Source organism: Amblyomma mixtum, chromosome 2 (genome assembly GCF_055824585.1).
Source record: "Amblyomma mixtum isolate Tamu chromosome 2, ASM5582458v1, whole genome shotgun sequence".
Lineage (NCBI taxonomy): Eukaryota > Metazoa > Arthropoda > Arachnida > Ixodida > Ixodidae > Amblyomma > Amblyomma mixtum.
The window spans coordinates 35,383,646-35,672,003 of NC_143013.1; the positions used below are offsets into that span (position 1 = coordinate 35,383,646).

Consider the following 288,358-nt stretch of genomic DNA (forward strand, 5'->3'; position numbering starts at 1 on the left):
TCTACTCCACCTTGGGGAATTCCCCTAAACATTTCACCATCAAAGAAAAGCTGTTCGGAATATGTTTAGCTAGTATAAAAAATATTATTCATTTTCTAACGTGTGCCCCATAGCAGACTCCCTCGAATCTCGTCGAATATTCAGTCGGCTGGATTTTTTGCATAACGGGAGCTATCAAGTAAGCTGAAATTAAAGTTGTCGAATTGTGTAAAGAAGAATTATACCGGAAAGACAACATATTTATTTCACTCAAGCACCTTCTCACTCGCTGCCTTCGATTTTTCGAGATAAACACTCCTAAACACAGCTTTTTTTTTTTCGCCAGAACTGCCACAGAGTGCAATTCCTTACCCTTTATGCTTTTGCAGCAACAGATAATTTCGACGGCCTGAAGCGCCGATTCTTGTGTTGTGAAATGTACTTCGCTCATTATGAAATTCCTTGCTTGTGATTTTTTTCTCTATTGAATTGTGTGCAATTTCTTTTCATAATTCCATTTGTCATGTGCAAGTTTGCATTATTTCACAGATGCCCCTCCCACTTGCGCCATGTATATGTACGGTGTGCAGTATCGGTAAATAATGTTATATCGACAGCTGACAAAGCTCCAGAACCGACGTACGCAACACAAAGCGAGTATATTAATTCTACGACTGTCATGTCATACGTATACGAAAATAACTTCGCTGTTGATGAAGGCAGCGAATAAACCAGCGTCATATGACAGCACGTGGGATGCGTGTGAGCTATATGTAAGAGCCATGGCCCAGACATCGAACATCAAGGGAGGATTAGCTAAACCTGACTGAACTATGCCACATCTTCCAACCTTGGAGGCTACGTGTGAATATTATCAACTCCGCCACGCGAATAGAACGCATGCATGCTCACGACAGCATGTTTTTGCGGTGCAAGAGTGGCCCCTATTTTTGAAGCAGTTGTCGAAGTAAACTACGGCGTGCCATTCACGAGCTTTCGTGCCAGTGGTTCAAAAAGTAATTCAACGCTGGCTGACATAATGAGTTCATGTCGAATAATTTTAAATATTCACTATTTGATTCATTGAGTGAAGAGAATAAGAGGGTTTTCAATTCGCTATTTGAAAACTTCGAGTATTGCATTAGAAGTACTTTTGTTTTGGTTAGTTGGTTCGTAGCCATGTTTGAAACAGAAAAGGCGCGAATGCGACGATGACACGAAGAAACGTAAAGCCTGTCTTGTTGCTTTACGTTTCTTCCTGTCATCGTCCCATTCGCGTTTTCTGTTTCAAACATGAGTATTTGCACGCCCCTAGAACCAGGTCATTCTCGCTCTTATGACCAAAGGCGAGCGTCTTATCAGGACCTTATCGATGGCCCATTTCGCATAAGGGCTCCGCAACGAGTTTCCACGCACATGCTTTATGTGCCGTGCTCTCTTGTTTCCTGCTTGACCTGAGTTTTAGTGCGTACCGTTTTTACGCAATACCAAAAGAAATTTAGAGTTTTTGGAGAGGCGTTATTGTTACGCTTCTACACTGGTTGAAGTATAGCTGTGGTTAAGTTTGTGACCGGTCTCTGCATCACCGCAGAAAGGAAGGGACCTTCGTGGCAGAAGGAGTTCGGAGGTGGTAAGGGCACCAAGTTTCCGACGCCTGTCCTAAAGTTGGTATGTGAGCAGCGCACAACTCAGCTAAATGGTTCGGCATTTGTTACTACGACTATGCTTCCTTAAGCATAGTATTATACATGATGCTGAGTCCAGCAATAGTTTACATTTTTTTACGCTTGTGGATGCAGTGAATTTTTTAAAAGTGGTGTACATTTGATCCTGACAGTGCTTAATTTTCTCATTCTTGTCTTGATTCGAGATCTTTGATCCTGAAGGAGCCCACGAAAAAAGTGCAAAAGTGGTTTGAAAGCCAAAGAGCAGTGTTTTGATAGAAATTAACAGCAAATGCAATTTATAGCGAATAGTAAGTAGCAACGTCAAACTTAACCGGATATGCGGCTACACGAAGACGGTGTTTGGTGTATGGGGCTTGACGTTCCAAAGCGACTCAGACTATGAGGGACGCCGTAATGAAGGGCTCCGGATAACTTAAATCACCTCGGGACCTTTAAAGTGCACTAAAATTACACAGTTCGCGAGCCTCTAGCATTTCGCCTCCATCGAAATGCGATCAGCGCGGCCGGGATTGAACCCGCGTCCTTCAGGTCAGGAGCCGAACGCTATAAACACTGACCCACCGTGGCGAGGCTTTACGAACAGTCATCCCGAAAAAATTCACGGGGGTCGGGACAACCAAAAGTAATCGAGTAGTGTATTCGCCTTATTTAGACTTCTTGAGTGAGTTTCGCGTGTTTTATGCTTGCGCCCGTTTCTAATAATATTTTTTTCTAAGCCCTCTGGGGTGAGGTGTCCGAGCTAAAATAGAACAAACCTTAAAAAAAACAGTTGCGGCGAAATGAAGTGAAATGAATTATGTTCAGAGTAATGTAGATGGTTTGGTTTATGGTTTCAGGAGGTTTAACGCCCCAAAGCGACTCGGGCTATGAGAGACGCCGTAGTGAAGGGCTACGGAAATTTCGACCACCTGGGGTTTTTTAACCTGCACTGACATCGCACAGTACACGGGCCTCTAGAATTTCGCCTCCATTGAAATTCAATCGCCGCGGCCGGGATCGAACCCGTGTCCTTCGGGTCAGCAGCCGAGCATCCTTACCACTGAGCCACCGCGGCGGCCTGTGGTAATGTAAATCGCCAGCCAGAACTTTTTTCGTTCTGCCTACTTGAATAACTGATTTACTTTAGAAAAATAACTTTTAAAAAACGCCTTTATACGGTTTAGTTCTGGACAGTTTAGTTGGAGAGTCGTCGAGCGCCATGAAAATGGTAGGGTACGACCCAGTCGCTTCTGACGAGGTAGCCATAGGATAGCTCTTTTAGCGTCTAAAAATAAAAGCCCGCGAAGTTGCAAAGCTACCACGTGACCGTGTGCTGTGCACGCTCGAGGTTGCCGCAACTACAGCGCCCTCATTCGGGACTCGATAAAGCGCTGCCAGCTTCGCGCCTTCTGCGCTGTCCACAACAGAACTCTGTGTTGCTGTTGACTCCGAGATAAGTGCCAGCAGCTGCTGACGGCGCGCCGCAGTTGACGGCTGTTTGGAGCAACCACTGACGTCTGCTTTCCTGTATACGTCTGCAGATAGTTCGTTGACCGAAAATCGCTTCCAGCCCAGCTACACATCGCAGCCAGACTATGTGCTTCGAACAACGAAGCACGAAACAGCCAGGAGCATCGTGCGGCATCCATGTAAACCTCGGCAGTTTTTCGGCATTCGCGCGCATCCCGAAGGCGACACTAGGCGGCTCCCTACCACTCTTCATTACCGCTCTTCACGGCCACTATTCCTTAGGCGTCGACATTTAGTAAGATGTTGGTGGTTCTTCCGACCCAAAACTGACGTTTACTTCGCTACTGGAGGTGAGGCGCATTTTGAGATTATAAAATCTGCATGTAAATTCGCCACCAAGTGCATCTGTGAATCGATTGGTGTCAAATGTCACTGTTACGATGATATTTCAAGGAAACTATATTTTCAACTGAGGATCTGTCAAAATAAGGTTAATATAGGTTGAGAATCTTCTGCTCTTGTAGACTTTTTCCTCAATAGGATTAACAAATAAAGAACTGCTGCTGTATGTGATATTGCACACCAGTATCATCGGTACCGATGATACTAGTGCCGGTTTGCGATGGCACCGGTGCCATCGCAAACACTCTCAAGTAGCGCTTCTTCCGCACTTTATGCAGCCACTGAGTCTTGCTATACTGGAATCAATCAGAGTATATCCAGTCCATTCCTGTTGTTAATCACAAACTGACGGGCTTCTTGTCTTGAAGCACGATCCAGAAACACCGAAATTGTCAGTCTAGCAGCTTCGCACGTCTATGGACTTTGTTGCTGGGAAGTACGACTTCTCGCCGGCCGTGTTTGAAGAAGGGTACTCCGGCTTAGCAGGCGAGTGCCAAAAGCACTCGGTTGCTTTTGGTATCCTCCGCGGCGGGTTTGTCAAGCCTCGCAATAACCTTAAATGCCGCTACAGGAAGAAGCACCACACTGCGCCAAAAACATTGACCCCTTCATGAAGGCGAAATGCAAAACTGTCCGCCTGCTGTGTGATGTTAGGTCACTTTAAAGAACTCCATTTAGTAGGGGTGTGCGAATATTCGAAATTTTCGAATATAATTCGAATATTATATTTTTAGTATTCGTATTCGATTCGAAATCCAGGTATTCGTGTTGTTTCGAATACTCGACACGACGCGAATATTCGTATCTAGCCGAATATTCTATTGCGAGCACCAGCGTTCATTTCGGTCCGCAAGTCCTATCGACAGAGACATAACAACATGGCGGCGCCCAGAGCAATGCGTAACGTTGGGCCATGCAGTAGCTGACTGCGCTGGTGAACTTCTTTGTGGCTATACCTGCGAAGCTGGTATAGTCAGAGCTGTGCACGAAATACCTCGCAATACGTGTCAGTTCAGTGCCAATTGAGAGGGCATTTTCTTTGGCTGGAGAAGTCGTTTCAGCTAGAAGGGAACTACTTCTGCCTGACCATGTGGAGCAGCCGGTTTTTCCTCCACGACAACCTTTTATGTTCATCCCAGCAACGCGCTTTTGTGCTTATGGCAACCTAGCCTTGATCAATGCTGTGTACTAGCCATCTTCTCTGATATTTCCACTATTTCCACTCTTCTAAGAACAATGTTCGAGACTTGGATACTTTTTGTGCAGCCACACACACCTTTTGTGCTCATTTCATCACTGATAGTTGAACTGTGATGTTCTTGGGTGCTGAAATAAATGTTTTGTAGTGGTTAAATGCATCTGTCCTTGATTATTCGATATTCGATTCGATATTCGGAACCAAGTATTCGTATTCGATTCGTATTCGAAAAATTTGATATTCGCACACCCCTACCATTTAGTCAAAATAAACCAGGAACCCTCCACTGTACTGTGACTTTTCCCTCTGCCACCTTTTACACCCTCTTTCATCCCTTCCATGACGGTAGCTGACGGTGTGGCTTAGGTGTCCATATAAAGTGCGACGATTTTTGTGCTTTTCCATTCCTCGTAAAACCCCTGCGTTTGCATTTTGCCCTTCGCTACGCTGAGTAAAGTCTTCTTACACGGAAACAAGCCTATCTGCTTACGCGACGCGCTGACCATTCCGCTTCATGAGGCTATCCACCGCTCGGCGTAATCAGATCCTCTCGTTCGGCAGGCCGCGCTAGTGGACCAGCTGCGAGAAGACAGCGGGTGGGAATATGCAGGCAGTGTTCTGGAAGTGCCTCGTTGCGGGTCTGGTGGCGGGAGTGGGGGCACTCCTGGTGCAGTACCTGTGGAACATGCTCAAGAGGAATCTGCGCAAGGACCTCCCACCTGGCCCCATCGGAGTGCCCCTCCTGGGCTACCTTCCCTTCATGCCCAAGGACCACCACGGCGTCGAGGAACTGAGGAAGAAGTACGGCAGCGTGTTCGGGTGCGTATTTGCTCGTCTCCTTTGGCAGCTTACAACTTTGAAGCAAGTGTTTATTCCCGCGCAAAATGCTGGCTTTAGTCAAATGTGTTTCGAGATCCAGCCAAGATGGAGTTTATAGAGTTCAAATGGAATGATTGCAACTAGCAGTGACTTTTGATTGTGAATGTAAAGCTGGAAATACAACATACAAGTCATAGTTGAAACAAACATTACAGCAAAACTAAGAGCAGTTTGTTCAAAATTACGAAACTTTACCTCTCTCAGAACTGCCGTGCCGGAGGAGGCTAAAAAGGAGGTCATTTGCCTTGATCTTCGCCTCCACTAGCGGCAAGCACATAACCAGTGACTCCACAACTACTACCCGAAATTTCTCAAAAGGCAGGATGTCCCCTGCAGCTCTGTGTCCTCACGTCCTATCACCAAACTCTCCCTCGACATGCCCAGCTTATTTAAGCACCGGCACATATCTCACTCCTCCCAGGGGACGAGGAAGCCATGCCGTAACTTGATTCCTTACCGACGGGACGGATGGGCTTCCTCGAATCCCCTGGGAGCTTCGCTCTGTTAGGGACCGCAAGGTCACTTACCACGAAAACACCTAACACTATCGCCTAACGAGAACTGTTTTCTCTCCTAGACGCAAAGCCCTCACCCACCAACAGGAGGTCGCCTGGAAGCACCTCCAGACTCACTCCCTCCCTAACTCCTCCCATTACGCAGCCATGTACCCGGCTACGCACTTTCCCCTATGCAAATGGTGTGGCGCACCAGCCAACGTGCCAAGTTTTGATGAACTAGCCAGCATATCCCCTTTGAAGTAACTGCAGCTCACTCATCTCGAGAATTGGGAGGCCGCATTGCTTAGCTAAGAAACGGTCGTGCAACGCCAGGTCACCGAGCGAGCCATCGAAGTCTTCAGGGCCCAAGAGGTCCTTGTCACAAATGCCTGCCCCATGCCTCTAACTCTAATCCTCTGCCTACTCTTCTAAAATAAAATTTATTCATCTATCCAGTGGAAGCTCTTGTTCACAGGTTTGTTCACCTATCACTGGTAAGAGAGACAACAAAAAGCCCAGCCACAAAGAACACCAGTATTTCTCTCTGGCAGGCCAGGAGGGGCTATAAAAGAGAAGTCACTGCTGCTAAAGGTGTTGTTGAAAGACCAAGATCATCCCATGAACGCGCCCTGCGTGCGAACACACGTACAAATGATAGACACTGTCCAGTGCCGGTTATGCACATCTCTACAGCGTACACGAGTGTTAACAATAAGCTCATGAACTCTGCCTAGAAATTAATCGTTCATCGGTATGATGCCTGTTCAACCCCTATGTGCTGGGAGTTTTCGTGCGTTGCCATATGGAGCTGGCGAAATATATATTTATTTTCAAGCGGCTTACAGGACACGTCGTTGTAAGAACAGCAGTAAACCCTCAAAGTCTTTAACGTCTAACTTCAGTGTATACACTAGTGCGTAAAACTTTACCTCTCCAGGTAAAGCTTGATCATGTACTCGAACTTATCTTCTACCTTTATCCTGACCTACCACTACTCCCCCTGTACTCTAACATCTAACTCTGCAATTGCGAGCAGATTTAACCTGGGCAGCCGGTACGTGGTGTTCCTGTGCGACTTCGGCTCCGTGAAGGAAGCTTTCACGCAGGACGCCTTGCTAAATAGGCCAGAAGAATTCCCCTTCTACGTCGACGAGAAATCACAAAGTAAGTAAAGGCATGGCGGGCGTCGGAACATGAGGGCCCTCTCCCACATGTTCCCAGCAGAACACCAGCAACAAGCATGTTCATTCGGGTGCAGCTGGATAAACTGTAGATACTTGTGCACTTTCATAGTTTCCCATCAGTGATAGCAAAGGTGTTATGGGTTGGTTTAACGTACTTCCTTACGTAAGCTGTTATCACGTAGCTCCCGATAATATGCATGTGAAGTATACTGCGAAAAATACTTGGTGCTAAAGGCTACTTCCCGAGAGAAAGTGAATAACGATAACTTTCATCAACAGAAAGTTTCAAGATATCAGCTGTAGGAAAAATAGGAAAACACGACTATCTTCACAATAAAGCATAACCTGCGATACTACTACGATGTGATAATGCTTCAAGAAACGGATTCACACAGCGCAACGGAACGAGGACAAGAGGGAACACGAAGCACAGGACGGGCGAAATACGGGACAGAAGTGCCCGTCCTGTGTTTCGTTTTCCTTCTCCTCTTTCCGTTGCGCTGTGTGAATCCGTTTGTTAAAGCATGAACCAACTAGTCCACACCAGAATCCTCTTAGATCTAATAATGATCCGGTATAGCTACCAGATGGTGATCCCGCAAATGTATGAGTGTTTACTAGGAGTCAATTCTTTCCCTCTCTAGGGCACTTTTTTTTTGTCCCGATCGTAGAAATTTATTCGAGGTTGCAATATGCGATCAGCTTCCCCCAACGCATTCATTTACCCACGGGCTGCAGATTTAAAAATGAGAGAAGATGACAACCACCACCTTCTTGCATCGAAGGCTTATAATGGACCTCCACCTTATAAATGTTTGTCGTGAGTTGTTATAGTGTGCTGTTTTTTTTTGTTTTTTGTTGTAGTGACGTAGTAGTAGTTGCTTACTTCTAATGCCTCTCTGTACGGTGTCCTCCTTTGCGCGGATTTTCATGGGTCGACCTCGTAGCCGCTTCTGTCCCATCTCAACTTTTAAGGTGTCATTCTTTAAAATGTACTTTGCATGTCGAAAAATTAACATGGGTAAGCCATCTGCACTTCTCCGAATTCTAACTTCACAGTCACATTTTTCGATGCTTCAACCTAGACACTTGGAAGTCTAACGGACTTACGACAGGTCGAACATCTATTTTAATATATTCATCTCGGCTTCTCAGAGCTTTTCAATGCTATAATGCTGCACCAGAAGCGATGTGGTTCCACAAAAAATTGCTAGTACCTTCTTTCAGCAGATAATACCAAGAACATTCCCTCTGTCTGTTTCTTTTTGTCATCTTCTCAGAATACTGGTATTATCTAGTTGTGTATAATAATATCAATGTTTATTAATGTCAATGAATCAATGGCACTGGCAGTACCAAGAAAAAAAGCAGTTATCTCACTTCACGTACACGGTAACTGGCTCACCACTTTTGAGGGTTGAAAAACAAATATTTAGCAATCATACCGACATCAAACCTTTATGGCGAAGCACACAGAACTAATATTACCACTACTGCGCTACGAAAGCTGCTTTATTTAACAAGACAACTAAACATCGCTCTAATCAATATTCAGCTTCTAGCACTGAAAACATTTGTGAGAACTATTTTAGAATAAGCTAACACATTTGGATTTCTTTATACAGCTTAAGAGACCATAACACTTCATTAAGGGGGGCTCCGTCGTCAAACTTGGCCTTGCATTACAGGAACTGTTCCCAGAATAACCAACCTGATTCTTCTGAAAAATCATGTACCCCCATTTTTAATGAAACTAAGATTCTGTACAAGCACAAAGGTAAACTAACACGGGAAATCAGTGAAGCCTTTCATATTAAAAAAAAAACAGTGACTCGTGCGTGAGCATCCCCTCTGTAATAGTTCATGACTGTGAACTGAAGTATCTTGATCCAGGTGATTGATGTATCATTGTAGCTTTTGGTGTTGCCATGCGTTCTTGGTTGTCGATGGAGTATATATTGCGTGTTGTTTCTAATAAAGCCTTCAGTTGATAGTCAGCGCCGGTCCTGTTGTACTCTTTTTCGTTGTCCTTCGTTTAGCGCTGTTTTTTCCAAGAAACATGTACCAACTAGCTCAACTCTCCGTTTTATTGAAGTTTATACAGCGACTAATATATGGCTAAACTTCAAGGAGTACAAAGAAAAGCAGCAAGGTTCATTCACAGCAGATATCGTCACAATGACACACTCTCGCGTGTCTTAGCTCGCGCAGACCTAAGCACATTATCAACGTGTGCAAAACAAGCTGGACTAACACTCCTCTGTCAAATTCTACATCTTCAGTACGGAATTGATATCCCCCAAAACTTTTCGTATTTGCAACCTAGAGTAACAAGGCACCAATACGAGCATACACTAAACGAGTATTTCTTTTCTAATGACGCATTCAAGGTACTCATTTTTTCCTCGGAAGAGAAAGAAATATCACGTCAATTACGGAGGGCTTTTCATTATGCCAGTTCATTTCACCCCCAAGAACTTATAACAAAATATTATTGATGCTTCTTATGTTAGTTCCTGATTCAATTTTATCGAACACGGACCATACGTAGAATTTGAAATAAAATATACCTTTTATTGTTTCGTAAAATTTCCCATTTTGCCTTTGTCTAAGATGTGCCGCTGGTCTTATTCATTTTAGTCTACGATTATTTTTGTGTGCGTTATCATTTGTATTTCTTAAAGTGGCTTGCTGTTTCATTTTTCTATGTGTGTTACTCGCACGTTCGCATTTACGCGAGATAAAAATAATCCACCCTGCCCACCTGCTACCTCTGCCCACCTGTTAGGCTCTGGGTTGAAAGCGACAGGAAGTCACGCTAGACTTCAGCGAGCGTGCAAGCTGGCGGGATCCGTGTAGATATGTGCACCTGAAAATTTCCCGTCAGACTGCCTCCCACCAATTCAATCTTTGTGCAGACCTGCTCCTGCTGAATGGACCACTGTGGAAGGAGCAGCGGCAGTTCTCGCTCAAGACGTTCAAGAACCTGGGCGTGGCTACGCCTGCAATGGAGAACCATATACGCGTGAGCTTTATATACAAAAGCTAGTAGCAATATTAGTTTATTTGTAATAGTGGAAAAAGTCTCTTATTCAATCCTCGCTGGATCGTTTGAATACGTTTGCAGTCAAATGTTCGTTATATCCGAAGTCGGCACACTAAAGTTCGTTATATATACGAGGTGATTCATTTAAGTATGTAACTTCCAAGGTCAACACGAAAATTCATTATATACATAGGTTCGCTATATCCGTGGTTAACATACGAAGGTCGTTACATCCGAGGTGGCATAATAAGGTTCGTTGCATCCGAGGTAATGTACTGTTTGTTCGCAGCGCCGTGAGCAGGTTACCATCTGCCACTGGCTACTGAAAAACGGCAGGCGCGGTTACCGCTGGCACAATCCCTCTTAATGCTCACGCATTAGTAACGCCTGAAGTAGACGAGAAGAGACTGCTGTGAAAGCCTCACTTCACCCCTTTACCAAGGCTTAAGCCACTGTTTGAAACGCAATCTGCACGTCTGTCTGAGCAAGGACATGAAATATTTGTGCTGTTTCTATCGATGTCCCGCCGTCCAAGTTTACCTTTGTAACTTGCGCATTCGAGCAAAATGGACCAAACGCCAAGTGTTGCCAGTTCGTGGCGTGCCGATTTCTCAAGCTAGAGCGGAAGTAACAAGTTTTGGGACAAACTTTTTCAATGTTGACGTAATAAAAGCATAATTTTGGTTTTCTCCTTACTTTCATTTTTTTCTCGATACAAATTTATGAACAATAGGAATGAACGTTTATTACAAATGAATAGGTACAAATAAACAAACAATTTAACGGAATTAACAAATAAACTTCTGCCACAATATTCGAAGCTTTGGGGCAAAAGCGACTTATTTTTGAGTTTTTTTAATAACTTTTATGGTTTTCTTCGTTGCTGTATTTGATGCAAAATTTTGAAACTTGTAAATCTTAGTCACTGATTTCTGTCATTTACAATTGTTTTCTTGAGAGGTAATGGGAGATTTGTTTCAGCCTAAGCTCTATGTGAAAGCGGAATATGGATAATGAATGCGACAAGTGAAAGTGTTAGGGAATGACCAACGGGCCACGTGGACTATGGTTTCGTGGCCTGCCGGGCATGTGACCGGTGACAAATGGTCATGTGACCTTCCTATGTGATGGTTTCGTTTTATGCCGACTTCAGGCTCTTAAATTATTGAGAGGCGTGTAGCCCACCGTGAGTAATATCCATATCAACTTTAAAAATTTCGAAAACGCGGTTACCCTCGGCGCTGTGGCCCAACAATATTTGGCGTCATCGCGCAAAATACATGCGCTTTCGAGAAGCTTGCAGGCAAAGCAACCTCTCCAGTGCACGTAACTAGTCGAAAAAGCCAAAATTTGTTGGGCCGCAGCGCCGACGGTAACCGCGTTTTCGAAGTTCTAAAAACTGATATGGACGTTACTTTTGGTGGGCTACACGAAATAAGTAAACTAAGAGCAATAGTTAAAAGTTAACTATGAGATACTAGTTAACCAGCTTACTGGTTAGCACGCCCTAGGTGTATACTAATCTACTACGCTGCTGACAATGCTATGCCGCGAAAAGCAGTCTTCCAAATCAAAAACCCTATTTTTAAAAAATTTCAGAACGTCTTAAGTGAAACACCCTGTATAAGCTTTATATGAAAAGCTTGTTAAGCTCTGCCGAGAACCAAAAGGGGTATCGACGTTTTTTTTCTTTAACATATTCAGGAATGTGTGTAGTGATAACCTCAGTAACAGTGTTTGTATTATATGAAATGACCATTTCTGTATCATGCAAGTCGAACACTGAAGACCAGTCAACTCCATTTGATTGATCGAAATCAGCCGGGACTCGGGGAGTACATTCTGCCCCAAAAAATGGGAGTAATCTAGAGGACAACTTACTCCCTTTACCCCCATATGCGCTAACTGGCGTTCAGAGTACAGAAAAAACGAACGGAGAAACGATCACGAAGACGACGATATGTAACACATGATGGGAAAGGCTACCAGTTAGAACGTATAGAGTAGGAGCCTGCAGTTATGTACAAGTGGTCTCAGGCAGCAGGAAGCAAAACTTCTCACTTTGCGCAGCCGCTGGCTCGAATCCCATTTGTGGTTGTAGTACGATGAAGATTTTTAAGATTATGCAAAGATACCATTCGCAGGATAAGTCTCGCAATGTTTCGGATAAGTTCGGCTTTACATTCGTCCTAATCTTCAGCTTCAGGTTCGCCATGATTTCCGGAACATGTTCGCCTCAGTTTGCAGAGAATGGGAGCTGAAAGAATTCCAAGCGCACAATGCCGTACATGCAGGAGGAAGTGTCGCACTTGACGCGCGAGCTGGAGTCCCTCAAGGGCAAGCCCGTAGTGCCCACGGTCCTGCTCACACCCAGTATGTCCAACATCATCTCGGCGCTGGTGTTCGGCCGGCGCTTCGAGTACGATGACCCAGAACGCATCTACCTCGATAAGCTGATCGAGGTCATCCCGTCACTCGCAGCTCAAGTGTCAATCTTTAACTTCTTCCTCTGGCTGCGTAAGCTGCTCGTCTTTTTCCATGTGGGTGCCTGTTACAAGCTCAAGGATGCCCTGGCCCGCAGAGAGAAATTCGCCGAGTGAGTGTCTTCCATCAATATAGTATAGTCTGCTTTTATGATGCATATGCGTTATTATCGTATGAACTGCGTGTTTGCAAAATGATCTCGTCACATGGAATGCCTGTATAACTACAAATCTTGGGACACGAGAACTTCGTAACTTTATGCCCCACATTTATGGGTGTGCGTGCAGCACTTTTTTCAGAAACGAATCGAATACGGACAGTGTGGGTTTGCCACCGAAACCAATACGAAGAGTGTTGCTATAAAGCGAATCGAACACAAATGTAAATAAATAGTGATGGAACTAAATCGAATACGAATCGAATATCTTTACTGATATTAGCGATCTGCGCAAATACTCCCACAGAACAAAAATTTTGCGAAGGAGCAAAGCGCTAGCAGCGGCACTCTAAATTGTAGAGTTATAGGTACATCTTATAACATAGGCAACAATAATCTCCACAAGGAGACATGTAACACGAGGTCAGATAACACCTGTGATCGCCATGTTATACAGTACATCCTGGATACATGGTAGAGAGAGGGTGTGGTAGATGGTCCTTGGCGATCGCAAAATGAACAAGGGAGGGGAAAACCTCAGGTTGCTTGAGCCAACATTTCGACAAGAGGACTTGTCTTCGTCCTGGATATATCGAATTCGAAGGGAATCGCGAAAGAGTTCAGAATATCGATAATATGATACATTGTTACAAGCAGGAGGCTTATTCAGGGCACAACATGCGAATGATGCGAGCTAGGTCCGCTTGCCGAGTTCGAGCAGGAGCTGCCTCTACTTCATCTTCTTTGTCTTCTGAGTGTTCGGCATCGGCTCTGCATGGGTGTGGCAATGTAAAATACGACAACATATAAGATTAGTTTGGATCTGTAAGCAAGAATGTGGTGCACCAAGGCTAGGGATGCACTTTATCTAACGACGTGCCTCCCGCTAGCCACCGCATACTTTGTTTCGGAACCAGCCGCCGTGTAGCATAAGAGGCCTAATCGTGTTACCAGTGCATTATAAACGTAATATGTGCTTCGATAAGACATACGAAGAATATGTACAGTGTTATTAATGAAAGTTGTGAGTGTCAAAAGCATGCGCAGTTCTCTTTAGCAATGGTGATTTGGTGGACAGTCAAAACAGGTAGAATAAGCTCTCCCGTCTGCCTCAGTTTTCGCTCTGCTGCGAAGCACAGTCGTTATTAGTTTACGCATGCAATGGGAAGTTCATGGTCTTCTGTCATCATGGTCGTTAGGCATATCTATGGCACAGGTTACAGATAATTCAAGCGACAAGAGTAGTAATAGAGTTACTGTTTCCACTGAAGCCACTATTGACAACGGCGGTGTAGCCTTCCGCACCAAAATCAGCGGGGCACATACGTGCAAAAATGCCACGAGAGAAGATGAAGGTAAACTGTGGTCACGTACTTAGCGGGCCACAGCGTACGACGTGCAGAAAGAGCAAAGCCATTTAGAGGCCACATGACCCTTTTCTGAATTCTCCCTCTTTCAGTGTCCCGGCGTTTCCACAATCTAGTTCAAGAATGCACATTTAAATTTAGATCGCATAATATGTTTCTTTTAATGTCAAGGTATCCAGTAATGCAACGCTTTTCAACGCGGATGCGGTGCTTAGAAGGAAAGATTCGCTTATAAAAAACCGCCCTGAACGTATGTAGGTTCAATTGTTTGAAAGTTTTAATAAGTGCGCAACACGAAAGGCAAAAATAGAGAATATATCTTTTCACTGAGACATCAGCCCCTTTGAAGTAACTGGCTAGCACGAGCTGGTTGTCGGCGCGTGCACAATTGCAGTCTTCCCTCGTGTCACTGCAGCTGATGAGGAAAACATAGCTCTATAAACTCGGGATTTTGAGAGAAGGATTTCTTCGAGTCTCTAAGTTGTCCGCCTTTCACCCAATTACCTGTTCCAGTTCCAAAATCAGCATGCACGAGGAAACTTACCAGGACGGCATGGTCCGAGACTACATCGACAGCTTCCTCAGCAAGATGAGGCATAAAAACGGATACAGCAACACCTTTACGCGTAAGTGTTCAAACATAATGGCATTTATTGTCTTTTAAAAAGTAAACATACCAAAAAGTAAGCACTTTTTTCACCTTAATTTGCTACCTTGACCTACACCACTGATTCTGCCATTGAAGATTCAGGGTTCAGCAGCACGGATATAAAGAACAACGCTGTCTGACACAGTGAATCTCTAGTCTACTGGAATACCAGCAACTTTTGTGTGGTTTGGTCTTAACGGAGGAGAGAAAAAAAGTCCAAGAGCGTTTGTATGCTTAGCATTTCTAGGGCCAGTTTTTAGTTTATATTAGAGTCCGGCGAAGCCTCTATGGAGTATCATGTTAACTGTATAGTCCTGGAAGAAGTAGAAGCTGAAGAACTATATAAGCACGCGCAGATAGACATAAGTTCTTGTATAGAAGCTATGAATACTTCTTATTTGTAAGTCAATGGCAATCCTACAGCGTGCCTTATAGGCGCAGCTTCTGTGGGCCCAACACGCACCAGTACTTAATGAGATAGTCTTAATTCGAGAAAACATAGAGAAGCCTGTAGCAGTAACACTGGTTTTCTAATCCACCTAAGGGAAAGTAAATAGGAGGAAACAGTGACGGAGTGAAGATGCGAGTATGTGACTGTGAGAAGGAAGGAAATGAAAAAGCAAGGGTATGTGAACCCCTATCAGTACCTCGTACCACTATCCCTGCCTGGTTTCACTATCCCTCTCTCGAGCTACTATCACTGCCCAATGCAGGTAGACGGGAAAGTTGAGAGGATTAAGAGGTGAGAGAAAGAGACAGACCTGCCGCAGCCACCTGTGCCGAAGCGATGACTACGACTGCCACAAAAGCCAGCTGCCCCTCTCTCTCTGTATCAGACGACGGCCGCATAATACTATATACAGCGTGTTTACGACGCATTTCGGACGTGCTAAAGGTAGTTTTTTTCTCTAATTTAGGTCAACACTTTTGTTTCCCCAATTCAGCTAGAGCTCAAGATAATCATAGTAGACTAAAGTTGGCACTATAAATTATTTCTATAGTACATTTCACCTACTCCTATGTCCCGGACATGTGTTGTATATGGGGTGTATAATTTAGTGAATGCAAATTTGGCCTAAAGGGAAGGTTAAGAACAGAAAAAATTAGGAGTCACTTTGACGACTAAAGTGGTGCAAGGCGAAAGCCTTAGTACAGCATTCTGTCACGAATGTGGTTGTGAATGATGATTCAAGTGCTGCCAGCGAATGACGCGTCCATTGGCTGTCTGCGTGTGTTACTGATGTGTGGTTAACATGTTAAGCTTCGCCTGTAAGAGTGGAACGCACAGCGTCTTGCAACGCTGCCAGGGAGTCCACAGAACGCCATCGCCAATTCGGCTGTACGCCTTGCTGGACGGTAAATTTATTTTTTGAGGAAAGGAAATGTATCTCTCTCGCATATCTGGGTGGACACCTGCACCTCGCCGTAAGGGAAAGGGGGAAGATGGGAGTGAACGAAGACGCCGTATTAGCTAGACGCGCCTTTGTTCATTCCAAACCATTCTGCTGGCATTACGGAGTGGCTAGCGTGCTCGTATCGCACTCCGGAGACCCTGGTTCGATTCCCCAACTCGACTAATTTCGTTCTCAGTTTTATTGATTTATGCGGTCTAACTAGAAAGGTTAATTAGGCTATTTTATATTTATATTATTGTATTTCTATCCATCGTGTTCTGTCATTCACCTGTCAATTGTTGGAACTGTCTAGGATGTTCGACACAACGTATATGAAACGAGCAACGTCGAACTGAGTGGGGAAGTGCGTGGTGGTGGAGCGAACGCGGCTTCGTACTTATCTGTTTTTTTCAGCAGCGTCTTCTTCCGCGGACGCTGTTGTCGCTGCGGCGCGCGTCTTTCTTTTCTTTTCCTCTTTCTTCTGACCTCTTCATTCTCCTCTATCTGAATTAGGCTAATTGATTAATTAAGCAATTAACTAAACTCAGTCCAACTTAGTTGGAGCATCACTATACGATCCCTTTGATTGGTTGCATGGTTACTACCCAAAGTACAATTGGCCCCATTTGAAATTCGCGCACTGTGACGTCACGAGCATTTCGACCAATTGAAAAGCGTGACATTTTCTGTCGACAACTCCTGCTTACAACGATGAGGCATTAAAGGCTTCCGCCTTAATAATTATAATACATTAGATAACTGTACTGATATTTGCGGATATACGCATGAATATATATATGAACGAGAGCTGCCGCGGTGGTTCAGTAGTTATGGCGTTCAGCTGCTGACCCGAAAGACGCGGCTTCAATCCCAGCCGCGGCAGTCGCATTTCGATGGAGGGGAAATGCTAGAAGCCCGTGTACTGCGCGGTGTCAGAGCATGGAAAACCCCAGGTGGTCGAAATTATCCAGAGCCCTCCACTCGCTTTGGGATATTAAACCTCCATAATGCATATATCCGATATCCGAGAGAAAAGAGACATGGTGAACGAACACTATATATGTGTCAACCTTCACAGGCGACCTTCTCAAGGGCAACGTGTCGACCTTCTTTGGTGCCGGAAGTGAGACGGTGCGCTCCTCTGTCGAGTGGCTGCTGCTGATGTGCGCTATCCAGCCCCACCTGCAGCGTCGCGTCCAGGCCGAGATCGACGCGGTGATCGAGGACGGCCGGGAATCGCACGTGTCGTGGAGCGACCGAGGCCGCCTGCCGTACACACAGGCTTTCATCTGGGAGTCCATGCGCTACAAGCCCGGCCTCCCACTCAATGTGATGCGACAGTGAGTAGATTCCGCCTCTATGCACTCGTCAGACCCTACGTAGAAATGCACGTGTCTTTGATAACATATTTTAATAAATGCACAAGTTTGCAAGCCTATGTGCCATGGGTAGTCGAGGAATACCGACTGGTACCCCACGTAGTGACGTTCCAAATAGCTATTCAGCGATAGGAACGCTGTGGTCAAGCTTCCAAGTTGGTTGCTTTACATCATGCGGCTTCCTAGTCCCAGCGAGCAAATAACAGCTAAGTGTCGCGCTTCACCGTCATATCACCTTGGCTTTAAATCTGCCCTTGGGTGTCCACCTTGCGACAACAGTGATGGTTTTCTTACCTACCGTTCCGCCTCAGTGAGTGGAAACAATGAAGAAATTGGCAGTTTGCAGTGGTTTAGGGCTGGTTAAACCTGGAGGATTGCGAAAGCGACGAGGAGAGAGAGAGGCGATGGAGAGCGCGAGGCAGCGGCGGCGGCCTCGCAACTGGCGAGCGCAGCGGCGACAGCTCTGAGTCACCCGCGCAGCGACGGCTGCGGCGCGCCAGCTGTGCGCCCTGTGACGTCACTGCTCCTCGCGCATGCGCAGTATGACCTTTCCTCGGCTCCGCGAAATGGCTCGGCTACTAGCGTAGTGTTGCTTTCGCAACAATAGTTGCTGACGAACCAACTTATGCCAGAGCTTTGTTAGAAGTCCAATATTTTGTCTTCGAGAGCTCGGCTACCTTTAAGTCGTTAATGTCAGGGGAAATAACGTCGACTAAGGCTAATCATGAAAACGGTGACCTTTGCAACGCGATTACCAGCGAATGGAGTCAAGCTAATTAACATCAACAAAAAGTTTAAATAAACCAACGACTGAGTTTAGTGGATGTTCGCTCCTCTCGACGTGATATTGGACAAAACGAGCATGCACAAAAGTTACAGGCACAGAATGCAATATAAGATTATTAGTGTCAGCGCTGCACCAAACGATTTCTTTGCGTTTGGTCAAACTTATCAGTACATGCATCATAACACCGCAGATTTTTCGAAGTTTTCTATATCTGCGCGCATAGGCTACGAAGGCTTACGAGATTTGTTATCGAGCATCAACCCTGAACCTTTCTTGGACGCAGTGCCAGTGCGGACGTGAAGGTGGGCAACTACGTCCTCCCTCGCGGCACCATCGTGATCAGCTCGCACTGGTCCATCTTCCACGACGCATCCTTCTGGGGAGACCCGGAAGTCTTCCGGCCCGAGCGCTTCCTCTCAGAGGACGGCACACGACCCCGGAAGCCGGAACGATTTATTCCTTTCTCCTACGGTAATAATGCGAAAACAAATTTAGAAATTAGGCGGACACATAAGCTCTGCCTTCAAGCTACGACGCGAAAGCGTTAATGGTTATTTGCTACTTTCTTATTTAGTAAATTTTTATTAGACGCACGAGTAAGCCTATATCAGTAGGCATACTAGACCACGTGATGCACCACAATACACACAAGTTCTCTCGCTGGCCGAGTAGAACGAACCTGCCTCAAGGGCCTAGGGGTAACGCGTTTCACTCGCAACACAAGGGTCGGTGTTTAATTCCCAACTAATTTCAAAAAACAGAGACGCTGACCAGTGAAATGAAAATTGAAATTAACTCTAGTTGAATGGAAATTCTCAACTAATTGCCTTAATTTTCTCTTCAGCGAAATTAATTTACTTTATAACTTTGTGTGTCACAGCTTAACTCCAGGTTTAATCGTTTTCATTCTGCAGCTCAATGTGTGACGTCCCAGCCCTCTCGACCAATCCTGAATTAGTGTGACAACACGCACGGCTTTACCTTCGAATGTCGGCTCTAACGAGGACGCTTGAGTAGTCTTAAGAGAGTAATGCGAGAGCGTTGCTATGCGGTGTGAGGTGGTCGCATAAAGCCCTTAAACTAACCCACTGAACAAACGCTCCTCAGTGGTCCTCCTCAGGGCAGCACGCCCGGCTCACGACCCGAGGGACAACTATTCGAGTCTCGGCTAGACCATTTTTCTTTTGAACGCAGTTGTTTTTCTTTCTATAGTGGCCCTATCCAGTGTTGTTGGCATGGCGTCACGACCCAGTATTCCGATGAGGAATCGTGTAGTGACGTCATCCCTGTCGTACAGTGTGATCGTTGTGGGGCGTTTGAATTACTCGCACACGAGGTCATTGGTCGCGACATCATGACCGGCCAATGAGAATTTCATGACACCACCGAATTTTTCGTCGGACGGGACCTCTGACTCAATCGCGTTGAAAGTAACCGTAAGAGCGCCAGATATTTGGAACAAAACAGCTGTCGTGCAATTCACTCATGAGAAGTGCTTGCCATCGCATAGGGAGTGTCGTGGCAGGCACATCTGGTGTGCGGTTGAAAGGTACGCAATGGATGAAGAGTACAAGGGGAGTGAAAAGGGTGCTCGTACAAACCACACACTGTTTATCCCTTATAAATTTTTGTAGACAGTCTATAGACTGTCCATGGGCTTCGGTCTATAAAGTCTATAGACTTTCTATCGACAAATCCTAGAGAACAGTCTTTAGGCAATGCAAATGCTATAGACAGTATATAGACATTCTATAGATAATTTCGGTACAGTTTTAGTACTTTTATCTATAGACAGTCTATAGACTATGAATAGACTGAAAGGGATATCTATAGGAAGGCAACAGGGTCTATAAGAAGTCGATAGACTGTCTATAGACAATTTTTATAAGGGATCGCGCACGTGGTACCCACTTGTGCTCGCCGAGAACCGCGCTACTGTGACCAATCCCGCACACCACAGACGCCCTTATGATCTTGGCGCATGCAGAGTAAGCAATAAAGATATACCAAAAAATGAGAAAAGGCAGGGAGATTAACCAGGCCTAATGTCCGGTTGGTTGTCTCGCATATGGGGAAGGGGATAAAGGCAGTGGAATAGGGGAGGTGGCAAAAGCAAAATATGTCCGTCGTGTCCGCAAGGTGTGTACTTGGTCATGAGTTCGGCGTGGCCAATAAAAACAAAACGTATCCACAATAGGTGAAAGTAATATCAGTAGTACCGCCATCAAAAGGTGCCACGCAGGCTACTTTTGAGCGCTATCTGTGTTCTGTCAATTGCTCATGAATTCAAACACGTACAACTTGGCAGGTTCACAAGTGGGTCGCGTCCTTTTCCCATGCCAAGCTCATGATATCTATCTCTAGGCAAGGTGCAGATACATAATCCATGGCCTTTCTGCAGATAGAAACGAAAGCCAGTAAATGCACCACTTAAACCAACATTAGTGATTGAAGGCTCTGACTGCGTTGATGGTCTTTTCACTGTTCTAGCTCTCTCTCTCTCTCTCTCTCAGCCATAGTTTTGGTGGCGTTCGCAGGCAAACGCGCGTGCCCTGGAGTGGTGATCGCCGACATGGAACAGTTCATCTACTTCACAACCATACTGCAGCACTTCGACGTTCAGGCGCCGCAAGATGGTCCGGGCCTGGTGCTGGATGAAGTGCTTGGCATCTCGCTTCGGCCAAAAGCACAGGAACTTGTCTTCCGGCCACGAGAAGTGTGTGCATGAATGAACTTATCTGACTGTTACTCATAGAAAGCTCAAGCCCACATTAGCAAGCCTTGGTCAAGCAACGTGTGGCACTCTGCTTGACGTGCCGCAGTTGATGATAGTTTGCAGCGCGTGTTGTGTGTAGAATCCATGTATACACCCGTTTGGAACAGTCGCTTCTCGTTGTATCACTTGCGAAACATCTCATAAGGCCTCATTTGAAATTGCGGCACGCTGATCGGTTTTGGAGCCCCAGGAACCATCGCCTCGCCTGTGGAAGTCAAATGCAATGCTCAGGCCAGCGCAAGCATTATAGGAAACGATGCGAGAAGTGGGGCTAGTTGGCGTTTGAGGATGATGCCGATGGCGGAAGTCAGATGCTCACGGACAGATCTTCTAGGTACTTAAAGGTGGCTACAGTGGCTACTTCCACTGCTTGGGCTTTGAAACACAGTTAAGCAGCTACTATGATGAAAAATCTAGAAGAAAAAAATATGTATCAAGAAAAAAAAAACGGGGACACACTGATTGCCCTGTATGCATCTCTCATAGCAACCGCTTTCCTATGGTCGCAAGCATTTTACTCTGTCAGGATACTGTGCGTGTGAGACTGCCTTGAATGTGAGCTTCACAACAGCGGTTTTACCTGTTTTATTGAATTTGCATTTAATTTAGCGTGTATTCGCTTACCTTGTATGAAATGTAGAATGTTCTATCTTTGGATCGATTCCTTAGAAAGCGTTGTTTTGTTAAGCTTCTAGCTTTTAATGCGTTTAAGCTTTACGATAAGTTTTTTTACACCAATGCATTTATTTCATGTCAAGATTTGCGATGTCAACATGCTAAAGTGATTACAAACTGTTTTATAACCTATTTCTGCGGAATATATTCTTTTTTCATGTAAGGCCTTGAGGGCAGAAGTGGCTCATACCGTAATCCATTGAAAAAAGACTGAATGGAAATGGGGCCTAGCTAAACGTGCAAGTAAAAATTATCGTACATGAAAGCAGTTTTACATTATAATCAAAATAAATTCGCGCACTAAATTCGATATTCCAAAAATTATTGTGCTACCGATGTTATGATTGATAAATAATAATGCTTGAATGCAATATTATCACTTCCTGATCAGCTGCCTTGAATACCGAATTTATTCGCATCATGAACGCACTCGCGCTACGAGCGCAGCCCCTAATTTCGCTGTCAACAAGTACACTTTTTCTGACTATTTTACCTATTGTACTGAACACAACCCCCTAATTTTCTGATTTTTCAGAGGTAAAAGCGCGTTAATTATGCGAGTAAATACGGTATATTAAACACAGGTATAGAACTTGTATGCAAGACCAGAACGAAGGATGATGGCGGCTGAAGTAATTTTTATCTTCACTAGTCGTGCTGATGGAGCACAACACAGTGTAGAAGAGAAGCTTGCTGCAAAGAATTCCATAACTTTTTTTCTTGCACTTTATGTTATCCACTGGCATGTTGCCTTTGCGCTGGCGCGACTGACATTAATCCACCATGAACGCTTTTTTTCTCGACTTTTACTTCCTCTGGCCAATGAAATCTTGAAGAAGTAGAGAAGTCCAAATTTCTGTTGCAGTTCCTTTACAAATCTAATGTCAACACCAGTATTGCACTGCCGCGCATTTTTTTGAAGGGTCGCGGTTGAGAGAAGGCTTGTTTTACAACCTGGAATGGTTCGTCATCGAGCTCTCGAACTTACCAAAATCAACGAGTGCATACTAGAAAACAACGGTAATGCAAATGTAATCATGCAGTCGTCATGCTTTATTGAGTTGTGCGCTCATTTCTGTGATTGATTGATTGATTGATTGATTGATTGATTGATTGATTGATTGATTGATTGATTGATTGATTGATTGATTGATTGATTGATTGATTGATTGATTGATTGATTGATTGATTGATTGATTGATTGATTGATTGATTGATTGATTGATTGATTGATTGATTGATTGATTGACTGATTGATTGATTGATTGATTGATTGATTGATTCCAGAAGTGCCGAAGAACTGTTTGTTAATATAAATGCTCTCAGGTCGGAAGGCCAAGACAATTAAACAAGTTAACTTGAAGGAGAAGGAATATTCATAGGCAGTACGTTTCAACATACGTTTTCGAAGAGTATCTGCACGGTCATGCCACCCTTAAGAGTGGAGCCCTTTGTGATGCCATATCTTACAACACTATTTGCAAGCGCATTCATGATTGTCCTTTTTGCATCTAAAGGAAGGAACAATTCATTTGCGAACAGTGCTACGTAATCTGCCCCAAATGTATGCCATGTGACTGTGCCACGAAAGACCATTGCCATAGCCAACACCCAGATATTTCATATAATGGACACTTTCAAGTGGAGGGCAATGTCAATCTTTATCATTGTGTGGCAGTGAAAAAAAGAATAAATTCACTCAATACAGCTGTCTTCAACGGGCTTCTATAAGAAAATAATTTAGTTTTTTTGTTGGTTTCCCAAAAGAATGTTCAAAGAAAGTCGTTTCATTACATTACAGATATTTTCTTATAGCAAAGCAATCGCATCTTTGTAGGAAAAGTACTTCGTAAGTAAAAGCGTATCGTAGGTGCACTGAAAGACCAAATAATTCGAAATCGCTGACATGGAGTCATGGAGAAATGAACCCCTCAGGAGCCCCAGTTTTCAAAATTTGACGGCTGCTAATGGCTGTGATGTTATCAATGGCTAAGACTTGTGAGCGATCATGTAAATAACTTTTCAGAAGGACATGAAATGGTCCTCTAAAACCAAGCAGGTACAATTTCTACAATAATATTTCGCAGTTTACCGTATCAAAAGCCTTGGCGATATCTAGGAACAGGCAGGAGCCAAATAGATTGTGATCAAAAGCTGCGCACAAATCTTAAAATTCTTCGAGCAGTGTGAGAGTTTCACGACCTCCAATGAAACCGAACTGCCCGTTAGACAGAACAGATTTTTTTTTTTCAAAAATGATGGCCCGCCCTCTAGCATAAATTTTGCTAAAATTTAGAAAAGTATTGGTACAACCTATATGGGTTTGTAATTCTCAAGGCTCTCTGTCGCCGCTCTTATTCAGAGGTCTCGGAATTACTTTAACATACTCGGAATTGCAGCAGTCCTAAAGAATCTGTTAAGGACAAAAAGGAGGATATTCTCACGAAATCTCTCTAAGGCAGAGACAATGCAATACCATAAAAATCAGGCGGTTTATTACACTTGAAGCAGAAGATTATGCGTACCAGGTCTACTGCCGACAGTTTCGGTAAAAAGGTGGATGCAGATGTCACGTGTTCCAAGAAACATCTACATTAATAATAATAATACATTTCTTACTTGGACGTTTCGTAACTGTAAACGACCCTACAATTAAAGGCTTAAAAGAGCCTGCATGATTTGATTCTGTCCAGACGCCAAATAAAAATCACTCTTCGAGCAGTACCGAGATGAGTTGTCAGTTGTATCAGAGACAACTCCGAATGTTAACAAGGACTTTAAAGAAACGACGGAAATGCCGTATTAGTCCCAGCAGTGACACTGTCACTCAACGTCCGGATCAACACAAAAAGTCATGCGGTTTGCACATGGTGGCCGCCCTTTAAAGCTATAAATAGGTGCGCAGACATCAATGCTAAACAAAGCAAGCTGTGCGTCACTGCTGCAATGCTATCTCGTTGTTGCTATCCCTGGCACTGTTGACGGCTTCCTTTGTGTACCTGTTGGCGACACCCTCACACGACGAGAGGTGTCGTCTCATTCCCCCAGAGATCGACAGACTAGAACTGCACCAACTCTGCCTATGACTACCTTTATTCCAGTCCCTACGACCCTCAACCACGGTGAGCTACTTGGGACAATTCTGTGTGCTCGCATGCGGGAAATTTTGGGGGTCGTTCCTACCTTGGTCCTAGCAAAATAATTTCTGGTATTGCGGCACCAAAAAAAATTAACCCATCGATTTACTTCGTTAAACTAAATGCGACGTAGGTGTGCACAGTCATTTCGCTTAACGTTGTGTATCGTCGTTAATCTTTGTAAATTTAGGGCGATCAATTTTATCGCTCCGGAGGAAATTTGAAACTATGCGCCCTTTCGAATCAGCTTAAGAAGTAATGAGGAGCACTTCAAGACTTTCATTACATCCCGGTTTTTCGTTATATCTCAGTCTTCTGTGGTGCCCACCTCTCCACTACAAGACAAAATGGAAGGTTTCCTTCTTCTATTTTGCCAGCTGTCAACTGTGGCAGGTGGCTCTTCCGTTAATTAACCCGCAGGCTAGACAGCTGTTTCGCTACCTAGGAACATAATCCAAATAAGAATTCGGTGCTCAAGCACTTCGTTGTTCTCTCTGGCTTAGGTTTTGGATCCTATACGCATAAATGGAAGTTGATGAATAGGGTGGCACGCAAAGCACGGCGCGAGAGGCTTCCAGTTTAGCAGGCGGTATATTCGGCAGCGGTAACATTCATGACGTAGCGCGCTCAACTCGCATCGAGTCGATGGTGCAGCGGTCCAGTGCAGTGGCCAACAAAAGCGGATCTGTTCACGTCGTCTCAGGTTCGAAAGCTACTCACGGCTGTAGAGTGTTTGATTTTAGTTTATTTGCGCTCCGAGGTTTCATACCCAGACAAGACTGCTTTTTCGCTAGCGAGACACCTCGCACTAGAAAATGATAGGGTTTTAACGTAATTAAACACAGCAGACCTGCGAAAGCATGTGTTAAGCCTGATTGGCCCGTAGCTTTGACTTGCTGGCTCATCGGCACGTCCGGCGACTATATTAGACTCAGGCTAAGCTCTGACCCAGGTTAAACTGATCTGATCTTTCCGCGCCGCAGAAGGAAGTTGATGAGGACGACGATGTAAAATGCAGAGCGCGGGAGTGTGTTGGAGTTTAATACGAGGCGTGTCGGCTGCGGCCGTGGCATAGCGCTCTCGTGTAGTGGCCAGCGAAGCTGATCTGCTTGCGCCGCTGCGGGTTGGAATCCCAGTCGTGGCCATCCCTATTTATTCAAGATGAAGGTTAGTGCTTCAGCTATGAAAAGCCTTTTGCAGCTTTTGTCGTGAAGAAAAAAACGTACCAATTTAAACAGATTTGTGCACATTTCTGCACCTGAATGCAGTAGGTAACTATACGAGGTCTGTTAGAAAAGTATCCGACTTTATTTTTTTTTGCGAACACCTGATGGATATGAAACAAGCGCGCTTGCATCACGTGACCTTGAACCTTCGTGCGCATGCACGAATTTTTTCCCGCCTGCCGATAGCGTCAGTCGCTGGGATGCAGCATTTGAGTGAGGCGGTGCGCAGTGCTCTCGTCGTTTTTTTTATTGCAAGGAAAATGGCGGAGTGACAGGAGCAGCGCTACTGCATCAAATTTTGCCAGAAACGGGATGACAACCAAGTGGAAACCATTCGGAATATTCAGACGGCTTTCGGTGGCGATGCTATGAGCAGCACACAGATTAAGCAGTGGTACAATTGATTTAAAGATGGCCGCACATCGGTGGAGAGCGAGCCACGCTCCAATCGGCCATAAACATGCCGAAATGAGCAGGTCATTGCCGAACTGAACGCTGTGGTGATGCGGGACCGTCGCGTGACTATCCGAGAAATTGAGGAAGAGGTGGACATGAGAAATATTTCCGCACATTCCATTATCACCGAAGATTTGGCCATGGAGAGAGTTGCGGCGAAATTCGTGCCGAAGCTGCTCACGGTGGAGCAAAAGCAGCTTCGTGTTGAAGTCTCACAGGACATGCTGGATTCCGCAAACAGTGACCCCGACTTCATCAACATCATAATAACTGGTGACGAGTCTTGGGTGTACAGGTACGACCCGGAAACCAGATCCCAGTCGTCACAGTGGAAGCATTCCACGTCACCAAGACTTCAGAAGGCCCGCCAAGTGCGCAGCAATGTGAAAGTGATGCTGACTGCTTTCTTTGACACCCTCTGCGTGGCAGACCACGAGTACGCACTCAACAGGGTCAAACAATGACCAAAGAGTGCTACAGGGATGTCCTTTGTTGCCTACGTGATGCTGTGCGGCGCAAGAACCCGGAGTTGAGGTCAAGAGGAAAGTGGCGCATCCATCACGGCAATGCTCCTGCACATGCCTCGCACTTGATTCAGACTTTTTTGGCGAAAAACCAGACTCCTGTAGTTCAACAGACTCCTTACTCTCCTGATATGGCCCCTGCGATTTCTGGCTGCTTCCCAAAATAAAAAATCCATTGAAAGGAGCGCGATTTCAGACAAGGAAGAACATTATGGCTGCAACGACAGCTGAGCTAAACTCCATTCCGAAAGGGGTCTTTTCGGAATACTTCCCAAAATGGCAGCACCGCTGGGAGAAGTGTGTGGAGTCCCAAGTAGACTACTTTGAAGATGACTAGGTTTGGAACGCTCCAGTTATGCAAGTTTTTTTCTACGGCCAAAGGTCGGATACTTTTCTAACAGACCTCGTATAGTTTACAGTCTTTCCGCTGTGGAAACCAACGTTCCGCCCCGCCTCTACAGCGGAATACCTTCCTGCCCTTAAAGGGACTTGTGACGTAACTTCAAGTGAGGTCACCTCGTAACGTCACGACTGAAAGGTACCTGTGCTCGCTGTTTAGAGCCGAATGTTCAAACTGCACCAAATAAACTGTCTTGACGTCACAACAGTTCGCTTGCGAAAAAGGCCGGTGGCAGCGATAATTGTACTTCATTATTTTATAGGTTCTGCTTGTTTTGGTGAAACAGCCTCTTCTTCATTCGAACGCGGTAATCTATTGATACAGTCCGACCTCAGTTCATCCTTTGTGTTCCTTTATTACTGAAGAAAAAAAAGATCTGAAAAGAGCGTTTGCGAATATTAAAATGTGCCACCGTAGTTTTCAGCAATAGCGAGTGGCATGCCGTTGAGACGTGGACTTGAATCGCACATCAATCGAAAAATGATTTTCGCGGCAGGATTCTAATGCAGACAGGTGTACAGAACCTACCGTGATTGGCCAGGCAGATGCTGCATTAATCTTAAGTAGAAAAAAGGCTCAACAGCAACTAGACTGGCCGAGGTGCAGATGGTGACAGGACTAAAGGAACGCGGTCCGAATATCATAGTGTTCTCATTGAGTGTCTCTTTGAAGGTTATGAGCAGTACCATACATGCTCATGCGAGAGCTGTCTAATGCCACATCTCTTTACCAATATTCCTCAAATATATATCAGAAGGACCAAGGGATACAGATTCCCCTACCGCATTGAGCCTGTGTGCTGTCTATAAAGCAGGTGTCCCAGTTAAAAGTAACCGAACTTTTAAGACATACGCGGTGTACTAGCAGAGTGAAACCAGGTGTGGACTTTTGAAAGTCGTGTGGTCCAGTCTGCAGTAATTTTTTCGGCCTCCAAAGTGAGTTAATTAGTAAAAGCTAATCAGTTAAACTTTTTACTATTGGTGTTAGGAATAAGTAGCGTAGTTCTCACGTGAAAGCTTTTGTATTTTAGGAGCATCTCCTCAAGGTCAGTAAAAAACCTCCCTTACGTAGATGGCACTTCGGTTCAAGCCTTACGGCCGGCTGTTTTTCAAGGCGATTGATAACTTCCGCAGTTTTACTTTATTTCTCACACCGAATTCAACAAGTTAGCTAATTAGTCTGCATATTAATTCAGTAAGTTTACGGGCGAAAAATACTGCTGACTAAGCCACACTGCCCTCGGTAGTACTCAGTCGGTTTCACTTATCCAAGACTCTGCGAATACTTTTAAAAATTCAATACTTTTAGCTAGTGCACCCGGTATATTGCCTACAAACCACATATCAAATTCGCGGCAATAGAATTTGCACAAGGAGTTGAAGGAGAACTTATTTCTGGGACATTTTATGCATATTTCTACGCACTAAGCAAGTCCAACAATATACAAGCACAAGAAAGACACAGTGGACAAGGAGACAATTTATTACTTAGGGAGATGTAAGAGATTTATAGGCGCCTCCAACTGTCGGATACTCCAAACACAAGCAGAGTTAGAGCGCGGAACAGCATTGCGGCAAGAGTGAAACAAGAGACAAACTGCTCCTTGCCCACTCACCTGACAAGGAGCAGCCCAAGTGCCCTTCTATTGTTCCTGGGCGCAAAACAGACAGGAGTGAATAAGTGAAGGTAGTAAGCCTTATTAAAAATGTCGGGTCATTTACGCCCAAAAATGTTTTTTTGATACGGACTTTCAATATGGGACATTTTCCTTTGATTCCCGTGATTTTAGGCATAGATTTACATTTTGCTATACAAGAATGGTATTGAGTTATCGACTAGCAATGACAAGTTTGCACTGCATTTAATGCGTCTTCGCGTACACCTAACGCCTTGTTCACTGCAATCTCACAGGAGAGAATTCACTTCCGCTGTTTTAAATGACGTAAACCCGGTGGTCATTTTTGACGTCCGATTAGCACGTAGAGTTATATCACGACGTTAATTAGAATTGTACGGTACGTACGGCACTGTTAGAGGCTCGTGACCGCTCTTGTCAGCATATTCAGGAACTGATTTATGCATGAAGGAGGAGGAGACGACTCCCCCCCCCCCCCATAAATGCATAAAATCATTCTTGTCCCCATTTTAAGCGGCGAAAGAAGTCCAACAAATACATAGTTCAATTGGGACCACCTCCCCCTCTCCTTCTCTCCTCCCTCCCTCCCCACCCCCGTCCCTTAAACCACTCGCTCAAACAGAACCCATAAATCCGCTCCTGACCATTTTCGTGGATTATCAGGCTACACGTAGGACCGTACATCAAAGCTCTTCTACGCTCTTCTCCTCCTCTGCAGAAAGAGGAAATAGATCGCAATACTGAAAGCATGCTTAGCTTTATCCTCACGCTGCTGTTCGTAAATCACAGCTACTATAGAAGTGCACAGCTTCGGTGTTTCTGCGGGCTGTAGATATCGCATTTAGCTCTAAGAGTAGAGAAACCGAGCAAATACTTCACATCGTCAACGATTGCTCGAGTCTGTCGACTCTAGCCAAGTACCCGAATCTGTCCCCGAGCGCTTAGCGCATTACGTTACACGGCCCATTGGTTCCCCTAAGCACCGGCAACTGCTGCATGCCCTGGACAGACCCGGAAAGCGTGGCTTAGGCTAACAGTGCTTGCAAGTTACTAGTCCCACTGTAAAAGCATGCAGCCCGGGGTAATTATTCCACGCGCTGCTCGTTGCTTTATAATTCATACTTTTGTGTGGTGGCCATTTACTGTGAAAGCAGGTTTTTGGTATGCGGAGTTGGACTCTTACGTTGTCTAACGACAATAGCCGCAGCAATAGCTGGACGAAAATAGCCGTATGGCATGGGGGCTCTGTGTGCACAGGCACGGATCTTTTTTCTTCAGCCAGATAATCGCCGTCTGACCCGCGACGATACAACTGCAGCATCCCGCCCGAATATCGACTCCCGGAGCTGTGTACGAACTCAATCACTTCGACGCACGGTACACCGATATGGAGCCGTGCTCCACTTTAGTACTCCTCCTAAAGGCTGAGCTGAAGCAAATGACATATCATAAAAATGCAAAAAAGAGGGGAAACATCCAGCTCGCTCGAGTCTTAGCACTCGAAAGATAAGCTCCTGCGTACAATCAGTGGGTGCAGTCATTGTTTTTCAGGCGGCGGTATCGCGTGCAGTGTTATTCCAAACCACACGAAAGCTGTACATTGACACTTATCTTTTGTCTTGAGACTTGTACACAAAGATATGCGTGCCGTAAATACAGATTGTGGCACTTGAAGCTAATTCGCAACACTGAAATGACATTAAAGTACACTAAAGATTGTCAGTTTATCTAAGAACTCCGCTTTCAGTAACTTAAAAGGGCAAGATGAGAATGTCCTAGCTACATCATGACAGCCATGAGATTTTTTTTTCCCTGGGAGGGGGGAGTGTAATGACCCAAAGCGACTCAGCTATGAGGGACGCCGTAGTGAAGGGCTTCGGAAATTTCGACCACCTGGGGTTCTTTAATGTGCACTGACATCGCACAGTATACGGGCTTTTAGAATGTCGCCTCCATCGAAATTCGACCGCCGCAGCCGGGATCGAACCGGTGCCTTATGGGTCAGCAGCCGAGGCCATGAGATGAATTAAGCCAACACTCTAATGAAAGTGGAACCGGCAAGGGCCATAAATCAAGGTATACATGTGACGCATAAACATCAATCTCCCCTCTCAAGGCAAGAATAATTACCTGCATCGGTGGCTCAGTAGTGAACGCGCTCGTCTACTGAGCCGTCTACTGAGTGCAGGTTAAAGCTCCTCACGGGGTTGAAATTATTCCGGGGGCCTCCATTAGGGCACCTCTTTCTTCCTCTACACTTTCACTCCCTTCTTTATCCCTGCCGTATGGCGCGGTTTGAGTGTCCACCGAGATAAGTGAGACACTTACTGCGTCGTTTCCTTCCCTCAAAACCAATTATCATAATTTTGGCTCTAATAAAAACGTAATGACCAATGACAGAAGAACGAGCACCGACTCTCCATGAAATACGCATTCAACGCTCGCTGCTGGCACGCGTTCAGGCCATTGTAAATAATTTCTGGACTGGGAACTCGCATTTTCAGGCTTCACGAGGACTCAGGACAGAAAATGCACAAAAAGAGCTTAAGCTTGTAGCGACTTCCGCGACAGTCCGAAAGAGAGTCCAGCTCCCAGAAGCGACTTCCCACTGCTGGCAATCGTAGTTTGTTGGTTTTCTACATTTGCAACAAAGGCAGGTGATGGGCAGACTTACGCGCAGGCGCTCAAATCTCCTAGATTTTCATTTTCACTTCCCGCTTTCATTGACCTATCTCTAATGCTGAAATCATACGCACATGGTCCTGTTTTAGTGTGCCGTTATAATTTAATATATTTCTAGGCACCGCTATCCTTTTATTTTTAATTTTCAAACGAGAAGCAAACCTAAATAAAGACTGTGCATCTTAATATACCTAGTACATTCTCGAAATTCTAGAGGCCCGTGTACTGTGCGATGTCATCATCATCAGCCTGACTACTCCCACTGCAGGGAAAAGACCTCTCCCATGTCTCTCCAATTAACCCTATCCTTCGCCAGTAGCGGCCATCGTATCCACGCAAACTTCTTAATCTCATCCGCCCACCTAACTTTCTGCCGACCCCTGCTGCGTTGGCCTTCTCTTGGAATCCACTCCAGTACCCTTAAGGACAACCGGTTATCTTGCTTTCACATTACATGCCCTGCCCAAGCCCATTTTTCCTCTCGATTTCGACTAGGATGTCATTAACCCGCGTTTGTTCCCTCACCCACTCCGCCCGCTTCCGATCTCTTAACGTTACACCTACCATTTTTCTTTCCATAGTTCGCTGCATTGTCCCTAAATTAAGCTTTGAGATGTCAGTGCACGTTAAAGAACCTCAGGTGATCGAAATTTCCGGAGTCTTCCACTACGGCGTCCCTCATAGCATGAGTCGCTTTGGGACGTTATACCCTGATAAACCAAACTAATTTTCGCGTCCAAGATTCCAGGCAGCGGCAATGGGCTGCGCCGTAGTGCCCTGCTCCCGATTAATATTGGGATCCTGGTCATCCAAACGTACACCAGTATCTAAGTTCATCAGCGTTTCTGCCTTTCGCCTCCTTTGTGTTGTGGCTGTAGTGACTGGAAATCGAATTCGCGCCATCGTGTTCAGTAAACGCCAGAACCATTTAAGCGTTCCAGCCAACCCTGACAAGAGTGCTTGCTTGCAAACTTTCCACTTCTTTAAAACCCTGCACAAGGAATAAACTGCGTTTATCTACAAGGTGTCCGGATTATAAACAGTGCAATTTTGTGACGAAAGGTTCAACTTTGTCGATTACCTCGGAATACCCATAATTGTATAGTAGACAAAGGAAGTGTCCAAAAACTCGAAACTACAATATCAGTACAACCTCAGCGAGCGAGACCTTCCTGCTGTTCCTGCAGCCGGTCAAGGACTCGGCGAAAAACGTACTTCGTAGCAAAAAAAAAAAAAAGGTCCACTCAGCGCGTGCATACTTTACTGCGTGCGATAAAAGCAATGCGTCTTCAGAAGGAGACGCAGCCTTATTCGTTATCACAATGACATGTGTATAGATAACACGAGCTCCTCCGTTTGCCCTACATTATAACTACGTAAAGCGACCATCTACCATATTCCGCTACATGACAGTCGACGACTTCTACAAGGCGTTTGCTGCAACACTGGGAATTTCGCGCAGCTGGACTAACGTATTAAGGCTTCACACCGAAGTAGCGTAAATAAAGGTCATTCTCGTTGTTAGGGCTGAAGTAAATGTCTGATTAGGACCTTGTTTTGCGCCCATACCACACAGTATCTCTGCGACGCGTCTCTGTGCCTCTGTTTTATGCAGAGTGTTTCACCTAAGACTTTACACAGTTTTAAAAAATAGGCTTTTATTGCGAAAGCAGTACTACGCTCATGAACGGCCTTGCGTGTAGCGGCGGCCAGTAGCCACGTTTGACCTTTAGAATCACCTCCGACGTCATACTGGGGTGAGAAATGGGCTACCAAGTCGAGTCGTCGCGCAGCGGCGGCCGGTAGCCACGCGTGACATTTAGAATGACCTCTGACGTCATGCCATGCCTAATGACGTCATAGCGTGACGTCATACCAGGGTGATAGATGGGCTACCAAGTCGAGTCGTCGCGCAGCGGCGGCTGGTAGCCACGCGTGACCTGTAGGCGCGGCGCTCTCCGTTCCTTCTGTTGGAGGCGCTGCGCTTTTGCTTTCGCAACCTACCAGGCTTAACCAAACCTAAGCCCCCGCCAATTTTTTGAGTTAGAAGAGCACTTTTTTCGGCATAACATTGCCAGCGGTGTATTACGTCACAATAAAGTGAAGACGTGCTAACTAGAGGGCTGGTTGACTAATATTGAATGGTCAACATTTTAACTATTGTGTTTAGGCTCATTAATTATTGGTTGGTTGGTTGGTTGGTTTATGGGGTTTAACGTCCCAAAGCAACTAAGGCTATGAGAGACGCTCATTAATTATTGAGAGGCATGTAGCCCACCATAAGCAATATCAATATCAGCTTTTCAAATTTCGGAAATGCGGATACCCTCGGCTCTGACCCAACAAATTCTGGCTCTTTCGACGAGTTGCATGCACTCGAGAGGTTGCTGTGCCTGCAAGCTGCTCGAAAGCGCATGTATTTTGACGCAATGTACCCAAAGTTTGTTGGGTCACAGGGCCGAGAGCAATCGCGTTTTCGGTATTCTAGAAACTGATATGGATAGTACTTAGAGTGTGGGATACATGCCTCATAATAATTAAGAACCCAAATAGTAATAGTTAAAAAGTTAACTATTCAATATTAGTTAACCAGCCTACTAGTTGGCCCGTCTTAGCTGTATTCTGATGTACTACAGCGCTGACAATGCTATGCCGAAAAACTGCGCTCTTCTAACTAAAAACCTATTTATAAATATTACGTAAAGTCTTAGGTGAAGCACCCTGTATATATGGCGCCGCGCTCTCGTACTCCCTCTGTCGCCTAAATTTTAGCACGCAACGCTTTCACGCGCAGCTATGAGAGCTTTGGACCGAATGGCTCGCCATTACTGGAAGTCCTTGGATGGGCTGACGAAGAGCTGCGGTAAGATTTGAGACTCAGCCTCTTCGTCACTTCCGCAACGAAGCGACTTCAGTGGCAAAAGATATCCGGAGGCAGAACAGCCACCGAGTTGCCGAAGCACCTCTTGAAGGCGTAGCTTAAAGGACGTATAACCCAACTACACGGCTCTGCATTGCTTACTAGGACTTGGCTTCTAGACATAACGTATTCCAAGTTAAGTAGGTCAGTTTGAGCCTACCAATGTTGCTCGTTTTTCTCCATCTATGCATGCTTTTGCCTTCTTGAGATGAGTGTGTCCTCGGTCCTGACAGTGCTGCGATTTTCTCATTCCTCTATTCGTTGCGGTTTTCTTTTGCGACCTTCAATGGTTCCAAGAAAAAAGTAAAATAATTAACCAGATAATATAAACCACAACAAATAGTGAACAGCAACGCCAAACTCCATCGTACACGCGGCTCCAAGAAATCCAGAAGACGTTAGAATTGTACGACAATAAAAAGTTGGATGGATGAATATTACACTCCATGTTACACGTTTTTATTCCTTAATTGCGTGCCTATTTCTAACAGAACCTAAATTGTTTCATCATTCTGTAGCTAGCGCTCAATCTTTAGATATTCACACTTTCTTTTTTCATCTAGTGTTTATTGCGCACTGTTTGTTATTTTAACACTACTTAATCGGCTCTCAAGGCGTTTTCAAAAAGTGCGTGTGTCTGCATTTGTTCTAAAACCATGATCACGAACACAGTCACTATACTTAAATCAACGAGCAGTGCAACGACACGACACAACACTGAAAAAAATCATAACACTGTTTAGCCTGTGCGCATATTTGAATATTTCGCGAAGCCACCTGCACTGTAGACTTAAATTACGGCTGCAGTGAATTACCCACCGGTTCTTGTTTGTTGCGTACGTATTTGCACTCTGCGTTAATCTGACGGTGGAAATAAACAAGCTCCGAGGGAAGCATTATATGCTGCTTATTTTCCAGCCAGGAATTGGAGTTTCAGAGAAGGCAAAGAAGTGCTGATGATGATAGAACAGTGCACAGGCAAAATGCAAATAAAACTTAGATGGTATACAACATCCCCTCACACTAGAAAAATAAAACGAAACACACGTGAAAATATAGCGTTCACGAGAACCAACACAGTCAGGTTTGTACTGCAGTTTGTCGGCTGGAATAGCTACCTTGTACTTCGACGGCTTAAAGAGGGCCTGAGCTGCTTGCTTCGAACGCTGGAGTAGAAGAATACATGACATGTCTGCTAAGCCACCATTCCCGCCTTTGAAATCCGTGACATTTCCAAGAAGATCATGGCCTAAGCTTGAGATGGACATTGTACGACCATTCGAGTGGGCACCTTCAAGCTGTAGATACATAACATTGATCGAGGACCACTCTAAGTAACCCGTGTTGCATCGGCATCAAGTCACGTCGCATATTGTTGTCGATTTCCAATGAGGGTCATTCAGCGGCGAAGGATTTGCGGATTATATGCAATGAGCAACAGACCACAGTTCACACCCAATATGTTCGAGGAGATCTTGCATGAGCGGAGCTTACAGATTCTTACGCTTCAGTGTACTATGTCGGCAGTGAAACGGTGCAATCGAAAGTTTCAGCAGGTTACAGAGGTGTTGGATGCAAATGAACAGGTTGGAGAACAGCCCTTTGCAGACTTACTTGGTACCTAGTCACGTGTCGGTCGACGCTGCACGAGAGACTGGAGTCTCCTGCTTGGTCTTTAACTCAGAACACGATTCATTATTGCAGGAATGCCACCTGGGTGGGAGCGGTATTCACTCCACGTCTGTGATGAAACTCCTTTGCGAAAGTGTCTTAAGCAAAGAGTAATATAAAGGACTACACGGATAGGAAATGTTTAACAGAGGATGGCAATGATTTCGCTTTGAGTAATTGCAGCCCGATAACATTCTGCGATGTTTATTTGTTCCTCCGTATATTTGTGGTGCGTGTACACAGGCGTTCAAAGGGCGTAAACAACGCGAAGAATGTCGTGTAATAGTCCTCGCCTAGAAGACAGGCTAGCCCTTGCACTGACAATGAGAGAAAACTGTATTTGTCCTATAGTAATATTTGCACACATTTCTTTCGAAGGGCCGTCCGGATCACTTACTATTAGAATTGTGATAGCGAGAGCCTTCTCAGATTTCTAGCACAGACCGTACCACTGGAAAAACTGACGAAGACAGCGGACGGAGCGATGCAGGCAGCGTTTTGGAAATGCCTCGTTGCTGGTCTGGTGGCGGGAGTGGGGGCAATCCTGGTGCAGTACCTGTGGAACATTCTCAAGACGAATCTGCACAAGGACCTGCCACCTGGCCCCATCGGAGTGCCCCTCCTGGGCTACCTTCCCTTCATGCCCAAGGACCATCACGGCGTCGAGGCCCTGAGGAAGAAGTACGGCAACGTGTTCGGGTGGGTATTTTTGCTCGTACCCCGTGTTCTTTTTTTTTTTCGGCGCATAATTTAGGAGGAATGCTTTACAAACGCATTGTAATGAACAAGCATGCCTATATTTTCCCGCCTACGTACATATCACAGCGACGAGATCACCCCAATAAAATTAAAGAAACAGCCGGCAGCTCAGTTTTTCACATTCATTTTTTGAACACACAGTCAAGGAACGACATCCCCTGGGGCTTAGCTATGGCTGTATCAGATTCAGAATTTACGGCAGCTTTAAAGGCTGCACTTTTTTAAATCTGCTATCGCTGGCCTGTATCTCAAGTGTTGTGCGAATTATCCCTGCTCTTTACATGTTTTAGATTTTATATTTGCAGTGTGTGCCGCGATTTTACCGTTTTTTTTAACGTTCATTTACACCATATTTCTTTGCGCCTGCTGCTTTTATGTCCTCGCCGAAATGTTTGAAATATCATTGCTTTCTTTCTTTTGTATATCTTTTTTCCTCGACGCTAAAGCAATGAAAGCTTTGTATCACACCCCCCACTGTAATGTAGGTACATGTACAAATGTAGAATGTAGGTACATGTACAAATAAAATAAATAAATAAAAATCCTAGCACTGCAGTGTACCGTCGTTACCGTGCAAATTACTGACATCAGTCGCATTTAATACAAATGTTGCACGAAACCTACTGACATAATTTGTCTTTGATTGAGAGCATATTAGTGCGCTATCACTTTTTTTACATCAGTTAATCGTGGGGGGGGGGGGGGGGGGGGAATTTTGCATATATCGGTAATAACCCATTAGCGCTACCCCGTCATATCCTTACAGTGGACCTTACGTGTCCCCTCCAGTTTTGTACCTGCACCTTTACTTTAGCTTCCAACTCTACCTGCCTGCAGGTTTAGCGCGGGCAGCCGGTACGTGGCGTTCCTGTGCGATTTCGACTCCGTGAAGGAAGCTTTCGCGCAGGACGCGATGCTCCACAGGCCAGAAGAGGTGCCCTTCAGTACCTACGAAGAATCAGAAAGTGAGTGCCGCTGTTACGGGCGCGTGAAATCTGAGGCCACTGCCCGACACAATATCAGCGATATGCCTACAACAACATGGTTACAGGATCCATGCTTCTTTCCTACACGCACCCCTGCATGCAGAGGGCAGGTGATGTCGATTAGTTTTGCCTACCCAACAATTCTGGACAAAAGAAATTTTGAGCGGAAACAGTTTGTGAACGCAATTTGTTCTTATAATGTAATATTTAACTGTAACAATCAATATATCCGCACACTACACGATGGCAGTCTTGTATTTTTTTTTTGTTATTACCGTTTTTGCTGCAGTCAAAAGCGTTCCCCATTGGTTTTAATATGGCAGTCCTAACTGCTCCATGCCATCATTGGAAACACTTTAAAAGAAAGATTTTTGTTGCACATCAGATGACTGGACCATTACCTTCAATATTTCTTGAACAGTCTTACAATTTTCCAATATTCAAAGTTTTTGTCCGAGAATGTTGGCCACGTATTTCCAAGATGCAGTGAAAAGAAAAAATAACGAATACAATACTACACCTCTGTCTAACTAGGTAGAGGTTTTCCTGGGGTCTAACTTAGCACTGCTTGATGATTCTCTTTGGTCTTGTTGTGTGTCGTTTCCTGGCACATCGTGATATATACATGGTGTATCGTGCTTCTTGGTACGATGCGGCGAGTGTGGTACGTCGTGATCCGGGATACTTTCGTTCCAGATCAAGAACTGTTTTGGACGTGCACGGAAGGATACTTTACGCTATTAACATTAATTCTTCGTGCAGGCCTCATTGTGCTGAATGGGCCAGTGTGGAGGGAGCAGCGGCGGTTCTCGCTCAAGACATTCAAGAACCTGGGCATAGCCACGCCTGCCATGGAAACGCACATACACGTGAGTCTGACGTTTCCGATGAAAGTCAGTTGGTAGTACGAGTTTTGTTCTTTGTGTTAGTGGGAAAGAATGAGAGGACTAGAAAAGAGAAGACTTCGAGTACTATGACAACGTCACCTTTTACCACTGTGTCAAGTGCTTCAAGATTTTGCTGAAAATGAAATCAGCACATCTTCTCAAGCCCTTGTTCAGCTACCACCGTACAAGCTGCTCATGTTTATTAACTTAAGATGGTAACGTAAAGTGCACCAAATTTTCAGTGTCGCGAATTCTCGACTTTGCTATTCCCAAATTACATTGGATCTAAAAATTAATAAACTTAATTGTTGAGAGTCCAATGACCTGCCTGATGTAAATTGTTTTCGGTTGATTCTATAGTGATTATGTCTTGGAAGCGTGAATAAATCTTCAGAAAATTTCATTAATACATAGAGTGGAAATAATATCAGCTGAAGAGAAAAAAATTGAATAAAGTTAACAGATAAACTCCCGAGTCCTACCACAATTTTAAATTCATCAAGAAAGCTTAAATTCTTGAGAAATCCGCTACTTGAATAATTACACATTTTGGTGCAAGGCAAGCACCATATATTTCAATTCTTTCCAAAGTGTTTCTTCTCACAAATTTTCTAATGTCTTTCATAGGCTCCAATTGTTACGCATTTTTACTAGTTGGGGTGGATTAATTATCCGATTTTTTTTTTCATTGGAAAAACACTCCGCAGGAGGAAGTGTCCTACTTGACGCGCGAGCTGGAGTCCCTCAAGGGCAAGCCCGTAGTGCCCGCGGTCTTGCTCACGCCCAGCATGTCCAACATCATCTCAGCGCTGGTGTTCGGCCGGCGCTTCGAATACGATGACCCCGAGCGCATCTACCTAGACAAGCTGGTAGAGCTCATTCCGGCGCTCGCAGCTCAGGTGGCCACAGTCAACTTCTGCCTCTGGCTCCGCAAGCTGCTCGTCTTCTTCCGCGTGGGCGCCTGCTACAAGCTGAGGGACGCCCTCGCCCGCAGAGAGGAATTCGCAGAGTGAGTGACTGCCATATACAGACATTCTTCTTTTGTAGCGAAAGCTACATTGGCCACGAACTTGCCATTTCGCTGTGGCGGTGCTCCGAGGAGGCACAGAGACCGACCTTGAGCCGTTGCCTAGCAACCGCAGCAGCTGGCGGACGCCGCGCGATTGCCGCGCGCTCGCAGCGCCATCTGGCATGACGTCACACCGCGCGCCTCGCCGCGGAGCCGCCGCCGCCGTTTGGTATGACGTCACACCGCTTGCCTCGTCGTTGCGCTCGCCTCCGCTCGCTTCGCCAGCTGCGTCGTATGCCTGATAACATGTCGGAGGATTGAAAAGGAGAGCTCGCGTGCGCCGCAACCGCAGTTGAGGCGGCAGTATGGACGGCGACAAGTAAAACGCCTTCGCGTTCTGCTCTTGAAGGCGAAGCTTAAGCGTTCTCCAATTTTGGGACACATACGCGCTATCGCTCCTCAGAGATCGACAGAATTGGTTTGTGTCTTTAATAAATGTTGCCGTGAAATGGGATGTCACTGTGTACTGCTAAATTTACATTCCTGCGCCTATTTCTCGCCTCACAATGCATTTGTCAAACTTCCCCTCCGAAAGCTGTGGCTAGGCATGTAAGCGATGGAAAATACGGGCGCCAATAGTGATTATGATTGCTATGATAATCAAACGTGAGATTAAGAATTTTCACGGATAGTATGGCCGCTGCTGACGTAGGCCTTGTCTATTTGGAGATCACAGGTAAAACTCTTTCCATGGCACAGGACGTAACCCGGGTTATGATAATGATGACTATCATGATGATAATGTTCATAATAGTGATGGCGACGGTTTCAGCTGTTAATCGTGGCCTTGAAGGGCCCTGAAACTGAAAGTACAAGGAGAAAATCCATTGGCAGCCACTTGTGACAAAGAAAGTAGGAAAGAGATGAGTGTGCGCTTGATTAACGTGATCCGTGAAGGCCAAAGGCACTTTGTAACGATAGAATGGAAGGAGTGCATTAGATGGAGCATTTCCAACTTCTTAGCTGCATCCTATTACCGCTGTTTACGAGTTTTCGCGTTGCTCTTAGGTAGATACGTGCACCTCTTATGCAGGTTATGGGGATATCATGTCCTTCTTTTAGCCTACCTAACGCCCTTCTAACCCCACCCGTTGCTCATACTAATGACGAACGTCAGAAGTGATCCAAACACAGAGCAAGGCGGGAATTACTTCCTTTGCGACCGTTGCTATCGGCGGTAACGGAAGTTTCTACTCCGTTACGAAAGGGCCTTAACAGAAGAGTTCAGAAGTCGCGGGCATTTCCGGTCAGTAGGACAGCGTGTACGATACGTAGATGCCGTAAGGCCATTTATCACTTACATAACGCTGTTATCAGCCCTCCGTTCACGAATATATCTCAGTACTTAACAACTAGGTGACAGCGAGCAAACAAATTCGATTCGACAACCTAATTTTTTTTTTTAAGTGCATTTATTCAGTAATGGAAAACTACCCGCCTTCCAAACGAAGCTAGGAGGATACACAGTTTGAAAGACTCGCCAAAAATTACAGGCTTCTATTGTTTTCAAGCTCGAATTATCTCTACAGCAAAAAATCAAATAAAATTTCGCTTATCCATTCATTCCGATGTCAGCTCCTTGAAAGTGCGCATAGTCGGCGCTAACACAACTATCGGCTGTCCTGCATGTCCCTACGGCAGATGTCTGCGAGAAAAATCGGCTTATAAAAAAATTGGATACTTAATTTTTGGTAATAAATGCCAGCACGTTTACTTCTGCACATAAAAAGATTCATCCGGATGATCAGTATTTATCGCATTAAATTTTGTTTCTTGTTTCAGTTCTAAAATTATCATGCACGAGGACACCTACCAGGATGGCATTGTCCGGGACTACATTGACAGCTTCCTCAGCGAGATGAAGCAGCAAAACGGAGGGAGCAAGATGTTTACGCGTAAGTGCTCACGCACAATAGCATGTGCGGTCTTTCGAAACAGAAACAAAAAATTTCACACGTTAATTTGCTACCCTCTTTTTCATTAGTGTTTGTCTCATGACAGTTTCAATGTTCAACAACATGTGCACACAGAACGACGCTGTTCAGCGCAGTAAAGCGTTGTTACACTTGACATGTGGCAACTCTCGTTGTTTTTTAGTTCGAAAGCACTTCACTAACCGTACTGAAAAAGGCGATGTCTGTCTAAAGCCTTTCAGATGCCTACAGAAAAAAAAAATATTACCTCGACTGGGTTTCGAATCATCTTCACTAGCCACTGCAAGAGAGCACTACGCTGTCGACGCAGCCGATCACGCCTCGTGTTAAACTGCAGGACTCTCGCGCTGTACATTGAACATCCCCTCTTTAATGCCTTTGGCCTTGAGGGTTCAATAAATGAAAAAAAAATCATCCCCTTCGTCCAACCTCCATCGGCGCGCGAACACAGCAGGCCACTGCACGAGAGCATTACACAATCACCGCATCCGATCACCCATCGAGTTGAACTGCCACAATCTCGCGCTGTGCATTGCACATCGCTGTCTTCACCAAGTTCCATGTGTGCGCAAAAGTCAGGAAATGAAAGGAAACGCACAGAACTGGCTCCCTTTGTCAGCGCACACTTCAATCCTGATCTGAGCTACGCGGCGGTAGTGACAAAGAGATGTATATTGGTAATTAAATATTAGTTTTTGAGAAAACGAAATGCGTAGCGCACACAACGCTCATATAAGCATGCGTACTAACCGCACTAAACAAAAAGTTAAATATTGCAATTATTTAATCACTGATATTACAATGACAATTATCCTCACAGTTAGCGTCCACTTGGCTGCATATACCATGCTCAGAAACAACTTTTGTGTTCTACTCTCTGTATTTCTTTCAAAAATCCTGAAACATCTAACTTTGAACATCCTATATAAAAGCGCCGTACTTATCGTTATGGTCATCCGCCGAGGAGTAAGACGGGGCAATTTTTGTTGGTTGGTTGGCCTCAAATAAATTGGCACATACTCACTACGGGGGTGTGGCCAAGACACAGGCGGTGAACTGCTGGATAGAGGAGCGTTGATAGAGTTTATTTTTGGCTGCGCCCCACCGTTTTCTTCTTTGTTTATTTTGCGTGCGCGTCACGGAGAGTACTGTCAGAGTTCTTCGTATCGTCGAGAAGCGATTAATCGCTTTACGTGACGTGGTGTGTGTACGCAGTTACGCTTTTATTTTTTTTTTCGGGGTGTCTGCCCACAACTAAATGGAGGCTGTTCATTCCTGAAGTGGACGACCTTTGTGTTGATCAATCTTACAGCATGCGCGCACTACACCATTTGGCATAACTGCAAAGAATAGATGTCATCATGTAAATTTCTCGCACGAAGGGGTCAGCTATTAATTTTTCTTTTTTCATGTTTACGTGAAAAACTGCGTGGCAGTCGGAAATTTCCCCCTGTGGCGTGAAATCCGAACTAACGGGGTTTTATCTACATTCAGCATCGCATGTAAAATAGTGAGTCAGTTTCTTCATTTTTTTTCTTTGCACTGGGGTTAACTACCCGCTTCGTTTTTTCATCACGCTACAGCTCAAAATACCCAAAGTTCTCTGGGGCTGACACTATACATCCATGCGCTGCTTTAATGTGTTTCGCTGACCGGCAGCTGCCTGCAAGCGTTCAATGAAAGCTGTTTCAATATATTCTATGCAGATTTGGGTAAAAGGAAGCATAAAAAGTTAATTACGAAACTTTCCCTAGTAATCAGCCAGTATTACTAAGGATACTTGAACAATATATACCTACGTAGCCATATTAGGAACTATCAAAGCCCATGCTCTGCAGTCGTTATAGTGTTTTAGTAAACAATCTGTATTAAGTAAAGTGAAACACTGTGCCAAACAAAGACGACGCTTCCCACGCCGTGTCGCAGGCAGTCGTCTAAGAGGCAACGTGTCAATTTTCTTTGGCGCCGGGAGCGAGACGGTGCGCTCCTCCATCGAGTGGCTGCTGCTCATGTGCGTAGTGAAGCCCCACCTGCAGCGTCGCGTCCAGGCCGAGATAGACGCGGTGCTCCAAGACGGTCGGGAGTCGCACGTGTCGTGGAGCGACCGCAATCGCCTGCCGTACACTCAGGCCTTCATCTGGGAGGTGATGCGCTACAAGCCCGTCCTCCCGCTCAATGTGATGCGGTGGTGAGTCTAGTATTTTTCCTCTCCGCGATGCGTGTATCCGCGATCACCAGCCGGTGGAAATGACATGGGCAGGGAAGACATGGGGCGAAACAAAGATAAACGGAAGGATTGGGGAGGAACAGAATTGCGAACTGCGGAGTCTAACGTCCCGAAGCGGCACATGGGCTAAGAAGACTTGTAGGGGAGGGCTCCGGAATAATTCATACCCCCTGGGGGTTAAGCAGCGGGCCTGTCGACATAATCGAATCTGTACCGCATAGCTCGTGGCACACGTCGTCACCGGCTACTGGGCCCACGCGCAGAGTAGAGTAAAGAACAGCTGGTAACTAGAGCTCGACCTATTCGCTTCGACCGCCGACGCCCTGTAGCTTGCACAGACCGCTAGATCGCGTCTCCCTTCATCATACAGGTCACCACTCTGAAGGGCGACGAGTCCTAGCTGTCCTAAGAAGCTACGGTCTTTATGCGTCGGCGGACGGAGTGAACCGGCCGAGTTCTAAGTGTGAACTATTCTTTATTCTACCTATCCTTTATTCTTTATGCCGGTGTGCGCCACGAGCAAGGCGCTATCCGCGCAAACATAGCGCCTCGCAAACATGACCATGGCTAGACAGAGCCATAGCGTCGATTTTTACCCATAACAAAATTTAGATGCAGTTGCTCTCAGTGTACCTTTGAGCTCAGCAATACACTGAAGGGTTTTTTCTAATGCGGACTTCGCATTTACCAAGTATCCCGTACACGCTGAAGCTTTGTCCAGTTCATTCTTCCATGTGCATATGCGTACGTATATGACGCTGATGATCGAGTATCGACTCCCTCTTTCCAATTTGTTGAACGCAGTGCCGCTGCGGACGTGAAGGTGGGCGACTACGTCCTCCCTCGTGGCACCATCGTGATTAGCTCGCACTGGTCCATCTTCCACGACGCATCCTACTGGGGAGACCCGGAAGTCTTCCGGCCCGAGCGCTTCCTCGCAGAGGACGGCACACGACCCCGGAAGCCGGAGAGGTTTATTCCCTTCTCTTATGGTAAGAGCGCCAAAGAGAAACATGCAACCGAAAGAGTTCCATAGATTTACATCGAAACAACCAGCGCGCAATTTACTCAGGGGGAGTATATTTTCCGCCGTTTAGTGAGTGTCGTGGTTACGCATGGTCAATTGTTAATTAAAAGACTAGCGCATAAAACAAGGATAAAGACAGAGAAGGAGACAGGACGAGCGCTAAAAATCAACTGAAAACGCGAAATTAGCTCCTGAAGTACCACCTTGCGCTGCCAAAAATTCTATCACATCTTTTGAGTTGCGCACTCCCTACAAAAATACCTACAAGAGCACTTTAGCCAACTAGACGTATAAGACCCTTTTCGAGTGCGCAACTCAAAAGATGTGATAGAATTTTTGGCAGCGCAAGGTGCTTCAGGAGCTAATTTCGCGTTTTCAGTTGATGTTTAGCGCTCGTCCTGACTCCTTCTCTGTCTTTGTCCTAGTTTTATGCGCTAGTCTTTTAATTAACTATGACACACCAACTAGCCCAGCTTTCCGCCTTGGTACGCATGGTCGCCACAAATGCGGAAGACCAATAGGCGCTTTGTACCCTCTTTATGAGATCTGTTCCTCTTCTATTAACTGCTCTTGTGATTGCAAAATGTGTCGCACCTTTTTCTCGACTCCATCATGCCAATGTCCTGCAATCAGCCCCTAGTTACATGATCATGGCGAACGTAGTCATAGAAAAAAGTTTGCGGGATGTAGGTTCACATAAAAGTATATATTCCTGCGAGGCCAAGCAGGCTAATGAGCTGAAATTTCTTCAGTGACTAAGTGACATAGATGCTCTCTTTGTCTGAAGAAATATCAGCCTACTGGGTAGCAAGTCAACGCCTATATAAATACTTTTCCGCGAATCTACATCCTGAAAACTTTTGTGCATGCGGACACTAGCAAGCACAACGTAAGTGCATAATGGCCGTTGAAGACGTGAAACTGCATTGTTCTCCACTGTTTTTCACTATTTTCTCTCTCTTTTCTCTCAACCATTGTTTTTCGTGACGTTCGCAGGCAGGCGTTCGTGTCCCGGCGAAGTGATCGCCAACATGGAGATTTTCATCTATTTCACCACCATCCTACAGCACTTCACCGTCGAGACGCCGCCCGACAGTCCAGACTATGTCCTTGACGAAGTTACCGGCATCACAACCAGGCCTCAACCACAGGAAATGATCTTCAGACCGCGTGGAGTGCGTGGCTAATTTGACCACGCGGTGAACAACCGCTGGGATACCGCAAAACGTGAACTGCTCGCTCTTCGTCGTATTCACCATGCTATGCTGAATGCGCCTGCGTGGGACGCACCGCTTCTTCAAAACATTTTAATGGACGGTCAATATATAGGCTCTATGCTGGCTGTCTACGGACTGGCAAATCCTTTTTGTCAAGGTGGAATGGCGAAAGCCCCAATGCTTCTCCTAGTGAGACATGATAAGAGATTTGTTGTTTCTGTGTTTTTTTTTACTAGTACTTTCTGCTGTCTTCTTACAATCAGTGTTGATTTTCTCTAGCTATCTCAAGAGGCGCAGCTAGAGATATAAATGTGGATTCTCTTCTCCGTTTTACTTTTGCTCTTCTTTTTGCACGACGTTTTGCAGTCTTCCTGCAGTTTCTCCGCCAAATACACCTCCCCGCCCCTCATTCACCCTAGTGATTTTGCACTGCTGAATTACTTGGCCTCCCAACTCATTTCCTGCTGTGATGGCGAGAACGGCAATCATTATCGTTGTAGTTTAGTCCACAACGTTTAGTGTTCCTCTCCTCTGACGTGTGGCTGCTACTTTGAAAAGGGGACTAATTGCATATTATTGTAATAAATCAAACAGATACTATGTATAATTCCACGAAGATCGGGAACAGAAACCTATGATATCAATGACTTATTATGCGCAGCCTTGGTCAGAAGACTTCGGGCCACGCGGTCTGCTTTTGAGCCGCATAGTGGAGCAATAGCGTCATCCTTAAAGAATAAGGGCCTGGAATGGCTAGATCAAGGACTCTTGCCTTACAGAATATGGCAGCCTGATGGGTGCCTCAACTACTCTACTACGCGGCTGAAAAGCAGAGCCTGTTTTCTAAAGACTTTCAATGAGGGCGCACCTGTTGCGGTACGCACAGTTTCAATTCTATACACTCACCATCTATGGGCACCATCTATGGGTGCTTCTTGTGACCGGATGTATCTAATGTAATCAAAGCAACTGTTTTTGCTGTGATTCTCTAAAGTGTAAAATGTGCAGTTATGCTAGAAATGTGGCCTAAATAATATGCTATGTTTAAACACAAAGAAGAGGTGTGTTTTAGCTTTCTAGCTACAGCCGCGGAGACGGGAACGGCTGCCGCGGAAAGTTGTCGCGGAGAACTGTGTACAGCGCTTAGTCGATTACGCTGGTGACGGTAGCTTTGTGGCCGAGTTAGTGAGAAGGGGTAGAATGAGCAGCAGGAAGACTTTATTAAACAAAATGGAGTTGCTTGAGCTTATGGGTGCACAAAGAGCGTAAAGAGCTTTTAATCAGTCTCTAATAACTCCTTATTTATTCATGTCAACTAAACCAGGCGCATGCTTTCACACCTGTCTGAAGAATGGAAAGATAAATGCAGCTTCACTCACCAAATGAAGCCGCTCGTCAAAGTCCTTGTTATGCAGAACATCGCACCCAGTGAGCTGCAAGGAGCACCAGGTAATAGCCAAGGGCTGGAATCTGTACCACAGTGCTTAACTTACTACCGCTCAGCGGCGCATTGGTTCTTCCAAACCGCCGGCAACTGCTACAAGCCTTCAAGCCTTGCACACACGGAAGGTGCATGTTTACAGAGCACTGGTATCACAGTGGAAGCAAAAAGCTCCGGGTAAAGAGACTGGAATGACCTGCCGGACATCATAGTGCATTAACTTTACTCATCATTATTGAGCTCACCCATCGAAACAATCAACTGCTTATTGTTTCACTCCCTCATGTGATACCCCTTCAATGGGGCCTTCGAGGAACTAATGAATAAAAACAAACCACCAGCTGCACGCCCATAGTCGTTAGGTCTTACGGCTATGTGTTCACAGCCTTCGAGTTTTCGGCTTCACCCAGCAAATCGCCGCTTGACCCAAGACGATACAACTACATCGCACCGCGCTCGGACATCGACTCCAGGAGCGGTGTGCGATATAAAACACTTAAACGCACTGGCCGCCGATATGCAGCCGTGATGCATTCCAGTGCTCTGGCTAGAGGTTGCTGAGAAGCAAATGACTCACGGGAAAAAAATTTTAAAAGAAAAAAACACCCTTCAGCTCCCCAGGGTCTTGGCTCTCAAATGTTGAGCTACAGCGTTGCAATCACCGGCCGTAGCCATTGTTTCTCAGGGAGTGGTATCGCGTGCACAGCTGTCCCAAACACTACGGAAGCTGTTGATTCTCCCATATCTTTTCTCGTGGCGCTTGTACACTCTGATATGTACCGTAAATGTAGATTGTGGCACATGAAGCTAATCTACCGCATTTGTCGAGGACATCCCCTATTGTTCATTCTCAGCTCTCCCTGCAACTCAGAACACTTAAGTGATTGTGAATCTAAGCTAAACGCCTACTGTAGACTACAGGAGCGGGATGAGAATATCCTAGCTACATCATCACAGCCATGAGATGAACTGCGTCGTCCGTGTGAAATCTTTCTTCTGTGTACGCGTCCTGCTCTGCTGACTTCTTTACCCAGTACCATGCGCCAACTGGCCCAACAAGCTGCGCTTCTGAAATTCCATGAGATGAAGTACGTCTATTTTCTCACGAAAGACGTAACTGCGAAATAGCATAAAACATCGTACATACGTGACGCACAAACATGATGCCACCGTTAGGGCGAGCATAATTTCAGCATTCACAAAAGCGCAAATAAACAAAGACTGTGCAACTGGCGACAAGTCTCCAAGAAATACGCACTCAATACCCGCTTCTCGCACGCGTTCAGGCCATTGTGGAAAATTTCTGGACCCTTAATTCCCCTTTGCAGGGATTACGAGGACTCAGGACAGGACATTCACGAAAACTGTTGCACTCCAGCTCCCTGCATCGACTTCCCATAACTGGCAACGTCGTTTGTTAACTTCTAACATTTGCGGCAAATGCAGGCGATAGGCGCAGCACACCCTGAATTAGTGTTTGTCATAAAGACGGGATCGAAAGGTGAAGGCAGGAACTATTCGAAAGCGCCTTATGCCACCTATGACATCAGTACTGCCAGATCTGAGGTTCTCGTTAAACTATTGAGGATGCAAGAGTAAAGAAACGAAGGACTCATTATGTCATACGTATCAGGTAAAAACTAAAGAAATCAAAACAATTGAAACATTCCCTTAAGTTTTTGTTGTTGTTCTTGTTTCAGTGGCTGTTCGCTTCCTTCCTTCTTACGTACCCCGCTACGTACGAGGGTGGCACTAGTTAACACTCTCAAGGTTAGGTTACACACAACATGAACACCCCCCGAAAGTAGAAGACGGGACAGCCGTCTTCGTAGCTTATGGTAGAGCACACGGCTCGAAATTCGGAAGTCATGAGTTCTGATCCCTTCGGTAGCATTTGGTTGTTTTTGGTTGTTTTTTGTTCTATTTTTAATCAATTACCTCTCAGCCAAAAAATGAGCCCTCGTTACCCTGCCCTTCTCTGTTCAATAACTCAAGGCTGGAAAGTTTAAAATTAATACGATCTTGCGTCCGAAATTCAAAGCATCGGGTATGTGCTACGCAGTAGTGTGATGCTCGCATCAATATCAACAGCTTAGCGATCCAAACGGACACCAATATCTAAGTAATCAAGCGTTACTGCATTTTGCCTCCTTCGTTATGGGGCTGTAGTTTCCGGAAATCTAGGCTGCGGCATCGTGCTTAGTAAATGTCACAACCACTTAGTCTGCGCGTTTCTGCCAAGCCTGACAAGAGAGCTTGCTTGCAGACTTTCCGCTTTCTGCAAGCCGTGTACCGGAATAACCTAAGTTTATCTGCAAAGTTTCCAGGTTACAAAGATTTCGTTTTTGTGACGCAAGGTTCAAGTTAGTCGATTATCTCGGAATATTGATATGCATGTGGTACACATAATAACTGCCAAAGAACTCGGAAATCTAATATCAATACAACCTCTACGAGCCAGCGATACCCTCCTCCTGTTTCTTTCAGGTGGTTCAGGATTCAGTGTAAAACGTACCTTGCACCAAAAAAAAAATGTCCACAAAGCATGCGTATGCGCTAGCGCACGCAATAACAGCAACGCGTCTTCAGTTAATGTCGCAGCCTTCTTTGTAATCGTAATGGCATGTGTGCAAAGAACATGAACTCGTGCTGCGTTTGCTCGACATTAGCACTGCTACTTTAGGATACCGACGACCGTAACCTGATACACAACAGTCGACATCTTCCGTCCGCACGAAGTAGCTCAGCCGTAAACTCCCCCACCTGGACTAAGCTCCTAAGGCGCTCCGCCGTCGCTGTGTAAAGAGAGGTCATTCTCGTTGTTACGGCCAAAAGAGAACGTCTTATCAGAACCTTATCATTGTCCCATATCACATAGCAGCTCTGCGACGCGTCTCCGCGCCTCTGTTTTATGGTGCCGTGCTCTCGTGCTTCTTCTGTCGTCTGGCTTATAGCTGGCAACGTTCGCACAGTTAGGAGAGTTTTGGACTGAACGGGGTGGCGTTATTGCACCGTCTCGCTTTTGGTTCAGGTATACCTGCAGCCAAACTTGCGACCCACTCCCTACGTCACCGCCGCAACGAAGCGACTTCACTGGCAGAAGGTATTCGGTGACAGCGGAAACTCGAGTTCCCGAAGCAGCTCCTGAAGGCGGTGCGTAAGCGAAGCGTAATGCTCTTGACGACTTCAGTGGTTGTTCGGGCTTGGCCTTGACTGCCTGTCTGTGGGTTAGTACAGGGCGCAGAGAAAGCGAAACTGTTACTTAGGCGGGATGCAACAGTATTGGTCTTATTGCTCTTTGTGTCTTAGCTAGCTCTCGAGTGTGTGCCCTTTGACAAGGGCATTCTAAGCGTTTAGGATTTTGTGTTTGTTCCCTACCTGCCTCATGCATCTCTGTTGATCAACTGGACAGTGCAATCCTTAAGTCTTGCAAGAACTGGCTGATGAGCAGAAACTGTCCGCGGATTCATTTGTGATTGATATACCAGGCTATTTAGTTCCTGTAATACATGGTGCACTATATGACACGCCCAATTTCATTCCTTCGAAAACTACTTACCTGGAAATTGATCAAGATTATGCTTACCGAATATAAACTGCGTCATCAACTAATAGCAGCTCGCGATAGATTAGCACGGTGTGTTCGCACACGGTCGAAGTGCCGGAGTTCCACTGCAGTTCGGTGGTGCAGCGACACGTTTACGGGTTCGTTTGGCCAGATGAGAAAGCAGAGATCGCCGCGCCCCAAACGTTCATCACAATTACTTGAAGGATACGTCCTGCGCACACCGACCTACAGCCAAAAAAGAAAAGATACCAGACGACAATTAAAGACGATGCGAGTTTCAGTGCCAGACTCGCAGTAGTTAGAGACGACGAGTAGTTAGACAGTAGTTAGAGACGACGAGAGGTCGCGCTAAGTGCGCCATACGGCCGACTGACGAGCCACGGCATAACAGGGGTGACATGGCAGGTGGTGCCATGGAGCTAGGTTGGGACAGTACTCTAACCACGCCGTCGTGGACAAAGCAGTGGTGTGCTGTACATTGTATGGCTAACGCATTACATACATATATCTTTGCAAAAGAAGTGCGTAGGTTTCACTGCAACGGAGAAACATTTCCACCCTTTAATCTGTGGCAGGCTAATCTAAATCTCGATTTCTACTGCGCTGTCACACCTAAAAAGCCTAATTGTGTGTCATGAGCCTTAATGCAGCCATCAATAATTTTCATCACTATGTTAACCTCTTCGGCCTCTAGCTGCCAGTCTGTTCATTTCCCTTTTTCAAATTTCTCTTATCTGTCTCAATATCGTCAACCCGAATAATACTAATGTAATGACCCCATGAGGCACAACCAGAAGAAATCGCAGAGTCCTCTAAAAACATTCATGAACGTGAAATGCGAAAACGTGTCCACGTGCACGTTAAAGACCACCAGGTCGGCGAAATGAATCTGGAGCACTCCACAGCGGCAACTATTTCACTCCACCTTCGTTCGCTGCCTTCTTCATCCCTTCTCTGGTGGTGCGGCTCACGTGTGCACCGAAAGTGCGACGATTTTTGTGCCTTTCCTTTCCTAACAAAATATTTTACTTTGAATTTTGCATTTTGCAACGCTGCGTGAGATGTTTGTACAATGGAGCGGGAACAGGCGTATTCCGCTTAGTCGACGCGCTCACCACTACGCGCGCTGTGGCTTTCCAGCGCTGGGCGGCATCGGACATCAGGCAGACCGTGCAACTGGAAGAGATGCAAGAGGACAACTGACGGAGCTATGCAGGCAGTGTTCTGGAAGTGCCTCGTTGCGGGTCTGGTGGCGGGAGGGGGGGCACTCCTGGTGCAGTACCTATGGAACATTCTCAAGAGGAACCTGCGCAAGGACCTCCCACCTGGCCCCATAGGGGTGCCTTTCCTGGGCTACCTTCCCTTCATGCCCAAGGACCACCGCGGTGTCGAGGAACTGAGGAAGAAGTACGGCAACGTGTTCGGGTGCGTATTTTTTGCTCGTACCCCGTGGCAACTCCTAGCTCTGCAGTGGACGGCCATTACCATGGGAAGTACCGGAATTAGTCGCAATTAAAACAAATCTTCCGCGAAAACCACTGGTGTAATTTGCCTCAACCAGGAACATTTGACAAATTTGTATTATATTTTTTGTACCAGTTGATCGCCCCTCAGATTTAACTCCAATTATTCCTTCCTTTTAAAGTGGTAGCGGTAGACATGAACAGAAGCAAGCCTTGTAATTTGTATGCCCGCGTGATTCAGCAAGAATGCAATAAAACTGCATTTCACCTGAATATTTTAATTTGGGCCATGAAGAAAAAGCATGCGGCATTCTCCTTCCTCTCTTAGTGCCGGTGTTTCAATGTTTCGCTCTGATTCTACGGCATCCTAAAAATTACATAGTTGTTAAATACTGGCAGCTTTCGCGGCGTTTCTCAACAGTGTCTGCGTATCTGCCTATAGTATATGCAGCACAAGTCTCAAAGCTCTGACACATGTGTTCATACATCACTCGCTTGCAACTGAGAGAAAAAGTTTCAGAGGCAACGGCCGCACATAAGCACTGCTTCTTTAATGGTCAGTGACGGAGGCAAAAAAAAAAAAGCCCCGGTTACCAAGACGACGTCCTAAACTATGGTGACGTCATGCACAAGTTCTGCGTACGAGGATGCTACGCGTCCAGTAGATCGATGCCATCTACTAGCGGTTACGTCCATGACTACTAATCTTATACACTAAAGTACAATACGGTCCATTATTAAAGGGAACATGCGATCGCATGCCCTCCGCGCTTCACGAAGCCCTGCCGCCTAGATGCAGCGAGAATAGGCGGCATCAGGCGCATGCGCGGAACGACCAGCCGTCATGCTTACTGCACATGTGTATTGTGCCGACAATTCCCAAAAGTTCTAGTCGGCAGTGCTCCGCGGAGCGCGCATGCCACGTGATCGTATGTTCCCTTTAACAGTAGACCGTACTGTACATAATGAACACTATCCGGAAATGACCTGTCCATCGATCGGCGTATTGCCGGTTCAACCACATTGCGTGAGCAGCCCTGTGCACCGACCAAGAGATGTCGGTGTGGGAACAGCAGACAACGAGAACTGGTTTTAAATTCGTCTTCGATGATAACATTTGCGTCTGCGCTTGTAAGAAAGAGGGTGCATGAGCATGCAGTGGTAGAGGCTGTACTTAAACATTTATTCTATCGGTATCCAATACCTTTACTATAACCTCACACTCAATCTGCCCGCAGGTTTAGCGTGGGAAGCCGGTACGTGGCGTTCCTGTGCGATTTTGACTCCGTGAAGGAAGCTTTCACGCAGGACGCGTTGCTCCAAAGGCCAGAAGAAGTGCCCTTCAGAATCCACGAGGAATCACAAGGTGAGTGCAGGTGTTAGGATTGTCGAAGTCTGAGAGCCCTATCCGACACTTAGTGCGAAAGCACTCTTAACATGGTCCCATCGAAGAATCCTGTGTGCAGTCTCGGAGCAACTTGGATAGGTTCGGATTAGTTCGGAGGAGCTTCGGGCAAGCTGCAGCCAATGGGAGGAAGCTCCGTTAAGTGCCAGCTGTAGCATATAAGATGGTGACACTGAGGGTGACCTTGGCCAAACCTAGCATAGCAACAACCCATGCAGAACTAAAATAAATACTGCCGCAACTGGGTTTCAAATATATTGTCTTATATCGTCGCCAGACGTGCCGACAACGTGCCAGACGTGCCGACGAAAGCCGGCCAATTTTTTCTTCAGACCCCGTTCCGGAGCACACAAACTAGGACAAGAGAGACGCAGTCAACACAAGCACCAGACACGTCGTCAGTGATACGCCTCCAACAAAAGCAGGCATGTTTGGAGTTCTACTGGATGAACTGAAACGTATATGCTTTCCATTCTGCATTAGTGGCGGGAACGGTAATATGGTTGAATAACACCATCTGCCGGGCTAGTTGGTTGCGATACATATGGTAATATGGTGTAGCTTACCTTACAGCTTATACAGGTGTCATACAGTATGCTTTAATATACTCCATAAAATACAGAGATAAAAAAGTGCAGTCTCCCTCGCAGTAAAAGTAGATGAAAGCTTCAAATGCTTTGGAATACTGGCGACGCACTCACTGCGCTGTATTATATACGGTCTTACTTGCATTCTTGAAATGGGTCTCGTCCAGATCATGCCACACCACACTGTAACACTGAAACGTTTTAAAACGCTGTTTATTCTTTTGATAACACAGGATCTAAAACATTCTAGCTCGTGGTGGCAAGCGCCATGAATCTTTCCGAAGCGCACAGCAAAGTGATTTGTCTCTGGTGTAGGTTAAGCAGGGCTTGAAGGATGTGAAGAAGGCCATTTTATATAGGGCGTCTGTGGAAGCCTGAGCGGGAAGTCCTGGTGTTGCTTTGTATAGTGTGTTGAGGACCCTGATCAGTTTGTCTTTAACGGTGGACACGCTGCCGCATCCCCTATGCACCCATCCATCTGCCAGGCCCATACTACTCCGCCACATCCAACTTTGTCGATCCAGGAAACTTGCATTCTTAGCCGAACCTCATTCAATCTCCTTCATACACCAGCCGAACTTTATTTGTATCGGTACAGTTTCCCATCCCACTGCTCTAACTGTTCACATACATACGAGGTATGGTACACTGCCTTACACAATGCCACACATCATTTCAGTTCCCCGCTTGTTCTAGTTTCCCCCACCACGTGGCCCATCTGGCTCGCCTCCCAGGACGTGACTTTGACGCGCCCTCGTCATCTTGGCTCAGGGCTTGCTAAACGCCTGACATAAGGCTATATATAAAAATGTCACACCACCACTACCCTAACATAGTGCGAGCAGATGATGTCCATGACTTTTCTGTTTCCAAGGTCCAATTGAAACGAAAACTAACGCATACAGCGCGACTCCTCTACCCCACTTAGCACTGCTTGATGAGTATCTTTGATCTCTTTATACTAATACTATGCTGTTTCCTGTCAAATCATGATGTATACGTAGTGCATAGTGCTTCCTGCTACGGAGCGGCGTGTGTGGAGCGTCTCGAGCTCAAACTCTATTGTTCAAGATCAACCACTCCTCTTATCACGCATCCAGCTTTCAACTAAGTAGGATTCCCAAAAAGAGCAGTATTATGCTACTTTATTTTATTTTCCGAGCAGGCCTCATTGTGCTGAACGGACCACTGTGGAAGGAGCAACGGCGGTTCTCGCTCAAGACGTTCAAGAACCTGGGCATGGCCTCGCCTGCTATGGAGAGGCACATATGCGTGAGCCTTTAATGTTTCTGTTCATAATCCGATGTTAGTCTCGGTTTTGTTCTTTGTGTTACTGGAAAGAACGCGCGCAGTAGACAAGAATAAACTACAAGAAACCGTCACATTTCACCACTTTTACAAGGTGCAATCCGCTGCACGATAGTGACCAAATATACTTTGCTTGAAATGCAATCTGCACTTCCTAGACAAAATCAACAGACATTTGTTTAGCTTTCATCGAGAATACCATTGCCCCAGCTGGCCACCTTTACAACTCGCGCAGGTAGGACAGGATGGACTAAATGTCCGGTGTCTCGAATTCTCTGCACGACGGTTTCCCAAATTTTAAAGGGGTTAATGAATAAACCTAAATTTGGGACGTGAGAATTTGCATATTGTAGTTGTTCTGTCCACTATGTCATAATTCTGTTGTTAAATGGAAAATAAATAATCGCAAAATTTCATCAGTTTCCAGATCGCAATTGATTTTCATTATATAAAATAAGTGAATCAAATTAACAAATAAACTTTCTCAACTATACTAAATTCATCAAGGAAGCTCGAATTCTTGGTAAATCCGCTACATCAATAATTAGAAATTTTAGTGTAAGACAAGCAGACTCTTTTTAAAAATTTCATTGTCTTTTTATATATTTTCCATTCATTGGTCGCGTTCAGCCATTTACTAATTATCCGATTTCTTTAATTGAAAAACTCCCCGCAGGAGGAGGTGTCCTACTTGACGCGCGAGCTGGAGTCCCTCAAGGGCAAGCCCGTAGTGCCCACGGCCTTGCTCACGCCCAGCATGTCCAACATCATCTCGGCGCTGGTGTTCGGACGGCGCTTCGAGTACGACGAACCGGAGCGCATCTACCTGGACAAGCTGATCGAGCTCATCCCGGCGCTCGCAGCTCAGGTGTCGATCTTCAACTTCTGTCTCTGGCTCCGCAAGCTGCTCGTCTTTTTCCGCGTGGGCGCCTGCTACAAGCTGAGGGACGCCCTCGCCCGCAGAGAGGAATTCGCAGAGTGAGTGGCAGCCTGCCATAGACAGTATGCTTTTGGAACAGATATGCGCTATCCCGCTGTAAAGAGCGACGAAACCTGTTGCCCGCCTTTAAAAAATAGTGTTGTGAAATGCAGTCTCACTGATACTTCTAAAAATATTTGCTGGTGGTTCATCATTGCTAAGCACGTAGTAGTGTGCGGAAGCACAGTTTTGTGCAGGTGGACACCACCACCACGTACCTGAAAGCGCTACTGAGGTGTACACTGAACCAGGGCGCAAGATATGCGCGTCTTCAAATTTTTATCGCCAATACCAGTTCACCCAATGTACCGCCTTTGTCAAAGTAACCAGGCAGCATGGTTTGCTTCTAGCTCGTACAGTGGATCCCTTACGGCTTCCCTGAAGCTGAAATGGTCGTTAAAGGTAAGGACTGAGGGTCTTCTTACCTTCCAACACATTTTGATCGTTAGGATAGCCACAAGGGCTCCACTATACAAGCTAGAAGCAAACCATGAAGCCTGGTTACTTTTGACAAAGACGGTATGTCGGTGGCCTATACCCCAGTGTCGTGTTTCTGCAGCAATGTTGTCAACGCCAACGCGTATTGCTCTAGTGCCGTGTTTCTAGAACAACGTCGTCCATGCCAACGCATGCATCGTGCATCTACTTGTCAATACCGCCACATAGCTTAAAGCGTTAACACTAGTTGCATCGTAGTATTAGTGAACGAAGAAGACGATGTGCAATGAACAGTGCCAGAGTGAGTTCCAGTTTAACACGAGGCGTGTTCGGCTAAGGCGATAGCCTAGTGCTCTTGCACAGCGGCCTGCGAACAGATCAACGTCGTACGAACACCGACAAACCCGACACCAACACCGTCACCGAATTTGTGCCGTTGCCTAGCAACTCGAGTTACTGCCCGAGCTTACCCGATTTACTCGGGTATTCCTGCCGGTGGCTTTGACAGAAAGAGCCACCTGCCAGTGCAGGTTTCACGAATTGCACGAGTGGCCGTCCTTTATCCAGGATCACAATGCTTTGGGCTGACTCTCCGGCTCTGCTGAGCAGCGCTGCTCAGAAAAACCCGTGTGGCCAGCCCGGTTTCCAGCTTCGTCTGGCTGAGCGCTCTAGTATTGTTTTTTTCTAATTTGAACGCGACAGCGTTAAAGGCCTAGTTGTCCTGGAAGTCCAGCTTAGGCGCTGTTGGAGTTGTGAGCGAAAAATCGCGAACATGGATCTGGAAGGTGGTGCCCAGAGAGCAACCCAGGTGGTAAGTGGTCCACCTAGGTCACGTGACCTTGTGACGTCATCACAACCTGCCCACCGGATTGTGAGCAAACTGCTCACATTGGCAGGCAACATTTAATGATTGGTCGCTCAAGAAGATAAAGCCGGGAGCATCTGCCATCGCAGGGCAGTGGCAGGACGTTTAACCACTGCACCACTGCGCCAGGAGGGGTACAAGGACTCCCAGGGACCTATGAATGTAGAGTAGAGAATGACATTCTGCATATATAAAAATAATATACTGTGCTATCGCGTCATACTCTTAAGGCGGAGCTTAAGTGTCACCTCCAATTTTAGTCTGCCGTTTCATATCATGTGAATGATGTCGGAGGCTTCTCCACGTGCGGCGCATATCTGTTGTCTTCGTATTTTTTGGACAAGGTTTTGTGGTACTTCCCTGTGTTTGAGAAGGCCGCAGCCTGTATATTCCTCCACGTTATTGAATCCTGTCTGCAAAGTTCCTTGTGTGATTCTGCATATCGTTTCCGGAAAGCAAAGGCGTCTCACTTCACCTCAATTTGCGCCGTGATAGAAGAGGTGGTTTGTCATTTGTATGAGCAGAATAAGTTAATCAAGACAAATCACTCACACCCTCCTGAGTCGCAGTTTATAGCGCATTCCAATCCGCATCAATCGCAATAATCGCCTGTGAATTTTTTACAACAATTGTCAGCTTGCTTACTCCTGGACATGAAAGGGCTCATCTGAACACCTCAGTTTTCCGTCTTTCATTATGTTCTTTATTTCAGTTCCAAAATCACCATGCATCAGGACACCTACCAGGATGGCGTGGTCCGGGACTACATCGACAGCTTCCTTAGCGAGATGAAACAGCAAAACGGAGGGAGCAAGACATTTACGCGTGAGTAAGCCCGATGGCATGTGTTGTGTATATTTCGGAAGACAAAAAGACTTCCCGCATAACTTCACGGTCTTGTTTTTTACCAGTGATTTCCTGATCAAAGACTCAGTATTCAGCACGAAACGACGATGTTCGGCAGATTTAACCATTGCGCCACTAGATAAGCGACAGCTCTCGTTGTTATTTCTTCGCGGAAGAGAGTAAAGATGTCTGGAAACTTTTACACGCTTCGTACTCATAGCGCCAATTCTCAACTGTTTTTGAAGCCCGATGTAACCAGGTGAGGAAGAAGAGGATAAAGACGGTGACATATGGTGTATGGAGCTTAACGCCACAAGGTGATGCAGTGGCCTTGAGGGGCGCCGTAGTGGAGGGTTACGTGTATATTCTGGTCGCGTGAGATTCTTTAAATGAACAGTATATAGTCGGAGATGAGAATAAAAATAATGGCATATCCTGGTAGATCTCACCGCATCGTCGCAATAGCGAGGATTGGCCCTGCGGTTAAGGCAGGAATTTTAATTTTAAACTGGCAGAGAAAGTCAGGCCCGACGGATCGTAGCGCCACGCTATGTCCTCTCATTGCGGTTAACAATGGCAGACGTCGGGAGAGAACATAGTGCACTTCATGGTTATGCCCCAGCGTCATACAGGGTTTCATCTAAGACTTTACACAATTTTTAAAAGTAGGCTTTTTTGAGTTGGAAGAGCGTTTTATTCGGCATAGCCTTGTCAGCGGTGTCGTACATCAGAGTACAGGTAATACATGCTAACACTCAGGATCGTAACTATTACTGTTAAGGCGTGCAGCACACCGTAAGTAATATCCATATCAGTTTTTAGAATTTCGAAAACGGGGTTACCCTCGGCGCTGTGACCCAACAAATTTTGGCTACATCGCACCAAAATACATGCGCTTTCGAGCAGCTTGCAGGCAAAGCGACCTCTCCAGTGGACGCAACTCGTCGATATAGCTAAAATTTGTCGACGGTAAAATGACAGAAATAGAGATCAAAAGTGTGAGGCAGTGATGGCATAGTATATTGGGCTCCATATGTAAAACAGGCATTCAGTTCTTTTGTTAGTGCGCTAGCACCTATAGTGGCCATTCCCCGCATTTAGCCGATGTGTGTTTGTTTGTCTGAAGCTGGTTTTGTGGCAGGAAGTTGACCACCCCATCGAGTGGTGGGCAACCTGGCCAGGTATACGTATATACATATCTGGGCAGGTTGTCCACCTAGCTATGTATATACGTATACCTGGCCACATAGCTGGGCAGGTTGGCCACCATCGCCGCTGCTGTGGCTCAGTGGTTATGGTGCTCGGCTGCTGACCCGAAAGACGCGGGATTGATCCCGGCCGCGGCGGCTAGAATTTCTTTGGGAGAGAAATTCTAGAGGCCCGTGTACTGTGTGATGTCAGTGCACGTTGAAGAACACCAGGTGGTCGAAATTTCCGGAGCCCTCCACTACGGCGTCTCTCATAGCCTTAGTCGCTTTGGGACGTTAAACCCCACAAACCAAACCAACCAGGTTGTCCACCAGTCGGTGGGATGGTCAGCGGCCTGCCCACCGTGCCAGGCAGCAGCCCAATACATCCTGAAAGAGCAACCTGGATCGCAACCCAAGCCAAACAAAGGAAGTTCCACCGATGTCAGCACCTGCCATAGAAGAGCAGTGGTCCATCGCTTGATCGCTGCACCACTGCGCCAGAAGTGGTAGGAAAAACTCCCAGGGATCTATGAATGCAGATAATGAGCAATTCCGCATATATGGACATTAGCCCATTAATCGCTATCCCAACAACTGCCATCCATGAACAATGGATCGCAACACCGGAACCAAAGTGAAAACCGAACTGCTATCGCACCTAATTCGCATATGGCCTAACTAGGCAAATCGACCATTTTTTTTTTGCCCGCGGTGAGTTCAACCACTTCATTTTGTCTATGACGCTAACTCTTAAGATGTACCAGGTGCATTGAGGCTGCATTATGAATGAACGCTATGCGTCAGTGTCTTTCGCTGACGTTCAGCTCGCCCACGAGCGTTGAATAGAGGGTTTTCAATTTTACTGAATGCAGACGAAGGCTAAAAGTGAGAAGATAAAATTAATTACGGCATATCAGGCGGTTAATAAATCATTATTTGCAACTATGTTTTGACATTATATATCTGCATAGAAAGATAACAAAACTTCAGTAGACGTGCTTTCCAGCCGTTGTAGCACATTTAGAAATAATCTGTATCGAATAAAATGAAACACTCTGTACAAAGTGGACAAACGACGTTTCACTCGCCGCGCCGCAGGCAACCTACTCAGGGGCAACGTGTCGACCTTCTTCGGCGCCGGGAGCGAGACGGTGCGCTCCTCCATCGAGTGGCTGCTGCTCATGTGCGTCGTGAAGCCCCACCTGCAGCGTCGCGTCCAGGCCGAGATAGACGCGGTGCTCGAAGACGACCGGGAATCGCACGTGTCGTGGAGCGACCGCAATCGCCTGCCGTACACTCAGGCCTTCATCTGGGAGGCGATGCGCTACAGACCAGTCCTCCCGCTCAATGTGATGCGGTGGTGAGTCTATTTTTCCTCTCCGCGGTGTGTGTATCCGCGATCAGCAGCCGGTGGTAATAAATGCACCGGGGCGAAGACAGGGAGGTGAAAGAAAGAAGGGAAGGCAAGAAAAGGTAGAAGAGAAGATATTTAAAGCATATGCAAATTCACAGTCACACACTCATTCACACAAAAGAAAGAAAGAAAGAAAGAAAGAAAGAAAGAAGGAAAGAAAGAAAGAAAGAAGGAAAGAAGGAAAGAAAGAAGGAAAGAAGGAAAGAAAGAAGGAAAGAAGGAAAGAAAGATGAAAGAAAGAAAGAAAGAAGGAAAGAAAGAAGGAAAGAAGGAAAGAAAGAAGGAAAGAAAGAAGGAAAGAAAGAAAGAAAGAAAGAAAGAAAGAAAGAAAGAAAGAAAGAAAGAAAGAAAGAAAGAAAGAAAGGAAGAAAGAAAGAAAGAAAGAAAGAAAGAAAGAAAGAAAGAAAGAAAGAGAATGAATGAATGAATGAATGAATGAATGAATGAATGAATGAATGAAAGAATGAATGAATGAAAGAATGAAAGAATGAAAGAATGAATGAAAGAATGAAAGAATGAAAGAATGAATGAAAGAATGAATGAAAGAATGAATGAAAGAATGAATGAATGAATGAATGAATGAATGAATGAATGAATGAATGAATGAATGAAAGAATGAATGAAAGAATGAATGAAAGAATGAATGAATGAAAGAATGAATGAAAGAATGAATGAATGAAAGAATGAATGAAAGAATGAATGAATGAAAGAATGAATGAATGAAAGAATGAATGAATGAAAGAATGAATGAATGAATGAATGAAAGAATGAATGAATGAATGAATGAATGAATGAATGAATGAAAGAATGAATGAATGAATGAATGAATGAATGAATGAATGAATGAAAGAATGAATGAATGAATGAATGAAAGAATGAATGAATGAAAGAATGAAAGAATGAATGAATGAAAGAATGAATGAATGAATGAATGAATGAAAGAATGAATGAATGAAAGAATGAATGAATGAAAGAATGAATGAATGAAAGAATGAATGAATGAAAGAATGAATGAATGAAAGAATGAATGAAAGAATGAAACAAGGTTCTTTAAAGTGCACTGACATCGCGCACTACACGGGCCTCTAGAATTTTGCCTGCATCGAAATGCGACCGCCGCAGCCGGGATCGAACCCGCGTTGTTCGTGTCAGCAAAACCATTCGTCTGCCAATGTCCTGTCACTGTTCCGCACCGCGCACGAACTGTCGCTGTAAAATACGTTCACGTATAAGCACAGTGTACAAAGGCCTCGCGTGTGTCGTGTCGTGTCACATTTAATCACGCGTATGGTCCACACAGCACACGGATGTCGTTTGCACTGGCTGCTGCGAGCGGAATTCGACTTCGCGACCTTGTTCTCAACGGCCATGGGCCGTAAGCGCCGTATTCGTACTTCAACACATATTTGCATGATGCTGGGCAGCACCCTGCGTAAGAATCACTGCTGCCGAATATCAACTCTCTCTTTTTCATTTCTTGACCCCAGTGCCAGTGCGGACGTGAAGGTGGGCAACTACGTCCTCCCTCGCGGCACCATCGTGATCAGCTCGCACTGGTCCATCTTCCATGACGCATCCTTCTGGGGAGACCCGGAAGTCTTCCGGCCCGAGCGCTTCCTCTCAGAGGACGGCACACGACCCCGGAAGCCGGAGAGGTTTATTCCTTTCTCCTACGGTAAGAGTGCCAAAAAGAAAAGAATAACCGGAAGAGTGCCGTAGACTAAGGGGGATGGGGAGGGAAGGGATTTGCCGCAGCCTATTCAGTGCCGCGGTACATATACTTAAGGAGTCGTCTGGCGTGCGGAAGGCTAGGAGCGACATGTAGCCTCTTTGTATAGAGCTGCTCGCGTTGAATTGCGCTCTTGGACAATTCAACTCCGCAGCTTGACAAGTGTATTCCATCTTTTCCTGCACTCCATGCCAATATTTTGCAGTCGGCCTCTGGTAACTTGATTACCCCGAACCCTGAGTGATCACCCAAGTGATGGACAAACGTTTGTGGGACGCCTGAAAAATATTTATCATTGCACGGTAAAGCGAGTTCGTGAGCTCAGAATTCCAGCAGGGACTCCAGGGAATGCATGGCTACATGTGGAAACTAGAAAGCACCACATAGGTGTACATTAGCCGCTGCGGACGTGCAACTGCATTGTTGTGCATTGTTTTTCACTACTCTGTCTCTGTATTTCAACCATGGCTTTTGGTGACTTTCGCAGGCAAGCGCGCGTGTCCGGGAGAAGTGATCGCAAACATGGAGATTTTCATCTACTTCACCACCATTCTGCAGCATTTCACCATCGAGACGCCGCCCGACAGTCCGGACTTTGTCTTCGACGAAGTCACTGGGCTCTCAATCCGACCCAAGGCGCAGGAGATGATCTTCAGGCCGCGACGAGTGCGCGGCTGATTTGACCACGCGGTGAATAACCACTGGCATTCTGCGAAACGCAAACGATGTCCTCCTCACAGCATTCACCTCGTTATAACTAACAGACCCCCGTTGAGCGCACTCTCTGTTGGAAAATTTTTTATAAAGTCTATAATGTGTCACTTCACTTGGCTATTTATGGACTGTCAGACTTTTTTTCTTCAGGGTGGGACTGCGAAAGCCGAAATGCATGTCCTTCCACATGATAATCTTTAGTTACGTCTATGTTTTTTCGTCCTTGTACTCAGCGCAGCCTGCTTACAAGCAACGCTGAATTTGTGCTATATATATATATATATATATATATATATATATATATATATATATATATATATATATATATATATATATATATATATATAAAAGCAAACAAGGGAAGGGGAATGAGGGGCTCGTTATAAATAAATATGAGAGAAGCCAACAGCCACAGAAACCAAGGGATTTATTTTTAATTAATTTATTTATTTTGTGCTGTTGTTCGATTTAGAATATTACTGAATATGTTATCGCTTAAAGCTAATTGATTAGAAAAGCAGAAGAAAAAACAACCACATGCCGCCGGTGGTATCCGAACCCACGACCTCCGAATTACGCGTCCGGTGCTCTACCGCTGAGCTACGGCGACGGCTGTCAAATCTTCTGCTTTCGGGGGTATTTATGTTTTACAAATAACCTAACCTTGAGAGTGTTCATCAGCCCCACCCACGGTCTTAAGCGGCGGACGTAGCACGTCCTGAGTTACCGCTGATGTGACGTAGAACGTCACCGAACGGCGAGGGTGGAAGCTGTGTGAGAACCCTCTTATGTTTCCTATGGCGTCAAGGCTGCCAGAACCGAGACCCTCGCTAAGTAATTAAGCAAACAAGGGAAGGGGAATAAGGGCTCCTCGTTACAAATATGAGAAGCCAACAGTCACAGAAACCAAGGGACAGAGGGGATTTATTTTTTTTAAATTAATTTATTTATTTTGTGCTGTTGTTCGATTTAGAATATTACTGAATATGTTATCGCTTAAAGCTAATTGATTAGAAAAGCAGAAGAAAAAACAACCACATGCCGCCGGTGGGATCCGAACCCACGTCCTCCGAATTACGCGTCCGGTGCTCTACCGCTGAAGTACGGCGACGGCTGTCAAATCTTCTGCTTTCGGGGGTATTTATGTTTTACAAATAACCTAACCTTGAGAGTGTTCATCAGCGCCACCCACGTTCTTAAGCGGCGGACGTAGCACGTCCTGAGTTACCGCTGATGTGACGTAGAACGTCATCGAACGGCGAGGGTGGAAGCTGTGTGAGAACCCTCTTATGCTTCCTATGGCGTCAAGGCTGCCAGAACCGAAGAACCGAGACCCTCGCTAAGCAATTAAGCAAACAAGGGAAGGGGAATGAGGGGCTCGTTATAAATATGAGAGAAGCCAACAGCCACAGAAACCAAGGGACAGATGGGATTTTTTTTAAATTAATTTATTTATTTTGTGCTGTTGTTCGATTTAGAATATTACTGAATATATATATATATATATATATACAGGGTGTTTCACCTAAGACTTTCTGCAATTTTTAAAAATAAGCTATTCGAATTACATGCGCGCTTTTTCTGGCATAGCATTGTCAGTGGTGTAGTACATCATAATGCAGCTAAGACGTGCTAACTAGCAGGCTTGTTAACCAATATTTAATAGTTAACTTTTAAACTATTACCGTTGAGCTCCTTAATTATTCAGAGGCATGTAGCCCACCGTAAGTGATGTCCATATCCGTTTTTAGAATTTCGAGAACGCGATTATCTTCGGCGCTGTGGCCCAACAAATTTTGGCTATTTCGACGAGTTACGTGCACTGGAGGGGTTGCTTTGCCTGCAAGCTTCTCAAACAGCATGTATTTTGGCGCGATGTAGGCGAAATTTGTTGGGCCATAGCGCCGAGGATAATCGCGTTCTCGAAATTCTAAAAACGGATATGGACATCACTTACGGTGGGCTACATGCCTCTCAATAATTAAGGAGCCCAACGGTAATAGTTTAAAAGTTAACTATTAAATATTGGTTAACAAGCCTGCTAGTTAGCACTTCTTAGCTACATTATGATGTACTACACCACTGACAATGCTATGCCAGAAAAAGCGCGCATCTAATTAAAATAGCTTATTTTTAAAAATTGCAGAAAGTCTTAGGTGAAACACCCTGTATATATATATATATATATATATATATATATATATATATATATATATATATATATATATATATATATATATATATATATATATATATACCACATTGTATTGTCCCGTGATCACAGCTACCTCAGCAGGTGCAGCTGGAGAATTAATACAGCATTCTTCTCTTCGTCTTATTTTGCATTTCCTTATTTTTTTCACGGCGCAATCCTGCAGCCGTGCCACAAAATAACCCCTCCCCCCTGTACCCGACCGCCCAGCATCCATATCGAAGTTCAGCGAGACTAGGCTCAAAGAAGCGGTGGTTGGGAAAAAATGGAGCCGTAATTTTCATTTTAACTCGACAGTATTAAGGACCGCCGTCGTTGGCGTTGTTTCGCAAAAATCCTGATTGGTCGATAGGGTTATGATGTCACAGCTACACGGCCGCGAACCCAGCGTCTTGGTGACCGTCGCTGTCTGCACCGTTTGAAGCCTCCGAAGTCTGTTATTTATTGCCTCCCCACTCAGAGTACTAAATCAGCGGTTTAAACGCCGGCTAAATTCTCTTTCAGTTAGCGAGTTTCTCTCTTTGGCTCTCTCCCTTTCTCTCTCTATGGAAACTTCCGCTTGAGAATGTTCGCGCCATGCGCGTTCCCACCTCCACCCCGCACCCTGTAGCGACCAGCGTAATTGCTTAAAACTATTTCATTACTTTACGATTTACTAGAAAAGTAATTTAATTACTTCGAAGTAAATTTTTCAGGGGTTCTCTTCCGCTCTCGAAGGGTAGATTTCTTTTCTGCATTCAGCTTCATCGGCATATATTTTATATGGCAACCATCAATAAAAATTGGGGGGGACACTTAGGCTCCGTTTTAAGGGTATGACACGCAGCGTTAATGGTTATTTGCTAGTTTGCTTCTTAATTATCACTTTATAATTAAACGCACTCGCATACACCAGTAGGCATTCTAAACCACGTGATACACCCGAAGAGACAGTCTCCATTTTTTTTAAGTCTCAATGGCCTATGGGTAGTGTGACTTGCAACCCATGAGTCATAGTTTCTATTCGCAACTAATGACCCCAACTTTCTTTTCCGCGTAAACAGTTTACTTCACATCCTTTACATGTTATGACATTTCAGTCTTGCTACGACCAGGTAATTGCAACTTAACTCGTTTTAATCATTTCCATTTCACAGCTCAGCATGTGACGTCGCGACCCTCTAGATCAATCGCGATTTTTTCGACAAGCCAAGAGCCTCGGTGATTTCTAAAAGTTCAAAGCTGTCGCGTAAAAATTAGCTCGTCTGTATCCGCAGCCCCGCATTAATTCCGAAGCGCATGATGAGTTTGCGCGGTTAGGCTCATGTACGGTCTTTGTCAAAAGTAACCAGGCTGCATGGTTTGCTTCTAGCTTGTACAGTGGAGCCCTTGTGACTTTCCTAAAGACCAAAAGTTGTTGGAAGGTAAGAAGACCCCCAGTCCTTACCTTTAACGACCATTTCAGCTTCAGGGAAGCTGTAAGGGCTCCACTGTACGAGCTAGAAGCAAACCATGAAGCCTGGTTACTTTTGACAAAGACGATACATGCGGCTTAGAAAATATACTGACGACTAGACAGAACATTCACCGTAACCGTGGTTACTCTCTTGTTCTCCTCAATGTACACCCAAGCGTTCGCCTCTGCCAACACAAAAAAAAAACAGTACATGCCAGGAAAAAAACCCATGCACGTAACTATAATTCACAAGAGAACACACGAAACGAGAAAAATCCTTGCTTCATTCACACGCAAAGCAGGGATGCAGTTTCAATCTTTCTGCAACAAGCAAACTAAGTGACAGACTGCTTTCGATGTTCATGTGTAAAAAACATGTGGTACAACAATATAAGAAAATCAATTAATTGTTCGGCGTTATGTGCACAGGTCCAGCTACACGGGCATTTGTTCTCATCGAAGTCCGATTTCAAATCGCTTAGAATATGCGCGAAATGGGCACGGAGTCACGTAGCATTAATAAGGGTGCAGTAAGTAGTGCTGAAATGCCTTTACCACAGTCAAGGACATGAAGATTAAGCAATTAAGGGGCACAATTACGAGCTTTATTTGCTTCAAGCGCGCACAATCTCCTCAAAAGCTGCGCACCCCATCAGCATAACCTCTTATAAACAACACGTGACAAACAACACGGTTTCCTGAATTATTTGTTGGCGTAGATGTCCCTTTTGTGTGCATGCAGATAAAGAGCTGACACTCGTAGCGCGATTCAGAGCAAGACACAGGAAAGCAGTGTTTCGAAACAAGCGTAAATGAAGTGTCTTTGAATAGTGCAGTTTATAATTATCGATCAACAAGGGAATGTCCTCATCAGGTCCCTTAGTAAGCCTAAAGGCAGCACACACATACAACGCACTTGTGTAGTAACACGCGCGATCTCTAGACATGACTTCATTTACTCCAGTTATATGCGCAATGAATGCATGTGTATTCGTTACTGACGGGTCGGTAGGAAAAACGGACATTTTCGAGGGGGATTCATAGGTGAGTCAACCGGGCAAGCAAAAGCTTCCGCAAATGGTTCGAAATTTTTAACGGCATAGGTGCACTCGTCCTCGTGGCCATCGAAGGTTCCATTCCCAATGGCGCAAATCATGTGGCAGTAGGTGATGAAGAAAATCTGGTCGTGCGTGTAGTCGATGAGGTCTCCGAGCAACACGCTGCCAAGTTCCACAATGTCTCGAGAAGCGGCGCTCCTGTACGCTCCGAAAGCGACCTCTAACGCCGGCACGGACATAATGAGGTGATCGGAGGTATCAGCAGCCTCACTGCGATTAACGTCGCCTGGAAGCACAGAGCTACTGCATTCCAGCCAGCGTTTGTACGAGGCAGACAGAGACGGGCCCCACCACTGGTCACTCCTTGCAGCTTCATCAACTGCGACGCCGCGAGTGTCAAAGGCGCGAATCATATCCCGCGCGATGGTGGCTCCCAGTCCAGCGTAATTTATGGCGAAGGCAGTGCGCGTGTAGTACATGGGAGGTTCCAGAGTGAGCAGCGGTATTTCGAGGTAGTTTGTCGGGTAAACATAGATCGACTGACCGTAGCTGGAGACCATGCGCTTGCCATAAACGTCCGGATAGTTCTTGTCGAAGAGCAGGCGGCGGCGTAAGCGGGATAAGCTGATCAGGTTGGCGACGAAGATTGTGTTCGTCAGCCGTGGGAAGGACCTGTACAGCTTCTCCAGTTCTTGGTCGCTGAAAAACTCGGCAGCTGGTAAGACGTTTATCTTCATGGCAGCTATCTTTCGAATCGCTGCTTCGGCTCCGTCGTCGTCGTTGGCGAGAGCTAGACTGTCCAGCTTGGCGATGATGGTACGCTTGAGGCTCTTCAAGAAGTCTTCCACGTCAGGTGCGCGGTAACGTCGAGTTATGTGTTCTCTCACACTCAGCAGACCAAAGTAGGAGTCAACATACTCGAGGCAACCGTATTTCTTCATCTTCTCAGTGTTCTCGGGAAACATTAGCTTCGGCATTCCCAGCACGGCCCACAAATGGGACTGTATGAATATCCAGGATAGCCCGACATGCAGTTGTTCCGGCCCGTGTGCGGTAAGTAATCTTGCAACAGTCTCTAGTATCCTCACATCTTGCAGCACTAGAAACTGATCCGATGTCCAGTTGATGTCGCCCTTGAAATGTCTGTTCAGAATCTCAAGCCAGAATCCTTCTTTCGCGGAGGGCACGAATGCATCGAGAGAACCGAGGGGGAACCACTCCTGATTATGGTCACTTTGGATCATCTGAATCTTTGCCTCCACAATGCTCCTCTCCAGCCGCTGAAGCTGACTGTGGTCCCAATGTTCAGTGTCTACCCCGAGAGCCTCATTGGTGCGGTTCACGTAGTCGAGGTATTGTTCAGGACTCATAGGGTCCGTCTGATAGCGGTACCTCCAAGAGACTCCGAGTCTGCCGGTGGTCATTAGTAACGCGGGTGGAACGTCGCTAGTGTTAGGAAGCCCTCTTAAGTCGAATAAGAAGTTCATGTTCAAATTGATCGCGAGATTTATCATCACCTCAACGGGATGAACACTGGGCCTGCGCTCTTCGGGCCACAAAAGACCCACGTTTCTCTTCAGCAGCAAGAACTGCTCAAGATTGTGATTCCTCATACGGCTCGCGCCTGTGCAGCTGTGGAAGAACCTCGCCGGTCTTCCCATTCTTAAAATGTCCTCTTCCAATTCGGCGATGGCGATTTCGGCCGACCGCAAGGCCATTCGCTGCTCCAGTGAGTTCCAGAGCAGCGCTCCTTGATATCGACCGCACACGAAATCGCGGAAGCTATGACACGGGTCGACAGAAGGGTCCATGGTGGACGACAACTCAGCAGCGTGTTGAAGACAGTCTTCCGTATTGCAGTAAACGACTTTCTTTCGGTGCTGCTTGAAGAAATACATGACAGGAACGACGGTCACGCCGGCAGACAGGAGCAGGGCTACTGTTGCGACTACTCCAATTCTTCGCTGCCGCTTGGATCGGCGAGCCTTTTCCACGGTCAGTGCGACGTTCGTTCCGCTCTGTAGGGAAGAAAGGACGCCGTCACGAATGGTTTAGTTTGTGCACATTTAACGCAAAGATTTGCAGAAAGGACTAGAGCTAGAGTAACGGTAAGCAGCGTCGGCTGCCAAACACAGCTGTGAGCAAAGTAGAAGTTACCATAAAAAACAACTCCGATCAGGTTGTTTATGCGATGTAGCATAAGAGCCCTGTGTCCCCGCACCCACCGCCGGCGTCACACATTAGCCCCTACAGGGACGCGTGGTATACGGAAGAGCCAGCTGCGACCAGCCACCTGCCACATTTGGCAGGTGGCAGAGTGCGGTGAGGGAAATCCCCCTCTCGAGTTGTAGGAGAGAGGACGGTAGGGCCGGTAGGTGGCTAGCAGGGAAGAACTCAGGGGATGGCTACCATGGAAGGAGGAGGCTCCGACGCGGGCAGAGGTATGCTCTACTTCAGCGTGGGCGGCACGCACACGAGGCTGGTATGCTGTCGCATTGTCACAGCTAGTGGTAATCAGTTGTACTCCAAGCTTTTTCTCATTTTGTGTAGTTTCATGGCGCAAACTGCAGCCAAATTAAAGTAAATGCTTTAAAATATTCCGAGTCCTTCGTGAAGGGCTAACATCGTGAAGCGTTCTGATACAAGAACGGAAATTGGCGTTACTACTTTGTACGGGACATGAAAAATCTGCGATTTCTGACGGAAGATGTAAATAAAGTTGCTGCCTCCGGATACGCGTAATTAACAACAAAGCAACGCCTTCTCCACACAATCAGTAAAACGAAGAAAGGAAAATAATAGCGTCGTCTTGGGTTGTATTACTGCTGTTGTGCTTTGTGTTGTTTTTCTACGCCGCCTCCCCGCGAAATGCGAATTCTGTGTTTACCGAAAGGTACTCCCGGGCGTGTGGCATATAAATATACATATATAGCAGCCTGCCCACCGTGTCAAGTGACAGCTCAATCAACAGCGAGAGGCTGCTCGGGAGGAGCAACCTGGGTCGCAACCAAACCCGAGTCCCACCAATAGTAGCGCCTGCCATATTAGGGCAGTGATGCATTGCTTAACCGCTGCACCACTGCGCCAGGAGTGCTATATGTGAATGTAAAGGAGAGGGTGACCAAAATGAACAAACTCTTTATGGCTATCCGAACAACTTCCATCCTTGAACGCTGGATCTGAACACCGAAAGCAAAGTGAAAACCGAACTGCTAGCGCATTCGCATTTGGCCTAACAACGCAAATCGACCATCCGTTTTTTTTCTTCGGAGCCTTCCGCAAAATGCGAATTCTTTGTTTACCGAGAGGTACTCCCGGGCGAGTGGCTGCTGCGCGCTGGAACTGCTGAGAGAAGCGGGACATCCCTGCGTTCCACTCTGATCCTGCAATGTTTAAAAAAAAAAATACAAGAATAGCAAGATGGGTTCACACTTACCTCGTTCAGGGGGCTGAACAACACTTCGAAATCTTTCAGCAGCAGCTCATATATACCACACAATATCGAAAAATTGACATGAGGGAGAGGAGAGGCGCTTCAAATATTTTAGGTCACTTTAAATTATTCTGAGGACACGTGGGACGGTGCTAGTGAGGTATCAGGGTGTTTATGTACATATGGAGTCAGTCGTCATATACTGCCAGTACTCACAAGAGGTTTGAACGTGATAAGAAAAGTTTAAAATAGATTAAGGACAACGCAGCGAGCCTAAACAAGGTTTTAAACAAATATTTTCTAGCTGGAATGAAGACGAGCAAATGCACTTGGGCAGAAAATGAAGTGCGTAGAACAGATAACCGGATAAATTTTAGGATAGGTACTAATTAAGCGAAGCGAAGCTTTTCTAGGGTCAGCAGAGTGGGACAGTAAGACATTAGACACTGTAGGAATAAATGGACTCAACGGGCGCATGACTCACCGTGTTAGAGAGATGTCAGAGACCTTTGTACCGTGTTGCACTTTTAACTATCGCCCATGATGTCACGAATGATGCAATCCCGAATTTGTATACGGTTTAATTGTGGTGTGATTCACCAAGAAAGATATTTTCAGCTCTTTTTAGCTGATATTCAGCGCAGTCTCCCTAATCAACATAGTGAAGGCGGCTGGGAAAGGAAGCGAGATACTCCGTGCGCGACACGTACATGCGGTATAAAGCACTGCGTTTTGGGAGTTTTATTTTTTCCAGAACTCGGGGTGTCAAAATAGGGCGATATTTTTTTTTTTATCTCTAATTCAGGAACAAATAGAGCTATTCAGGAAAAAAACCTCCACAGCTAAGAGTTTTTCGGGTTATTTCTTACTCTTGTTTTCGCCTCTCGCTTCTAAAACTTACTTTTCGAACGTATCCTCAATTAAGCAGCGTCATGATTAGCAAGCGTTAAAAAGCGAATTAAAACCATCACTTAACTGAAAACATCCCTCTGGAATATGCACAAGATATCCTCTAATTTTCGCACGGTAATTTCCGTCCTATGTTTTCCATTTTTTTGCAGCGGAGAATTCCGTTCTCTTGAAGGCGAATTTTCATGGAGAAATCGGGTCAAACCTGGTTTTTAAGAAATCGTTTCGGGTTGCAACTATCGGGTAAAATCGGGTGTTACTCGAAATTGAAGGGCCCTGGCTAGATATACACCCGTGGGACTTACACTCATCGAAGGGCTACTCTGGCCCCCTGACGTCACCCGTGACCAACCAGCTTGTGCATCAGTGCTCGGTACATCCGGGAAGTTGCCCGAAGCCTCCCCAGTCGTCCTCTCCATGGGCAACGCTTGGCTACAAAAAAAGCACCGTACACGTATACACCATCATGGGATGGCTGTGTCTAGTGATCCGAGCAGGAAAAAAACCCAAGGCCCACGAAAGCGCACGTACAGCTCACGCGTTATGAGGTGAGCTTCCGTACTATCAGAGAAATAGGAAATACTGCTTGTTTGGCCGGTGGAGTAGGCGAGAATGATGTGCATATGTCGCTCCCCTGTTCTCGCTAGTGATCCGAGCAGGAAAAAAACACAAGGCCCACAAAAGCGCACGTACAGCTCACGCGTTAGGAGGTGAGCTTCCGTACTATCAGAGAAATAGGAAATACTGCTTGTTTGGCCGGTGGAGTAGGCGAGAATGATGTGCATATGTCGCTTCCCTGTTCTGAAATATATAGGTCGAAATGCAGTAAATATTACAGAGTGGTGGAAGCCGCTACCCAATGGTCACTGAAACTCCCTTAGACGTCCTGTGAACGTCCATGGGACGTCCAAGCGAGTTTCAGCGTCCATTGGGTAGACACAGTGATGAGGTTGCGGTACATCCTTCGGCATAAACATGCATTGCCACCTAATCAAGATAGCTCGCACAAGTCCCCCAAATCTCAGCACACATTTTAAGCCAATGATCCTCGCAGGTTGAGGCTGCTGCAGCAATTCTTACTTGGCGTTCGTTGGTTTGAGCATTCCGTCTCCCAGGTAAGAACCGCGAGGAAGGCAGCGCAAGTTCTTTTTCTTCTTTGACTCACGGCAGTGAAGTATAGATGAGTACCTCTAGCGGCAACAACAAGGCGTGGCGAAATTACTTTTGAAATGTAACTAAATTACATTATCAGTTGTTTGCCTAGAAATCCTGCAAATGTTATTACATTACATTAGAAATTAATGCTCACATAAAGTAATCATAGTACACTATAAACACTTCCCAAAAGCAATAGCCAAGCAGTCTAACAAAATTGGTTTTGAGGCAAAGAAATGGCTCAATAACTGTCTCACATGTCTCGGTGGACACCCGAACCACGCAGTAAGGGAGAGATGAAGGAGAGATTGAGATAAGAAAGGAAGAAAGAGGTGCCGTAGTGGAGGGCTCCGGAATAATTTCGACCTAGGGATATTTGACGTGCACTTACACATCGCACAGCACACGGGCGCCTTTTGCGTTTCGCCTCCATCGAAAAACGGCCGCCACGGTCGAGTTCGAACCCAGGTGCTCCGGCTCATTAGCCGAGCGCTAACCACTGACAGGAAGCTATGCCACTGAGCTACCGCCATGGCGGGTCAAAGGCTGGTTCACATCGACTGAGTGAATTAAGCGATTCAACGGCACGAGGAGGCGAAAATTTTCCAACTGTTCGCTAGCGAAAATGCAACGATTTCTGCCGCCGTGGTAAAATTGGTAGATTGGTTTTTGAGGTAAGGAGTATCTGTCTCACATATCCGGTAGACACCTGAACCGCGCCGTTAAGGGATGGAGGAAGGTGGGAGTAAAACCCTTTTCGAGCTGTTGCAGCGGCTGCGAAGAAGTTCCAACAAGTTTGAAACTTTGCGCCCCTCGTGCCACTCAGTCACTTGCATGTGAATTAGCCTTAAAGGGGTGGAGACACCAAATTTTGAAGCCATAAAAAGCCTGCTATGGGATTCCTATGTATGCAAGGGCACTCACAGCCAGGTGTTGGACGCAACAAACGTTTAAAAAATATTTTAATTCGGTTCCAAAGATTACCTAAATGCTCACTCTCACGATCTAGACCCATCGCTAGCGCCATCAACGCTGACGTCACAAGGTGGGAAGAAAAATTCAGGGGGCACTTTGGCTGTCTAAAGTGCGTAGATTAAAATGATTGGTGAGATCATGATATGTGATCATGGAGTCCTTCGTGAAATTCAGGGAGAATTTTCCCCCCTCCAGACAAAAGACTTACTAAAGAACAAGAGGTTACGTGGCGTCGTCTACAGACGAGATCGATACGCACCCCATCACTCCTCGCGCACATTTATCCAGATCTTTACAACCCAAACTGCAAACACTGTGGCCAACGTGCTACCTACGATCACATCCTGTGGGACTGCAAAATAGAGCCACCTCCGGGTGATCTAGTTACAGCTCCTTCTCTCGAGCGGTGGGAGACCGTGCTGGCTAGCTCTGACCCCAGAACGCAAGTTTTGGCGGTGGAGTGGGCTGACAAAGTCGTCGAGGGCTATGTACTCTCGACCACTTAACGCGACCTCTTGCCAAGCTCTTCCCGGCGAATAAAATGTTTTACAATCAATCTAAAGTGCGTAGAGGCGAAAGCGTTTTCCGCACCACTTTGACTGCTTGTGTGGCGCTAGTGGGGTCAAATATAATTGAGTACTAATTACTGTGATGACAAATCACTAATTAATGGTTAATTATTGATTAATGCCTGAATACTAATTAAGTGCTAATTAATGACGCTTAAGCTTCGCCTTTAGGTGTGGAACGCGACAGCATGTTGTAGCGCTGGCAGGGAGTCCACGGAACGCCACCACCTGTTCGGCGCGATGCCTTGCCCTTTGAACGCAACGCTTTTTGAGGAAAGGAAATGGCGCAGAAATTGTGTCATCTCGGTGGACACCTGAACAGCACCGTAGAGGAAGGGAGGAAGTGGGAGTGAAAGAAGACAAAGAGGGCCCGTAATGAAGGAAATGAAAATTGTATTTGAGGAAAGAACTGTCTCACATATCTCGGTGGACACCCGTCAAAATTCAAGGGGGCACTTTTTTTACCTTAAGTGTGGTCACTGATGTGTGGTTAAGATGTTAAGCTTCGCCTCTAGGAGTGGAACGCGACAGCGTCTTGCAACGCTGCCAGGGAGTCCATAGAACGCCATCGCGCATTCGGTTCTACGCCTCGCTCGTCGGTAAATTGGTTTTTGAGGAAAGGAAATGTATCTCCCTCATACCTCGGTGGACACCTAAACCTCGCCGGAAGGGAAGGGAGAAGGATGAGAGTGAGCGAAGACACCGTATTCACTAGACGCGCCTTAGATCATGCCAAACCATCGAAATGGCATGGCGGAGTGGATAGCATGCTCGTCTCGCACGCCGAAGACCGGGGTTCAATTCCCGAGCTCGACCAATTTTCTACTCGTTTTTATTTGTTTATCTGGTCTGACTAGAAAGGTTAATTAGGCTAATTGCTTAAGTAAGCAATTAAGTAAGCTCAGTCCCACTTACTTGGAGCATCACTATACGATCCCTTCAATTGGTTGCATGGTTACTAGGCAAAGTACAATTGGCCCCGTTTGAAATTCGCGCACTCTGACGTCACGGCCGTTTCGACCAATTGAAAAGCGTGACATTTTCTGTCGACAACTGCTGCTTACAACGATGAGGCATTAAAGGCTTTCGCCTTAAAAATTAGTTTAGTGACGTCATACCGAAATACAGTGACGTACGATGAGCGGGACACAGCCGCGAGAGCGCAGTCGACGCACCAGCGAGCCGCGTTTGCAGCTAACCGCCCCTCGCTCGGTTTGCGGCGCACCGTTGCGAACAGCGTCGCAACGTCCGATTGCAGCTCGCCGCCTGCGTCCGGCCTGCTCGATGTAAACGGCGGGCCGCTCGCGGCAAACGCAACGACGGGAAGCGGCAGCCAATGCGAGCGCGGAGAGCGGCAGCGTCATGATGACATAGGGCGCACTCCTTGGAGCCGAGCGGCCTGCGCCAGCCTTCGTGCCGACCGCCGGCATCTGAAGAACGCGATAGTATTGTTTGTTCACGTTCATAGCAAACCCTGGGATATATGAATATCAAAAATGCATCGTTTCTGACGATCGTTGGCAAATACCGAGTTCCTGGTAGAAGTGATGACTGCGATGCAAGCAAATTTCATCTATATACCGCCTGTTCCGTATTTATCTGTCCGTGTTAGAAAAAATTCTCCTGCGCAAACTACTGGACTGTACGGGCTGAAACGCCGATTACAAGGTACCTTATGATAGCCTTCGTCTTTCAATATGCAATTTAACATCTAAACTTCCCTACATTTTCAGGAATCGGCGAAAAACTGCATTCGGCTGCGGCACAACTTTTCGTCCAGGCGAGCAAAGAAGCCAATCTGACAGACTGCGCCATCTGGCGAGCGGTGTTAATTTCAAGGAGCAGACGACACGCACATCCCAAGCATGATCCCAAGAAACCGCGCGAGGTGCGCATTCCAGCCCCAAGCCGTGACATCGGTTGCCTCACCGCTCGCCAGATGGCGCAACCTGTCAAAGTGGCTTCTTTGCTCGCTTGGACGAAAAGTTCTGCCGCAGCTGTATGCAGTTTTTCGCCGAATCCCGAAAATGCAGGCAATTTTATATGTTAAATTACTTATCGAAAGACGAAGACCATCATAAGGTACCTTGTAGTCGGTGTTTTGAGCCCATATAGTTCAGTAGATTGCGCAGCGGAATTTTTCGTAACAGGGACAGATAAATACGGAACACGCGGTATAGCCGGTTTTGTGCTGCTGCTACCGGGTGCGGTTCGCCTGCCGTCTGCTAGTTGCGTTGCTGAAGACATCGTGGAAATCGAACATATCTTTTATTATGGGACGAGTTATTATGGGAGTAAAGGGGTGCCGGGCGGAGCACGTTTCTGAGCGCTGGCCAGTCCCGAAGCGCCCTCAGCTGCGGAGTCAATGCGAAACCATCTAGGCCTAGCGACGACTAGGGCAGTCTGGGACCAGCGCGCAGGTCGTCGCCCGGCGTTGCCGCAGGCAGTGTCGTTGCCGAAAGATCCACTTTTAGCACAGTCATGCTGTCGTGTCTCGAATCTAGGAAGCATCCTTTCTGGTATGGATTTTCTTGTGCGGACGTGAAGTACGCCGAGCATGCCGGCCGGTCGGCCAGCCTGGATACCGTCTGCCGACGTCATAAAAGCGAGCTAAAGAGTGTTCTTGACGTAAATAATAAACCATGGGACAAGAAATGTGAAAAAATTGTCATTTGTGAGGATCGCTGACTAATACTGAGCTGCTGGTAGAGGTAACAACTGTGATATGAGCAAATTTCTTGCCACAAACGCCGATCGCAGCTGCCGCTGGCCCGACGTTCGGGTCCGGCTCGTCTGGCGCCCGCTAGCTCCGCTGCCGAAGGCGTCGAGGAGATTGACCGTACTATTATTTTATTGTGAGATGATGCTGCTGAGACTAAAGCTATTTGTGAAAAGTAGGCCTTTTATTATAGCGCAGGCGACTTCCAAAGCGCCGGCCGCTTGCGAAACAGGCTATAGGCCTAGCGACGACCACGGCAGCCAGGCAGCAGCAGAGCTCGTCGCCCGGAGCGCCCGCGAGCGGTGCCGTTGCCGAAAGCTCCGAACATAAGCAGGCATGCTTTGTCGCTGCTCGAGTATAGCTGGCAGTTCTGATAACAAGGTGATCTTGTCTTTTCTTGTGATATTTGTACACCATCCCAAGCAGCGCTCAGGTACTGCTGCACGGCGGCGAAGTGTTTCGCATCCTCACGCGAACCCGCGAAGGCGATATTAGCGTGTGATCAAAAAAAGGTCGATGTCCTCACTCATTGGAATCAGATCCGTCAGAATCCGAGCTGCTAGCCATCCGTTGTTTTTTTATGCGCTGGTCAGCACGTGTGTGAGAAAGCAGACGATGCAGCAGTAGGTGCGTCACAACTTTTGTGGGCCCACGTGACCAGGCGAAGTAGTAGATCTTCCCCCTCTGTGACGTCACTACCAAAGTATTCCAGTACACTGTAACGTCACTGTACAACTCAGCGTTCCGAAACCGAAAATCGTTCACCTAAAAATGCGATAATAAATTATTCACTGTGAATATATGAATATTTGAGTGTGTATCATGCTTCCTGGAGCCATAAGAAGCGTTTGAAACTAAGAACGCGCGAACCACAAATTTGGATATTTTGCAATTTGGAAATTTCGCGCAAACGGAGCGAAGTTGCTCCGTTTGCGCCGCCGTTGGTTCGCAACCCGCTCCGAACAATATTATTGCGTAGTAGTTTCGTCCTGCTGCAGTATAGTCCTCATTCGGCGAAAATGCCGCCGCCTGTGCGTCCGAAGATTCCACCGAGACCATCTGCCCAACTCCACCCTCCACCTATTCAACTTTCTATAGAAAACCCACCAACCTACCCCCACCCACATCCACCGCCCAGAAAACAACGCGGCAGCGAAACGAATAAGTGACGTCGGAGCCAAATTCAAAGACGCAATGGAAAAATGCAAAACCTGTTACGTCCTTTATTGCTGGTGGCAGGGTACAGACTGGCGGGAAAGCCGCCAACACGTGACACATGGTAGCTCAGGGTTGCTTGGCCCTAAAGATTGTCCCGCTATAACACTCCTCCCCCCTACGTCACGAAGTCCTTCAGATACGCAGGGCGGCTGCGTTGGCGCTGTGGTCGCTGGACTTGAAGGGAAGCACTCGCTTCACGGTCCTCACCACAGGAAGCAGATTCGGTACTGGGCGCTGCAGCCTCCTCCAGTCTTTCTCCTTGGTCCCGTCTTCCAGGGTCCTCTAGGCTTGAAGGAATGCCAAGCCCGGAACACCCTGCCGGGGAAGCAACCAGCGGTTCCTCCTCTTCACACATCCCAGAAGCGAAACTGTCCAATGCGTAGCTGGCAGAACGACTTCTGAGTTGGTCAACATGACGTCTCCATCGACGACCGTCCTTGGTGACGACCAAGTACGACACTGGTCCTGTGACAGCATCCACAATGCCCGGCAACCACTTGGGCCCATAGAGATAGTTGCGCACAAACACTCGATCCCCCACATCAAACAGTCGCACTGCCTGGCTACGGCGCTGCATCACCTGCTCTTGTTTCTGCTGCACACTGGATTGCAGGTCAGGATGCAGACGCTCTAACACAGTTGAAAGTTTCCTGCCCATTAGCAATTCGGCCGGGCTCTTGCCTGTTGTAGCATGAGGCAGGATATGCTGGGTCATTAAAAACCTAGCCAGACGTGTGTCGATATCGCCTCCAACCATTCGCTTGAGTACTCCCTTGGTTTCGCGCACCATGCGTTCTGCTTGACCATTCGAAGAAGGGTGATATGGGGCAACGGTCACATGTCGGATTTGATTCCGGCACATGAAGTCTCTGAACTCCTCCGAACAAAAGGCAGTGCCATTATCAGAAACAACAGTTTCTGGAATGCCATGGGTAGCAAAAAGGAAACGAAGCTTCGCACAAACTGTAGCTGTCGACATGGAATTCATCCGGCACACTTCCAACCACTTTGAGTGAGAGTCCACCACAATGAGGAAAACTTTGCCTTGGAAGGGCCCAGCAAAATCGATGTGTAGTCTTGTCCAAGGACGCTTGGTGAATTCCCAAGGGTGAATCTTTGCAGCTGCTGGCGCAGACCTGGATTCCTGACAACGTGCACAGTCTCTCACCTTCTGCTCAACATCTCTGTCGATTCCTGGCCACCACACGGCTCCTCTGGCAAGCCCCTTCATCTTGACAATTCCTGGATGAGCTGTGTGAAGAATGTCCATGACATACGGTCGAGCTGGCTCTGGAATGACCACACGACTGCCCCACAGCAAACAACCTTGGTACACCGACAGTTCATGCTTGCGGCTCACAAACGCTGCAAACTCTTCTGGCAGCTTACCCTCTGGCCACCCATGCTGCACCCAATTGCAGACTCTAGCCAACAGCTTATCCCTTGACGTGAATCTTGCCACCTTCCTAGAGTTCCATGCTACTTCCGGCGCCATTTCCAGCATCCCTACTTCCCAAAGACGCTGCTCCTCTTCCTCTGCCCTACTGGCTCTCAGTGGTAAACGACTGAATGCATCAGCATTGGAAAGCTTCTCCGCTGGTCGATACTCAATTTCATAGTCATAAGCCGATAACATGAGGGTCCAACGCAGCATCCGTGGTGATAGCACCTGGGGAATGGGCTTGGCATGGTGCAACAGTCCTAAGAGGGGTTTGTGGTCTGTCACAATTTTGAAATGTCTCCCATATAGAAACTGATGATACTTCTTTATGCCAAAGCCGATGGCGAGCGCTTCTCGGTCTGTCTGGGCATAATTCCGTTCTGCCGCACTCATAGTTCTCGACGCATATGCAACCGGTCTCTCGCTGCCATCTTCGCACACATGACTCAACACAGCACCCAGTCCGTACGGGGATGCGTCACAGGCCAGCACTAGGGGTTTGTTGACATCATAGTGCACCAGAACATGTGATGACTGTAGCAGATCTTTCGCCTGGCGAAATGCTTCCGCCTCAGCTTCCATCCAACGCCACTCGCGACCCTTGTCCAACAGCCGGTACAGTGGCTCCAAGGCATGAGCTGCTCCTTTAAGAAACTTGTTGTAAAAGTTCAGAGCTCCTAAAAAGGCTTGAAGTTCCTTTTTGCATGTCGGCTCTGGGGCCTTGTGAATAGCACGCACCTTGTCTTCTGTCGGCTGCACACCTGCAGAGTTCACACGGAATCCCAAGTAACACACTTCCTCAACACCAAATTGACATTTGTCAAACTTTAGTCGCAGACCGTCTTCATGAATTCTTTTGAGCACTTCTTGTAAACGAGCATTGTGCTGCACCTCATCCTTTCCACCGATCAAGATGTCATCCAAGAACACAAGAACACCATCAATTCCATGCAACAGTTCTTCCATGTACCTCTGAAAGATAGCCACTGCCACTGCCACGCCAAATTGAAGACGGGTTACGCGGAACAGTCCCCGATGTGTTGTAACCGTCAACAAGTCAGCTGTTTCTTCATCAACAGTCTTCTGTTGATACGCCTGTCCGAGGTCTAGCCTTGAAAACTTCGAGCAACCTGCCAGCCTGGCAAACAGCTGCTCCGGTGTCGGCAGGGGATACGTCTCCCACTGCACTACACGATTGACTGTGCTCTTGTAGTCCCCACAGATCCTTATCGATCCATCTTTTTTGACAACTGGAACGACAGGTGTTGCCCACTTCGAGTGCCGCACAGGCTGGAAAATGCCTTGGCTCACCAACTTGTCCAGTGCTTCGTCCACCTTCGGTCTCAATGCAAACGGTACTTGCCGTGGCTTCAGAAATCGCGGCGGAGCTGCCGGGTTCACCTCTATGCGTACAGGAGGCCCTTTACTTGTCCCAAGTCCAGGCTCAAAGACTGAAGAATACTTCTTGAGCAAGGCTGTTGTTCCCCTACTGCCAGTTCGACTCGGCTCGTACACACTGTGAACACCACTCAGACTTATTCCCAAAGACTTGAACCAGTCCCGACCGAGAAGTCCGATACTAGCACCCTTAACCACCACCAATCGCAGGCGATGTTCCTGCCCCTTGAATTCCACCTTCACGGTCAGTTCACCCAACACTCGTAGTTCCTTGTTATTGTAAGCTCGGAGATGAAGAGTACTTGGGCGCAACGCCCTTTTCGATATTCGCAGCTTCTGCATAGTCCGGTCGTTGATGACTGAACACACTGCACCAGAGTCCACCTCCATCTCTAGGGGACTTCCGTTGACGCGCACTTCCACTCTCACGGCTGGCTCTTCACCAGACAGCACGAACACGTCGTAAACGTCCGACGCAGCATTCTTGTGACGGCCTCCACTGGCCCGTTTTTTGCTCTGAGAGTTGGGTTCAGCCGAAGCGCGAGCTGCCGCCTTCCTCCTGCATGCTCTCACTATGTGCCCTCGTTGCTTGCAGAAGTGGCACTGCATATTCATGAATGGGCAACTGCTTGGCGAATGCGCACCCTTGCAGCGGAAACATACGCTTGTGCTTCCAGGCGAACCAGCCTGCTTATGGGTACCCTCCTTGGCTGTCACTGGCGCAGAGACCTTCGCAACACACGGGTCGAAACGCTGCCCGCTCACGCTGCCAACTTCACACGATGCGGCACTGCCGCGAATTTGCTCGGTCTGTCGCTGCGCAGATTCCATTGCAATGGCTTTCTCCCGAGCTGTAGCAAACGTAAGCTCCGGCTCCGCCAGCAACCGACGCTGAAGGGTCTCGCTTCGCACCCCGCACACTAGCCGGTCGCGCAACATGTCATCGAGCGACGCACCGAAATCGCAGTGTTCCGAGAGACGTCGCAATTCTGCGATGTAGTCGGCAATTGACTCACCGGGCTGCTGTTGACGTGTGCCAAACTTGAAACGCTGTACTGTCACCGACGGTCGCGGCGAGAAGTGGTTTGAGAGACGCCTGACGATCTCATCGTAGGCCACGGCCGACGGCGCATCCGGAGAACAAAGGGAGCGAACGATGGCATACGTTGCTGGGCCGCAAACGCTGCAGAGCGTTGCTCGCTTCTTCTCGTTACCGTCGATGTCGTTTGCTTGAAAGAAAAATTCGAGGCGCTCCAAATACAAGGGCCAAGACGTCGCCTCTGTTGGAACGAATTCCCCAATCGTGCCCAGCGCAGTTGCCATTTTTACCTCGTCGCCAATTATATGTTACGTCCTTTATTGCTGGTGGCAGGGTACAGACTGGCGGGAAAGCCGCCAACACGTGACACATGGTAGCTCAGGGTTGCTTGGCCCTAAAGATTGTCCCGCTATAACAAAACCATAATAAATACTAAAGCATATCTGTCGCATCACATCGTATGAAAGCCCGTTTTTTGGGTTTTTTTTTTCTGTTTGGTACCATTCTCACAGATATGTTCGCAAGTTCTCCAATGGATTTGGCTTCATGTTCGTCATGTTCGCCGCGGTTTCCGGACTACGTGTTTACCGAGAATGAGAAATAAAGCATACGATGTTTTTATAGAACAGCGCTCGCTCGGTGCCCAACGACCGCTCGAGCTATTCTGCAGCGGTGCGCCTTGCTGCAGCATGCAGGTGCGATTATAAAGCCATTCGGCAACAGACCCAGCTGCTGCACAAGCGTTATGACGTCCTCTAGACCGGGACAGAAAAAAGGACAGTTTGTCAAGACTCTGCACTTGGTGCGTCGAGACCCAGCAGAGCGTGTCACCGAGGACGCTGCAAAGACAATGTGGCGCGAGTACCCCGTGGTGCGGCCCGTCCAAACTGAGGCAAGGCGGATTCATCGTCAAGGCCCCAAAGTTGTGCACTCTCTGTACTGCCTTAACACAGGCGTCAGTTTTCTACAGCGGAGCTGTCTTATGGAGCCTTTCCGTGTGGTTCCCGCGTATCCTGCGACGATCGAACCAGAGATGATGATGATGATTAGGAGACCCCTACTCCCCGCCCCTGGCACGAAGGCCTCGGGGACAGGACCTCCGCGACTAAGGACTACCGAAGGTACCTTGGTTCTCGCGGCTACAGGCGCCAGCCCAGCTGATATGACGTCATCGCCAAACGACGAAGAGCAGTAAGCGTGGAGCCAAGGTCGGCCGCAGATAGCGCGACGTGCATTATAACGTTGTCACGGCACGCAACTGTATTTTTGCTAGTATGTATATACGGCTGATTTCTGGCAGAACGAAGACCGTGCTCCGTCGCGCGACGCCGCTCTTCATCGTATTCTTAAGCGTATTAAACAGCTCCAATTGATTAAGCTTTCGAGTTAGTCGGCTTCCGTGCTGATTAATGCGCTAAGCCGCTAACCAATTTTTTTTATCTTCACTGGTTGAAAAAAATTGGTCACTGGCTCAAATGCCCTGTAGAGTATTACATGGTGAGTGGGCCGTTACAAAAAGTCGATGATTTCTTCAGTGAAGGCCTTCAGCTGCACTGGATTAGTTTGGCGAACTGTGTCGGTAGGAAGGCGATTCCAGTCCTCGGCTGTCTAGGCAAAGAATGCCTTAAGATATGCCGTGGTATGTGAAGATGGTGTGTAGACTGCTTTAAATGCGCTGAGTTGGTACAATAACACCCAACAGACAATGCCGCATAACACTCAATAAATTGCCCTGCAGTGCAATTTAAAGCAAAATTCAGATGCCTGTACTCTGAGTGAATGGCAATTAACTGCCTACCACGATGTGACGCCAGCATGATGTCTGAAATAAGCACCAATTTAGCTTGTCTGCTCGTGGATTTTGAATTCTTGTAGAGTCTCCTTACATTACTCTAACAAGCTTTAAAGTTGAAGGAATTTCGAATGCAATGTATGGAATTGAAGATTTTATTTACACGAGCGATGAGCCGGGCTCGAGCAGCAGCTACAGCGATAGTGATGAAGCTTAAAACTATCCATCTGCTATTAAAGCTATCCATCTGCAACTAGGTGCCAGATGTAGCATCAGTGTATGGTATAGCAGTTTCTGTGGAATAAAGCTGGAAAATCGGGACTATAAAATGTCAGTTTTGAGTAAGGGCCACATCCCACCAAAATCGTGAAAGAGAAGCGCAGCTCTTGTCAAGTGTATAGGTATGCTTAGGGGTTGCAGTTTTTGGTTTAAACCGATAAAAGTATGCCGAATTAAATTTTCGAGATTCGGCTTTAACCGAATATGGTCAGAATTGTACACATGCAGATCATAGCTATAGAAGGAGTTAAGCTCAGTCAAAGGAGAAATAACAAGGTATGTGTTGTGCATGGGGCTGCGTAGCCCCCGAGAGGAGATAGAGGGAGCGCCGTGTGGGCATACAGATCATGTGTGATGGCCGCTACGTGCCATAAAGCTGTTCAAACTAGAGTCAGCGTCAGCAAGCTGGCACCAGATAGACGGCAGGGCAGAGAAGCTGGCTGCGGGAAAGCGCACTGCCCTCAAAAGGGACATCTGATCCTCCCGCAGCCATCCCCAACAGGAAATGCCTGTTAGCGATGTAAGGGAAGTCTGTGTAATGGCCGCGGTTTTCAAAGAACTTGACGGGCGCCGACTCCTGTCTGCAGGAGCGGCAGCGAAGAAAGAACTGCTGCGCCTGGAGGACTCAGAGGGGGTGAGAAGGCACAACATGCAGGCTCCCTAATGAGAAGGTTTTGAAGAGACTAGTGGAGGCAGGGAGACAACCAGAGAAAATTAATGGACACGCGTGATGTGTTGACAGGCGATGCCCTGATTGAAAAGCTGTGCTGCAATTGAGCATGTATGTAAAGTTCTGTGTTCGGCAATTTTAGTTGTGGTCCGCCTGAATCGGGCAACGAGAAGAGAAGAATCTGCCATTTAAATGTGTAGAAGCCAGGGACGTGGTGAGATGGTGTTACCGTTGTATTAAACAGCGCAGTTGCGTGTTTTTAGGCACTTCTCCGCTACGGTGCGTGCCTCTGCAGACCGGGATCGAGGCTCCGCTCATTGCGAAACATCGTCCGCGTGCCAGCCTGGTATTGTTCACTGTCATCACTTGCTAAGGGCACTTACTTGGTTAAGTACGTTTCTCCAGACCATGTATAATTTCCATGCATAAGTGTCACGAAAAAACTGACAGACGGTTATGATAGTGGTAATGCAAAATTTGAGTGTGCAGCTCTTCGCATACTTTCACGCCATGGCTGGCAGGTGGCGTGGCAGGTGGTAGCCACCCGCTGGAATCTTCCCATGGAAGCCATCTTCCAGATGTCCATTCGTCTATTGCTGTGGCAGGTGGCGGTTTGCTCCGCTACTACCTGCCACCTGTGACAGGGTGACCTGCAACCTATCAGGCGGCATGTTACGCGGGTGACTACAATGCAGAACGCAAGAATAGGCACCTAGAGCTGCGCTCCAAAGGTGTTGTTTTTCGGCTACCAAAATGGTTTAGTGGCAGTTCCATCGCTGCTGTCAGCATGCAAAGCATGTGATGCTCCACCCTCCACTCAACAAAAGCAACCGCCCAATGATTACATGACAACCAAGTGTTTAAAAATAAACTTCAATTTGCTTTTGCATTTGAGTTTCATCGTTTAGCTTCCGTTATTTTTTTATATGGTGATATCCTTTGCTTTGACAAGCACAGCTGTAATTACATTCACATGTCCGTTAATTGCCGGCAAGTCTACTGCAGGTGCCGACAAAATGGCCAAAATATACTCTCAATGATTTTTGACCGCATAGGAATGCGATTTTATGTTATAAAAAAAAAAGCTAATTCATCAGTACAAAATACTTGGCGAAAAAAAAACGAAAACCACGTTCAGAAATAAATGCGGAGAAAAGTCAGCCAAATTTTCAGAAAACAAGAACCAAAAAGTCAAACCTTTAGGTATGCTCCTAGCACTGATCTCCTGTCTACCCCTATATGCCTTGCAATTTTGTTGGGTGTGGCACTTTTACAGGCATTCTGTTTTGTTGAGTGTGGTCTTTGTTAATTGTCTGTATTGTTCCATCCCATTGTTTGGTGCAACCATGTATTCTGTATCATTTCCAATGTTAAAATAATTTGCTTCGCACTGTGAACTTGCGGGTGTTGTGGTGCAAGTACAGCTAGTGTTGTGAACAGAATGCAGACTAGACAGTGCATGAAGACAAAGTGCAGGATGTGGAATACTGCCACGACAAGAGTGTCCTTGCAAGGTGCTTGTGTACTCAGCTGATGCCTCTCAATTTTCGCCTAGTGTAACCACATTAACAAAACCAGCTGCAGTGATCTCTTTTATGCTCTGGCTGCTTCCACAAGGTATATGCTCTCACTGCTTTGCAGATTGCCTTCATGCGTACAAACAGTGTAGCTGCAACAAATATCTTGCGGCAGGCTGAGTGCACAGAGTGGAACTGTGATAGGCAGCACAACCTGTATGCATAGCTCTTTCGTAAACATAAAATGAAACGGGCATCCCAAATTCCCACAAGCTGGTCCAAATGGATTGCCTTTTCTATGTTATTTAATTGCGCGCTGAAATACGATGCGGCTTCTTTTCTATTATGCACCTAAAGAGCACAGACAAATTCTAGGACATTCAATGTTCCGTTGCAAAATCAACATGAAAATTGCAGTGCTTTTGCTGAACACAGCGAAAAATTGTCACGCCACAAGATAGGTTGCTAAAAAAGTGCAAGTGTTGCAAAAAGAAAAGAAGCCAGGCCTGCAGTTTTGTTCCTTCCAGGTATTCAGCATTCTGACTACAGTACACTGTTTCAATAATGATGATTGGGCATTTCTGATCAATGCACTTGCAGTGTCCACCAAATCACAAATTCTATTCCTGATTTACCAACATGTGCTTGATCCAAACAGAACTGGCAAATTTGTATCAAGCGGAAATAGCGGTAATGTTCCAGCTACCCTATTTCATTTTTTATTTTCAAGCCCTATGGTCAGGAAAGTTAAAGGCCTAGCAGCAGCAATTTTCCTTGCAGAAAAGCACAGTCTCACTGCCCCATTTACCCTTTACGATCCAGGTAGTGCGACGTGAAGTTAGCAAGACATGCTGGCACACAAAATACAAATCTCATGTTTTTATTACGAACAGTAAAATTTCACTAATAGTAGTTATCAATACATGAAACTAAGTTGCTTCAACAGCACCTCATAACTCTCTGTAACACCGGTATATACCAATAGCAGGCAACAAGGATTACCCAACTGGTTTCTGTCATCTTGGCTTACGCACAGGATGTTGCTCTGTTGTGTCATTTGAGTTGCACTTTTCGCTATTAGCAGTAGAGGACAGATGATTTGAAGAGCTTGAATGAGTGGGAGGTGACAAGAAATAGTAAATGAGCTGCTTAGCTTGCTCATAGGCACCAAGAAAGATGAAACCACCCACTGAAAGTGAGACTACTCTTGGAGTGACGCCACTGAATAGACTGGAAAAAAAAGGGAAAAGAAAAGTTTGAATCCAACATAAAATACAAGACACAAAGTTGATACAGCGTTCCTGGCATACCGGCATGCAAGTTAAGCAAATGTATTCAGACAAATCAACACTGGGGTGTGGAATGAGCCCTGTGCTTTTGACATAAATAAATCGCAAACCCTCTGTTCATCTATAGCAATCGTATCTGTCACAAAGAGTAGTAGAGTTCATGATGTAGACTCCCAATTTAGATTTAACTTAGTGAGAAATTGATTTTCACAGCCCTGTGATGGCCCAGGAAAAAAAAAACCCAGATGAAAGTTATGAACTAGAAGTATTTTCAGAAATGCAAGAAACTGGTAGATTTATTACAGAACAACATTGACTCTATAAATAAAGCTAATAAATCTCAATCATTTCTACATGGCTAAATACGATAAAATTTCCCTAACACTCAGGTGCGTGCAATAAATCAACAGCAAAGTACAAAACTGTTCTATTACCTGACAATTTTGCAGTGAGACTACAAAAATTTAACGCTATTTCAGTGTTAGGGTTAGAAGACACTCCACAAGAACCAAGCAGTAAGAAGAAAATCCTAATCACCCTGGTAGCCCGTTTTCGTGCCATACGGTCTTGAGAGCAGCATACATACTTCCAGCAGCTAGATGACTTGTTCTCTGTGAATAGTAAATGCTAATCAATGCCACAAAACTGAACAAGTGGGCACTTGTTGACTGCACGTGTACCAAACTTGACTTCTTCATGCATGTAACAGTGAGTTGCACTACTTCACCATCACACTGCCTATTCTTTGAAGTTATATCACATAGCACCTTATAAGGATGCCTAATGATTCTAAGCAGCATGGGTTCACAGCTGCGGAGCCACTGATTATTTCACAAGCCGGCAGTTGGGATCAATGAGGAGCAAATTAGGATCAAGGAGTACTATCATTACAAAGAGTGTGTCTATATCTTACTCTAAATGCAGTAAGATGCGCTTACTAATGTGTACAAAATCAAACCCGACTTTTTTTTTCCTTTTCACCTGAGTCATGCACACATCACATTGATGGAAGTTAGAAATTCCCCAGAAATTTAAAAGAAAGAACAACATGCCAGAACAGAGATTAGCACTACAAGCATGACAAAAAATGCACTAGTTTCTTGTACAACAGTGCTAAAAAATATATATGTAACAGTGAAATACACTAGACCATAATTTCAGTGCAATATTTCTAATTCAAAACTGTGAGGCTAACATCTATTGTCCTTCCAATGTGTCAGCACACACTTCAGTTAGAGGCACTTGCATTTCCAAACTGTTCAACACTTGTAAAAATTGTAAAAAAGCAATGCTCATACACTTCTTAGCACAATTGTGCAGCAGTAATTCAAGGCAAAGAGAGGCAAGTAGCAAGCTGGACTCCTATGACCTTCTTAACAATAGCCACATATAAAGCTTTCCAGTCCAAAGCAGCACCATACAAACTCTGAGAAACATTGTTCTGAGATAATGCATGCCAATTGAAACTCCCCAGAATTAAACAGTACACAACGAAAACTACACTTATACTGCACCTTCCTACTTAACAGTTTCGAATTCAAGAATTAGGCCCACAATTTACCGCTCAGCAACAAAATGGCCAACTTACAAAATAATGCTTTAGTAACATATGCCTAGGCAACACAAAACAAAACTGTCTTCATAATACCGCTACGACAGGATCCTTTATACCATACCAAAGTAGCCATGTGTTTCTCACTAACACGGTGCTCTTAAGTACTATCGGGGACAAAAGTGGTATACCCCACGCGGCGGGACCCGAAGGAAGGGAAAACTGCGTCATTTTGGTGAGCTAAAGTCACGACACATTGAAATGAGCCAAGCGACATGCCTGCTGATAAAGGCTGAACTCCATGTACGCGAAAACTCACGCGAACGCGACAGCGGCAAGCGACGAGCGACGCCGTCGCGCGAAGCGAAATACCCGTGTCGCTTGTCGTGTCGCTCGGATCTGCACTCACAGAAAATTTCGCTCGTCGCCCGGAAGTTGCCAACGCGATTAGCCAATAGCAGCTAATCTGGCAGTGTACGTCACTACCGAGCATAGAGTTTCTTACTATTACCTAGAGGGAAAGCTGGCGGCGCTGCACTTCAGCCACCATGGACGCCCAAAGCATCATGGGGCGGTGAGCTACTTGTTGCGGCACAGTCATAATTTTTTGGGAACATGGAGTGGCACTACTAAGACGTTTCATTCCGAAAACGCTGTTCGTGTGTGCGCAGACGACTTTCGCGCGAATGCAGACTGTACAAACCATAGTAGTGAAAACGCGACGACACACGACGCCAATAAAAGGTTTCACTTTTCAGAAATGCCATTAAAAAACCTCTTATAGTATCTAAGCAACAACATCTTTTTTGAAAACATATTTACTTTTAAAAGTGCGCCTGTTAAGTACGAAATATTAGTTTTTATAGTGTTCATTGCTAGGCCAATAGGAGAGCGAGTCGTCTCTTATTTTGGGCAAACTTTGCACTTAAATGCTTTTCTGCTCGTTTGTTGCAATCATTAGACAAGATTTTCAATGTTAGGACATTTGTAGTTATTAAACAGCTTTATTTTTTTATTATTTTTTGGCCAAATGTTGCAGTTCCGCAACAAGTAGCTCACCGCCCCATGATATTAAACAGCTTTATTTTTTTATTATTTTTTGGCCAAATGTTGCAGTTCCGCAACAAGTAGCTCACCGCCCCATGATGCTTTGAGCGCCCATGGTGGCTGAAGTGGTCTCGAGGGGTCGCCATGCAAACTCCCATAGACGGGCCGCCAGCTTTCCCTCTAGGTAATAGTAAGAAACTCTATGCTACCGAGCCTCTTGCCGGCTCTGGCTGGGAATCTTGGTTGACCACCGATTCGTCGTTGTCGCTACGCTGTGCCCCACGTTCACGGCAAACTAAATGCGCACGAAGCTTTCGCTTTGTCTGAACTTGCCTCAACCACAAACTTTTAGCGATAAAACACCGCAGATTTTCAGATTGCTTCTGTGTTTGCAGTGCTGCTAGGCTTAGCGAGTATTGGTCGTTTGACGTCAGAAAGCGCGCGAGGTTCAAACAGGTGTGCGCCCCACGTTCAGGCAACACGGCAGCACCCGTGATAATGGCATGCAATGACAAAGCTGTAAACACATTTTATTTGGCATTTTTGTGCCCAAAATTTTAATCCTTGCAAATAATGTGACTCTTGTTATAGGCGCAAACAGCTTTGCGGTGTATTATGCCAGCAACACTGATCGTCGTCTCCATTTCGCGTACGCGTTGTCGCAGCGCATGGAGCTTGGCCGGTGGGCGACAGAGCGACAGACAGCCGTCGTCGCGTCGCTTACTTTTTCGCGTACGTGGAGCTCAGTCTTAATAAAGGTCACACATTGGCTGTTTTGATTCCAGATGCCTCCTGTAGATAGCGCAACAACGCAGTTTTCCGTTGCTCCGGCTCCCGCCGCGTGGAGTATACCACTTCTGTCCCCGATAGTACATACGCAATGCTGCAGATGTGCTGTCTGTTTTGGCAAAGGTCACTTCTGATAGCACTGTTTCACTGCTCACTACCAACAATTCATCACAGCTTTAATTATGAACCATGCTTCCTGTCTTATACATGTTGACGTATACAGGCAAACCATGACAAGTGTTCTCAATATCAGAACTACAACTTGAGAATCCAGTGCCGCAACAAAAAGATATCTGGCGCTATAAATATGACGGCAGAAGCTCTGTAAAGCCAAAATAATTTGATATTATATATGATGGAGAGATATGGCAGTGATTTTCGTGTGATGACAAGAAATCAGACCCACCTCGGCCAATATAATTCTCGTTTTGGCAACATCAAGAGGAGTTGTCAGTCCTCCTGCTATGCCACCTGAAAAAGTAAAGCACTGCCGTCAACTGCGTGCTACCTCCAAGTTTGATCATGCAGGCTTATGGAAGCCGTGGAGAAGAGAGGTTTTTCATACAACTGCTCCTTGAGGCCATGCAAGCAGAATCAAATAAAAAAGTAGACTCTGTCGACATCAAAACAGCCACAAGTGACATGCATTAGCATGTTCAAAAAAAAAAAAGATACAAAGTAAAAGAAAAATCTCGAAATCCCCGAATCCCGAAATTCAAAATCCCGGATAATTCGAAGAATTTCTGCAGTCCCACAAATCCTAATGCAAAATTGACCGGATAATTTGAAGTGGCAGCCTGCACCAGTCCGGTTAATTTGAAGATCTGGGGTGCTATGAGGGAATCCTCAATGCCGATTTCACCACAAACTGGTGAAGCGACGGTCCCTCACAGCTGCGAGGCGGCGCCGCAGAGCAATGCAGATGCTTGATCTGCGAAGGACCAGTCTATGGTATGGCTGCTGAAATGGCTGCTATGGCTGCTGAAATGGCTATGGCTGCTGAAATGAGCGCCTGGGCATGTCCCAGCCTGCATTGTTTCTTTGAGTGCTGTGTCGGGGTTAGAGGCTTACGCTACCAGCATCTCTGATTACTCTAGTAGGAAAAACAACAATGCGATATTGGGGGCTTAGTTTTGGACGAGTGGCGGTAGTATGCGCCCCGTGCTGGCGTCCGTTTACAGCAGGACGCATTGAGCTCCAGGCATCAAAAAAAGTTGTTAATTCTTATGCAAATCGGTTGCGGTAAAGGAACTTTGAATTGCGCGCCATTTACTCGGTTAGCTCGCACTGGCAGTCACTTCCTGTTGGCAGGGCACAGAGGAATGCAGGATTATGTGTCCATGAGGTAAGTACAAGTAAAAGCGTCAGTCACAAATAATTTAGCTGTGCAGAAAACTAAAACCTAAAGTGCGGCTACTAATGTTAGCTGGTTTCTGTCACCAGAGTGAAATTTGAACTATTCACCTGATATGGCACCGCAAACAGCAGCCTGCCACGAAAGCAAGGAATCTGGGTTGGCAAACATGTGCTGAAAAAAAAAGTATTTCAAACATTCATACGTAAACATGTAAAATGGAATAAAAACCATTTAGTACAATGCATTATACAAGTCACTGACATCTGCAAAGCAATATACAACAAAAAATTAAATACCGGTAAAAAAATTCAGAGCTTAACTTCCAATACATCGGTTGCATGGTTCAAAATTCTCAAATCTGTAAACAAATTATTTATAAAACTAAAAGTTCTACTCCAATGGCCCCTGAAATGTGTGAGAAATTCCAGAGGCACCTATCCAGTCGTATCAGCTGTGCCTCCCATTGTACCTATACATTCAGATGTAATTAGATATAGAAACAGACACAGACAATCGAGCTCCCAGAGACCTGTTGTTTGTGATGCAATAGAAAGCTTTTTATCTAGAATGCCTATCTTGAAGTGGTTGTATCACCATGAGCATTTTTAAACAAATTTTCAATCTCTATGTGCCTCCATTTAGCAATGACAAATAAGATGATAGCCCAGATAATAACACAATAAATGACATATTGAAAAAAGTGAGGAGTCAAGAATGAATGTAACCACAACTACAGAAATGTTTTCTCTGTTAATATAACTGATACCTAAGTAAACACCCCTGAACATGACACACTGTACTTGTTTGAAGCAGGACGTGTCATTACTGTCAATGCACTAATGTCTTATCAAGATTGCACCTGCTTCACTGTTCATCCATACAGACAAAGGTGAAAATGCTTTTCCACATGAGCTTTTGCTCCAATGAGGAGCACGTCTAAAACAACAAAAATGCTAATAAAAACACAGCCTAAAGATCTTTAAAGCATTATGAATGCGACACCGGCTAAGACATGTGCAGTAAAGATTACCTGTGTGCGGCGCGAGTGCATCATTAGGATGCTAACAGTCTGAGTACCAAAATTTTGTGCTGACAGTACTTAAGTTTCACCGAAAAGTACAGATGCTTCTTCCAATCTTGTACAACTCGGCACTCCTATGGATCTCCCACTGGCTTTGATCTGCATGAGCCATGCATACCCCATCCCAGCAAATTTCGCCTTACTGTTGGCTGCTACCAGCTACATTCCATGCTCCTTTCTTCAATATCCTCCAAAGATACCTCTGGTCGTTTGCTCTGTCCACTAATAAGCTTCCTTCTTTAGCATTCACTGCGGACATTACGAACTTATGTTTGTTCACAAATACATGCTGCTTTCTTTATGTCTTCGAATATTTGCAGCAACTAGCTGATCACTAGCAGACTACCGTATTTTCCGGTGTATAAAACGCGTCTTTTTTTCGAAAATCTTGCTGGTGCGTCCTATACAAGGGTGCGTCTTATATGCGAATTTTTCATCTTTTTTTGCGAGTTCACATCGATTACTCCGGTTCATGCTCAAGCTTTCTTCACCTAAAAAATATCACTACCAATAAGGCGGTTGTAACACGGTTAATACTTCAATACCGGGACCGCCGTGCGCGACATTCTAGGTGATCTTTATCATGAAACGGCGGGGATGACGACTTCCGGGATCACAAACGCGCGGCTGTTTCGGAGGCCCCAAGCGAAAGTAATGAGAAGCACCAAAAGGTGGTGACAATCGCGCTTCTCGCCATTGTCAAGACAAGCCGGCGTTCTTTTTTAGTCACCCTTTGCAACTTTTTTTGCTCCGTGTACGTAGTGCATGTTTCAGCCGAGTTGCTTCCAGAAATGGGTGAACCTTTTGATAGCGCATCTGAAGATGAAGACTTCGAAGGTTTCAAGTAGAAATAAAATGTTATGGACATATGTTTCTTTTTTGCTAAAACGTGGACGGGTATGGCGTGAGTGTTGCCTTTTTCGATCACTTAGCGTTGCTTAAGAATTGCTCACAGGTACGGTGCATTTCGCGATAGTCGCGCAAGCGTGTTTAATTAAGCCTCACTAGCCTAACTGGGTAAACTGGGGTGCGTCTTATACACGGGTGCGTCTTATATACGAACTTTTTCAGTGACAGCTTGCATATATGGCAGGTGCGTCTTATACACCGGAAAATACGGTATATCAGTTTTATACTTTACTTGTGAGCAATATAGATAAGTTTTTTACAACCTGGGAGAATTCCTGTTAAATGCTCTCAAATCTAAGTTACTTCTTCACGTAACTGGTGATAGTATACAAGGCAATACTTTCCAACTGGACCACATTTTTACCCAGTTTTATTTCATTTTTGGCCTGTTCAACACTTAACTGCTCATTGGGCAATACATAACGGGAGTCTTCTTAAAGTATGTGACACATGGCAAGAGGAAAAACAGGAGCAGTGAGTTAGTCATAATATCATTGCAAAGAAGAAGGTGCAAAATTGTACCCGTGGCTATTACATTATTTACCGTTAACCACTGAAAGAGAGCTCACCTTGAGAAATTCCCACAGAGGGAACTGTATAAATGAAAACGGGATCTCCCTTGCTACAGTTGTAAGGTAGCCGCGGTAGAAACCTCGGATCCCCTGCATCAACAATTAGATTTCTATACAAAGCGACTAAAACTCACATTTAAAAAGTATACATAACTGCCTATTATACAACTTGAAGTAATTCGTCAATGAAGGGCCAGAGTGCCATAGAGTGCAACAAAAAAGAAACTTGGAGGTAAGTGCAGCTGCATACAAAAAGGGCACCAGACTTGCCTTGTGCACAGAAGTGGCATGCAACTAGTGGGAACAAGGCATGATGCCGGTGTTTACTGCAGCCTGCGTGCCTATGCACTTTGTATATTTATGTGGCCTGTATGTCTATATGGCTGCCCTTGAGCACCACCACTCTCTTCAAAGCCTAGTCACCATGAGCAGATTTCACCTCCTACACTCCATAGAGCACCACGTCAGCATTCAAAACAAGCCTAGTGCCCTTCATGTTCCATGCATGATGCAAGATAATTTTCTTTCAAGATGATGACAAGACAGGAAAACTGTATAGCTTCTAGATGGGAAAACATGTCAGCATAAGGCCCTGAATCAGGTGTTTACTTCTAGAAGAGGAGCTGAAACTAGCAGAACAAGTGCGAACCTTACAAGAGACACTGAATGCAAAAGAAATTATAAATTATAAACTTGTTTATTACGTATGTTGCTGCTCTTATGCATCAATATGGAGAGAGTGAATGGCTGCGTGTATGTTTAATTTTGATACCTAGCATAAGGGTGAACTAAAATTAAAGCTTCCATTCACAACTCTCCAATTAAGACTGAAAAACATATCAAGAATGGGTACCAGGTTTTCTGGTTAAGGAGTGAAATTTGAACATTATCAATATGACTGATGACAGTATTTTTTGATAAACACATTTCCTTTCCTCAAAAATGAATTTTTATTTGGTTAGTGCTACTACACATAAATATGCAACATCTCCTCTGATGTTTCCTTCTAGCTTGAGCAAGACGGAGCACCTGAGACAGAATGACTCTTGCATAGCATAGTAGCAGCAGTAGTAGTAGTAGTTGTTAGAGGTTGTTGTTGCAGTGGCAACTGAGGCTATAACGCACCCAACAAGACGATGCCAGCACAGTTCACACTCCAAATAAACAGTGCTTACCTCAGCGTTCATCACATTCTTAAATGTCTTCCAGCTACTCGTTTCATGGTTTGCCTGAGTCCGCTGTTTTACAACTTCCACGGGGACTCTTATGGTGCAGGCAGCCTGGAAAATTCACAAAGGAAGCAAAACAAACGTGCCTGAAGGTGCAGCAGGCAAGAACTATAATGAGAATGACACAACAAAAAAAAAAGTAATTTTCTCCTAATTTATCTTTGCACTATACTACAAATGAGAAGAATATGACTACAGTGCTTTTAATTTATCATGTATGCTTGCAGCACTGGAAATATCTTCAGCATTGCACTGAAGCAAGGGTCAGATGAAAACGATGCAACAATATGACAATCAAACACTGTATGCACCAAAGGAGACAGTGGAGAACAGCTACCAACAGGAACTATTGGTGAACAAGCACATATAAGTATTGAAAAAGTGCACTTATGCACATTTGTATGTTCCCATTATGTTTACTGTACACTTCACTATGACAGTACCTTAATTAAGCCTAACAAAGAAATTCTGGTGAAAATGTCAACTATTAGGCAGGTATAAGAAAAAAAGTTTATTGAGACAAAAACAAGAGAGCAGTGTAAGTGAATCTCCCTGCAATTGCATAAAATATCACTGCCACACCACAATACACGGCAAGCACTTTGCACATCTGAAAAATTGCCCTCGATTTACCCGGCCAAGCTAAATGCAACTTCGGCACACTAGGACATTTGCCCTTGTTTGTCTTTGTTTACCTTATATATATAGGCTTGAAAGTTTGAGTTCCTGTTGTGATAAGCCACCTGAGCTGCTCGCAGAGATTCGAGTCGCCGTTCCCTCTGTTCAGCAGTCTCCGAAGAAACATGTACACACCTCTTGACTGCACGATCCTCCAGCAGCTACATCATTCGCCTTTTCTTCCTCACTCTTCATTTTTTCCGCATCCCATTTAGTGAGATATACTGCCTTCGCTCCTCTGCTCGGCTTGCTGCATTGCTACATCCACTGAATTGGCTGACTCACACTGGCGCTCTCTTTTGCATCACGGTTCAGCTCGCCGTACCCGTTGTTCGGCTTCAAGGACCGGTTTCTTCCATAATTTACTGTTTTCTGAACTGCACGTTCCTCTGGCAGCTTCAATCCTTCGCCTCTTCTTTCTGGCATCTGCACGGGCACAAATCTCCTCGCCCTTTGTCTTCACACCCTCTCTCCACTTGGCTGTTGCTCGTGCGGCACTACTTCAAGCTTACTTGAATTACTCAGAGGCTTCAACACGACGAGTCATGGCTTTTTTGCTAGTGACCCATCTAGTGCTCGCGCTATTGGTCATCTTGCCTTTGCATTACATGCCCTGCCCAAGCCCATTTCTTCCTCTTGATTCCGACTAGGATGTCATTAACCTGTAATTTGTTCCTTGACCCACTCTGCCCTCTTTCAGCATTATACAACCTCCAGTGATGCATAGGGTGACATCGCTTGTAATGAACCATTAGCTTCAAATGCAAACGCACCACTTCTCCGCAGGCAGCTGCAATACTATGCACCAGAGGAGTCATCAGGCCAGGCATGACTGGCCCCATGAACTGCTTCACACCTTCATATGTGCAGAAAAACAATGCAGCTGAAAAAAAAAAGAAAACAAAACAAGACAAACGGAAATCACAATTTTACCAATCAGGTGAGTTGAAAATGTGACGACTAATACGGAATGCACTGTTAAACACTAGGAAATAATTTTCTGCTTACCCTAATCTCATTTATCACGACCTATGTAATTAGATAGTGTGCATCAGCTATTCCTAACATGCACACAATTTTGTCACATGTACACATGTATAGTTAATGAAAATGCAACAATACTTAACAGAAAAAATGTCTGTGAACTATATGCTTTAATTCGTTTCACAGTGGGATATAATATATAACTGGCGAGGGCATTCTTGCAGGCTAGTTGGAGCATTAATGCAATTGGTTTTTTAAGCACAGAAGACAGCACAGGAAAAAATGAACTTGACAGGACACAGCGCTAACTAACAACCAGGTTTTTATCGACAGGCCAGATGATTTTATACAACAGCTCTTATCAACAAAATGAAAAAAAGAAATCATACACAGACATATCAATTCAACTGAGATCCCATCACCAAATGAGGTGGATTGCATAGTTCCAGTGCTACTGCAGCGCAAAATATTGGAGTTCTTTTTTTTTAAAAGCAAAACTGAGGGATTGCTGACACACGTTAGCGGCTTTTTCAATTACATCAGCTTCTATTATCTCACTTCCTAGTTGCGTCTTGCACCTGCGAAACACTGTTGTGTTTCCCAATGCAGAAGTGCAATTGCTGCGTGTTGAAATACGATCAATCATATTGCTACCCGATTTGTTTTTAACGCCTTTTGCATGCTCCCTTAATGTCTCATTAAGGCACCTCCCAGTCAGCCAATCTGACAAGTTCTTTTTTCCTGTGCTGTCTTTCTGCGCTTAAAAAACCAATTCCAGTTGATGTGATTGTATGATATAAGCTCGGACAATAAAAGCAACATGAATTTCCTATGTAGCTGCCAATAAAAGCAACAGCTCGTGTTCCCTCTGACAAGAAAGTAATGGAAGTTAGTGTTTCAGCACTTTTCTTTTCACACATGTCGCATACTTGGGATTTATAAAAAAAATATTCTAACATTCTCTCTAAACGCACAAAATAATTCAGGGAAGCAGCCTTGGGTATATGAACATGCATTATTTCCTCCAGCACACCAGTCCTTGAGCCATTTTTGGCAAGTTATTTCTGGGCATGCACAGAACTTTCTACGGAAGAGTTTTCCTCGTCAGCTACAAGCTAGCGTGGCTCGCTCGCACCTTCCTTATACAATATAGAGACATTCTGAAAGGCACATCAGGCAGGAATGCATTTTATGATTTGTACTATAGTTTGTGAAATAAACTTAATATTCGCTCGCATATCTACAACGGTACAACAATTAGCCGTTATGGCTTTCGCCTAAACAGCATGTAAAATATGTAGTTAAATACAGAGAGACTTTACTGTAATACTTACAGGTAGGTGCCGAGCCAAGTGCAGCGGATGCAATGCCGGAGTAGATTTTCGAGAAACCACCTGCTCTCATAAAACCCTGTTGACTTTGCAAGCGAGTTTTAAGCGTGTCCAGAGGGAAGAGGACGACGTCCACGGTAGTGCCAGCAAAAGCACCAGCCTGAAAAGAAAAAGAATAACGTTAAAGGACAGGCATGCGGAGGTCGCTGCAGTATTCGGTAGTTCCAGCGACTGAGCTCATGCATAAGTACTTCGGAAACCGAAACAATTACACAAACCGTACCACTAGCGAAACGAAAAATGAGGGATTATCCGCGCTTCCCATCTTGCTTGTCAAGCCTCAGTACTTGACAGGCTCACTTGACGTAGAATATTTGTGTCATTATATCACTCTGCCACAACCACGCGCTCCGTTCACTGCGCACATGTGTAAAACCGCCACACCGCGGGCACAGCCACAGCTGTACTCGATCGGAAACCGCGCAGCACATGGCTAACCGGCTAAAACGCGAGAAAGGGCAGGAAGAAATATCAGTCACGTGATACTGCAACCAGGCCAGCGCTCATCAGCAGCAATAAAACTTATCGGATTAAATGTTACTAATGTAAAAAAAGGTGTTAAACAGGTAAATTTACAGTTCTCGGTGTATAAAATATTGGGACATATTGGGACCAATCACGAGTCGGTCGTGCCCGTCAAATCCAGCCCGCTGACCGTACACAGCTGTACGGAAGATGCCGACAGCTGAGTCGCTGAGTTTACTATCGTACTTCTTCGTCACCCTTTGCTAATTTCCGCATTTACTTTTTGAACAAGACACCACAGTACCCCCGGTAAGCGCTTTGTGTTCTTGCGGCACCGGAGTCGAAAACGAATGAAATTTCATTCGCGCTTTGATCCGCTCGTCTGAAAGTCGGTAGAGTTTACATATCCGTCTTGCACTTTTCATTTCCAGGCACATTTAGAGGCGTGATGAAGAGGGGGGAAGCTGTATCTTGTGACGCGGACCAAGACGCGCCACTTCACGACGCCGTGGCCCACTACGTTCTATTTCAGCCGGAAACTGCTTCAGAAGTCGCGACGGAAGAGCCGAGCCAATCTGTTAACCACGACGCAGTGTACGTAGTGTCCGATTCATCTGATGCATGTGGTGCGGTGACCACAGCAGAATGGCTTTCGGCACCGGGCAGCTCTTCGGCAAGCACGCCAGAGCAGAGCGAAAAGAAAGCAAGAACGCGCAAGAGGTACTCTGTGGTTTGGGAGCACTTCGACCGGCATCCGTTGGACAAGTGTACAGGAGTGTGCAGGCACTGCAACATGAGCGTCCGACTTGGCAGAGAAGGCGGCTGCAGCAAATTGGGCACGACGGCTATGCGTCGCCACCTTGAAATACACCACTCAGAGCTCTTACCCGATTTCCCGCCAGGAACGAATGCCGCGCGCACGCAGAAACTGCGCCCTGCAGTCGATGCGGGTGGTGGTGCAGGGGCTGGCGATAGCAAGGAAAGAAGCATGCGCGGAAAATTTAGGCGACAGCCGTCGTCGTCAGTCTGGCAGCATTTCGACTACTGTGGAGGCAGCAAATTCCTGGTGGTCTGTAAGATCTGTAGAATGCAAGTGCGTCTTGGAAATGAAAGTGGTTGCGACAAGGTGGGGACGACCGCAATGCACAACCATGTCACCATTCACCACCGTCTGAGACTCAAGAAAAATGATACCCCTGAAGCCGATAAGAAAGGTTACAGAAAAAAGCTGGTTGTGTCTTCTAAAATGGCTAAGGGGCCACCTGCATCATCAGCGCTTGCTGCTGTACACCATGATAAGTCCGAAACCAGTGGTCACGTCTGGGAACCTCATAACCCTGCCTCAATGGCTCTCAACCACTGCTTGGCCATGTACATGGCCAACGGTATTCAACCATTCTCACTTGCAGAAGATCCTGCTTTTCTCGAGTTTATGCATCATTGTGTACCACAGTGGAAAGTTCCTAGCAAGAGTTACTTTGCTGATGCTGGTGTCCCTGCTATCGCGACAATGATTAGAGAGCGAGTGAGAAGGGACTTGAAGGCTTGTGTGGGAGAAACAATCCATTTAGGTGCCGAAGCATGGCAGGGCCCCCACATGTCCGACCTTGTCTCAGTGACAGCATTCTGGATGAAGCGGCAAGAGCCTGAAGGGAATCTTGTCAGGTGCAAGGCAGTCCTGGATGTAGTCAACTTGGGAGAGTCTTGTACCCTTGAAAACATCAATCAAACTGTGGAAACTGTAATCAAGAGCTGGCTCCTACCTGCAAAGCTCACAGTTGGGAATGTAGTAACTGAGCGGCAGTCTAGCGGGATGCAGCCCTTCTTGGAAATGCAGCTGAACCATATTACTTGCATGGCCCATTGTCTTGATTTCGAGGTGGAAAATTTACTCTTTATATACCACAGTCAGCTTGCAGATGCATTTGAGGTGACTCGCACAATCTGCAACCAGTTAAACAGTAGTGACTTAGAAAGAGCTAAGTTGAAGGTACTTCAGTCACATCACAACCTCAAGCAACGTCAGCTTGTTCCAGACTGTCCCACAGACTGGAAGAGCACTTTGCACATGATAAAACACTTCTGTGAGCAGAAGCTGGCAGTAAATGAATATCTGAAGGAGTCGGGTAGGGTTCCCATTAACCCGGAGCAGTGGTTAATGCTCAGGGACACAGCAAGTGTGCTGCAGCCTATAGAGGAGGTTGTTCGTCTCTTGAGCATGGACACAGCTGTGTTGGGGCAGGTCCTACCACTGCTTTGCTTTGCTGACAAAATGCTGCAGGGTACAATGGAGAGATCTGAAAGGGGCAGTCCGGCACACTGGCTGTCAGCCCATCTTCTTTCAAAGCTTGGCTCAAGTAGCCACATAAGCTCTGTAAAAGCAGACATCACATATTGGGTGGCAAGCTTTTTGGATCCTCGTTTCAGGGACACGTTCTGCAGCTACATTGGTGGGAGTCAAGCAGTGGCAGAGCAGAAGCTCAACAAAGTCAAAAAACATCTTGTGGCAAAAATTTGCGAGTCTTGCAAGTACACTGACAAGCCATTGCACACAGCCACTCCTGACAGGTCGTCCCAGTCAGTAGAGCCTGTCCCAACAATTGATGAAGACTTCTCACTGTGGCTTACCAATGCTGAGCAGATGGGACTTACAAAGTGTAAAGTGGAAACTTCTTCAGACAATGCTGACACCGAAAGGGCGGCTGCAGCAAAGTTTGAGCTGGAAGCCTATATACAAGACAATGTGGCTGACTTCTGTGCTCCCATGAGTGACCCAGTAGTCTACTGGCAGACAAAGCGAGTGGTTTGGCCATCCTTGTATGCCGTAGCTGTAGAATCGCTAGCATGCCCGCCGACAAATACATACTCGGAGAAGATGTTTGGAAAGTATGGCCCAGTCACCTCTGAAGGCAGGCAGGGCATCAGTGCTGACACTCTGAGTCTTCTGTGTTTCATTCGGATGAACCATGAGTGGGTGACAAAGGATGTTACTGCGGCACCAGCTAATGTGTTTGACTCATTATGCAAATCCCTGGACAGAAGCAGCAGTGATTGTGATAGTGTTCGTAGTCGCGTGGATTCAGATGGTGAAGTGTTACTGAAGCGAGTTCTCTTCCAGGATTGACATCATCGTTTAGATTGTTAGCAGCACTTTAGATTCCAGAGAACTGGAGGCTGTGATATTCATACTTATGCTGCAGGTGAAGATGTAATGGCACTTGTTAGCTGTGGCCATTTAAATGGCATTCGCCTTGATGAAGTTGCTGACCATAATAGTTTGGCTTGTGTTAGTGTACCATCGCTACCCATGACTTAGGAACAAGGCACTTATGAGATCTGAAAATTATGTTGAGCCACAGGCTACATTTAAATGCTGAAAAAGAAAAAGAAATACTTCAATGTAATGTATTCCAGCCACAAGCATTTCTCAAGAATTTCAGCTCTTGTCCTGTTCAAACTGTGTTCTGTTCTGTGAAATTACTCTTTAGTCATAATAGCTATTCACATCACCAAAATTGCTATTTTTTATATATCATACACTCAATGTACTTGAAATATACCAAATTTCACGTGCCAATAGGGAGAGGAATATTAAATTAATGCTTCTGATAGGCAGAGCATAATGGTAGGTCTTTAGAGCAATATTTAGGAAACTAAAGCAATGTTCAACAGTCTTTACGAAGGGTAGCTAGGCTTTGGAAATGGTAAGGGAGTACATCTTCTTGGGCAGGTAGTGGTTGCACATCTGAACCATGAGAGTGCTAGAATAAAAATACGAATTGGTTTGAATGCATTTGGCAGGTACACTCAGATCACGAATGGCAGTTTACTAGTATCCCTCAAGAGAATAGTATGTAACAGCTGTATCTTGCCGGTACTCTCTTACGGTGCAGGATTATGGAGGCTAATAAAAAGGGTTTAACCTAAATTGAGAACAACACAGTAAGCTAAGAAAAATGATAGGTGTAGTGACAGATGGGAAGAGAGCAGAGTGGGTCGGGGGACAAATGTGAGTGAATGGCGTCCTAGTTGAAATCAAGGAGAAATGGGCATAGACAGAGCATGTAATATGAAGGCAAGATAACTGATGGTCGTTAAGGGTAGCGGACTGGATTTCAAAAGAAGACAAGCGTAGCAGGGGGTGCAGAAATTTCGGTGGGTTAATGAGATTAGGAAGGTTGGGGGGGTCAGGAGGCCGCAGCTGCTATAGGAGCGGTTTAATTGGGAGAGGCCTTCATCCTCCTGTAGGTGTAGTCAGGCTGCTGATTATAATGAAAATGTGGCTTGCCTGTGTTGCAATAAATTAATCAGTCCTAGCAAGGCATTGACTGTGGCAACATTGAACCAGCAAAAGTACTTCCGAGCCAAAGAAACAGCAACACATGCCATCTGTTTCCAGGAGTGCATAACTAGTGCCGAAAAGGTCTTTGTGGCTTACTTTCCCTTTGATAGATGTTGCTACCATTGGTTCTGCAATGGAATGCGGATTTCGTCTTGGTGTAGGCATAGGTGATGGCATACAAATTGAAGCATCACTGCTCTTAAACGCGGTGTGAAGTGAAGGCAGTATCATACGCCATTGCTATGTATTTGAGTCCGAAGGAGACAGTGTTCTAGCCAAAGGACGCATTTTTAGATGCTGACTGTAGCGCTGCTACATTTATCATCTGACTGAAAGTTTATTTTTACATGTGCAAATAGAATTTCAACTATTTGGTACTGGCAGAAAAGGTAATTGCATTAATGCACTCAGACCTTAACTACTTCAAGCCTATTGTGCCCTTGTGGCTTAGATGTTATGGTATTTATTATGTACCGTCTTTGTCAAAAGCAACCAGGCTGCATGGTTTGCTGCTAGCTTGTATTGTGGAACCCTTGTGGCTTTCCTAAAGATCAAAAGATGTTGGTACTGGCAGAAAAGGTATGTTATGGTATTTATTATGTACCGTCTTTGTCAAAAGCAACCAGGCTGCATGGTTTGCTTCTAGCTTGTATTGTGGAACCCTTGTGGCTTTCCTAAAGATCAAAAGATGTGTACTGTGCGATGTCAGTGCACGTTAAAGAACCCCAGGTGGTCGAAATTTCCGGAGCCCTCCACTACGGCGTCTCTCATAGCCTTAGTCGCTTTGGGACGTTAAACCCCATAAAAACAAACAAACAAAAGATGTTGGAAGGTAAGAAGACCCCCAGTCCTTACCTTTAACGACCATTTCAGCTTCAGGGAAGCTGTAAGGGCATCAATGTACGAGCTAGAAGCAAACTATGCAGCCTGGTTACTTTTGACAAATACTGTACATATTAGCTTCACCTTTGTTCTCGTATTTCTAGTAGTTGTATTATATGGTATGATTCATGAGCACAGCAGTATGGCTCTGTTCGATACAACCATGTTGTGGTGCGAGCCAAAAAAAAAATTTATTGTTGACTGAATTCACTTCAGAGTTTGTTGCTAAAAGTGGCAGGTTAACCTTTCAAATTTTGTTCATTGTATTTGCCCACAACCTTTGGCAAAAGACGTAGAAGGAAAACAAAACTCTAGCTATAAAAATGGAAAAATACCGTTACAAGCAGTGTTTTCAGAGACATTGCTAACGCCACAGCCGTATGCAGCCAAGTGGTTACGACCCGCAGGTAGATGGCGCAGACTAACATCTCCAGGAGTCCTCCCCGTAGCGCTCCGTCCCACGTCCCCCGCAATGTCCGACGTAAGCTCCCATAGACGGGGCGCCAGCTTTCTCTTTAGGTAATACTAAGGAACTCTATGGTCCGCCCCCCTTAATTTCTCCTGGCTCTTGCGCAGTTCTGCACCCACCCGCTACAAAGCACGGTACAAAGAGTACGCAGTGTATGGCCACATATCATCATCATCATTCAACCCCCACTTTCTCCTTTCCTACGTAACCTAGAAACGCGGTTGACGCCGTAATGCGGTTCAAGCTTGGAAGTGGTGAGCACGTGCGGTTTTCTGGTCTGGCGTTGTGAGTATTGAAAAGTCATGGTGATCCTCGATTAGTCGGCGATCGAGTTCACTCTGCGTCATAGGTGCGTCAGAACTTATCGACTGAGAAAGTTGGCAATGGAAGTAAGTCGAGCTTCGGAAAAAGAAGTCAGCTCATGGTTCTCCAATCTTCGTGAAGAAATATCTTTGGATGTAGAATCAACGCAATCTGCCGACGGCTGCATCAAACAAAGCGCGTAAGTTTATCGCAAGGTCGTCCTTCAGGCAAATTATTGTTTTTCGTGGAACTTGCCGATTTTTAAACGGCACAAACAGCTGAACTTATAATATGGAAGGCGTTACATCGTGAAGACTCGCGCCCCGAGAGGGTTTCGTCGTTTCTTTGATTCCGATTTCGAAAGCAGAGGTTGGCCTCTAGTTTACTGTGCGAAAATGGAATTGGATTTCTTTTCTGGAAAGATGCAGTACTCATGAGGCAAGGGAGAGGGGTGATTTTGGGTAGGGAATTCGGCGCGTAATCTGAAGCGCCATTTAGCTGTTGTAAATGGTTGACGGCCCTGAATGTTCTGGATTTCCTGCTGTTGAGCCGGACGGGTAGTGAATGCTACCTTGCGCAATCAACTAAGCTCAGCGCTCATATGAGAAGAGTGGAGAACGACTTTTTTTTTTTTCTTTGCCACACATTCTGCCTAAAGGCGTCGGAGTTATCTCGCGGGTTGGGGCGACCAACGTTTCTCTTACGGATCGCAGCTCACACATTTGCATTCAAAACGTCACTGGCATTCTGTAACTGGAAAAGCAGCGGGTCTCAGACGATGCGAGTCTTTACCGTTGTTTCTGTTTTCCGATTTTTTACCCCTTCCAATCTCTTAAAAAAAAAAAAAGTGATTTTTTGAAGCCAGCTAGACCTGCAGAAATAAAAAAAAAATTGGCAGAGACAAGATTGCCTAAGTGTGGGAATGCGAAAGCATTACTATCCATAGGTTCATTGTTAACGCGTAAAGTTTGTACATACTACCACGTGCGCCACCCTCGAGGCCGGCCGTGGTGTTTAAATGCATTAAAGTTCTTTTCGACGAGTTTATGTGTTTGAGTATTGGTTGCGCATCAGACCACAAATTTTCGGACCCTCTCACTGCACGACGATGAGGTTGGCCGAGTTTGCATGTTGTGGACGCAAGATGGACATTTTGTCGTTTGGGACGCCCACACACGCACGTGCACGTATGACACAACCCCAAAACGCTGTACGACAAACGGTTGCATCACAATTTTGATACAAAAGTCTGATGCATATTTCATCGGCTCGAATCCCTGTCGCAAGCTAGCCTCCAACTTCACTAGCACGTATAAGCTATATGGTATTCACCATGATATTCACCATGGTATATTCACCATGATTGACCGACTAGCCCAACAACGTACGCTCTTAAACGAGAAATCGTTTGACACACCACCCGGAACGCTGAACGACAAATGATTGCGTCACAATTTTGGTACAAACGTCGAGAAAACTAGCATCACATGGAAGTCGGCCAATGGCGAATATATATAGATGAACGACATATATAAGGTTGTCTGAAGTGGCGGTGCTCAGCCTGCTGTGTGCGTCGTGCAGCCGCTTGATGACGTTACCCTATTTTTGTTGTCATCACTGAGATTTTCTGTACCATCTGCGACTACACACACACTCTTGAGCTCGTGCTGTGACCCAGACTTGTACTTCCGGATTTGAGCTACCACTGTGGTCCCCAATCACCAATTTCACCGATCTTGGCCTGAAGCATCACCCTGCAACCCTAGCCTCGAACTAAAAGCGAAATGAAACGTGACGTGCAATTTATTTATTTGTTCAAGCGCATATAGTCCGCATTTGGCCGAGTAAACTAAATCGGCTGTAATTTTTTTCTACTTTAGATGTGTGCAAAAAGCTTCCAAGGCCTTCACATCAGCTTCACGTATTGAAGACGTATTGAGTAGGAAGTTACGGAGGAAAAGGAAGACCGATCAGCAGCTGACTCGACACGGTAAGTGCGGAGAGGGCCGGCCCCACTGCGCGATAGAGTTTGACGCAAAAAATTCACTGCACCTCCACGAGAACACAGACATAGTGACCAAAGTAACAGTCGGAGACCTCTGACCACTTTATGCAAATGCATACTATGCCCACAATGAAAGTTGGGTATTTGCGGATATTTTGAGAGAACCCTGGCATCGGTAGATGTGTGCAGGTAAGAAATCGTACAGAAGTGTAGCAGTTGCTAGTCGGCAACTAGTTTTGGAGATGTAGCACACATGAACATAATTCTTTTGACATAGGTACAGTGCTGTTGCTGCCTATGCAGCAGTTTCGAACTTTTGCTTTACAAGATTGAGTGGCTGTGGTAATGCAATGTTTTTGAGAATGCACCGAAGCCCAGGAGAAGCTTGAAATTTGCATTGAAGCTAACCTGAGTGAGTAGCAGACCCTGTATAGTTTTTCCTCTTGGGGTAATCGGTAAACAGTGGTACTTCAGAAATGCTTCAGATCAGAGAGAGATTTAGATCGAGATCAAAGTGTTTGTCTTGCCCATTTGTTTGCCGAGGACAAAGATTTATAAATGCAGCCATGCTTGACGAGAAAACTTCACTGCTGTTATTGCCAACCCAATTGCTGACAGTAGTGTGTGCGGTGAAAAACGAAAAAAAAAATGCGAGTTTCTCAAAATTTTTATTAAACTAGGGAAAATAAAATATAAACAAGACATTGCTGCAGTAGTTCCCACATTTGCGAAAGCTTACAGTTTTCCTTTTCTTCCAGAGAATGCCAAACTGGTTTCTTGAAAGGTTACAAACTCGTGCAGCTTTTTTCGAACATGAGCAAACTAAAATTATGAAAGTTTAATGGTACTCAAGACTTATGGTTTGCAATGCACATAATTGAAGCAATTGGAACATAAGATGTGTTTAAGCAAACTTGTGTGTGTGTTCACACAGTAGTTTTGAATGAATTTGGCATTCACAATTGAAATCTTTGCTACAGGGTATTATGGATCAATTTAATGGGTATCTACTGCCAGAGATGGTAAAGTAATGTATGCCACTCTCCACCTTTTGGTGATCAAGTAGTTCTTTCAAATCTTTCTAGCAGGAGAAAATTTTATGCCTTTGGTAAATTAAGAATATCAACTGCTCATTTTTTTGTCTTCATGTTAAGGTTCTACAATAGTCAGCAGTGCAGCCGCTCAACTTTGCAAAGCGACTTGTCTTGGATCATGCAAGCTTCACGTTTCACAGCATGCATACTTGTCTTCGTACAGAATGCAAAATGTGCATTGTTATTTAGTTTTTGTATACCTCGCATGATCAATTATGCAGGAAGGTTTGAAGCTGGAGATGACCCAGGCGATGAAAGCAAGATAGAAGCTATCAAGAAAACTGCACCTTCATTTGTCCAAGTTACAGCACCAACTCAAAAACAACCTTTGTCAAAATCTGCTAGGAAAAGGCTGAAAAAGAAACAGAAGAAAAATGCTGGAAATGTCTGAGAATGCAGTAGTATGCTGTCTTTCTCTCTAAGCCGGAGGGGAAAGAGAGCTTGTTTACAGCTTCTCTCCACTGAGAGCAGGGGAAACGAAAGGTAACAAAAATAGAGAGGAATGAATTGGTACACATGCAAAGCACAGTGGCGCTGTTTCAAGCCTACAGTCCAGTCCTTGTTGCCCGACACAAAAACTTCAGACCAGGGTTGGCAACACTGGGCTACAGTCCATAGTGTTTTGTATTTCTCTTCTGGCCTATTGTAACAGTAAAGAAATCAGCTTTTTAATGTTTGACTATATTAAACAAGACAGCTGTCAAAATTCTATAGCCTAAAATTTTTTTGCGATCAGCTTATTTTCCTTGTCATGGAGGAATTCTATGCAGCAGTTCTTGTAGGTGGAGCTTCACTGCAGACTTCAGATGCATCTGACCAAAGAGCAGTATAACACTGTGGTGTACCACTTGAAGCAAGTGCGCAATGCAGCAGTGTCGTTTATCACACACTAGTTATAGCACAAAAAAAAAAGAGACTTTATTGGCTATGTGGGAACTTCATTACAATAGTGCTTAATGGAAGCCAAGGCAGCAGGGCAGAATTAGTTTGTAGTTCCTTTTTTTGCTCAATGGCAATTGCCTTATGAATGGAGACAATGTGCCAGGTAAAAGTGACAACGCAACAGTGTGTAACAGAGGAATGCCTAAAAAAACAATGGTCAACACAGTGTCCATCAAGCAGGCAGTCTTGTCTCGCTGGATGGCTTCTAAACTGAAACCTGTTTCAAGCACATTTCCATACAGATGGCCAAGTCGCACCAGACTTTCCCAGTGACCACCGTGACGGTGGAAGGAATCAAGCAGTAACAAAGGTCGGGACAGTAGCACACTTTTTCCAGTCCATTGGTAAATAAATACAGAGGACCTTTGCCAACTGCTTCCAAGAATACAAAACTGGGGCACGGCCGACTTCCTCTGTTGCCTGTGCCGCAAACACTGGACTCCTTCTTGAGGGCACACTTGTATGAAGAAAAACTTCATGAGGAGCCATGGCTGGTTACAATGAACTACTCATGTAAGAACAGCTGTTATTAAAAACCCACCCAACAAAGTATGCCTGCACTTTGGACCATTAAAAAATACAAACGTGTATTGGGGCACAGGTGAGAAGTTCCTTTGGGACATAACCATATGTACAAAAGAGAAGTGTGCCATTCATTGCAGGCAAGAGCACAACAAAAGGCAGAGAGAAAAAAAAAATAAAAGCGGCTCTTAAATACAATGCGTCAATGCCACACTGGCAGCGGTATGATGAATGTCACTTGGCCTTTGCTGCAAACGTGGTGTGCTCGCCTAGCACAAACTCTTGCTACCACACACGCGCACACACACTCACACACACACAAAAAAAATGTTCACACCCATCTCATAACCCGTCTGGCGTGCCTGCAAGTTCAGAGTCTTTGGTAGCCTGAGAAACCTGCACACTTGTCCTCCTCCTCTCGGGCCACAACATTGGGCCCTCTCGCACCCAAAGCAACGCCATACACCCAGTGTTAAAAACAAAACCCCTCCCCTTCTCCCAATCCCTTCCACACACATTGCTTTGCTGTTGCTCTATATGGCACAGCTAGAAGTGGCCACCTCATCTTTCACACATGCCCTCTCCACACTTGAGTAGAAGTGATGGAAGAAATGCAGAAAGTGAAAAACAGAACAAAAACGGTACCGCACCACTCTTGTAAACACGCAGCTGTAGCGCCAAGGCTCGGCAGACACGGTGCCTAGGCTGATGACGACCGGCAGCTCATCAAGTTCCTTCCTGTTCAGGCTACACACTTGCACTACACTCCACAGTAGGGATCACTCCTTCAGTCTGGTGTGTGGGCAAACGAGCCAGGGGTAGCTTCGCAGGTGGGTACGAGAGAGCTCATCTTGGCAGTATACCCCGTGGCAAGAAAACCAAGCATGTTGCAGCACCACACCATACAACCACTGGCATCACAAAACAAAACGAAGCTGTCAAACAGCAAGCACACAACGTACAGAAAAAAAAAAATGCTTGCAGAGGTTTTTATTCCAAACCTGCAATTTGTTTGTGCCTGCTACAGCCAGCCAATCTCCTCCTGATGCACCAAACCTTAAAGGGCAAATTTTTTACACTCACATTTGTCGCATTGTACTGTGCCACCTCCGTTTCCGCCCGCTGTTTTCTCCTGTTAGCCAGTTACATGCTAAACAGGAGGAGCATATCAACGGCGTGGATGGAACGTTCCCCCAACAGGTGTCTGTTAGAAGAAAACTCAAATAGGCAGAAAGAAATTACACAGGTGCCAAAGTGAAGGAGAAAAGAAGGGGCACGGGGGGGAAAAAAAAAAAAGAAGAAAGGAGCAGTCCTTGAAGCATTGTTAGGAGGCATCATCGTTGCTGAGAACCAGGAGCGAGCCGCCACTGCCTCTTCCTCTGCCTGGCGGGGGTCTGGACGTTGTGTCGTCTGAGGAGGAAGTAGTTGTGGAGCCTGTGCCCATGCAGCCGCCGGCCAGTCTTTCAATGTCGTCCAGGCTCAGGCCAGCCACGCATTGCGAGAAGTCCTGCATTGAAATTGAGCAGCAACCTTGAGACACCGCAGTTTAGCAGGCTGCCTGCTGACACACAACACTACATGCAGGTGCAATTGGTACATGTGCCACCAGCAACAAATGGGACGTCCCACAGTACACGTGCACTTTTGCATTTTTTCTTCGTAAAAATGCAGCCTCTGAACGCCAAGGCCACTTAGCCACCATGGCAGCTCCATTTTAAAGCATTTCAATAGAGAGTTTTAGTATAGCGTTAGCGTGATAGCGGACCTAAGGGAAATTACGTTAGCGTGCCGCAAGCAACATATCCCCACAGAGAGTTTTAGTATAGCGCTTTGAAAACGTTAAACGCCATCTGCTTGACGTGCATGTGAACGGTCCTTCTAAAATGGTTGACACTGCCGCTAACTTGCCAAAGTATAATATTTTCGAGTTTTTTAAACGAATTATTAGTGCAGCGTTCATTTTCGTCTGCAAAATTACCCAGAAATTGAAATAAAATGAAATAAAAACGTAAAACAGTGGCGCCATCTAGTAAAGGCAATGTTAACTACAAGCCGTTGGAGCAAGAATATTTGCCATCACATGACGTCTAATGTTCAAAAAACTTTTGTAAATTGAATATAAACTCTCTTTACATAATTTAAGTCCATAAAAAACCGCGAAAAACCTCCAAATCTATTTTTGTCTTGTTCCAGACGTTTTTGCTAGGTTTCTGCTACGTTTCGGGCCGTTGCAGACGGTAGCAATGCAGCTTGAGGTTCCATTAGGCTTGCGCGCTCCAGAATCGAGAGCGTATCTCAAAAACTGGGCTGAATTGCAGCTTAAACTTTATCGTAGAAGCAAGGTAAGTCATAGCGAAAAGCAAAAACACCAGTAGTTGCCGGTAAACACGCCGACCGGAATCGCAAGAGCTGCTGAATCGGCTGAAGCGGGTGGCTCTCGCTTGAAAGGACGCCGCCATGTTTTCACGCTAAGGGCGTAAAATCCGCAATTGCCGCGACGCTAACTTCTGAAAATTGCGTTTGTACGCTAACGCTATTTCCCCGTTAGCGTTCTGCGCATGCGCACTCGGGACCCGCTATTCCGCTATGCACGCAATTATGCAAAGCCCGCAATACTAAAACTCTCTAATGACGCACTAATCCTCAACATCTTACTAGTAGTAAGCACTTTTTAGTCTCAGTCGTGTTCTTTTGTCGCGAGGCTTCCCCTCACTTTTGTGGTCAAGGATGGCCAGTATGTTTCACTCTGAAGCCAGGGCAGCAAAGCTTTCAATGAAGCGCACATTCAGCACCAAGACTGCGCTTCCAATTACCAAGGAGCTGCCGGAGTGAGTCTGGGGCCCATCCTTTGAGGAAACCACTATGTGCATGTGCGTGTTTTCTACAGCGTTTTTTCTGTACAAGAGCTGGAAAGAAAAGACTGAGGAAGACAGTCAGAGAGGGAAACGAGTGATGGGCAAGAACATGGGCTGTGACTTGTGACGGAGAATGTGCGGACATGTGACTGAGTGCTTGGATCAAACTGCCACTAACATCCCACAATATTGCAACCGAAAATGTACCAAAGGCCACCACTTTGAGCAAGGACACCAGCTACCAACTAATGGATGCCAAATGAGCAGCTGTGTGCTGAAAATCAGCCATTCTAGTTGATAATTGCTCGCACAAAACCACATGTGCACATTCACTGCACACTAGTGGCAACACTGGCAGTACTGGCTGTGAAAATTCTCTGCACACAAAACGATTATTATGGGAATGGTAATAATGAGCCATGCTACCACTTTGACAACAGACCACAACTGGGCCCCAAGGTCTTAATTTTTTTATTTTTTTTTTCTAGAGCGTTGTTTCACATGCAGCAGCAACACACTCCAAATGCAGTAGTACAAAAAGAGGTTCTCAAAACTGGCTTCTGTGGAACTCAAGGTTTCTTTAGCGAGCGTTCTGGATTCCCCAAGCACCTATATCTATGCGTGTCACAACCCCGAGGTTTCTTTTGCCAATTTTATTTTGGGCATAATCATACTGCAACTGCTTCTAGTAGACTGTTTACAGGAAGCAATGATTAACAGAATTTTGGCATTTTTAGAGCTGCATGCTCCTTTCTGCAAGATGGTCAGGGAGGGAGGCATGCAAGGCAAGAGAAACTGGGTTCCTCGGGACTTTTGAAAGCCATTAACACTTCCTAGAGGCTAACAAAGCTTGCAGCTTGCCCTTACAATATGTTACAATAGACGCTCCAAGAGAGCACAAGCCAAGGCGGTCCAGAGCATTCTTTAAAATTAGGTTAGATTAGTGAAACAGCAGCCCCATGCAATATTCTCAGAGGCTAAACAGTTTTGAGATTTGTGTCCAGTCACTGCATCTCTGTTCTGCGTGGCTGTTGCTTATTGAGATAAGCTCTGCGGCAAACTATGGTCACGCAAAACCGTGCGATGTTTCTCGCCGCCAAAACAGCCTCCAAACCTTGTCGGATCCCAGAAGAACACCTCAGCACACCAGTAGCCTACCACGCTGCACCAAAAGAACAACCTCAACAGGTGCAATTAGCTGAGCACCATGCCTGTGACGAGGTAACAGAAAAGCAGCCCAATATGTGTGTGCACAGATTTCCATAGAGAACACTACAGCCATGATCGTGCCTCCAGCCAGAGGCTCGGATTTCCCAACAAGTGTCCCATGCTTCCTTCTAGATGCCAGAAAAGTGCAAGCAAGTGCCAGCACACGACGAAGGTCACATACGTACTACACCATGCTTTGCTGTCTCCTCCCTTGGCACTCGCTGTTCTAGCTTGTCACACCTGAGAAAGCTATCGCAATCAAGTACTCTGGCAGCATAAGACCATGCAAGCATTGGATGTTCTTATAGCTCCAACTGCCGAAAAACTGTACAGCTCCGTGACAGAGTTCATAACAAAGTGTGCTCTTCAGCAGGCTGAAGGATGAACCTCCAGAAGAGTTTGTGCTTTCCTATTTGTTCTAAGGAGCCACCACGCCAACCACCCAGCATAACCCACAACCCTAGCCTTATCATAGTTGACTTAACTATTCCATCACCTCAACCTCGATGGCATCAAAGATTAAGTGTCTTAATATGAGGTTCCTCACTAACCACATTTTTCCAAAATGGATAAATGAATGTGTACAAATGAGCAATGTGACCAGAAATTATATGCTCAGGAATCGAGTCTGGCAATTTAATTGCCATTTTATCATAAGCAGGTGCAAAGCCATGTAATGATTCAGTGCAGCGATTCACCACCACCATCCTTGTTGTCAAAGAAATATAAGAGTCTTATAAGAGTCTAAATGGGCCACCAATGGTTCTTCGAAGGCTATGACGACTGGTGAGGAACAAACAGTGTTGAACCAGCAGTGTTGCCTGTGGTCGAGAGGACAGTCTGACAAGAACGAACATAGTGTAGGGCTCTTAACCCACAAAGCAATAGCATGAAACATATACATCAGAACTCCACTAGAGTAAACTTGGACACTATATTAAAGTGAAACTGCGGTCCCATTTCACCTTCCATAGATAACTGCACATTTCTTGTTTATAGTAAAGACATCTTTAATAAAGAAACTGTTACAGTAAAGTGAGCATTTAGACATGAAAACGTGCTCGGCTGCTGACCCAAAAGAAGCGGGTTTGGTTCCGGCTGCGGCGGTTGAATTTCGATGGAGGCGAAATTCAAGAGGCCCGTGCACTGTGTGACGTCAGTGCATATTAAGGGGGGACATTGGTCTTTGAGACCGAAAAATGACCAAAAATCGATTTTCAAAAAATCACATTTGTGGAATGTACGGTTACTATTTTCCAACTGTATCAATTTCTTCTTTCAAGAAATCAACATATTGACCATAATATTAAATTCAGATCATCGTGTGGGCTGAATTTATGCAGGAGCAGACAGTTTAATGGCATGAAAATTTTGGACATCTGGCTGTCTTAGTATGTCAATATCTCAACATCTAGGACAGCTAGAGATGTTGTATTATTTGCTAAGGGAAGCTTAAGGCACAGTGTGTGCAATAATCAAGGCAAGTTTGTTCAATCGCACTTCAAAAATTTATAATTTCGCAAAGTTTATCGATGCATTGAATTCACACCTTGAACAATGATATTCCAAGTGCTGTAAAATTACTAATAAGGGTAAAACGGAAAAACTGCTTTGATTATTGCACTCTTCGCTCACCATACTACGCAGCCATGGATTAAAAATGATTTTTTATTGAGCAGTTTTTTTTGCACCGAGGTACTAATGAATGACTAATTAAAATTAACTGTCTTGGGAACCGACTAATTTATAAGAAAGATAATTTCATTGTTGAAATCAGTATAAAAAACTGAGCAAGGTGGTAGAGTTTCATTATTGTTGGACTAAAAATAAGGAAAATAGGTCTAATACCAGTGTCCCCCCTTAAAGAACTCCAGGTGGTCGAAATTTTTGGACCCCTTTACTACAGCATTTCTCATAGCCTGAGTCACTATGAGAAACTTCCCGTGAAGGATGGCATCACAGTTCGCGCACAGTGTAGGTCATCTTAGAGCCACATATAGGTTTGGTCCCAGAGCGACTTGGACTATGAGGGATGCTTCAGTGAAGAGCTCCACAAATTTCGACCACCTGGGGTTCCCTAACGTGCACTGAAATCGCACAGTACACAGGCCTGTAGAATTTCACCTCCATCGAAGTTCGACCGCCGCGACCGGGATCGGACCCGCGCCTTTCGGGTCAGCAGCTGAGCGCCATAACCACTGAGCCACCGTGGCAGCCAAAGCCACATATACATAATGCCGTAATTGTAAGGCAAACAGTCGGAAGCAAATGACTATCGAAGGCGATAAAAAACTATGTTCTTTGCGATGGCTTAACAACCAGGCTAGGGAGCTGCAAGAAAACTTTCTGAACACTTTGAGGCCATGATGTGAAGTGCACGGCACACGTGAAAAAAAGGCGGTGCATGCTGCTGAGAAAGTAAAAGTAGTAAGAGCACAGTGAGGAGTAGAAAAGGAAAAAAAGGGGGCGAATGGTTGCAGCACTTGGCAGTGTGAAGCAAGATCTTGTCAGTGGCGACAAGAAGCAAAGGCGCTGCGCGGCACTGCACGGTTGGTTTTGCGGGGCTTGATTATGTCACGTGCACTTCTTCCCCAGAAAATGTTCGTCAAAGATGTAGAAATGGCCATAAACAAAGTAAACACGCAGTTAGTAGCCATTTTAGCGGGAAACTTTATTACTAGAGAAGGGCAGCAGTCAACAAGTGGAACGGCAACTGGAATGCACTATGGCACCAATAGTGTCAAGGAGAACCAGTGGTCGACGTTGCAAACGGGAATGGTCTGCGGATTATCAATACTTTCTTTCGAAAATGTATGACCAGTAGACAGACATGGAAGAGCTCCCAAAAAAAACAGGAATGAGATGCTGTGCACCAACACTACACAATGTGTTGACGTGTTAAGAATGAGTGCAGCAAATACAGCACCGATACTTCTAAAACAGGCCTAGGATTGAAAAGAGAACAGAGGAAATTTTCACGAAAAAGCAGGTAAAACAAGTTAGTGAGAATGCATAGCACTCCCAAGACCATACAGAAAAAATTCCTTGGACATTTACCCCTGCAGTTAATGCAATTTTAAGTACAGCTCCTCTCGCAGAGTGTTTAACAGCTGCAACTGTCTCACTCAACACGGTGGTTGCAAGCATCAGCAGTGGCACTTGCATCACCACCGTGGCTACCTTTTGTTATTGTGCTTGTGGTTACAAACCTGTTTGTTCAAGCCAGGAGAGTAGTTCTCAGCCTTTTCAACTAGTTCGCTAGACAGAATTACAAGACAAAACGCTGCATCAGCCACCTTCTACGCAACTAGTCGGCAGCAAGCAACAGTGCAGCTGCTGCAGGCGACTACGCTGCCCAATTAAATGAAACAGGGAAAGCATGAGGTAGAGGAACTAATAGTTCATGGTGCTCAACTTCTAGGCCAGTACAGCATGCACGATTTCTAGTGCAAGGAGGACAATGCCATGGATGACGTGAAACAGCTTTTTCATATGGCGAACCTAGTGATAGGCTTCCTGTTTTTTCCCAGCCACCGCACACTTATTTTGAACAAGGCAGATGCCATCCCGCTGTTCTTCGGACCTTAGTAGAGTATGGAGGTCTGCAAGAATACTCTCTTTTTACTCTCTTGGCTTTGGGCAATATTTCAAGTGCAATGCTATGCTAGCATTACAATGATATGTTAGCACTGGAGCCAGCATTGCAAGAAATGCAAAGCTAGTTGCGAAACCGGCCCGTCGCTGAACTTGCCCCACTTCACAGCCGGCGCCCAACATTTTTTGCCCCTGTCTGACAGCAATAAATGACGAAACTTATAAAACTTCCCTTGTGCACTGCGGCGTAATCAACCACACTACAATTTGTCAGCATCTCGTCAATTATGTTCAAAAACATGCAAGCATAACACACTGAATGTGGACAGTCCCGCTTTTTGCCTACACAACGAAATCACTGCTAACACCAGCGACACTGCATTTCCGCGACATCACAGGCCGACACTGACAGCACAGGCCAAGTATGTAGCTGGATCCTGACATTGGTGCTACCGAGCCTTCGCTCTAGCAATGCTTTTAGCAGCTGCGTCCGACCCACTCATCATGATAGAAGAAAACTGGCTGGATGTAATGAGGTGCACTTATGCGTTGCGCTTATGTAGCTGCCACCTTACGGCGACCGCCCGGTTACATCATCACTCTACCGCCACCGTGAAAGCCTGTAACATCTAACTGCTTCCCTACCACATCCAGTGAGCACTGTTAGCCCTGCTAACGATGACTTTGTGCACCAGTTCCTGAACCTTCATTGTTGCTTATGGGAATGCTGCATGTCTGGCTTGTAGTCAGAGAAGCGAGTTTCATTTTCGATGTAATTGTCTTTTCCCACAGAGCGGCATTTTTAAATGCGCTGCAAAGACGCGAAGACGTTGTACTGTGCTCATTGCTCACTAATGACAACTTTGCCGCTTGACTTTGTGAAGTCTTCCGTTCCGCATTGCCTACGGGCACACTCTGTCATCTGGCTTGTAGTAAAACCAATAAAGTTACGTTTTCGAAGTAGTATTTTCTTTTCACACCAGGAGGCATTTTTTGAAAGCGCCTCTAAGACGCAGCAGCCTCTGCATGCGTGGCACGCGTTCCAAAACGACGCAAATGTCTGCGATTGATATTATCGACGACCTGAGCAGCAGTGAGCCTAAAGATGCTGCCTTTTTGTCAGGATACAGTTCTGACATCGACGGCGATGGAAACCAGCCGGGAACACACGCGGCCACACTTTGGTGCCCAACTATAGCGTTTTCAGTGACTGCTTTGTAGCAAGAACACTATTTGACTAGATGACTTTTCTCAGATAGTGGCCAATAGAATACCAAATATTTCGCATAGTTTATAAAATTCTTAACATTTAATTTTCGATACAAGCGTGCCTTTAAAAGTTTTGTTCAATTTTTTCCTAAAATCTTGTTATTAGCAAATAAAATTCTAATAATTCTAATAATATGACACACAATTCTTTATTCAAACTTATATGCCTTTAAAGCACATTTATTTAACTTTGGTTTCATGTACTGCATAAAATATTAAATGCAATAGTTTTTACAAGAAAAAAAAAACTGCCAATATCTCAAAAGAAATAATCAGTTTCCTCACGCTATGGAAAGAGTACAAGAGCTACGCACTAAAAAAAAAGAGTGTTCCACCTTAGCCAAGGAAGACAAGTAAGATATATAGACAATGTATGAAGAAAGGTCCAATTGCAAAATGAGCAACAGAGCCAGGAGGAAACTCAGCTATGCAAAACAACGGCAAACCCAAACAGAAAGCAAACTATCTGATTGAAAACTCGAGCACATAAATGTTTCTGCCACCAAAACAAAGGCAAAGCTAGCAGAATTATCAGAACTGATCAATAACTGCAACATCAATGCCACCGGGAAGTATACAACAGGGAGAAGTTTGTAGGCACAAAGGAAGTTTGAAAGTATCAAAGAGGAAGCTCAGCTTTACGACAAGATTGCAAAAGCAGCAGAGCAGTTCTCTTCTAAATAATACAAGAGTGAAAGAAATCAATCAGTTTGCCTGTAAGTTTTCACTTCAACTGCAAATGAAGTAAAGAAAGCCTAATGAATAAAGAAAGCAATGCAACCGATGACTATCACATGTCTGTAGATAATCTGAAAGTGGGAGGAAGTACAATGCTCGAAGCTTGCACCCATGTATACATGGTGATACAGGGGTGGTCAAGAATGGTATGGAGTAACACAATTAAAAAACATTCTGGAATAACACGGCCACGGCAAAGTCAGAATAGGAATAACAGACACTATTTGGAGAGGCCCTAACTCATCAGTGATCGGTTCACACTGCCAGCACCAACGTAAAAGCATTTCTTTTCAAACAAAACTACTGCAAAGGTAAAAGTTGCCTTCTCTATTGTAATCAATACGAGTTAACTCACTTTACTCAGCAGGATGCTACTCCTGCAATACAACAGCCGTGCAAGTCTTTCGACAAGATCTGGTTTGGTATGGTTTATGGGGGTTTAACGTCCCAAAGCGACTCGGGCTAAGAGGGACGCCGCGGAGAAAGGCTTCGGAAATTTCGACCACCTAGAGTTCTTTAACGCGCACTGACATTGCACAGCACACGGGCCTCTAGAATTTCCCCTCCATTGAAATACTAGTGCCACAGCTTGAATCGAACCCGCGTCTTTCGGATCAGCAGCTGAGCGCCATAGCCACTGAGCCACCGCGGTGGCCTTTCAACAAGATCTGCACAGCTGGTTAAGCTTGAAAAACTACCACTGCAACATGTAGTACATCACCTTGTCTAGCTGTTGCTATTGACCTTCCCTATCACAGTCCTCTTACTTCGTAAAGCATCCAACATAATTTCACTTCGCTGTAGGCAAACAGCCTCGCATAGAATACAAAGGGTCTTCAGCAAGGTTTGACTTGTCGGCTAAATTTCCTAAGTGAATTGAAAGCTGCCACATTCAAATGATTTGGTTTGGTTTATTGGGGTTTAACGTCCCGAAGCTACTCAGGCTATGAGGGACGCCGTAGTGGAGGGCTCCGGAAATTTCGACCACCTGGGGTTCTTTAACGTGCACTGACATCGCACAGTACACGGGCCCCTAGAATTTTGCCTCCATTGAAATTCGGCCACCGCGGCCGAGATCGAACCCGCGTCTTTCGGGTCAGCAGCCGAGCGCCGTAACCACTGAGCCACCGGGGCGGGCCGCATCCAAATGAGTGCCCTCCAATGGAAGCATAACTTTTCAATATAGCCTGTGGCATCACTGATGCACATCTGTTGCATTTCAACAAAAGGCGCCGGCCTGTTATGACGTTGTGGAGAACCGCATTGCACTTGCTAGAAGCAACTGCAGGTGCAAGGTGTTTGACCATGACACCTGAATTGCTATCCAAATCAGAATGCATTGCTGCTCCATAAGACAATGCTGCTAGCAATATAAAGGACTCCAATAGGTTCATTATTCGGCAGCGTGTCAAAAATGCTGATTATAGACAAACTTTCCAATACCGAAGTGATGGCACTGCACCCTTGCAGGGCCACTGAAATCTAACTGTGCTCAGCAGGTGAAACGAGAGCTTCATAATAACCAGCAGAACATACCAATCTGATCCAAACCAACCAGTGCACAAGGTGGAAACTTGGGCATGTTGGTGTGTCATTATTTTTACAGTGCAAAAGATTAGGACGAGATGAGTAAGACCAAAGCTGGAACGTTTGGCTGCACACTGCTAAGGTGGCACAAAAAAAGCCTCGCAGATTTTCTCTTTGTACCTGTCCCCTTCACAGCCTACCTGGACAACATTCTCATTAACCAGAACTAATGGAAGCAGAGATCACAATGCAATTATCATTAAACAGAGCTTCCGAAAGACGCTAAGCAAATGATGTTGCCTAAAAGTAGGAACAAAGCCAAAGAATGTCTCAAGGAAAATTTACAACACCGCAAGATGAAAGTTTGTATTCAGTTCCTGCTACAAACATGCCAGTAGCACCGAAGCTGTTTCTTTACCCAGCATCACCTAAGTCACTGTTAGCTACAGATGGCTTGTACGTGACATCAGGAGCGCCACGGCTGTGCATCACGAATAGCTTCCACAAGCTCCTATGGGGTAGGTGGCAAACGGACTCTGCATACCAGCAAGCTTTAGCTATCTATGCTTCTGGTCCACAAACACGGCGGCTGGAGTCATGTTGGTGCAGGCCGTCAATAGGCTCCTGTGCTTTGTGCCTCAATGCTTTTCAGACCACCGAAGTATGAAAATGAAAAAAAAAAAAAGAAGCAGCATATGGATGTAATTTGCCAGATTCACAGTGTACTTGACAAAAGAAGTGCCCAAGGAAATACTTGCCTTTTTATATTCTTCTAGCACTTTCTCGGCATCCTCATGGGAAAACTGGGACAGCAAGAACTTGCGCATTTGGTCCCACACAACTGTGGCATTGTCGGCTGCCTTGAGGACAAACAGATGCAGCCTATTTCCTTCCACGATGTTGTAGTCCCCAAGAGATAGGCTATCTGCACAAGGCCAGCGACAACATGATCTATCAGGTCCATGAACTTCATGTGCAGGAAAGCACAAGAACAATGCTTGCAGGCAGAGCACTATATAATACATCCATCCACAGCTGCACTGCTTAAGTGTATGACTTCGGCACGAAATAAAACCCTAAATATCAAAGGAACACAATGACGGCAATAAGCAAACAAAAAAGTGACCGGCTGTCCTTTCAATTGCAAAGATGTGGCTTGAGGGCGCGTGCTTTACAAAAAAAAAAAACAACAACTAAAGAGCATGAAAACATTACTGGCCTGCGGCAGTGTGATTTCCATAACATAATTCATGCTACTACCAAAAGTAAGCGTTGGCGCCTATGTCAGGGCAGCACAAAATGAAAAGTCAAGAAAATATACATAACGCCCGTACACGTAACCATACGAATCATCCAAACCTGAGAGTGTCTTGCCTCTGAACACAAGACGCTGCTGGTCGACGGGAATTTGTAATTGTTGTGCAACAAGGTGTTTCACTGCGCTGATTGAAGAACTGGCCGATACCTGAATAAAAATGAAGTTCCACGCTTAGTAAAAAGCACCACAAAAGTTCACAAATAACGTTACACATGCACGCGCATGGAGCGCAATAATGCGGTCTCGAGGAACGGCGGGGAACACCAAATCAAGCCAAAAGATTGCTGACGCTACCGGGAGGAATCGTAACCAGAGTAGGTTGCTGCTTACGCCGGGGCATACGTTCACGTCTACCACACCTGTATTTGTCTTAACAAACCCAAATGACAATAGCACTCCTTGCAATACGTGCGGTGAATAAGCGTAGCCAAAATCACAAAACCAGTCGCAAGTTATTGCGTCTCCTACTTACCTCTATTGTGCATTCTTCGCCCTGGAGAATTTTCACTGATATAAACATAGTGCCTCTATTCTTGGTGTTCGTTTAAAATCTTGGTGGAAGTTCCCTACTGCTCTATCATGACCGCATCAATGGTGTAAGTGTCACAGTCAGGAATTTTGGGTCAAATTTGTCTCCAACACCTTCGGTCCAAAAACACAGAGCAGAGGCTGCATAGGCCTAACTTGGGGGAACGCGGAGTAACACACTGTTCCTTTATTATTTATATTTTTGATCAACACAGGAAAAAACTACGGTCTAAACAGTCAAGTTAATTATTTATTTGTTTTCTTAGGCGAGTTTTTTGCCTTAAAAGGTAAAAAAAGTTTTTACATGAAGACTATTTTTTAATGCGGTTACTATTTAGAGAGTGCAAAGGCTTTTCCAGCTGTGCGGCCCTCTCGTGAGGAAACTGAAGTAAAGCTACAGATATTGCGTTTTTATTATAATAACATAGTAAATGTTAAATATTATAAAATAAGTGCTACAAGAATTGGAAACACTTTCTAAAAGTCGGAAATATTTTTTTACTTGTGCAGAAAGAGGAAAAAACAGAAACCGAAACTGCTTTCACAATTTTGTTGTTTGTGAACATTTCTAAGGTTTATCAAGAAAACACTGGTTTTGCAGATGTTTAATAACTGATGTCTGCGAAACATGACATACAGACACACCACGGCACGCATTTCTTCAAGAGTAACAACGAGTTGGAAACAACATGTTGTCTGCTCAGTGACGTCACGATAAAAAAAAAGTTTTGGTTTCATTTTCGTTTCTGATCTGCTGCCACAGCGCTCAGGCCCCTTGCAAGATCCTGCAACAAAATCCCCAAAAGAGCAGATAAAGCTTTTAGATCCCTCTTACAAACAGAGTTTCCTTTCTGACGAATCTAGATATGTAGTACACGCACAAGGCGCTCGCTGGCCAGCTTCTGAACAATAATTGCACACCCTGCAGTATCCTTCAGTACGCTGAAGCATTCTGTCTGTGCTGTCAAACAAGGTGCATCCTAACACGTACTGTCAGACTAGAATTATAAAGGAAGGAAAACTGGACCACCTCACGAGATCAAAACTGAAATAGCATTAATTGTTGGAAGATATATCTCTCAAGCTTCCTTTCAAAGCGCGGGAAATTCCAGGACACAGTGACTGGATATTACGAAATGAAAGGCGTACTAACTGTATCCCTTCTTGAAATAAGGTTAGAGTGAAAGAAGAAGGAGAGAGGGAGAGAAAGAGAGAGAGGTGCCATAGCGGAGGGCTCCGCCAGGGAATCTTAACGGGCGCTGAGGGAAGAGTGCAGGACTGCGGCTTCAGCAGAGGTTCGCCTAACGCGGGACGTTTAAAACGCGTGCGCTTACTGCGAACATATCGGATTTCATGCGCTTCGCTTGTGACGCAGAAAGCACTTCAAAACAAAGCTGTATTTTCTGAAACTGTGTCATTAGTATTTAGATTACTTTCACGTCTAGCAGCTTAATTTCTGTTTTAAACTTTTCACGTATCTCCAGCGTTTAAAGAAAGATGAAATCACTATACGGTGTATACCGTTGCGCCCGTGAGTCTAAATAACGCAGGCTAGAATCACTGCGTTTATGTCCAGGTGCTATACAGATATGCTACAGTGTCTACAAGCCTAAGCTCATGCTGCACTGACATTGTAAAACAGCCACAAAGCGAAATTCAGTCGCGAATAACGGTTCAACTAACGCATTCCAGACACCGACAGAGTATCACACATACAGGTTCGAAACCATTACTTCAGAACTGAATAGGTAAAGCAACAGCTGGAGTCTTTGCGTTGCTGTTTCCTGGACACCGGGTAGCATGACAACATAACCCGGATGTTTTTTAGATTCCTTTCCAGGTTGGGCAGCTCAGATCTGCTAGGTATTACCACTACGATGAAAGTTACTTTAGGGCGTTACGTTCGATGCAGAGCCCTTCATTGACACTGCAATTACATCTGCTCTTTCGGAAAAGGGTGCATTGCGCACGCTGACATTATCCATGCACCTATGCTCCCTTTAAAGGTGCACAGGTGCAAAGGAGTTGCAGCTCCATTGGGTGCAAGGGTGCTCTCAGACTGTGAACAATTTTGCAATTGCTAATAAGGCGTGCATTTAACACGATGTGACCTTTTCGAGATTTCCATTAAAGGATAGCTGCAGGTTTGATGCGTGCAGCTATAACTGCGATTTGCGCCTCCACAATTTACGAATTAACTGAATTATCATAGCTCAACTTTCACACGCCACTGGCTTCGAATAAGGCCGCTTTAATGAGCCGAAAAAATCCCTGCGAAAGGTTGCAGATGTACCGATATTGCACACCACTGTACTGGTGTGGTAGCCATTGTTATCTTGGCTGGTGCAAGTGTACGAGCTACAGACAACAGTACGTACCCTTGAGGGCACAGATTTTTTTTTTTTTTTTTTTCAGTGGAGAGCACGATGGCGCCGGTTCAATACCGGCCGTGGCAGCCGTGCTTTGGTGACCGGGGAACGCAAGGCGCCCGTGTATCATGCGATGTCAGTGCAAGGTAAAGAACACCAGGTGGTCAGAATTAGTCCAAAATTCCCCACTAAAATGTCCCTTGCTTCATAACCATGCGTCTCTTTGTGACGTCAAACCAATCATCCTCAGCCCGACAACGCCCACTGTAGGACAAAGGCGTCTCTCGTACCTCTCCAATTTACGCTGTCCTATACCCGCTGCGGTCCTTATTTTCATCCGCCCATCTAACTATGCCTTCACATTACACCCTGGCCTTTGCATTACATTTGTGAGCTGGAGTGAACATGTAAATCATTTGAAATTAAAAATGTCGAAAGTAGTTGGAGCATTATGGAGGGTGAAAAACCTGATTCCAACTAGGTACAGATTAAATACATATTATGCAATCATCCGGCCAATCCCACTTAACTTACTATCTTTTTATCTAGGGGAAAACAACTAGAGGTAATTTGCAAACGTTAACAATCATGCAAAAGAAAGCCATTAGGGCTCTGGAAAGCTTAAATTATAAGGAGAGCACAAGGCCTTTTTTCAAGAAACATGGGATTTTTTATCTTGAACAGCTCTATTTATACAAACTTGCACTCTACATATACACCCAAAGGAAACAAAATTCTCACAGCTTTGATAATACATATCTCATGAAAAATGACAGCTTTTGCTTCAGGAAAATAAATTACATATTACCACGTTTACGAACAAATTATGGATTACAAAGTATGAAATACCTTATTCCCAACGCTTTAAACGAGAACGCGGTGTTAGCTGAAGCTATCAATTATCCTTCTATTAATACACTGAAAAGATTTTTGCGCGAAATTTTCATTGTGTGGTTGTAGTTGGGTTCACGGTTTTTGTGAATTTCTATAATGTGTACTTTCTTTTCGAGTGACTGCTTTTGGGTGGAATGGACTGTATTTTATTTATGTTTATTATACTTTATTACTTATATTTATTATTACTTATACTTATTTATTATATACTTATGTTTATTATTATTGATTATAAGTGTCTCTCCTGATGGATTCCGTATTTTTCTGATGGTTTCTGCACAGGATTTTGCTAAAACAGTTTTTATTTTGTTTAAATGTTGGCACGAGTGTTGTGCACAATTTCAAATATCATGCTAAATTGTTTTCGCTCAAAGTGCTTTGTTCGTTTTTCTTCGTTAGTTTATGATTTGTTTATTCGGAGTGAAATCGCTACCAACTTTGTTATGGGGTCAGGGGACCCAGCCAGGTACAGGTATTGTACCTTTTGTTCCCGGCCCTTAGTTTTCTGTACTGAGGACTAAAATGTTAATAAACTCAAACTCAAACATGCCCTGCCCAAGCCCATTCTGTTGATTTCGACTAGGATGTCGTTAGCCACCACGTTACTGCTCCGTAGGTGAGTACCGTTAAGATACAGTTATGTCCTTTTCTCTTGAGGGATATTGGTAAGCTGTCATTCCAGATCTGAGATAACTTACCAAATGCACTCCACCCCATTCTTATTCTTCTAGTTATATCACTCTCGTGATCCAGATCCGCGGTCATTACCTGCCAAAAGTAGGCGTATTCCCTAACTACTTCCAGCAGCTCGCTACCAATAGTAAACTGCTGGTTCCTTCCGAGGCTGTTGATCATTACTTCGGTTTTCTGAATATTGATTTTCAGACCCATCGTACTGCTCTTTTTGTCTAGCTCATTGATTACGCTTTTCACTTGATCTCCTGAATGACTTAGCAAGGCAATGTCTTCAGCGAATCGCAGATTACTTAGGTAATCTCCATTATCTCTTATCCCCAACTGTTCGCAATCCAGGCCTCTGAACACCTCCTGTAAACAGGGTATGAATAGCATTGGCGAGATCATGTCTCCCTGCCTAACATTCTTTCTTGCCCCGCCGCGATGGCGCAGTGGTTACGGCGCTCGGCTGCTGACCCTAAAGACGCGGGTTCGATCCCGGTCGCGGCAGCTGGATTTCGATGAAGGCGAAATTCTAGAGGCCCGTGTACTGTGCGATGTCAGTTGCACGTTAAAGAACCCCATGAGGTCGAAATTTCCGGAGCCCTTTACTACGGCGTCCCATGGGCGTCCGGAGGGGGGGGGCAAGGGGGGGCGGCTGCACCCCCCTGGAAAATCACTCACTCGAACCGTGAGTGATGGCCGCACGCCAGGGGCGGTGGTGCGCTCAGCCAAAAGGGTAAAAGCAGCCCCGCTTCGACGCTTGGTCACATCTGCGAAATGCCGCGTCCGGGCGCGCGTCGTTCCGCCGTTTTCAAACCACGCCACCGCCAGCTCTGCTGAAGGACGACCTGTTGCAGACATGCAGCGGCACCGGCGAGCATGTGCTTCGAGCCGTCTTGAGATGGGTGTCTGTTTCTTTGATCTCTAGAGAGATAGCGACACGGAGGCAGACAGTGCACAGGGCACAGGTCGCTCGCTATAATCATGATACGTTCGTACGCCGGCCACCGATGAATTCTTGAGGGGGGAAGGACAAATCAGCCGTGTCCACCCCCGCTTTGTCGGGCTGCTCAGGGGCAAGCGGGCGACGAGTTGGCGCCGCCGCCGCGCGCTGTCTCCTCCGATCCACGGGAGAGCTCGGTGCGGTAGAAGGGCCGCTTTCAGAACCTTCGGCAAAAGGGATTAGCTGCTTTTGTTCACGGCGACGCAGTCTCCAGAGGCGCCCCCACACCAGCGTTCCTTGCGTCTTCTCCGAAAACCAGCGCCTTTGGTCAACGCAGCCCGATGGCGCCTGCCTGGCTCGCCTGTCACCTCTGGCTGAGCCTCAAATCACAACAGCGCCCATGTACTGTGCGTGTCAGTGCATGGTAAAGAGACCCAGGTGGTCGACATTATCCGAAACTCTGTACTACTCGGTCCCTCATAGCCTGAGTCGTTTTGGGGCTCTGAACCCCATAAAAGCACAAAAACAAATTTTCCGGCCGAATTAGTTGCGGGTGTCCCTTCCCCTCGGAAGTCGCGCGGCGTTCCTTACACCCCAAAAGTGCGCATTCGTGGATATTGTGGCAAGTAAGCCCTTGCACGTGTGCGCGCCTCTGTGTTTGTGCTTCGGTGTTTTTAGTGGCGGGTTGTCAACGAAGGTGAGAACAACCAAGACAGCGGACGAGAAAACGACGAGCGGCGAGCAGTGTGTGTGCGGTTGCTCGACTGTGCGGATGCGCGAGCAAGATGGAGCGAGGTGTATGAAGCTGCGAGCGTGCATTTATCTTGTAAATAAGTTTTCGTTGTATATATAGTCATCTTTTGTTTTCAACGTACTCGTTCAACCATTTTTCCAATCAATATATATGATGACTGTGCACTGAGAGCGTGTAATGAAGCACAGAAATGAATTTATCACCCGTGTAACTACGCAATTCGCCCAGAAAAATCCGAGGCGCCTACAGTTGCTGTTCAAGGAAGACTGACTGAGTGACTGTAGTTGCGTGTTTGTGAACATATTGCGCTGTGTGCTGGTCATGAATTCGGGTGAGTCGAGAACCCGTATGCAGTAAGACTGAGCACTTCGAGTATTGATAGTATCTTTTTGCATTTTTATTAATTTTAATTGTTTCTTTGTTGATAAACTCCAATGTATCTCTACAATCCGCGCTTTAATTTGCTGCTTGTAATTTTCTTTCATGTGTGTATTTTACTTATTTTTTATTTATATATAAATAAATAAATTTACTCCGCAAATAGTGCATTTTCGCTACGAATATACCCCCCCCCCCCCCCCTCCGGCGCCAACAACCAATGGGCCCCCCCCTGCAAAAAATTCTGCGGACGCCCTTGCGGCGTCCCTCATAGCCTGAGTTGCTTTGGGACGGTAAACCCCAATAAACCAATAAACCAAACCAATAACATTCTTTCTTAATGGAATTTTATTTCGGACTTTGGCCCTCCTGCGGTTCTTAAAGAGTGCAGGGCCTGTAGGACAGGCTGTGACTTTGCCGAAGCCTCTTCGCCGTCTGCTTTTTCTTATCTCTTCCTTTTCTCCCTCACCTTTATATCCCCTCATTCCTTGCCCCCAGTGCAGGGTAGCAAACTGGTTTCATCTACCGGTTAACCTCCCCGTCTTTCCTCCTCCTATTGCTGACTTTATGGAGGACTATGATAGATGTGCAGCCGTGGTAGATATCTTCCTGTATTTCTACATAAGGCTCTTTTACACCCTGATTCCACAACGCCTGCATGACTGCTGAGGTTTCGAGGTTTGTAATCTATGAAGGCTATATATAGGGGTTGGCTATATTCTGCAGATTTCTCTATCACCTGACGGCTAGTGCGAATATGGTGTATACGTTGTCGAGCACCCTTCACGCAAGCCTGCCTGGTTGTTTGGCTGATTGAAGTCCAAACCCTATATACCGTGTCATATACCACACTTTTTGTTGCCGGTCAAATCTGGCACGTCATTCCTTCAACGCATAAAAAGTTAGTACAGGCACTCTTTGTTTTTTCAGAGTATTCGATTCTTATCCGTACCCAATTCTCATCGTCTAGGTCAATGTACTTACCGAGACCGGTCGATCCCTCGCCGTAAACGTGTTGTCGATTACAACGCACTCTCATACAAAAAAGGAACCGAAGTTAGGAACACAGGCCAAGTTTTAGGAAAGTGGTTTTAGGCTCATGAGGGCTTGAAACGTAGATTTTTGAGATCGTGTCTTCTCGTCATTTTTTGTTTTTGTTTTTGTGTATTCCGGCAGTTTTCCATGCATGTGAATTCGAAGGAGGAAAAAAGAACATGAACTGTAGAACACGCAGATGGCCATTTATATCCACCCTCTGCAGAGGACGATCACAAATGTGACAAAGAACTTCGAAGGCTTGCAGTCACACATTTTATATAACTACGTACGGCCTAAGAAATGCCTGCACAAAGGAGCGGCAGTATTTACATGTATGTTCTGAAAAAAAAAAAAAAAGTTCCGTTCCTCTCCACCACCGTGGTCTCCGCGAAGCACTTCTAGCGCCAGAGTCTGTACACGGCGAGGGTGCTGACTAGCAAGGCGACGGCACTAATCGCCACGTGAGAAGAGCAGCGTCCACCCGGAGAGGCAGCGCTCGTGGATGAGAAGTCTTGCTGGCAGAAGACGAAGAGGAAGTCGATGGCCGACGTGTTGTAGGCCGTGGTGGCTTCCGGCCGGCACGGAGAAGAGCTGAGCGCCCGCACCAGGCACCGCGTGTGGCGTACCAGGTCACTGCAGTCTCGCTGCGTGGCCCGGAAACGGAAGATCCGCTTCCACGCCGTCGCGAGGTCAAAGTTCGCCGTGCGGCAGTCGCCCGCGCCGTCCGACACGGCGCCGATGCAGTGGCCGTCGTAGAAGAGATCTGCGAAGACACGAGCGCGCTTCTTACTCGTGAAGTGAGTCGCGTTTAAGCGCGCGGGATTACTGGCAAATTAAAAAAAAAAGGAGGTAGAAAACGGGCTAGTTAAGCTACAGCGGATCTTTAAATTCGTGTTTATTTTCACTACTCTCTCTTGGATATAGTCAGCGATGTCACCACTGCAAACATTTCCATGGCGAATATTTTTGCTTCACTTTTACCCTCCACCATTCTACGACAGAAGTCGCGACCTAGGGCCTCTAGACTACCTAGCAAACCGTCATCTTTTTTGTCTACAGCTTTTGTTCCCGTTCCGGACTGATATTGTACTACCCTTTTAAATGATGCCTTAGGGACGGTCACCTCCCGTATCAGTTTATTGTGCGGCCCCGTTTCTGGCACGCGCCCTGCGGAGTCGGTGACCACTGCGGTCGACACCACCAGCATCTCCTACTCAAAAACATGCCGGCGTATCGCTTATGTCTTGAATGTCTGTCAGACATGTCAACAAGGTAGAACTAAACTGCAGTTGCATCAGACCAGTGGTTTGAGTTGCACATTGAGATAATAATAATTGCTGAATTTGTCTAATTAGGGCGAGAAGGACTAAAGCAGCCGCATTAATCGAAAGGACAAAGGCACAAGAGGCGACAGACGTCGACGCCTCATGGTAAGGAGCAGAATGAGGAACGGTCGCTGGTGAGAGAAAAACCCAATAAATAAATAAATAAATTAATTAATAAATAAATAAATTCCAGTGCCTCATGTGCACAGGCCCAGGAGTCCCTGACGAGAGCTCGCCAATTTTGACTGGCCCGGAAGCAGCTCACTGTTCTTTTTCGTGATACCGGACGAAAGCTTACCGCACCGAAGCCGGCCGGTCTCTGTACAGAACCGAAGAAAAGCATACCAATCTCCTTTTATCTTCTGTGTGAGTTCATCAGAGCTTAGCATACTTCTCCGGTTCTTTGAGTCTAACCACCATTCTATTTTCTTTGCCTATTTCTTCGCTCCCCAATTGTTCCGTGAACCGGAAGGCAAGAGTCAGCGGGGATTCCTTCCACCATTGTTACCACCTGCATTTAGAATCTCACTTTACCTAATCTGTTGTAACCTGAAAGGTGACCTTGACCGTTACGTAACCTCAACACTAACCTTACCTTAAACTTAAACATCTACCTAAACATAAGCTAACCTAGCTAATAATGTGTAGGTGCCGATTCCGTCGAAGCATGCAAAGCATTTCAAAGCCTCGCTGCAGTGAACTTTTCTCGAGGGTCGCGAAAGAGAGTAGTAAGGTTTTGTCCGGGTCAGCTAGAAATTCGTGAGCTCATGTCCGGCGACCCGGGCCCGAATGCGTGCCCCTATAGGGCAGTGCGCGAACACGGGGAGGTGTGGCCTTACTCTGCAGCATGGTTCTGTCGGTGGCGCAGAGCAGCTGGAAAGAGGACACCATGGCCTTGATGAGCCGCTCGAAGTACTCGCGCCGCACCCCGCCCAGGTCGGCGCAGTTCAGGTAGTGGAAGGCGTAGCACTCCAGCAGCTCGCCAAAGCCGCTGCGCATGTCGCAGACTTCCAATTAGTGCAGTTCACACAAGCAGGGCCGTCAACAATGATCGCCTGAGAGTTTTAGCATGCTCTGTTAACTCTGAAGGTCCATCGACTTGGGAATTAGTTGTATGACTTTCTTCTGCAGATGTAACGTTCACCCGAAGCAGTGGTGGTAAGGGCCTATATACCTTCTATCTGGAATCTAATCGCGTCACCTTACATATTCCGTCGGTGAGCAGATGTGCAGATGTCACGTGTTTGCTGCGACTTTGCCCGCGGCCTTGACATGAAACCTGGCTCACTGCCTTGACTGACATTTACTCTCTGAATCAAACAACAGAACCGCTGTCTGTGTGCGCTGAGGTGATATTTGATGACTGTGAGAAGATGCCCAACAGCTGGCAGCCCGAGAAAAGGTGTTAATATAGCCTAATAATTATACGTTTCTCTTATTTGTCATAATATTAGCAGGCAACAGATGCGCCGTAATTGATTACAGGCCACTATTATGCCGTATTCACTAGTGCCACTACTCGGGTTACTAGTGCATGTACTCCGCGGCTTGCAACATGCCGAGCTGCTGCTTAAAAAAAAAAAAAAAAAAACTCCTTCGACTTGAGGTGCCTGTGGAGCCTAGCTACCATTGATTGAAAAAAAGCGCCTCACAAGACTCGCCCGGCGCCTTAAAGCTGGAAAAAACACAATGAAAATTGGGTCACTGGATGTAGCTCATGGCTGGAGTGCCTAACCAGGCTGAATCTCCGCCCTTCGCTCCGTCCCCTTTCCGCCGAGTCGTGGTCTGCCTGTACCCCCTAGGCAACATAGTTTTCTGCGAACGGCTGCGAGCGCTGCGAACGGCAGCTCATCTTGATCGAGCTCCTGCTTTTTCGAAATAATTTGTGCTTCTGTGGCCTTCAAGGCAACCTCGCCGTCCCAGGCGATGGCGGATGACCCGCCGCCTCTGCTGCCTTCTGTGGTTAGCAGTGTGAACCGCACAGATCAACCTGGATGCAGTATGGATCTCCCCTCAGAGCTCCCGGGGTCGTCTAGTTTCTCCGACTCGGATGACATGGAGTTCGACGGTGGCTACACCGAGATTGTGAGTCGGCGCCTGAAGAGGAAGCTTTCCAAAACCCCGACTGAGTGTGGGCCCAGTGTGCGTACGAAGCGGGCTAACAAGTCCATTGTGACCACGAAGATTCCTAACCAACACAGTGTGAGCAAGAAGACTGCTAACGAGGCCAATGTAAGTGAGCAATCTCTCACTTACACAATTTCATACATGCCTGTTGAGGATTTAGAGAATCTCAACTCCATCAACAGGCAGACTTTGACTCTTCTTCTTGAACGACTGGTTCCGGGCCAAGTCAAAGAAGTGCGTATTAATGCAAGAAGGAATATCCTCTCTGTTGATGTCTCTAGCCAGGCCACCCTGGAGAAGTTGAAGACCGTGTCTGTCCTTGGCAACATACGAGTCCGCTCGTTCTTCGCTCATGGACTTAACACTACTGCTGGTGTGATTTCTGACGTGGACATAGAGATCAAGGATATGGACTTGGTGCAACTGCTATCAAGTTCTGTTCGCATAACTGACATCCACCGTTTCGGCCAATCACGGTGTGTCAAACTAGTGTTTGAGGGTACTACTTTACCATCCCATGTGAAAGTGGGTTTTGTGAGGCACCCAGTGCGTCCTTATGTGCCCCGACCGGTGCAGTGCCGAAAATGCCAGAAGATTGGACATGTAAGTGCTGCGTGTACGAGCACTAAAGCATGTCCGCGTTGTGGTGGCGTGCACGAGGGACCTACATGTGCGATTGAGCCTCCAGTTTGTGCCAACTGCAAAGGTCCTCATGAGGCAACGTCTAGGGAATGTCCGAAGATGAAAACAGAGATGAAGATCTTGAAGAAAATGGTGAGAGACCATTCTACTCACCGAGAAGCAGCAATCGCGGTACGTCGCTCCAGGAGGAGGACACGAAACCGGCAGAAGAAATTGAGCTCAGTAAATGACGTGTCAATACATCAGGAGGACCGAGACCACTCTGCCGCGCAGAAGCCACCGCCTCCAGCTCCGCAAGAGCCAAGACTGTCAACCACCCAGGAGGACTCCGCAGAGTGGCCACCTCTACCATCGCGTACTGTAAGCTCTGTGACACGTCCGCCGGTGCGTCCGCCGGATGTGTCTACAACAGATGATCAAATCAGGGCGATGCTGAAACAGCTGATAGGCACCTTACGGCTGATAATTGCTGGAGTGGACACGCCAATTGCTAAGGCTGCTGTCCAAATTTTAGACGCTATTGAACCGGTGCTTGCCACCCTTTAATAGCAGTCAAAAATTATGGCTCTACCGTCGTCAGCACCCTCACTACAGGAGAGAATCTCTCGATCGGCGGTATTACAATGGAATGCTCGAGGTCTGCGAGGCCGCCTAGCAGATTTCAGGCAGAGGATTTTCAAGTACCGATTTCCAGTGCTTGTAATATGTGAGCCTAATATCACATCTCCTTTTCGACTGTCTGGTTATGAAAGTTTCCTCTCTGAAGCGGCTGGGCATTTGAGCAAGGTACTACTATGCGTCCGTCGTGACCTCACTTACATTCGGCATCAAATTCCTGGGGGCAGTAGCAACGAGTATGTTGCAATCACTGTGACTCTGAATGGGCGCACAATCTCTATTATAGGTGGCTACATACCACCAAGGGGTAGATTTGATGCCCTACGACTACAATCGCTACTCGACAGCGTTTCAGAGCCCCATATAATAGTAGGAGATTTCAATGCGCATCACCACGGCTGGGGAAGCGCCATTACGAACGTTCGAGGACGGGATATCGCCACGTTCATGGACAATGCAGGTCTTGTTTTGCTCAATGATGGCGCGCCGACATTTCTACGAGGGACTACCTACAGCAGCTGCCTGGACCTTGCATTTGTATCCAGGCGCCTCTCATCGTTCGCAACGTGGTGTGCTGATATTGAAACTTATGGAAGTGACCACATACCAACGTATGTGCAGCTACGGTGGTTTCACCGTCTTCCAAATGCCAAAATACGTTGCACCGACTGGAGTGCTTTCCGCATTGCTCTAGAAGAAACCTGTGGTAACCTCGCTGATCCAACAGATGTGGAACAGCGTATTATTTCGGCCATACAAGATACAACGCGCAACATCTCGGCGCCCAATTCCACAGCTCCAGTGGATGTGATCTACGCGCAGCTTCGGGCGATTCGTCGGCGCGCAGAAAGAAAATACCGGAGGACAAAGGATGTCTCGGATCTCCGGGCCTCTCGACGTGCCCAGAAGCAAATACAGCGCTATTTGGAGAACCTAGGCAAACAACGGTGGCGGTCATTTTGCAGCAGATTGGATCCCCGCAAACCACTCTCCAAAATCTGGCACGTCGTTCGAGCACTGCCGACATTTCCCCAGCAGAAACACCCTTTCCGTGCATTGGCACTTTATGAAAGACGTCAAGAACTAGAGGTGGCAGAGGATTTCTGTTCGAGAATTGCCGGAAGCGCTTCTTCACCTCGGCAGCATCGATGTGCTCCCCCCACGATGGACGATCGACTGGACATCCCCTTCACAATTCAAGAACTGAAAGCGGCTCTTTCTGCTTGTACACATCCTTCGTCCCCAGGACCTGACGGAATAACATACAATGCGCTTCGTCATCTAGGCCCACAGGTAATGGAAGCCCTCTTAACATTGTTCAACCACTCTTGGGCCTCTGCCACTGTTCCACAGCAGTGGAAAAGAAGCCGCATTGTGGCCTTGCTCAAACCAGGGAAATCGCCACTCGACTTAGCATCCTACAGACCAGTAGCTCTGGCAAGTTGTATTGGCAAGACGATGGAGCGTATGGTGCTAACCCGTCTAGAATGGTTCCTTGAAAAACGTGAACTGTACCCTTCCACAATGACGGGTTTCCGCAAAGGCCGGTCTGCCATCGACAGTGTAATTGATCTCGTGTCAACGGTAGAACATGAAAAACGCCGTCACAGGTTGACTGCTGCTCTTTTCCTCGACATCAAGGGCGCATTCGATAATGTTCAGCATGATGCAGTACTAAATGCACTCGATGAATGTGGCATAGGCGGACGTCTACACAATTGGATTGCAAGCTATTTGACAAACCGGACAGTCTACATGGAGACTCTTGAAGGTGACACAGCAGATCATCATGTTGCTCGTGGTGTTCCTCAGGGAGGAGTGCTTAGTCCAACGTTGTTCAATCTCGTGCTCATTGGCCTTTTCAAACAACTGCCGAAGACTGTTTCGATATCTGCCTACGCAGACGATATTTGCATATGGACATCAAGTGTCACGCGTCCCCAAGTGCAAGCAAGATTGCAGCGTTCGGTTTCCATTACGTCTGCGTACTTGCGCCGTCAGGGGCTTGAACTTTCGCCAACTAAAAGCGTAGCATTGGCTTTCACACGCAAGTCAATGGCGTGGTATCCGGTCACAATCGACGGGCAAATTGTTCCATACGTAACACATCACAAATTCTTAGGTGTTACGATAGACCGTGACCTGTCCTGGACGAAGCACATTTCTGTGCTCAAGAAAAAGCTCGACAGCTTTGCAAGTATTGTGCGGTGTATGGCAGGAAAATGTTGGGGTCCCTCTGAGCGATCTTTACTACATGTGTACCAGGCGCTGGTAGTCGGTCTTCTCAGATACAGTGCACCCGTTCTCTCGGGAGTCAGACTATCAGGCCTGCATGTGCTTGAAAGCGCGCAGGCTCGTGCTTTAAGAGTATGCTTGGGTTTGCCATGTAAAACTTCTACATGGGGCACATTTTATGAGGCCCGAGCCTGCCCAGCACGAATTTATTTTCAACAGGAGCCACTTCGTGTGCATTTGCGGCATCTGACCAGGCATCGTCATCACCCCCTGACCAACATTAGTGCGGCGCGTCCAGATGCAGCCTTTTCCAGAGCCCTTAGGATGCAGCGCAATGCGGTGCCTTCGAACTATGCGCCACACCAGATTGCGGAGGTGCCACTTTGGGCAGTACCAAAACCATCTATACGGACAACAATCCCAGGGATAACAAAGAAGACGCACATTCCAACAGTCGGACTGAAACAGCTGGCGCTGTCATACATTACATCTATGTATACTAACACCCAGCATGTTTTCGTGGACGGATCCGTGACGACCACTTCTTCAGCTGCAGCGGTGATAGTGCCAGGAAATGCCTCATGTCACCGTTTCAGGCTCATGCACAAAACGTCCTCTACGGCAACCGAATTGGCAGCCATACGAGAAGCCGTCCTTTATATTGGTCACCAGCCAGCGCAGCAATGGACTATATTCTGCGACTCGAGATCGGCACTGCAGGTCGTACAAACTTATCTAAAACCAAGGGCATGCGAGCAGCTGGTTCAACAAATTGTGGTTTTGTTAGCCGAAGCTTTCCACCGCGGCCATATCATAAAGTTTCAATGGATACCGAGCCATTGCGGCATAGCGGGAAACGAGCGTGCTGACGCCGAGGCTCGGATGGCACATAGTGATGGTGCTTTCATTGAGATAGCCTTTTCTAGATCAGACATTGGAGCCTTGTTGGCGCATTTAATGCAAGCGGCAATGCAGTCGCACTGGCATGATTCGAGTCATCAACAGGACCGCGTCTGTAAGCTTGACGCTGGCTCACGATTACATTTGCCATCTATGGTGGTGCGACGTCATGGGACTTTACTCCACCGGCTACGGCTTGGCGTTGCCTACACCAAACACTATCTTCACAAGATCGGCATCGAAAGTAACCCAAATTGCGCACAGTGCCACACTCCAGAGACTATTGGACACCTTCTTTGCGAGTGCCCGAACTATACTGCTGAAAGAACAACATTGGAGGCGACCGTGAAACGACTGGACTCTCGCCCCCTCTCTGAGGAAACTCTTCTGGGCGCCAGGACGAGACGTTCTGATTGGTGCCGTGTGACAAAGGCCCTGCTCAACTTTTTGTGTGAAACAGGCCTGGATACTCGTCTGTGACCGCCTGTGCACAACCTACATGGTTAATGACATGTGTCGGTGTTTGTTTTGCTGACACCAGTTTTATGAGTTTTATGTGCGTCTACTCACCGCGATGCGAGTGCCAGCCAGTGTGGTGTGTGTGGTGTGTGTGTGTGCAGACATCACCCGAGAAACTCATTGTATTATGCCATCATCAGCCTTCATTCGCACTTTCCTTTTCCTCCTCTTCCCTTTCCCCTGTGTGGAGTAGCAGGCCAGGGCCATGTTACCACCGGCCGACCTCTCCACCTTTCCCTCATTAAAAATTCCTTTCTCTCTCTCTCTCTTCGCAAGACCCTTTCCTCCAAGAGACCCCCAGCCCGGCTGCCCTGCTCCCGAAAAGAATTTCTAGCTATTCCACTGACGGCGCAGGGGATGGCAGAAAGAGAGGTCTTCGCACAGAGTCCCGCGTGACTCCGCCACCAGTAAATTAAGCGGCAATGCCGTCATGCATTGCCACTCCACGGTGCCAGCAAGCGGCCCAACTCCGAGCCGGGGAGGCGTGCGGCGAGAAATGGCAACATAGAAAACGCCCGAGCGATAAGCAGAGTGGCGCGAGCTGCTGGTTCTTGTCTGTCTGCGACGGAGACAGCGCGCGACGAGACTTTCGTCATTCCGTTTTCGCCTCTTCTATATTTATTTCTCCCTTCATTTATTTCTTTCTATCTTTTCTTCGAGCTTCGGTGACTGCACCGGCTCTGAAACTTCTGACGCCGCGGGCATCTCGCTTTCCATTTCTCTCTCTCTCTCTCTGCGTGTGTCTCTATGTATGCCGTGTCAGTCACACTGACTGCTAAGCATCTCAGCCACCCGACGCGGTCTTCAAGATCTTCTTTTCTTGGTGCTTTTTAGTTGCTGGGAGCCGAGAGTGCTTCGCGTATCGGACGGGTGACTGTGACGTGAAAAGAGTCGCGTCGACGAGACGCCGTCTTCGCCGCACAAGTGAGAGACGTGCCTTTGCCGGCAAATAAAAACGAAGAAAATTAGCGTGCTGCCTCGACGGCGAAGACGGGGTAATTAGGGGTGCGCGAATATCTGACCTCGCAGCGTGGACCAACTAATTCACATCAGGATTTGATTTATTCGCAGATTTCGAATATTTATCGGTTATTGTATATTCGATATTCGCGTTAGATTCGAAAGCTCTCTCCTAGGAGCATTTCGAATATTCGAATAGACAAGAATATTCCAGATAATTCAAATTTTTTGGAGTGTATTCGCAAGCATTAGTTTTCTCTTTCTGTAGAGGCATGAATTTTCTACATGTTATATTTCTTACGCGGCACAATTAATTAATATTCTTACCTGTAGCGGCGTGTGACATATCTACGGCCTTTTTTTTTTTTTCAGAATTGCTAGGTTGAGAGTTCCTATCATCCGGAGATATTTTGATCCTGTAGAATATCTGGCGCTATATATAGAGTTTAAAAAATATAAACACTGCCTTGATAGAATTTCAGCCAGGGCAATACTATGCGTGGGCACTTGATTAAGTGTACGAATGAACATAATAAACGAAAACTTGACCGCTCAAAAGATAGAAAAATATATGGAACATTCCACTGTTCGAAAAAAAAAAATAAGATCAGATAAGGGAAAGTGTCACTCCTAAACGAAAAATTCTCTAATTTGAATCGGAAGCCCGTTCTTTGTTATCTGTATAATTTTACATACACACAATTACATCGATCAATACCGGTTTCTAAATAATAAATACAATGCTACCACAAACTCTAACGTCAGATATGTCGTTCCATTTATGCAGAGGAGCGATTAGAACACATGAACCCTAAACAGAATAACAAGAACTATACGAAACTGAACGCATTTTTGCTCTTCGTAGTTCTCGTTTACTCTTTTTTTTTTGTGCTCATTTTGCATCTCTAGAGATCACCTCTATTGACTTTGTTTAACTTACGGATCCCTCACACAACTCCTGTGCCGAGTTCTGGTGCCCCTCCTTTAAAAATTATTTAATGTAATTCAGAACTATGGAATAACAACTGAGCATTTCTGATTTCTGAAAAAAATTTCTCGATGAAAGATCTTTCTCGTTGACTTATTAAATCTGGCCCGATAAGTACCCGTTTAGTAATAGACCATAAACAAGCATGAGGCGTAAACATCATACCCTAACTCATCAGCCGAATTTAGCACACTGCAGAGCAGTGGTTCCCCGCCAGTACTCTCCAATTTACTGTGGTCCATTGCAACTTCATTAAGACTGCTTACTTTCCTAACTTCATCACTTCAGCTGTTTTTCCGCCCCGTCAATGCTTACAGAACCTTATGCATGTAAAAAGCTGACACTGATGCTGTTCGTGACCTGCAGCTGTACCCTTTACATCGGGTACAGCCGTGGTCTGTGCTGCGGGGTGAGAAATTTAAATGAAAGGTGTGCGCGTACTCGCACATGGTGGCCAGATCTCCGGGCTCCACCAGCACCCTGCCCCTGGCTCCGAACGCCCTGTTGCGCAGGAATGCCTCCACCAAGGGGAAGTCGCGCTCCAGGAAGATGTTGAAGCACACGTCGTAGTCCTGTAGGCCCGGCCGGCAGCATCGCACGCTGGGAATCAAACCTGCATTGCCGGTGGTTGACATTCTTATAATCTCGTAAGGAGAAAGAAGAAACATATAATCGCGAAAGTGCAGCCAAGAGGACAGGGCGAGAGGAGGTGCCTATTAGAAATTCTGGTTAACCAGCTGAGTCTGCCTGTGTTCACTGCGGGTGCAAAGTTGAACCATTACATGCATTACATTCGAATTTGCACAAAAAGCCATCGTACCGACTTATATCTCCCAGCTAACAGGTCCCCTGCCGTTGCGTTGTCCAATCTGTCAGCCTAAACACTATTACTACTCCCTTTCCTCCTCTATAAAAACTCCTCTTTCCCGCAGTTCACCGCCTGTGTCTTGGCCACTCCCCCGTAGTGGGTATGGGCCATTTTATTTGAGGCCAACCAACAAACTACAGTTTCGGAAACAGCCACCTCCCCCCGAAAATAAAAAAAAAAAAAACTGAAGGAGGAGACACTTAAGCTGCGCATCTCTGTCGCCAAGGTTCTGACTATGAGCCCATATATGCGGAATTGGTCATTCTGTACTTTACATTTATATATATTTGGGAGTCCTCATGCCACTCCGGGCGCAGTGGTGCAGCGGTTGAACGATGCGCCACTGCCCTAACAGGTGGCTGTTTCATGCATATCCACCGGTGGGGCTTGTGAGACCCAGGCTGTTCTTCCTGAGCAGCCTCTCGCCACGGAACATTAATATAATTACTTCCTGCCATGGTTGGCAGGTTGTGATGACGTCACAAGGTCATGTGACTAAGGTGGCAGGTGGACCACTTGCTTTTCTCGACACGCCGCTGATCGGGACTGTTAACGCTATCGAATTAGTATGCGTGTGGAGCAGGAGAATGAAATGCTGCAGAGATTTTGATACATAGCACTGTCTTCGCGTCATATAGCAAGACGGACAAAATTCTGTGTTAGTAACTTCGGATACCCAGGCTTTGTTCGAGGACTGCCGTCATGGCTATATGGTTCTTCGTAACTGAGAAAGCTTTTTTTTTTTGTGCCATGACACGAAACTAATAAAAACAGTCACCAATTAATTAAAGCTGAATTTAAACTGAGTAAATCTTAGTGCAATAAAAATAACCCCGCAATAAAAAAGTAGACTAAAAATCTCTGCCTCTCCCGTAAACGAGAGTAGAGTAAGCATGAAATGTTTACGGGCCTAATGTCATCTCGGTGGACACCCGAACCGCACCGTACAGGAAGGGAGGAACGCCACCACCCGTTCAGCGCGATGCCTTGCCGTTTGAACGCAAGGTTTTTTGAGGAAAGGAAATGGCGCAGTAATTCTCTGCCATCTCGGTGGACACCCGAACCGCACCGTAAAGGAAGGGAGGAACGCCACCACCCGTTCGGCGCGATGCCTTGCCCTTTGAACGCAGCGCTTCTCCCCCGGATCACGTATGACAACGAAGTGTAACGTGGCATTTATGTGCTTTTTGCACGCCTTACTAGAAATCGGAAATTATAATTCCGTGCATTATCAAACCCACAGCTCCACTGATATCCTGATAAACATTGAGAAGGCACTGGCAGCAGTTATTTTTTGTCTCGTTTGGAGACCAACCGGTGCTTGCATGCCGGTCGCGTAGGAGGGCTTAGAGAGTCTCGTTAAATCTCGTTGAGTCTCGTACGGTGCCCGGATGTTCTCGTTTCAGAGCCCGGATGACTGGAATTCAGTGCCCGGATGACTGGAATTCAGTGCCCGGATGAGTGGATTTCAGTGCCCGGATGACGGGAATTCAGTGCCCGGATGAGTGGATTTCAGTGCCCGGATGATGGCTCTAGGTCTCGGCGTGACGTCACCACACTGCCGACAACGGGGGCTAAAAGCATTTGATGCTTAAAACTAACACTGAAATAAGAATTACCTTTGCTACACCGTGTGGAAGACGTATAAATGGTCTTTCCAAACTCCAGGAACCAACAAATGTCTGGCCCAGTTCATGTGCCTCAAAGAAGCGTTGTGACCACATTATCATGAATATATTTTTTTTATTTTTCGATTAAAATTCGCCGTCCAACACGGGCTCCCATAGAGGTATGTTGTTGCCGCCGCTGAGCGGACCATTTCAGCATGGTGGCATATGTGAAAAACTGTCGTGCATGAGCATGCTGATTGTTTAAGTGTTCATTTCACATTATAATCACAGTTGTCTAAAGTGGGTGCGATTGCGAAGCTTCCTGTGCGCGCTAGGTCTCTATCGTGACACAGTGTTGGGTTTACTGGCTCGCACCGTATCTACCGACCTTTCGGAAAGTCAGCTAAGCGTCTACGGAATTCACTAACGTGAACAAATCAAACTTGAACAAGAGAGGACCATAATGGAACATTTGTGCTGTTAAGAATCTTCAGTCAACTATACGCGCGATGACCTCTCTGTGGCGCTTGGAACTATGACTATTCGAACCAATGAAAGCCTTCTTGTTTGAAGCAAGGTGGTTCCTAGTCTTTGCTTCCCTGTTTGAGTCGTGCCGTTGCCACTTAATGTGTCCGTAAGGCGCATTTGCATTCCTTCGTGGACTCGTGTAAGATTGCCTGGTACTGCACGATGAAAGGTGAGACCCGATTGGTCCGTTGCCTTAGTTAAATAATACGCGCAACGCTTTGCAAGTCCAGTGTACTTGTAGATGAGCTTGTATTTGGTTGGCAACGTACATCTTGGGCGGAGAAAAGTTTCTCTCTTTCTTTCTTTCCTTCTTTCTTTCTTTCTTTCTTTCTTTCTTTCTTTCTTTCTTTCTTTCTTTCTTTCTTTCTTTCTTTCTTTCTTTCTTTCTTTTTAGCATCCGACTTCTGCAAGGCGTCTGGCGAGAGAGCAGTGCTCGCGACAGTTGCGCCACCTTAGCTCATGCGCAGTAAGCCACCAACGAGACGACGGCCGTAGGCACACACGACGCGGCTATGAGGCGACTTGGATTGGCTAGTCATAACAAATTAGTCATGGCACGTGACTAACTAGTCATGATTGGTTAATGACGATCTAGTCATGACTAATTAGTTGACAATTGGTTAATGAGCAGTTAGTCATGACTTGTGACTAGTAATGACTAGTTATGACTTTCACTTCAGATGTAACGGACGGACGGACAGTCATGGCCGCGAGTATGAGCTATTAAAGGCTTTCGCCTTAAAAACTGAGCTGCGTCGATAACAGTGTTATCGCCCGCCGCGTGTTGCGTCGCTTCTTCCTTTGCATGCCCTCTTGAGATTAAAACTCTGCATCAGGATGTACGCTGCGGAAGTTGGGCGCTTGTGGCTGCTAATAACGTTCCGAGGGGCGTTCGTTCTGCTTCCTCTTCCGGTTGCAGTGGAAGCGGCGATTGAGTGCCACGCGAACATCCGCTTTGCTTTGGGAGTCGCTATCAGCAACTGGCTCGACGGTAATTGACTCCGTAGCTGCAGCTCACATTTATGACTGCTGAGAGCTCACGCTTGTAAATAGTAAGGGGAACAGTCCACGTGATGCTGGCAGTGATTGTTAGGAGGGTAGGAAATCGCATGAAACTTTTGGGGCAAAACAGCACAGTGAACACAGAAGCAGCGAACAATAGGGCTGTGCTTATTTATTTTCTATTTACGGTGATTAGAATTGCTCGTTGTTTTATATTTTTTCCCATTCACTGTTGTCATTTCCTGCTTGTGCATTAAGTTATGTTGTGTAGGGCCGCCGCGGTGGCTCAATGGTTATGGCGCTCGGCTGCTGACCCGAAAGACACCAGTTCGATCCCGGCCACGGCGGTCGAATTTCGATGGAGGCGTAATTCCAGAGGCCTGTGTACTGCGCGATGTCAGTGCACGTTTGAAAAAACTTCAGGTGGTCGAAATTGCCGAAGCCCTTCACTACGGCGTCCCTCGTAGCCTGAGTCGCTTTGGGACGTTAAACCCCCCCAAACCATAAGTTATGTTGTGTGTTGTAGATGTGCTTTGTAGCGCATTATGTTGTCAGTTCTAGAGTGGGTTCTTCCCCTATGCGAAAAGAATAGCCGGCGCCGTCGTCAAGCACCGACGTCTTCTTTGCATGTCCGTGTAAATAAATAAATAAAAATAACTCAGACTGGCGCTAATGATAGGCGATCCAAGCAACGTGCGCAGGAGCTTTGAGGCGACGTAAAGGATGGAGAAAAGAAACCCGGTAAGCATTGCATGTACGATGACACAGGGGCGCGGGTTGCTGATGAAGAGCATCAGTTTTACTGCTGTCCATGCTCTAGCTTTAGCACCTTCTTTGTTACGAAGCAGAGAAAATTTACCAAAACCAGTTGCGAAGTTAATAGTTTCGTGGGTACGTAAAAGACATGTCATCTTATTAAATGCAGATTAATCAGAAGAAAAAAAAAAACGTCACAAACTCGCTTCTAGAGCGCAAGGTAACTATTCCGTGAATACTCCGAAATGTGTTTGAACGGGTTATCTGCTTTAAAACCCAACTTCAAAAGCGATGTTTTGTAATTGTTATGAAAGTGTTACGGAATAACCGTAAGAAATGAAATTAAATCCTCGGCATATGAAGACATAAAAGGCGCTGGCAGACCACTGATTACTTTTGCTCCCCGATATCAGAGAGGCCGTTGACTCAACTGCGTCGTTTTAACGAATGTCTTCCTTCTTCCACCGGAGACCACCACTGATTCCGAAAATTCGGCACCCTTCGTCAATTCTTTGCCATTTCAACTTCTTCCGCCCGCCAGCGGCTCAGATGCCCCCAGCGGTCGGGTCGCGTTGTAATCTGCGCCGACTGGTTCCTTTCCGCCCGCTACCGCAAACATAGCTACGGCCCGGGAGCGCGCCTTCGGAACCCGTGCCAAGAAGGCAGCGCTCCAGAATAACGAACATCTCGGCGCGGACGAAGCAGCAGCCGCGACGTAGCCGGCAGCTGCCGAGAAACCCTAGCGGGCGCGCATTCTTACCGCGTCGCTTCCACATAGACTGCGCGGGCGGGCACGAGCGGACGGGGAGCGGCGCGATTCGTGGGAGGCCTCGGATCGCTGCTGCATGATCGTGGTCGGCGCGCGTGTACGGTGACGCGTACAAGTGCGTGGCGGTGTGTCGCGGAGCCTTGTCTTAAAAGCGACGGCTCTATACCGACGCCACTGCAGCAGCGGCGAATTAGTGTTGATCGTTTCCAGGGATTCGAGGACTAACGGCGTTTAAAAGGCAGATTTTTTCGGAGCATAAAGGCATATGGGAACATCCTTGCTCGAGCATAGTCAGCTGAACGTTTCGCTTCTCGTCCTAAATGGTTATAGTTGTATCCTTCCGGCTGCAGCAGATTCGTAACGAAGGGTTAATCATAGCTCCCATTCGCCAGAGCGCAGCTGAGCCCCATGAAGGTATAGAAGAGCTACAAGTGTTTGTCTTTGACGACTTTGTTTTTACCCAGAGGCGAGATAGATACCATGGAGCCTTGGATAGTCCCTCTACCATATGAGGACCATATGAGGAGGACCATACTGAGGAGTTCGAGGAAGAAGAGGAAGGCTCGCGCAGACTGATGTGGGCTGTGTGATGTGAATAATAGCAAGGCGGCAGAAAATCCTATGGGTAGATGAGATTAGGAAGTCTGCCTGTACTGGGAGGCCGCATCTGGTAGAGGAGAGTGTTAACTCTAAGACAACGGCGGAGGCCTTTGTCTCGTAGGGGACATAAACGAACTGCTGGTGCTGATGATGACAATGACTCACGCATCAGAAACGAACTAATGAAAGATAATTTTTTTTTCATCTACATCAAATAAGAGCACCCCAACACTCTGTTATGTAAACTTGAAAGGAAAGCATCCTTAAAGGTGAATGGTGAGAAGGCGATGTGAGACACCCTGAAGCCCAAATACAGGCTAGATTGGCGCCACCACTTTGCGCACTATAGCAGCTGCTCTACGCTGAAAAATGGGCTGCAAAAATGTAATGTTCGCTGGTGACTCAGTAAGCAAATATGACACGGAGTGACTCTTTCCAGGGAATAAAGTGTCGTAGCAACCTTTGATATGCTCCGTCGACGACACGTACACTCGTCAGTAAGCGTGGATTATGAGTCCGCGCTGGCCTCGTGTACGAACAGGCCCCCGTCGCATCCCGGTAATCGATAGCCTGGGTCACGTGCCACAGCGCGCGTATGTCACCAACGTTGCCGACGGGTCGACGCCAGTCGGATGACAAGCACGCCCCTCGAGGGATTCCTGGAAGGGAGACGGCTGCGGTGAATCGCCTAAGCAAATCGAAGGCGCGCCTCGGGCTCACTATCCGGCACCTTAGGTGTCGAAGCCCTCAGAGGCAGCGGATGGGAAGGGAACGGACGTGGAGTGGAAGTCCTCAAGGCCGCCGCAAACGACGCACATTATATTCGCTACGCACAAGGACTCTTCGAACATATAAGTGGGCTTTGAGTCCGCAATGAAATGCAGGCGTGGCTGTTTGGGTTCCAGCCGGAGACTCTGGAAAAATGATTTTTAATGTAGAAATGCCGTTATACGCTGTGCATGTCAGATATGATCTTTATACCTCTTTTGAGCCCGTGCTCCCCCAATCGCTTTGCCCGCGCTACATTCCAAGTCCAACCTCATCGGGCTTGAAATAAAGACCGCACTGAGTGAATGGCCACTTAGCCAAGATACAAGCGCATAGGTAGGCCATGATGTTCAGTTGAGCTTAGATTAATATAAAGATTAGGTAGGGTAAAGAGTAGGTGACGAAGAAGTGAAATCTCTGTCTAGGTCTTCGTTGGGTTCCCCACGGTACTCAACTCGCCGGAGCCGAAACACTCCCCGTGTTTAGAGTCGCTGCAAAAATTTGAAGACTACCGCAATCCTCCTCTCCCCAGCACCAGATTTCGAGGCTTCATGGCTGTCGCTGCCAGACGTTCCCAGCACTGCAATCTTATCCGTGGTTTCCTGTGTATCCGCCTTGACAAAGTCGTTAATCTGGGTGACAAACTAAACTTTTGGATAGTTAGTACAGCTGATTTCAGAGCCATCGTGAATGGAGCCTCGATATTTTACTCTTATGTGGGCAATCTGTGGGGAAGCATTTTTTTTGTCTTCCTATAGTACACAAGTAGAGTAGAGACCACGCACAAGGTCATTAGATACTAGAATATTAACTTTATGAGCTAACAAATATTCCACGATGTACAATGTATTGTCTTTTAAATCAAGGGCTCCGTTCCACTCTCTCTCCGCCCAATCCCCCGAACACGCGCAGCAAGCACGCACGAGAGCACACACACACACACACACACACACACACACACACACACACACACACACACACACACACACACACACACACACACACACACACACACACACACACACACACACACACACACACACACACACACACACACACACACACACACACACACACACACACACACACACACTCACTCACTCACACAAGCGCGCACGCACGCACACACGCGCGCGTGCATACACACACACGCGCGTACACGTACACACGCACGCACGCGCACACACACACTCACTCACTCATTCACTCACTCACTCACACACACAAGCGCGCACGCACGCACACAAACACACACACGCAAGCACGCGTGCACACACACACACACACACACACACACACGCGTACACACGCACGCACGCGCACACACGCACACACACACTCACACACTTTTTGTCTCACTGATTTCCCGCAATATGCTTTCGTCGATAAATTTTTATTTTCTCTGTGCAAATATGAAGATATGAGTTTGTTTTCAAAACAACCCCAATAAGAAAGTGAAAAAAAAAAGATCAAACAGCAGCACTACCTCCAGCTCTGTCACGTGTTCTGAGCTCACATAAACAAATCTGTCGCGCAGAGATGTACCAGAGCGTCTTCATCAACCTGCCTCGAATTTCGTTTAATATTTACGCGCGCCTTCTTGTGAAACCTTTGTGCCGTAATGGGATTGGCCAAGGTCGACCGCCAAGTTCGTGGCCCCCGAAAGCATTGTCGCCGCGTACGCGTACCACGCGGCAACGCCCGTGTGTCATCCGCCTATCGATCTGGGTCGTTCCCCGAAGGAAAGTTCGGTGTCCCGTTGGACATCCGAAAAGCGCGTGAACGGCCCCTAACGAGTTGGGCAGAATGCCAAGGTTTGCGGTGGCCCCACATCGATCTGTTTTCACGAAAACGCATGCCAGCTTTACAATGGGCGCGCTTGTACAAGCAAACATGACGAGGAGGCGAATGACTTCTGAAGCTGCACCACAGTTATGAAAACAGTACCAAAAGACTCGAAGTATAGTACCACGTGGTATTGTCGGCACAACTTCGTTGACAATATGTTTTGGGCACAATTTTTAATATTTTAAAGCCCCGATACAGCCTTCGGGCCCTGTGACCTTCTTTTGTATATTCATTGATGCAAAGTTTATATTACCAAATAAAAATCCTCTTCTTAAAAAAAATATAACAGTACTTCAAGTTTCTCTCACTACGAATCAGCAGTTGCCTGACTGTCGTAAAATTCTCCGCTATTCTCCCGCCGTCGCACCAAAAGGAAAAAAAAAATAAAAAAAAAACGGTAGAAAGACTACTGGAAACAAAGTTCACTTCAAACTTAGTTTTGCAGACGGTACATCAGCGTGTGATAAAGCCCGCGCGCTCTTGGAGTTCAGCTTCTTGCAAGAGGCACTCTTTGCAGTTGCTAGCGATCACAACGCAAAACGAAGATTTAGAGAAAGAAGAAATTTTTTTTTATATCCTGATGGCCTTTTTAAATCTAATGCTTGCTCTTAGCATGTCCAACATTCTCGGACAAAATTTTTGAAAAATGAAAAATTGTAAGACACTGTTATGGAAATATTGAAGGTAACGGTTCATTCTTTTGATGTGTAGCAAAATCTTTCTTTTGAAATGTTTCCATCGATCACATAAAACAGTGAAGACTATCATAGAGAACTAATGGGGATCGCTTTTGACGATGACAAAAACAATAATAGAAAAAAAAATTGCGAGACTGCTGCGGGGTGATCTGCGGATATATTTATTATAGTGAAACGTTACATTATATGAAAAAATTGCGTTCATAAACGGTTTCCCGCCTTCAAATTCTTTTGTCCAGAATTGTTGCTGTTTAGCAGCGTGGTAGTCACAAATACTCAGGGTGACTCAGGGGTTAGAAACAAACTCTTTAGCGCATGCTATACTTTTCATATAGTGAAATGGTTTACTCTAACACATTTTAGATACGGCAGTGATCTTAGCAACTCTAATAAATTGCCTCTTTTATGTGCAATAAGAAGATCATGACAATAAAGGGACAAAGTCAATAGCTATGGCCTCCTAACGCTGAGTAATGTTTCATGCATCCCCTCAAATTCCTTTAATTAGACCCGAAATCCCCATCTTTGGCGTTTTTTTTTCGCTGCAGCTTGGAAAAACCAACAATTTCGCAAAAATAAAAAGCCAGAAAATTTCGGTTCTTAAAATTCCTGACAGCGTCTCAGTTTCCTTCGGCCAAATTTTACTTCTTAAATTCCCTGAGAAAAGAAAAATTGTCCTGATGGAATTTCTCTTTTAATGCCTCATGCATGAAAGCAGTCATTAAAGGGACGAAAATCTTCTGAATTCAGAATGTATGGCTACCTGACTACCAGATTAAAGAAAGCACGCGTTTGTTTGTCTTATTCGTCCATAAAAGCGTTTAACACTGGTGATACATCTGGACGTAGCCCAGCTGGCAAAAAAGAGAGACAGAAAGGAAAAGGAAAACGGAAGTACTTTGTCCCTGTTTAAGTTCGCGCAGAAAAAAAAAAAAAAAACGGGCTTTTGGTGTCATCACGCGGGGTGCTCTTTGCTTCTTTGTTAAATCGTTAAAGATAGTGCCAAAAATATGTATAGAAGATGGTTCACTCTGTTTAGAGCAGAGTATTTACCTACAATTATTGCCTAGTGCGAGCGGTGAAAACAACTCATGAACGAAAGGGAGAAGCTAAAAAGTGAATGTTAGACTTAGTATCAAGACTTCGATTTGATGGAAACCGAACGACGCCTCCTATTCCTTTCGCAATTATCGCGTCGTTGAGCGGCTGGAGAAGCTAGAAAGTGAATGTTAGATTAGTATCGAAACCTCGATTTGCCGGAAACCGAGCGACGTCTCCTATTCCTTTCGCAATTCTCGCGTCGTTCAGCGTCTGGCACGTGGTTTCAAAGCCGCCTCATTGGGCGGCGCTCGCTCGCTGAGGGTGACTTACCGCAAAGAACCGACGCTGTCAGGAGAAGCCCAACGCCGGGCGAAGGAGCGCTGGGAGGCAACACTCTCCATTGTGGCCGTCTTGTCATTTCATCGTACGCGAGTACTCCCCGGCAGGTCACAGTGGATCAGCGGACCGTTCACGACGACGACGAGCCGACGCCGAGGGCCACGTCTGGTCGCCGCCCGGCCACCGCGACAACGTGCCTTTGTGTACTACGTCGATCGAAAGTAGCGTATGACGACGAAGCCGGGATTGCCCCATACCGAACGTCTGGTGCGCCCCTTTTCCGCCGCTGGAGGTGGGCGGGCGCGGTGGGTGATGGGAAGGGCCGTGGGGCGAGGAGGAAGGAAAGAAAGAGGGTGAGGAGAAGCACGCGTCAATATGGCGCTGAAGAGAGGGCGGCCGCCACTACGAGTGGAGAGACCGTTGAGGGGAACTCGAAGGCAGTGGTGAAGGTCGAGGTGCCAGAGTGGGGAGAGGTAGGAAAGACTCTTGAAAGAAGGAGTGGGAGCTTCCGGTTTTCGCGTGCCAAAGGCGGTCTGGTGGCGGGAAAGTCGAATGTAGACGTGGTCTCTGTTGACTGTTTGGGCGCGCGAAATTACGGATGTGTTAAGAAAGAGAGCATGACATAGTTAAAAACACACGTAAAGCAAATCAGGAAAGCGATTAGCAGGATTTAACAAGGATTCTGGTCGCCTTCTTACAGTGTTCGTTGCTTTGGCGCAATTTTTCGACTATGTGAGCAACTTTCGATTTCCTCATTTCGGCGCACCTTTGTTCATTACACTTTCCTGTACTCTTTCTCGAAACTGCTTGTTGCCGCGGTTAGTGGACCTGCTAGCCGCCGTTCCACGCAAGGGAAAATTGGTTTTTGAACAGATATTCGTGCAAGAGTGGGTAAACCGCATGGAGAGCAATATAACCAGACTTTTTGAGAAACCCTGCGTTCGTCCATTTACTAACTCAGATGTCTTCTAGATGCAGGCGCTGCGTATATCGGCCTTTTGATACTTTTAGGCGTCCTCGTTGTCTTTTATGTAAAAGCGATCCTCCTTGATGCATCTCTTTTTCCTCTGCTTTCGTTTCTTTTGTGCCGGCTTTTGTGTCTCTTGCTGAGCTCCGGCGAAGGCGCCACTCTGGAGCCCCATTATTCGCAGTTCTCTGGAAGAACAGGGGCGACCACTTGCAGCCAAAACGGTTGTGTGATTGAGACCTTATTATTCTGCGATTGCTGGGTGGAATATTTGTGGCTCATTACTGTTCTCTTTGATCAGTGCTTTCCAATCCGCACTTTTCGCGGGTCAATAAGGAGGAGATTTAATAATAACAATCCTAAGGCATGCTGTGGCATGGCTATCGGCACGACATGCAAAGCTTCAGTCAAGGAATTCACCATTAAAGCATCGGTGCTGACACTGAAGCTTTTATTGCTAACTAATGCCATTATGGTGATAGTTATGGACATCAACACACGTGGATATTCTCGGATTTCACAAACTTCGAACAAGGCGTGTTGCTCTGACTTTCACGCGATGGCGCTGACAGCAAGTCCAATGTTTGGGATTGTGGGAGGGTTTCGTTGTATTTCGCTAGATAAAATATGACGAAATCCAAATGTGCCGTTGGGCGGGCAACGTCCACTCTGAACCTATGGTCATAACGGCGTTAATAATACTCGCATGTTTAACAAACACGCTTTGAACTGTCTGTCGCGGAGTGTTTTTTAAAAACCTCGGGTGCCCTGAGGGCAGAGTGAGCGTTGTTTAGGCGGAGGGCGAGGAACCGTCTTTATCTCGGGCCAGCTTAATGACTTGCGACACTTGCTTATCGGTGCTAAACGCGAGGACAGTTTAACGTTGCTTGTGATGCACAGCCGGCGACTGCTGAGCTCTTATGATATCGTCTTTCTAAAGAAGTGAAGAGCAACAGGAGAGAGGCTGAGACAAACACAAATGAAAAAGGAGGGGCATGGGGGGTGGGGAGGCAGGAAGGGGGGCGGGGGTGCGAAAAGGACGGGCGCTGGTGATGTCCAGTTGTTCCTGTGTCCGGTGTATTTTGATCTCCCATTTTTACTTTTCTTCCTCATGCCACGATAACTGTGGCTCAAACGCGAGATAGCTTGGACGTCTTTTTGTTGATCCGACGAGCAGCATGAGGCGACGTGACCACTGCCAGGAGTAACATGCGTTTTAGCCACTACCAACAGATTCAGCAAATGTGTGTGTTGGTTTTATGCAGCAGTCACGCCGAGTGTCCCCTGAGCATTGCAGGTAGGATGCTGGCGTCATACATAGCATTTGTAGGCTTAGAGGCCGTCACAATAAAACATCACAACACTTTATGGGAGCATACATGAATAAAATTGATTGGTTCGGGGAGTCCATAATGCAATTTAGTGTGCGCACGAATAGTACTTTTTCAGAAAACCTAACCGAATAAGAGTAGTGAAGCTTTGCTATCGAATCGAATACATGAAACCGAATGGAATCTGAATCTAATAGATTTACTAACATTTCCTGCTTATGCGAATATTCCTACAAAACGAATTATCGTACAAAGGGACTATGCGCTACCGGTGGCGCTGCGATACGGCGCTATAACTATCGAGGATATAGATATAACTGTTAAAAAAAATTTGTTATGTTAACAAAATTTCATTTGGTATTCATGATGACAGCGAAGAAACAACAAACCACCACATCTGAGTACATGAGAGGGGCGAGAACTACTTATTTCATTTCATTTCATTTTATTTCGGACAACAATACATGGTGTCCGCGGGGAGAGGCTAAAGGAGACTGTAGTGTCTCCTGACGAGGCCTAACACCCGCTTTACACGTCGGTGCAGATGGTGCAGAGTGACATATCAGTGAAAACAGTGGAGGCCATGACATATGAGTCATGGCCTCCGAAAGCGGGCATCAAGGCGGGGTTTGCTAGAGCGCTTATCTAGCCTGAGCCCTGCCTCATCACCCTATAGCCATATATATGAAAATTATAATCGGCCCCAAGCAGCGCAGCTGACCAGCCAGATATTTAAAACACGCTGGCAAAAGGTCGGCGCTTCAAAGGACCAGAGTGAAACCATCCATTTTCAATATTGGGCCGATTGCCTGTGCTGCATGGGACGCCATGCGAATGGCCCTTGAACCATCCTTTCTACACGAACCGATCGCGACATCAACCTGTGCAGCGTTGGTGTAGGTTCTGTTTTTGAAATAGACGTGAAATAAAATCTACAGCGCGTTTTATTCTAACCTTTCCGCCAATTATTCAACTATTGGGAAGCTTGACAGTGTATTTGATTCGTTTAGAATGATTGTAGACATGCACTGATTTGTTAAGTGAATCGAATAGTAGGAAATTCAATTCGCTATTAGAAAAAAAAGACAATTGTGTAAAAGTCTCAATCAATCAATCAATCAATCAATCAATCAATCAATCAATCAATCAATCAATCAATCAATCAATCAATCAATCAATCAATCAATCAATCAATCAATCAATCAATCAAAACACAAAAATGCTTTGAAAGACGGATGAAGAGGCAATCAAGCATGCACGTGAGCGGACAAAAAACGAGCAGATTGGAACTAATACAAAAGCTGGCTCTAATAACAGTGAACGGGGCAACTCAATCTGTTCGAGTTATTCGTCCACGCGTCCTATAAAGTTTTTCTAGCATGTGTATTTTTTGTTTTAACCGTGCGCAGTGCAATATAACAATAAAGAGGGGAGACGACGTTTAGATTCTGCCATAGTTCTTAGCTGGAACAAAGCCGATTTGGGCTTTTACGGGGCTAAAATGATCTCGAGTGCTTCCATTGGTTAAAAGAAACAATTTTCACGAACAATCACACAACGGAATATTCTCCAGCGTGGTATTTTCTCAGCATTGAATATCGTATCCCGCGTGACATGAGAGTAGAAATGAAGCTGTTTCATTTAGTGTACTTCTCCTACAATTTCTGTGCATCAGTGGGATAAAAACAAAAAGCAAATAAGTGACCTAATTATACGAAGAGAAAAATATTTGCCGATTTAACTTACCAGAAGAACCTTCTAAGTGCAAGCTTGCATTGCCACATGTGACGGGCTTGCAAGTTGCTGCTCGAAATCGCTTGCTTGTGTCGATTTCTAGGTAAAAAAACGAAAAGTCCAACCTTTTCCAAAGTCCACGGCAGCGTCACCCTTCGTTTGCGTGAGTGTACACGGCGAGAAAGGTATGTTTAACGCTGAAATCTTTCATTACACGACATGCGAGATCCATCACTCACTTTTTCTCAGTAGTTTTTCATACGTTCCTAAAAATGAGATCCCGTATTTAAACAGGATGGCGTGATTCATCTGTGTTTATTTTTATTCCGCTGCAGAGAAGCAATTGTCTGAGTAGATTAGAGTTGTTGCATCTCGCTCAAGCTTTACAGCTTGCAAAGCAATCGCATTTACAAGCAGGATTGTCATATTTATACAGCATAAGCAACTACAAGACTACTCTCTTCGAAACGTTGGCTAAGCACTTTGAGGTAATTGTCAAGAAACCCATCTTCTTGCTATCTCTCGACCATGGACACCAGTCTAAGGTATACGGGCATCACGTGATGGTACGAATATGATACCAAACCTTAATTCTAACGGACTCTGTTGGTCTGTGGCCGGTTTACCTCTTTCTCACTTCCTCGCAGCGCTGATGATTAGGAACCAATCACTTTGGTCAAATGTTTAGGGGAATCCCCCAAGGTGGAGTAGATTTGTAATAAGGGAGTAATGACTCATTGACGTCCACCCGAGCGCAGCCCGAGCGGCTACAAAGGAAAGCTATACAGCTTTCTCAGCTTGCCGTCCCGGTTAGCGCAATTGGTAGAGCGACTGCGCCGGTGAAGCGGTGGTCCCGGGTTCGAACCCCGGACCAGGACGAATTTTTCTTTAACTACAAAGTTTCTGAGAAAGCTGTATAGCTTTCCTTTGTAGCCGTATGGCTGCGCTCGGGTGGACGTCAATGAGTAATTACTCCCTTATTACAAATCTACTCCACCTTGGGGGATTCCCCTAAACATTTGACCAACACAGTTCCCACTTCGCGTTATTGATCAATTCGCTCTCGCCCTACCATAAGCTTGTCGTCCCGGTTAGCTCAATTGGTAGAGCGACTGCTCCGGTGAAGCGGTGGTCCCGGGTTCGAACCCCGGACCAGGACGAATTTTTCTTTACCTACGAAGTTTCTGAGAAAGCTGTATAGTTTTCCTTTGTAGCCGTATGGCTGCGCTCGGGTGGACGTCAATGAGTAATTACTCCCTTATAACCAATCACTTTCCTATTACTAATTACTATCTTGATTACACTGGGCCAGCGCCGTTAATATGCATCTCGAAGCTGCCGCCTAGGCTCAGTGGTTATGGTGCTCGGCTGCAGACCCGAATGACGCGGGTTCGATACCGGTCGCGGCGGTCGCATTTCGATGGCGGCGAAATTCTAGAGGCCCGTGTAGTGCGCGATGTCATTGCAGGTTAAAGAACCCCAGGTGGTGGAAATTATCCGGAGCCCTCCACTACAGAATCGCTGATAGGCTTAGTAGCTCTGGAACATTTAACCCTATAAAACCGTAAAACTAAACCGTAATATGCATCCTTTCGCACGTATAACGATTCTCCTTAACAATTTGTAACTGGTCATTTTTTCAATTATACCGACACACTCGCTGCTACAGGCACACGCTTCATGCGCATCCGTCCAAGGTGAGGAACTCACTCTCGACAGGAAGATAGTGGTGCGTTTCTAGGTTGGACGTCACAACTTCTTTTACGATTTTCATGACACACAATGCGGGATCGGCACTATCTGCATATTCTCAGAGCTCCGTTCTTCCGCGTTTCGCCCGCAGACGGCACGAGTAGTACGGCGTTTCCGGTACGCTTCCTGGGAACACCGAGCGGCGTAGAGACGACAGATGCACACTTCATGATCTCACCGGGCAACAGTGATTCAACTTGCGTCTAAGGGATTGGGAGGGCTAACTTGCGTTTCGTTTACGGTAGAAGTGACGTAATGAAGGTCGATTTTTTTTTTTCTGATCTCCATATTCGTCGCTGGGTTTGTCTGATGGAATGTCTTCTGGTACACGTCGCGCTCCTAGCCTTCTATAATTTCTACAGTGCAGAAGTCTAGAGACGGGCACAGGGGTATATGCACTCGTTTAAGCTGTACTGATCTTATAGGTTGTCGACACTCTGTGGGAGCAGAACGGTTTCTTCCTCGAATTAAGTTTAAGAAGACCAAACAACGATGTACGACGTCTAAAATGAAAGAACTTTGTCAATCCGCGACCCTCGCCCGTACCAACCTGACCCCTTTCACCTGCAGTTCTGCTACATATCTACAGTACGTTTCTTTGGTCAGGACGGTTGGAGTGTCGCTCTTGCTGAGCCCATCTTGTACAGACTTTTGATGCAGCGAAAAAAAGAAGATAATATCGGTAATCGGTTCTCGATTGAGACGATCATTTATAGCGTCATTTTTCCGGCCATCGACTCAGATAACTTCGTTCAGTCGCATAAAAAAATCTTAGCACGTCGATGACATTTATTGTTGGGATACACGTGGATAGAAGAAAGGTTGGGAGCACCAAAAGATTGTGGACATGCAGTCTCGCAGTGGCAGACGAGGCTCTTTGCGACGCCTCCTGGTGATTGAGTGTGGCCGTTCGGCTAGATTTGGGCTATAGTTGGTTTCGGAGCAGCGCAAGCCTTCTTTGCAATAAGATCCAAGACTACGCATATGGTGCTCATTTTTTTTTTTTTTTTTTGCGTAGCCATGCGATCCACCTCACGTCAATAACCACTGTTTTTTATTCTTATCCTCTCTGTACCGAACTTACGTGTATTTTCTCCTTACATTTTGTTTGATGTCGTACTCTGCCGCCGTCTACGCTGCACTGTAAGAGGAAGCCAGGACCTCTCAAGCTGTCTATACAGCTTTTTCCCTGGCTGTCGTCGTAACACCTAGTTGGGGAAATAAACCTTCAACCTTCAACGTGCATTTAGTTTTTTTTCCTCTTTGGACAAGGCATACATATATGTCAATCTTTAGCATGCCCAACCGTCGAGACGAGTTATTTCATTTTTATCGGCATTCTCAGGGCCATCGACAATACACCACACCAAGAGATAAAGAAAGCAGATAAAGAAAGCAGAAGAAAGAAATGTATATATTCAAGGCCGCGGGTCCACAGCAACTTCTCGCAGTCGGGCAGGAGCCCGAGTCGCCGTAGAGGCCGTTATTATTTATCAGCAGCGGACATCTCCTTACAAGAAACATGTCAGTTGCTCAATTTCAAAACGACTCAGCGGCCCCCCCCCCCCCCCCCCCCCCCCCGCCCCTTTATATCGTGCGCTCATTTCACCACACTCCTTTGATTCTCGGCGAATGCGCATCGATTCGTGGCGGCCGGTGCAACCGTCGAGTTTAGAAATTCGTCGAAGTGGTGGGCCGCTTTCGCGACACGAACTGGCCGACATGCCGAGGCCGTGTTGTTGCCCGACGACCATCGACCGAAGCGCTCGCGCGTCGCCCGCCAGCGGGAGCGGTGTTGACCCGTCCGATTGTTTGAACTGCGGCAAAAGAATATGGACCGTGCCTACTACGTTGCTGTTGTTGCGGCGCGCGCAGCGCCCCGAATTTCCCGCCGCTGTCATTAGTCACCGATTGGCTCGGGAGATAGTGTTTCTCGGGGAACACGATAACCCACTCCCCGTACAGCCAGCGTCGACGATTTGGGTGACGAGGGGAAGATGTTTGTTATAAAAGGAAATGAGTACGTGTAGTATGCCATGCAGAATATGCCGTTGCTTGGTTTTGATGGACTTCGCCGGGTGTGCGGACAAAAGGGCAAAGCTGTCGTCGCGCAGAAATCTCGAAAAGGGGATGTGTGGACGAGAGCAGGAAGGAAGTGTACACACGTGCATGGTGAACGCCTATTCCGCGGAACGTGAAAAGAAACTAATTCTGGGAAGCGTTGGAAATTAAGCCGCCAGATGTGTGCTAGTCATGCGATGATTCAGTCGAAGCGAGCGCTTCGCGTTGACGTGCTGGCAGCGTTTTGAGGTACTAACCTCCTGCCATCAGAAAATATTACTGGCATTGCGTAGATCGATGTACTGTATCCGTCTATATGCATTAAATATGTGATATCGAAAATCTTTAAGGCTGTCCAGAACATGAGAGAAATTAAAGGAAATTTATCAGACATTCAAGAAATTCTCGATGATGGGCTTTTAGAGAAGATATTTTTTTTTAAATCAGCAGAAATGAGTAAAACCTGTGCAGCGTCGCTTGTCGAACTCTTAACATTCTGCTATGTGATAACAGATGCGCACTTACGTGCAGAAGTTAAGACCCAGGAAAAAAACAACAAAACAATAGAAATCTCAAGCAGCGCACCTGAAGGTTGCACTGGCAATTCCCCCTAGTGCTTAATGAGGGCTCCGGGATTCGGAACTGAGTCACGACGTCAAACCAACTAATGTGGACGACTGGGTCGGTTAAGGGCCCAATTTGGAGATTCACTGCGCGAATGGCTGGGACAGATGTACAAAGGACGGAAAATTTATCGCTCTCGTTCTCCGTCCTTACTCTGCCCGTGTTGTTCGCGAAGTGATCTTCAAGACAAATCAACAAATTTGTATCACAACAGATCAATGAGTGGGGCTTTATAATGCAACATTGTTAGCCATGAAGAACGTATGACCTAAATATAAGGAGAACAATATGTTGGGAAAAAAACAGCACTGAGACGAGAGACAAAGAAAGAAGAGGACAACAGACCGGCGCTGACCTACTCTTCTTTCTTTGTCCCTCGTCTCAGCGCTGTTTTTTTCCCAGCAGTATGTACGAACTAGCTCAACTCTCCGTTTTATTAGAACAATATGTATGTGCTGTAGCGCAGTTATTCCTTTCGAGGAACTTATCTGTTTTTAAATGAAATTGGAAAAGTTTGTTTGGAAATGCGCAGAAGTACGAGTCTGCATTTCACAGCAATTTCGTGGTGAAAGAGGAGAAATATCTCGACACATTTACAACTTAGCATATTCTTTCTTTAACGTTCTGAGTGGCAGTTTTACAGGCCCGACTAACGCGCCGCTCCGGGTTCTGTCTGCTGGAACGAAGACGCTTAACTATACACGGATCTCCTTTTTTTCTAAGCGCATTGACCTACAGTATTACAACCAGCTGATATGGTGAAAAACAAACCCTGTAGTTGTCACCGTGGTTCAACGACTCCGTCGTGCTCGACGCTTTTCCGTATGGGCGCGAGTCATCTGCATGCGTGCGCGTGCAAGAAGCAAGTAAACGTCGCCATGTGTTTTCGCCCGAAGCGGTCGTTACTCATAGGCCGCTTCCTGAGGTGATGACATCGGACCGCAGGATGCCTCCGACGCACGTGTTTGGCATCAACACTCGCACAGTCCAAGCCACTCGCGCCCTCTCTGGGCAAAACTCACGATATGATGCAGTGCAACAAAGTCTGTGCGGGTCTCGATATCGCATCCGGCAAAGTTGAGGATGCACTCCGTCTTTTTCGCGTTTGTTTATCCGCGCGACGATGCGCTGTAAATTACTCCCCTGCTCCCAAACATGTGGGAACCAGCTTGCAAGGGCGACGCACGCGGATGCATAGGTATGACGTCACCGCTTAACTCGTCTCGCTACTCCAGGGGAGGCGAAGAGCAGCGACCGAGAAGGAATAGCGTTGACGGTAAGAGTAGCGTGAGCAACTAGCAGGCTGATTCATTCACTTCACTTCACGCTTCAAGCGCTTCACTTGACGGAACAAAATCGGAGTAAAGACAACAATGGGAGCAGTTTCTTGCATCAGTTAGTCTGATCTGACCCTTTTCTTAATCGCACATGTTTTCTCATTCCTATGGTTGTCCTTGTGAACAAAAAAAGAGAGCAAATTGCATCGCTTCGTCCTTGAAGAGGATTAGCGGCACCTTAATTTACTCGAGGGATCATTTAAATTCTGCTAGCTTCATGTGCAGTCCCCGTCAAAAGTATACAGTCCAAGGGGTCTGCTCGTGAGGCTTGCAACATGCCTCGTTATGCATCCTCAGCGACTATAATCTATCAAAAAAGTAATGGCTTCGCGTCCTTAATCCACCTAAGCTTTGGACTGCTAGATGCGCTATGGAGCCCCGCTAAAAAGCTTAGCAGCAAACCACTTGGGTTATATACTTCTGACGGGGAGTTATATAAACTAGCATCAGTGCTTCGACCACCGCGTATCGCAGTCATTTTCTTTCGTCTTGAGGGCTGTCGATTCAATCCGGGAGTCGAATTTATAGAAACAGTTCCTTTTTCTTTCATAGCATTATACCGGAATGGAACATTTGTCACTCCTGCCACTAATCTAAATTTTTTATTATGATTTTGCCTGCAATGTCAAAGCTACATGCCGTTGTGACGACTCATGCACTATGCATACAGAAGAGAGCAAGACTGCTCGTGTCCAATGGCACTTCTGGGAGGTTTTGTAAGAACCCTGCGGTAAATAAATGCCCTTCCATGGTTTTTCACAGTGAGACGAAAATTTTATATAAATTGTTATTTATGCATGCTCGTACCACATTGACTACGGAGACGTTCGCCTCTGTCAGCGAAGGTTCCCAGAAGCTTTTTTGCTATGTTCAAAGAGCGAATAAGTCCTATCTGCTATATCTGTCTAAATTAAAGTATTCCGCAGTTGTACAGCGCACACAGACCACGACTAAGGAGAAGTTTAAAGACGCTGGCGGGCCTAGTTTGCCAAGGCGTGAAACATTCCTTTCAACTTGTGTCGAAATAGAGACTTACTCAGCATCGTCGACAACAAAGACATGAACTAGCTGAAATGAAAGTTAGTTGAAGAAAGATGTGCGGAGTAACTAAGTACGACGTAAGCTGAAAACAGAAAGCAAGGGAGCCTGACAGCCATTGTTGGTTGCACAGATGGCACGTAAGGTTTACAGAACATGACAGCCAAGAAAAAAAAGAAAATTAAAGACCAATTATCACTGTCAATAATAAAGCAGCGCTCTGCTTTAGAAGGTCATATAGACAAGTGCGGATTGGTTTGGTTTGGTTTATGGGGTTTAACATCCCAAAGCGACTAAGGCTATGAGAGACGCCGTAGTGGAGGGCTCCGGAAATTTCGACCACCTGGGGTTCTTTAACGTGCACTGACATCGCACAGTACACGGGCCTCTAGAATTTCTCCTCCAAAGAAATTCTAGCCGCCGCGGCCGGGATCGAACCCGCGTCTTTCGGGTCAGTAGCCGAGCGCCATAACCACTGAGCCACCGCGGCGGCCAAGTGCGGATTGAACAACTCAATTCTAAACTGCACGAGACTGACGTGGTCCGTAAACTTTTCCAGTGAGCTGTAAATAAAATCTGCTGCGCGTCATCAAGCTAGAACATCGTAAGTAGCGGCGATTCTTAGTCCAATGTGATTTATACACCTACCAGATTGCTTGCTTTTCCAGATTGACCTCCACTTGCACTTTATTTCGTATTTGCTAACCTCAGCTTATTTACCTGTATTTTAACTGTGTTCTACTTAGACTATAGCGTGACTCCACTCCTACACGTGCTGAACGGAATGGTCCATGCTGCCTCTTCCTTCGAAATTTGCACGCCTTGTATTCGCACGGGAGGTCTCTGCACTTGAGGCATTCTAGAAAGTCGGGGATGATAGATGGCGCGCAGGGGCCGGTCGTTTCTGCCCTTAGCAGATTGCCGCGCGTGGACTCTCATCACCGGAAGCTGAACTGAACAAGGAGGAGCACGCCGCGCGCGAGCCGCTTTTGGAAACCCCGAGCTGCTTGCGTCGCATAGCGCGGCTTGCGGTCCGCGTTGCAATGAGTTGCCCGCCCTTGTGCTTAGGCAGTTGTCTTGAACTGCTGTGGCCGCTTCGCTTGCCCGGCCCGCCGGCTGCGTGGACGCGGTGTGCAGAGCGGTGCAAAGAAAGGGGCGAGGGGAAAGTAAGAAGAATTTCGTGCCGGAGGGCAAAAGGAATTTCCGCTGCTCTCGACGGATTGCTTCTAGCCTTCAGCTCTAGATTCCTTGAATGAAACAAGAATAACTAACGATAAAGCGAGTAGATTTGCAGCGGCAGTTCAGTTCTGGTTGGACTTATAAATACACCGCCTCAACTATGCCGGTTTTGACCTTGAAAACAAGAGATAATCGCCATGTACAGGGAGTGCCTGTTAGAGGCTAAGTATAGTTATCGCTGTCCCCTGCTACGTTTGCTTTATCTTGGAATCCACTCCGTTACCCTTAAGGACCAGCGGTTATCTTGCCTTCGCATTACATGCCCTGCCCAAGCCCATTTCTTCCTCTTAGTAGGGGACGGCAGAAAGTTAGGTGGGCGGATGATATTAAGAAGTTTGCGGGGATACAGTGGCGGCAACTGACAAAGGACAGGGTTAATTGGAGATACATGGGAGAGGCCTTTGCCCTGCAGTGGGTGTAGTCAGGCTGATGATGATGATGATAGTTATTGCGGATGAGGCACTGCATCTTAGCGGGCAGGGAGAGAGTTTTTAGTTTTTTGCTGTGCATGAGAGGAATTTTACCGAGTAGCTGAGGGTAATCGTTCTCCTACTGTGTGCACATGTTAAAGATATAAAAATACAGAATTAGTAATCGGCTTTGTTCAAGAACGCTAAAATCTTCCCTGGTAAAATTTAAATAAAAAAAAAACGGCATCATATAGTGAAGGTGCCATTCCCTAGAAGGAGAAACACGGCCACTGATGTAGTAAAGTGTCAGTTGGCGTTTAAGATTATATGAATATTCGATGGTGTCGGATGCAGCGGGGGCAGGTGGGATTATACTTGCACAGGGTTCTGACGGCAATTGTTCCGCCTTTGTGACCTTATAAAACGGAAAATTTCCTCCCACTACAATCTTTTTTTTCTGCCCACACTAATTTATGTCCCACAAGGCCGCTATACCCCAGGAACTTCAAGAGCTGTTTTACCAAGGGACTCAGGTCGTGAACCTTGCTGGGCACACAATGTGAAAGACGCTGCCCAATTGCACACGCACGCACGCACGCACGCACGCGCAAACAAACAAACAAACAAACAAACAAACAAACAAACAAACAAACAAACAAACAAACAAACAAACAAACAAACAAACAAACAAACAAACAAACAAACAAACAAACAAACAAACAAACAAACAAACAAACAAACAAACAAACAAAAGATTGAATGAATGAATGAATGAATGAATGAATGAATGAATGAATGAATAAAAACAAAGAAAGAATCGTGCGATCAAACAGACATATGGATGGACACAAAAATGAAGAACGAACAAACACGAAAGAATAATAAGAAACAAAAACAAATGAAGAAGGCAATAGGTCGGCCAGATACCTTGACGTCTTATGACGTATTATAACCTTAAAATGACGTATTATGAGGCAAAGGGTGTAAGAGAATACCGAGGTTATATTTGAAGAAATCCTGTGAGAGAGAGAGCAGGAGGCAGCGAGAGTGGACAAAGACGAAACAAGGGAGGAAGCAGCAGAGCCCCATGAGTGTGTGTATTGCTATGAGGCAGCTTTCAGTGCTACGTGATGGAGTATTCCTTTTCGATGTCTTCCAGGATGAGCTTTTCCGAGATGTCGTACTCCACGGGACTTCCCACATGGGCCGGCGGAGACTGGTTCCCTCTGAAAAGGCAGCGAAGACAAAAGTGCGTCGTGATGCCTCAAACTGTTCAGTTTATAAGTGAATGCCTTAAAAACATGCACATTATGCCTAAAACCGTATGCGACCGAAAATAATATTGTGAACGCTTTGAGAGCGTGAGATGACACTGCGGAGCTGACTGCCATAGCGCCTTCCTAGATGGAGCATCAAGAGTGTTTGTTTCATGTAGCCTTAATTAATTTGTTCATAATTCTGCCAAACTATATGTGAAGAGAAGGCCTTGTCACGCTCGAAGCCTTTAGCCTTCCGTTCGCTTTTTCCTGTCTGTGTAAGCAGGAAAGAAACATAAAAAAACATAAAAATCGTAGTGAAAATGCCGGGGGGTTTTCGCGAGGCACTTTCATTAGGTATGAAGGCTTACTAAGAAATCAATCAATCAGTCAATAAATAAATAAATCAATCAATCAACCAATCAACCAATCTCAGAGAACCAAGCCAGCAAACCACTGGCGGCGGAAACAAATATATCTAGATCAGATCTGTAAAAAAAGAAAAACTGAACGCCCACCTATCTTGCCTGGCGTCGTTCTTGTCAGAGTACGTTTGCGCATTAGTGTTGGACTCGACTGCCTTCGTAGAACGACCTGAAGAAAAAGTTATCCTTTCACACACAGAAAGAAAAAAATTGCAAAGGAGTCGCTGTAGCCTAATATATCATAATATATCTTAGGACCGCACTGAAAAGATAACTCACCGCCTCCAAATATTGAATGTCCCTTCTTGAGTGCAAGCAAGAGTTTCAAACGTTAGAGCATATAACTCCTCTGCGCAAGCAGGGTAACAAGGGGATGTGCACCATTAAAAAAGCCTACCTGTTCTCGTTGGTTGGCCTGATGGTATCTGCTGAAGTCGTAGCTGGCTTCTGCGCTCTGAAATGTGGTCACAAATAAAGGAAAATAGTTACACACTCAGCTCCTTCAAAACACTGAAGGGAGACGTTTCAGCTATCTTTGAGAAGTTTTGCCGTTGCGCTGCGGCCACTTCTAGGAATATTTGCTTCAAATTAAAGGAGCCCTTAAAAACGTACACGAAGTCCAGACATCTGATGCGTAAATTGTGCGAAAGCAGTTAGATTTACCCTTGATGATAACTTTGGTACCTTTACACCACTGAATGCTTTTACTCTAAGCTCACACACGTGATAAAATTTTTCTGGAGGGTGAAGATCGGCGTGTGAATGGAATGGGATGGTGGGCTGAAGATGGCGGTGGATATGCAGCCTCCTAGCAAGAGGGTGCGGTGGGAAGGTGGTTGGAGGGTAGCGCTTCTGAAGGGTGGTGGCGGAGGGTGGGGGCTCCTCGCTCGAGCTGATGGCTTCACTTCAACAGACATCAGATTCCCGGGAGGGGGGTTCAGTAGCTCTGCTTTCGCAGTAAAAGAAAAGAAGAACTCTTGTGCGCCCTGTTTTCTGTTGATTAACTACCTCGTCCCGTCCCGGGCTGACGTGTATGGGGATTGCTTTTGTTTAATGATTCAAAGAGAAATGTCACCACTTCCTACTTTCATTTGCCAGAAACGCTAAGGATAATCGTTCAGATGCGGATCCATGTAAAAGGCAAAGACTGAAAAGGCAAAGAGTGACCAGTCGTGGTCACTCCAACATCCCAAACGCTACAAGCAGCCAATCTTGTCGGTGTATATTCTAACAAGCGAACAATGCCAGGAGGAGAATGAAAGGCTCCAAGGAGGCCCCCAACAAGATGACCCCCACCAAGAAGACCCGGCACCAAGCTCTACAGTGTATCCAAAGAAAGGTGTTGCAGGGGGCCCTTGTTATCTTTCAGTTTTGGCTGGAAAGCAATTAATTGTTTCGTGAAGTGATTGTTTCGTGAAGTATTACACATCGACTACAAGAGTCCAACAGTTATTAATGGATCATTTCTGTCAATAGTGCTGTAGTATGCCTTCGTATTTAATTGTTTATTTGTTTATTATAATGCGTTTACTACAATGCGCGCAACTGTGTTATACTTGGGTCAGCAATACATATAGGCTCTATGTGCTTTATTTTATGTAACTCGCGATTATCTTCTGTTCTGCCCCCTTATGCGATGCCTCATCAGAGACCCTTAAGAGTAAATACACGATGATAATGATGACGACCCTGATGCGAAATCAAAAAAAGCTCACGCCGCTGTTGTTGTAAAACGACGCCAGCCTAAGTGCCCCTGAAGCCCCAGCACACTACTGACGTAATACAGAGTCCTTGCCCTTGAAGCATGACAAAAGACGGGAACATGTCCTCCTGACTAGGCCCTGGTCTCAGAGGGTCCTGACGGTGCAGCAACCGTGGCGCGTCAGCAGTTGATCTTCGCAACAACAAATACACAAAAACCAGAGCAACATTATTTATAACGTTGTACGATGTACTCATGAAAACGTAATGACATTTTGCAAAAAAACAGCAACATTATAACTAGATGTACTCATGAAAATGTACATTTCGCGAAATGTAAATTTACATTTCGCAGTTGTAATTACAAAAGTATAATGTCACAGCGATGTAGGAAAAGCAAGGCAAAGCAAAGCAAAAAAAAAGTTGGTCAATAGTTGCTTCACAGCATAACAGCTCAGATAAGATATGATTGAAACAGCGCAAGGCCGAAGGCCAAAAAAGAGAGCAGAGGAAAGGAGGAAAAGGACAACACAGCGCTACATCATATCATGTACAACCAACTCGCCCATCAGCTCGTGCTTTCAGCTCAGATAAGAGTTCTTCTCATTTGATCATACATGCATGAGTAATATGTTTAACTCTCCCGCTGCGCAGTTCTGCTTCCCGCAATCCAAAGTGGCCCTCACCTGAGTGGTGGCCCTCACCTGAGTGGTGGCTGGTTTGGCCGCGGCGGCAGCGTTGTGCTTGCGCTTGTGCGGCGGGCAGGGGCTGCGCCTCGTCTCCGCTCCCTGGCCGAGCGGCGTCCTCGACTGGGCGCCGAGGCGGACGGCCATGCCAGCGACGGGCTGCGACTGGGACCTGCCTTCGGAGCCCGTGCTGCGGCTATGTGGCTTGTGGCGGTGGCCGCCGCTCCTGAAGCCTCCGGCCGCTTCCCGGGGAACTGACGCCCTGGGGCACAGGTTACGGGAGGGCCAGCTTTTGCGGATGATTAGCTCGGAACCATGCATGCAAACTTTACGTAAAGCTGTTTTACGCTCGAGATTTTAGTGGTGGATTGACATTGATCCGTGATCAATGAACTCGCTGGCCGTTCCACCTTATGCAGGACAAAAAGCTGCAACTACAAGCCTCATATTTCCTCGGTGGCGCTTTTTCATTCAACATGGACGTTTAAGACCACAAGACGACAGCGACGATGATCAGCAGCTCATAAAAAGTGCCTAAAAAGGACCGCACTGAAATTATATTCCTGAATGAAATGTGCCACGCATGGGCGGCGCGGTCGAAGCGCGGAAAAAAAAGAAGTGAAGCATACAAATTAGATTTTTTCTTAACCGTGGTTTCGTTCAATGAGACAGTGCATCTATGGTTCCGTATTAGGGCGTTCTACCATCGTACCCCGCAATAATATTTTGCGAACGTATTTTTAGCTATTTTTTTCTTCTTCAGTTCCAGGTTGCACACCTACCTGCGGTTTCCGTGGGCCTGCGACCGTGTCGGCGGCAGCTGCGGCCTGCCGAGTCCTACGAACTTGGCAGCGTTCGTGAAGAGGCTGTGCTCAAAGGCGCCCCTCAGGGGCACCATGGTAGACCTCCCGGCGTCTACAAAGTCCTCTGCTTCTTGCCGCCCTCCTTTCGCCAACGCCTCCGCCTTTATTGCCGGGTCGTGGCCTGTGCAGAAGCTTCCCAGATTCTCAGCCTCGATGTCCTCTAGAATACCGTCCGTCATCTGCTCGATCTCCCTGATCTGGCTCTCCAGTTCGCTCTGCTGCTGCTGCTGCTGCTCGCCCCGACTGCGAGCCTTCTGCTCCTCGCTGGAGTCGCTCGGTCTTCTGGGGTCTGCCTGTAGTTTGGGCATGGGGCTGTCGGCCCGCATGGAGTGGCGGTGCTCGCCGGACGAGGAGGCGACTCGGGTGGTCCTCACCAGCGGGACGCGGGACGCCTTGGCCGAAGTCGGTGGCGACGGTATCACGGAGTCGTCGGCAGGTCGCGGAGGAGGCGACGATATGGGGGGACGCACAGGGCTCGGAGACAGAAGGCTTACTCCTGGAAAGCCGTGGTCGTCACTGAGGTGAGGTTCGAGACGTCGCTCACTGAGCAGCGGGGTGGGACTTTGTGCCGGAGAGCCGTCGGAGTGCGCACTCCGGCCGGCGCCCATTATTTGATACCCTAGACCTGAGAGAAGAAAACAAAAAGATGATCTGTCATCCTCTAGGAAGAGGTTTCTTGTACTATGTCCTCCCACTGCATCAAGTTCTGTCCTTTTGTGATTAGTGAAGATTACAAAAACTAAGTCGCAATGCCAGCCTTCTGAGTTAATAGTTTTTAAGATTTTTGTTTAGGTTGTATATTTCTGCCACAGAACGCCGCTTGCAAATTTCTGGGACCTACATAGGTGTGCCGATGTCAGCAGTCTGAACATAGCAATGATATATATCTTGGTTAGTTCGCTTGTCTTTACAGGTCAAAAAGAATTGAATGCAGCCTGGACGCAATGGGTTCATGAGCTATGATTTGACTGGCAAGTAAGAACACCTACGTGGGAACCTTTCTTTGAGTTCCAGGCTTTCGGAGACCATCACTTAGTCATCCTTCAGTTCGAGTTGCTCACAACATATCGCAGAAGTAAACAACGACAAGAAAGAATAGAAGAAAGAAATAAAAGCAATGCCTTACACGTAACACCATCAAGCTCGCTGCCCCTGTGTTTATGCTTTCTCGTTTCATTCACCACAGGTCCACATCCGTCGATGGGCGCAGTGTCATTTGCAGACCCATCAACGGCCTGCAGTCCCCGCCCAAGTGCTCCCTGCGGACACTCAGTGGTGCACACGTACAGAACGGGGTGCGAACGGAATGGGTGTTTGCGCTGGCGAGTAACGCCAATGGGTGCGCGGCGTCGATTGACGCACGTTGTCCGGGCTGTCCCGTATGAACAACACGCGTGGCGCATGTATAGGTGCGGCAAACGCATCTGGGTCGCGTGACACTCCATCGCATGCGCCGAACCGACGGCGGCGCCTAGCACAATTGACTCGGCCCCGTCCTTCCACTCAACGCGCTCCTCGCAACGTCCACACAACATCCACGCACCGTCTCTGTACCGATCGCGGGGTTCAAGGATCAATGCCGGGACGTTAGCGACGACGTCGCTTGATGATGAGTGCGTTCGTTCGTAATAACGACGTTAACGTCGCGAGGCCTATTCCCTTTTCCTCCTTTTTTTTCCCTCCTCATATGCAAATACAGCAGCGACAACCAGTTACCACTGTGGCGAGTTTCTCATTCCGGATCAATCCGGAACCTTCCGGGTCTGGCAAGCCGCGCCTAGGTAGCCAGCCACAAAAGTTTATACAGAGCTCAACGAAGTCAGCAATGATAACATAACCATTTCTAGGTGAACCTTACATGGACGTCCGCTTTTATTTTAGCATTAAAAATATTTTTATGTTGAAAGCCTGTACCGTATTATGCCCTGAGGCAATCAATATCGCATTAAAAAAAAAGAAAGCCTGTATTGTGTTTTCAACGTTACCGGGTAAACCCGAAAAACGGCTTTCAACGTTACAATGTTTCGATGCGTGATCAGTGCAATGATGTGGGATCAATGATGCGTGAGATCAATGCACGTTACCTGAATAAGGGCGAATATCTTCATGTATGCGATGAACGGCGCTCGACAAAGCAGGGCAGTTTGAGAAAACCCAGTAATTATATTTCTTGAGTCATGAAGAATTGAAATGCCTCGCAGCTCTAGATAAGTAAGGGTATGAAGGAGTCAGGCAATGATGACGTTCGGTTTTTCGCAACGCAACGAAGCTAATCTTATAACGGTGAGGAGGTTACGAAGAAGCAAAAAACTAAAACAAAACAGGAAGGCGCTCAAGAAAGCAGCATGAATTGAAACGATCACGTAGGAGCAAAAAAAACAACAGACAACGGCCAGTGCTCATACATCATAAAAAAATGTTCGGCATAAGGCACGTATCAGACTAGTAAGGTTGTGCGCAAGCTGCTGACTGTTCATTGTCAGCTAGTTTCCTCTGGCATACTTCCTCTATTCAAATGCTGTGCATATATAAGTAGAAACACAAACAAAATGATGAAAACGTCAATGAAAACGCTGAGCTGATGAACCGTCGGCTCTTGGGTACACCGTTCTTCACGAATTCCGGATTTTCCTCCCGTTCCTATTTCGTAAACGCCTGATTATGAGTGTTTTCGAAACCTACGGAACTCCCCATTCTGCATTCGTGGGTTGATTGCAACGGTTGCTTATCTGCTGGAAATCTCTCCTGTGCTCTCTGAGCCAGGTACTAACGCAGTTCCTCAATATGTGTCGCATTGTTACCGCATGGCAACTCGGTATGACAAACAGCCACTTCTCACACGGAATGAACAATCGAAATTGATAGATTTTACAAGTGGCACAAGTTCGCATGTTCGTTTCAAGGCTAATTACTTTTTAACAAGGAGAAACGGAGAACCGCAGGCTGTAAAGCTTTCCCCTCAACGCTTGAAACAATCGCGATGGATTCCATGGAAGTCGGTTAAGCAACCCAGCTCGAGTTTTGTGCGATGCGTCTAGAGAGACCCCGATGCAAGCGGTGGTTATATACATAGTTGATGAAGGAGCCAGTACCCAAATAGCAACCAGCGAAGGGAGTGGCAGCGAGGCGGATCGAATATAGCGCAGCTTGGTAGAGGGCTATTTATGTACGCCCTTACACGGCACGGTTGTGAATAAATGCAGCAAACAACACCTACAGTCTTCTTTGAAAGTTAAGGATCCGGAGTGCACGTAACCCAGTCTGGCGTTGGGCCGTTTGTAGGGCACATAACCCTTACAAAAATGTCTTTAGACAGTGCATAGAGTGTTCGTAGACTTCAGTTAATAAAGTTATAGACTGTCTATAGACAAATCCTAGACAATAGTCTATAGGGAATACACGTCCTATAGACAGTCTATGGCCATACATTTTTAATAGACTTTTGTCTATAGACTCTCTATAAACTATGAATAGAAAAAAAGTAATATCTATAGGAAGGCAATACAGTCTCTAAAAAGTCTATAGATTGTCTATAGACCATTTTATAAGGAAAGGTGGCACTGCCGCAGTGTAGAAGCCCTTGAAAGTGGGCAGGACCCTCCACCTCACTCTCTTTACAAAGGTTTAGCGCGACAGAAGTGAAGGCTGACTGCAAACTTTCCGGGGCAAGCTTCTTCAGCTTCAACATGAACATCATGCAGAGCCGCGCTCGCTATGATCTGCAACGCAACGCAACCGCGACCATACCAAGAAATTTTGGACAAGCGCCTTTTTAAAACGAAAAGTTGTCCATGACCGCAATTTTTCGCATATCATAAAATCGCATCATAACAATCAATATATCCCCAGATCCCCCCTCGGGAAGCTCACAGTGTTCTGCTTTTATTTGTCAAAAACGCACCCTATTGGTTTTCAGTAGCGGTCTTAAATACTTGGTGCGAGCGTGGGACAGATTTTAAAAGCAAGATTTTTCTTTCCATCAGGAGGTGTCCCATCGATACGCTCATAATAACATCTTGCAATATTCCAAAGTTGCCTCGCAATTAAAAGTGATGTCCAAGAAAGCTGGACTTGAGTCACTGCAAGCGTAATGCTTATAACAATAGAGTGTGTCCTGACCTTTACCACTGCTTACAGGTGGGACCGTGCTTAGGAACTTTCTGATGTCTATTATTGCTTGGATTTGTCACTTTTAAACAACCTGAGTGTTCGATGCGTAGGAAAGTGGGATTTTACACCAACCAGATTTTACACGTGAGTGAGTGAGTGAGTGAAAACTTTATTAGCTCTAGATTCGGTTATATTCGGCGGGTTTGAGATGGCTTCGTCCATCTTGCTCAAAGGTCGGTTGCCCTTAGTCCAGGGCTCCACTGGATGCTGCTGCCAGTTTTGTTCGCCGAATCAGACCTTCTTGGTCGACCCGGCGATCGCTGGAGAGCACTCCCTCCCATTGCTCCGCACTCGGGTTTGTTATCACTGGTACCACGCTTATCCTCTGGCATGCCCACGTTATGTGGTACAGCGTGGGGGGTTCTTGGCACCAAGGGAATTTGTCATTGTATTGTGTTGGATACATTTTGTTTAGTACGTGTAGGTTCGGGTAGGAGCCCGTCTGCAGCTGCCTCCACGCGACAGAGTCCTCTCTGCTAAGGGAGTTGTCCGGTGGTGGATACCGCTTTCTGCAGCCCTTGTAATAATTTAGTATCGCCGAACAATCTTAGGGTGCAGGTTCGTTCCCCTCGAGGTCGCCTACGTTGGATGCTCGGTAATAAGTGTGCCCTCGAGCTATCCTGTCCGCCTCTTGGTTCCCTGTTAGAAACATAGTGCTGAGGGTGAGTGCACGTCATAGAACATCCTCTTTACAAGCATCTTAACAGGACCAGTGACACCCCACAAAAGTATGATTCCCGACCGAGGAGGACCTTTTGGGCAATGGTGCGGGCTTCGGGACTTCGCTGGCCGCAAAAGAAGCTTAAGACAGCTCACGTTGATTATAATTCATTCGCTGTCGTCTGATTGCGTTCCACTTCGATTTGAGGAGAGTCATTACGTTTAACAGTTCGCAAACTCCGCCTGAATGGAATTACCTACTAAATTGATTCTGTTGGTCGATGCCTCGGATACGTCCAACAAAAGGAATGAGAAAGCCTAAAGTAGCCATCGACAATAAATTATGTGAAACTTTTGGCTCTCCGTTAATGCCAAGCTTCAGTATAATGCAACCATCTTTTGTGGTACTGACCAGGAGGAGCTAACAGAGGCAGACTGTGCTTCACTCGAATCGATCAGTCGAGTAGTCTTCTCCTAACTCATCCGGAAAAAAAAAGAAAAAAATTAGTGACGCTCTCGCAAGGTTTACTTCAGGGCTGACCTCGAATCATAATATCGATCATAGTGCAGCGCGGAAGTTACGACGCTGCCGTGCTTTCGAAAATAATTACTGTTACCGAGGTCGCAGTAATCACTCTAGCTCGAACGGACAAGAAAGTCGGCTGCTGCTTGGTTACAGCGGTGGTAAAGAGGCCTCGTTGTTATAGTCGTCAGGCACGACCTTGTCGCGAGCGAAATTCAGTATAGGTGGCTTTTCAAGAGCGCGGGATGTAGTAGTTGAGTCTCGTCAACAAACAAACAAATAGACCCCAACAAACAACACCGAAAAGCACTCAAAAGCAGCCATATCTCAATAAAACAAAAACAACGTCACGTAGTTTCCGCGTTCATACGGGGCAAGGCAATAAAAGGGATGGGGAGATCGTAAGAAGAGAGACCTAGAGGAGGCGAGAGAAAATAAGAAATGGCGGGAACGGCTAACGAGGGTACACACGCAAGAAAATGCTCTACTCCCTCAGAGCCGGTCATTCCGTACCCAATACAGGCCCGGTATACAGCGCAGTCATTTCTCTCAAGGTCGTTGATTTGTGGGCCTGGCGACCTTTGCGAGCAATAGACGATTGTTCGTGCCTGCCATTGCGAACCCTATAACGCCTCTGCACGTTGAGGCAGGGGGGCATGAAAAGACGTTTGCATGCTACGCAAGACGGAGCATGTAGGAAGTTTTGGGTAGTTTGGGAGTTTCGTCACGAGATGGTGCAGGCGGAAAGGGAGAAATAGGGCCTCGGGAGCGGGGGGGGGGGGGGGGGGAGCGCATCGAGGGACCCTAGGAAGAAACAACACAACCTACTTCTTCCTGTCGGACGGGTAGTCGGCATATCATTTCATCGATTTCTCAGGGCTACATCTTCCTCAATAAGGATTGCTCGATTTGGAAGACGCAGTCGGACCGCGCTGCTGACCTGGGGGTTAGAAAAATTTAAACAAAAACAAACACGAGCTTTTACAATGTCGGGGAAGGAAAAGCTCGAAAAGTTGCTCACTATTGAGGTCAGAAAAAGAGTTGAGAAGAAAACTGCATTCGCCTTGGGTGTTTGTTTACTCAGAAAAGATCGCTGGTGTGTTTAGTCAAGAATACGGACAAAAAATGAAATGAACAGTGTGTCCAAATGAGAAAAAATCTCAAGGTGCTGAACCTGCCCACAAAGTGCGAAGTGTTACAGGTTAGACGGATGGGAACTGTAAATTCGATAGCAGGCTTGGTAAGCACAGAAGTTGTACTCAAGAAAGAAACAGCAGGTTGTGACACCTCAACGCAGTAGGCCGTATGCAATGTGTTTTCCCACATGGCTCCGCTCTTTCGGTTAAAGGGCTGTCATTTGTGAAATAGCTGATAATCCTTGACACTGACTTATAGAAAACGATCAAAAACGTGTTAAGCCAATTGGTCCGAAATTCATCTACAGCACTAGTCGCGGTGGCGCAGTCGCCGTGGCGTTCGACTGCTCCGCACGAGCTCACATTTTAACAAATGATGGTGATGATGGTTAGTGTCTATAGATAACATAACGAGGAAGTATGAAGGTGCACGGACCTGTGATTAGTCGTCATCCGTACCTCTACCACTGACGCGTTCGGAAAGGTAAAAGAAGGTTTGGGGGAAGGTTAGCTTTGGGGAAGGGAGAATAGAAACGCGGATAATTTGTACGGAGGCGAAAATCAACTACGCCCTCGTGCTTTGAGATGTAAGCGCGCGTTGAAGAGTCCCATGTGCTGAAAATTCTGAACTCTCTCCACTACGGTGCCTCTTTCTACCTTCATTACTCCCTCTTCACCATTTCCCTCACGGTGCGGTCCAGGTGTCCCCCCTGTGTTAGACAATTACCGTCACAGTACTTAGAGAGAATAATATGAAAATTGCCGCGCCTGTATTTCCATCATTAGCATTTACAATACTGTTTTTCATCGTATCGCTCGTCTATTTTATTTGAAATCAAGCGCAAAACCTAGGCACACGTCACAAGCCTGGAGCTCATGCTCGCTCCTATGGGCCGGTCACCTGCGCCTGTGCTCGCCTCTGTGAGGCTTCGGACACTGCCGTACGCATCATCTACCGGCTTCCGCCGCTAAAAATATGCTCCTCCGAATAGCCGGTGAGACGATGTGGTCATCACGGGGCACGTGCCGTCTGGCCAATCTGTTATGCACGCGCTACGGGGAGGCGGGAGGAGCGTTGTGTTGTCGCCCGTCGCCCAGGGCGCCTCAGGTCACGACCCGGTTTCGTCGGCGCCGGCGTAAGAGCGATGGCCGCTGGCCGCCACGTCAATACGCGGAAAGCGTTAGGCTGATGACATTCGAACGAAAAGGACAGAGTTCCTGCACGGTGCGAGAAGACAAAATATCTGCCGGTGACCGTGGCTGATCCGGGGAAGTTCGTGGTAGGCGCACGGTGGCCGTGGGAGTTCGTGGTAGGCGTACGGTAGCCGTGAGGAAGACACAAAAGAGACGAACTGGACAATAAGCCACTCAGAATTAAATTTTATATGACCACTTACGCACGCACTAAATTTATGGGGTTTGCAGCCGCCGCGGTGGCTCAGTGGTTATGGCGTTCGGCTGCAGACCCGAAAGACGCGGGTTCGATCCCAGCCGCGGCGGCTAGAATTTCGATGGAAGCGAAATTCTAGAGACCGGTGTACTGTGCGATGTCAGCGCACGTTAAAAAACCCCAGGTGGTCAAAATTTCCGGAGCCCTTCACTACGGCGTCCCTCATATATCCCTGTGTTGTCCTGTGTTGTCCTCTCCTTGTTTTCATCTTTTTGGCTGGTTTCTTTCTTTGATATATAGCCTGAGTCGCTTTGGGACGTTGAACCCCATAAACTGGTTTCCCAAGGTGATTCAGGCATAATGAAGGGCTCGTGCACTGACATCGCACACTACACAATTATACAATAAGTTAATTCGCAGCAGACAACGCTATTCGATAAAAAAAGACATGTAAAAAGTAACACCCGATACGTTATGCTTAAAGAAATACGCGTCTAATACAATGATATAAGAATATCGCTGGGGGATGCCCGATGCGCATGCGCTGATTGTGTATATTGCATGTAAATGTGTGTGCGTGGCGCTTCAATTATAATAAGGTGCGGGTAGCATATTGTGCTGCTCACTTCATGAAAGATAAACTCCGACTAGCCCCGCAACAAGTATATTTATGACTTAAGGAAGATCTGCTCGTTCGCGGTGAGTAGAACTCCATATACTGAGCAAAGCCTGACACTACAGGGATTTGCCGCGGTGCATGAGTTCGATAATTATTGTGTTCCTTAGTTTCAATGCAACTTCATGAAGGGGCGAGAGGTTGGAAATAAATAGCCAGGAAATCGACGATGGATACTTATTTGGTGAAACGCTCGTAGGATAACATCCACTATGTTGAGCTGAGTGCGATGGCAACACATTTGCGTAAAGCATCTGCAACAATGTGTTCAGCACTCTACCGAAGCAATAGACTCGCAGGATAACTTAATAGACGTCAGGGGCAAAAGTTACACTACCAGTGTCACTTTCTAGAACGTATAGCCGTGATTGAGGATGGAGTAAGCAACCATTGGGTGCTGTTAAGATAGGAGAACACGAACCTGGGAGGAACTACTACCAGACAAGAGTCATTGTGAAGGAAAAATGCGGCGAGGACTGCCGACGGCGCAGCAGCGGCGGAAGCAGCAGCGGTAGCAGCAGCGACGGCAGCAGCGGCGGAAGCAGCGACGGAAGCAGCGGCGGAAGCAGCGGCGGAAGCAGCGGCGACGGCGGAGGCGTCAAGTGGCCGAGTCTGCCCTCGGGTCGCCGGATGGAGTGATGCTGCGAAAGGTCAAGCTGTTGCTGTTAATTGAAAGACGTCTGTGTCCTCGACAGAGGTGTCGTGTTTCGGACATCCGGAGGGGGGGGGGGGGGGGGGGGAGTACGAGGACGTTCATTGACCTGCTGGGAGACTGCAGGAAATTCCTTTCTCGTGGAGGCAACGAAAGGAAGACTTGCCGCAGTGTCGAAGTGACACATCAGTGTTTGAAGACTCTGTCTCTACCCTTTTCCTTCACCCGAGCTGCGAGAGAGTATCAGCACCGCCCCCTGCCGTGGGTGGTACCACCAGTGTCCACAACTGGCCACCTGATTGGACATCGATTTTCGAACTTTGTTCTCCAGTGTGCGGGGTGGAGGTTCGGAGTCGCTGCTAGCTGCTGCTGCTGCTTTACGGAACCGCGGCCAAGTCGACACCCGTTCCCACAACCAGGACAGGAGTGCCGTCGAGTCAATGAGTAGGGTGATGGCAGGAAGATTACGAGTGGGTTTATTTATTTACATTTTTACAAGCGTAAGAGAACACGGGAGAGTCCATAGGAGAGTCAATGGGAGAGTCCTCTCGGCCACGCTCACAGCCGAGTTAGGGCTCTCATTCCCTAGAGTCTCTAGACAGAGGACGGCTTTGGCCAGGAGGGAGTGACCTGAACGTTCACTTTCGCGCACAATATCACTCTTTCTTTCGCTTGTAGCCACGCCTTTGTCACATGTTAGAGCTTGAGTGAGGAGAATGCCGGCGAGGTCGCGTAAGCTGCGGTAGGTCAGCACGGGTTGTTCCATGGCCAGCTGTTGGAAGACACGTGTTGCGAAACTTGTGGTTAATAACCTTCGACTCGTGGGGCAGGCACGCAGGAGGGCAACACCGGAAACATGACCTTCGTCTCCAGACCTTGTTGCAATCATTGGGGAAGATAACGTCCGTCTCCCCGCGGCGGTGGCTTTCGGCACTTGGGGCGACACAGGAAATTGGGCACTTTTGTACCCCAAACTCCGGCCCGAAGTTCCTTTCATTCAAAGACGGCTGCACTCCGACGCAGCAAAGATCGTTGATTGAAGCCACATGAGGACCCGACCATCTCCTCGTGGCCCATTACGGCAGGCCTTGAAGCAACCGTCGACAAGTAGAAAGCAGGTACTCGGAGCCACCCAGGAGACCCATGTGTGCTGGCTGCTTCCAAGCGAGACTGGCTGACGCCGCTCATCACCAGTCAGGGATATGGGGAATGCGCAGCGTATTTAACGGAATGCTGTTTTGTGCTGATACGGCAAATGCCATCCTCTTTCCTACCGGACCCAACGCCTCCAAGGCTCTCCAGTCCCTCTTTACCTTTCTGGAGGACACGGGCCTGGACAGCTACTGCTTGTCCACGGCGGCTGATGACAGCGACGGCGCCTCCAGAGACGCTGTACTCTCTCTCTTTGCCCCTTTCATCTCCTCTACCTATTCTCCTCCCTATCGGCACGCCGGCGGTGGTAATGGTGACAACTCACCAGTCACAGGCCCGTGCATCTTTCCTTTCCCTTTTCCTCAACCGCTTACTACTGTGACCGAGACACTCCTGTCTCGACTGTAAATATGTACGAATGAACCCACAGTACAGTTTCCTCCATAACGGAGTTCGACACCGTCCTTCTGAGCCGGTTCATGCGGGACTGAACGAGTCAGCCAGCTCTAGGGCCCATCCGTCTCCAACACTGGTGACAGCGCAGTGTCTAACAGTGCACTTCAGTGCGCAAGTTTGAACGAGAGATTTCGCTCGAAGCGACTTTATTTCTGTCTGTAAAGAAGTCGACCTGTTGGTTGCATGGTGCGCAGCATGTATTGGTGACTGTATCACGGACATGAGACCGCTTGAGGCCCGACACCTAATTTTTTAAAAAGGTAATGCTTCCTTACGCGCACTTGTTCATAGAAGCTGTTACCTACTCCTCTGGAGGGCATATTTTCGTCCAGTACCCTTCCCGTGAACGATTGTACCACGATCAAAAACAGAAGTTCTTAATTATTCACAATAATGTTCAAAATTGGTCAATTGCGACTTGTAAGTCAGCTATCTGCCTTCAGGCGAAAATGAAAGCACAAAAAAGCACTTGCGCACGGTACGGCATGTTCGCATAAGGCAGCGCGCTGGTTTCAGCAGCATGAGCATCCGGTACAGGAAGAGTTTTGTCGAAAAATGATGGCTGGAGTGATGCAATGTCCCCTAACTAACGGTAAAGCTAGTTCTGGTGGCGCTAAAGATAAAGCGGCAAGGAGACAAATGTCGCAAAAAATCACAATTCTTCAAGTGCTCCGACTTTCACAGCGGCTTGAGAACGTCGCTGGCCAATATGGTCAATAGGCTCATCCTTGCGGCACTTGGCAAGCTGGCACGGCTTAGCCCATCTGTCAGTCAGCCAAAGAAATAAGCTTGTACAAAGAAGCACGTGACTCAATTCGTCGAATGCGCTGTTGGCCACACTGGATGTTTCACTAATGAACGGCTCATTGAGCTCAGCGCAACGGTTCCGTCCTCAGCCGACGGCGGCCATTCGACTAACCGATGTTAAAGGTGTGGATGATAATAATGGCGTGATATTTATATGTTGGGCATCTCCAAGTCATATAAAAAGGCAGAGGTGAGTGAGTGTTCCGTCAGTGGTACACTATCAAAAACGAGCTTCTCCTTTCGAGCAGGCGCGTGGCTGAAGAAGGCTTGAACACGACTTGATATCGTACTAAGTGTGACTTGCATGTGCTTTGTGCACTGCTATAATGTATAAATGTCGTGTGTGCGTGAATTTTAAAAATCAATCGAAGTGCAGAGATTCTCCTACCATTTGTTCCGTACACGTCTTTGTGTATGCTAAGGGCTATGAATCTTGAAAGTTTAGGCGTGAGATTAATTACGAAAGCACGAGAAGACAAAATTGAGGTAAAAAAGCTTAAAGAAAACAGAAAGTTGTCGATAACGAAGGTATAAACGAAGGCTAAGTAAGCGCAAACGAAAAGTAAAAGCTCTCTATAGGAATAAGCAGCAAGTTCTATTTCTTCGACGGACGTGGCCAAACACTGTTTGCGAGTTCGGTCCTGAAAGGCACTCTGCGGTGGAACTATTACGCCTGAAGTTCGTGTGGACATCTGTCAACGAAGCAGACCCAGAAAAGCACTGGAGTAGATAAGAGGACGTTCGGAGAAATGTTGTACAACCTTTGCGTGTACCTGCGATGGCCTATTCCAAGCGATGGTCGTGATTCGCTGTTCCGTTTGTTCACTGACTTAGTTCGTGCCCACGTGTGTTAGTGCGTGCGTGTGTACGTGCGAAAGAGAGGAATGGAGAAGAGGGGGAGGGGTGCGGCACAGAGCTAACGACGGGCTCGCGCACAATTCAGGGTGGCTTCGATCGCCTGAACAAAAAAAAAATCGCTCGATGCCGCCAACTGTGGTCGCACTCCGCTTGAACTTGGGTCTCCTGGCGGATAGAGTGTGGGTAAAAAACAAATAAAAAGGAACTCCCAGGCTTCTTCGCCACTGAAGTGAAAGTCACAACTCTTCACCGCTTGTTCTACGGGAAAGGATACTTTTTGGCTATTCGGGGGAGTTAAGGGATCCTCAAGACAAATTAAAGTACGAATTCTGACGACAAAGGTACTAGTTCAACTGAAAACGGACCATTTATACGTACTAAATGGACAAAAAAATTAAAGTATAGGTATCCCCATCATAGACCAATCACCCAAGTGAACTGCGGTGCGTCGACATATAATTTTTTTTTTCCTAGCCTCGGATCCCGGAGACTTGGCTGCACCGCTGTTCACGTTGAAAAGGTGATGAGAGTCCCTTCAGGTGTCGACGTAATGGGTCTGAATCGAGCGATGAGAAAAGTTTTGAGTGAAGTTGACGTTCTCAGTGGTCACTGGGTATTTTACAGCCGGATTAACGTGAACATACACACAAAGCGCTATAGAACCGATTTCTGAGCTCTAGCTTTCGAGGCGAAAGTTCTCGTGGACAGCACACGGACAAGGCAGATCAAAAATCCTAAAAGTTTAACTCGCAAAATAATTATTTGCAAAAGCACAACGAAAAACCAGCTAGTGCTCATCATGCGCACGACGACGAACGTGTAATCATCATATGAAAAAAAAAGGGGGGGGGGGGGGGGGGGGAGTTGTCTTCAGCAGGCCTTTAACGGTTACGACCTAATTTGCTGATGGCGACGGCGATGGCATTTACCCCGGAAAAACTCCCTCATACTCTTAACGATAAAAAAGGCTCTAAAACATTTTTTTTTTCCAGGAGCCATCCATAATCGTTTTTGTTCTGTTTTGTCGCTGGTCATAAGGATATGGCAACGTGTTAACTAGCTGGATAGACTATATTTAATTCACCCCACTTTGTGCGGGAATTTTAGCACACATTAGAGAAGAAAACTTTACTGGGTAATATGCACCTAAGCTAGCAAAAGGTTTGGTTGGTTTGGTTTATGGGGTTTAACGTCCCAAAGCGACTAAGGCTATGAGAGACGCCGTAGTGGAGGGCTCCAGAAATTTCGACCACCTGGGGTTCTTTAACGCGCACTGACATCGCACAGTACACGGGCCTCGAATTTCTCCTCTAAAGAAATTCAACCGCCGCGGCCGGGATCGAACCCGCGTCTTTCGGGACAGCAGCCGAGCACCATAGCCACTGAGCCACCGCGGCGGCTAGCAAAAGCCCTTGAAAACAGGTATGAAGAAAAACCTTAGTAATGGCAGTCGTAACTCGCGCTGCAATTAGATTTTACTGCCAACCACATCGTAGACGTCAGCACGAAACAAGAATTAAGAAAATGACGGCAATAGGACTGACGGTAACATTATTAATCAAAAACCAACAAATTACATGTGCCACATCAAGAAGAAAAGGTAAAAATTAGCCAGTTTTAAGCGGTGTCTTTAAAATTGAGCTAGCGAATAGTTTATCGGGCTCCACTTGCAGCTGACTCCACGACGACTACGAGCCTTTTGCAATAACAGGCCTTTCGTGAAATGGTGCTTTAAACGCCACGTACGTTATGTGGCGTCTATCAAGAAACATAGTGTGCAACTATTCTTACGAATGATTAACGCTTTCCTGGTTGTACTTCATATGCCGTGAGTGCTGAGAGCTGGCGAAAAGTAGCGTTAGCAGTTGCCGCCAAAAACCAGGAACCGCAAGGTGAATCTAGAAATGCCACGAAACAGCTATTTTCGTCGGCACCTGTGGCGCCGGCATTCAGATGAGGCAAGTGAGCATCGCAGTTCCAGGCTAGAGAGTTCCAGGCTAGCTAGGCAGTCCGCGACTTAGTTAAAAGGGCGGAAATGGCACGGATATTCGAAGCCTTGAAGTGCAGACGAGCCCTAAATGAGTTGTTAGTAACCTTTCAACGAAAGGTCAATGGCTGAGGGTGGGATAAATGTCGTTCAGGATTCCAAGCACACCAAAGGCTCACAAAGTATGACGTGCATAGAGGAGTACCTATCCAGGAAGCTCCAAATGATGGATCGAGCAAGCACAATGGACATCAACACTTCCTTTACGTCGATGCTGTTTAAGCATATCGTGTGCCCGTTTGTGCTAGCTTCTTTCTGTTTGACTAGATTTGGGATTTAGTTTGCGTCACTTTGTACTAGCGCAGCGTAACATGCATATATGAGTTTGCCTTGGACGCATTTGTATGACTGATTCTCCCCAAAAAAGCCAGTTGTTGAGGAGTAACTTGGACGCGCTCGTTCGAAACTTTCAAGGATTTCGTGAGAATCGAAAGTGCACTTTCGCCGGCCTAGTGCACGCAAAACCTCTTCTATGATATACCTAGTTTTCTGTTTCGAATAATCAAAGTTTGAAAGCGTAATTAGAAACTTGTACCGAATAATTCTGCCTTTGAAATTTTTAAGTCCAAATACTGCAGATTTTCGAGTCACGAAGATGCCGTAGTGAATACGCGAAAAGGGAATTCTGAAGCAATCACCAGTCGCAAATGCAAAATGTGGCTGCTTTTCTAAGAATACTTTCCGTCGATACAAGGCGCACGTATTCCTGTAGACACAGAGATATACACAGTAGACTTAGAATTAGAATCTTTGTGTTTTCATTTCTTGTTTTTTTTTTGTTTACTTTGTGTCTTGTTGTTCCGCCACATTTAGATTCTTGCTGACTACCAGTTATTGCTCTTTTCTTGCTTCTTTTTTTTTGCCCTGTTACTCATGTTAATGTTCCTTCTATGTATTCAAGTTGAAATTTTTACCACCCCCTATGTAATACCCTCGTGAAATAAATAAAATAAAATAAAAATAAATGATGTTCTAGTTTCCAGAGTAAACATTTCACAGGCAGGATGTACTTATCTTTCGGGTTTGCGTATTGCTCTTGTGTGGGAGTTCTGCCTTCCTGCGGTATATAACCAGTTGTGGGTGTTCTAAATAGATGCTACCATATCTGTTTGTAGATTCTACGCCTGCAGGGAGCCATTAGCCACGTGCTGACAGGGTGCGCAGAGACAGATATATTATTGACCTGTGACAATGTGTTGCTGTACATGGGAGAAAATGCATTGAATAGGTAACCACCACACGCACTGCATTTTGTGTCTCCTGTTTCAGCGTGAATGCCGCACATAAAGTAATCCGAGTTGTTGAAAGAGCTCCCTTCCGTCTCTTCGGCTTGTATAATAGGGTGATTCGAACAGTGAAAAGGCTGACATGACTATGTGAAATAGCCTCTTCGATTAGCCTGTGCATTACTTTTTGAGCGAAATAACCGGTCCGCACAGTATATACTGCCCCATTTAGCTTAACCTATAGGTACAGCACAGACAGACGTCATTATGCTACTTAATTACTATAATTCATACCGACTGGAGCACCACCTCAGAATGAAAGCCGGAAGCAGAATGGCCTTGCGTACAGTTACGCATGTACAGGGTTGGTCATAGGTCCCTAGGCCATGAGGTATGCGTTTTAGGAGTATAGTCAGGTACTTGCAGAGTCTATACAGAGTTAACAAACTATTCATACTGCACAGATTTCCTGCTTCGGGCATGTCGCATATGCCCTATCGCAAGGCTTTTTTAAAAGCATACCCTGAGGCCTGTGCGTTTTTGAACAATCTTGTACATGCGAGCGAAAAGTGTGCTACTGAAGTATTGCATTTCTTTCAGTAGATTAACCTAAATGTTAATTTCGGCGTGTTAAATTATTGATCATTCAGCGTACAAAAGTATGCTCACACGAGGTGATCGCCTAGGCAGGAAAACCTAATATTAAAAGCTGTTCTCTGCTGCTATTACAGACCTTTTAAAAGATACCTGCATTCAGTGAGACGAAATATCCTGTATGCACCTTTTCAACGCACTCAAGCTTGCTGTATGGAGAGTTCGAGAGGAAGTACTTGTTGCGTAGAAGCAGCGGCGGCGACCAGCCTCAGTTCCTGAAGCGTTCGACAAATCGATTGTGCTTCATTTTGCGACCGCGTCATTTGCGAGCCAAGTGCAAAATGGACTAGGTGAAGCGTGTCCGAGCTAGATTAACACACCTGCATCCGCCTCAGGGTGCACGTGAAGTGTGTGTGTGCGAGGCTCAGCGGATTCGTGCTTGCAGTTTAAATGCCAAGACGTACCACCGCCGTCGATCGTCGTCGCTGCTTCTCTTAATCCGCCGGTGTGTTGTGCGCGGTGCCGAGATCAGGAGGAGGCTCGCCAGTTGACCGCGCACTGTCCCGGCGGCGAACGACGCTCGTGCTTTGTCCCAGACCTAGATAATATTGAGCGGATTGACCGCCTAGCACACTGGCCGGTGCCGGGCCGGCGCGCTTTTCCAGCGAAAGTCGTCTGCTCGTGTCGCTGACGTCGCCCTGCACTCTCCGGACAGGGCCCGCCATCTCGTGGCGCTTTTTGACAGCTCGGCAAAAGCTAGCTACACAGAGCCATCGTACAGGAGAGAAATTCGCGCGAGAAACAAGTATTTCAATTACGAGTTTGTCAGCTTTAACACTTTTCCCACTTCTTCCAGTTTAATGGCAGACTTCCTTTAGTCAAGCAGAACTTCATGATCTACATGTGAGGGGCAGAGAGGTGCTCATCATGAAATACATGACGGAAGCGAACAGTCACCGACTGTTGACTTCCATCATGTATGTCATAGCGAGCACCTCTTTTCTCTTCACTTGTCTTTTTTATAATTTGTAAGACGCTGCTCGGTCAGCACTTAGATTTTAATCCCCTAGCCTGACAAGATCACTTCCTTTCGCGCGTGCTTCTACAAAAATATCGAAATTCTAAGTCCTACAAAAATATCGAAGTACCGATGAAATAGCTCAACTATCTAGCTTTGTAACTCGCAAAATTAAGGTCATTTGCACTTTTCTAGCCCGAAAAAGCAGAGACCAAAATACGCTTGAGTTTAGTATTAGTGCGCAGACGCATAAAAGCGAAGAGGCTAATGCAAAATAAAGTACGAACTTGAACTTGTGTTGTCTTTTCTCGTAAATGCCGAATAGTAATAAGCTTCATTCACAGAGGAGTTTGAAGAGTTAATGAGCGTCGGCTTTTGTCCAGCGCTCTCGGTGTCAGGAATTTCGACGCAAATTTTCAACTGCATTTCAACGGAAATGCCAGGTTGCGTTTTTACCTAGGGAAACGGTTTCTGAAACATTAAAAAAACACTGAGTGGTTAACCAGAGTTGTTCATCCGTAAGTACAGTAGTCATTAGCGGACACCTCTCACATCGGCTATTTACTCATCACCATCATCATCATCATCAGCCTGACTAGGCCCACTGAAAGGCAAATGACACTCCTATGTCTCTCTAATAAACCCTGTCCTTGCCAGCTGCAGCCACCGTATTCCCGCAAACTTAATCTTATCCGCCCGCCTAACTTTCTGGCGCCCGTTGCTACGCTTGCCTTCACTTGGAATCCACTCCGTTACCCTTAAGGACCAGCGGTTATCTTACCTTTGCATTACATGCCCTGCCCAAGCTCATTTCCTCCTCTTGATTTCGACTAGGATGTCATTAACCAGCGTTTGTTCCATCACCCGCTCTACCCGCTTGCGATCTCTTATCGTTACACCTAACACTTTTTTTCCATAGCTCGCTGCGTTGTCCTTAACTTGAGCTTAACCCTCTTCGTTAGCCTCCACATTTCTGCCCCGTAGTTGAGTACCGGTAAGATACAGCTGCTGTTTTAGTTATTTACTAGTGCTATTTGCTAGCATCCTCTAAATGTAGATGACGATGCCCTTTCTATGCACTCGGTACGTGTAATCTCTCGCTGGTGTCTTCCAAGGTGCCGTTGCGAGATGGCTTTCATGAAAGGCGCACGCATTTCTCGTGAGCTACAGCAGAAAGAAACTAAGAACATGCGGCTCCACCACCTCGGTGGGTGTGTTTCGCTAGTTGCCTTAACGAGTGTATTCAGGAAAACCTTTTGGAACCACGCCACAAAAAGGCGGCGAGTTGTGTATAAAGGGCAGTTTGATGGCACAGACTGATGATACGAGTAAGTGCATTTTAATGGCAAGTTTCGCAAAAGCCCGGCTATAGTCCGAGGGGAAGTGCATAAAGGGTCGCTTCATCTAGATGAAGATGCAGTGGTTACATCTATATGTTCCTGCGAGCGTTGGGGGACAAGAATCCCTTTGCTGACATTTCTGGCGCTGTGCATTAACAATATGAACAAACCAGTAGACGATACCGCCCTACGCTTGCGTCACCTATGTTAATTCTGCGTGACAAGCTCCCAAGCAACCTGGAAAGCAAGCACAAGCAAGTTCTAGTTTAAAGGCGCAAGGTAGCGGAACAGTTCCTACGTTGACAAAGCCGGCGTAATTGTCTGTTCTTCCTTAAAGTGGATACAGTTGCATTAGTACAGATTATAATAACATGTAGTACATCAAACAGTCAAATCTACAAAGTTAGCCTAAGCATGAGCGAGGCGTGGCAAGAAACAGATCAAACAGGAAAAAACAATGTTCAGACGGGACTAAATGGAACAGAGGAAGGAAGGGCCGCGTCAGAATGCCCACGCACACTTGGCCTCGGGATTCATGAACGAGCCTATCGAGCAGTTAAAAGCGTCCGCAAAACCCTGAAAGTTGCGCAGCGCGCCGTTCACGATGTGCCATGCCGGCGGCCGGTCGCCAACCTCCAGAAGCCTGGAGAGGAAGTCCTCGTCGTTGCTCTCGCAGTAGTTGAGCGCGTAGTAGACGAAGTACAGCCTCTCGGACGAAAGCTCCTCGAGACCGTTCAGGTATATTTCTCCGTCCAGGGTGGCCAGGAATGCCTTGAAGGACGGTGCCACTGACAGCACGTGAGCCAGCAACGGCCAACCCAGGCGTCCGGAGCGGAGCGTCATGTTCGACGCGTCACTGAACTGGTTCCAGACGCAGGAGCGGGCGTCGTCAAGCAGCGCCCAGGACTTCTGGTGGCCCGTGTGGTAGAGAAACTCGAGGGCCTTGACGAACACGTACTCGTAGACGCGGGTGACGATGCGCGGTCCCAGCCGAGCCAACTGAAGGGGAACCAGGGAGGGCTCGTCGGCGTCGGCCCGGAAGAAGTCGAAGGCGCCTGGCGGAACGTCGATCCTGTCCTCTCCGACGGTCGCCGAGGTCCTGAGCAGGCCTCCGGTCCAGGGCGCGTCGAAAAAGATGTTCGTCAGGTAGCGCTGGTACTGGTTGGCGTTCTTCAGCTTGATGAGCAGCGAAAACTGCTGGTGGACCGGCACTCGACCGACCTTGAGCGCCGCGCGTCAAGAGATTAGTGGGCTCTCTAGCTTATCTATTTCTTAAGGAAACAGGGTAGCAAGAAAAAAAATATATTTCTTTGTTTTTTCGTATATGAAATTTTCGCTTTTCCCTGAACGACTCATTTCCTACTTGAGTGGAAAAAAAAAAAAGAATTTTAGACACCTGGGTGGTGAACAATCATGCTTTATTTTACACCTCTGAGCAAAGCAACAAAACAGGACCACTGATTTTATCCAGGCTTAGAGAAATGATTAGCGCTGATCTGGCAAGAACGAAAAGCTTCCTCAGAGTTTGATTTTAATCAAATTTAGCTCTAGACTCTGTGCGACTCGCCTGAAGCACGTTGATTACTCTTGCACACGGCTTCAGTGCAATTTCACGTGTAATATCCATGTTTTTGGATCTGATCCCGCAGTTTGACAGTTATTAGAATAACCAACGTCGAAGAATTTGTTCTGGAAGCACTGATGCTGCGCTGATCAGCCTATGTGTCTTTATGGTGGCTGGCGCTTACCACGAGTAATTAGTCTTCATAACTCTCTTTGTCGGCAGCATACAAAAACCAGCTAAAGATGACTTACTGACCGCGGCTATATACTGGTTGCCGAACAGAAAGAAATGCCTTCATGAGAGAAAGAAAACACAAATGAGTCCTGAACAGTTTTGTTTGAGATCGCACTGGAAAGGATGTGCTCATTGGTATTTAGACGCTGAAATCCTCCAGGATTTATTTTGTTGTTACTTTTAATGACGGCTGAATTGCCCAAGCTGTCATTATGATGTAATTTGATGTTTCGCCAGGGTGAAACAGTGCAATGGCTGTTTGAGGCTGACGGCGATTACTTTACTTAGCGGAAAAGGCTACACAGGTCATCACAACAGAGGCCCGGAAAGTAAGGTAGCAAATAAGTTCACTACCTGGCTAGTTGCTATGAAAAAATATATTAAAGTGTATTCTCTTAGTGTAATGTCGTAATGAAGCACGTTTTTTGACGTTAAAGCAAGTTATCTCAAAACATAACTTTTTGTAACATTTGACCCTTTTTCTCATGAACCACAAGCGATAGAAACATTTTTGTTACAGTATCTAAGAAATGCAGGGGTTAGTCTACTGAACCAGAATTATTTAAATCAATGGACAGAATTTTCTTTTACACGATATTGATTGCTCATTTAGGCTCGAAAATTGGGAGGGTCCAGTAAAGAAACGAACAAAAACATAACAAATGTCTATAAATAATAACTCCTGTTCAACAGAATAGCACGGCAATCTGATTACAGCGGTACCATTGAGACCACTCTAACCTTAATAGATAAGGAGAAAAAGGATCCCAAACATTGGGAAAATACATTTCAGGTATTGCGCCTGCCCTGCTCCCTTACAACAAATGCGTAGGTGTTGTGATACATCTCATTTTCGCAGTAAGTTCAAGGCAGCGTACATTCGTGACGACGCACCTTAAGGTCTACCTTAATCCAGCTTAGGTGACGTATTACTCGTTATGACCTCCACCTGTTCAGTCCTCTTTTAGAATGTCAATACTGTACCTTGTTTGTGTGTTGCCAAACACGCGGTTAAAAATGCATGTTAGTTACAATATAGAAGCTGAAAATGCTAAAAACTACAGTTTGTTTGTTTGCTATTTACAATAAAGGAATTTTGAAGTATTAAAAACAACAGCTTGTTTAAAAACTCCTGTTCCTTTAGGAAATCAGGACATGACAGGTCTACTGAAATGTTTTCTCCTAAAAGTAAGCTGGGATGGAATGGAATGTAATCACTGTGAAATACCGTAAAATACTTTGTACTGAAAGTTTTGGGCATGTAATTTAATGCGGTTTACCGTCATCTCTCCGCATGCTTCACATGTTGGTTTACTTCGTTTTGTATGGTTTACGAGGTTTAATGTCCCAAAGCGACTCAGGCCATCAGAGACGTCGTAGTGGAGGACTGCGGATAATTTCGACCACTTGGGGTTCTTCAACGTGCACTGACATCGCACAGCACACGGGCCTCTAGCATTTCGCCCCCATCTAAATGTGAGCGCCGCTGCCGCGATCGAACCCGCGTCTTTCGGGTTAGCAGCCGAGAACCATAACGACACCGCGCCGGCTGTTTTGTTGTGTAGTAAAAAGTTTTCAGGAGTGTATTAAATGTCAGGGTAGCAAAGGATCATTTCCATGAACCGTTCTTGATGCATGACTTCCATTCTCCAAGGCTATGTTTTAGCAGGTGTAGCTTATTATTTGCTTGATTACAAAATGCAGACTGCCTTTTATCTCTCAATTTATGGCGTAGTTCGTGCAGCCCTCAAAGGGCACGCTTACGCTATTGATTTCCTTGTTGCGAGCTTGTGAAGCCCATAATACTGCATCTTGACATGAAGGCATACTTTTCCAAATAAACAAACGCAACGTTCTTGAAGTGAGTGCCTATAACGTCGGCGTCGACATTTCGCAAGCATGTTAACAGCTCCGTTTACAACCATCCCGCCTAGAGTTTACAACACGACGTTTACACTACGAAGTAAGGCAGAAAGGAATGCAGTAAGCGAAAGTGAGACCTTATAGAGCATCGGTTAACATAAACATTAAAACAAATTTGCACCTATCGTCTTGAGGCGATATGATGTGAAGCGAAAATAAATTTATTCTTTTACGGTTAAGACTTACCTTCATCTCATTCCAATCTTCCCACTCTCTTCACTCTTCATAAAATTTGCAGTTGTAACCTGTCATTCTTGATGAGGTCAGAAAACCCTTTTCACGTGAGGCTTTTCACGTGTCGCCATAAAAAAGGATTTTGCCACTCTCCCCGCCAACTCTTCGAATGTATTAAATATTCCTTGTTCGCCTGCGCATGAGTTCGAACATTCGCCAGCTAACTGCGTCGTTTTTTTTTTACCGCCTGAGTTTAACTAGGATGCTGGAAGCACAACTAGAGGAGCATCAACTCATCCACTATTCGCAGCGGCAGCAACGTTATTCCGAGAGCGTTAAGCCATAAATTAGCCCCGGTTTCGCCCTATTAATGCCGCCTTGACGAAGGTTGCAAGGTAGATGCACATATACCTTTGCGTAAAAGTAGTCGATGTATCTGGAGCGCGCCTGCGAAGCGTGCGCCCAGTCCGGCATGAGAGTTGTCCACTTGGCCGAACGCAGCATGCCGCCCACGTGGTAAAGGAACTGCTTGGGGAACAGCGCGGCCATCTCCTCGAGCACTGCCTTCTTCACCGCCTCCACCAGGGACACGGCCCGGAGGCGGCGCAGACTGCGGCCTATGTCGTCGCGGGCCGCGTACAGTGACAGAACCGGCTCGAACTTCTCGAAGAAACGCACGCAGTAGTGCTCCCTGCTCAACACCGGATGCCACTCTGGAAACCTTGGAGAAAAGAAGGGAAATCAGTCTTCAAAAAGATAGCCCGAGCTCGAGGTATACCGTATATGCACGGACATATAGGTAAACGGAGGCGGCTATGCTGCTCTAACGACAATCACAGCTTTTGGAAACTAAGAACCACGGTGTGTGTTCACATGCGACTGCGTCAGAGGCGCCGTAGCGCGTGAACAGAACAGGTTGCGCTGTAGCCGAATTAACGTAGACGTTTTCTTTGCCTCACAAAGGCTGGCTGTCATTTTTGCTTTGTAATCTAATCAGCACTGAACAAGATTTATCATCTTTGTGGCTTAATTGTGTGTAGCTATGGCGTTGTTGCATAACCGCCGCGTTATCTGGTGACGCTGCCTATAGAGACGCGGAGAATCTGCACCGAGATCGTGCACTGTCGTAAGAATGAAGGCTCATTCTGTCTCCGGCTACGTTAGAGCTTTCGTCGGCTTTTCACAAACTAACAAAAATGCACCATATTTAGTGGTATGTTTGGTGCATAATAAACCTTTTTGTTATTGCGCCATAAAATTCAATGCAACTACCTTAACCAATAGACATGCGACTGCAGCATTAAATAAATTTGTGGCTAGAACTTCCAGCCAGAAAGATGGACACTGAATCCTAGTGGGAAGCGTGCTCACGGGGACGCGGCGAGGGACCCGAGTAAGGACAACGACTCGTTGTCCAGAAGCAGAGGAGCCAGGACGAGCTTGGTGCGGAAGCCCAAGTAGGCCATGATCTCCACGTCCTGCAGCTCCTGCAGCGCCTCCTGTAGGGCGTACAGGTATCGCATGGAGTCAACGGACACGTACATCGACGAGAAATCGGTGTCGTTCTCGCCCATCATGGCCTGAAACAGGGCTCCCCACTTGAGCTTCCCGGCGCTCGGAAGCTCCTGGACCTGAACTAGACGAGGTGGCTCATGGACATCGGTGGCCATGGCGCGGGCCAGTGTCATCTCGACGTTCAGCACGTTGACCTTGACCCCGTGGGTCAGATTACTCTGGCCGAGAATTAAGTCCATCGCCTCGGACACGTAACTGTAGTTGCCGCGCGTAGGGGACAGATCGAAAGATCCCATGACCAGAGTCGGCAGGCCGATGGAAACGAGGGTTTCGTTCGGGAAGTCACTGTCCGTGGTCGGCTTGATGGAGAAAAGAGCCGGCTCGTTGATGGTGCGGTAGAAGACGCCTATGCTCGTCGACAGTTTCGTATCTCCGTCGTTTCCGAATACGGGCCACACCGACTTGCGGAGTCGGCTCGCCATGGTCCGGATGTTGAGGTACCAGCTCACGTTGCCAAAGCCACGAACAAGTTCGTCGAACAGCGGCCGCTCAAAGTCTCCCGACTTGTGGCTTCGACACTCATTGTACAGGTCGGCGACTCGCTCCAGATCTTCGGAGTACCGCCGAAAGGCACCGTCCACGAGGTGGGTCAAGTGGTCTTGTGTCAGGGTGTCCACGGAGACTGTAGCTGAGCCGTTAGGCACGGCGACTCGCTTGGACCAACGACCGCAGACATGCGTGTAAAAGTCGTCGCAAGGTGACACGAATTCATCCAGCTGCTTAGAGACGTTCAGCGACTCCCGTTCGCAGGGGGCGGAGGTGCACGGCTTCGGGTGTTCCATTACCTGCGTGTTGTTGCGAGGTATGATAATAGATACATTAAACATTCAGTGGGGAAGTGTGGACATGCTTAGATTTAGCGAGGTTGCTGTTTAAGGACAAACAATTAAATTTGAAGAACTACCTTATGTAGGGCTGTGAACTGCTTTTGCGCAGCGCTTGTTGTTCTGTGTCGCCCGCAATGTTGCTGTTGGCCGGCTCTGATTAAATGGCTCAGAAAAATAAAGACAGGGCAAGAGAGAAACGAAGAGATGACAACAGGATGCGACAGGGCGCTTCTATTTTAATTATTTTTGCGTTTCTGTAAATTGATTGTAATTCATGTACTCTAACGTCGCAAAGTGACATATGGGCTATGAGGGTAGTCGAAGTGAAGAGCTCAGGATAAATTTCGACCACCTGGGGTTCTTTAACGTGCGCTGGCATCGCACAGCAGCCGCATGCTTGTGTATTTGGCCTCAACCTAAGTACAGCCTTCTTTGTTTTGTTTCATTCAGAGTCGAAGTCGTGAATAATGTTAGTGTTTTCAGTGCACAAATATCTCCGTGCGCGGGCTTCTGATTACGTCACGACGCCAATAATCGGATATTCCTCCCCGATTGATCACCATATTCGACGACCGCTTTTTTTGGCAATGAAGGGAAGAGCACAAGGTCGGAGCATGTGTAAACCTTGTCAGTCCGCTAAATAATCCGGCCGCAAGACTGTGCGCTTGGCCTCCTGGCGCGTTGCTCTCTAAGCGGCAGCTTCAGCCTGTCGCAGGTGTAGCTGGCGCCACGTATGGAAGCTTCTTGTAACAGGACACACCTAGAAAATTCGTTGCAATGAAGAAAACTGCTTTCTCTTGCCTTTCTAACTTTGAAACATGGCAGTTTGTTGTATAAATATGTCTTAAATAATGAATATTGACTATCTAATATGTTCTAAGGGAAAATTAGTAACTGAAAAGGTGTCTGTATTCAACTGCATAGGAAGAAAGCGCATGTTTCGGCTGCGTAGCTTCGGCTCCGTTTCCAGAAAAAGTTGTTCCGGAGTGTAGGAACGGGCTTTTATAAGCAAGGGTCGACTCTTCTCTCTATTTTGCAGCTTGCCCTGAACCGTGGAGGCCGTAATGAATAACAAACTACGGGGTCTGACTATGGAAACTTGTACACCAGACTTGTAGCATTAGTGCCCAATTACTGTTGTCGGCGAGCGCTCTGACCTGAGGCAGCAGTTCGTCCAGCGGTGCGAGGGCAGCATGGTGGCGACGCGTGCGCATTGAGCGCTGCGTCTTGCCTTTGTGCGTGTAGCCGCTGGCTCGCTGGGTAGAGTGGCGGTCACGTGACGCTTGGTAGTGATTGTCACTGTGCGCCACAGAAATGTCGAACGCCTTCGCGTCCTCGCGTGCTATCTTGTTCGAGGATGAAGAGGCAGTCCTGCAGTTCGGAAAAGCGCGGCTATCAGCGCTACTTTGCATGTTGTCCCCTTACCGGCGATGACACGCGGAACGGCGGATAATTAATTTCGAAAGCGAAGGGTTTGTGTTGGCGAGCCTGTACCCATTAAATAAACGAGGCACTAAATGGGGAGGGTGAAGAAATTAAGCATGGCAGGCGGAATACGGCTTACGGTCGACTTCAACCTGTATGCGTTCGCCTTCATAGCAGTCGCCTTTATGTTGATTGTAACGATGCGAAAAAAAGATCAGAGTGTCGTGTAGTGTAGGTATTCGTAAGCAGCTAGTGTGAAAACAAAATCACACTGCGTGAAGATAAAATAAAACGAAAGGTTCCTGGTGACATGCGGTGTCCCTTAGGCAAAAAACTGTCACCACCCTTTTGTCTTGATTCGGTATGAGGCTCTGAGTATCCATGTGCAGTGCTGTCTGGTGCTTGCTAATCGTCGCGATAAGAATGCGAAGTATTATTCTGACGGTTGAGCAAAAAGTTCGGCATGTTGGTATTGGTTCATTTTGGTTTCATTTTTGACAAGCGCTCGTAGTGTGGGCCAGCCTTCAAGTGTATCGTCCCTTGTTAGAGCAATAGCTGTACTCAGTATACCAACTCCACTCAACACCACGTGACCTCTCTGCTGTCTGAAATCGACCTTCAGCCTAGCCGCCGAGGTCAAAATGTGCCTAGGTAGAAAATAGACGGAGAAAGAGAAATCACATCTATGTCTGGAAGTCGAGCCCGCGGCGGCACGAAGAGATCAGCTTCACGGGACGCTGCGCGAGACCATTAGTCTATCGCCACAGCCGATCACGCCTCGTGTTTAACTGCACCATATTCTCACAGCGTCGCCTTTATCAACTTCCATCTGCTCCGTTCGGTGGCACTGCCCGATCGTCATCGTTTTCTACGTAGGCCAAATCAGTGTTTTCGCGCTTATTGGAATGTAGTAAACATTCTTTGTAGTTTCCAAAATTGCAAAATTTGACCAGGCCGGTTCCCGAAATTTGGCCTCGGACGATTTGGGTCATAATTTATTTCCAAACATCACTGCGATTGTGCGACACGATGATGACCTCCAAATTTCGCCTGGGCCACCATTGCCAAAATGCTATCGCTCCTCCTTGTGCGCATAACCGCGGTTAAACACTGCCTAACTTTTTTGCGCTGTCCTTCCACCAAAATCCTGACGGTTGCATAGCTTACGGAATATGTGACACAAAAGGTAACGGTTGACTTGTTTTGTTTTCATAGCGAGGCATTTGCAGCGCATCTGTTTAAAACTGGGAGCAGGTGATGCCTGTTGAAGGTCTTAAATGCCAGATAGATACCAAGGACACAACGAGGATTGAACAGGACACACTCTGTCTTCCGCATGATATTCCTTTATGCCGGAATAGCGTTTTTCCAAGTGTAACACTCACTCGATAGTCCGATCCACTCTAATATTTCCCCTTATCTGCCGATTTAGTCATTGCGCTGCCTGAAATAATGGCTACGGCTATATTCGCAATGCGATCATAGCGACATAATGTAGCGCAGAGTAGGACAGGACACAAGACGACACGAACAACACGAGCGCTCGTGTTGTTCGTGTCTTCTTGTGTCCTGTCCTACTCTGCGCTACATTCTCTCGCTATGATCATGCACCAACAAGCCCCAAAAAAGCTACGCTTTAGAAATGCGATTAAATCCAAGTGACCATGATCAAATATGCATATATTCCAACTTATTGCCGCAAGCCGGCGCGTTGAAGAGCAGAGAATCTGTGAAAACATAAGCACGGATATCCCCAACTGCGTCCTTAGATGATGGCGGATTCCTTACTTCGGAACACATTTGAACGCTTACAGCTGCTTCCCAGTGCTTAAGCCTCGTAAACGCACCTGGCGGCCCTGGCGTTCCGGGACGCCGCGTTGGCGGCGGCGATGGCGTGCGAGCTGCTCAGGATGGCAGCGCGGAATGCTACAAAGGGCAGCACACCCGCGAAGAGCACCGTGATGGTTGCCAGGACCACGATGGAGAACTTGCTGCTCAGGAACCTCTGGGTCAGCGACTGCGGCTGGGCGGCCACCGGCACCATCTGCCGCGGCTGCTGCTGCTGCAGGTTCTCCGTGGAGATTGAGATGATGTCGTCGCCCGTGTCCTCCGTCCACATGACACTCTCTAGAGGAAGAGGAGAGCGGGCGGACAAGAATGGTAGCCGACGCCAGCGAACCGGTGAGGTAAGTTGAAAGGCCGCGGAAGCCTACAGAGCTCGTCGAAAGCTGACTGGTGAGCGCGTGAACGAGGCGCACTATGCTCGCGACAGTGCCCTAACGTTGACCTCTTCATCAAAACCACTCCGGTGGAGAAAAGATGAAGTGGGACTGAAACTTGCCGTATGTAGTGGCCTCCCGATCTTTGGCCGACGCCCCAGTGTGGGTATGTTTTGTTGTCAGAAGAGCAAAAACAGCGACAAAAATATGTCATGCAGTGAAAGGAGGGCACAGGAGCTAGCCTGAAAGTCAAGATGAAATACGCAGCCCTGCTGAGGGCGGGAAGAATTGGAGCGTCTTGCGCTGGCAGTAATGGAGCGGCTATGAGGTTGAACCCCTGCTCAGACATTTTTGTAACTCAAACACTCTTTGACGTTCTTGATAAATGGCAGTATTGCGCGAAGACAGAACTGCCGTAATATCAGGAGCTAATGAAATACGAACAACACAATTGCCACTTCAACAGAAAATGACATCATACCCCGTGGAAGTTCATTGCTAGCTCCGATGAACTTCTTTTCTAAGGCCCGAGGAATGTCTTTTAGAAGCGTTAATTAACCTCTCGAGTATTTGTTCTCCAGAAGACAATATTTTCGTGTTTTTGTGTTCACATTTCTGCTCTCTTGTTCGAGTTTTATTTATTGCTGGGGCTACAAGTTAAAAAGTTCGTGTGAGAGTGTCTTGAGCACAGTACCTCACTGCTGATCGTAGGGTGTGCTTGAGTGAGTGTTCCAATAGAGCGTTGGTTAGAATGTAGGAATCGTTCTTCTGATGCTTCTATTTTAAGCTGGTATTTTTAGGCAGTAGGCGTACAACCTTGGCTGGTAATTTAAAGAGAAGCAAGAAGTTCGAGCGCAAAACGGGAGAAGCAGTGGATGGTTGCCTATATTCTAATATGTATGCAGTGCATTTGAGGAGCAGGACAGTCGTCTGAATAAGAAAGGTAAATGATCGTCATAAGTACGTCATGATGTGTGTCAGACGCTTCTTCAGGAACAAAGCAATACGAGCTGCACGCTTGAAGTGGACCTTACGCCTGTTTAAAGACGGCAAAGAAGGACGCAGTGGTATGAAGGGCACTTAAAAATAATAATAAAAAGAAAGTAGGGGTTCGTCTAGCACAGCACGGTCTTGCACACATTTCGAAAATTTCAGACAAAGGAAAGCTTTCGCAATCGAACCAAAGATGGCACTGTCAAATTCTGCGACGGTGATTTGTTTTGTTAGAAAGTCGTATCTTTCTTCCTTCAGAGCTCTTCGTGCGTAGAACTTGCGGACAACCGAATCAAAGAAAAAAAGCACTCTAAGAAGAATTTATTGCCGCGGTCACAAACAAGTGCATCTTAACGAAATAAGTATATCAGATGTCTTACAGTAGTCTCGAGGGTGCTCGAAAAATGGGTTGAGCTCTTGCATCGAACGTATACTGTCGGTTCGATTTTGTCCTAAAACCAATGTACCGCGGTCATATAAAGGTCAGAGGTAACGTACATGACAAATGTAACGAGGTGTCAGTGTTGCGTTATCGCAAAAGCATTTCGGCCTTTTCGGCTTCCGCTAAATTATAACTAACGCGCTAAATAGAAGAAATGTACAATATTTTTCTTCGGGAGGTCAGACATATATCACGCCATTTTTCAGCTCACCGTGTCGTCCTTGCCTTGTGCCGTACGATATAAGTGCCGCATCCTTCAGAGTTTCTTTATTCATTCCTTCTTCGTACGAAGTATGATTCATAAGTCTTGTTTTAGATGGGTGCTTGTACTGACAGAAAACGGGATTCAGTGACCGCTCTTCTTGCGAGATACATGAATTTAAATGCTGCAGGTATATTCTGCAGCTTAAAAACGCAGAATTCTCTGTTTTTTTAAACTGGCTTATCTAGAAATTAGCCTAGAGTAAATTACGTTTTTGCCTCCAACCTCAATACCCCATGTAAACGTCGTTTTCGCCATTTGAAATCACTGCTAAATTACCCTTGATTTTAACATTCGACGAGACACCTGCACGACGATCATGATGAAACCGAGAAGTGGTTTACCTTTTCTCCTTTTATGGTAGGAAGGTAACTTAGAGCTTTTTTTTTTTTTCAAAGGTGTTGTTATCGGAGTACACTGCCTGCTTAGAAATATTGAATTACGCCATCGAGAAACAGAAGGAGAAAAAGAACCTCAGAAATGCTTTCGGAGACAACGCGCTTGATAAGATACTTATGCATTTGTAACCTTAAATTCCTAAAAGCTGCTAGAGATTAGAGATAATCAAAATTATACCGGGAAGAATGGTATATGTGAAAACAGTAACGTTGTCAGGTGACAATTGAACAACGTGAAATGTTAGTCTTGGACGGTACGAAGAGAAATTAAGCAGAAGTACAATTCCACTTGCCACAGGTCGTATACTACGTTTCATCGCTTGTGCTTCTTCCCCATTGTGTTAGTCTTGGACGGTACAAAGAGAAATTAAGCAGAAATACAATTCCGATTGCCACAGGTCGTATACTACGTTTCATCGCTTGTGTTTCCTACCCATTGTTTTACAGACTGCAGGTGCGTGTGTGATTAATATCAACGCCGGAAAGGAAAAACATCTCAGCACAACCCGCTGCTGCGGTTAAGAGTCTTTGGCGTTTGGTTGCTGTTACCAAGGTCGCGAGGCCGACTCCAGCCACGGCGGCCGCATTTATGTGGAGGCGAAATGGGAACGACGCCCGTGAGCTATAGAGCACGTTAGAGCAAGCAAAGAACCACAGGTGGCCTAAATAAATCCGGAGCCGTCCACTACGGTGCTCCTCATAGTCCATGTATTGGCTTCGGGGCGTTAAGCTGCACACTTCGCAATTATCTCAGCACCTTAATTGCCTAACTCTTTTCGGGGACTTATTCATGCCCCGTCTATGAGAGATTACGGGATTCCTTCTATTGGCGCATTGTGATTCTTTGTGGCAAGCTCTCTGGAATGCATGCACGCTCGCTTCCTCTCAAACATTCAGATACAAAGAAAAAAGCATAGAAAGAAATAGAGACGGTAAGAAGAAAAAAGAATGAGAGAAAAAGGAAGGAAAGAAATATAGAAAGGAAGAAAGAAGGAAAGACAGATATAGAAAAGAAGAAAGAAACGAAGAAATTAAGAATGGAGTAAAGAAAGAAATAAGGAAGGAAGAAAGAAAGAAATGAAGAGAAAGAAAGGGAGATATAGAAGAGCAAATGAAAGAACGAAAGAGAGGAAGATGTAGAATAGAAGAAAGAAATAAAGCAACAAAGGAAGAAAGAAAGAAAAAGAGGTATAGAGGAAAACAAAGAAAGAGGGAAGAAAGGAAGATATAGAAAAGAAAGAAAGAGAAGAAAGGAAGGAAATTAATTTCACGTGAGGTACGTTGACAGAAGTCAACAGGGAGTGCTGTGCAACCATTGCCAGAAATTTAATTTAGGAGGAAGTGTATCGTTTGGAGCTGTCATTCCTCCGCTGCTGCTTCACTTTAAGAAGAAAAAGAACTCAACTGCTTGGGAGAAATGCACACTTTATCAGCCCCGGAAAATATTTTCAATCTTGCCGTCTCGAGTGATGATGTGGCAGCTGGCATTTCAATTCCTGCGGTGCGCAACCCGAGTGCTGCAACGCCACATCGACTTCGCACTCGCCGCAAGCTCATCGCTTATTATTACTATTGTTGTTTTCCTTTTAGTCTCTTGCGGCGGCCTTGCGTTGGACAGCTGGCTTGACGCGAATACGAGGTCGCCTTTCTCGGAACTGACACGGTGTGTCTCAGTTAATAGGCCATCCTGCGGATTACGCGTCGGCGTCGAAGGGACGCCAAGCACTTTCTATACGATGCTGAGCTGAGTAATCGATAAAAGGGCCGCGTTTCTTCGCAGCTGGGAAAGACGTCGCTTGGACGAACCGATAGCCGGCTAGCCTTTGCCTGGCTGCTCGCGAACTAATAAAGCATTCCTGCAACAGCTTTCTCCTGCATCTCCCACAACTACGCTTCTTGCCACAACAAACACGTCATCGTGAAACGGCTCCTTGTTGAAATCTTCAATGGGTGCCTGCTGTCGGCGAGGTCGTCCCCGTTTCACATATGGAGGACACCCACTCAGAATGTCGCCGAAGTGCTTAAATCTTTTCCTGTGTCATTAGCTCTCCTCCTACCGCGCACTTGACCATCGTTAGCCCGCTAAGGATGAATGCGAACGCCAATTTCAAACGTTTCAGCGCCGCCCTTGAACATGACGTGCCATTTACCTTGAAGCTAGGAAACCACAGTTTAATTTTCTTTTTAGTGTCTATTTTTTCCGCGTGGCGGTGATTCTTGGACCGCTTGCAAAAACAGCGGATCGTAGACGCTGAGGACGGCCGCCTCCGACAGCGTGGAACGTGCCCTGAAATACGGAAAATCACGTGACTCAGCTACCTGCCCACGGCTGGCTTTAACGACGATCTCTGGTACAAAAAAAAAAAAATAGAAAGAGAAATAAATCGGTTTTCAAAATACCTACAAAAAGTATTTTAAAAGGCCAAAAACCAGGAAGCTAAAACCGAAGGTGAGTTTCAGCCCAACGATGACGTCGCGACAGACCGAGCTATGATGCGACAGGTACAGCTTGCTACAGTATCTATCGTGTTCGATTTGAATGGATAAACTGGCGACCGAAAGTGCCAGTTTGGGTGAATGTTTTTCTGAAACGATCAAGAGCTAGCTTTAGTTTTTTTCCTTCCAGAAACGCAGAGCGAATGCTCACGGCCGTGCATCCAGTGGGGTCACACACTCATGATTGCCTGCGGAAACCATCTGTATTGAAGACACAAAATAGGAAATTTAAAACTTATTTGCGCTGGAACAAACACGGCCCCGGTGCAAAATTTCGCGCAGAAGACCAGAAAAGTACACAGAAGATTCCTTGAAAATTTCAGTAAAATCCGTCGAGTTAGTAGAAACGTCGGAGTTGGCCGTAACATTTGTAGTTTTGCTTGCCATAATTGCGAAAGTGCTCACTGCTAAAACTTTAATGTCCGACACTTTGCCCACGTTGTCATCCATCATTGTTAATTAGTTAAGTAGGACGACATTCGACGACGTACAGGACGGCAACGCGGCCTGGCATAAGCAACGTTCGCTCCAGCCGGACTGCTTCGTATTAGCTGGGACCCGTCTGCTGCGTCGACAGCGAGCTGTTTGTTCCTGTGAAGGGCGCGAGCAGGCTGAATAAATCATGTTCGGCTCTGCGAACGTTGCCTACACACCCTTTCTCTCTCTCGTCTTCGTGGCAATATTTACCTTTTTTTCCGGTGCACATGTTTTGGCCTGCAGGCAACACAATAACACTCCGGTCTAATATGCTGATCGAGCGGCCGTCGCCTCGGCTTTGCGTACGACCCCTCATCGAATGATACCACGAAGAAAATACGAGCCTCATTAGCCGCCTTTCTTATCGACACCCAGGACATCGGCTCCTTCGCCTGCCACTAGAGGGCGTGGCGAACGCATGTCGAATACGGGGCCAAGGCAAAGCCGTCTAGGTGGCTTTGGCCAAGGTCGCCCGTCCGAATATTGCGCTGCACTCAATTTACGCTGCTTTACGGGAAGCGTCCATTCTCAGGCGAACGCTGGTTTGTCGTCGTCTTCTTTCCCGCGCTCTCCCTTTCCCTTCCTCACTCCCTTTCTTCAGTTTTCGGCGCATTGTTCTAGCGCGTGACGTCACACAGAGGGAGAGGAGATAAACAGGTTGTAGAGCGGAGGAGAAGAAAGTGAAGAACGGAGGGGGAGAGTGGCGGGCCCGCCGTGCTGGAGTGGGCGCGCTCTGTCGGTGCGGCTGGCGCGCTTCGCACTCGGGGTATTCGATGCGCACCAGGCGGCCAGAGCCCGGATTGCCGAACGCGCTCACCTACAAGGAGGCATGCGATGCTGGCTGCACTTTTCCCACTGTGTGGTGCTTCGCCTTTCCACATTTGACAGCTAGCAGTGTACGGTGACCTGACCATGCTTCAGTTTCCAACGACTACTGCCCGGTAAGGCTTCCGGGCTTTTTGCTTCTCATTAGAAGTGTTCATTGTCTTGCGGTCTTCAAGAATGCGGAACTAACAAAGGAATATTTACGCTCAGTCGTGAGCCCATTTTTCGCCTTTGTCTTGTTTTTCCAACTTAAAGCAGTTTCTCTTATTTAGGATTATTTAGGACCGTAGGATCATCCTCAAACTTAGGAATTTCCGTTAGCAGTTCAAGTTACTGTGATGACTAGCAATGGCTGCATAAGGATGAATTCATGGCCATCTCGAACGGAGCTTGATGTTCGCACGAAGTGCAATATCGAGAAATGCACAGTAGATTTGTGAGAAAGAAAATAATTACTGTTAAGGTTTGCAGTTAACATAGAATTTCATGAATAGCTGCACGGGCATTTAAACAGTGGCTAAAAATAGATTAATGTACATGGTCAGAGAGGTAGTCCTAAGTGATAATTCTCCGACCTGCTACTCTGCACTCGATAATGGAGAGAGCGGAAATAAGAGGGATGAAATGTTTCACACCGTGTCGTCACTGTGTGCACTGGTTGTCGTTGTCAATTAATGTACATCTGCTGGTAGTTAAACCAGATAGTTGGACTAGTTAGTGGTTCCAATTCGCAATCTTGAACCACAGTAAAAGTATGTGCCCTGTGCGCTGCTGTTCTACGTTTCGGTATATTACGCTGTTGCTCCGTTTTGAAAACCAGTGAGTTGGCCTTGGTCAACGGTCTGCCGTCGTCGTTCAGCTCCGACACCCTATGCCAATATTTCCCTGCAAAGAAGGTTGAATGGTGCAGTGTTTTTAACTTCAAGGCATCGGGCGGTTTATTTCTTCCAGTCTGGTTCACGCACGTTGTGCACAGAAGTACTGATATCTAGAATAACCGATTGCGTGCAGCAGTATTCTGGAATAAACGATATAGCAGGCAGAGAAATAAAAGCAGGTACTGTGGCTTTCATTACAAAAATAAAAATAGAGACAGTAGAAGGGCAGATTAGACATGTTAATGATACAAGATGCACTCGCATGTTAATTGGCCGTACATGTAGTATCGGCAGCACTTCTGAATAAATGGCTGCGAATATTTCGTTCGCTGATGTGTTGCACCAGTCAATAACGAAACGCACCGTGACCGGAAGTTAATTAACCCAGCTTATTTACCATTTGCTCTGAAACTTGGCAAATTTTTCTTCAAATCTCAGAAAGATGTGCAGACAAATCAAGAAGCAGTCAGGAGGAGTCTTCGAGCCAGTTTGCCAACCGCAGCCACGCCTCCAGATTTAGTTTCAGGCGTCCTGAACACGACAGTCGTAATGTAACTGACAATTTAATTATGACAGTGACCTAACCTCGAAGGAGAGCTCACGAGGCATGCTGTAACGCAAACCCAACATGCAGGAGCAGAGGATTTCAAAATTTTATGCACGGCGAAAAGGAATAGCATTAATACGCATAGCTCTTGTCGCATCATTCATTTGATGTTATGTGGTACCTAGGCTGTTTATGTACACATGTGTATGCATATATATACGTATTTATGTATGCGTTAATGCTTGTGTCACACAAATACAGTTATATGTTCACGTACAAATCTCGCACAATCCGTTCGAATTAACAAGCTAGATTCTTTCTATACTAAGCGATTTAATATTAGGCAGGTACCTCTCTGGCACCTTTAGGAACAGTTTTGACGGGAATGACAATTGACTTCAGAGGTGAAACGAAGGCAAAGGTACTTTTAAACGCTGTGTCAGCCCTAACAGGAAAATAATCCAGTTAAATCAAAGGATAGAGAAAACTTACCAGAGCATAATGTTAACCCAAGTGTTGCGAGATTTTAACTGCATTTTCTTCAAGCAAGTTCTGGCGCACTATGGACATACGCCCACCGCCGTTAAGACGACATTCTTCCTGACCACCATCTTAGTTTTAATTTCCGTATCGTATGGTCCGCTTCTTTGCAAATAAACATCCATCTGTTCTGTCGGGAAACTGTTCATTTTTCAAAAGAATTTAAGGCTTAATGTCTTTTCGGAACAGTCAGGCCACCGGGCTACTTTTTGTTTACCGCAGTGTTACCTGAAGCATTGCTTTTTTTTCTCTTTTTGCTCCATACTTCGAATGGGATGTTATGAAAATTGGTATCAGTTACGATCTGACTTCTAACTTCGCCTCAACGATGATAAGCATCCCTGAATTTAAGCCGCCAGTACTTCAAACACGTCTACCACCTGCGCCTATGTTGCTTGAATTATTCATGAAAAGACTTCTGAAAAACTGACTCCTTTCGCGCGCCTAAAGGAAAAATGGTGTGCGTGACATAAATGCCCAATGCGCGTTTAAGAAGCACGTCATATATATATGCACTTCTTTTTTCTCATTTGTACTTTCTGGCTACTCTATAAGCTGACGTCTTTTAAACTGGTAAAATTCCTTTGGGTACGTCCTCTCCGCCTTTTTTCCCTTTACTTTTCTTCGCTCTCTCTCATAGTCCACCCTCAGCGGCTAAACAAACAGCAGCTGCACTATAGCTGAATGCAGTGAAAATACACCATTTTCATTTTTTCGTTTCTTTCTTTTTTTTTCCCTGCTCCCTCTGTTGTTAGGTCAAGATTCTTTTCCCCCTTGCCCTCGCGACCAGGAGGAGAGACAAGTTCCCGCATTTCTCAACGAAGGTAGCCCAGCCACGCTCGCTGTGCGCGCGCGCGCGCGCGCGCGCGCGCACACACACACGCGCGCGCGCGCGCGCGCACACACACACACACACACACACACACACACACACACACACACACACACACACACACACACACACACACACACACACACACACACACACACACACACACACACACACACACACACACACACACACACACACACACACACACACACACACACACACACACACACACACACACACACACACACACACACACACACACACACACACACACACACACACACACACACACACACACACACACACACACACACACACACACACACACACACACACACACACACACACACACACACACACACACACACACACACACACACACACACACACACACACACACACACACACACACACACACACACACACACACACACACACACACACACACACACACACACACACACACACACACACACACACACACACACACACACACACACACACACACACACACACACACACACACACACACACACACACACACACACACACACACACACACACACACACACACACACACACACACACACACACACACACACACACACACACACACACACACACACACACACACACACACACACACACACACACACACACACACACACACACACACACACACACACACACACACACACACACACACACACACACACACACACACACACACACACACACACACACACACACACACACACACACACACACACACACACACACACACACACACACACACACACACACACACACACACACACACACACACACACACACACACACACACACACACACACACACACACACACACACACACACACACACACACACACACACACACACACACACACACACACACACACACACACACACACACACACACACACACACACACACACACACACACACACACACACACACACACACACACACACACACACACACACACACACACACACACACACACACACACACACACACACTGAGAGCTCAAACTTACCCAATGTACAGGGCTGTGTTGAAGGTATTTCAGCCTTTATAACAATGTTACCTACTATTACCTACTTACCTACTTACAGCTAGGTTGAGAGAAGGTAGGAAGATATGATTCTTAGCACAGATGGAAATGACAAGTATCGATGAAGTGTCTTTGTCCGCTATCCAACGTTTCTAAGAGGACTTGTATTCATCTTTGCAATGTGTAAATCAATGAAGGGGTTAAATAGGGCTTTCATTCTCAGGAGGAATGCCGGTGAGGGATGCGACGGGGGTGCCCCTGACACCATTCTTGGTATTTTTGAAAATATTGGCTGTTGTTAATTAGAAGCGAAACGCTCCTCACTGTCCGTTCCTCCATGGAGCGAAGGCTCTGTTAAACCCCTGCTAGTGATGAGCATATTGCCAATACGAAGGCGAGTGCGCTCGTCGAAACGCTGGTTAATGAACAGCAGCTCTTCCTCGACCTTTGTTAATTCAGTTCTATACTGCTTACAGCAAGGTTATTTTCACGATTCACACGTATGCGGCATTTTTGAGTCTGGGCGTGGACCTTTTAAATGTCAAGAGATCCTTTTTGCAGAGCAACTTGACATTTTGGTCTCTAAACAAAGCCCGATAGTCGTTAATTTTGTTTCTTGTTCAGAAAGTGCTTCAGAACGCGAATGCATTTAGAATGGTGCAAAATCAATAGCTGCTATAAGGAACGCCATACGAGGTCTGTTAGAAAAGTATCCGAGTTTATTTTTTTTTTCGAACACCTGATGGATATGAGACAAGCGCGCTTGCATCAGGCGACCTTGAACCTTCATGCGCATGCATGAATTTTTTCCCGCCTGCCGATAGCGTCAGTCGCTGGGAAGCAGCGTTTGAGTGAGGCAGTGTGCAGTGCTCTCGTCGGTTTTTTATTGCAAGGAAAATGGCGGAGTGAAAGGAGCAGCGCTACTGCAACATATTTTGCCATAAACTTGGCGACAGCCGAGTGGAAACCATTCGAAATATTCAGACGGCTTTCGGTGAAGATGCTATGAGCAGCACACAGTTTAAGCAGTGTTACGATTGTTTTAAAGATGACCGCACATCGGTGGAGAACGAGCCAAGCTCCAATCGGCCACCAACATGCCAAAATGACCAGGTCATTGCCGAACTGAACGCTATGGTGATGCGGGACTGTCGCGTGACTATCCGAGAAATTGAGGAAGAGGTGGACATGAGCAATTTCTCCGCACATTCCATTATCACCGAAGATTTGGCCATGGAGAGAGTTGCGGCGAAATTCGTGCCGAAGCTGCTCACGGTGGAGCAAAAGCAGCTTCGTGTTGAAGTCTCACAGGACATGCTGGATTCTGCAAACAGTGACCCCGACTTCATCAACATCATAATCACTAGTGACGAGTCTTGGGTGTACAGGTACGACCCGGAAACCAGATCCCAGTCGTCAGAGTGGAAGCATTCCACGTCACCAAGACTTAAGAAGGCCCGCCAATTGCGCAGTAAATGTGAAAGTGATGCTGACTGCTTTCTTTGACACCCTCTGTGTGGCAGACCACGAGTACGCACTCTACAGGGTCAAACAATGACCAAAGAGTACTACAGGGATGTCCTCCGTTGCCTACGTGATGCTGTGCGGCGCAAGAACCCGGAGCTGAGGTCAACAGGAAATTGGCGCACCCATCGCGCCAATGCTCCTGCACATTCCTCGCACTCGAATCAGATTTTTTGGTGAAAAACCAGACTCCTGTAGTTCAACAGACTCCTTACTGTCCTGATATGGCCCCTGCGATTTCTGGCTGGTTCCCAAAATCAAAAGGCCATTGAAAGGAGCGCGATTTCAGACAAGGAAGAACATTATGGCTGCAACGACAGCTGAGCTAAACTCCATTCCGAAAAGGGCCTTTTCGGAATACTTCCCACAATGGCATCACCGCTGAGAGAAGCGTGTGGAGTCCCAAGTAGACTACTTTAAAGATGACTAGGTTTGCAACGCTCCAGTTATGCAAGATTTTTTTCAACGGCCAAAGGTCGGATACTTTTCTAACAGACCTCGTATAGCGTATGCGAGACTCCTGTTTATATATGGCTACCTGTGCGCTCTAGAGCATGCATCGAAACACTGCTTCGCAAGAGTTTTTGAGTTTTTTGTTCTCCAACGATATGCATAAAGCGTGTCGCCTTTTCTTGTGCGTGTAACAACGTTTCGCATTGAGCCAAGTTTCTCCGGAATCACCTTAAGAGGCGTCAGCACTTCAGGTAGTAACAAAAGTGGTATGAACACTGCAAGGATTCTAACTACCGATATTAGCACTATACGAGGTGGGAATTTCAGTGACATCGATGCAATTACGTAGAGCTTTTGGTTTGTTTATGTAAAGCGGCTACATGGGCTCGTGGTGCTTGAACTCACAGGGACCATAACTGGGCTTCTGTGTACCGAAACTTAGGTAAGTCATGCGCAGTGACTACGAGGTTTCATGAACCAAGCGGCAAGGTAGCCCAACTATGTATACAAGCGCAATGTTATCTGCAATACGACGCGCTTTACGGTAACCCGCGCCCGCCGCAAAGGAGCTGATGTTTTTTCATTAGCTCTGGGTTGCGGGTGAGCCGACATCTCGGCCATGCACTCGACCGCGACGCAAGGATGTTTGCCCAAGCGCAACCTCCGCGTGTTGACAGGCACTTTATCAACGGAGTCCAGGCACAAGGTAAACGCGGCGTAGCGCTTAGGCAAACAACACTTCCTAACAGGTGTTTTCCGACTGCAGCGACCCATATTGAGAAGCGGGGGTGTGAATTATGGGGAACGAAAACATAACTATGGCGTGAATTTTCCCCGTGGATTATGTTTTACGGAGTAGTGGGAATGATCATTTGCGCTGTCGCGATCATAGGCGTGAACATGAAATATGAAAGGTGGATGCTTTGCACGTGAACACAGAGATTAAATCATGCCCACATGTCTCTGAAGCCTGCTGGTGTGTAAAAGTTGCAGAGCAAGTGTATTTTTGCCAGTACTCTCAAGGGCACATTACGCTTTTATGAACAAGATGTCAGCAATTCGACGTTTGAAGTGATATCGCTGTATCGAGCGATGATAGAAACCTTTGAAGCAGACAAACGCGCTGGCAGATTATGGCAAGTGCGCACGAGCTTTGATAATGGCCGATATTTTCGCGCTTAGCAATAACTATTCTCATCAGGCGACTTTTGAAAGTCTTCTCCGATTTAACGCAGTTTCTAATTTAGTGAAGTAATTCTGAACGCTTTTTAATTGTGTTAGAACGGAATTGACCTGAATAGTTTTGCCACCTTTGCAACTAACGTGCGAGCACCGGTTTGCTCATTGGTAGAAATTTTGGAATAGTGTTGAAGTCTCATTTATAGTCAGGCATAGTATGCTTAACCCTTTAACTCTGAGTGTTGCGAATTCACAACGTACTGTCTGCATGTCGTGTCCTCACTGAATGGAACTGGCCCACAAAAATCGATGTCAACAGTTTATCAGTAGCCAGCTCTTTCTCCCCATTATGTTTGGAGACAATTTCAGAAAGGTGCGTGAAGAAAAAGGGGAGACGAAGTTGCGACTTTCAGCCAGCGTTCAACAACTTATTCTCTCATCTAGTTTCTGACAACGTTTTTTGAAAAAAAAAAAAAACAGGAAGAGGACGACATTTGTTGGATAAATAATTGCTTACTGTCTGTGGGCCTTCCAGTTTGTTAGAGGCAATCGAGTTAACTTTTATACAAATAATAATCCCACTACGATAGCGATCTCTGAAAATTTTGCGGCGCTAATAAACTTCTTATGCTTGCTTTTAAATTGGGGTGTCATTAGCTAGCAATGCTGTGGTGATAAATTTAGTTTTTGATTCCTATGAAATATGGGCACAAAAGTGTTCAGATAATATTCAACCTCAAAGCAAATATTACTTGCTATTCGTATGCGCTTAAATAATGCGCTAGCCACGGCGAAAAAAAAAAAAGAGGAGGCTGTCATTGCGTCACATATCCGTGTACATTGAAGCTGCATCCTTCTATGCAGTGTAAGAAGAAAAACAGACTCAAAGATTTAGTAAGAGCTTTCATTCCGGTGTGCAAAAGATTGAGGAAAATCAGGAGCAAGAAAGAGAAAATTAAGAGAAATATGACGGGCGTCGCGTTTCAGTCGGGAGCAGAAACTGTGACGAAATACCCAGCTCCCCACCCGACCGGTTTCCATAATTGGATGCCTTCCAGGGGCACGTGCGCAGATTCGCGTCAAAGCTAGTATTCTTTAGGCTCTTACCGAGTGCCAGCCAATGGCATGGTACGCGCATTCAACGCACGTATCCGGAAGCCGGGGCTTCATAGCCTAGCTCAGGGGCTTAATAGGTGATAAAAGAGGGATTCTTAACAGATCCCTTATGTGCGGCGAAGAGCATTACTATCTCGTAATGGTACTCGTGGATTCCCGGAGGAAATGCTCAGAGAACTGGTTCAGTGCCAGTGCTAGAGCTCATAGTATTCACGGCATCACCAATGCCACAGCATCACCACCTAAGGGGAAGCGGCGTTGCGCACACCAACTTTTCGAGGTCAGTTTATTGTGTGCAACTTGCATTTTTTTATTAGTTTGTGTTTGGCGTCATGGTTAGCTTCGAAACTTTTATTCTGCAAAGAGACATGTTCATGTTGAATCATGTTGACAAAATCATGCTGAATGATTCGACAGTGATCATTCACCGGATTCGACAGTGTCGAATCATTCCCTAAAATTCGTCGCACACTGACCATGACAAATGTTTTCCTGAAAATTTTATGGAGCCTTGCACAACAAGGTCCTTTGTACGTACTACTGGGAGTGTACTTAAAGGCTCAACCAATACGCGTGTCTCTATTTGAATACTTGCAACAGCATCGCGGTAGTTCTTCGAGTCTTCTGACACGCTCTAGGACCTAGTAGCGACAGAAGCCTTACGCCAGCTTGAGAGCAAGATTTAGCAAGGTGTTTATCCAGGACGTCCTACACTGCAAGCTGATTTCTTATTCTGACGACACGAGAACAGAGGCGCCAGAAGCTCGGAGAACGTAGACACCAGAAGAACTTCTGGTGTCTCAGTTCTCCGAGCCGTCTCTCGTGTGTTTGCGCAGTAGAACATGATGGGTACCTAGCACATAGAAATTCGCGTTTGTTTCACCATTCGTTTCGCCTTGTTTTTCGGCTAGTTTCGGCGTCAGTTAACTTTGCATCGGTTTAGGACGATGTTCCTCTAAGATTGCCCAGGATAAAAAATAAAAGCATGTCGCACTTAACCGGCAGTCAGCAGAACGCTGCTAGTGGGTCGAATCCGTGTACTTCCACTCCGTACGCCAACTCGGAAAAACCGCCAGCAAGGCAGCGCGTATCCGCAAGCCAGACACGCGCAAGCAAGCAAGCGCGTCTTGTCTTTCCTTACACATATCACTAGCAGGCAGGCGTATAGCGCGGCTCTTGTTTCTGGACGGCGCGGCAAGATGCGTGAGTACCGCTGCAGCGTTTCTTACCTCATCGTAACCGTCCGAGAGTGCTTTTCTTGCCTATTACTTACTTCTCGTCTTGTTTGGGCTTTGCAAGGGGGGGGGGGGGGGGGGGGGGGTGAAGTCGTTTTGTCTTCCTCCGCTACCGCCGAGCCCATATACATTACCCATGCGCCACACTCGCCTCTTTGGGGCAGTGTTCGCTTTGTGTTAGGACGAGGTCGTTGAATTCGTGCGCCAAGAGCAGGTTGGAAATAGTTTGCATCAAGAGATCGACTTCCTTCTGTTTATTCTTGTTATCTCTTATTCCGGCACCTCCACATGCTTGTCTTCTTGCCCCCCCCCACCCCCTATTCTATTGCCCACCTTCCTCTTTTGCTCGCTTTGTGTATGCTTCGATGGGCCGCCGACCTGTCTTGTATAGAGCTCTTTTCGCTTCACTTGCTTCTTCTCCATTTTAGCGCAGTGCCACGCGCACGAACCGCTATGGGTCGCGTCGCAAAGAGCGTGCAGTACCGGGAACACCGGAATGGCTTGCTAGCCGCCCAGGGGCCGAATTCAGAAAGCCCTTTGCTCAAAAAGCTGATTCGCGATTGGTTGACGCCAGATGCGTAGGACAATCAAGGTGGCCGAACCAGACAATGACATGTCTTCTTTACGGGCGGATGGCATTAATTCGGCCCCCGATTGGCTGGCACACTCCCTGTGGCTCCCACAGCGCTGCACGGATTTAGCGAGACGGAGTACAGGACAAACGAGAGCGAGAGGCCTCTACGAAAAATAAATCCCGAGGCCGGAGGGATTTGGCTAAGGACGAAAAGCACAAATGAGGCAGGTGTGCAGGCAGACCGATGCAAGTGAAAAGAGGTGTTTAGGGAGTAGAAACAGGTGTTCAGTTTCGTAACATTGGTAATTTAAAGGCTGGTAAGATATATCGAAGGAGGAAGAATGAGAGCGCGAACACCAAAAAAGGGCAGCTTCACGAAACCAGCATCTAAAGAAGAAGAAAAAAAAGTTTTTGAAAATCGCTGCCTTGATTGAAAGCGACGTGTTTTCAGTTTAAACAATTATCGAATACAAAAAAAAAAAAGATGAACCGAAAATGATGCTGGGAAATACGAAGTGTACCAGTGTTGAAACAAGGTGGTGCTTAACAATCGCGTGAGAAATACATGACAAGTGCCGGTTTTTGCGAACCTGTTCAGACGGGCCTTCGCTTACGCTCCTGCGGTTTCACAGAGCGACTTTCGGGTTCTAAATTTTCCACCAGAAACAAAATTTGGGGTACACGTGTCTTATTGTATGTTCACAATGACAGCTGCTGCCACAGTTGACAAAGCGCAGATTGCGCGCACACATGCACACAAACACGCGCACGTACAGACGCATACACATGCAGAACCAAACGAACAAACGCGACGTTTAGTACACGAGAGATGTTTACATGTGAGAGTTTGTTTTCAGAGAGCGAGTATTTCGAGTGGCGAAGCCTTTTAGCCTTGTATTTAAGCGTTTTATTCTTTTCTATGAACATTCCGCTCCCGTCTCTGCGGGTCTCAGTGCGTTATATCTTCGTCTGTCTTGAGAGTTGCGTATATTTATTCTTCACTGACCTCTCAGTTGAGGAAAACAAGTTTGAGTTGTGGCTCAGCTATGGTATGCACCGGTGTTTTTCCACTTGTTGGCCCTTCTTCATTTGCGGGGTTATCGTACGAAAATTTTCCCTCGATTCTGCGAAGCGCATACGCCCTTAGCAGCCGGACAGCTCAGTCTACCCATATTGCGGCAAGCATATGCAGGCCCTCTTTCCTGTGGTTACTACTCTTCAGACCGGAGAGAAATCACCACTCGATGCGTATTGTTCTCGTATCATTGATAAGCAGTGTACTTAACCTGATTGCTATAACAGCGAATTCGGGTGGCATATGTTGACTGAAATCACGCACGTGCTAAGGAACTCCGAACGGGAGCAATCGCACTGTAAAGGTATTCAATGCTCCGTGTCCAAGTAGCAGGCGCATCTAACTTATTGTTATTTTTTTCACAGAGTCGAGCAACACACTGATTGCAGGCAAAGTTGCTCTCTTGCCTACATAAAATTTTTGAAAACTTCGACGGGAGAAAATTCACTTTGTAAGTATCATGTGAAATGTAACAAATATTTTTATTTTTGTCGCGTTTTATGATTAGAAAGCCAGTGCATCATTGGCAAATTTTCACACTGGCATGCCTTCGTGGTGCAGGGTTCTGGCTTTCCGAAAAAATAATGCTTACGAACCGGCTGAGTCCGAACCCTCTCCCCTACTTTCAGAGAGGCATGAAGTGAGAACGGAGAAAAATGAATCTCCAAAAAATCTGAGGAGCGTTTCACCTCAGCTGCGGAACGGCACAAATAGCGTTGGCTTATACAGAGTACTTTTGCCGTTTGGCTGAGTTTCGACATGACTTGAAAAGTACAGCGCAGCCAAAGACGAGCACAGAAGAAAGATAAGAGACAGAGATGTCCCTTTCCTTTCCTTATCTTGGGTTGCTCCATATATTTGGGGTGAAATTTTGGCGAGTGTATCTGCCAGCCATTCGCGGTTTTTTTTCTTCATTTTAGTGTCCCAGTCTTATTTTAGCCTTAGCCTTTAGTCGCGGAGTTAATTCTCTCACAAAATAGATCAACGAAAAGTTTGTGCGTCTTTCTTACTGCAGTTCGGCAGCTTTCCTATCAGGTCGACTATGAAGTGCTTCCTTTTCACTCTTTTTGTTGTGAAAGAGAACACCCAGTATTTTTTTTGTTTTTAGAGTGAAACACATACCTGGCACTCATTTTCTTTTTAAGGAAATCACCCCCTCGGACTTCGTCCTGCGGAAATCAGTGCCCGATTGACGAGTTGACTTCAAAGCTGAAACATTTCCTCATAGTATATAACCCTTGTGGAATCGGGGTGGTGGACAAAGGCACTTGCACCCATGTGGCGAAACACTTAGGTGGATGGCTGATGCTTGCGTCGATCTTACGACAATCAAAAGCAGAGTCGGATGACGGTAGAGGCCGTCAATACTACTGTGCCCTAGGACCAGCTCGGATACGAATAACCACCATTACAAAATTTGTATCAGAATCTTTTTCTGCGTGCAAAGTTACAAATCTCCTCGCTGCCAGATTAATAATGCGAGAGCATTAGATGACGCATCGACGTGAAAGCCCAGCATCGCTCAAAAAGTGGCGTTGTTACAAAGCTCGCGATTGGTCAAATGGTATGACGTCATCGAAGCCGAGAAAATATGAAATGTTAACCAGTAACAGTCAGCACTAGTACTTACAATGGCACCAACTATAAAATAATGGGAATAAAATGGGAGTGGAATTGAAACGCCTTCGCATTACTCGCACGTAAGCGCCTTAAAGGCATTAATAAATGCATTGCTATTTAAGTGCTCCCGGTAATTTTTATTTTGTCTTCGCTGCCAAAACGAAGCGCCGCCACTTCGGCTACAAAACCTTGTGCATGATAGCAAACAAAGAGCCAGAAATATAAATTTCTCTGCATCATGCCCTAATCCGAATTTGCCATTTTAAGCGCTTTATTTGGAGGCCAAGGAATTGCGGTATGCATGTGCACCTGCCGCAGTCACAAAGCGGCTGTGGCGGAACATGACGTCACGGCTCGATTAAAGGTCAGCCGGCGCGTCTCGGTGGAGGATAAACAGAAAAACGCTAGTTCACTTTCGCAAGCTAAAGTGCCTCTGGTGGTTGAAATAATTCATAATCCCTTTAAATCCGATCGTCTCTCGCCACATTTCAAAAGAGTTAACTGTTCCATTTGGTTTTCTGACATCACATTAATCTTGTTATGCTCAAAGGACAGGACAACGAGTAGAAAGAAGCGCCCATGTTCGCATTCTTTCTACTTGTCCGGTCCTTTGGGATAAATAAGGGAATGTGTCGTAAAATATTTGTGTGCTGCTTGGTCAAGTTTTTTCCTTTATGGCTTTTGTGTGTATGTGTGCGTGCGTGCGTAATAAAAAAAGTCTTTTCTTTAGTCGCAACTGTCCAACAAAAATTGTTGACACCTGATCTATAGAGCAGTGTCGCGAAGCGTAGAGAAATTAGAGGAGTTCATGGGGAAGGGAAAAAAGGCTGTAAGAAAGGGGCATGCGTCATTTCGGATCAGGCAGGTGATTTGGTGGGATACCAGAGACGTTCGAAAACAAACAGCATTTCAATAAAATCTGCTCCGTCACAACAATGTTACAGTAACACAGCTAGCAAGTTAGAGAAGCATGCACTCTTCTTTTGTCAGGGTCGTCCGACACGTGTGGAAAAACTTTCGAGGGCTTTCATCCAAAACACAATGCCTGAATTGTATCTAAGCTATACTTAAGCTACTACAAAATGAAAACTCAGAATCACTTAAGCCCCTGTGCGTTTCTCGCCTTCATGGTAACGTGATGAAAATGTTTTCGGGGGAACGTGTACACAATCAAAAACGTCTGTTTACTTTGATGAACGGGTTTATGGGATTTCAGGAGTCAATCAATGGCTTTAAAATCTGCTCTTTTTGAAATCAACACAAGAAGATGCACTGCGAGGGAGGATTTGTCATAGAAAAGAGAACAGATGCTTTATCGTTTGGGATTTTAGAGATCTTATCCGGGTAGTCCGTAATCAATCAAGGTTAAGGCTGCAATCACAGTTTTGTGTTTTTTTTTTCTGTTTCTCGCAGAGTCGCTCGGGACTCTCGACGCGTGGGCGAGATGACTGAGAACGACCTGGAGACTCGATGCGACGCGCTCTTCACAGGCGGACCTCCTTCCCGCTGAGTATGGAGGCCAACCGGACGATCTGCAACGTCGCCAAGTACAATGCCAGCATCATAATCTGGGTGTCCGCCGTACAGTGTTCCCTCGCTGTAGTGGCTGTCTTCGGTAACCTCCTGGTCATCCTGTCTGTGTTCCGTTGTGCGCGCCTCCGAACAATCACCAACTACTTTGTGCTGAGCCTCGCCTGTGCCGATTTGTTGGTCGCCCTGAACGTCCCCTTTTACGATGCCTTCTACTTCATAGAGCGAATGTCATGCCGCCGGAGACTCTGTTTCTTCCGGTACTGGTTCGCCACCTACTCGACGGCCTGCTCCACTTTCAGCCACCTGGGCGTCGCCGTGGACCGCTACGTATCCGTGGTACACGGCATATCGTACCATCGCCTCATGAGGTATCGGATGGCAGTCGGTTACATTGTGTTTGTATGGATCTTCTTCCTACTGTTCAGCCTGCTGCCCTATATGGGCATCGGCGATATCAAGGACTACCCTCTGGGCTCGGACGTCATACCGGTCGTCTGCGATCTCAGCTACGTCTACTCGCGTGTCTACATTCTGGTCACGGCCGGCATCTCGAGCATTGGCACGATTGGGACACTTGCCCTGTACTACTTCGTGTTCCGGGCCTCTCTGAAGCATATGAAGGCGGTGGCCTCGAACAGTGACGCCCATCACCGGGTGCGGCAAGAGGTCAGGACAGCGTGCACCATGGCCATGGTGCTGGCTGTGTGCATCCTGGGATACGTGCCCTATTCAGTGATCATACTAATCCCATTTTTCGTCGGGCCGAACGTTAACTTGGCGGTCAACGTTAAGCCCTACGTCATCTGTCTGTTCTTCGGAAAGTCTGCTCTGAACCCTGTGATTTACGGCTGGAAGGCGAAGGACTTCAGAGCCGCGTTCCGGGAAATCTTGTGCCCGCGTAAACAGAACTGTACGAGGCAAACAAGAGAAAACAACATTTAATCCCACATCAAAATCACGTGGTGTTGTGCAGTTAGGACTGGTGACTGCAGCGTTGAGTGATTGCCCCTAGCAAGAGTGTGGAAAGGATATAAGAGAACACACTGTTTTGTTGCCGTGGTTCGAAGTAGAAGTCTATTCTCTGTATGCCCATTAAAATTAGGAATGCGTTTGAAACTGAGAAGGAGAGCGGGTACACTTCATTATCATGGAGATTTGAATGTTTCTACTTAAGCGGTTTGTCGAAAGTTCACCCCTGTATAAACATATATAGAACAAAAGCGTAGTGTCACACTATGACGTATTGTTTAGTTACACGTTCAGCTGCTGTTAGATGTTCTTCGCCAGCTGTACCTTGGACCAAATAAAGTAAATTTATTTATTCACAGTTGAGTAGTGTTACGTTGTGCCTTGTGAAAATGACATGCTACAGAAATGACATATACTGAGCCAGATATTAAAGACCAGGCATATTCTTTACCTCGTGTTTGTTCTCGTAGGCAGTTCCTGCGGTCGCGTGTGATGACAGTACATCTCGGTGACTACACAGTGACCTACCCACAACGACGAAAGCCGCATACGTGAAGCCAACATAGTAAGTAATGATTTGTCGGTGTACTTATAGCGGTAAGGGACAATGCAAAAACAATTTTATCTCACATGCGCGAGACGTTAGTTTCACCTTAAATGGGAAGTTGTGTTTGACGGAGATGCGCAGTGTACATACGCCGCTAGAATACCCAGGAAGAAAAACTGAGGTAAAGTAAAAATTTTCATGGCAAATAACGAGTATCAAAAGCTTTAGTTTTATACTAATAGATTCCATACGTGGTCCGAAATGAAGGCTTGCCGTTTGGCCAAGTTTTGAAAGCGAAGAGAAGAAAGCGCTGCCTCATTTCAAGTGCTCTTACATCATTGTTTATAGGCGCTTTACCTATGTTATCAGCAATCTTGAGAAGTTCATTTAATTGCGCAAGTGATGAGACAATCTGATGGCCTGAAAACACGAGGAGATTGAATTTTCCGAATTGCAGACAATAGAGTCCACTCTATGTTTGGAATTCCCTCTCAGGGCCAAGGGGTCTCCCTTTTAATCGTTTTTAAAACAATTTGGCAAAACGGCATTCTACCAAAAGATAGAAAAATTTCCACGGTCTGCGTCATTTCCAAACAGGATAAATGGCCGGACTACTTTATTAACCTGAGGCTGACCTTTTTAATGTCACGCGTCAGCAGTGTTATGATAAACATGACCCACAAACGATAAGAACGACACTTATAGCACTTGAGCTGCTGTCTTTTTATTTAAAGTCAATGTTCGTTGAATGGGACGGTAAACTGTATACCCAAAAAGCGGGTGTTTGCGTTGGATCTAGAGTGGCACCAGTGATTAGCGATATTTTTTTGTCCTTTGTTGATCGTGGCATCCAGGAAAATCTGTCTGGATTGGCGTCACGCATTTTTCGTTACGTCGATGACTTCTTAATTTTTGTAGAAAAAACTAACTTTTCTAGGAGCATGACTGATGTACTAAAAGTATTTAAAGAAAATGCTTTAGGTCTCGAGTTTACCACTGAGGTCACGGTCGGTAGCAAGCTGCAATTTTTAGATCTGAGTTTGAAGGTGGAGACGGGACACGCCTGTTGGGAATATCGTCCAAGGATGGGAAAACCGCTGTTAAATTATAAATCGCATCATTCGAAAACGGTTAAAACAGGAATTGTTGTCTCATCTCTTTCGTCCTCATTATCAAAATCTTGTATCCATATGGCAACCAATAGCTTCAATGAACAAGTTAAAAGGTTAAAGGAAGCTGGATACCCGGATGGTGTTATGTTATTGGGCTGTAACAAGGTAGCTAGAAAGCTTAAGAATCCATATTTGGTGCCTAGTCCGGGAAAAAAGAAGGAAAGAAAAAAGTTTGCCATTCTCCCTTATGTACATCGCCTGTCACATAATCTTAAAAATGTGGCAAACCGGTATGGCGTAGGGTTGGTTTTTTCCGCACCCAAGAAACTTAAAAAGGTTTGTGCTGTTTTGGAAAAAAAGGCTGAGCAACGACAAGAATCTGAAACAACTTGTGGGGTTAAGCACGAAACAATGTATGTGCCATGCGCAGAAGAGGTAGTTTACAAAATCCCAATGTCATGCGGACAAATATATATCGGGCAGACGGGGCGTTGCATCAATACACGTTTGAAAGAGCATGCAAATAATCTGGAAGCTAACAAATCTAATAATCTAGTTGACCATGTTCGAGACTGCCAATCTTGTTTTCCTTCATTGCCTTACTGTGATATCCTCTACAAACACCCGTCCCGATTAACACGTGAGATTATGGAAGCATATCACATGAGAAAAAAACAAGGTTATGCGTCAGTAAGCCATCTATTACATTATATCACAGTGAGGTTGCATATCTTGATGCCACGTAGAAACATGGGTTGTGTTTACTAGCTGATAAGTTGGCCACTTTTTCTATAAAATGTACTACTTTCCTTGAATAAAATTTCAGTTGTGAGTCAGCGCTTGTCCTGTGTCTTCTTCTAATTTGTCTGCGTCGGTTGCGCTGTTGGCATTCATTATAGCAACGCTAGCTGCTACAAGTTCCAAGCTCAACACTGGCATTCGAAAGCATTAAACACTGTCCCTTTGGCACTGGTCGATTCCAGCACCCGCTGGGTCTTTAACGAATGCATGCACGGTAGCTAGCATAATGCGTGGGACAGGGTGATGGCTTCTATGATGGTGCGGATATGGTTCAGCTTTATCCCTTTCTTCATTTATCCAGCTGCTTTATCCCTTGTGGTTCTGGTTAATTTTTCGAATCTATTGAACTTGTAATAATGGTTCGAAGTTACTTGCCGCATGTTCAATTTGCCATTGTATTATTGTCGTGCGCCCAAAATCTTAAGACCAGTACGAGGTAACATCATCCTAGTGGCTAACCTTTGATGTCTAAAGAAATCATACGCTTAGTTTTAGGAGTGCAAACTGCTGGGCTAGTTGGTTCATATTGCAAATAAAGGGAACCAGCGAAAAAAGGCGCAACACAAGAACAAAGAAGGCACACACCACAACGCTGGACTTACAACTGATTTATTGCGATGAAGAATTGCTCAATTTAAAAGAATTTCCTGCCTGCGCACACACCCTACAGACAATACACTTCGCGCACCACAATGGCTACTATAATGATAAAAACTTGCACTCTTTTTCGGTGATAATCACGGACGGCTCACTGACGCATTTCTGCTTATGCTTTCTGATCAGGAAAGCCTCCAATATCTCATGCTCACGTTTAGATTTCCCCCGGCCGATAATGCTGGGGAAATCTAAACGTGAGCGTGAGATATTGGAGGCTTTCCTGATCAGAAAGCATAAGCAGAAATGCGTCAGTGAGCCGTCCGTGATTATCACCGAAAAAGAGTGCAAGTTTTTATCATTATAGTAGCCATGTCACCATGTGGTGCGCGAAGTGTATTGTCTATAGGGTGTGTGCGCAGGCAGGAAATTCTTTTAAATTGAGCAATTCTTCATCGCAATAAATCAGTTGTAAGTCCAGCGTTGTGGTGTGTGCCTTCTTTGTTCTTGTGTTGCGTCTTTTTTCGCTGGTTCCCTTTATTTGCTTAGTTTTAGCTGCGCAGCAAGGCCTACACATCCCTATGTACAAAAATTTGCTGTTCAATGTGTACTACTCCTGGGCTACCCCAATGCACAAATGAATAAGTGCTAGCAAGCATTTCGTCCTGCTTGTGCATCCAGAGTTGTCAGTAAGCATACTATTATGGACATGTCTGGTTCTTGTCTTTTGTGCGTTCGTCCAGGACGGTGACCAAGTGATCAATTTCAACTTCAAGCGAAGCCTCGGCCATCGGTCAAACTTTCTTCGCGGCCAAGTATCCATGGCCGCCTGGAAGGCTTGGCTGAACTACCATCGGGGACAAAATTCTCTAGGACGCTCACAAAGAGATTTAGGCACACAGACGTCTTGATAGTCCCCGATTACATCATTTCACTTAGAAAGGTTAAATAAAGTAAGTTTGAGTTGTGGTCTCGATCCGGCGACTAATAATAGAGGAATCGGCTCTGTTTGTGGATCACGTGTCCTAGAGACTTTTGTCCCCATCAGTGGCATCACTGTATGAGATGCTCGTCACTTTCCGGTTCCAGCCCGCTGCTTGCGATGGCGATTCCTCGTCGCTTCACCGCGGCGAAAGCTCTCACTCGCTGTTGGTTTTGCCTTCTTTTTCTTCTGTCATCGACGTGGCCAACTTCTTTTTATCGCTGTTCAAGCAGCCTCTGTCCTATAGGATTTATCTCGACTCCATTTATCGATTCTGCGCGCCGCTTTTTTGCCATGAATGTGCTGTTTGGTCTCGGTGTTCGTAGAGCCGGGGTAAATCGCCCACGAAACTCTTTAGGCTTCTACTTGTAACGGACACGTGTCGTGTTTGTATCAGTGCCGCACATCAGTGATTGCATCGCGCCGATGCGCAACAGTAATGCGCAGTAGGTACAGTGCTCTCGCTCGTGCCTATAAAAGCTGTGCCTTCAATAAACAGTGGTTCATTCTTGCACTGGCCATGCTGCTGTAAGCGTCGTCCCTCCGGCTGGTTACACTACTGACCCCGCTTTCTTTTTTTTTGTTCATATACCCTGCCAACTTCTTTTTATCGGGGTTCATGCGTTATTCATCCTCCCTTTGCGCCTCTTGGCTCCATTTCACGTTTCTGCGAGCTGCTTTCCGGCCACGAAGAAGTGATTTGTCAAAGCCCGATGTAGAACACTAATTTCTGCAAATGGAAATGCCTCCTGTAAGCATGTCGAAGGGCGTTGCGGCGTTAGCTGCAACGCGATAGCTGTGATCGTCGCCAGACATCGTTGATGCCTGACTTAATTGCGAGCTGGTCATCACAGCGCACGTCCAGTAGCTTATTATCGTGGCATTGAATGTCTATGGGCTCCGGCCTCGGCAAAATAGGTCGTACAGCTGCGCCGGTTGTTCTCGGGCAATCAGCTAGACTTTGTAGCTGTGCAAGAGACGAAGACAGAAAGTGACGAGGGCACAGAAAGAGCCTTGTGGCCTTTCCTCGCAAATTGTAATGTCTGTGTGACACATAAAGAGCCTTTGGGCAGGTTGCTTTCTATTTCTGAAAAAAGGGTCTTTCTTTTTCTGATGAAGTGGGGCGCATTATATATTGCGATTTTTAGTTGTAGGGCGAATTGCGGAAGCTGATCAATGTAAATGCCTTCAGTGATCGGGCAAAGCGTGCAGCACGCTTTGACAATCATGCTGCTACTCGACTCTGACAGTTCGTTATACTCATTGAAGGCTTTAACTGCGTGTGAGACCCAAAAAAACTAAATAATGCATGACAGCAAAAGTAGGTTTAATTGACGCTGGGCTGTCTGCGAGCTTCACATACATTACGGGAACCTCCCACGCTCGTCTTGAGCGAATTTATGCATCCGCAGCACTCTTTAGTCGGTGCGTTTCGAGCTATGTTAAGCATGTTTGTTTCTCCAATCATTCTACGGTTATTGCACGGATCGAAGAATGCGATCGTCCCAAGTTTCAGCTGCAATGCACGCTTTGGGAATTTATCGCTTTGCTGATATGAGAGGAGGAGTTCAAAGTGCCACTGAGGAGAGCTTTGACATCAGTGATGACCGTGCGTACTTTATTATTTGCAACATAAAAGACGTTTAAAGAAGATGTTAGAGGCATATCCATTGAGATCGGTTCTATAATGCCTTACCATAAAATAGCTGATAAAAAACAGCAATACATCTGCTTCAGATCGTTTACAGCCTTCACGATCTTGAATGCGACGCTCCTGGCTCGTAAACAGAGAATAATTCTACTGTGAATTGCCACCGTCACAAGTACGACGCGGAACTCTTTTGGGCTTCCCATTTCCGGTCTCGCAGCAATCGTGCTTTGCAGTCTGATCAACCAAATAAACCGGCTTTGCTTGGTGAGTACCGGCACCCGGCTGCCAAAGCGAATCGCAGAAATCTGTTGTAGGGGGGCTCTGTCACGAGATTGGGCGAATTTTCTTCGGAGTTTGAAAGATACTGCACCTCTCTTGTGGGTTAATGGCCAGTTGTCTCTTCAAGCTGAAATCAGTGAAATGAAAGCAGAGCTAGTTAAGACTGTAAATATGGTAAGTGATCTGCAGAGCCTGATACAAAAAATGGAGAAAAAGCTGAATGAAACAACAACCTTCACCGAGCAGCCTCAGGAAATACACACAACTTTGAAATCAATAGAAAATGTAATGGGTTTTCAAGCCAAAAAACTAACCGATCTCGAAGATCGAAGCAGACGGTCCAACCTCATCATTCACGGTATTAATGAGGAACCTGACGAAACAGAAGCTACGCTGAAAGATAAAATAATCAAAGAAGTTTTCGAGGACAAGCTTCAAGTCAGTTGCCAATCTATCGGGCGCATTCATAGGTTGGGGCGTCGGAACGACAAACGCCCTGTTATTCTCTATCTTCAGAATTTTGCAGAAAAAAAGACAATAATGGAAAATGTTACAAAGCTAAAAGGCTCAGGAATATCAATTCAGAATGATTATTCGCAATCTACGCTGCTGACACGAAAACTACTTTGGGATAGCGCGAAAGAAGAGAGGGATCAAAAAAAGAAGGTCACCCTTATTCATGACAAGCTAAAAGTGGATAAAGATATGTTTTTCTGGGATAAATCACAAAATAAACGCGTAAAGATAGTCTACCAGGATAAGAGAGTAGATCAGCAGGACAAGGAATGACGTGATTTGCAATATCAGAGCAAACATTTGCGCATAATAAACATTAACGCGCGTAGTTTAGTTAATAAGGCAGACTTGCTCGAAATAGCGCTGTTACACCATGATCCGCACGTTGCAGTGATTACTGAGACATGGCTTCACAGTGATGTGAATGATGAGGACGTTTGCCCTCCTTCTTACACTGTATTTCGAAAAGACAGGGAATCTAGGGGTGGTGGAGTGGCTGTCCTAATTAAGAAACAAATTGAAGCTGTTTTACAAGATGACGTACATGATATCGAATGCCTATGTGTGAAACTCTCCTGTTTTGGACAAAACTTTGTTTTATATGCTCTTTATAGACCCCCTAGTTCTGGAACCGACTACTTAACTAAACTAGAAAATCATCTCTTACAGTACCAAAACAGTAAAATTTTATTGATGGGTGACTTCAACTTGCCAGGTGTGGATTGGGAACTTCTTGAGTGTCTCGGTGCTTGCACAAAGCAAGCCAACATATTGTTTAAAATAATGCTTACCCACAACCTGACGCAAATAGTTCAGGAACCAACCCGTAATGTCGGTTCCACGAATTCGATATTAGATTTGCTGTTCGTCCCTCGCGACATTGTGAATTTTACTGTTTCTGTAGAACAAGGTCTGTCTGACCACCACTTGGTTAGTGCTTCATTTCCTCTAGTACGGCAAACAAAACAGAAACACTCATCTTCACGTTACTTTAAAGATTATTCGCGTGCCAACGACGCGTCTGTCATTGAACATCTTGAAACTTGCCTTGTTGATTTCGATTACGCCGATGTCTGCGCACTCTGGGACAGTTTTAAAAAAATGTGTTTGTATTGTATCGATACTTTTGTACCAAACAGGCACAAAAAAGAAAGAAAGGAAACCCCATGGATGACACGCAATATAGTTCAAATGAGGCGAAGGGTAAAACGGCTCAAGAAAAAACGCGCAGATCCTGATGTGCTGAGGGAATTACTGGACAATCTAGCACGTGCCTTACGTGATTCAAAGGACTATTTCTTCAACACATCCCTTCAAAACTTTATAAAAACCGAGCCAGGGAAGTTTTGGAATTATATTAGTGAAAAAAAGAAAGCAGTTACACAAATTTTGGTGAACAACACTGCGGTATGTGATCCAAAGGCTATTGCTCAGCATTTTAATAGTTATTTTCAAAGTGTATTTTCTGCCCCGAGCTCATGTACCGACAATAGCCGAGTGTATTATCCCGCCGAAGTGAATTTTATTACTTACCCTGGTGTCCTTTCTATGCTGTTGAACCTGAAAACCAAAACGTCATGTGGCCCTGACAACATTCCAAACGCGTTTCTGCGACGCTATGCCGAAACTCTGGCTAAATTCCTTGTAATAATTTTTCGCGCTTCAATCTCAATAGGTAAAATACCTGATGACTGGAGGACAGCCCGAATTGTTCCCGTTTATAAAAAAGGAGACCGTCTTCTCTTGCACAACTACCGCCCCATATCATTGACGTCCCCGTGCTGTAAACTACTAGAGCATATAGTTGCACATTGTATGAACGAATTTTTAGAAAAAAATCGCGTGCTAACTAGCTTCCAGCACCGGTTCAGAAAAGGATTCTCGACGGTAACACAGCTAATTACAGTAATAAATTCATTTGCTTCTTGTATAGATAATAAAGGCCAAATCGATGCAATATTTTTGGATTTTAGCAAGGCATTTGATAAAGTTCCTCATGATAAACTAATTTTTAAAATGAAAGAAATTGGCATTCCTGATATTTTAGTGACATGGATTACTGCATACTTAAAAGACCGCAAACAGTTTGTTGAAGTGGGTGGACAACGTTCGGGCTCTCTTCCAGTTTCATCCGGTGTTCCCCAAGGAAGTGTTTTGGGTCCTCTGCTTTTCCTTTTGTATGTCAATGATATTGTTCAAGTTGTTAACCCACCAGTGCATATTCGATTGTTTGCTGACGATTGCATTCTATACCGAGAAGTTACAAATAAGGAGGATCAAAGTGACCTGGACAGTGCCTTGAACAACGTTTTTGAATGGTGCGACCGATGGGGCATGGTTCTGAATGCTGACAAAAGTGTATATATGCCGATAACCCGAAAAACCATACTTCATAGCTACACATATAAATTAGGCTCTCTCCCTCTTCAACAAGTATCCAACTACAAATACCTAGGAGTAACAATAAGTAGCAATCTATCGTGGAACTTGCACATAAACAATATCTGCTCTGCGGCATTTAGGAAATTGTGCTGCTTAAGACATAAACTAAAAAATGCTCCTTCTAAAATTAAGCTACTTTGTTATTCTTCAATAATTAGACCTAAACTCGAATATGCATGCATAGTGTGGGACCCGTATACTAAATCTAACGTAAAAAATCTGGAGAGAATACAGAGAAGAGCTGTCAGGTTTATCTTTAATAAATATGCAAGGTCTGACTCCCCCACCACTTTAATGGAGATTAATAGAATTGAACTACTTGAACATCGGCGAAGAAAGCTTAGGTTAGAATTTATTTCTCTCTTATTACATAACAAACTTGGTTTGGATCCCTCATGATACTTAACGCCGGCACCAACCAGACAAACTCGTCAACACCATCCCAGTTCTCTAACCCCTATATTCGCTAGAACAGACACTTACAAGTTTTCGTTTTTTTCCACGCACAATAACAGATTGGAATGAGCTAGTTAAACCATTATCCCAAGAGTTTTAACCAATTATTTTTTCTATATTGTGTTGTTCTTTTTTGAAATGTTGCGTTTTTTTTGTCTCTTGATTGACTTTGTTCGCCCACCCTGCTTGGACTCAGTGTCCGCAGTATTTTGTAAATAAATAAATAAATAAATAAATGGCATCCCAGTCAAAATCAAGGGGGAGAAACGGGCTTGGGCAGGGCATGTATTGCGAAGGCAATATAACCGCTGGTCCGTAAGGGTAACGGAGTGGATTCCAAGATAAGGCGAGCGTAGCAGGAGGCGGCAGAAAGTTAGGTGGGCGGATGAGATTAAGAAGTTTGCTGAGATATGTTGACCGCTACTGGCAAAGGAGAGGGTAAATTGAAGAGACATGGGAGAGGACCTTGCCCTGCAGTGGGCGTAGTCAGGCTGATGATGATGATGATGATGCACCTCTCTCTCGCTGCTGCCCCTTTAAATAATACTTATGCTTTTCATGTAGCAATCCTCGTGTCTCTCGCAAAGGTCTTTTCAGAGGATGAATGCGCTGTAATAAGTGGCTGTATAATCTATGATAATTATACGATGCCATTGATCAACTACCGCTTTCCAAAAGTTGTGGCCTTTCAGGTGACTTTTACAAGGCGTTTAAATATGTATTGTCCCCGGTTTTACTCCAGGTTGTTACAACCAATACTGACGTTGGAATTCTGCCACAATAATTTGTGGAAAATATAGTTTAAATTTAGAAAAACAACAATATAGAAAATCTGCAACTTGTGGATGGCTATGTACATCTATCAGGCTTTACCATGTAAATTATGAGATAATCGCAAAAGTCCCATGACACACTATGCACCTCGCTCTTCGGGATTGGCAGCTGCTGTGTCATTCGCTCAATGGCGCAGTTAACCTGCCGAGGGCCTGATTCAGGCAAGCTCCCTCCAACTCCTCCCCGTCCCTTCCGATGAAGCCGAACCTCCAAGAAATTGTAGATTGCACCAGAATTTATTTATATTATACACAATACTGCGATAACTTCGCTGCCATCAGGATACGGCCTCTCGCATCAGCATCTCCGGTTCTCCTCTGTTCTCCTGCACTCATCCATCTCCTCTGTTCAGAGTCCTCTCTCTAGCCAACTGTAATTTTCCCTCCTTTCTCCGTTGTTATTTCGTGGATCCCTGGTGAAGGCATCGGCCCGGCTGCTTCCTGGAACCCGGCGGCCGTTACTAAGGCGCCTGAAGCTGCCATGCGCAGACCGCGGCCCTATCGGGTGACACCCCTGCCCGGGGCGGCGTAACTCCCAGTGGCCAGCGTCTTGCCTTGGCTAAAAGCCGTCTCTCCATCGCCAACCTGCCGGCTCCTCGGCCAGTGCACAAAGTTGGGGCCGCGTGCGCACTCACATCTGCGGCGAACTCGTAGCTGCCGTTTATCTTCGGCCCTTCGTCGTGTTCCAGGCGCCGGCTGCCGGCCCCCCTGCATGCAGTTCCGGGGGTGTCTCTCGTCCGTCGCCGCTGAGTGGCAAGCACACGCACGCAAACACAAATACGCCGGCCGTTTGTTCTGGCTGCGTTCGCAAGTGACGCGGCTGCGTGCACGAAAGTCTGGCACATATTTCGCGCTATTCTTGGACGAAGGCGGCCGATTTCCCCGTCCCAAGACATGGTCCTGAAATTGAATGTCTCTCTGGCTGAGCTGGCTGTGTAAACAAGGAAGACGTTTTTTTTTTTCTGCAGGCTTAAAAAGTGGATGGCTTGCCTGCGGACCCCCCATCAGATACATCACGTCAGTACGACGTCCTCTTCATATTAGAACTAGAGGCAGCTTTGCACGACACCAACCACAATATCATCCTGGGACCGGATAATGTACGCTACTCAACGCTTCTCAACCTTCCCAAGTCACACATACTGGACCTGTTGAAAGAGACTAACATATATTGCTCTGACGGTGATCTTTCCTCTCTTCCTCGAAGGAATTAGTGGTGATAGTGATTCCAAAACTTGACAAGCCGAGTCGGACATAACAAGACCTAAGGCCAGTACCCCTCACGTCCAACGTTCGGAAAGTGGCCGAACATACGCCTCTAAGGAGACTTGGATGGTCCTAGACGAGCACAGTATCCTGCCTCCTATGCAAGTAGGTTTACGTTGAGGGCTATGCGCACAGAATATTCTCAGTAGGCTTTATAATGTCATTATCGCATACCCTAGTAGCGCACAGCTCTGAATGAATAATGGAGAGGTCTGCCTGATTATGGGCCTGACATGCCACTCCAGATGAGGGTGAAAGAAGAGGGTGAAAAAGAGCGAAAAAAAGAAGGTGACATCAAACATACTCATCTCACACGCACTCACAAACACACATGATTATCAAAGTATGTCCACTAAACCAGAAATGCTAAAGTCGATACCGCTCTTAATTATGCCGTGTATGCGGACGATATAACGTTGTAGACCAACTCATGGTCTCTTGGGGGGCAAGAACTAGCCCTACACGCAGGCTTCAGTGCTGTCCACGGCTTCATCCAGAAGTGTGGCATGAAAACTTCTGAAAAAAAAAAAAAAACTGAGTACGGGGCTGTCATATACACTCCGCGGCTGCGAGCCGAGACAGAGAGCAACCTTGTCTCTCTTCGAGTAGGGGATTCAGTAATCTGCCGGAAACGAACAATCCGCAAACTCAGCATGCTAACTGACGAGGATGGAGGGGCCAAAAGCTGGCTTTAGAGAACAGTGGTCAGTAGGCATTATGCCCTACACCTTATGCGCCGTGGCTCTGCACTGCTGCACTGGGGCGGGGAATTAAAGATGTAGGGCTCCTTCAGATATAGCACTGTTCATATAGATAGCACTTGAAATAGTTGGGCCGTGTAGGCCAATATCAATTTCCAACTCTATGCTAAGGTATCCGAGCACGGTAAGACAAAGCACCGTGGTCGCTTTGCGGACGTAGATTCGGCATCACTCCGAACTTGTTTCACTTATTGCGGACGGCGTCTGAGAGCTCGATTAGCTGCAAACAGCTTTGTCCTTGCGCCATAAGTCCACTTTATTGTTACTGTCTCCCCTCCCCCCTTCTGCCCTGGTCCATCGAACCCAATATTCCGCGTGCGTTTAAACAAGAGAGAGCGACAACGTTGGTGTCAATTCTTTTATGTTTTTCTTTTTCCTGAGCACTCCATGTTCCTTATCGTGAAGTCGCTGATGAATGCGCCGGGCTTTGAGACACAAGGGAGCTACATTTTTGCGTTTTAAGGCGGAAGCCTTTAATGCCTCATCGTTGTAAGCAGGAGTTGTCGACAGAAAATGTCACGCTTTTCAATTGGTCGAAATGCTCGTGACGTCACAGTGCGCGAATTTCAAATGGGGCCAATTGTACTTTGGCTAGTAACCATGCAACCAATCAAAGGGATCGTATAGTGATGCTCCAACTAAGTTGGACTGAGTTTAGTTAATTGCTTAATTAATCAATTAGCCTAATTAAAATAGAGGAGAATGAAGAGGTCAGAAGAAAGAGGAAAAGAATAGAAAGACGCGCGCCGCAGCGACAACAGCGTCCGCGGAAGAAGACGCTGCTGAAAAAAACAGATAAGTACGAAACCGCGTTCGCTCCACCGCCACGCACTTCCCCACTCAGTTCGACGTTGCTCGTTTCATATACGTTGTGTCGAACATCCTAGACAGTTCCAACAATTGACAGGTTAATGACAGAACACGATGGATAGAAATGCAATAATATAAATATGAAATAGCCTAATTAGCCTTTCTAGTTAGACCGCATAAATCAATAAAACCGAGAACGAAATTGGTCGAGTTGGGCAATCGAACCAGGGTCTCCGGAGTGCGATACGAGCACGCTAGCCACTCCGTAATGCCAACTGAATGGTTTGGAATGAACAAAGGCGCGTCTAGCTAATACGGCGTCTTCGTTCACTCCCATCTTCCCCCTTTCCCTTACGGCGAGGTGCAGGTGTTCACCCAGATATGCGAGAGAGATACATTTCCTTTCCTCAAAATATAAATTTACCGTCCAGCAAGGCGTACAGCCGAATTGGCGATGGCGTTCTGTGGACTCCCTGGCAGCGTTGCAAGACGCTGTCGCGTTCCACTCTTACAGGCGAAGCTTAACATGTTAACCACACATCAGTAACACACGCAGACAGCCAATGGACGCGTCATTCGCTGGCAGCACTTGAATCATCATTCACAACCACACTCGTGACAGAATGCTGTACTAAGGCTTTCGCCTTGCACCACTTTAGTCGCCAAAGTGACTCCTAATTTTTTTTGCCAAGCGCTGGTGAGATGAAAGGCGCGTTATAATAGATGCCTGCAATAAAAAGCGAAATAACTCCATAAAGATACAGTACTGAGACAAAATTCTTCGCATAGCCTTGCTCTTTCGAACTTTCGCTAAGCGATTTGTGCCCATAGTCATGCATAAAGCGTATTTAATGCACGCCACCCACAACATACCAAAAATGCGTGTAGTGGCGCCCTCTCTTTTTGTCGACGCAAGAAGCTGCAGTCGGAAAAGCTCTCGGAGCCCACAGTGCGACAGCTTGAACCGCATTACAACGCTCTGCTCAGAAAATAGCGATCTGAGTTGAGTGAGCGTATTGCCCTACATGTCGGGAGGTTGGCAGTTCAGGGTACTTGGAAGCAAACAATACGGTCAAGCTTGACAAGCTCCGCGAAACACGGCATAAACATCTAGGCGTTCATCTCAGAGGCAACGCTCGTGAACAAGTAGCTACGCTTGCTTCCGATAGGCGGCGACAGCAACACCGTTTACTGGCTAGTCGCCAGCGCGGAGCTAATGCGGTTTTGCCGTCGGCGATGCACGGGGGTTGGTGCGACAAAACCTCTTGCGGTGGCGATTTAAAGCAGAAATCAGCAGACAAGAACATCACTGTTCGCGCCGTTAGTCAAAGGGTGTTTTAGCGCGGTGTTTTGCGTAAGACATCCTGAAGCGCTGAAGCACCAACAACCAAAACACAATTACCTATTCAGGGTGCTTACGAGCACACAAGCCGACGTATCTTAACCCAATTACAGAAAGCTGCTCTAAGCAGTAATTTTCATATCGTAATTTGATATGTAGTATGACTCATACCAAATCACTTCTTTATTTCAGTAGATAAGTGAAGACGTAATGAGAAAATAATGTAACGCATTCGGAATGAAGTTCACTCACGAATTATCGCAGGAAGGTCGCATCCAATTCTTTGATGTGTATCTTATATTTGAAGAAACGCGTGTGTGCTGGCAGTATAAGCTACGGTCGAAGAAACAAATTCTTAACTATGATTCGGCCCATTACAAGCTCGTGAAAAGGGCTATAACAAAAAATTGCGTCCAGTCTGCTCTTGCCAAGTCGTGCGAGCATGAAGTGCGTGCCAACGTCCATGCCCAAATAAGGCGATTGGGTAAGGCGAAATCCAACAGAAATTGTGGCATCAGTGGTGGAAAGCCAGATTGGCTAGGTGAAATCTGGTGGGCGGTGCAAGCCAGGCGAAAACGCACGTTCCAAACAGCGACCTGTCGTTGTGCCCTACTGGCATCAGGTTTCACACCGCCTCAAGAAGGTCGGCGACAAGAGTGGCGTGCGTGTTGCATTTTCAGCCCCGGAAAAGCTGGGACGCATGTGCCGCCTGGTGAATGATGCCAAAAAAGAGGCCTATGTACACAGTTAAGCACACCAAACCTCTTGTTGAATGTGAAGTTGGTGCGGTGTGCAGCATCCCCCTCGCCTGTGGCAGACGGTACATTGGACAGACGGGACGCTGCATCAACGAACGCTTGCTAGAGCATCGCCGGACAGCTCATTCGTTATCTGGCGGAGATCACTTAGCTGACCACATTCGCCGTTGCTCCCACAAACTAGCATGCAAGGCGTTTTTAGAATGGACAAGTGTGCTGCGCAAGTTTAAGACTCAGAGGAGCCGAGAAATTTTTGAAGCCTTCAGCATAATCAATGACAAAGAAAACTGCGTCAGCAGCCCTTCTATGGCGCTACGCAAAAAAAGAAATAGATTACCTCAAGACAAATGTGTTGGTTCAGCCAGGTAAGCGATAAATAGAAGGTGCGCCGACGTGAAAACATGAGTGGCATGGCTCTGGTGCCTTCTGCATTTGTTCGATAATGGGCTTTTTATCAGGTCACGGATTACTTCCTTTTGCGCCCCCTTTGTATATAATACCTGTTTGTGGAATAAACCTCAATTGAAGTCCGGCGTTCGTCCTGTCTCGTCTTCCTTCGTCCGTGTATTTTTTAGCCGCTGGAACGTCTCACAATTGTTCTAGCAACCAACTAGCCCAGCTTTCTACGCTTAATGCCATTTGAAAGCCGAAGTTGCATGCTCGTGCTTGGTTTTTCAAGTCTCGTAGAAAAGGTTCGAAGGGCTCAGCCGGGGCCTGGACTCGAGTGCGGAAGATGTAGCGCTCATGTACTTCGTTCTTTTGCGCCGCACAGTATTCATAAAATTCCTTCACGACCGTGGCGCAGTCATTCTTGTTCTCGTCTTCGCCAAAGCTGAACGTGTTGAAGGTCTCGAGGGCTTCCTCTCCCGCTATGCTCAGCAGGAGTGCTCTCTTGCGCGACTCTGTTCGAGGCTTGTCGGTTGGTTCTAATCCGGTGAGAAAAAATTCGAACCTATGCTTGAATGCCTGCCAGTTTTTGGCAATTTCCCCGACCGAGCTCAGCGGGCCTGGTGGCTACAGGAAGTCCATCGGGTTGGCCTTGTAGTGTAATCTTCAGTTCGCCAAGATTGGACGTCGGTGGTCATCCCCCTTCTGACACCATGTATCGTTGCGCGCTGCAGACGAGACACGACCAGAGGCTCCGAGCAAGGGGAACAGAAGAACCGCGCCTTTATTGAACAGCCTTGTATATATACACGGAAGTGGGGGAGAAGACGTGTTTCCTCATCAACAATACAAAGGTCTGATATCGCGTACGTCACACGGGTCATAGATACGAGGCCCGCGCTGCACCAGATACGACACATCTGGCAGGTGGCGTGTTACCACCGGCCGACTTCACCACCTTTTCTTCTCATTAAAATTTCTTTCTTTCTCTCTCCCTACGGGATATTCCCGTGGTTGCCATCTTCCCTTTGTCTATTCTTTCACTCTCGCCGTGGAAGGTGGCGTTTCGCTCTGCTACTGCCTGCAAACACGCCACCTGTCACGCGCCGTTACACTGCGCTTGTCAGGCGGCGTGTTACGCCTACGACGCCGACTACGATGCGGAATGCAGGAACGGGCGCCTGAGATCAGCGCTCTGAAACAATTGAGAAGCCCACGCTGGCAAGCCATTCAATCACTCGTATTGAGCATGTAACTGACTATTAAAATCCATTTTTAGCCTTTTTAGGACAGCGCGAGACATGTGGTCCCACTTGTTTCAGGTGCCGACAAACCAATGGACGAAAACCAAAGGTCGAAACGGTTTGCAAGTGATGTAATTCAATTTCTAGAGTCTCTGTGAGTGCAAGTTTACCGTTTGTATACATGTGAGACATGCACACAGCTTGCGTCATATAAAGGGTTAAGGCATCTTTTCGTGTCCTGCCTCATACGAGATCCCGTACACTTGGTGATAGCACAGCGCAGCCCCAACTACCTGAACGCCAGCCATGAAGTGGAATCGCTATTAGAATAATTAAAAGTCGTTCGAGGAATGGGACCTATATTTCTTGTACCTTTGGTAATGATCTCACGTCTATTTTTGCAAACTTATAAATAAGTCTTCGGTTGGCTTGTTACTATGCCATATTCCGTGCTCTTCAAAAGCAAAATGATCCTGATGCTTGCATCTTTACTGTAGGGCCGGCTAGAAGAGTTCTAGGTGTCAGGAATCTTGCCTTGAGACCCCGGATGTCGCGCTGGTTACCTTGTCTTTTCCTTGCCGGCTACGTCATAATCGTTAGCACTTCCAGCCTCTTCTTAGGGAGGCTCATGGCGCCACCATCGACCGCATAGAGTGCGCCTAGCGGAGCGATTACCTTCAGCGTGAATCTGCAGAGAAACTGTGACAATGCGGCTCTGTGAGCCTCGTGTATATCTTACGCATTGCTTCGTGTTTCCACCTCTGTACCTCGCACTCAAGAGACCCTCACGAGTGCCATCCGCCAGCAAGAACTGCACGTGTCCTTTCGCGTCATTGGCTTAATTATGCAGGGAGCTAGGGAACGTGCTCCCCATATAGGCAGGGAGAGAGGATGCAAATGTCAAAGCAACCTGGAAGCCTGTCTTGGATCCGTTGCGCCTACTGCCGCCGAGGCTGCAGTAGTTTCGCGACTTCCAGCAATTGCCCTACACGCCTGCACACCCCTTCATTGAGGCTGATTCTTGGCGCCCTTCAGGCGCTCCTAAAGCTAAAGCCTTCTGGCTGCGTTTCCCACTTGCTTGTGCCACAGATATTCAAATTAGATACTCTGAGCGAAGATGTATATGCACTACACGTACACTGCCGCTGAAGAGTCTTCAGCACGCATCATGTGCTTTCGAGCTGAATTTACACGGCTAGGGACCAAAAGGTTAGCACAAGGGGTCACCTTGCAGTGACAAGCCATTCTTGGAGAACAGGTTTATAAATTCGTGTCGCAGTAAACTGGTGCCACTTTTAGCTTCTTCTGCGCTGGTTGGTTTTTGAAAGCTAGTCTCTCCATCTCACACGGCGAGTAGCTTGTGTTAGGCATTATCTACGAAGCCATCTTTTGAAAGTTCCTTTTCAATTTACGCCCAATCACCAGAGTCCGACGGTTAAGCTCAGAGCCCGTTACCGCCGGCTCGCCATGCTCAGTGCTCAGCAGCGGCGGTGAGTGTAATGTGGGTTCCACTTCACAGCAGTTTAATTTACCATGACACGCTGGTGAAAGCCCCAGAGTTTTGATTGGCAGCTGGATGCAAGACGTATGACCACCGCCGGGCTCCCACTGCTTCGTGAAGAGTGCTCCGATCCTGCATTACGTGCTGAATAATTTACAAACAGGTATATACACGACATGCATGTAATGCGAAGGCAAGATAACCGCTGGTCCTTAAGGGTAACGGAGTGGATTCCAAGAGAAAGCAAACGTAGCAGGGGACGGCAGAAAGTTAGGTGGGCGGATGAGATTAAGAAGTTTGCAGGGATACAGTGGCGGCAACTGACAAAGGACAGGGTTAATTGGAGAGACATGGGAGAGGCCTTTGCCCTGCAGTGGGTGTAGTCAGGCTGATGATGATGATATACACGACCGCGTCATTCGCTTCAATACGTCACCATTAGGTGGAACCGTAAGTGTAAAATATTTATTGAATTAAACTCTTCAGTGAGGCACGGTTTTGCTGTGATTTATGCGGCCACTGCAGAAAATTTCTTGCGGATGTGCTCTCACATGGAAGAATCGTGCAGGTGGTCTGTATACAAGCGAAGACAAGCACTGCAGCAACGTAGTTTCCTGTTTTCGAATGTCAACATCAGCTACCACGACCCGCATTAATCTATGGTGACTGAGGTCAGCTGAAAGGCGATCACATCACGTTTTTTTCTTTGCTGAAGGGTTTGGTGCTCGGTGTATGATTGATTCGAAAAAGTATTATTTGCGCTCCGACGGCTAAAACAAGGTAAGAAGAAGGAAGAACTCGTGGAGTGAAATGAAAGGAAAACATCAAGACTGCAAGAAGTCAAGCGCGCCGCGACTTAAAAAGAAACGATGTTATATAACGGCTTTACCGGCACGTGCACCTGACGTGTCCGGTGCCAGCGAAGAATGCCATCCATCAGGCCGTCCCGCACGAACGGCAGGAAGGACGAAATGGGATCGGCGACCCTAAGGCGATTAATAACGGCAGCGGTGACGTTTCTTGCAGGGTCCGCACTAATGGTTTCGTTCCACGTTTTCAGTGTCGAACGTACACGAGGTGAACGTAAAGAGCGGACGGAAGGTCCTGAGACCTGGCTCTGCCGGGCAGCCAATCGAAGGAAGAAGAAAAAGTGTAGGTGCTCTCGCAAAGTGGAGCGTTCAGATACGCGAACATGAAATGGCTGAGTTGGAGCCTTCTGGACTTTAATACCTAGTGGACGAACGTTACAAAAATGACGCCATCTGAAGAGATGGGAGAGGAATAGGCAGCGACGATCTTGCGTTGATCATGAGTGAACTAATTTTAAAAGAACCCAGGAAATGACTCTGTATTATGGACATTACACACTATGGTGGGCATTTATGCCCATTACGTCCAGCCATCTTCCAACAGTTTTAAAGTTTAAGCTTTCTCTCTTTCTGTTAACTACTCTTTATTTCTCCGCAGTGCTGGGTTAGAGTTCTTTCATGCTTGGTTCTTGTTATGGCGCAAATAATCAGACCCCTTTCGCTTTCGTGATATATCGGTGTAATTTTACGTAGTTCGCGCAAAACCTATTTTTATTTTCGTGAACCGGACATTTCGATAGTTTCTCATTGTACCTACCTCCCTTCCCCATTTAGCGCTGATAGTGAAAGATTTCTTTCTCGGCGTGCCGTTTTACTGTCGAGCTTGCCTCATTATGCGCTCTTGTATCGTTGATGAAGTTTGTTCAAAGCTTACGATGTTTAGGTGAAAAGTTCAAAATATGACGTATTTTCCTCCGTTTTTTTCAACATGAACTTCTCCAAAGCTACTTTATGCCAGCAGGCACACTGTCGCAATAAAAGAAAAAAGAAGTCAAAGCTACCTCTGCATATGTGCGCGCTGCTAAAAAGGCAGAGGTTTGCGGTAAAAACAAGACTCTTCTCGAGTAAGAGCACTCATTTATTCTTGTTCGCCTGAGTGTTGTCGATGCTTAGTGCAGAACGCGACGTTATGCCGAAATACAACAGCGAATTAAAACCGCGACTACCCATCGCGACACGTTCTTACGTCGTTAATTTAAGAGCAAATTTCTGAATCTTGCTTTTTTATTTTCAAGGTCACTGTGGCCCGTTGAGATATGCTGCAATCGTTAAAACCTTCACGTGACATATTCATCGAGGCCTGCAAGAGGTAGTGCACATGCATCGTAATAAAAGAGGAGGGTAAAATGCACAATGAAAAGAAAAACGGGAGACGAACGGGATGTATTAACAGATTATACTCGAGCATACACGCACAAAAAAAGAAAAAGCCCGCGCCTAAATATTCACGACTGCGCATGCTAGTAACAGAAACAACACTGTGACATCGAAGACAGCATCTTTTGAATGGCATGAAAGGGCCATCAGGTTTTGCCACCGGTCTTGAAAAACAGAGCGAAAGGCTTGATACACACGAGCAATCACACTTCACTGCCGTCTGTAGCTGCCGCAAGAGGCAGCGGCTGAGTATCGGCCGCTGCTGGTGTTTCTATTCTATCCCTCTCTTCAGGTCGCCCTTACACCACGTTCATCATGGGCCTTCCACGAGAGCCTCGGCCTGAAGTCGGTAAAGTCACGGCGGCGTGAAAAGTTTCTCAGGTTAACGTCCATAGGCGGTGCTGAATGTATGCCGGAAAAAGAGAATGGACAGTTCTTGTCGTGCGTATGCATTAAGTTTGATATTCTGTCGATTAGTGCCGTGAGGCGGTAGTCAGGTCAAAGTCTAGGCTATGTAAATGCAATTGATATTGACGTTACGTTCGAAAAAGACAGTGTTCATTGTGGCTTGTGAGGTTCATAACGTCCTAACTCTTCATAGGGGTTCTGAGAGACACCTTAGTGGAGTTCACCGCATGAATTCTTCTCCTTTCATTTTTTTTAACGTGCGCTGATATCACACGGCAGAAGGAGATTTTTACATCTCGCCTCAATCGAACTGTTCCGGCCACGACTGGGATTCAGCCCCGTGACCTTTGACTAAGCATTTGTATGCCGAATGCCAAATGCTGTGAGCCACTGCGGCGGGCCGAAAACGGTGCAATAATAGTAAGGTGTACTGAGTGAAAAGGGTATCGCGAAATCTCTCTGCTAGAGAAAGGGTGCGAAGGTGATGCTGAAACGTCTCAACGCATGCCCAGCTTTCCTGGATGTCATCAGATGTAGTTAGCTATCTCTTAGCTGCAGTAGCGAACAACACTACTACGTATTTGAGAGAAAACTAAAGCGTGTGATGAGATGGCGTGCAAATACGTTGAAACTAAAGGCCTGCTCTTCCCATGCACTGCTGATTGTGAATAATAAAATGCTTCGCGCGTGTGCACAGTCCAGCTCTAACTGTCATAGGATATCAATGATTTGTACCGGGAATTCTAAATTTCCGCTGTAATTTTTTTGTTATGCGTCGTGCAGCGCGCGGTGGAAGCCACACAGATGATAAGTGTTTGTCCAGAGTTTCTCGACTTTTTTTACGTTTTAATTTAATCTTTCTTTCTTTAAAAAGAATACAGTGGTCTTAAAAACGAAATATTGCAAAAAAAAAAAAGATAGTGAACCAAAGTTGCAGTTATGTGCTGCAAGAGGGATATATTTCCCCAAAAGGAGAATGGAGCGAAGAAATAAAAACCGAAAGACCCCCATGCATGTTATGCTAGCGTTCAGTTAGCCGTGAATTTTTTCGTTGGTTCGGATCATGCATTCCTTAGGGTAACAAGTGGCTTTCAGCGAGATGGGGAGTAAGTGAATCGAAAAAAAAAATAATCCACATGAAGCCTGTTACTCGTGATTAAATGCCGCCGAAAATTGGCTCAGCGGCTTTACCTTCAAACAACGTACCGTTACCACTTCTATCCTTACTCTTGCTATAGCCAAAGAAGAATCCTACATTCAGCTGTTCTTTTCGGGTCAAGAGGTACGACGGGATATATATCAAAATATAAGCAATAAATACCACTAAATGAAGCGCCATTTGTAAGCGTTTACTAATGAACCCCGTAAGGCCTATCTGGACAACACTCGGTGACCCACATTAACCAACAGGTCAGAGAAGTCGAGATGAACTTGCGAGACATTGCGCCACTCTGGATAGAAAAGTGCACTACCCCGGTGTTCAGCAGTGGCTCTCATGGTGAGCCCGCCTCACCTTCAGCGCGGCCCGCCGAACATATGTTTCGCCTGTCACTGCAAGCCTGAGCGACGACAGAGAAGGCGAAGGAGAAGGATTTACGTCTCAGACTAAGAGAGATTAGCCACAGGATAAAGGCTGGTCAGGTCGCTTGCGTTACGCTGATCTATGCGCTGAACTTGGAAGGCTCCGACTTGATGCATCACACAGAGCTAACAGAAGGACGTGTTAAAGCTGCACTTAGAAGGCAGTGACCGCTGTCCGAGTAACAGGCAGAAACTGAGGCAACCATAGTGACGCAACCACCTGTCTTGGGGGCAAAGCCTTTTTTCTTTAATCCTTGACGGGATTAGATGCGACAGGGGTTTAACAGCGCGATTCGTGCTGCAAGGATAACTCCCTATACCGGTTTACTCTCGGTTAAAGCGTGGCAGCTACAAAAGATAGCAAAACGGAACTGCTGAATCCGAGGACAAGCGAAGAAGTGCACCTTTTGGAGTTATCCTCCCCAGAAAGAGAAGCTCTGGCAGAAAGTGACTAAGTAGCCAGGCATTAACGATTAAATTTGCTGAAAAGCTGATAGAAGCGAGAGAGTGGCAAGCTAGACTTGTGGCGGTAAAAAAACCAGCGACTTGGTTGGGCAGTTAATCTTTGTGGGCAATACTTCGACCTTAACAGTAACAGAGGCACTGACGACGTGCATAAACAATTAATAGCTCGCACATGTTTGCAGCATGTGCGGCTCTGGTTAGCAGCACTGCCTTCCACGAAACAATTTGCACACATGGCTTGGCGTTCTAACTTAGAGCGCTCAAGACTTCGCTAAACTGCGGGCTGCGCCGTGATTCTTTCCTCTACTTGGCTTAATGGTCATGGACTTCAAGGTTAGTACGCCACCGTTGTTTCTCGTAATGAACCCCTCGTAGTTTTTCTCAGAAACAATGGGCTTGCATGCGCTCTGGGAACTTTCTTATCTCTGCGTACGTGTACTTGCACCGTTCATAATTCTTAATCTCAAGCGGCCTGCTAGATGAATACTGCAGGTCACTGGTATTGGTTACTGATATTGCAGAGGAAGTACACGTTGACACTAATGGATCCAACGTTGGAAGGTGAAAGGAGATTGAAAAAAAAAAGAATATGACTTAAGGGAACTGAGTATAAGGCTAGTGTCTAGGTCGTTGAGAAAGAGCTCGGCTTTCAAGCCAAGAAAAGCAAAAATACACATCTGAGCATCTCACCTCATTCCTAAACGTGTTTTGATGCATGATAAAGGGTCGTCTAATCTCCGCGGGGATATATTTCTTCCGGGTATGTGTAAATGTGATATTGCAGGCACGAACAACGACAGGAATGCGATGGCTCCATCAGGAGTAACATCCTGAAAGGCTTCTTGCCCTGAATAATTTTATGAAAATTCAATTCAGATAACACTTCGCAATAATAATTATGTGTCCCACTAATAATACTACGCCGCAAAAGCTGTATTTTTAGCCCCAAAAGAATCTTTTTGGAAATTTTTTAAGGTCTTCTTTGGAAAGCCAGGTATGCTCAGAGGAGCTGGGACATGACGTTATCGTTAAAAATAAAATAGTACTTTCTCCGCATTTTCACATCACACTTGGTACCGCCTCTGTTAATCTTACTAAGAAACACACACACACACACTTTCTTTCGCTCTTCTACCTTTCTTTTCATTATTTTTTGGCAAATATTTGCAATTAATTGTCGATCTGGGACAAGCCGCTGACTGCCCAGCCTTCTGTATTCCCCACCTTCACGTTCTACATGAAGGCCGTCTTATCACATCTGATCTAACCACGAAATGTAAATTAACGAAAAGCGTCGACATGCCCTGCCTTACTTTTGCGCTCAATATTTTCACAGTGGCGGTTGCCCATCATTCCTTTCAGTAAGCTCTCCCGACAGGAAAGAAAATAAAGTAAAATAAAATAAAACAAAACAAAATGCGTACCTTCCCACCCTATTTTTTTAATTTTCAATCACGGCAGTTATTAAGATAGAAATCGTTCAAGCGTGGACATGTTTGCTCTGGCTTCACCTCAGGATTTTTAATAAAGGAGAAATACTTTGGCCCTGACTTCATTAGGGACCTTTCAACTTTATATTTTTTTATTATGCAAGCCATTGTTGTTCATACGTGGCCATGCTTGCTTTCTTTAACGGTGCTCTAGGGTGTGACCCCGTGAGTTTTTCGTGTGTTTGATGCGCTGGACCTTTCTGCTCTGCTAATTGCCTTACAAATCTCAAAAGTTCAAACAATTGATTTTTTTTTAATTGGACACCTCACTGCTGAACTGCAGATGCTAAGGCGTTGAGGAGGGCTACTTTGTAAACTGACGTGTAAGGCATATTAATTAGCGTCAGAAGACAAGAGACTGACAACAGGCAGACAGGTTATGCGCTAGAAATACTTTGTCAAGTTTGTGCCTGTGTGTGCGCTGGAACGCATATGATGACGTATTATTACGTTCTGCAGCAACGCTTGACTGACAGAAAGCAGCGAATTGGTTGAATATCCAGAATCAGCAAAATATACTACGCGTCCTCAGGAGTGCCTTCTGCACCTGCACGCTTCTGAGTTCCGGTCTTTTGGGAGCCAAGTCACATGGACAAGGAACTGAACCAAGCATATCAAGTATGTAGAGAAATCAGCATTTGATGAACTTCGCGCCCACTGTGTATTGCAGCACAAGGTGAAAAACACTGTGATCGCCAGTCGTCTACGGCTCTGTCTCCTCTCTTAGAACTTGGAGGAATACACTTGAACAACACGTGTGTGCCTCCTTGTCTCTTTTTTCTTGGGAGTGTCTTTGGGCAGGCTCACGTAGTGTCGTACAGATCTGCAAACACGAAAGACAGCAGTTTATTTTGCCAACCAGGCCAACAAATTCTGATAAATTATTCTCTCAAGCGTCTCTTCAGTCAGCCTGCTTGCACTGGGCTTTTCGGCAATGCATGAGGCTAGATATAACTGCAGCCCTACTTAATAATGGGTCATCGCACGTTATATTACTAACTAACTAACTAACTAACTAACTAACTAACTAACTAACTAACTAACTAACTAACTAACTAACTAACTAACTAACTAACTAACTAACTAACTAACTAACTAACTAACTAACTAACTAACTAACTAACTAACTAACTAACTAACTAACTAACTAACTAACTAGCTAACTAACTAACTAGCTAACTAGCTAACTAGCTAACTAGCTAACTAACTAACTAACTAACTAACTAACTAACTAACTAGCTAACTAGCTAACTAGCTAACTAGCTAACTAGCTAACTAGCTAACTAGCTAACTAGCTAACTAACTAACTAACTAACTAACTAACTAACTGACTGACTGACTGACTGACTGACTGACTGACTGACTGACTGACTGACTGACTGACTGACTGACTGACTGACTGATTGACTGACTACCTGACTAGCTGACTAACTACCGGACTAACTGACTGACTGACTAGAGTGACTGACTGACTGACTGGCTGACTGGCTGACTGACTGACTGACAAACTCCCAAAGAAAAACTTATTTTTAACAAGCATAAATAGCCAGTTTACAAGATATTCTGGAATATTTTGCTAACTGATGAACAAAACAACCAACTAAACTAACCAACTCGGTGGTTACCTATCAAAGCACTGGCTAACTAAACGATTTAAAGTAAGCTAATCGGCTGACTAACCAGACTAAATATATATGTTCACGAAACAACAAAAACGGATGGTGGAGAACAACATTCTCATCGCGTTGCGATTCTCCAGCTCTGCAGAAGTGGGTGCATCTTCACCACTGCTTCAATAAAAGAAGTGCCATACACGAGCAATGATTCCGCAGTTCGTCTATGAAAGGAACGAATAGAAACAAAGTCCTACTCGCGCAACGCAATCGCCAAAGGAGCAAAGGAAGTAGGGGATCGACGGTAGGCTGTAAAAGATCATCCCTCGCTTGGTGCTCTCCTGGACCAAGTCGTCGTTATTTTTTTTTCTTGGTTTCAGTGCGAGACAACAAGTAAATCCGCACGTGTCCTCTCATCTCTTCCTCGACTTAGCCAAGCATGGTTTAACCTCCGTTTCGTATTTGACTCACAGCGGTGCCGAAGCAACGCAAGCAGCGTGCTCGGAAAAGCGTGCAGCTACGCAAGAACCAGTTATATTTTCTACAGTTTCACCGAAGTCACATGAGAACAATGCAGTTCGGTATGCAGGGGAAATGCAAAGAAATTGTCTGTAGACAATACCGCACGATGCTTTGTAGTGAGGTAATACTTGCCATGCTAGTAATGTAGAGAAGTTAATTATCGCCGCATTCGATACCGCAGAACACTGAGTCCTTTGCTTTAAACAGGCTACGAACTATGCTAGGGCAATGACGATACCTCCTTTGCGAAGACACGCTTGCTTAGGAAGCATTGCACGCTTAGTTATAAAACGTAGTGCGAGACGCTTTTGGAGTAGAGCATCGCTTGTGGCTGTATACATGATCCAGGATAAGGAACCTCATCCTCGCTTGGAATGCAAACGAGGCGCTCTTTTGCGACGCTCCGGTATGCAAATAAGCTCGGCGTGCAACCGCATCTCTCGCTAGGGTAACACGCGTCGATGCGCAGCCTTCGGAGCCGCATGTGCATAAGCGCTTCCTCCTGGCTTTTCGAAGACTCCCGGCTCGATTCGGCAGGAACAGCGAGAATGTATCCTTTGCAGTCGTATTCTTCGGTCGATGGCAGGTGTTTACGATGAAAGCGTTGAATGAAGTTGGGAAGTTATTTCGCGCTCTTGTCAACCTTGCCAAGTCGCGATGCGGCGACGATATTGCTATCCGCCGTGTCGCAAAGTTGAGGATTATTTAGGTATTCACTCGTCCGTATCGTCTCAGATGAAGCGACGTTTATGCGAGGTTTTTTTAGTCGCCAGTTTAGGCAGTGCTGTTTACTTTCGTAAAAGCTTGCGTTTTAGCATTCCTCAAAATGTTGCGCAGGGACGCATAATTAATGAATACGAATTTCTGTCTTCGAGAAGTGCGGTGAGGGGCTAGTTGGTACGACATTATAAAAACAATAACTGCGCAAAAAATGGACGCGACAAGATAGAAGAAGCGCACGGGACGGGCGCAGACCAACAACTGCGCAAGCGTTTTGTTGTTGAAGGAAGGAGGCGTTGGTGGATGATGATGATGAAAACGTTTATTTAAAGCTACTATGACTTAGATTAAGGGAAGGCTGATCGGGTCCCTAGTCCGGGACACCGTTGGTAAAAGCCGCTGCCCGTGCTCTGGCGACGAGGGCTCATTGTTCGTCGAGGTGCGAGCTGGACAGGGCCGCCTCCCAGTCCTCCCGCGTTGGCTGATTTATTATGTCAATACTGTTATTTTCCTGACAAGCCCTTACCTTACGGTATAAGTTTGCCTTCTGGCCACAAAATTTGCACTGCGCCGAAAAGGTTGGTTGGTTTATGGGGTTTAACGTCCCAAAGCGACTAAGGCTATGAGAGACGCCGTAGTGGAGGGCTCCGGAAATTTCGATCACCTGGGGTTCTTTAACGTGCACTGACATCGCACAGTACACGGGCCTCGAATTTTCTCCTCCAAAGAAATTCAACCGCCGCGGCCGGGATCGAACCCGCGTCTTTCGGGCCAGCAGCCGAGCACCATAGCCACTGAGCCACCGCGGTGGCCTGCGCCGAAAAGGACTCGGGCTCAATGGCGGGAAGCGCAGCTGGATTATTAAACGACATTGTTCGTAGCCTTCGAAGGTGACACTCTTCTGATCTACTAAGACCCTTAGCGAGCCTCGGGAGTGTCGTCCGTTCAAGGCGCAAATGCTATATTATCTCTGAATATGTTGCTAACGGAGAGGGGGAGCCTGAATCAGTAAGGAAAGACGTAGAAGTATTTCGGGGAAGAAGAAGAAGAAGAAGAAGAAGAAGAAGAAAAAAGCTCGGGCCCTAGCGTGTGGAATAAACCAGTTGTTAGTCTGCGCTCGTCCCGTGTGCTTCTTCTCTCTCGTCCCGTACCTTTTTGCGCAGTTCTTGCTTTTATAATGCTTTTACTCCGTCTTCGCATGCGCAATTATGTTGTCCGAAGGCTTCTCTCCGTCAGTATTCATTAAGAAAAAGGATAATACTGAGAAGTAATAATTGAACAACGTCGAAGTCTCACAGAAGAATTACATCGGACTTCAGTGAAAGACGATGACAAAACATGGACACATCCTAAGTAATGAGAGTCCGTTCTGCTTCACCTGGGCTTCCTGTCAGCCGCTACACTGGAATGATAAAACGTTGCACCGAGATAACTGACGTCACTAAACACGAAGTAAACGATTCGGGGGGCTATCTTGAGATTATTTTTTCCTTGAATCATCTTTATGGCTCTTAATAACTGTGAGACGTCAGGGCAGAGGATGGCGAGAAATATCGGTTTGCAGTTCTCATGTAAAAGGTGGGGCTGGTAAGCAACAAAACGGCCAAGAAAATGCTTAATAAAATAAAGACCTGCCACAAATTCAACCCCCCCCCCCTCTCACAGAGACACACGCATACAAACACACTTCATGTCCCTGACGTCTGAAATGTGGGCAAATAGCTGCCAACCGATCACAAAAATAAAACGAGATTGGCTGCGATAATAAAAACATAAAGCTTTTTTTTTTTTGCGCCCTTCTTTCTGGTTGACTTAGCGACAAGGGGGAGGTCCTATTCGCCTCAAGTGACGTTCCTCTTCGACTGAAAACTCCTTTTGCGCCACAAACATGTTGCTAAAGCCATTTTCGTTTAATCACTGGAGCCGCCAACAAAAAGCTTTGGCATGTACGTGCGCTCGCGGAATGCTCGGATTGAAATTATCAATTCAAATTCGAGATGTCGACAGTAACGGAACTTGAAAAACAAAAACAAAAAAAAAACAAGCGCATTGTCAGCTGGTGGTTCTGCGACGTGTGGTCGTTTGCGATGCACAATGGCTGCATTCAGCGCATTTCTCTGCAGTCGGAAGCAGCTGCTTCTGAAGTGCGCGCAGTGAAAAGTGCCGGGATAGTGAAAAATGGCCGCAAACGGAAGGCGCGAATCTGTTAAGACGACGCACGAACCAAGTCAGCCGAGGGCTCGAGCCCAGCGGTGCACCCCACCGCGGTTACTATGACAACAGGCGGAAGCGTCTGCTGGCTGCGTCCACAAACGCACACACAGACACGCCCTCTGGTGGGATGAAACAGCGTTCTCTCTGAATGTCTCCGCTTATGCTCAATGGAACAAAACAGAGCGGAGGAAGAAGAGGGACCACGAGGCAATGCGTGCGTCAGGTCTGATATCTAAACCATGCAGCATCGTCGACGCCTCAGCGCGCGTCAGCTGATCAGGTGCAAATTCAGCTGTTCGTGTGCGACAAAGTCGAGTATTACAGCCCTTGAAAAGAGGGGAGAAAACAACAATCAGGCATTACCTGAGCCAGATTTTTTTATTTAAATAATTTTGCGGGATTAAATCTTCATTCATATCAGGCTTGTGTCATTTATTCTTTAGTCTGCCTCGGGCGTACGCTCTATCCCGCTAGGAACATGGTTTTGTAACAGGCATAAGCTAATTAGATGCCGAATCCGCAAAGTTGTTCCGATTAAACAGCGATTCCTCTCTAGTTCACACCCGTCAAGAGCGTTGCAGGTACACATCCACGAAACGCTGGGGGAAACTGCGGCAGAAATGAATCCTTAGCGATTTGCTCTTGGGATTAGAGACGAATTACCACGCCTTTCTCATGCTCAGCTCTTTTATTCTTACGGCACCAGACAGTTAAGGGTTCATGTTACATGCGAGAAACACTGAGAATTGCACTTAAAGAAAGCGCCAAATTAGACACCACATGTGAGAACAAAATACAAGGGGAAGTGCAGGGGAATTGTGTCCATATTTGGAGAGCGGCCTGAAAGAGTGTAAACCTTGTTTTGCAGAATTTTAACACTTGGCTTGGTGAGCGAGTTGCACGCGAAAAAGTAGGGGAGTTGCCATAATGTCTTGGAACTGGAGTGACAACTGGCACCAAGATAAGCACGAATGGGGTGCCAATTTTTCCGCATCATGAGTTGGGATATTAAATAGAGGACCCGCAGCGTGCATATGGGCGTAATCGCATTTACCGTGCACTTAGCACTTCCTGATGAACTCCAAAACCGTATGCGCATTTTTTCGATGTTGTCGATCGTGGTGCATTGGTTTATAGAGGGGAAGCCACTGATATGAAATCGACGCTGAACTCCCCAGTGAGGATGGTTGGCGAAGTGGGAGGAGAGGAAAGACGTGATGAGTTTCATAATATTTCATGACAGGTGTTTTGCAGCATTTGACGGTGTCTTGTTCCGAGTGCGCCCCACGTGCGATGATGATCAAAGTTGCACGAAGGTTGACGAAGGTAGCACAGGGTGGTCACGTGACTGGTAGGGAACCTTCACCTTGCCTCTGCGCGGGTTACAAAATTAAAGACACCGTTTGCGTGAACCAACCCCGGGTAAAGATGTGGAGAACGATAGGGCCGCAAAAAGACGCTCTTGTGTTGCGCAATGACACATGAGTATTAAAGAGCCCCAAGTAGTAAAAATTAGTCCCGAGTTCCGGTCTCCCCCTCATCGAGGTCTCTCACAGCTAACAAAGAGCTTTTAGACGTGAAACTCCACATAGTATCATGCAAAGCCGACGTGTCCGCTTCGTCTGAACTACTCTCGCTACGCCTGCAGCAAGTTTTATCACTAAGTCATTTCTGTCTGACGATATCCGCATATTTCTTTATGCACTTTTCGCAATGTTTCTTGCATGAACGGATCTGTCAGGAAAAACTATCTGCACTTAATTTCCCGCAGCTTCTCATCCCGAGCCGACGGTTTCTTGAAGGTCGGAGTGACAGGCTGCCGCATTAAGATTTACTTGAATTTCTCTATAACCAATATTTTTATTTTGTATGGTAGGTAGATAGGATAAACCTTTACTGATACAAGTTTGAGAGAGCGGGGTGTAATGCCCCGCTATGCTAGGTGACCTACCTAGTCTGGGACATCATTGGTCGAAGCTGCCACTCGCGTTCAGTCGTTGTTAGTACTGAAACCACTTTCCTTCAACGGTCGCCCCCATCACCGATCCCAAAGCCTTCAGATCTGCTCCTAGTTAACTACTCCTTGTTCACCTACTTGTTTTTTTCCCTCTATGTACACTCTGCAACACGTGAAGAGTCCTTAGAGTAATTACATGTTGCATGACATAGCTCTACGACTAACTAACAATTCTGTAAGCTTATCTCAGTTATGCGCGTTGAGGAACATCGCAGGCACTTGAGAGGGTTATCATTAGTACACACATCCGTGCGTCAGTTCAAAGCACTCATTTCGACTCCAAGTTAGACTACAAAGTCAACGATGGAAAATACAGTTCATGAAATACCAGTATGCAACGTAAACGCTACCTTAGTGGCACAGAGGTAAACCACGTTGTCTGCACTGATGTTTACAAAGCCGCCACTACTCAGAAACTCTTAGAGTTTTCAAGAATGTGCCTTATCTCTGGAGAGCCTGACGCCAAGAAAAGGCCCCTGCGGCAATTTGGGGTGCTTTCCTCCTTCTACCACCATGCGTGCAAAGAAGCACGCTTACCAGGGCGGCATTTTCTTTACGTTGCTTTCAAACAACGCGTAGCTGTCGGAGGCCACGCGAAGCTTATCTCGACAGCGCATAAATAAGTTCACGCCACTATAAATCAGAAGCTACAAAGAGGTCCTGCAGCTCTTCCCCACAAGTTTCTCGACTGTAATATACAATCTATCATTTGCATACATGCTTTTTTTTTCTTGAAAGTTGCGCTACAATTCAGCTATTGTAATGTGCTACACCTACGAAGGAAAATGCAGGTTTATTGATGAAATACAAAATAAAAGGGGAAAAAGACTGGGCAGAGTTCCAACCGTCTTGCGAATGCTTAGGAGGCGGCAAATGAAAAAAAAAAACATGTCACGTATACTGTGGTCCCAAGGAATCTTTCTTGCAGTGCAGTTTGAAGAGATTCCGCATGCGGTTGGTTCACTTGTAGATATGACTTTAGCGAATGTTTGAAAACTAGCGAATAAATAAGGGAGTGGAGACTTCATGCAAAGCTTCTGTCATGTTTACGCGTCCTCGAATTCATCGCAACCTCTGTTAACGGTGCCAGTTGGGAAATGGATGAATCCCACTGATTAGCATCTTCTGAGGCGCTTGAGAGAGGCGATTATCCGGCCGCACCGTTTATAACACCACTACAATCACCTCGGGCGTGTTGAAAACACCATTATTCCCCCTTTTCCTCCCATTTAACTTGGGTCTTCTTCCCTTCCCTTATTTCGACTTCATATAAGAGTAATCGTAGTCGCTGCAGCAAGAGCTATCTCTAAGATAGTGCATTAGTAAAGATAGTGCTGCTTCATGCCTTAAAAGCATAAAAACACGACGAAATCTTGCCGGAAGCGAACTCAGAAACAAGATGGCGTCGCAGCCAACACTTTAGGCAGTGGCCGCCGTTAGCTAGCGGGGGAAGACCATCTTGAGTCAGGAAGCGGGAGCTCAAGAGCGAAGGCGGGTAGCGGCCACGAACACTGGGGAGAGCGGGCCCTAGTCGCTTGGTCGTTGTATCCGGGTTGACCGGATCTCCTCCTTTGGGAAGAGCCCCCACCCTGCTAGACGGTCATGCGGGTGCGTGCGTGCGTATGTGTGTCTGTGTACGGGAGAGCGTGCGTCGTGTTTGCGCGGTTCGCGAAGCGTGTAACGAGAAAGCCGTCGTGAAAGAATGACAAGGGGAAGCAGAAAGTAGCGCTGTCTCCGGAAGCGTGCCTCACCAAGCAAGGGAAGCAAGAGCGGCAACAGCAACAGCGGTCGCACGCCTCGCAGGTTTGGAGGTCGACGCGAAGGGTGTTTGGCGCCGAGCCGGCGAGCTGGAGGGAGACCGGAAGAAAATGATTTCCTCCGTATCCTCTTCCATCCGGGGGTAGAACACAGAATACGCAAAGGAGCACGATGGGCGGAACAGGGCTCCGAAGACGGACGCTGACCGCTAGGAATTGCGGGGGAATCCCCCGGTGGCCGCGCAGGAAGCAGTACTCTATACTTGCTTTCGTATAGGTATGACTTGAATATGTACTTTTCGAGCCCAGCCTCTCTTAAGGCCTTTTTCTAAGGCTTAGGGTGCAGCATGCATCATCGGTTCAGCGACCGGCCTACTCTAACTTCATCCTTTATGGCGCTTGGGTGATGGGTACAAGAAATAAATGACAAGAAACTAATTCTCTGAGATGGTTTTTTTGTTTTCTTGCACTGCAGAGAACAAAGAGACCACTGCCAAGATTGAAAGGAAAATATTCATGCGGTAGTTTCGATACAAACCACTGTGATTCCCATACCTCTTATAATGTGACAGAAGAGAAGCGTGCGGGACAGGCTGCTAGACTGAGGGAGCCTGGTTTTGCTGACTGCACGCTGAAAAGCGTATGTTTACTCAAGAAGCCGAAGGTCTGCTCAAGGAAATGAAAAATGAAACAAGGGATAACCGCCAACTATATCAACCACCGATATCTCGCTCTGCCATCAATCCCTATATGGATAAGTTGTGGCATGAAGTATATGAGATTAAGTTTAAAACTGTAGTAAGGTTGTTGTTCTCCGCTCCTGGCAAGCTATCCAGGCTTAGCAGACAAGCAAACAAAAAAAGGGGACCGCAAGAACGTTTGCGATAAGAAGCATCCCCGTCGCTTTGTTGACAACCACTACCAAGTTGTGTATTCCATGTGATTCTTGCTACGTTGAACAAATAGGATGATGTATTAATGAAGGGTTAAGCGACCAAGCAAATTCTCTAAAAAATTGCTGTGACCCAGTAGTTTATGTCCTAAGTGGGACTGAAAAACTTCGGGCCTTCTTAACCACGTTCTTAAGGAAGAAACTGCGACAGCATTTGGAAATGGGCAAAACCCCCTAATATTCAAAATGTCCTCCCAATCATGGAATTAGGCCCATCCAAGAAAATGGATTAAGGTCAATTAGTGGGTGGATTAAGGTAGATTAGTAGAAATTAGTGGTGAATTAAGATGAAAAAGTGGGTCGGGTTAGTATAACCCTATATGATAATACAATGATCTGAACTCGAAAATTATATTCCTCAGAGTTTCATATTTCGTGGTGCTGATGACGTCACGACACTGTCGACCAATCAGGAAATTTGTTCGCTGAGAAACAGGGAATTTTTATACTGTAAACTAGGTCAAGCGGCTTCCAACAGGAGCAAGTAGGTTTCACTCTCGTAGGACGCTCCGTCCTTCTGAATACCTTCTTTACTTCGAGCAAGGACGTTCTGTATATTTTGTGATACGTATAATAAATCATGCGATTGTCAGAGTGTGAGATCGCGGCCGACGCTACGGAACGAGCATAGCAAAACATATGCTGAGAAAGAAGATACAACGCAGTTTCTCTGCACGAATTCGAAGGCACCATCGTGAAGGCTGTCATAACATCATGCCAGCAGTTTCTCGCCTTTCGGGGCTTCTTTCGCGGAAGCCTTTTTATCTCCCGTGTATGTGGTTTTGGCCGACTGGGCCGTCGGAGCGGGTTTCAGGTCTCTGAAATGACGAATAAAGCATGTACGGAACTGGTGCAGAATATATTTGATGAAGTTCACAGATCATAATAATATTTATTGATGCTATCACTGGCCTTCACACTTTGTGTACTATGTGATTCTGTGGACTATGAAAAGTTAGAATTTTTGAATAGGATATTATCCCTTTTTTCTTCACTATTCTCCGAGTTTGACAGCTGTCAGAGCCAACTGACAGGCTATTTCTCTCAGTGTGCAAGACGTTGAAGACATTAGAAGGCTACGTGATTCTTGATGTTGCAAAGTCTTTTGGGAAATGAAAGTTGTTCATTTCCGCGTATTGGCGTGTGTTTTTTAATTATGTGGGCATAATCAATACAGTAAAAGAAAGGATAATCAAATTTGTAAGAAAATTTTCTAAGGATACTGCTTCATTTTTCGATAGACCGTAATGCTCATGCCATAAATTACACTGGGACTTACGTTGGAAACATAAAACAGTAATTAAAATTGCCAAAGAAACTAAAAAAAATCCCTTTTTGAACTTGATGGTGTACACATAAAAATTATTAGTGCGAGGTAAAAAGAAAAAAAAAAGATGAAGGGGATGCCACGTGTAAAAATCCGAGCATATTAAAGCACTAAGCTAAGAATATTTGGCGTATACCCTTTGATTCAGCGATTGCGGCAATATGTGTCAAGTGTCTCACGTAAAAGTAACCAAGCTTTGAAGAAGACGAAGTGTCCTAGCTCAGTGAAGCCAACTGAGGGTTGTTAAGATTCGCTTAGCTTAATCTGCAGTATATTTTCCTTCTCCAAAGTTAATTCATTCGTGAGTACTAATAAGCTAAATTTTTAATTATTGACTGCAGGAACAAGCTGTCAATTCGAAGCTGTAGATCACTTTGAAAAACAGTTGCATGAAATGTTTGCCCCAAGCCACCATTTACGAAGTTCTTTCTACCGTCTTTAAAATAAAGGTACGGTGCATGGTGTAAGATAGGGCACCATGGTACAGTGTCAAAAGCTGCTGCCACATCGCCCTTTTCCAGTGCGCACGCAAAGGCCCACCAGAGAGAGCGCTCCCCCGAAAAACGCATTTTGTTCTCTAATACGCGATTTGGGCACTCCAGTCTCGTGGAAGCTTTTCTTTTGTGTGAGCTATCTTTGAAAGCCGTTAAATACAGTGCTTTACGAGAACTTGCCTTGGTTGAAACATGTGAGCAAGCTGGTTTTCAGGGCGATCTAGAAGTTCGGAATTGACACTGTGTTTGTGATGCCCGTAATTGAAAACTTGGTTCATTTTATTTAATAATTAAATAACTTTGGTGAACGAAAACAATACTGGAGACTAGGCAACACTACTGTTAGTATCTTTCGGTTGGTTTTATTGAGCTAGAACTCTGGATCATTTTTAAAAGCTTGATTACCTCTATCAGAGACACTAGCATAAAGGGTGTCCGAGGTGAAATGGATCAAGATTTTAAGACATCCATAGAAACAAGGAGTTCTTCCGAATTGAAATCAAGTGAATGTCGTCAGTAGTCATGTAAAGTAGCGGATAGCATTTTTCACACCACCTACATTAAAAATTAGTTGACATTAGCAATCAAATTTTCAAATATGGCTTTAAACGCTGAACTGAAAGTTGGAAAGTGATGGAGTCGCATTGTAAATTGTCCGACCCAGGTACCTACGACGAGGTAGCTTTAGCGTAGCCCTGTCTGTTCGGCAAAAATGAAAGCTCGTGAAATTAAAAAAAAAAAATACCACGTGGCTGCGTGCTTCGTGCGCTCGAATGACCCGTGATTACAACGCGCTCATAGCGCGGCCAGATTTTGTGCTTTCGACGCTGCCAAAGACAGAACTTTAGGAGCCCTCTAAGGCCTCTGAACGTTCACGGGGAGCTCAATGGTGACATTAAACAATGAGTGAAGAAAACCAATTTGACAACTCTGAACATAATAAAACGAGCAGTACTCTGATCGGTCCTTGGTCATGGTAATAATTTTATAAAAGTATTAAAGGTAGACTAATCTATATTTATGTATCCCGAGTGGATCAGTGCCTTTCACGTACACACAACCTTGTTCTAGAGAGCCTGGTACGTGTCGTCTTCGCAAGAGGAGATGAAACTGGGGCTTAACGGTAAGAAAACTATGACGTGCTGAAAGGAAATACCGGTAGGGATTTGGTGTGATAATATAAGGAACGAAGAGATCCCACCGAAAGAAGGCGCCTAGCATCCGAGATTGCTGCGGTTATCGATCACAGGGAGCATGCTTCATAACGTGCATTCTACGGTGTAGTAGAGATCACTCGTTCTCAGCAGGCATCTCACGCTCTCGGCGCCCGTACAGCTCCAACGCCATTTTGGTTTTTCTCCACCTTATTGTTTAAAAATTTTTTGGCTTCCTTTTAGTGTTGTTATTGGCTGTCGGTCTTTGGAACGAGTAGGAGCAGGCTGCAAGGAAAAAAAAAGAAGGGCAGAGGGGGGGGGGGGGGGGGGGGGGTTAGGAACGGATTGAAAAAAAAAAAAGAATTGAAAGAGCGGGCTTACCTACAGGCTGCACACATTTCTCTCAACATATAAGTAGCCAGATGAGTTCAGAAACAGAAGAAGCTTAGTGTCAGAGATCCACTACTCGTCCGGGTGCAAAGGTAGAGACGTCGTCAGGAGGATTTGAGCGTGAGCTACTGCGTGCTTTGAGACACTAGCGCCTGAAACTGCAGTGACGAGGCCGAGCTCATCGTGGGCAGAACAGTTGGGTTTCACGTATGCGCGCTTTCGTTTCTTAAGGCTTCGAGTGTGTATAAGGACGCTGCCGAGTGCTAAGAGCATCCAAGATTAAGGACTCCGACGATAGACTGATATGCGCACGTAATTGCCGCTGGGTGTTAGCGGTCAACTGTCCGGAATTAACGTGTTTAAAACGATCAATATGTTCTGTGAATGCTACTTCTGGCGAGTGCGAGATCATCCTCTCTTCTCCACGTGGGAAGGCTTTCTTGAATATGTAGGCGCGGGCAATCGAAGAAGAACTGCTGATTATTCGCTGATTGCATAAAAAAGCGGGATAAAGGGCAGAAGAAAAACAAGATGTTTTCATTGCGTACGCATTCGTCGTAGGGAAACTTGCGCTGTACTTGACTAACGAAGGAGTAGCGGGGCCATAATTCAACGCTTGATCGAATTTGCTAATCAGTATATCTCACCATATTTAATTTTTGGCGTGGTTTAATTCGTTAGCTATCTTAAAATGCCTCTACGAAGAACATAACTTTTTAAAGTGGAAGAGTACTCCTCTATGTTTTCTTTTCGTTCTGCGTTTACCCCGAAAAATGCTAAGCTGAATAAATTTGAACTGAATGAAATAAGGTGCGTTTTGTATGTTCTCGGGCTAATGTGTTAACATGAATAAAATTATTTTAAAAATTAGCAGTAGGCGTAGACGAGACAAGTTGCGCATAGAGATATACAGAAAGACTTTTTGTTTAGTGTAGAGCTGAGGATAAAAGCAAAGGCCGACGTTCAACTCGCGTCGCTGGTCGAAACCATCGTTAACATTTTTGTTGATGTTTGCCGGACTTCAAGCTGGTAATGCGGATAAAAAAAGTATCATTATTCATGCATCATGGAATTGATGAATTGGTAAGAAAAGCTAAAGAAAGGCTTTGTTCGTCACCTACAAAGCATACTTACTTACCTGAAAAGCATTGTTCCGCCTTTTTCATTCAGGCAAACTTGCGTACTGCAAATATTGAGACTAACTTGCAGCGACCCACTTATGTACAAACAATAAAAATAGCTACAGCATTGTTCTGGAAAATGAAAAAACCAGGGCCTGTAATTAACACTGACCGGCTAATGCGTGGCTGGCACGCATGGCACGCATAGTACTCTCCACCATCAGAAAGCATGAAAAGCGCGAAGCTTGGTGGATACAAGGATCATAAAATCCATCACCAAGTTTACAAATGAGAACCAGTCACGTCTCAGCAGACTGTAATTGGGCTATTATGGGGCAGGGCACCAGTGTGGTCATTTTTTCTAATCCCATTTGGTTTCCACTTCTTTTTGCGGTTCTTTTGTGTAATGTCACAAGCTTTGCTTTACTTTATCTTTTACTTTCTAAGGACCCGAACACTAGTAGTTACTCTGTGTCTTGTAAAGTTCTATTTTCCGTGCCACTCTATTCACACATTGCGAAAACCTGCCGCGGTTAAGAAGCTTGGAGTCTCTACAGAGTGGTGTGGAAGCATCCCTGAATTTGACACATGGCGGCAGAAAGTGCCTTAGTGCGTTGTCGGTGCTTGCAAGGACGTTTCAGTTATGACGACTCCTCTTCGTTCGGTTGCCTCTTGCTTCGAATGTCTGTAAGCGAAAAATACAAAGCGCTGCTTGAATTCGAATGACTGCAGTAGCTTCCGGGACCTTGTAGCTTTATGCGTGCAGGAATTGGAGCCGTGCGCTAGAAAATGCTACCTCATCACTTCCCTATCCAGTGTTTGTATCGTTACGCCGTTTTGTCATATTTCATTCCACTCAGCGATGAGGCCCCATTCGAGTAACTTAAAGAGGCGTAGCCTAACTTCCCCGAATCATGCCTCTCAGAAATGTCTCACTACGGAAGCACTGCGAAAGTTATAGGCGCCTCTAGCCCACAAAAAGGGAGAATCTAAGTCAAGTGGCTAATAATATGTTTCAAAACTTATCGCAGCGTTGGCTATTGTGTTGTTTTCTACCTTGATTCGCTGGCGCGCGGATTTTTATCAGTTATGAAATATCTGTACCAGCAGGTGGCTTTAACTACAGTTTGCCCCCTGAGTATCTTGCGCTGACGGCAGCCTCTATAGTGATGCTCCATTTTGGAGTATAGACGAACGGCTGACAGTGGCAGGAGTATGGGCAAATCGGACGAGTTGCCTCGCTTTGTGGAGCAGGATGTCGACTGGCTTGGTGGAGAGCGCAAACAGTCGATGAACCAAGGACGCGAAATGGCGGGGAGCTTCCCGCGACGACGGGTACAAATTGGCGGGCCTACTCAAACAGGCCTGCCGGCCTGTCCCTCTGTCGACGGAACCAGATACGCGTTTCACCGTCCACGAAAAGAGGCAAGCGCTGGAGGCGCGTTTACGACGATGAGCGGTGAGATGTGGCAGGCAAGCTCCCTTGGGACCAACACAATGTCGGTGGTAAATACAACTGGGAAGGGAAGCGGAATGCAGCTGGCATATTTCGTACATGACCGCGTTCGATCCGTGAGCCGTAAAAGTATCCGGAAGATTTCGACGCAGTACGTGAACTGACGTTGAAGGCTTAGCAAATGGGTTATATTAAATTCAGGACAGCGCAGACACCTATGAAAATGACTATGATAGAATTATGGCAGGAAGAGAACGAAGTGCGTTGGGGATAAACGAGAATTAACGATATCCTTTTGCAAAATGAAAAGGACGGTGCACCTGGTGCGCTGTTGTATTGGCGAGACATGAGAGGGGCCCTCGTGCTGCAGTGGGCGCAGTCAGGATGATGATGATGATGATGACGATGATGTGGGGTAACTAGGCCGACGCGAAAGGCCCGGGAGCGGGAGCGCGGTCGTGGGGCGGTACTGCGTTTGTCGGCGCTTGCTGGCGATGGCTTACTCCGAGATTACCACTGCTGACCTTTCTTTTCTCTCTCACGCTGGCTGCGTGGATGAGCATCATTGCGCGCTGCACGTTAATCATGAGGTAGCAACCAGCCGAGAACCATATCTCAGCGTTGACTATATCAGGAAGCCAGTGACTATAAATCAACGCACCAAACAATTCGTAGGGACACTTAATTACCTTGTGTGCTGGAAATGCGATAGTAGAGATTGTTGATGCCTTTGCCGGAAGTCACGTCACTTTCCCCAGCCAATGGGAATTATCCGCTCTGCTGACGTCTTTCTTTGGAAATTATCCGGTCCGATGACATCACTTCCTGCTAGCCAATGAACGAAATTTATGACTAACCCATTTTTTTTTGCCTGATGAGGCATTCAGTGCTGTGGAATTAAACTGCATTTATAGAGAATGGCCCAAATTTTATCCTTGAACGGCATGCTATAACCTAAAAAAAAAAGGCTTATCTGACTTTAAAGAAGAAAATATTGGTCTTCCCGAGCTCAAAAACTGTGAACTTCAAAGCTGCGGACAAGAATGTCCTTTTCCGCTACAAAGACGAAGGATGTAGCTTTGAAAGAGAATCTGGCTGATAAAAAGTTTCTCCGCTTTAGGCTGTGGTGAGGTGACGAAATGTGAGTACCACGACTGGCCTAATTTAGCTGTCATGATGGATCAAGACTGCTGAAGATGTATATGACGCGGAGACGAGTTTCCTGTGGCTGCTTTTTTTTTTTTTGCTGCATAGAGCAGCAGAGAAAATGCTAGAAATAATGACGAGTAGCCCGGTATGAAAATAGACGCTGTCTGAGCGAGATTAAGATCGAAGAGACGATGAAAGTGTTTTCGCAGACTTTGTCCCGGGATCAACTTGAATCCGAAGAGGAAGTAAAACCTAACCTAAAGAAAAATGAAATCCATTCGAAAGAAGAAAATGAACAAAATGTGAGCGACGCGAATAGAACTGCTGAAAACTTTTAAGTTTTGTGTTTTAGGCGGTGGCCTAAAGTTATGAGCGGTGTGAGCGACAGTTCCGCAAGAATGAGCGAGAAAATTTGATGGCTGAACCGAAGAAAAGAAAGAAAAACAAAAACTCGGGTTCGTAACCGCAGGGCACTGAGCAGGTCGCGCAGTCGATAGTATTCGACGTCAGCAGCCGCCTTCTGACTAGACGATGATGAAGTGTCGTCCTTGTCGATCCCGACAACGCTTGGCAATGACACTGAGAGCCTTAAAATAAAGGTGCGTTAGATGAACGGCACTTGTAGAGAGACAAACCGGAGACAAAACTGGCTACGCCACCTAGTGACGGTTATGTCGTCTTTGATCTCCTCATCGATCTCTTCCCAGAAGAAATCAGCAAGTCTTGATGTGTTATTGATGTGTTATTATGCTCGTGACCGATCTGAAGGGATACATATTAGCTTTATGGACCAAGTATTTGCTTTCACAGTGTTTAGTACTAGTGTAATTCGTCCCAAACGGCCGTATGTGAATGAAGCCTTGGTAGGGAAGCCCCCACCCTCCAGAGGCAGCGCCACTCGCCTGGCGCGGCCTGTCTAGGGGGCTTCCCACATCACCCGCCTTCACTCAGCTCCACAACCCACTTACAGCCTCCGGAGGCACCACCTACCCATCCACCACCCACCCGCACATATCCCACAGCCTACCTCCTTATCTAGGGGTCTGTCCCGCACTAGCTAGCTGAGGAGCACTCGACGCATTCACATCTAGAGACTACATATTCTCAATGTAAGCGAAATGTACCTCTACTTCTAACGCAGATATGTCGCGTCGCATCAAATGATTGCCCATCATTTATTTTACCTGTGTCTTTTGCTGATCTTAGAAAGTCCTCACCGAATTCTTGCCGATCGGTAAGGTAAAAAAAACAAAAAACAGTGCATTGTTAAACACGTGGCAAGTAAAAGGAAAGATGTTAATCTCGAAAGTCATGGACTTCGCTCAAAACATAGCTAGCGGCGTGGGGTGGACCAATTAGCAGTTGTGATTTTTGTGTTGCAACTACTGTGGTTGTTTTTTAGTATAAAATGCTTCATTTTGTCCAAAAGGTCAAGCCGTCTCTGCCTCTTCAATGCTCGACCCTGAGGGGCTTGAAAATGAACGATGCGCGACGCCGTCTGTCCCTTGAAATTAATACACTTAAAACCACTGCAGCCCTTAAAACGAAGAAAAACGACAGGATCTGAGGGGATGAACGGACAATGTACAAGCGTCGGCACGAGAGACAGGTTCGTCGCGGACGAGACGCCATTTGTCTTGACCGCGTGGCCTCACGTGTTCCTCGACACAATCGGTATGGTAGCTCTCGCTGGCTCTCTTACCGCCCGTGTTTCTCGTCTGGTGCCAAGGGTTTGCGGAGGGCGAACCATCGAAATCGGTGTAGGCTTAGGAGACCCATTGCAGCCCACCGCTGCCTCCCCCCCGCCAGCCTCTGCTGCATCCCTCCCCATTTCTGTCTTCCGAGCGGTTTTCCTTCTCATGTCGTCCATTCACCCGCCCGTCCTCTGAGCCAATGACGAAATGGTCAAGGAAGAAAGAGCTAGAGGATGAGCTGGTGGCTCAGTGCGACAGGTGTCGGAGATGGACCTACATTGATGAAGCGGATTTCACAAGCCCACAGGCAGCAGATGCAAGGTCCTCTGCGTGTAGCTTGTGCAACGCATTGGAGACGCTCGATGCCAGGATGCAGACTTCAGAGCAAGATGCGGAGGCACTTCGTGTAGCCGCCCGGGTGGTGAAGAAGCAACAGCAAGTACTCCAAAGTAAAACTAAAACTACGTGAGGAAACGATGCTCTCACAGAGGAGCCAGTGCCCCAGGAGCTCGAAAAGATTGCTGCGCCCACCTGTTCTTTCCAGGCCGCCATGAGCTAATCGACTGAACCGCAAACTCACACAGTACGAGCAGAGGTCGAGAAGAAGATTAATCAACTGAAAGTGTCATTGACAATGCTCATTCACCACTGTCGACGCAAGATCGACTGCGAGCCACTGGCGATGCCCCAGAGTGACACTTGCGACACGAGCATTGTCCAAAAACCTTGCAAGCCAGGGCTCAGGAACATTGCCCTAACTAACGGGGCCGAAGCTGAATGCCGAGTTTGTGCACGGAACTTTGCACGACGGCCGGAGAAGAAAAATACTACATCCGACCCCGTAATGGGGTTTCTAATCATCAGAGACATCAGTGGCCCGCGAATCACGCAGCTCTCTGGTGATTACTGGACAGGCGTGTGGACGTGAAACTAAGCTTCGAGCACATTGCAACGGTCGACAAGAAGTGACATCTGCTCCGGCGTCGGTAAGGCCAAAAAAGCCACAATGTTCGGCTGGTAGTCTTCTAAGCAAGGATGACTGATGTATTCAAAGGAGACCAGCCCGGCAATAATGCCTAGTGCATCCGGAAGACCGTCACTATGCACAGGCTAGGGATTTGCGCCATCCCTAATGTTGCACCAAGATGCTAGCCGACGCGGGCGATAGTAATGCTACTAAACGAAGAGTTCAGGAAGTTGCGTGGCGTGCTAAAGCCGACATTCGTTGATCTCTCTAAGCTGCTAGCGGGGGAAGGACTGCTCGCTCATGTCGGGATTCTCTACACAGCTTCTAAAACTCACCAAATTGCGAGGCAGCTGGCGCAGGTGACCGAGTGGGCGCCAGCCTACATTGCAGAAGCAGGCCCCACCTCCGGCCTGCCCAGAAACAACAAACATAATTCACAACACGGACGTTAGAAATGGACGCAGGACTGGCTCTCACGGGCCAAATGGGAGTGAGAGCGGACTCCAAACTCATGACCCCAGCTGTGTGGCAATCTCCCGCCCCGGAGTCACCCCTGTGGAACTAGATGATGCGCTGGAAGATGCAGTCCTTCGAGACGCAACCGATGGTATCACTTTCGACCATAGCTCCCCAGATTCTGCGAATCATCCTTGCGTCGCTATCATAGAGCGCAACCCCAAAGCGGCCTTACAGGCTGTGCACTTGCCACATATGGCGGGGATGCGCAACTTCGGATCCGATCTTGTCCACCACTTCATGAGATGCGAGTAGGAGGGATGCAGAAACTGTGGAACATCTTGTCCTCAGCTGCGGAGGAGTCTCAACTCCGCCTCATTAAGACGCCAAGCTGCCGGAGGCATTCGGTTTGAGGCAAGTGAGTGCGGCGGTGGCGGCCTCCAGGCGTCGCCTAATGCAGTTATGGGAATGATGGTGCGCGGTAAGAAATTTCGCGTCGAGGTTCTGAGAACCAAATTACTTGTAGCGGTGGTTTTTTTCCTTTTCCTTCTTCTTGCTTTTCTTTTTTTATTTTGCCAGACACCGTCCTATCAGGTGCTCATCCATTGCAAAAGTTATGACCGCGATATCTTCGTCAATACCCCGGCATCGATCAGCAGCGCTTCTGATTTCAGGCAAGACTATTGAGACTATAAAACTTCTACGAATATTCGCATGAGGAACGTAAGATGTTCCTCGCACCAATTTTTTATAGCAGTTATAAAATCTCGATAGTCTCCGTGTGCAACAAAACCACTAAGCCCCTCAGAAGTTTGCATTTCGCCGTGCTAGACGCCACAAAAAAGCAAAATGCCCTTCTCTTGCACACACGATCGCTTTCGAAACAACGTGAGAAAATCAACGAAAAAGCATCAAACGAGACACCAAAGAAGCCAAGGTAGAGGGAGGGGATCGAAGGCATTGGAAGGACCGCAAAGCAGCCGTTACCGCTAGTTCCAATCCCGCCCAGATTTTCGTCCGGGGTTATTTACGGGTCCGGTTCTCCTTCCTGGTTCCCATGACAGGGAGAAACGGAGAAGCCGAGCGGCCGTCATAACTCTATCATTATTTGCAGATAGAGATAAATGCCGCGGAGGAACGTGCTGTGGAAATCGGCCAGCTAAGTAAATCACGATTCGACTCAGGCGCTGCCTTTTCCGAACGCTCCTTCTCGCCAGACTTGGGAACAGGAGGGGTCGTCGAAACGGCCGAATGGTGGGGCGGACCTCCGCAATGAAGATGACCCGAGGCCGAGCATTGCTATGATAAATAGCTCACTATAACTCAGACACAAGAGCCAGGCGACCGAACATTGGCGCGGGCGTTATGGAAAGAACAGCTTCTCTTCCCCCCCCCCCCTTTCCACTTTGCCTTCATCTTGCGAAGCATGGAAGGCAGAGGTGGACAATCGGAAGGGTGTACAGGGTAAAGGAGTCAGGTATAGGGCCATCAAGAAAAGCGGCGGGACATATCGGGCTGAAGAGGGACGAGACCGGAATCATTCGCCACGCTTGGAGACATTCTTCGAGTCGCGCTTTTCCCCACGCTGCCGCACCGGGTCGCCAGAAGAAGCAAGGTACGATTATAGATACGGTACATCGCCCGACCCCGGCATTTCCTTCCCCCTTGTTTTATTATCGGCGTTCCGCCTGCCTGACTGCGGTTTCCGCGGACACGCTTGGCCGAATTGCCGTATTTGCATATCAATTCTCGATGAGACAGGCGATACGGGGCATTTGGGTCGTTATCCTGGCTCTCTACGGATACTAGGTCAATAAATTTTCGCTGCTCTGCTTTTTCTTACTGCGTACTTTAGCTTTATCGTAGTCAGCGCGAGTACTAAGCTGCGAAGTCATACGAAGCACTAGCGAAAAGCAATAATCGCCTAGAATATTTGCCATGGAGCTCATAACGGAATGCTGCGATCTGAACTCATTCGTTATCCTTGGACAGGTCACCTCACTATTCAAAGCTGCGCTTTCTAACTAGAAAAGCCTTTCCGAGGTGTCTTTGATCAGTCTTCGTTTGTAGCCGTACATAAAGTCCCGCACAAATTTAACAGAATGCATTTACATAAAAAAGTTTATTTCTGCAAGGCAAGAAAATAAATTCACTGAAACACCGGGGCACCTAAGGGGACCTCATGCTCGGTCCGCTGCACTGAATGCCAGCCGACTCGGTAGAGGAGCTATCAACAATAATTTTTGATCTGTAAACTCGAATGTCGCAAAGTTCCTCAGTTAATATATTGCAATCACACTGAATTTCATTTTTATGTGATGTTTAGTTTCTTGGCGTATTAATTCTCTGAGTTACTTCCATGTAACTCAGAGAATGGGTTACTCCCATGTCGAGGGAACGGCCGGTAGTAGTTATAGACCTGCACGTTGAAAACCGTCGTCTTTAACGTATTTAACCCGTTCGTTCCGCGCTTCGAAAAGATCGTTTCGGGCCTGCCACCGTGGCCGTGCATTTGAGCCTGATGAGTCGAGAGGTAGAATGGGTCGAGTATGCCGCCAATGGCACCGTTATGTAGCGGCGCACAAAAGCGATGAGGCTGCCAAGCGCGCCGCTATGACTGGTAAGCAGTGTTAACCAGCGAAAGCAGTTAGGGATGTCTAGTGCCTTGACCAACACAAAACACAGAAGCTACTGAACGTGGCGACGTAGTTCCCTTCAGGGTGTTGTAGCTGCGTGCTTTGCTAAGTAATACAAGGAGTCGATTAATCTGTAGGTGAATAAATTTTCACGTCACAATGCAAAAACCATTTTTTGAAGCGCATTTAAACGAACGGAGAAAGACTAAAAGGAGCTTTAAAGGCTTATGCATTGAAAAATACGCATATTTTGCATTTTAGATTGCGTGCGTTTAGCTTGTAGACATGGCGAGGCTTAGTTGCCTACGTGCAAGTTCGGTATCATGCAAATTGAGAATACTTGAACTATTTGCATATTTTTAGTGTGCACTGCTGTTTACGAATTGAGAAAGTGTTGACATAAATAACTGTGGGTTGAACTTTATTGAACCGAGTGGTTAAACAAAGATGCCCGTTGTTGCCTATGCAGTTTTGCATTCTGCAGCCAGAATAAGAACGAACAGTGAGGAAGAACCGTACCACACATACGTATTCTTCCGAAGTAGCAATCGTCTATAGCGAGGCGCTGGGGTGAATTCCTGAGTTCTTTTCCAGAAGCCAGTTTTTCGAAACGGAATACACGGAAGGCAGTATAGCAGCAAAGCTGTCTTTGAAGATGACACCGTCTTTTGATGAGTTCCGGCAGCATTCTCCGTAGAGAGGCAGCAGGCACAAAAGAGCTCAGAATTCCCGATGCCGGTGACGTCGTCTTCCCTTTCAAATCAGCTCCGTGCTATTCCGCTCGGGACGAGAAAAGCGCGACATCGCATGCGAGGAGAGTGTTTGAATAATAATAGAATACAGACTGCCTTTTCTTCTTTGCATCCACCAGGGTGTTTCTTCTTTGCCTGTTTCTTGACAAAGCCTGGGAAGAAATTTTGAATCCAACCGAAGTCTCCCCACGAAGCCGCCGTCGCGTCGAATCTGCTGGCGGGTCAAACCAGCCCTTTCGGGAAGGAAACCAAAACTACATGCCACACACAAAGCTTTGCATTTTATATTGGTTGTTCTCTTTGTTTAGACTTTAAGCGCGAGATAGGGTGTTTCGATTTGGGGTGTGGTGAGGGAAGAGCAGGGGGTGTGTAGCTCTCTCGCGAGGCGCTAGCTTTATGGAATTCTTGGGGAAAAGAGGAGCAGCTCCAGTGTTTGTCCCCATCCGTCTTCATCAATTCGAACTTTAGAAGAATCGGGTCACTGAAAATTTCTGACGTTTGTAAATAGGGAAGAAAATTAGCATAATCGTAGATCCTCAAACAAATATGCAGCCAGATAAGGCCTTGAAGAAGAAGCGAGCCTAAAGCTGGTCTGAAGAAAGCGAAGTGTAATTTGATTTGAGTGCAGTACCATTTTTTGGGATTCCTATGGTTGCCCCTAGCCGTTCAGCATGGTGAATAAGATTCGTTAGTTAGGCCACGTTTCTTTCCTGAAGTTCAGAAGAAAAATGTTTGGTTGTGAAAGAGAGTTTTCCAGCTTCCGGGGACGGATCCTTGGGAGAGGAAGCTTATGAGCCGAAATCAGATGGAATTAGTACTTCAGCGGTCGTGTTTGCCGATTTTCGCGCTCTTGAGAGTATAGCTGCTGCTTACAAAGCAGTAGAAGCTGACGGTTGTGCCAGGTAAGCCTATGCGGGTGATGAGTTGGGCTTGTTGGTTCACGATCATGTTGTTAGCAGCGAGCATGAAGACAGGACGACAGAGACGGGGCGACAGTGCTTGTGTGTTTTCTCTGTCGCCCCGTCTTCGCGTTGTTACCAACAAGCTTATACGGAATGCTCCGCTTCAGGACGCAGACGATATACATTACGGCAGTCCAGTGATTGCAAACATTTCAGAATACACTAGCAGGACATCGTTAAGGAGAGTGGCACTTTTCTACCTTTAATTTTAACCGGTGTGATGCTTCTAGGGTGTTGCACTCACCCAAGATTCCAGAAATAGGAAGAATTGATGTTCAAGATGTCGCACGGAGTAGTTATTCCTCCTGACGTGGCTAGTTGCGAGCTATCGCATGTTGCTATGTCCGGGCTCATTAGGGAAACAGCCGCCGTGGTGGCTCAGTGGTTGTGGTGCTCGGCTGCTGAGCCGAAAGACGCGGGTTCGATCCCAGCCGCGACGGGTGAATTTCTTTGGAGGAGAAATTCTAGAAGCCCGTGTACTGTGCGATGTCAGTGCACGTTAAAAAACCCCAGGTGGTCGAAATTTCCGCAGCCCTTCACTACTGCGTCTCTCATAGCCTTAGTCGCTTTGGGACGTTAAACCCCATAAACCAAACCAGCCACTAGGGAAACGAAATATTCTTAGGAAAATTTATTCGACGACTTTACTGATTAATTTCTTTTGCTTCGAACTGCAGCCTTAAAGCATCGTGGAAAATATATTCACGTGATAAATCATTCTGCAGTGATCTTCCACAGATTTCTCGCGCAACCCAGCCGGGCAGCTTAGCTGCAGCTCGTTGCAAACCGCTTTCTGCGACTCTTCGAGGCTCAGTGATCGCCGCTTTTCTTCGCTCTTTTCGTTTGTGTCGTGTGTAGTGACGTCCACTCTAGATGTTATACAGACATAGACGCTTGTTATTTGTAATGTGGAAAATATCGGCTGCTTCTCTTTCTGTATATTTGCCACAGCGAGCGAGAGTATTCATTTCACGCCTCAAGGCATGCACATCGCAAATTTGTTTGCTTTGCGGCTGTGCCATTTTGGCTTTACAATATTCAGCTCCATGACATGGAAAGAAGCTTGGCCATCAGAATCCATTGTAAAAAATGATATAAACAGGAAGAGATAATTAGGCCGATTATGAATACGATTAATATCTAAGAATAACCACTGAGCCACGGCGGCCAGGCTTACAAAAGGATAATGACTAGATGCGCAAAATACCTCGAAGCGCATAACCAGACCCAATTACACGTTTTTATCGCAGTGAACGAGCTCTTGAAAATTTTTACGCCCATTTCTTCAGCAATATCTGTTCGCAATGTATTGTAAAGAGAATGAATTGTAAAGAGAATGAATGAGTTGGCATAAAGAAATGTGTGGCAGATTAAGCACTGAAAAGAGGATCGTTTCGTGGAAGGATGGCACAGGGGAACTAAAGGAGAGCATCTCGAAGCAATGTATGGATGATGAACTTTAGACAAAAGTGTTAAACGAGCACGGTTCCATCAGTTTAGTAATTTTTACAGTTCGATACGTTCTCATAGGTTTTTGACGCTGGTAAATCGCGAGTAGTGTCAGAAGGTAAGTAGGGTACCATGGCTCTGCAAAAATTCGATGTCACTGATGAGGTGGGCTTGGTCAAGATCCCGCATTTCTTAAGCACTTTATCCGTCACTCATTGCTGTACTTCCTCACATCAATTGAATAATAAGTATGCACAGCGGACATAAACACCGACAAAGCGTAAAATCTGCAGTAGAAACCCAGAATTCTCTACTTAGCATGCGATTTTCGCAAGTTTGGATAAGCAATAACTATATTATCCAACCAGACGTGAAATGGTTGGTCAGTTTTTACTCCTCTTCTTATTACTAGACAATAGGGCTAAATTACACACTGCATTCTTGTTTAATGCCCATAAATGAGTTGAATTTTTTAATCGTACGGTAATCGTCACTTCATGTATATTACACTTTAATATTAACGTATCTAAATCTGTATCATTTGTTCTAATATACAGAAGAAGCGCCAACACGAACAAACGGAAGACAGTAACGCGGAGAAGCTCTTGTCGGTGCCACTCATTAGCGTTGGTTATTGTTGGCGCTTCTATATGTAACATGCACCGACTAGCCCTGTAAAAATTAATGCATGAATATCATTTATTGTTATTATGTAATAAGCTTTGTGTCATTGGAATTTGATCCTCAGGCTTGAATTTATTTCCCGTGGATATTGCAATTTTACTCCGTATTCACTTTATTTTGTGCCATCTTACGTGTCTCGATTTAGGGTGGGACTGTCAATTGTGTCTCCCTCCAAAATGAACCAAATAGGAGCTGTGGGCTGATTAACCTGTCCAGGAGCCGCATTTTTCTCGTCGACCTCGCATTTATATTTGGTTGATAGCAAATTAAACGCTATTGATATTATTATTATTATTATTATTATTATTATTATTATTATTATTATTATTATTATTATTATTATTATTATTATTATTATTATTATTATCTTCCTTAGTATTTGTATTGCAGTGTTTGTGAACTTACCCTGATATTTTATTGCCTTTACTTTTCGCTCGCCGATTTTGCCGGGCCTAGTCCTGCAAGCCTCCCTTGGCTTTGACAGGCCCGAGTTTGTATGTATCACCATGTGTTGTGGCAATAAAATTATTATTATTATTATTATTATTATTATTATTATTATTATTATTATTATTATTATTATTATTATTATTATTATTATTATTATTATTATTATTATTATTATTATGCCAGTGCACGTAAAAGAACCCCAGGTGGTCGAAATTTCCGGAGCCCTCCACTAAGGCGTCTCTCATAGCCTTAGTCACTTTGGGACGTTAAACCCCATGAACCAAACCTATCATTAGTATTTGGGTCTCCGAACTCCTTTATTGGAAAGTGCGCGAACTGTTTAATTCTGAACTCTGATAAGCGGCAAACGACAGCGGTAAAATGTTGTCCAGAGGCGTCAAATGACATAGTGTAAAGGTGTCTAAAAAACAGGCATACATTTTCTGCTGCACCGTACTTCACACAGCCTCCAAGCTTCATTAGCGTCCACTCGGGCACTGCTGCAATTTGTCTCCCCTTCTGGTGAATTTTTCTCTCTCTCTTTCTTTCTTGAAGCAGAAGAGACCAAAGCTGGCCGCTGAGGAGACGGCGTAGCGTTTACTGCCTGTAATGAAATAACCAGCGCAAGACACGCTAGAAGAGAAAGAATGAAAAACTGAAAAAAGGAAGCAGCAACCAAAAGGGAAGTCAGTGGTAATAAACGTCCAGACGTGGTAACCATCCTATCTGTGGGAACTCGGGTCTCCAGACTGGAAACGCACTGCCACCCTCCACCAACTCTAACTAGCCGGCAGGGTGTCATGGTTGGCCGGACTGTCAGCTTTCGGGGCTAATTAAACGTCCCTAAAGACCTCGGCCGAGAGACAGAAAGGAAGGAGCAGAAGAAGAAGAAGAACGGCACGCCGAGAAATCCGCGTGAAGGAAAAAGCACCCTGGCGGGCTGGGGCTAACAGGCGAGGGGTAGTTATGGCGGGCCGTTTATGTCAGTCTGTTTTTTTCAGCGTTATTTTTTTTGGTCTAAGATGATTCAGTTGCTGCAAAAAGAAAGACGAAAAAAAAAGAAAGAAAGAAAGGGGATGAATGAACTCACGACGGCTTTCTCTTCTTAATTTCTTTTTTCGTACGCGTCTTGCCCGAGGAGGCAATTCGTGAGAGATTTTGTTTGTCGATGGGAAAGAAGGCCAGGAAATGGACATTTCCTCACCTTCCAAATGGTCATTTAGTAATCAGCTTAAAGGGCAGGTAAACAATGTGCAAATTTAATTAGAAATAAATAGGCATGTTTGGATTTCATCGCACCGGGAAAGCGGGCAGCCGGTCAAAGCTTGCAAGCCCACGCGTAGCGGCCTGTTTAAATTTAGTATTTAAACAGAGGATAGAAAATTGCGTTTCAGGAAAATACTGCTAGAATATTGGCGTATCACGAGTATCATTGTTAGTAACATTCACAGATACGCCTAATTTCATTATGGGCTGGCATTACGATAGCATTAGCAGCTGCTGATGCCATTACCGCATGTTACGTCACTTTTGGTCTGGTGACGTCATTTTCTTCCAGCCAGTGGGAATGCTCTGGTCTGGTGATGTCGGTGCCCCCCCCCCCCCTCCTAGCCAATCAGCAAATTTAGCTTCCAAAAACGAAATTTCTTTCCGATGAAGGTTCTAACGTTATTGCAAAATATCAGCATAAAAATACACACTGCCTGCTTAAAAGGCTTTCGTCTCGATAAGCGAAACATTTATACCCCCAAACCTGATGACTGAGGGTGCCAAAATATTGCTTTGAGCGTTGTCTAGCGCCTTTCAGCGTTCGGAACGCTTCAGGTAACACACTATTCAATGTATGGGGCGGAGCACTAGATTTAAGGCGAAAGCCTTTGTAGTCTCAGTCACCAGCGTGTTCGCAGGAAATGTTCCGAAGCTAAAATTAGTTAAGGGCTAATTAGTTAATTGTTTAAGAGTTAATTAGGTCAATGTTATTACTTACTTTGTTAACATAATTTGTTAATTAGTTAAGATTAATTAATTCGTGTTTGCATTACAGACTAGTTGACGCAGTGCCAGGGATGGCACATTGACACGTCTGTAAAGCTCCCATACTTTCAGCAACAATCGTTTAAGAAGAGACAGCAACAGCGGCGGTAAAGGCTTTCGTCTCACTGCACTTAAGTAGCACTAGGTGTCGTCCTGGACTTTTTTCTCGTCGTAGCACTGTGCAGATTCGGATAAAACTCTTTACACTGAAAAGTGCACGGAAACACACAGAGACTGCTGAGAGCAGGCTTTTAATTTTTGGTGGCAAATATTTAGACAAAGGTACAAGAAGGCGTTGATATTTTGTTCATGAAACACATCGTTAAGATAAATGGCGCTAACTGCCCTTTTTGAAATCGTTAAGGCGAACCAATGTGACCTCTCAGTTTTACATACGTTATAAGGCTATTTGATATAGACGTCTAGCACAACAACCGGAGCCAAAGTGAGAATTTCTTCTGCAATAGAATTAGGGTGCCAGTTTTGTTAACTTCAAACGCTTTACAAAATTTAATTTGCAAAATTTTTGCATTTTTCTGTGGTGCTGGTATGAAGTTCAAAAAATTAAATCGAAATATCGCCAAGTTCCACAATTAGCCTCCATAGTTGTCGAAAAAGATGAAACTCTAGATAAACATTTTGCTCCTAAGGTTCACCCTAACTTTCTTCAAGTATAGAAAGGAAAATATCTGCGTTTCACTTGTATTTTAATAATACGGCAGACTTTGGTTCAAGATAGTTTTTTTTAAATGTAGATCTTAGTTATTCACTAAAATGTAACGCTGGGCTAGCTGTCCACAGATGATGGAACTTTTAATAGAATGGAAATTAACACTACTGAGAGCAGAAAATATAGATGGAAAGACCTAGTTTCATTATTCTGTTACCATAAAGCTGTTACTGTTATCAGCAGCTGTTACCAAAAATGCCGTAACTTCGGGTTTGGTGACGTTACTTTCCTCTAGCCAATAGGAATACTCCCATATGGTGGCGTCATTTCTTCCTACTCAGTGGGAATCTCCAGCCTGATAATGTCACTTTCCTCCAGAGAATCGGAATGCTCCGGTCTGGCTGTCATTTCCTTCCGGCCAATGAGCAAATTTTGTGACCAACAAAGAATTTTGGCCCCATAGAACTTCCAAGACTTTCGTACTAAAAAAACAGGACAAAAGCCGTGCCATTTTCTCCCTCTCCATGCTTCATCTATTGCCAAGAAGAAGATTAGCTTGGAGACTCTGAGACTGGCGCATTTCACCACAAATTTAGGTGCATACCATACCATACCATACCATACCATACCATACCATACCATACCATACCATACCGTACCATATCGTACCATACCGTACCATACCACGCCACGCCACACCACAAGACATCACACCACACCACACCATTTCGTACCGTGCCATACCATACCATACCATACCATACCATACCATACCATACCATACCATACCATACCATACCATACCATACCATACCTTAACATACCATACCATACCATACCATACCATACCATACCATACCATACCATACCATACCATACCATACCATACCATACCATACCGTACCATACCATACTTTAACCTACCATAACTTTACCATGCCTTACCGTACCATGTCTAGTTTTACACTCGACTGCGTGACAAGAAGACTTTTTTCCTCATTTTCCTTGATGGAATATCGCACGCAGAGGAAGAATATACGGTGAGAACGAGTGTCATGGCACCGCCACTTTCTTGGACCGTATAGGGAGATGGAGAGAACAAAGAGAGATGAGAGAGGGAGAGAAAGCTCAGCCGGGGCTTCGTGTTTGTTCGCGGGAATGCGGTCCAAGCACCGCCTGGGGCGTCGTAAACAGCACAATGCGGAAGAAATCCGTGATGGCGGCCCGTGGGAGTCTGCACAAAGATGGACCACGAAAAAAAAAAACATGAAGAGAGCAGCGTGGCATGACGGATCTGGGCGAAACAAGATAAGGAAAACAGTGCGGATGCATTTCATCTGGCTTGCTATTCCTGTCTGGACCTGAAGTTCAGATTGTTGGGAAAGCTCTAAAGAGCACAAAAACAAATGTGTGTCTGCAATGCAAGTGTAGATTGAAATGGAAAAGGAAGCCCATGAAAAGTTATACTGCAGTTTTTTCACGTATTCAATGGAACTTTTTTTTTTTGAGACTGAACATAAGGAATTCAGTTTCGAGAATAATGATGATGAAAATAAATACGAAGGCACAGCTTTAGAGAGAGAAACCTGCTAACGTTCATTTACGGCGGGGGCAGCGTAATTGAAAACCTAAAGTCAAGTAAGAAGTAAGAAGTAAGGTTATGCTCTTTGCAAAGCACCGTGAAAAGGTTACCATAATAGAGGCTCGAATCTTAAACCCCTGCTTGTGGGTCAATTAGCAAGAATTTTGAGACGTCGAGAACTTCAGCTTGAAATCTAAACTTCACGAACGTCCGAGTGCTTAGAATTGATTGCTGACGGCGCCGAAATACCCTCTAAACATGAAAGAAGGAAAACGAGGCAGATGAGCGGAGAAAGTGCCGTTAAAAAATAAAAGTAAAAAAGCACAGAACAGGATGACAATGAAAAGAGAAACAAGTAGTTGAAGATAGAAAGGAAATAAGGATAAGCACCAAAGTGTAAAATAATTTACCAGACACCTAGTCAACATCTGTATTGGCAATGCTAGAGAATAAACAGCTGTTAATGCATTTATCGGAAGCTTCATCACCTCGGATCTGGTTCCATCACTTCCTCCGCCCCCCCCCCACACACACACACACGCACCCACGCACGAGCACGCGGACACGGACACACACTGACACACACGCACACACACGCACGCACGCACGCACGCACACGCAAGCGCACGCGGACACGGACACACGAACACACGCGGACACGGACACACACGCACGGACACGCACGCACGCACGCACACACACACGCACGCACGCACGCACGCACTCACGCACGCACGCACGCACGCACGCACGCACGCACACACACACACACACACACACGCACGCACGCGCGCACACACACACACACACACACACACGCACACACGCACACACACCATACTTTCGGTGTTTTTTCATTGGTACATCCAAAAAAATTCGCGATGAAAAGGGTGAGAAGGATCGACCACAGAGACACTCATGTCGAAAACTGCGACGAAATCTAGGAATACGAGTAGGCTCTCCCCGAAACGTATCGATGAGCGACAGTGGAGTTAACGACGGAAAGCGCGGAAGACGATGCGCGCGACGCCCCGACAGATCATTTATCATGGCTTCTTTAATTAAACCAACCTTTTTTTCATGCCTTCAAAGGCCAGATCCTCAAGAGGAATGAAACACGAATGGACGTGACAAATAGACCGGGAGCCGACCGACAGCAGCGCTAGCCTAACACGACGCCTCGACTTCGGCTCGCCATTAGTCTCAAGACGCGCAAATCAGACATGCGCGAAGCGCAGAGCGCGATTCATTTCCGTAGGCACGCAAAATGTAAGAAAGCACGCGACCACATTAATCTGAGAAGGAACCGCCTTCAACCAGCTAGCTGAGCCGCGAGCACGAACAAGAATCCGTCGAGATACAGCTGCGCAGTGCGAGAGAGCGGAGCTATGAGCTGGCAAGGTTTGGATCACGGCCGGATCAGCATATGCAGCCCCGGGAAAATAAGCAATCAAGAGAAAGTCGGATAGATGGAGGAAGACGAGGGAGAGCAAGAAGCGGGGACGAGCTGTTAGAGCAGCCGAGAGCCCGGGTCCCGGACACTCTGTCCGGTAATGGTATTCGCTCATAGACCATTAACTTAAGTACTGCCCTAATGAACAGTGCTCCCCCCACTAGCGAGATTAGCGCCCTGTCCCGTATTAAACGCCTTACTAATTATGCGATCCCTCACACGCGCCTCTCGCATGCCTACCGCACCGCAGGGCTCCGCCGTACGTCCGCCGGAGTTGTCCCCTGCCCGCCATTTTTCTCCTCGGGCAGGCAGCACGAGGGCGGCAATTGTTTTTCGGCAATTTGGAAGCGCGATGGAGCGCGCACCGCAAGCTGTTCTTGCGCAACGCTAACCCTTTGCGACACCATTAGATGTCTGTTCTGCCAGGCTTCTACACGCACCTCCCAGCGGTGCACAACGCCAGGTTCCGGTGAGGCGCACTTAAGAATCTTTTTTTTTTATTGATTCGTAGTTTTCGTGTTAACAGAAAAACTTGAGGGAAAACAGCAGCTCCTCCTGAAGGGTAAGCCGCGTTAGCGTTAACCAGTCCCCTAAACCGCCCGGAGTCCTATTCGGAGTCCTATCACTTCCTAGGCCCGGAGTCCTATCACTTCCTAGGCACCCGGAGTCCTATCACTTCCTAGGCCCGGAGTCCTATCACTTCCTAGGCACCCGGAGTCCTATCACTTCCTAGGCCCGGAGTCCTATCACTTCCTAGGCACCCGGAGTCCTATCACTTCCTAGGCCCGGAGTCCTATCACTTCCTAGGCACCCGGAGTCCTATCACTTCCTAGGCCCGGAGTCCTATCACTTTTTAGGCACCCGGAGTCCTATCACTTCCTAGGCACGGTCATTCTCTATTTTATGCACGTGCTGCGCGTGTGGGATGGTCACCTGAGCGCAGGAATAAAGCTCTATGCGTCATCGGCGGTGGAAGGTGAACATCTTCAGCTGCAAAACCGAAAGGTTTATGGAGAGGTACAAGATCTGTGCACCATGGTGCAGAGGGTGTTGGTGAGTGGTACTTCTGAAATGTGCAGGCTTCACTCTCTGATGATACAGGCGCCGGCTTTTTCATACGGTGACAGTAGTACTGCTTTTGCAGAAAAATGAATCAACAAAGAAACGTCGTCTAACGACAGCGGCTCTCAGTTTCTTCTGAACCTCGAACAAAATTCAGTTACCTCGTTTTTCGAGGGCATAATTAAAAAAGCAGAAAGCCTGCTTGAAGTTCAGTTATATGGTTAAGTTTTAGTGCCCTTTGAATTCTTTTTTTTTTGCGTGGGCTCAGAGTACTGCAGGCCGAGGAAAGGACCGCTTAACCATGTATCCTTCTTTTGGACCTTCTTCGAAAAAGCAATTTTTATTGTTCTCATTCCATGCTTTCTCCCCTGCCAGAACTTAAATTGACAAAATTACAGTAAAAATATTTGACGCCGTGCATACCGAGCCGAGAATACAAATTAGGGCAGATTAATTAGTGGTGATAATATCTAGCAGGAGTCTCGCTGAACGGGCTGTCGCATGCGCGGAGCTGGAACGCCTCCGCGCATGTCAGAATACATCAACATAAAAACAAGAATTGAGATCTTAGTTTCTTCTTCTTTGTAAACCCTGCATAAAATAAGACTTTTGTTGTTATTCTTTTTTTTAATGAAGCTTCTTCACACATCTCAGTTCAAAGTAGTGGAATTCCCGGTTTTTATGCTGTTGTATTCTATCTTCAACTCTTGCATCATGGAGTGCTGTTCTACTGCCGTGAAGATTGTACGGCTAGTCAGCTGGTCGGATGTGCAGCTTTGTTATGGTAGTATTCGTTGCACGAACTTTATTAGCGCAGTGGCTGGTTGTTGGCAGGGGAGCTTACCGGGCTACATAGCTTTTAAATCTAAAGCCTCAACACAATTATCTACTTGGATTTGGAGTCCGGAAGTCTTTCTTTATTTAGTGCTGCGCTGCTTACAGCTGTACGTAAAGTCACCTTTTGTGCGACATGCGCTTGGTAAACACATTTTGTAAGTTTTAACTCAGAATGATTGACCTCTGCTTAGCATAACCACCAGTGTCTAAATACGCTCTGAAGATTGTTATAAAGATGGTGGAGGCGTCAGCGAATACAGAGCTGTTGTGGAGGTTGTAGTGAGCCAAAAAAGCAACAAAAACTAATCCTACTAAGAGGTTGATGTAGAAGAAGAAGCAAAGATATGATGGAACAGGGGCTGCACGAAGAAAAAAGAAGGTTGAAGATGAAAGAGAAGGAGAAAATGGAAGTAGAGATAAGGGCTCTTTCGTCTGTGGGCTCGTAATAGAAAACGTCACGCCCGTCAGCCGCAGGTGGTTTCTACCTGGCAGAGCAGATAGCGCCATTCTCGTCTTGACTTTGTTTCGCCCGACTGCCCGAGTGGTGGGGAGCTCCTTCAGGCTAGGAAGAAAGAAGTGTGCCTGCTAGTCTCGATATGCCTTATGCAAAGACGCATCGCAAAGACGTCACTTCTGAACACAATACGTGCGTCAATGGGCCGATGTTTCTTGCCTATCCAGTACCACGAGAGCAGTCCCTGCGTACTTATACGTGGGGCAGTTCGTGTGCCTGCCACAAACGCTGTCGGGCAACAATGACGTGGGGTACGTTTGCGGGTGAAGTTTATCACGCAATGAATACAAAGAAAGATCCGGGCGCTTTTGCCTCTTGCTTCTCCATGTTCTCCCTTTCTATTGTCTCTACCTCTTACTAAGCTGAGTCTTGAAGTGTTGTCGCATTTACCCTACCGTAAAGAAAAGGAAAGGAACGGAGGAAACAAAAGTATTTTCTTACCTAAGATTTTTTTTATGCCAGAGCCAACGCTCTGAGTCACCACAAAATACAAAAAATGGCTGAGGTTTAGCTAAGGTTAAGCCTAGTGAGATGCGAAGCATATTGATGGCTAGGCTTGGTAATACATGGCTTTCCTTGGTTGACGTTCATCCCGCTCTTCATCGGTCTCTGTGGCACGCTGAAGCTTTCGCTTCTCGTTCCAATCAGCCCTGCTTCTAGGCGGCATCCCAACACCTGGCCGCCTTGTAAGTGCCCGGAGAGTTGTTGTTGTTGTTGTGACTGAGAGAAGGATGAAAAGGAAATTCCACGGGCCTGCTACTGGCTCGAGCCAAGCCACCACCGCTGCCACGTGCAGATAGAGGAGAGTTAAAAGATCAGAGGAAGGAGAGAGAGGAAAGGAAAGACGCGCGTCGCAGCAACAACTGCGTCCGCCGGAGCGGACGCTGCTCAAAAAACAGATAAGCGGCCGAAGCCGCACTCGCCGAAGCGAGAACAGATACACATGAGAGCGAGGCAAGCTCAGCTTTATACCGCTGCTGTAGCGTCACGTGGTCAGCTACAGCGCCTCTGATGTGGAGCCTCCACCGCCGCGGCCGACCGCGCGAGCCGGCAGCCCCTCTCCCCTCTGCTGTGACGTCATGTTGTCACGTGGTGTCACGTGGTCACGCTAAAGGTCAATGGTAGCTCCACCACCGCGCTCGACGGGCTGTAGTGTAGCTCTAGTAATATGCTTCGCATAAAATTCAGGGGGGCGCTTTGTTGACCTTAAGTGCGGTAAGTCGGAATCCGTAAGCGTGGTGGCACTGCTTGTGTCACTGATGTGTGGTTAAGATGTTAAGCTTCGCCTCTAAGAGTGGAATGCAACAGCGTCCTGCAACGCTGCCAGGGAGCCCACAGAACGCCATCGCCCGTTCGGTTCTACGCCTTGCTCGTCCGTAAATTGGTTTTTGAGGAAAGGAAATGTACCAGTCTCGCATATCTCGGTGGACACCTGAACCTCGCCGTAACGGGAAGGGAGGAAGATGGTAGTGAACGAAGACACCGTATTCACTAGACGCGCCTTTGTTCAATCCAAACCATCGAGCTAGCACGGCGGAGTGGTAGCGTACTCGTCTCGCACTCCGGAGGCCCTGGTTCGATTCCCCAACTAGACCAATTGCCTACTCAGTTTTATTTATCTGGTCTGACTAGAAAGGTTAATTAGGCTACTTGGTCAATTAAGCAATTAACTAACCTCAATCCCACTTACTTGGAACATCACTATACTATCCCTGTAATTGGTTGCATGGTTACTAGCCAAAGTACACTTGGCCCTTTTGAAATTCGCCCTCTGTGACGTCACGACCGTTTCAACCAATTGAAAAGCGTGACATTTCTGTCGACATATCCTGCTTACAACGATGAGGCATTAAAAGCTTCCGCCTTAAAATGGTAAACAGAAGTACTTTTCGCTGAGACAGGGTAGGCCCGTCTGTTTTACAGTGCTACGGGAACAACAAACGCCATTTGGTCACTGTGAGCGCACAGCCCGCCGATACTTGGGTGGGGGGGGCATAGAGATTTATCAGAGGCCTACCTCGCTGCTCACGTTCATTGCGACTCGACCGGTGATAATGAGCGGCTATCACAGGCTATAAAGCCACATATGAGCTACGGCGTCATCATTCACCCTGCGAATGGGAGCGATGCTTGGCAGAAGTGCAGCAGATTGGGTGCTAAGTGCAAGCACTCTCCTCTTCTAGCCCACGCACAGAGACTCTATCGCTACTCAATAAGTTTTCGATCTATATCTTTTTTTTTATTTGATACCTCAAAGGCCCCTGGTATGGGGCATTACATGAGGGATGGGCATGACAGTTAAACAACTATGGTCTTGATAGCGTTCTTGAAATGGATGGCGTTGATGTGATGCACGGCGTCCTGTGGTAGATCATTCCAGTCCCGGGATGACGTGACGAAAAAAGATCGGGAATGAGCGGTAGTTCTTGCGGTGGGGGCGTAGACGGCCTTATGGTGGTTAATACGGCTTGAGAGGCGATAAGCAGGTGATATGACTGATTCTCCTAAAGATGAATGATAAAACATATGAAAGAGGCACAATCGAGAAATTTTTCGTCGCGTTTCAAGGCTGGGTAAGTTAGCTCTAGTTTTTAAGGCAGACACACTAGTGTAGTACGAATAGTCAGAATAAATGAAGCGGATAGCTCGATTTTGTATTTTTTCTAAGGTTAAAGAGAGGTTAGACTGGTGAGGATCCCATATTGCCGAAGCATATTCTAGTTTAGGACGGACAAAAGTTATGTATGCTAATGATTTGATGGATGGGGTGGCAAAACGTAGATTGCGCCGTATGAAACCAAGGGTACGATTAGCTTCGTTAGCGATGTTCGTGATATGAGATGACCATGTTAGGTTTTGCGTTACAGTAATACCCAAGTACTTACAGGAAGAGACGGACGATACTTCTGAACCGAAAAGAGTGTATTTAGAAGGAGTATGCATCTGCCGACGATGAAATGAGATTAAACATGTTTTGGAAATATTGAGAGACATTAACCAACGTTCGCACCAAGTTTGGATTCGGTTAAGATCTTGTTGAAGAATGCCAGCGCCAGTACTGTTAGTGATTGGGCGGTAAATTACACAATCATCAGCAAATAAACGGATGGTAGAGGAAATACTGGAAGGAAGATCGTTAATATATATGAGGAAAAGCAAAGGTCCTAGGACTGTGCCTTGGGGAACACCTGAAATGACCGGGCTAAGTGGAGAAGAATGATTGTTAGCATAGACAAATTGCTCTCTGTTAGTCAAAAAGTTAAAAAGCCATTCTAATACTAACGAATTAAGATTTAGACACGATAACTTTAGTAGCAGTCTTTTATGCGGTACTTTATCGAAAGCTTTTTCGAAATCAAGGAAGAGAGTGTCAGTAGGAACGTTTAGGTCAAGGTTGGAGCTTAGGTCATTAAGAAAGAGAGCCAATTGGGAGTCACATGAACGTCCTTTCAAAAAGCCATGCTGGTTAGTATGAAAGAATTTTACGGAGACAAGGAATTTGACTATGTGCGAATAAATAATATGCTCCATTAGTTTCGAACAGACGCTTGTGAGAGAAATGGGGCGGTAATTTTTGCATGAAACATTGGATCAAAGAAAGAACGGTCACAATCACAGGTGATAGAAAAGAATTAAAGAAGGAATAAACAGAAATGGGTAAAATGGCTTCACTGTTTATTTGGTTTAGCATGTTTCATAAGGTTCTTAGCTCGCAAAAGACCACTCTGAAAGCATTCACAAAATTAACAAAGCAGTAATTTTTTAGAATATTCATTGCTATTGATATTTTTGACCTGCTTGTCAAAACTGTCATACGAAGAAATGATTTTTGACTGGGCAGTAGTCAGAGTTGTGGGATAAGTTTTGCTGACACATAATGAATAAAAGGTATGGCACAAATTGCAGTGGCGAAGTCCACAAAGTGGGCACCTTACAATATTAGTGGTGCCCTTTTTTCACGACGCTTAGGAATAAGTAACAATGAATAATTTGAATAATTTTTCTGTATAAATGTGGGAACTATGAGTGCCGATTTGCTTAGGCTTACTTAGTAACATCTAATGCAGGCTGTGCAGCGGTCCTCATTCGAATGGTACCCAAGTGCAACATTTAAGGATTAGGTCTTAAGTGCTCCTTCTGACACAAAACACACAAAGCACCCAAACATGCATGTCTTAACGTAGGTCACAGATTTAACGTTAACCTGAAAAATAAGGTGTCCGTTACACGCCTTGTTTTTAAACGATTCGTTTCTGGTTGAAAAACATAGGTATAACGTTTAAGCTGAAGTCACCGTCAGATTTCTCGCAGCGTTTAAAAGAAACTAACCTTTGCACGTCACCTTTCATACGTCGAAAAGCATACAGAAATGATGCAGAGCGGAGAGATGGTCGCCTACATGTTCTTGTTGTGTTTGTGCGTTTTTAAGCTATTCTTTCTATCTTTTTTTTTTTAAAAGAAACTGCGGGCCCCCGTGTGGCACCAGCCGGGACAACGATCTGCTTTGCTGCACAATGCACACGTTGTGTAGAGTCTCTCAGCACGACGACATCGTCTACTGGACCAGCGGTAATGGCGGCCGTAGTTCTTCCGGTGCAATCTCTTTTAGCTTGGAACATTAGGCGCAAAGTGCACAGGATGTAAGCTCAATTGTCCGACAGCTCCACGCCATTGTGTCGGGCTCTCGTGCAGCGAGCTTAGCGCAATGGTTTCCCTAATGTCCGGCTTCTTTCGAGTCGTTCGCAGATTATTTACGACGCCGGTCAGCACGTGTGGGTGTTGACCGGCGCTGACTACGGTCGACACAGTGTTCTTAGCACAGATAAAGCGCTTTTGTGCCCATAACGTTAAGTATTTATAGCGTGTGCGCTTTATGAGCCGAGCTGTTTTTCCGCCTTTACACACTGCCTGTACAAAAAGAGCATGGCGTGAGGTGGAGGCTGCTGAATATTTAAAAGGAACTGCAGTCTATGAAGGTTAAACTTGCCAAACAGAGACGCACGAATATAACCGCTTTTTTGTATACACTAGGGTAATAAGGTTTAGAAACACCCACAGAAGTCGGCGTGGGTCCATACCTTTATTACGGTATAACTGCGACGTTTTCAGGAGCCTTGTAAATCACGTAGTGTGCTTGCGCGCTTCACTGGTGTGCTTTGCAAAGAAAACAAAAGATATTCAAAAGTCGCTTTGCCATTTCTTCAGTGCAACCCAACAGGATTGTGGTTTAAACAGCAAACAGGAAGCTGAAAAAAAAAACAAGAAAAAGTTTGCTATATGCGGTGGCAGAATAGCATTACCACTCCATATTCATTACGGCGAAACTACTGCGCTTGCAAAACCTGCGTAAATCATGCAGCGTGTTATACGGCTGAATGAAAAAAAAAAATGTCAGGCTAGTCAGTACTGCGTCTGTTTTTTACAGCAGCGCGTAGCAACACGAGGACAAAACACGGAGAAACACGAAGACACACGAGCGCCTAACTTAAACTTTATTTCAGAAAGTCCAGAGCATAAATTGCCCCAGAAAGCACCCACCATGATTACAGAAAATATGGCACGTGGCGAAAGGGGGCGGCACAAGGAAAAGCAAAAAAAAAATTAAGAGTTAAACAAATGATCCTGCCAGGATTCTGCACCAATACATACAGCAAGACAAGCCCACGGGTCACTTATAGAAAGCAACAAGAAGCGTTGCAATGGTGGTCATGAACGTATCAGGAGCCTTATAGAAAATGGCCAACAGATAACACGGCTAGAAAGTTTGTTCAAACTTTCTAACGCTGAACATGAAATTTTTTTCATGAATATATAGCATAAGCTTTTTGCAAAAAGGTCAATATTTTGAAATCCAAGGTTTGACGAAATCTCGTCTGGTCGGGTGAATACATGTTAAAAATAACAGGTCAATATCTTACACAGCTACGGAGTTTTAATAAACTTTCTTTCATGTCTGGAAAGTTTGTTCAAACTCTGTAGCCGTGTAAGATATTGGCCTTTTTGCACAAAGCTTATGGTACATTTATGACAACCATTTCACCACTTGTCCTTTTTTGTTAACGATACGCGCGCTTGGCTTGCTGTCTCTATCGATGTAGAATCCTGGCAGGGTAATTTGTTGTATTTGTGTTTTTTTTTCACTTTTGCTTGTGCCTACCCCTTTCGCCACGTGTCTCGTTCTTCTGTAACCCTGGCGGGCGTTTTTCGCGGGTATTTATGGTGTGTTTTGGCGACTTTCGGAAATAACGTTCATGTTCAGCGCTCGTGTAGTCTAGATTCGTGCTTGGGCCACATGCTTCTCCGCGCTGCTGCTGGCGAAGAAAAAAAAATACACCGCCTGGCGCTGAAAACCACCCAGAGCAGAAGAAAATAAATGGTTCGCACAAGCATGTTTTACTTTCCTGCCAGGGCATTATACTAGTACCATGAATAAACAGTTAGGGAAAGCCCAGCCCTCTTCTTATACAAAATAATAAAAATACATTTTGCATAAAATTTATAATCAATTAAATAAAATTTTATTGTATTTAATCGCAAGAAGGTTCTGGTCGGCTGCCTGGGCTTAAAGCTGAGGATATACAGCTTTACGAGGTTGAGGCGGCCGTTACAAGGCATAACAGCAGACACAGTTGAAAATATTTATACACACGTACAAAAAAAGCAACTATTTTACCTCGTTAGAAACTGCCCCAAAACAGGATCCCCACATCAGTCAATGCAGATATGTCCATAAACTTCAATAACCCGAAAATATGAACATAAAACATTACTTACGTCTCAAGCTTATATGCAGTCAGATGATAGATAACAAGCACGTTGTAATCATTTCTTCAAATGAGGAAATGCAAAAAAAAAAAAAACACTTGGCGTAGTATAACTTACTGTAACATATACGCAGTTGCCCAACATAACGCCCACAAAAAAAGACAACTGACGTTTCAAAAAGCTTAAACTGCTCTGGAATTCCTTCGACCTACGTGCTCTTTCGTTATATCTTCAAACATTCATGACGCGCCAAGACTGAGGCGCACGGCTTCTTTGCCGAAGTTTCAGGATCGTGCGTTGGGCTCGTTTGCTGATCAGGCGCCTTTTTCCACGAGAGAGCAGCTTACCTGTCATGTTTCGCAAGTGGCGTCTGATGACTGCGGCTCCAGTGACGCAATCTGGGACCGGCCTTATCAACAACGCTGAGCGAAGTGCTGTTCCACGTTACGTGCCTGGACCAATATGCCGCGCTTCTGCAGGCGGAGGGCAACGGCACGACAGACGTGCCATATTGCTAATTGGAACTTGCGGCCAAACCTCAAGGGAAGTGCTTAGTTTCTTAATTCACTCCAGTGAAGCTGACGCAGGGCATACGGCTTCCCACGTGCAACAGCGAAACACGCACAGTCCATTATGAGAGACCTACGTGTCCACAGGTGTCTACTTTCTCCTCGGTTACTTTAGCAAGCTAAAAGGCATCGTTCTCTCCTAGCAGGCCCTGGGCGATGTCCTATGGGAGATCTACTAGCGAGAAAGTCACCTTTCGTTGTGGAAGGTGAGAGCTGAAGTTTCGCAAAATGCTGGTCTTTACTGCCTTCTTGCAGCTGTGTTGCTTTCTATACTCTGTTTAGTATATTTCTGCAGTCACAATTTTCCTAAATCCTTATATGCGCTTGCGCCGTTACATGTAAATAATTAATGATCACATTGTTTAAAGGTCGACGCTGTCGCTGTCCAGTTGTTTTGTAGAAGCGTTAATTGTTTCAATTAAAGCCTAAATGTATCTTCGCAGAGCTCGCCACTGAAAACATTTTTACCTAAATTGTCATTGTGGGCATCGTAACAAGTTATATACGCTGAAACTAGCTACGTTTCGTTTTGGAAGGGTAAAGAGAATGAAGTAGATTCACACTGGCCGCTTGTGATGTCAACCACTCTGTATGCTTTTTCATCCCCGCCTGGCAGAAAGTGTACAACTGTAACAAAACCAACTTTGGCGATGTTGCGCAAACCTGGCGCCCGGTCAAAGCGTCACCTGGCTTTGCTTTCTT

General features: G+C 46.2%; 9 protein-coding genes and 1 pseudogene across 20 annotated transcripts; 5 read left to right on the plus strand and 5 right to left on the minus strand.

Moving 5' to 3' along the window:
* The first annotated feature begins 5,320 nt into the window (after positions 1-5,320).
* Positions 5,321-19,711, plus strand: LOC149358968 (cytochrome P450 2J6-like). The gene is made up of 8 exons (XM_089567598.1): positions 5,321-5,535; positions 7,129-7,256; positions 10,195-10,301; positions 12,617-12,918; positions 14,844-14,956; positions 17,452-17,713; positions 18,823-19,010; positions 19,647-19,711. Exons 1-8 carry the CDS (start codon positions 5,321-5,323, stop codon positions 19,709-19,711), a joined length of 1,380 nt encoding a protein of 459 aa, XP_089423724.1.
* Positions 19,712-21,106: 1,395 nt separating this feature from the next.
* LOC149358969 (cytochrome P450 2J4-like) lies at positions 21,107-47,081 on the plus strand. Its single transcript, XM_089571145.1, has 9 exons — positions 21,107-21,255; positions 37,072-37,341; positions 38,239-38,366; positions 39,150-39,256; positions 39,982-40,283; positions 42,126-42,242; positions 44,208-44,465; positions 45,309-45,496; positions 46,528-47,081. Exons 1-9 carry the CDS (start codon positions 21,173-21,175, stop codon positions 46,716-46,718), a joined length of 1,644 nt encoding a protein of 547 aa, XP_089427271.1. The 5' UTR covers positions 21,107-21,172; the 3' UTR covers positions 46,719-47,081.
* A 3,982-nt stretch (positions 47,082-51,063) lies between these two features.
* Positions 51,064-64,815, plus strand: LOC149358970 (cytochrome P450 2J4-like). 4 transcript variants are annotated; one of them, XM_089571142.1, is made up of 9 exons: positions 51,064-51,342; positions 52,921-53,182; positions 54,459-54,586; positions 56,378-56,484; positions 57,197-57,498; positions 59,515-59,627; positions 61,937-62,198; positions 63,740-63,927; positions 64,469-64,815. In XM_089571142.1, exons 2-9 carry the CDS (start codon positions 52,968-52,970, stop codon positions 64,657-64,659), a joined length of 1,506 nt encoding a protein of 501 aa, XP_089427268.1. In that variant the 5' UTR covers positions 51,064-51,342; positions 52,921-52,967; the 3' UTR covers positions 64,660-64,815. The 4 variants fall into 4 exon arrangements, with proteins under 4 accessions (XP_089427268.1, XP_089427269.1, XP_089427270.1 ...); XM_089571143.1 differs by having other exon boundaries at positions 52,925-53,182; XM_089571144.1 differs by having other exon boundaries at positions 51,064-51,292; positions 52,898-53,182.
* Positions 64,816-68,716: 3,901 nt separating this feature from the next.
* LOC149358971 (neprilysin-1-like) lies at positions 68,717-75,394 on the minus strand. Its single transcript, XM_089571146.1, has 4 exons — positions 74,823-75,394; positions 74,048-74,174; positions 72,703-72,783; positions 68,717-71,418 (listed from the first exon to the last, which is right to left on the minus strand). The coding sequence occupies exons 1-4, from the start codon at positions 74,843-74,845 to the stop codon at positions 69,337-69,339; spliced, it is 2,313 nt and encodes a 770-aa protein (XP_089427272.1). The 5' UTR covers positions 74,846-75,394; the 3' UTR covers positions 68,717-69,336.
* Positions 75,395-89,373: 13,979 nt separating this feature from the next.
* On the minus strand, positions 89,374-101,842 carry LOC149358972 (mitochondrial S-adenosylmethionine carrier protein-like). Its single transcript, XM_089571147.1, has 9 exons — positions 101,616-101,842; positions 101,336-101,492; positions 99,791-99,900; positions 98,286-98,390; positions 97,108-97,200; positions 94,656-94,719; positions 93,598-93,662; positions 90,341-90,414; positions 89,374-89,744 (listed from the first exon to the last, which is right to left on the minus strand). Exons 1-9 carry the CDS (start codon positions 101,655-101,657, stop codon positions 89,531-89,533), a joined length of 924 nt encoding a protein of 307 aa, XP_089427273.1. The 5' UTR covers positions 101,658-101,842; the 3' UTR covers positions 89,374-89,530.
* A 174-nt stretch (positions 101,843-102,016) lies between these two features.
* On the plus strand, positions 102,017-113,696 carry LOC149358973 (uncharacterized). 3 transcript variants are annotated; one of them, XR_016288745.1, is made up of 4 exons: positions 102,017-102,166; positions 102,289-108,052; positions 109,734-109,843; positions 111,174-113,696. XR_016288745.1 is itself a non-coding variant. In XM_089571150.1 (3 exons), exons 1-3 carry the CDS (start codon positions 107,783-107,785, stop codon positions 111,341-111,343), a joined length of 333 nt encoding a protein of 110 aa, XP_089427276.1. In that variant the 5' UTR covers positions 107,034-107,782; the 3' UTR covers positions 111,344-113,696. The 3 variants fall into 3 exon arrangements, 1 of the variants encoding a protein (XP_089427276.1); XR_016288746.1 differs by having other exon boundaries at positions 102,289-102,451; XM_089571150.1 differs by lacking the exon at positions 102,017-102,166 and having other exon boundaries at positions 107,034-107,835.
* LOC149358974 (ubiquitin-like protein 4A) lies at positions 113,355-125,633 on the minus strand. Its single transcript, XM_089571148.1, has 4 exons — positions 125,399-125,633; positions 124,968-125,073; positions 124,367-124,533; positions 113,355-113,923 (listed from the first exon to the last, which is right to left on the minus strand). The coding sequence occupies exons 1-4, from the start codon at positions 125,444-125,446 to the stop codon at positions 113,741-113,743; spliced, it is 504 nt and encodes a 167-aa protein (XP_089427274.1). The 5' UTR covers positions 125,447-125,633; the 3' UTR covers positions 113,355-113,740.
* A 7,054-nt stretch (positions 125,634-132,687) lies between these two features.
* Positions 132,688-153,930, minus strand: LOC149358975 (uncharacterized). Its single transcript, XM_089571151.1, has 4 exons — positions 153,641-153,930; positions 143,264-143,435; positions 134,673-134,824; positions 132,688-133,271 (listed from the first exon to the last, which is right to left on the minus strand). Exons 1-4 carry the CDS (start codon positions 153,726-153,728, stop codon positions 132,907-132,909), a joined length of 777 nt encoding a protein of 258 aa, XP_089427277.1. The 5' UTR covers positions 153,729-153,930; the 3' UTR covers positions 132,688-132,906.
* A 13,335-nt stretch (positions 153,931-167,265) lies between these two features.
* Positions 167,266-199,619, minus strand: LOC149358976 (uncharacterized; annotated as a pseudogene).
* A 5,885-nt stretch (positions 199,620-205,504) lies between these two features.
* LOC149358977 (somatostatin receptor type 5-like) lies at positions 205,505-221,122 on the plus strand. Of its 7 annotated transcripts, XM_089568949.1 has the most exons (4): positions 205,505-205,728; positions 208,333-208,401; positions 217,006-217,091; positions 219,674-221,122. In XM_089568949.1, the coding sequence occupies exon 4, from the start codon at positions 219,731-219,733 to the stop codon at positions 220,733-220,735; it is 1,005 nt and encodes a 334-aa protein (XP_089425075.1). In that variant the 5' UTR covers positions 205,505-205,728; positions 208,333-208,401; positions 217,006-217,091; positions 219,674-219,730; the 3' UTR covers positions 220,736-221,122. The 7 variants fall into 7 exon arrangements, with proteins under 7 accessions (XP_089425075.1, XP_089425076.1, XP_089425074.1 ...); XM_089568950.1 differs by lacking the exon at positions 217,006-217,091; XM_089568948.1 differs by lacking the exon at positions 208,333-208,401.
* Positions 221,123-288,358: the final 67,236 nt, after the last annotated feature.

Bases quoted from the DNA above. Each gene is read 5' to 3' on its own strand.
- LOC149358968 (XM_089567598.1), top strand. From the start codon at position 5,321: ATGCAGGCAGTGTTCTGGAAGTGCCTCGTTGCGGGTCTGGTGGCGGGA. The intron at 7,257-10,194 runs GTAAGTAAAGGC...ATCTTTGTGCAG, and splicing joins CGTCGACGAGAAATCACAAA to ACCTGCTCCTGCTGAATGGA. The intron at 12,919-14,843 runs GTGAGTGTCTTC...TACCTGTTCCAG, and splicing joins CGCAGAGAGAAATTCGCCGA to TTCCAAAATCAGCATGCACG.
- LOC149358969 (XM_089571145.1), top strand. From the start codon at position 21,173: ATGGTCCGGGCCTGGTGCTGGATGAAGTGCTTGGCATCTCGCTTCGGC. The intron at 40,284-42,125 runs GTGAGTGACTGC...TTCTTGTTTCAG, and splicing joins CGCAGAGAGGAATTCGCAGA to TTCTAAAATTATCATGCACG. The intron at 42,243-44,207 runs GTGCTCACGCAC...TGTCGCAGGCAG, and splicing joins AGCAAGATGTTTACGCGTAA to TCGTCTAAGAGGCAACGTGT.
- LOC149358970 (XM_089571142.1), top strand. From the start codon at position 52,968: ATGCAGGCAGTGTTCTGGAAGTGCCTCGTTGCGGGTCTGGTGGCGGGA. The intron at 59,628-61,936 runs GTGAGTAAGCCC...GCCGCGCCGCAG, and splicing joins AGGGAGCAAGACATTTACGC to GCAACCTACTCAGGGGCAAC. The intron at 62,199-63,739 runs GTGAGTCTATTT...TCTTGACCCCAG, and splicing joins CCGCTCAATGTGATGCGGTG to TGCCAGTGCGGACGTGAAGG.
- LOC149358971 (XM_089571146.1), bottom strand. From the start codon at position 74,845: ATGCTCAAACCAACGAACGCCAA. The intron at 74,175-74,822 runs GTAAGAATTGCT...CTTTTTTTGTAG, and splicing joins CTCAAACCAACGAACGCCAA to CCAAGCGTTGCCCATGGAGA. The intron at 71,419-72,702 runs GTAAACAAAGAA...TCTTCCCTACAG, and splicing joins TCGCCCGGGAGTACCTCTCG to AGCGGAACGAACGTCGCACT.
- LOC149358972 (XM_089571147.1), bottom strand. From the start codon at position 101,657: ATGGGAAGCGCGGATAATCCCTCATTTTTCGTTTCGCTAGTG. The intron at 99,901-101,335 runs GTAAGTATTACA...TTTTTTTTTCAG, and splicing joins ACTTGGCTCGGCACCTACCT to CTGCATTGTTTTTCTGCACA. The intron at 93,663-94,655 runs GTGAATAGTTCA...TTACTTTTTCAG, and splicing joins TGTTTGCGGTGCCATATCAG to GTGGCATAGCAGGAGGACTG.
- LOC149358973 (XM_089571150.1), top strand. From the start codon at position 107,783: ATGCGGTTCAAGCTTGGAAGTGGTGAGCACGTGCGGTTTTCTGGTCTG. The intron at 107,836-109,733 runs GTGAGTATTGAA...TTTCTACTTTAG, and splicing joins CGGTTTTCTGGTCTGGCGTT to ATGTGTGCAAAAAGCTTCCA. The intron at 109,844-111,173 runs GTAAGTGCGGAG...TCAATTATGCAG, and splicing joins TCAGCAGCTGACTCGACACG to GAAGGTTTGAAGCTGGAGAT.
- LOC149358974 (XM_089571148.1), bottom strand. From the start codon at position 125,446: ATGTTTATATCAGTGAAAATTCTCCAGGGCGAAGAATGCACAATAGAG. The intron at 124,534-124,967 runs GTTTGGATGATT...GGCCTTGTGCAG, and splicing joins CAGAGGCAAGACACTCTCAG to ATAGCCTATCTCTTGGGGAC. The intron at 113,924-124,366 runs GCAAGTATTTCC...ATTTCAATGCAG, and splicing joins TGCTAGAAGAATATAAAAAG to GACTTCTCGCAATGCGTGGC.
- LOC149358975 (XM_089571151.1), bottom strand. From the start codon at position 153,728: ATGACAAGACGGCCACAATGGAGAGTGTTGCCTCCCAGCGCTCCTTCG. The intron at 143,436-153,640 runs GTAAGTCACCCT...CCGGCAATGCAG, and splicing joins GACAGCGTCGGTTCTTTGCG to GTTTGATTCCCAGCGTGCGA. The intron at 134,825-143,263 runs GTACGCGCACAC...CGACATGCGCAG, and splicing joins GATCTGGCCACCATGTGCGA to CGGCTTTGGCGAGCTGCTGG.
- LOC149358977 (XM_089568949.1), top strand. From the start codon at position 219,731: ATGCGACGCGCTCTTCACAGGCGGACCTCCTTCCCGCTGAGTATGGAG.